This window comes from Capra hircus, chromosome 10 (genome assembly GCF_001704415.2).
Source record: "Capra hircus breed San Clemente chromosome 10, ASM170441v1, whole genome shotgun sequence".
In the NCBI taxonomy this organism is placed as follows: domain Eukaryota; kingdom Metazoa; phylum Chordata; class Mammalia; order Artiodactyla; family Bovidae; genus Capra; species Capra hircus.
This window is the reverse complement of record NC_030817.1, coordinates 65,350,412-65,632,518: the sequence shown is the minus strand read 5'-3', so window position 1 is coordinate 65,632,518 and position 282,107 is coordinate 65,350,412. Positions and strand designations below refer to the sequence as shown.

The window sequence follows — 282,107 nt, the reverse complement described above, 5'->3', positions numbered from 1 at the left end:
GAGAGGCAGAGACCATGACCAGGACTCCAAAGTTAGAGGATGAGGGAAAGAAAGTAACTGCTCGAATCCTTGGTGATGAGGAGTCAAGGGCAAGTGCTCCCTGCCCTCCCTCACGGGAGGCCAACGGAGGGCGGGCCCAGCCCCTGTCTGGGCTCAGGGCAGCTTCGAGGATGCTCCCACCCCACCCCCCTGATTCTTATCTCTGTCCTGGTGGTTGGCTTACTTGGGGGACCTGTGAGGTGGCTTGATTGCTCGGCTACCCAGCTGGGTGCACTGGGAGTTTCCTGCCTGAGCTATTGCCTGGGGCCCTACAACCGGCTTTTCTGGCTCATGGATTAAAGTGATTGTATGAAACTCAGGGTGAATATGAATGCAGGGCTGACTCGAATGCAGATATGGAACCTGGTTGGTGGTATCCGTGGAGCCTCCTCCTGTGCAGGAGGAAGACGTCCCCACCCTGCTCCTCTCTGCCTGCCAGGCCCTCCAGAGGGGGGATGGGGCCTTAGCTTAGACCTCTCTCAGCTTGCATCCTTTTCTGTTTTTGCCATCCCCCTCTGCCAAGGACACAAACTCAGCATCCACATCCCTTGGTGAAGTCTTGTTTTTCAGTCGTTAAGTCATGTCCAACTCTTTTGTGACACTATGGACTGTTCCCTATCAGGTTCCTCTGCCCATGGGACTCTCCAGGCAAGAATACTGGAGTGGGTTGCCATGCCCTTCTCCAGGGATATCTTCCCTACCCAGGGATCGAACCTGCAGCTCCTGCATTGGCAGGTGGGTTCTTTACCACCGAGCCATCAGACAAGTCCTTGGTGGATTCTACTATATTGGATTTAGTTCACAACACTTATTGAGCACCTACTGCATACACACTACTAAGAGAGGAAATCCCAGGCTTGAAGCTGCTGACAGTCCAGCCAGGGAGCCCAGTGCTTTCAACCCCTCAGAAGCTCAGAGCGCTGAGTCTGCTATGCTAACGGGGGTATCCTAGAAGGAGCAGTATAAACTCTTTCCATCTGTAAACATCTGTGGTTTACAGAGCTAATAAGCTGTGGTTTAGAGAACACAGAAGTTGGAAAACGAGTGTCAGCTGGAAAGGGAAGGACTGGGTATGAGATGGCTTCATGGAGGAGATGGCACCTGTTGAGTCTTGGAGGATGGACAGGATTGCAATAGCTAATGATGGGTGAGAAAGGCATGCTGGGAGGAGGAACAGCATGAGTAGGAGTAGGGAGGCCAGAAAGCAGGGTATGCTCAAGAATGCAAGTGGTCTGGCATCAGAGTAGTGAGCTGTGTGGGAGGAGGTATAGGGGGTGAGTGGGATATGGAGGGTGGTGGGAGCTGGGCAGAGACAAGGGAGGCTCTGTGATGGAACAATCTGGAAAGATACATTAGGGTCCCATAGCTGTGACCTTTAAAATCTGTGCTTTAAGTTTGGATTTATTCTCCAGGCAATGGGGAGCCATCAGTAGTTTTTGAGCAGGAGAGTGGCATGATCAGAGCTGAACTTTGGGAAAGCAATGCTGATTGATGTCATGGACTAGCCAGCCCACAGCACTGCAGTGTCCTGAACTTGAAAAGGTGAGGGTTGTGGTGAGGGAAGGGTGACCTTCCTCTTGACGAGCCCATGTGCTGTCCATTCCCTCCACCCCCTCCTTCACCATCAAACAGGCCCAGGGCAAGCCCCAGGCTCCTAAGCACTCCTCAATGTCCAGAACTTGAAGGAGCCTAGCCATAACCTCCCTTGCCCTCCCCTCACTCCATCCAGCCTAGGCAGTATATGCAAAATCTGGCTCTCCGATCCTTGTATTCCTTCATTTGTCCATTAAATCCTCAAGAGCAGGGCCTCACTTGGGTTGAGTGAGATAAAATTGAATAGGAGGCGAACAGGAGAGAGGGGGGACGTTTCTTCCCCTGCACTCTCTACAGTCTCTGACCCAGGTGGGAGCTGTTAAAACAGCAGACAGAGCAGACCCACCCTCCAGCATGTGCTGTCCAGTTCTGTGCTGATGGGGTGTGGTCGGGAAGGAAACAGTGAAGAATCTGTGATTTACCAAGGGGACAAGAGAGGGCTGAGTTAAGCAGGAAATCGACCATGTGGACTCTCAGTAGAGCAGGAGGGGACAGAGGACTGGGTGGGAATGGTGGGAGTGGGCTGGAAAGGCACAGTGCCGGGCACAAGGCAATGTCCACACTATGGGTGAAGGGTGCCTAACTGCCTTCTCCAATCCAGGCTGTCTCTGAATGAATATAAAATTTAAGCTATGACAGTGTTCTTGGTACACTGCTGATGCTCCAGATCAATGCCCCTGTGCCCAGAGTTCCTTCTTGTGGAAAGTCTGAAGCCATCTCCGCACAAAGTGGAGGGGACTCAGTTTCTTTCTACCCACTGCCTTTTCTTCCCTGATGAGCAGAGAGCCTGAGATCTCCCCAGAGACCCCCAAGCTGCTCCTCTGAACCCTTACCTCTGTCTATATCTGGGGTTCTTGTTAACTGACTCTCATTGATTGAGGTGACCAGGATCTGTTTTCACCAGCAGCCTCTTAGCCTCAGGTAACCCAGCATTGAAAAGTACATTCCTCCCCAGTGGCTCAACTAACATCTCTCAGGAGAACCGGCAAGGATGAATTCTTCACCTTCCCTCTTTCAAGATACCTGGGAGCCTGTCCCTTCCCTCCCACCCCATCTGCAGCATCTGATTCTCAGCCTCCAGCCTCTCATGAGCTCCTCCCCCACACAGCTGGCTGACCAGTGACCTTTATAACCACACCCCTCAACCTGTCATTTTAACAGGTTAACTTACTGCTTAACTCATCTAATGCTCCTGCATTCTTGTCAAAAATTCTGGATTCCAGCACTTTCCATAAGCCAAGTAAAGCCCAGAAACAACCCTATGTATGTATGAAATTTCATTATATGATGGAGGAAGTATTTTAAATCAGTGAGAAAAGGACAGACTATTCATTATTAGAAAAGTTAGCTGACCATTTGGAATAAAATAAAGTTAGTTATAAACTTTATAACCACACAAAAATAAATTCCAGACAGATTAAATAGTCACATTAAAACAACACTATAGAGGACTTAAAATAAAATATTAATATTAGAGAATGAGGCAGATGAAGATGATTTTTCTAAGCAAGGTATGAAAACTAGAAACCAATAGGGAAATGTGGTCAAATTTAAATAAAGAGAAATGTAAAACTGGGGTAAAGGAAAAGATGCCATAAGCACAGTTCTACCTCCAAAATGAATCCCGAATGTCTTCCTCTTAAGAAATATCTGTGGGTAACAAACTCACTTCTGAAAAATAATAGTCAAGAGGGGTCTCACCCTGCCTGATACTAAAACAAACTATGAAGTCACACTATCACAAGCAGTAGGTTGTTTGCGTAAGAATAGAACCAATGAAACAAAATAGAGGAGTCAGAGATAGACCCTGGTGTTTAAGGGAACTTAACACAGGAGCAAATGGGCACCACAAGTCAGCAGAAAAAGAGCAGTTTAAGAGATGACATGGTCATGAACGGCTCTGCTAAGTCGCTTCAGTCGTGTCCGACTCTTAGCGACCCCGTGGACTGCAGCCTCCCAGGCTCCTCCATCCATGGGATTTTCCAGGCAAGAGTACTGGAGTGGGGTGCCATTGCCTTCTCCCATGAATGGCTCAGTGTGTAATATGAAACAAAACAGCATCACCACCCAGCCCCATATAAAAAGATGGGCTGTGAATGGGTATGTTCTTATAACATAAGAAATGGAAAACTATGAAGTTAGCAGAAGACAACATAGGAGAATCTATCTGTGGTCCTGGGATGAAGATTTCTTAAACATCATTTCGAATCCACAAACCACAAAAACATTTCTAAGTTGGATTACATAAGAAGTAAGGGTTTCTCTCAACTAAGAACACAGAGAAATAGTTAATAGATAGCTGATAGAATAACAGAAGATATTTTCAGTGCAGTTGCAAATCACAAAAGGATTCGTGTCTAGTATATACAAAGAATTCTTATATACTCCACAAGAAAAAGATGGCCATGCCAATACAAAAAGGGAGTCAGAAACTTTCCTGATGGTCCAGTAACTAAGACTCCATGCTCCCAGTGCATGGGGCTAGGCTGAATCCCTGGTCAGGGAACTAGATCCCACATGCCCAACTAGGCCCCAGCATAGCCAACTAAATAAATAAATATATTTTAAAAAAGTGAACCAGATTTGAACTTGCAATTTATAGGAGGGGAAAACCCAGAAACCTAACAAGCATTTGAGGAGATGTTCAAAATCACTGGTAACCAGAGAAATTAAAACAACAATGAAATTTCACTGTAGCAATTATCCAACACTAAGAACGCTGAATAAAGATTGCCTTTCTTTGGAGAGAGAGGATGGGAAAGGATTTGTGGGCTCAGGGACGTAACAGTCAAAAATACAAACTTGGGGGACTTCCCTGGTGGTTCAGTGGCTAAGACCCTGTGCTCCCAATGTGGGGGGCCTGGGTTCAATCCCTGGTGGAGGAACTATATCCCACATACCCCAAGTAAGACTTGGTATAGCCAAGTAAATAAATATTTTTTTAAAAAGACAAACTCGGGGCTCACAGGCACCAAGGGTGATAGTAGGCCGTGTCCTCAGCCCTTTGCACTCAGGTAAAATTTTTTTCCCTCCAGCTTTTCCCCAGAGTCACTATCACTGCTCTAGCCTGACTCATTTTCTCCCTCATCTCAACTACAGCTTCAGTCTAACTGGTCTTCCCGCTTGCACTTTTGCCTTGCTATAAGCCGTTCTCTGCAGAATCTCACCAAAACATAAACTAGATTATTTGACAGCCCTGACTAGAACCCTCCCATAGCTTCTGGTGGCATAGAGAACTGGTTCCAAATAGGAAAAGGAGTACATCAAGGCTGTATATTGTCACCCTGCTTATTTAACTTATATGCAGAGTACATCATGAGAAACACTGGACTGGAAGAAACACTGGACTGGAAGAAACACAAGCTGGAATCAAGATTGCCGGGAGAAATATCAATAAGCTCAGATATGCAGATGACACTACCCTTATGGCAGAAAGTGAAGAGGAACTAAAAAGCCTCTTGATGAAAGTGAAAGAGGAGAGTGAAAAAGTTGGCTTAAAGCTCAACATTCAGAAAACTAACATCATGGCATGCGGTCCCATCACTTCATGGGAAATAGATGGGGAAACAGTGGAAACAGTGTCAGACTTTATTTTTTTGGGCTCCAAAATCACTGCAGATGGTGACTGCAGCCATGAAATTAAAAGATGCTTACTCCTTGGAAGAAAAGTTATGACCAATCTAGATAGCATATTCAAAAGCAGAGACATTACTTTGCCGACTAAGGTCCGTCTAGTCAAGGCTATGGTTTTTCCAGTGGTCATGTATGGATGTGAGAGTTGGACTGTGAAGAAGGCTGAGCGCTGAAGAATTGATGCTTTTGAACTGTGGTGTTGGAGAAGACTCTTGAGAGTCCCTTGGACTGCAAGGAGATCCAACCAGTCCATTCTGAAGGAGATCAACCCTGGGATTTCTTTGGAAGGAATGATGCTAAAGCTGAAACTCCGGTACTTTGGCCACCTCATGCGAAGAGTTGACTCATTGGAAAAGACTGTGATGCTGGGAGGGATTGGGGGCAGGAGGAGAAGGGGATGACTGAGGATGAGATGGCTGGATGACATCATGGACTCGATGGGTATGAGTCTGAGTGAACTCCGGGAGATGGTGATGGACAGGGAGGCCTGGCGTGCTGCCATTCATGGGGTCGCAAAGAGTCGGACACGACTGAGCAACTGACTGAACTGAACTGATATAGACCTTCGTTGGCAAATTGATGTCTCTGCTTTTTAATATGCTGTCTATATTTGTCATAACTTTCCTTCCAAGGGGCAACTGTTTTTTAATTTCACAGCTGTCGTCACTGTCCACAGTGATTTTGGACCCCAAGAGAATAAAATCTGTCACTGCTTCCACTTTTCCCCCTTCTATTTGCCATGAAGTGATGAGACCAGATACCATGATCTTAGTTTTTATCATATATTAAGCTTCTTTAAATATCGGGGTCTGTCTCATGGCCCTCTATGCCCTGAACATGCTAAATTCTTTCCCACCTCAGGGACTTTGCACTTGCCATTCCCTTGCCTGAAGTCCTTGACTTCCACACTGTGCATAGCTGGCTCTTTCTCCTCGGTCATGGCTCTGCTCAAATGTCATTTTCTCCAGGAACCCTGTCCTATCCACCCTTCATAACTCGTGTGGCTTCACTTATCTACTTGCTTCTGTGTTGCTCTAGCTACTAATTAAGTTAAATTAAATCAAATTCAATAAAGCATATCTTGATTATCTTGTTTATCTGTTCTTTTTGCCTCATTCCACTAGACCATTAACCTTTTCAGGGCAGGAACATTGCTTATCTTGTTCATCAACTGGAAACACCGAATGCCCATCGGTTTCTTACTGGTGGCTAGTTATGGCAAGTTAACCACTGGACCATCACACAGATGTCAACAGGAACAAAGTGATTACCATCTATTGAATGCTTACAAAGTGACAGGGACTGCTTTCCATATCTTGTATTACCTGAGATGTAGACACTATTTTTATCTCATTTTAAAGAATTGAGAAGATAAGCCAGTTGTTCAAACTCACCATGGTAAGTGACAGGTATTAATTGCTCAGTTGTGTCTGAGCCTTTGGACCCCATAGACTGTAGCCCATGAGGCTCCTCTGTCCATGGAATTCACCAGGCAAGAATATTGGAGTGGGTAGCCATTCCCTTATCCAGGGGATCTTCCTGACAGAGGGATTGAACTCTGGTATCCCACAATGCAGGGAGATTCTTTTCAGCCTGAGTCACCAGTGATGAGGCTGTGATGCAAATCAGTCTGTCCCAGAACTTCTGGCTTTAACCATCATACACTCAGCCTTTCAGGAGATGCTACTGGCCTTGAAAATTGAGATTCCCCATTGTTTGTAAAAGGCCTCTTTATGTCCTGTGTTCATTGAGAAAGTTCAGTTTCCTAAAACAAACGTGTAATGAGTAACACAGACCTAGAGACAAATTTATGGTTACCAAACAGGGAGAGGGGGTGGAAAAGGGGTAAATTAAGAGTTTGGGGTTATCAGACACAAACTATTGTATATAAAACAGATAAACAACGAGGTCCTATTATATAGCACAGGGCACTATACTCAATATACTATAACAGACCATGATGGAAAAGAATAGGAAAAAGAATATATATATGTATGTATATGTATGTATGTATAACTGAATCAGTGGGCTGTTCAGCAGAAGCTAACACAACATACAATGAGTAAATAAATTTGGGGCAACATAGTGGGAAGCAAATATTATATCCTTCAAGTAACGGGAGGTAAAAAAATTATCAGCCATTGAAGTTAATACATTAAGATGTCTCAGAACTTCTGGCCAACAGATAAGACATGACTATTTCATGATGACAAGATATAAAATAAGGATAAATACGACAAGAAAATATCTTCATTCTAACATGGGTACTAATTATGTTCCTAGTGTTGTCAACAGATCCTGCCCTTCCTTATTCTAATAAGAAGATGTTAAGGTCCAACTTAGTGCTTTGCATTCTCGAAGCACCTGTATCCACAGCTCAACGTTTGTCAACCTTGTGACATTCCTGCTACTAAAGCTTGTGTCTCTGGTTTCAACTGGATGATAGGTTTTATCTTCCTGTCCCTGACTCTCTCTCACACACAGTAAGACTGCCTAGAGCCTTCTGCACACTGAATTTGCTCTTTGTCAACTGTCACCTCTGTGAGGGTGACACTGTCATTGTCTCAGACTTGACTGAACATAGTTCGATTAGTTCATGGTCTAGACACTGAAGTTTCATAGACTTGGATTTGAACCACTGGTTCTGTCGCATGTTAGCTGCATAAACTTGGATAAATTTATCCCTCTACACCTCAGTTTCTCCATCTGTAAAATGGGAAGCATAATAATTCCTACCTCTAGGGTGGCTGTGAAGACGAGATGAACCAAATCTTAGCACACGGCTTGCCCTTACTTAGCAATGGAGTCAGTACAAGTGCTGTGATCCATCGGACAACAGCCTCAGACACTAAGACGTCACCTGCCCAAGGAGCTCACAGCCTACGCTGGATGAGACAGGAAGGTCACACAAATGATCTCAGGATGACTGGGTCACATATGAGGAAAAATATGCTGCTCAGGGATCAGAGCCTCCCAGGACTGGGAAAGTCAGCGGAGGCTGCCTGGAACAGGAAAAACTTGTACTTGTCTGAAAGAAAGAGAAGGATCCAGGAAAGAGCATTTCTCGGTCGGGTGAAACAGCATGAAGAAAGGTAGGAAGACTCAGAAAGGAAATTAAATAAGATCCCAGATGCCAAGTAGGAGAATCATGATGATTCTTTTGTTGGCAGTGCTGACTCATGAGCAGCAAATGTTTAAGAAAGAGAGCAAAGCCCACTCCTACAGGCAGAACAGGTGGCCATCAGCACTGTGTTTGGGTGAGCCGGAAGGCAGGCGTGCCTCCTTCATCAGCCCAGGGTGGCTGCTTGGGGCAAGCCGTGGCCTGCAAAAGGCCCCTGATAAAGAAGTACCACTCCCTCTTCACCAACCAGGAGTGGCCATGGGTCTCATCCTATCCAAATGCCCTGCAGGCTGCCGGTGCCCCCAGTTCCAGGCAGACTCTGTCTCCGCTTCTCAAGCTGTCATTCTGGGCCTGAGAAGACAGTGCCAAGGAAAGGTAAACCTGCAGGTCATGGAAGGAAGAGAAATCCAGAGCAGGGCCTGCGAGTGTCAGAGAAAGGCGACAGGAGGTGAGGTTACAGGCTCCATTCATTCTTCACTGTCTCTGGTCGCTTGGCCTGGCCACAGCAGATTCTTTTCCATCTGCATTTAGGTCAGGCTAGGTCTACATAGGCAGACACTTCCTTCCTGTCAAGCCAGTTTGCAGAGATGGAAGGGCCTTCTGCTGGCCATGAGGCCAGATGTCGGCAGAGGCCAAGTAGGGCAGGAGTCCCCTGACTATGGAGCCCACACGGTGCCAGGTGTCAGAAGCAGGTGACTTTGGTAAATAGAGGAGTCAGCTGCTGTGACATCGGTGGAGAACATTTGCTGGGCAGGCAGGAGGTGGCCCTAATTCTGGAGAAACCAATTCCAAACACAGGCTTCCTGTAAGTAAGGAACTCATTGTTGAGCCCCTCCTGGGAATCAGAGATTTACCAAAGAGTTTTTTTAAAAAGGATGAAGTGAATATTTTAACCTGTGTGGTTTTGTGTTTTGTTTTTGTCATTGCGATCCCTACGGTCCTTTCTTCCCTCAAATGGGCCTCGGGCCGCTGCTGTCCTGAGGTAGGAGACTGTCTTCAAAATACAAAGAGAATCAGAAGTTAAATCTTGGTTTCTGAATTTCTCTAGGACTCAGCTTTCCTATAGATAAGAGACACGGAGAAATACATAGGCGGTCATTTCTGGTACTGTTTGCCCCCACCTCCACCACCTGGCAGCTGGTATAGCGGTGAGAGAGTCTCGGGGGCTGAGCTGAGAGCACGTCTGATCTCTGGGAGATGCAGCCTCACAGATGTGTCCACCTGGAGAGTAGATGGAAGAGGCTGGAGAAGGTTCACGGAAACTCTGCAAGGCTGCCTGCGGGGGCCTGGAAGTTGTGAGAGCTGTGGGCCCTAACAGTGAGAACTGCTTGGCTGGGGTTGCTGGATCCTGAGCACCCAGCTCGGTGAACACCACGCGAGGGGGGCCTTTGTTGAGGGGCTCCCACTGGACAGATGGGAGCAGGGAGCCGAGCTCCTGGCTCCTCCCACAGAAGGGTAGTTGTAACAAGAAGCCCTCACTTTTTGGTCCAAAGCCAGCTGGCCAAACATGCCCACCACCCTGCAGGTCTCCTGATGACCTAGTAGAAAGATTTTACTTTTGGTAAACTCACCATTTGGTGAATTGACCTTTTTTTTTTTTTTTACTTTAGAAATAAACTCTATTGAGGTACAATTTAACCCAATAAAGTGTATTCATTTGATAGATTTTGACAAACACATACAAATGTATAACCACCACCACACTCAAATCAGAAATCACTTTCATTGCTCCCTGAAGCTGCCTCACAGTCTTTTGTGGTCAATGACTCCCCTTCCCTCTGGGCCTCAGGGAAACACTGATCGGCTCTTTGCTGCTATTGACTAGATGGGTCACTTCTGGAGCTTAATATAAGTGGAATCATAGTATTGTCTTTTGTTTGGCCAAAGTTTGAGATTTATCCATGCCATTGTATGAGTTCTTCCTTTTTCATTTCTATGTAGTATTCCATGGTAAAAATTAAATTTGTTTAAATTGTAAAATAAATTTGTTCATTCATTTATCAGTTGAAGGACAAAGGTGTTTCCCATTTTCAGCAATTATGAATAAAGCTGCTCTAAACACAGGCACAGGTGTTTGTGTATATATGAGTCTTCATTTCTCTTGAGAAAATAACTATGACTGGAATGACTGGGTCTGATTGATTTTTACCTAGTGACCTAGAGGGAGTGTGATGTCACATCTGGGCTCATTTGATAATCCTAGCCTCCTGTCCTGGCACTTCTCCACTCTCCCTCCTTTCTCTCATTTTCTTCTCTTCCTTTCCCTTTCCCTTCTTTTCTTCTTTATTCGGTTGGCTTCCCTTTTGTTCCCCACCCAGCCAAGATTGAGGGAGCCCACTGGGCAGATGGGAGCAGGGAGCCGAGCTCCTGGCTCCTCCCACAGAGGGGTAGTTGTAACTAGCAGCCCTCACTTTTCTTGGTCCAAAGCCAGCTGGCCAAACATGCCCACCCCCTACAGGTCTCCTAATGTCAGCTCCTCAGTCAGGGAACGTGGTGGGGGGCAGTGGGGGGGAACTCCCAGATTCCACAGGGAGAGGGCTAAGGGGGTCTTCCAGCATTTTCAGCCTGGGGCTGACCTGACAGGGCCAGGTTTTCCTGGCACTGTTGTTTTAAGAACTGTATCTGACGGTTCTTGTCTACCCCATTCACTGGTGCTGTGTCTTTAGACTGAATTTGGCTCCAGTCAGGTTCTAGCAGAGGAACAGAATTCCCCACTGATTCCATCTGGTTCAAGGCCCTGAGCCAAAGTCTTGCAGTCATTTCCTGAGAGCTCTTCCCCACTATCTCTCAGGACAGGGGAGATGGGGGCTGGGCAATTGGCACGAGAGGCCCTCACATCAAGTCATGGGTTTGACAGATACCAGCAGAGCCAAGGAATGTTTTGGCTCCTTTTGTTTCAAGGTCAGGGTCCATCGTGTTTGGGAAGACACCATGGTGTGGGGCAGAGCACTGCCCTGGAAGCCAGGAGTCGTGGGCTCCAGTTACAGCTCTGCCGTGCGATACAAAACAAATGGCTCCCTCTCTCTGGGCCTCACTTTCCTCTTCTGTAAAATGGGAGGTTGGACTAAGTCAGTCCAAAACCCTAGGAGTGGGGCCTGGCATCCGTATGCTTCCATCATCTCAGGTGAGTCTGAGACACAACAATGGTAAGACCACAGAACCAGGCAGCCTCAGGGCCCTTTCCTGTTTCTGACTTTTGCTGCCCACTGAGGCCACGCCTTGCTCGGACATCAGCTCAGTATAAGAATAAACAGGAGATTCACAGCGTCCTTCTGAATACAATATGATGGACATCAAACTGTCGAAGCAGCGTGTTGAGTGCTAGAAAGCAGGTACAGCCAAGTTAATGGTCAGGAAAGAGCAAAAATGACTACCGCAGGCTGATATTTGGTGAGGGGGATGGGAGACCCTGTGAGGAGGGCACTGGGGGTGGCGGCTGAAAACAGAGCTCGTAGCCTGTCCTCAGCAGGATCCAGGGCTGCCAGCCCCTCTCCCCACCCCCACACCACACGTGTGAGAGTGTGTCTGTGTGTGTGTGTACTTGGAAGCGGGATGCACATGTGCTCTTTCTTGTCAGGGGAAGAAGGACCATGATCCCTCACTGGAGAAGGAAGTCACTTTGTACCAAACTGGTTTAGCATCATGAGCCCCTGGGGCTCCTACAACAGGACCCTAAAGACTCATTTCCAGCTGTCCCCACAAGCTTCAGCCCTGCTTGTCCTGCCTTTTTTTTTTTCTTAGTGATATTTGGTTGATCTTAAGGTAGTGATGAGGACTGGAGCTAGAGAATGTGCACCCAGGAAGTAGAGAGTGATGACCCGGCTCTTTGACACAACGTGACCTCTGGGAGGCTCACTCCTGCCTGGTTGCCTGCCTCCCTCCTACTGGCTGTGTCTGGTTGGCAGCAGGTGGGCTCCAGGACCTGGGAAAGCCAAGCAACAGGAAGGAGGCACTGGGGCAGAGGGCATCCATGGTGACAGGGTGGGTGGGGCCACCTTTGGGCTGACTCTGCAGTCCTGCTGCTGCAATCCAGACAGGCTGGGTGAGGCTTAGGGTGCAGGTGAGCCAAGCGCAGCTGGCAGACAGGGGGCAGGAGCAGAGAGGGGCAGGAGCCTCAAGCAATTCAGGAAAACTGGATTCTCCAGCTCCTTCCTGAGAGGACCCGGAGGGGGTAGGGGGGAAACTGGGCTCAGGCCCTGTGTCACGTGTGTAGAGAAGCATTGCAGCTATCTCCTGCGAAGTGGAAACGACACCGCCCTCCTCCCACTGTGCATGTGTCTTAGGGGTGTGGTGGGGTGAGAATGTGGAACCTTTCTGGTGCGGACGCTTTCTGGTGATGCAGAGCTTCATCACTACACCATGGGGGAGGACTCTGGATTCCAAGAGTGCAGAGCTGGGCCCTATTGCCCCTGGCCTGGAGCTGTGAGCTCTTGTTTGCTTCAAACGATAACAGAAACTGAAGGCTCATTTGAGAGTGATCAACCAACATGGTTGGCCCAAGACTGTAGATTTTCTGGGATAAGGCACTTTCAGTGCTGAAAGCAAAGTCCTGGACAAACTAGCATGACTGGCTACCCTATTTCTGACTTCCCTCGGAAGTATTTTCTGAAGCAGAGTCATACCTGGTATGCCAGACATGGAGTTAATAATTACTTATATTTATAATTATTCCTAGGCTTTATAATTGAGGCAAAATAATTTGATTATTTTCTGACTTTATTATGGAGTATATGAACAAGATCTATACGGGACAATTCCAAGTTTTCAGGCTAATTCTGAGTTTAAGGCATGACTGAGTCTGTCTGTCATGGGACTCCGATACCATGCACATAATGACCTCCAGCATCCCTTTCCACTTCCACCAAAAAGAGAAAATCCTGTTCCTTTGGGATTTTATGGAACTGTCATTTGTGGGGAATCTACCTACCCTTTCAAATGTGGGCCCCTGACTGTTGTGGCCAGTTGGCATTCCCATCCGTTAGACTTGGTGATTTGTTAAGGACCTATTAGACCTCCTCTTCATTCTTATTTTTCTTTTTAGGATTATATGGGGGAAGAGAGAGTGTGAGAGTAGAGAGTAAGGGGAGAGGGAGAGGGAGTGGGAACTTCTTTTCTCTGGATTATGAACTCTAAGGAAGATGTAACCTTCGAGGTACTTTTGGTCATCTTTGCCGCCATATGGAAGGACTTAGCCTTAGAAATGAAGCCGACATGGAAAAAAGCAAAGCTGAGATGGGGAGATAAAGTTCTGAGGACAGAGTCTGGACCACTAGATTCAGCTGTGCCTGAAGCCTACTTGCTGCAAAGCCCACGAGCCATGACTTTCTAGTTACCGGAGACGATAAAGGCACTTTTCCCCCTCAAGCATCTTTGAACTCACTTTAGTTACTCTGCCACTTTTGACTGAAAGAGCTCTAAGATGCCCGGCCACTATATCTGCAGGTCTCCACTTGGGGGTCTCCAGCAGGAAGAGGGGAGGATTAGTTGGGGTTATGTCCTCTTCCATCTCCTGAACTAAGTCCCTTATGCTTTTGTAAAAATGAAAGTGTTAGTTGCTCAGTCATGTTCCGACTCTTTGCAACCTCATGGACTATAGCCTGCCAGGCTCCTCTGTCCATGGGATTCTCCAGGCAAGAATACTAGAGTGGGTTGCCATTCCCTTCTCTAGGAGGTCTGTTGCAGGAAGTGGGCTTTTGTCTAAAACTTGGAAATGAATTGTTTGAGGAGACACATATGCTGACAAAGCAAGAGATTTTATTGGGAAGGGGAATGTTTTAAACTTTTATGTAATGTCATATAAAGGATATGTATTCTGCAGTAAACATTTTTCTTTCATTTGGTATTATATTTATAACATTTGCCTACATTAATAGGTATATATCTGGCTTATTAATTTTCATAGCTGTAAACTATACCACAATTTATTTATCCATTTTTTGTGCCATGGACACTTAAGTTGCCTTTAAGTTTTTGCTCTTACCATATTTTATCAGTGTTTTTTTTTTTCCATTTTGAAATATTTGAGTTATGGGATACTTATTAAAAATGAGGATATGTAATACTGGATGATATTTTCCTTTAGTGAATGATGTGTCTTAGATTCAACGAAGAATGGTATTAAATAATACTACTGTGAGTTTTCTTGTACATGTCATGTTTCTTTAATGTATATACCCCAAGAGTAAAAACTGCTGGCTTAAATTGGCTAGATATTGCCAAATTGTTTTCTAAAGTAATTTTTACTAATATCTCTTCCACTGCTATGTAAGAAAACTCCCATTGGGGGAGTACCAAGGGGGCATCATCTAACTTTTTTACTTTTGCCAATCCAACATGTATGAAATTGTCTCTTATTCCGCGTTCTTAAAAATTTATTTATTTATGACTGTGCTGGTTCTTTATTGCTGAGCATGGGCTTTCTCTAGTTGTGGCAAGTGGGGGCTACTCTGTAGTTGGGGGGTACAGGCTTCTCGCCGCAGAGGCCTCTCTCCCGCCGCGGAGGCCTCTCTCTCCCCGCGGAGGCCAGGCTCTAGGGCCTGCAGGCTTCCAAGTTGGGGCACGCGGGCTTAGTTGCCCCGCGGCATGTGGGATCTTCCCAGACCAGGGATCAAACCTGCGTGCCCTGCATTGGCAGGTGGATTCTTAACTACTGGACCACCAAGGAAGTCCCTCTCATTGTAGTTTTAATATGCATTTCCCTGATTATTAGTAGTTTTGGGTATCTTTTCAAGATTGCTCATTTCTCTAATCCATATATTTGAGACTCTTCATCAACTCCCCACATTCAAGCCTCTGAAACCTCCTTTACCATAGTCAAATCCAACTGCCTTCAATACTTATCAACGTATAGCAGTAGTTACCAAAAAAAACTATAAAGCTATTTATACCCAAGTAATTTCCACGCTTGGGAACTTATCCTGAAGGAAAAACTGCTACATGCTTAAAAACATTAATTGCATCTAAATTTTTATGCTAAAGAATTGAAAATCACCCAAATACTCAATACTAGTAATGCATATGTGCGTGCAAAGTCACTTCAGTCATGTCTAACTCTCTGCAACCCTATGGACTGTAGCCCACCAGCCTCCTCTGTCCATGCGATTCTCCAGGCAAGAATACGGGAGTAGGTTGCCGTGCCTTCCACCCAGGGATGGAAACTGAGTCTCCTGCAGCTCCTGCATTGCAGGCAGATTCTTTATTGCTGAGCGACCAGAAAGCCCCAATACCAGTAGATATAACATTAAATTATGGCATATTCCTATGACTGAATTCTATGCAATCATTAAAAGGAGAGCTATAAAGAGAATGTATCAGTATAAAAATATATATGGATATGTATATTTGAATTTAGGGTATAATAAAAAAGGCTTATAATGAAAATAAATATGCAAGTTATACATTTTCCTATAAAGACCATAACCACAAGGGAAAGCAAGATCATATTCACAATAGCAACAAAAAATAAAACAAACCTGGGGAAAATACACAAGAAATTTCCACGTGAAAAAGATGTCATTACAAATTAATAGGGAAAAGTGGGTTATTTCATATTATATTGGAAAAGTAACCATTTTATGAAAAAATAACCATTTTGCCACCTGGAGAAAAAATAAGCTGGTTCCTTACCTATCTCTTTATATTAAAATAAATTGCAGATGGTAATATAATCTAGCCAGTTATTGTTTTTACATCATTAGTGAGGAAGTAAAACACAAGATGCAATGAAGGAAAACAAGTGGATAATTTTGACTATATACGTATTAAATTTCTCTGTGTTGTCAAAACAACCACAGATAATAATAAAAGACAAATTTGTAATAATATTTGCCAAATTTAGGAAGGGCTAAATTCCTGATAAAACTCTTTCAAATAGATACTAAAGTATAAACAAGTCAATAGAAAAATTGACAAAAGCTACAAAGAGGTAATTCATGGTAGGACTATTTATGTTGAGAGAGTGAGTGAAGTTGCTCAGTCGTGTCCGACTCTTTGCAACCCCATGGACTGCAGCCTACCAGGCTCCTCTGTCCATGGGATTTTTGAGGCAATAGTACTGGAGTGGATTGCCATGTTTATGTTAGTGGTTCCCCAATTTTGCTGAACATTGGAAACACCTGGAGATCCTTCAACAAATATTGATGCCTGGCTCTCAGATATTCTGATGTAATTCATATGGTATGTGACTTGGGCACTGGTATTTTTAGAAGCTCCTCTGATGATTTGAGCATTCAACAAAGTTTGGAAATCATTGGAATATGCAATAAGCCTGTAAAGGATTATCACTAATAATAAGAATATAAATTAAACAATGAAATGCCATTTTCATCTATCAGATTGGCAAGGATAAAAAGCTGGTAAGACTCAGTGTTGGGCAGGGGGTGGGAAAGAGTTAACAAGGTTTTGTCGTGAAGAGGTAAACTGGCACAAACTTTTTGGAGGGTAATTTGGTAATACCTGTGAACGTGTAAAACTTGTAGGATTTTTGGCCAGCGATTGTGTTTTTAGAAATTAATTGTGCATAAACTCTTGCACAAATACCAAGAGATGTTCGATTTCACACTGTTCCTGTAACTGGTTTTTGTTGCTGTTGCTGCTTGTTTGTTTGGCTTAAAGAGGGCTATGCCTTAGTGTTACTGAAAGAGGAGGGGTCCAGCTGCTTGCTGCTCAAAAGCCAATAGGCCAGGTTGGTGGAAAGTTTGCTTTATTTCAGATGCTGGCAGCTGGGAGGGGAGGGAGGACATCTGTCCAAAGGCCAACTCCCCCTCCTCCCCACCCCACACTGGCAACCAGTGGGGCAAGCACTTTTATAGACAGAGAGAAGGGGCTACATGCAGAAACAGCAGTCAATTCTGACAGTCATCTTCAAACTGGTCATCGGTGCTCTGACCAGCATCATCTTGGTTGTTTTAGATACACAAAATCACTGCAGATGGTGACTGCAGTCATGAAGTTAAAAGATGCTTACTCCTTGGAAGAAAAGCTATGACCAACCTAGACAGCATATTCAAAAGCAGAGACATTACTTTGCCAACAAAGGTCCGTCTAGTCAAGGCTATGGTTTTTCCAGTAGTCATGTATGGATGTGAGAGTTGGACTGTGAAGAAGGCTGAGTGTCGAAGAATTGATGCTTTTGAACTGTGGTGTTGGAGAAGACTCTTGAGAGTCCCTTGGACTGCAAGGAGATCCAACCAGTCTATTCTGAAAGAGATCAACCCTGGGATTTCTTTGGAGGGAATGATGCTGAAGCTGAAACTCCAGTACTTTGGCCAGCTCATGCGAAGAGTTGACTCATTTGAAAAGACTCTGATCCTTTGAGGTCAGATGGCCAGGAAGGACAACGGGACAGGGGCAAAGCACAAGAAGGATGAGGGAAAGTTGGACCAGTATCTTGGGCTCGGTATGAGGAATTAGCTTATTGGAAACTAAGGCACAGGGATAATGCTGAAACTCCTTTGTACTTATTCACCTTGCTACCATAGGTCTATTTGCAGGGAACTGGCTTCCTGTGTGGACTGAGCCTTATCACACCAAATGATACTTGGTAACCAAGGAATTTTGCTAGGGGAACTCTCCTCACTGATCCTGACAGGGCAGGTGCATCCCTTAACCTGGGCACATCAGCAGAGCTGCTTTTGTAGAGAAGTCTAGTCCCAACAGATGAATAATGGGGGAATGCTTTATGGACAAAGATAATAGTCTGGGAGTTCTCTGGACTATTTGGAGGGAAATCTTGGGGAAATACTGAATTCTCTGCCAACTTGGCAAGGAGGAGAATGGAACCATTGTAATTTGCATATTAATAACATATTTTCTGGGCAATATTCGTGGCATCAAAAATTGGAAATGGGCTTCCCCGGTGGCACAGTGGATGAGAGTCTGTCTGCCAATGCAAGGGATATGGGTTCAATCTTGGGTCCAGGCAGATCCCACATGCTGTGTGGGAACTAAGCCCGTGTGCCACAACTACTGAGCCTGTGCTCTAGAGTCTGGAAGCTGCAACTGCTGAAGCCCATGCACCTAGAGCCCCTGCTCCATAACAAGAGAAGCCCCTGCTTGCCACAAGTAGAGGAAGCCCATGCAGCAGTGAAGACCCAGCATAGCCAAAAATAAATAAATAAATCCTTTAAAAAAAAATTGGGATTTGGGACAGAGGAGAACAAGATGGCAGAGGAGTAGGTGGACATGGAGTACCTCTCTCTCCGCGGATACATCAGGAATACACCTTCAGACAGAAGTGCATGCAGAACACCAGCTGAGAGCGGACAGGAGTACCTGACCAGCGGAAAAGAATATACAGACCCACGAAAAACTTGGTAGGATGAAGGAACTAGGGGGAAAGACAGGACTATACTAGGACCGGACCCACCCTACCCTCGGACCGGTCTGATCCCCACAGCGAGGCAATTGTCTGAGTCAGAGGAGAAACATTTAAGGCTGAGAGTGAAACAGCTGATCTGTGGCAGCCTAAACGGAATGAGAATCAGACAGTCCTTGCTGCAGCCATACATATGCCGGGCAGGAACACGGGTCTCCCGGAAGGTGCAGCAGCTGGGAGCTGGAGTTTAGGGATTGTGGAGAAATCCCAGTGTGAGGGCTACTGCTGACTGTGGAGAGATGGATGGAGGGGCTGTGAGGGAGGAGATCCTGGTGGGAAATGCCTGTGGAGAAAAGCCAGGCAGCCATGGAAGCAAGGTGATATTGCTGAGTCATGCGTAGGGGGTGGAGCCATCACCATAACCTCTCTCTCCCCACATGCCAGAATCAGCAGCTGAACAACAGAGAGGCTGACCCATCAAATGCCTGACGCACTGAACTACAGAGTAGGACCCCAGTCAGGGCGCCCTTCTATGTGCCTGACCCACCGAACAACAGAGAAGGACCCCAGACAAGGGATCCCTCTAAGTGCCTGAACTTAGCTATGGAGAAAGAATGGCCAAAGAGGCCTTCTGATCGCCAGCTACAAGAGGCTTGAAAAAAGACTGATAGGGCCATAACTCCTGCCGTGGAGGCAGTTTGTGTCCCTGAACACTTGGTGCCACCAGGGTCCCCACAAGCCAAGCAGCTGCACCACCTTCACGCTCAGCTCTCGCTGGGGGAAGAGCTGCCACAGGCCAACAAAAAAAGAGTCTTGTGTTTCTGTGTGCAGGATCGCTTTGGTCCTGTCTGGCTCTTTGCAACCCTGTACGCTGTGGCCTGCCAGGCTTCTCTGTCAGAGAGGGGGTTCTCCAGGCAAAAATACTGGAGCATATTGGCCAATATTTGCTGCCATATCCTTCTTGAGCACTATATTTCCTGCTGCCCTAGTTGCCACCCCCTGAGTACCCGGTGCTGCCAGAACCCCTGCGACCCAAGTGGCTGCACCACCTCCACACCTGGCCCTCACGGGGGCAAACCCAAGCCCTCCAGGGCAGCCTCAGGAGCTAAACCCCAGCGGATGGCCCACATGTAGAGGTGGAAATGAAACCCAGGGGCAGTGTGGCTAAGGAAAAAGATCCAAAACCTTCCCACCAGCTGTACAAGCTGCAGATTAAATCCACACAATCAAGTAGGCAGACTCTGTGTCTATGGAATATATAAAAGGCCATTGAGAGCTCCCACAAAAGAAAACACACTAGCTATGATAGTTGTGGACGTTGGAGGCAAGAATACACAGGAGTAGGACCAGATCAGAATCTGAGCAGCCTCCACAGCCGGTCCAGAGATCAGTACAGTGTTGGAGGGCATCTTAGGGAGGTAAGGTGGACTGTGATTCCCAGTGCGTGAAAGGACTCTGACAGCAGAAACTCAAGAAAGACATTTATTATTCTTATTTTTTAACTTGTTCTGTAGGTTCTTTTGAATTTTTCTTTTCTTCCCCCCACCCTGACCCCCCGCCACCCCTGTTGTAGTTGATTTTATTGGCACTGAGAAATCCAATTAAGCTTTTGAGCTTATCTTCCTTTTTCCTCAGTCACATTTTTTATTGTTGTCACAAAACTCTGCCTCTACATTGGACTTTTGCAATTCTGTGGAGTTTTCCTCTTTTTATTTCTTTTCTCTTTCTTTAATTTTAATTTTTAAAACCTATTAGTTTTTTCTACATTTATTCCTTTGTTTGCTTTTCCTACTGTTCTTTTCCCTTGTAGTTAATCTTTAACATATATAAATCTTCTTTGTCTACCTCTATTTAACTTTGCACATCTATTTGTCTTTTCTTTCTCTCCTTTCCTCAACATATTTGTTAGTTTTATCTTCATTGCTTTATTTCCCAGTTGGCAACGTGCTTTATTTTTGTTTTTCTGTTTGTGCTTTAATTAGTTCTACTCTGGTAGACATAATTTTTGGTTTCCTTTATTCACCGGGTCAATCTAATTGTACTTAATTTGTGTTGGACTGTTTTGATTTTGCTTATGGGAGTACATATATGTGTGTACATTCAGTCACACTTTCTATTGTAGTTATAAACCTCTGCCTTTACACTGGGCTTTTGTAGTTCTGCGGAGTTTTCCTATTTTTCTTTCTTCTTCCATTTTTTTTTCTCTTTCCTTTTTTTTTAATAATTTTAATTATTAGTTTTTTAACCTATCATATTTTTTTCTACATTTATTCCTTTTTTGCCTTTCCTACTGTTCCTTTCCCCTGCAGTTAATCTTTAATGTATACAAATCTTTTTCATCTAACTCTATTTAACTTTGCATATCTATTCTTTCTTTCTTTTCTTTCTTTCCTTTCCTCTCAACATATTTGTTTGTTTTGTTTTCATTGCTTTATTCCCCACTTGGCACCTTGCTTTAGTTTTGTTTTCCAGTTTGTGCTTAAGTTAGTTTTGTTCTAAACTGGTAAATATAATTTTTGTTTTCCTTTGTTTGCCGGATCAATCTACTGTACTTTATCTTTGTTGGACTGTTTTCATTTTCCTCATGGGTTTATATATATGTGTATATACCATTATTTTAATTATTTGCCTGATTTTGTAACTGCCATTTATCTGAGATTCATCTTTGGTTTCTTGTTTTTGGACACTTGTTTTACTCTCCCTTAATGCCATAACAAACCACTTGTGGAAACTTTGTTCCTGACCAGAGATAAAACCCTGAGGCTTGAGCACTGACTCCAAGACCCTAGACCACCAGAGAACTAACCCTAGGGAGTATCAGAAGTGAGAACTCACACAAAGGAAACCACCTGAATACAAGACCAGGCATCACCCAACCACCAAGCACCCTGTGCAGGACACCTCATCTAAACAACAAACAAAACAAAAATACAAACTCAATCATCAGCAGACAGGTGTACCACCTCACTCAGCCTTGCCCATCAGAGGAAAAACAAATAAACAAAAACTCACCGCAAATCTCACCCTATACGAAGCTCACACAAACCACTGGACCAACCTTAGGAGGGCAGAAACCAAAAGGAAGAAAGAATTCAACCTTCTTCAAGGAAAGAATTCAACGTTCCTTGAAGCCTGGGAAAAGGAGACCTCAAACACAATAACTTTTTTGAAAGAATGAAAAGGCAGAGAAATACTGCACAAATGAAGGAACAAACTAGAAACACAGAAGTCCAAATAAGTGAAAAGGAAATAGGAAAATTATCTGAAAAATAATGATAGTAAAGATGATCAAAAACCTTGAAAGCAAAATGAAGAAAATGCAAGAATCAATTAACAAAGACCTAGAAGAATTAAATAATAAGCATACAAAGACAAACAACACAATTACTGAAATTAAAAATACTCTAGAAGGAATCAATAGCAGAATATCTGAAATAGAAGAATGAATCAGTGAGCTGGAGGATAAAATGGTAGAAATAACTTCTGAAGAGCAGAACAAAGTAAAAAGAATGAAAAGAGCTGAGGACAGTCTCAAAGACCTCTGGGACCATATCAAACACACCAACATTTGAATTATAGGGGTCCCAGAAGAAGAAGAGAAAAAGAAAGGATATGAGAAAATTTTGCAAGAGATTATAGTTGAAAATTTCCCAAACATGCAAAAGGAAATAGCCAATCAAGTCAAAGAGGCACAAAGAGTCCCAAAAAGGATAAACTCAAGGAGAAAGACGCCAAGACATATACTTATCAAACTAATAAAGACTAAACACAAAGAAAGAATATTAAAAAGCAGCAAGGGAGAAGCAATAAGTAACATACAAGGGAAACCCCATACGCTTAACAGCTGATCTTTCAGCAGAAACTCTGCAGGCCAGAAGGGAATGGTAGGATATATTTAAAGTACTGAAAGGGAAAAATTTACAACCAAGATTACTGTACCCAGCAAGGATCTCATTCAAAATTGATGGAGAAATAAAAAGTTTTCAGACAAGCAAAAGTTAAGAGAATTCAATACCACCAAGCCAGCTTCACAACAAATGTCAAACAGACTTATATAGTCAAGAAATAAAACATAAGAAAAAAGATCTATAAAATCAACCCCAAACAATTTGAAAATGGCAATAGGAATATATATATATCAACAATTACTTTAAATATAAATGGATTAAATGCTCCAACTAAAAGACACAGACTGGCTGAATCGGATACCAAAACAAGACCCATATATATGTTGTCTATGAGAAACCCACTTCAGACCTAAAGACACATATAGATTGAAAGACGGAGGATGGAAAAATACATTCCATGCAAATGGGAAGCAAAAGAAAGCTGGAGTAGCAATCCTCATAAGAGACAAAATAGACCTTAAAATAAAGAAGATTACAAGAAATAAGGAAGGACACTACATAATGATCAAGGGATCAACCAAGAGAATGATATAACAATTGTAAATATCTCTGCACCCAACACAGAAGCACCTCAATACATAAGGCAAACACTAACAGACATAAAAGGAAACTGACAGTAACGCAATAATAGCAGGAGACTTTAACTCTCCACTCTCACCAATGAACAGATCATCAAAACAGAAAATTAATAAGGAAACACAAGCCTTAAATGATACACTAGATGAGATGGATCTCATTGATATCTTCAGGACATTCCATCCAAATGCAGAAGAATACACCTTCTTCTCAAGTGCACATGGAACATTCTCCAGGATAGACCACATCTTGGGTCACAAATCAAACCTCCGTTTAAGAAACTTGAAACTGTATCAAGCATCTTCTCCAACCACAATGCTATGAGACTAGATGTCAATTACAAGGGAAAAAACTGTAAGAAACTCAAACACATGGAGATTAAACAACACACTTTTAAATAACCAACAGGTTACTGAAGAAATCAAAAGGGAAATCAAAAAATTTCTAGAAACAAATGACAATGAAAACACTACAACTCAAAACCTATGGAATGCCAACAAAAGCAGTTCTAAGAGGGAAGTTTATAGCAATGCAATCCTACTTCAAGAAACAAGAAAAACGTCAATTAGACAACCTAACTTTACACCTAAAGCAACTGGAAAAAAAAGAAGAAAAAACCCCCAAAATTAGTAGAAGGAAAGAATCATAAAGATCCAACAGAAATAAATGAAAAAGAAATAAAAGAAACAATAGTAAAGATTACTAAAACTAAAAGCTGGTTCTTTGAGAGGATAAACAAAACTGACAAACCCTCAGCTCCTGATTCACCAATAAAAAAAGAGAGAAGAATCAAATCAACAAAATTAGAAATGAAAAAGGAGAAGTTACAACAGACAAGGCAGAAATACAAAGGATTATAAGAGACTATTATGAACAACTATATGGCAATAAAATAGATAACCTGAAAAAAATGGACAGATTCTTAGAAAAGTTCAATCCTCCAAGACTGAACCAGGATGAAACAGAAATTATGAACAACCCAATTACAAGCCCTGAAGTTGAAGCTGTGATCAAAAATTTCCCAAAAAACAAACGCTTGGGACCAGATGGCTTCCCAGGAGAATTCTATCAAACATTTAGAGAACAGCTAATGCTTATTCTTCTAAAACTCTTTCAAAAAATTGCAGAGGAAGGAACACTTCCAAACTCATTCTACGAGGCCACCATCACTCTGATACAAAAACCAGACAAAGACAACACACAAAAGTAAAAGTACAGGTCAGTATCACTGATGAACATAGATGCAAAAATCCTCAAAAAAATTTTAGCGAACAGAATTCAGCAACATATCAAAAAGCTCAGTTAAGTTCAGTTCAGTCGCTCAGTCATGTCCGACTCTTTGCAACCCCATGAAGAAGGCAGGGAGGCACACCAGGCCTCCCTATCTATCACCAACTCCTGGAGTTCACCCAAACCCATGTCCATTGAGTCAGTGATGCCATCCAAACATCTCATCCTCTGTCGTCTTCTTCTCCTCCTGCTCTCAATTTTTCCCAGCATCAGGATCTTTTCAAATGAGTCAGCTCTTCACATCAGGTGGCCAAAGTATTGGAGTTTCAGCTTCAACATCAGTCCTTCCAATGAACACTCAGGACTAATCTCCTTTAGGATGGACTGGTTGGATCTCCTTGCAGTCCAAGGGACTCTCAAGAGTCTTCTCCAATATCATAGTTCAAAAGTATCAATTCTTTGGTGCTCAGCTTTCTTTATAGTCCAACTCTCATACGCATACATGACTACTGGAAAAACCGTAGCCTTGATTAGACGGACCTTAGTCGGCAAAGTAATGTCTCTGCTTTTGAATATACTATCTAGGTTGGTCATAACTTTCCTTCCAAGGAGTAAGCATCTTTTAATTTCATGGCTGCAATCACCATCTGCAGTGATTTTGGAGCCCCCAAAAATAAAGTCTGACACTGTTTCCCCATCTATTTCCCATGAAGTGATGGGACCAGATGCCATGATCTTCGTTTTCTGAATGTTGAGCTTTAAGCCAACTTTTTCACTCTCCTCTTTCACGTTCATCAAGAGACTTTTTAGCTCCTCTTCACTTTCTGCCATAAGGGTGGTGTCATCTGCATATCTGAGGTTATTGATATTTCTCCTGGCAATCTTGATTCCAGCTTGTGTTTCTTCCAGTCCAGCGTTTCTCATGATGTACTCTGCATATAACTTAAATAAGCAGGGTGACAATATACAGCCTTGATGTACTTCTTTTCCTATTTGGAACCAGTCTGTTGTTCCATGTCCAGTTCTAACTGTTGCTTCCTGACCTGCATACAGATTTCTCAAGAGGCAGGTTAGGTGGTCTGGTATTCCCATCTCTTTCAGAATTTTCCACAGTTTATTGTGATCCACACAGTCAAAGGCTTCCTTTAAAAGATTCCTTTAAAAACTAGGAATAAAACCACCATATGACCCAGCAATCCCACTCCTAGTCATACACCCTAAGGAAACCAAAATTGAAGGAGACACATGTATCCTATTGTTCATTTCAGCACTATTTACAGTAACTAGAACATGGAAGCAACCTAGATGTCCACTGGCAGATGAATGGATAAAGAAGCTATGGTATATATACATGATGGACTATTACTCAGCCATAAAAAGGAACACATTTGAGTCAGTTCTAATGAGGTGGATGAACCTAGAAGCTGTTATACAGAGTGAAGTGAGTCAGAAAGAGAAAGATAAATACCATATTCTAACACATATATATGGAATCTAGAAAAATGGTACTGAAGAATTCATTTATAGGGCAACAAGTGGAGAAAGACATAGAGAATAGACTTATGGACATGGGGAGAGGGGAGGAGAGGGTGAGATGTATGGAAAGAGTAACATGGAAACTTACATTACCATCTGTAAAACAGATAGCCAACAGGAATTTGCCATATGGCTCAGGAAACTCAAACAGGGACTCTGTATCAGCCTAGAGGGGTGGGATGGGGGTGGAGATGGGAGGGAGCTTCAAAAGGGAGGGGAGTTATATATACCTATGGCTGATTCATGTTGAGGTTTGACAGAAAACAGCAGAATTTCTGTAGAGCAATTATCTTTCAACAAAAAATAAATTAATTAAAAAAATTGGAAAAAAACTAGATGATATGATGGTATATTATAGCCATTTTAAAAAATCTTTTTTCTAATGGCAGAGGAAAATAATCACTAATTGCTGTTAGGTGGAAAGGATACAGTTTTAAATATGAGCTCAATTCTGCATGTACAAATATATGTCTATATAAATAAAACTGATTTCCATGTATATTTGTGTCTAGAAAGAAGACTGAAAGGAAATATGTTAAGGGTTTGAGAGCTTATCTCTGGATGATGATATTGGTTGGGAATGTTTATTTTCTTGAGTAAACTTTTCAAATTTTCTCTTGTCTTTACTGAACATATATTATATGTTTGTTTTAGTTGGAACTATTAAAATAGCAGATCACTACATGTTCAATAAATGGATTATTATTGTTATATGCTAAATAAATAGAATATTATATGATAAATAAATAAAGAGGGAAAATACATAAAGAAAACTAACATTTCTTTTGTGCCTCCATGTGCCAGGCCATCATGCCAGATATTGATATTTACTACATCAATTCTGTAAAAAGTACGTGGGCATATTCTCTCTTGCCCATGCTCTAGGGGAGCAGAAAGCCTTGAGAGAGGACAGGGTCAGACAGTCCACCGAGGGGAGAAAATCTTTCTTAGGTGCTGGGAGGCCCTTTCCTCCTCCCACGAGCAGCTGGCCCAGTGCTCACCATTTGGATCCTCTTCTTTGCCCATCTGAAACATCCACAAGGGGGGCCTGAAAGGGGGCAAAGTAATAGGTCATCTAATGTGTGACTGAAGACGATTGTGGAGGCCAGGACACCAGGGCCTTGAAATGTTGAACGCGGAAGCTGGCTTTGGGAACAAGAAGTGCTATCAAGCACAGTGAAAGGTTAGACCCATGTTGTGTCACACCTGTTGGTAGAAATGGGGCCTTTGTGGGTGGATAGTCTTGACTTCAGTTAAGAAAGAACTTGGCCATTTGATGGGTAATAAGCTTCAGTAACCTCAGATATGCAGATGACAGCACACTTATGGCAGAAAATGCAGAGGAACTGAAAAGCCTCTTGATGAAAGTGAAAGTGGAGAGTGAAAAAGTTGGCTTAAAGCTCAACATTCAGAAAACGAAGATCATGGCATCTGGTCCCATCACTTCATGGGAAATAGATGGGGAAACAGTGGAAACAGTGTCAGACTTTATTTTTTGGGGCTCCAAAATCACTGCAGATGGTGATTGCAGCCATGAAATTAAAAGATGCTTACTCCTTGGAAGAAAAGTTATGACCAACCTAGATAGCATATTCAAAAGCAGAGACATTACTTTGCTGACTAAGGTCCGTCTAGTCAAGGCTATGGTTTTTCCTGTGGTCATGTATGGATGTGAGAGTTGGACTGTGAAGAAGGCTGAGTGTCGAAGAATTGATGCTTTTGAACTGTGGTGTTGGAGAAGACTCTTGAGAGTCCCTTTGACTGCAAGGAGATCCAACCAGTCCATTCTGAAGGAGATCAGCCCTGGGATTTCTTTGGAAGGAATGATGCTAAAGCTGAAACTCCAGTACTTTGGCCACCTCATGCACAGAGTTGACTCATTGGAAAAGACTCTAATCCTGGGAGGGATTGGGGGCAGGAGGAGAAGGGGATGACAGAGGATGAGATGGCTGGATGGCATCACTGACTCGATGGACATGAGTCTGAGTGAATTCCAGGAGTTGGTGATGGACAGGGAGGCCTGGTGTGCTGTGATTCATGGGGTTGCAAAGAGTCGGACACGACTGAGTGACTGAACTGAACTGAACTGAAGCTTCTATTGGGGTTTCTCAGGTATGTTAGCAGAAAACAGCCCAGTTGCCAGGGGGGGAGACATAAGAGACAAGGGTTCAATCTCTGGGTCAGGAAGATCCCGTGGAGGAGGGCATGGAAAGCTACTCCAGTATTCTTGCCTGGAGAATCCCATGGACAGAGGAGCCTGATGAGCTACAGTCCATAGAATCCCAAAAAGTTGGACATGACTGAAGTGACTTAGCATGCACACACACAAGCTTCTATTGCTGGAGTTACGCAGCAGTTCCTGCCTAGCAGATTCCTCTCCTGGGCAGGAGGCCGCTCTAGAATCCAGATGATCTGTTTCAGCTTCGATACTCTGTTACTTTCCATCTGGTCATGCCCCTGATCCCAAGGACAGTTTGCTAATACCAAGAGCTTCTTGAAGCACCTGTGGGATAGGCTTTCTGCAGGCCTCTGTTGCTTAATATGTAAGTGACACCAATGGTAGGAAATCCACTGGGCAGGGAGGAGAGGACAGGGCAGGATTAACCTGGCCTGAGGGAGATAGTTGGGAAAATGGGCTTTTGGGCCCCTGGAATGCATCCACTCTACCTTCTTATATTCAGCCTGGGACCTTACAGGGCAACTTTGACGGATACATGGAATGTTTTGTTCCATATGGCTCTCATCTGCATGCTGACACAACTCACAAAGGGTAGGCGATTAAGGAGCACCTGCTGTATACAGACAATCAAACAACTTCCCACTCCAAACCAAAGAGGCCATCAACACAGTGCTTACAAACAACAACAAAATGTCACAGGCCAGTTGAGACAACACCCATATAGAAAAATATAGAGAAAGAAATAAGAGCTTTGGAGTCAGAGAGGCCTGCATTCCTAATTTGGCTGAGGCACTGACTAGCTAGGCAGCATTAAGCAATTACTGTATCTCTTACTTTATCTCTCTGAGACTTATTTTCCTAATATGCAAAATTGGGTTAATGGTATCTATTTCACAAGATTAGTATAAAGATTAAAGAAAAAATATATAAGAGCATATATAATATAGAATGTGGGCTTTGCTGGTGGCTCAGAAGGTAAAGAATCTGTGTGCGCTAATGGATAAGAAAGCTGTGGTACATATACACAATGGAATATTACTCATCTATTAAAAAAGAACGCATTTGAATCAGTTCTAATGAGGTGTTTGAAACTGGAGCCTATTATACAGAGTGAAGTAAGTGAGAAAGAAAAACACCAATACAGTATATTAACACATATATTTGGAATATAGAAAGATGGTAACAATGACCCTATACGTGAGATAGCAAAAGAGACATAAAGAACAGACTTTTGGACCCTCTGGGAGAGGGAGACAGTGGGATGATTTGAGAGAATAGCATTGAAACATGTATATTACCATATGTGAAACAGATGACCAGTCCAAGTCCGATGCATGAAATAGGGCACTCAAAGCCGGTGCACTGGGACAACCCAGAGGGATGAGATGGGGAGGTGGGAGCGGGTTTGGGATGGGGGACACAAGTACAGCTGTGGCTGATTCATGTCTATGTATGGCAAAAACCACCACAACATTGTAAAATAATTAGGCTCCAATTAAAATAAATAAATAAATTTTTAAAAAAGAATCTGTCTGCAATGCAGGAGACCTGAGTTCGATCCCTGGGTTGGGAAGATCCCCTGGGGATAGGAATAGTTACCTGCCTCAGCACTCTTGTCTGGAGAATTCCATGGACAGAGGAGTCTGGAGCCTGGTCTTCATATGGACCCTCCAGTCCATAGGGTCACCAAGAGTCAGATATGACTGAAGTGACTGAGCAGCAGCACATAAATAAACACATATGTGACTATGTCACTGGCACATAGAATCTGGCATATAATAAAACTTAAGAAATAGTAGCTATTTCTGTCTCTATTATTTTTGCTATAGGACAAATGAATTGAGAACTAAGTGGCCGGCAAAGAATCTAAAGGCCAATATGGGCTTGAGAAGTGACAGAAAGCTTCATTCATTGATGACAACGACCTTTGAGCACCTACTAAGTACCAGGCACAAGGTTATGGTTCTGGGTGTCCTTCACTTTTGGAGGTAGGAATGAGCTTGCCTCACACCATGTAGGCGACACAGCATAGGGTGAGTCCTGCCAGGAGGCAAGTGTGGGCCCCAGCCCACAGGGTGTGTGGCAGAAGTCAAGAAAGAGCTGGGGGTGGAGTCCGATTTCACCAAGTCTCTGGAGCCAGGCAGAGGTATCAGCCTTGATGCCAGAGATAATGGGAAACTTAATGGGTCCTGGAGCCCACAGCCAGACACTCGTCACTCAACGTTCCAGGTCTGCACCAGCGGCTGCAAAGACACGAACAAGCAGTCACAAAGTTTATGCTTCCTTCTGTTTACTGACAACCTACTCTGATAAAACTATGGGATGTTTAAAGACAAAGTCTCTTGGCTTCCTTGGTTTCTTCCCACCTCTTTGGCTATTCTGCCTCAGTCTCCTTGACGGCTCTTCTGTTTCCACCAGGCAGCTAGGAAGTGAGGAGCAGAAGGCACGGTCTTCTGCCTCTTCCCTTTTGTCTCCTCCTCCCAGTTTTGGGAGACTCATCCATCTTCATGGCTTGAAAATCTGTCTATATTCTGCTTCATGTAGTCAACCCAATTACCTCCCCGACCTATCACCCTAATTTCAGACTTGTATTTGCAACTGTACACACGACATCTCTGCTTGGATAAATATATAAAACACCTCAAATATAAAATGTCCAATACAGGGGATTTTCCTGGTGGTCCAGTGGTTGAGAATCTGCCTTCCAGTGCAGGAAATGGGATTTGATTCCTGGTCAGGGAATTAAAATTCCAACATGACACAGGGTAACTTAGCCTGTGTGTCCCAGCTAGACAAAACTCGCATGCCACACAATGAAGAGACTTTGCGCCACAACGAAGACCAAGTGCAGCTGAAAAATTTAAAAAATAATAAAATTGCCAGCACAGAAACCCCCAGTCTCCTCCATCACAACACATTTGGGTTTGGGAAACCCTACCCTGGGGCTCCCAGTACTTCCCTGTTATTAAGGCAAAAACCTAGGAAGCATCTTTGAGTTCACATTCCGGATCTAATCTATCAGCAAGTCCTGGAAGTTCTACCTCCAGAAAAGTCCAAAATCTGTCCGCTTGTATTTAAGCCGTGGCTATTTCCTCCTGGACCATAGCAAGAACCTGCTCACTTGTCTCTTTGTTTCCTCTCAGGCAGTCCATTCCCCAGACCAGCCACAGTGATCGGTGTAAAACATAAAGTCTGTCCTCATATTGGAACCCTCCAGTGGCTCCCTCTGATGCTTCAGAACAACCCCAGCACTGCCACCTGCAGCACTGGCCAGCCTAAGTCTCTGACTCTTTCCTCTCTTCATCTGCTCTTCGCTCTCCAGACACACTGGTCTTCTCTTTGTTTCTACAAGAGACCAACCTTTACCCACCTGCAGGCCTTTGCACTTAGAATTTGCTCTCTGTGTAACATTTTTCCATGGGTCTTCTCACTGTTCTTGGTTCAAATGTCACCATCCACATCATATCCCCTCCTTGCTGACAGTCACCCTCTAGCATGTTTTCTTCCAAAATCTTTGACATAGAAAGAGTCATGTATTTATCTATTGTAGGTCTCCCTCATTAGGCTGTAAGTTTCGAGAGAACTGGATCCTGTCTGACCTGCTCTGTGCTTACTCTCCCTCTCCTAGAACAACACTGGGTGAACAGCGGGAACTTGGTAAATATTTGTTCAATGAATGAATCCATGCTTCAGATGTGGTACCTGGTCTTCTTGAGATGGAAGATGTATAACAAGCCACAGAAAGGGTTGCCTAAGAATAATAGTGCAGGAAATAGCAACCCTGAAAACAAATCTGATAAACTAATTTTCACTAAAGTGTTGCTGGATGACAATATGCTATCCAGTAATGCCAGCCTCTCAGGGGTTCTAGAAAGACAAAGGCATCATCTACAGGGTGGCCCTGGAAGGAAACCATTCAAAAACCAAAATGGAGAGCAGATGAGGAACTATTTGAAGATTGATGGGTTCTTGTGGTTCCCTTAAAATTTTCCATCTTGAGAATTCCTCTGTCACCAAATGTACACACATTCTCCCCAATCATACACGCCGCCCACCCACATTCCCCTCCGTAACATTATTCCTCCTTTTTAAAGCTGACTCTGGTTCTTCTTGTCTTGTTCCAATATTTTATTCAGGTCTTAGGGAAGAACCAACTGACAAGTTTCTGAGAAATCCCATGGAAATTTGCAAAAAATAAAGCACCTCTTACTTCTGACATTTCACCTTAAATCTTAACAAACTATAGTACAGAGACACAATGGAATATTATTCTGCCACTAAGGTGACAATTATGAAGTTTCAGTACCAACCAAGAAAACATTCTTGGCTGTAATTTTAGGCTAAGATCAGAACAAACAAACTGGGCTTAGATCTGCTGGGATTTACAGCAGGTTTTTCCTTTATGTTTCCAGACATTGTTTGAAGTTACTTTTATATACATAACATGAAAATATTAAGATTAAGCATAGTGGGACTTCCCTGCTGGTTCAGTGGTTGGAACTTAGCCAGCCAACATGGGGGAAACAGGTTTGATTCCTCATTCAGGAAGATTCCACATGCTGCAAGGCAACTGAGCCTGCAAGCCACAACTACTGAGCCCGCATGCTCCAACTACTGAAGCCCCTGCACTAGAGCCTGTGCTCGGCAAAGAGAAGCCACCTCAACGTGAAAGCCAGGCACCGTAAGGAAGAGTAGCCCCCACTCACAGCAACTAGAGAAAGCCTGCACACAGCAATGAAGACCCAGTGCAGCCAAAAATAAAAATCTCTCTGTGGTTGCCTCTGTCTCAGACTTGTGTCACTTCTGCTGTTTCCCCAAACAGCTGAAACAAGGCAAGGGACACAGCCTCATTCCTGAGTCATGTCTGGAGAGGGGGCGATGGGTGGAAGGGGAGAGGTCATCGGAAAGTCACAACAGCTACAACAGCGGTCAACGTGGTTCCAGCTTCGTGTGCTCCAGAGACTCCGCTGTCTACTCCTGACAGGGTCTTTCCCCAGAGGTGAAAACACTGGGAGGTGAAGGAGCTGGTCTGAGGTCCCAGGGATGGCAGCTGGCAGAGAAAGTTAGAGAAGCTGGTCTGATCTCACAGGCCCTGCTCTCAACCCCTCTAATGAGGACGGTGCTCTTCCACATACTGAGCATTTGTGTTTCAAGGGCTCTTGCAGCCTTTGGGGGGGTCACCTCTGAGTCAGGAGGCTCCTGATGCCAGGGCAGGGGGTTGGTCAGGGGCCAGAGGTCAGTCTCCTGACCCCACAGCAGGGCTGCAGCTGGTACCTTTCCCCCTGCAGCACATTAGCAGCAAGCCTGGCCTACTGGACCATAGGGACTTCTGGAAGGAGGCAGAGCAGGAAAGGAAGGGGAGGAAAGCCTGCCCCTCAGAGGGCAGGGCATAGCAGGAAGAGTGGGAAGGGGTGGGGCAGACAGGGGGAGGGGAACAGACACTCTTCACCTGTGACTCTGAGAAGCGTCGCTGGCAGGACCCTGGCACTTCCTTGGGGCAGTCAGCCTGGTCTGTGGATGATCTTGGGGGACTGGTCATCCATCCAGCTGCCCTCAGGTATCTTGAGGGGGTGGACGCTGGGTTGACAGTGCAGCTGTGAAGTAAGACCTACTGGGGCCAGACAAGATGACCCCACCCACAGTGGAGGCCCAGATGGACTCACAGAGCCAGGGTCCAGCCAGAGAGTGCAGTGGAAGCAGAGGGGTCCACAGGAGGTGAAGGGGCCATGGCCCAGTGCTTCTTAGGAGCAAGGCCCACACAGTGAAATAAGGCTGCCCCTCAGCCAAGCTTCCCCGGTACTGCTGTTGAGACCAGAGCAGCCAGAGGGGCACAAGAGCACTGCCCTCTCCCTGTTGTTGGGAGCCTGCAGGAAGCCCGGAGGAGAAGCTGGGGAGGCAGGTCTAGATCGTGGATCATTAACCAAAGCCACTGTTCAGTTTTTGCAGCCCACTCAGTTTACCAGGTGGGACTGACTTAGTCATGATTTTCTCTTCACTGGCCCACAGGTGGGATCTGTAAGGAAGGTCAGATCAGTCCCAGATGCCCAGAGGTGTGTGTGGTTACAGCTATGACCCTGCCCTGCCACCAGGCCAGATGGCACAGAGTTAGAATCTATTATGTGCCAGGAGGTCTGCCAGACCCTTCACCTACCCTGACCAAACCCTGCCCAAACCCTCTTCTCAATATTATATCAGTAGAAACACCCTCCATGTCCGCTCTCCCATCCACTAGCTATGTGACTTTAACCCCTCTGGGAGGGGTTGGATACCATCACCGATTCAATGGACATGAACTTGGGTGAACTCCGGGAGATGGTGAGGGACAGGAAGGCCTGGCATGCTGCAGTCCATGGGGTCACAAAGAGTTGGACATAACCTAGAGACTGAACACCACCACCGACAACTCCTCTGAGCTTCAGTTTCTTCATCAACACTATTAATAATCCCTCCCACGTACACAGACTGAACGCAGTAAAAGGACAGCACTGTCAGGGTAACAGCTCTTAGGGTAACAGCTCTTAGGGGCTTCCCTGAGAGCTCAGTTGGTAAAGAGCACGCCTGCAATACAGGAGACCCCAGTTTGATTCCTGGGTAGGGAAGATCCGCTGGAGAAGGGATAGGCTACCCACTCCAATATTTTTGGGCTTCCCTTGTGGCTCAGCTGGTAAAGAATCTGCCTGCAATGCGGGAGACCTGGGTTCGATCCCTGGGTTGTGAAGATCCCCTGGAGAAGGGAAAGACTACCCACTCCAGTATTCTAGCCTGGCGAATTCCATGGACTGTATAGTCCACAGGGTCGTAAAGAGCCAGACACAGCTGAGCACTGTGTCACTTTTGGGGCACAGAAACAGGTAAGGACAGGTAGGTGATGGGATGGGGTGGAAGGGACTCATCCTGGAAAGCAAAATGAATAAAACCACAACTTCTTAACTCTGCAGCGATGCAGGTGATCTTATTCACAGTCAGGACAATGAGGGTAAAATTTAAGGGGCCAGGGACCCTCTCCCCAAGAATACAGACATACCTGAGAGCCATCAGGGGCCACGGGAAGTAGAGATGTGAGATGAGGAGTTTCCAGGACCTGTATCTGCTCAGACTCACAGACACTCCTTCCTGCCATGCTGCCTTCTTCATCCCACTGTAGGCTCTGAGGGACAAACACATCCGTTCCCAAGCCAGGATGGCCTTCCGAGGTCTGGAGAGTCATTCCAGCCACGTCTACCTCTCTGGGGCTCCGAACAGGCTGAGTGGTGCTGGAGCTAGTCCTTAATGGCAAATGGCGAATATCCTTGGGAAATTTCAAGGGAGTTTTGCAAAGAAAACAAAAGCAATGTCATCCGATTTCTCCTGAAGCTACATGAGCCTGATGAATAATTAAGGAGATGAAGGCGGTCAGGGCTTAGCTAAGCGAGTCCCACATTTCTGTGAACACTTCACACAGTCTGGTGGAGAGAGTGTTCTTGTGCTGCACAGAAAGTCTACAGGAAGCTACAATTACTTTCACCTGGAGCAGCTCTCCTTAGGGGAGGCCTGCATTGCAGAGCTGGAATCCAGGCTTGGAGATAGTGCCTCACTGCTCGGGGATACTTAGAAGTGTGACACTCAATATGTCCGTGGGGAGGAGAGAGGGAACCGGGGTGGGTGGAGGTGCTGAGGGTCAGGTAGACTTCCTGGTTCTTGGCTGACACCCCCATCTCTCTCTTTGGAGCCCTGAAAATGAATCCCCCACCTGCTGTTCAGCACTGAGGGAGGGGCCACAGGCCAGAAGGGAGTTTAATCATTTGCTCTGTGTCTCATTCTCAGGCCTTTCTTTGATGTGACAGCTGCTGTGTCTGGCAGCTTCAGGACAATGTGTCATAGCTCCACGGTAAAAACAAAAAGCAAACCCTCTTCATGTTTGTTTATCAGCATTTGAAAATACACATTCAAAATGTGCATTTTGCTATCTCTCGGCTCTGAGTGATCCTGCATTCTCTGTAGTTGGGGACACCCCATAATCCCCCTGCCCCCCTTTCAAGACTCTCTTTTCTGAGGCTGTGGTTTTCCAGTGGGGACTGCCTCTGGCCGCAACAGAAACCAAGCAGCAGCCAGACTTCCATTCTGACTGACCAGAGTCGTGTATTTGGGACAGAGATGGAGGGGGGGATACGTGTATAAAGTTGCAACCGAAAGTGGGGTCCAGCTGCTCGCCACTCAAAAGCCAGTAAAGAGGCTGAATTGGTGGAAAGGAAAGCTTGCTTTATTTTGGATGCCAGCAACCCAGGGTATGGGGAGGGTGGACACCTGTCCAGAGGCCGTCTCTCCCCTCATCCATGACAATCAGTGGGCAAGAGCTTTTACAGCCGGATGGAGGAGGCTTCATGTAGAAACACACAGTCAGCTCTGATAGTCATCTTGAAATTGGTCATCTGACCATCGCCATCTTGATTGTTTTAAGCAGAGTTCATCTTCAGTTCCAGGATTGGTTTGTTCCCATTTCTTGAGCCCAGATCTCAGAACTGTGGCAGCTTCTGTCATGGATACAATCCAGTCATCATGGAGTTAACTTCTTACACCTGGTGGTGGTTTCAGTATAAGACAGTTCATGGGACATGGCGCAGCAAATTATCTGCAGCCCTCGAGAAGCAACTGAATGTCCTTGACTATGTTTGATGCTCAGCCACTTCAGTTGTGTCCAACTCTTTGTGACCCCATGTACCAGAGCCTGCCAGGCTCCTCTGTCCGTGGGATTTTCCCAGCAAGAACACTGGAGTGGGTTGCTATGCCTTCCTCCAGCAGATGCTTGATGACTTTATTATTTGGTCTTCGTTGACTGTTTTCCTTTGTTTCTGCATTTTCTCACTTCTCTGGTTAAACTTCTTCTTTGGCTAAAGTTTTTTCACAAACAAAAGGCACGTGGGGGACACGGTGGTGGGCAAGGACCACAGGGTCCTGCTTCATTTCAAAGTGTCGTTTTTCTGTTTGTGCTAAGAGACAGCAGAATTTGCAACCTCTACTCCCAGTTATGGCACTGAGCAGTAGGACTATTTTCAGCTGAAAGCAATTAAGAAGCAGCAGCAAGGAAACCTTTCTGCTCTCCCGCTATTTGCCTAAAAGCAGGACATACGTTTTCTCCCCTCTTCACCACGAAGAACAGAACATAATCAGCAAAGACCGTTCCAGGCCTGTATTAGCCCTGAGAAGCATCAGAGCTAGGTATCTCAGGTATGGAAAAGTAACAGGACACGACTTAGCAACTGAACAGCCAATAGGAAGCTAAGAGTTAGGTTCACCCAGTCTCTGTGTGCCTCAATTCCTCATCTTTAGTGATAAGAATGTTTCTTTCCTCCTGGTATAGCTTCCACATGGGAGTTTTATGTCCAGCTTTTAGGAAGAAAAAGAAAGGTCAGAGTACCCATGACTATTTAAGTGCCGTTAGCTCAAAATTATCAATATACAGAGCACCATATTTGAGGGCAAATCTGTTTTCCTTCAATAACTTCACTTTTGTGAATTCTTCTTTTGTGGCCAGTATTTCTTGACAAGTCTAATTTTTGCTAGGTCATTTTTTTTAATCCCCAAAGACATAATTCTTTAAAAGCTTACCATTGAAAATTTAGCTATTCCTGGTTTTATTTCTCACTGATTAGTCCTAGAAGTAATGTTCACTGGAAATTGGATGAAAGACTGATTTTTAAAGGTCTAATTATATATATTTTTTCTGCCCAGCTCTACTGAGATAGAATTGACAAACAGCAGTGTATAAGTTTGAAGGTGCACTGGTTTTCTTTTTCACTGTAAGAAGCATCAATAAAAGGCACTTCCATGGTATGGCTAAAATGTCAAGGTGCCTCGTTAGGTCAAATAATCAGGTAGTTGTGCCACAACTATTGAACCTTTGCTCTAGAGCCCCTGAACTGCAACCACTGAAGCCTGCTCACCCTAGAGCCTGCGCTCTGCATGAGAGGCCACCACAATGGGAAGCTGTGCACCACAATTAGAGGGTAACCCGCACTCGCCGCAACTAGAGAAAAGCCCACGCAGCAAGGAAAACCCAGCACAGCCAAAACTACATTTAAATGTATCTATATTTTAAATTGTGTAGAATGTGGTAAGTCCTGCAGGTTAAAAACAAAGAAAAAGTCACCCACAGTTTCCAGGGGCTGGTTCTTTAAGGAAGTTTTCCAACAAGAAACCCCCCCACTCCCCCCCCTTACTGAGACACAGAGGGAGAAAATCATGCAGACAAAGGGGCTGGCAAATAGGCCAGCAATACCAAGCCACTCCATACTAACTGTCCCATAGGTGTTAACAGTAAATTACATTTCAGGGACTTCCCTGGTGGTCCAGTGGCTAAGACACCACATTTCCAATGCAGAGGACCCAGGTTTGATCCCTGGTCAGGGAACTAGATCCCACATGCTACAACTAAGAGTTCACAAGCAGCAGGTTAAACCTGGAGCAACGAAATAAAGGAATGAATAAGTAAATATTAAAAACTGAAGTACATTACATTCTAGAACTGGCTCCTGGCACAGTGAACTAGGAGAAGGCAATGGCACCCCACTCCAGTACTCTTGCCTGGAAAATTCCATGGGCGGAGGAGCCTGGTGGGCTGCAGTCCATGGGGTCGCGAAGAGTTGGAAATGACTGAGTGACTTCACTTTCACGCATCGGAGAAGGAAATGGCAACCCACTCCAGTGTTCTTGCCTGGAGAATCCCAGGGACGGGGGAGCCTGGTGGGTTGCCGTCTATGGGGTCACACGGAGTCTGACACGACTGAAGTGACTTAGCAGCACAGTGAACAATTAACTATGTAGGGCAACATTGTGTCTTGAGGTTTTGGAAGCTAAGGGCTTAGTAAGTATTCCATGCACCTACAAACCTTCAATTTTAGGAAATGAAAAAGAAAAAATTTACAAATGTAAACATGAGTCCAAATGTGTGTTTAAATAAATGGTGGTTCTGGTCTCATTGTTAGGAACACTATCTTTTCTCAAATATCTGTATCTACAGGAAAGGAAGATTTGACAGAGTAGAGCCGGGGAGAGTTATTTACTGGAAAAAAATAACATTGTTTCATATTTATCTCCGGAACTGGGTCCTGTGGCACCTGGCAAGCCCCTAGGGCACAGTGGTCGGCACCCGCCAGCTGTGGGCAGGCTCTTCTGAAGTCACTTTGGTTTCAGGTAACAAAAACCCACTTCATTTTGCTCCAAAGAAAGGGAGGTGGGCGTTATCAAAAGGAGCTGAATACAGGGAGGTAATAATCAATTAGAATATCTCCTTACAGGCCTGGGGAGAAAGTATCAGGTGACATAGTGAGACACACAAAGGCCAGGGCTCTCCTGCAGCCTGGACCCCACTCTGGATGCAGCAAGCCCACCAAGGACCCAGCTTGAGCTTGTGAGGTGGGAAGGGGTTCCCCCAGCTCCAGGGCAAATTAGCGACAAGTTACTCAACCTTTCTAAGCCTTGGTTTCCTCATTTGTAAAATAGGGATAATGATGATGATGCTGACCTCGAATAAGTGTGAGATTTAACACCCAGCAAACAGTGGGCTGCCGTCAATGTTAGTTCCTTTCCTGCTCAATCCCCATAACAGAAAGTGTGGCTTCAAATACCCAGCTTAATATCAAGACTGATTTAAGCATAGATCTGTTGGGACTCCTAAAATGATCACAATATAACAACAATAACAATGATTTTTTTTTTTTACAGAAAAAAATCTTTTTTTTTTTTTTTTGGTCTTATTCCACCAAGGGGAGGATGAACATTTTCCTAATTTTTCCTTCAAATACTAGATTTAAGGGGCTGGGGGCATGCCCTGGCAGTCTAGCCAGTTAAGACTCCATGCTTCCAATGCAGGGGGCACAGGTTCAATTCCTGGTCAGGGAACTATGACCAACATGCTGCATGGCACAGCCAGATAAATAAATACTTTTAAAGAAGGGTGCACATAGCATCCCCACCCCCATCTCCATCCTCTCCACCCCCTCCCCTCAGGAATTCTTTATCACAGAGCAGGAAATGGGACAGGGCTCGGCTTGAGTTAAAATCTCCCTCATTCCAGGGGCCAGAATGCAGAAATAGGGAAGGGATGGTAGCTGAGAGCCAGTGAGGGACTGAAGCTGCAGCGTAGAAACCCTTTCAGAATCTGCCACCCTGGCACATCAGGCCCTGGGGAAAGTGGCTGTGAGATGGTGCAGGCCTTGTGAGCTGAGAAACCCAGGGTGGGGCTGAGCTAGGAAAATGGCAGATAAGCCAAACCCACTTGCCCCAGGTGGGGGTGGTGCATAGAGCCTGTGGGTGTGTGCCCTGCAAAGCCATCTCACCTTCACTCTCCGAGAGAAGTGCAGGGGCAAACCAGGCCACAGACCTGGTGGGGTCCCTTGTCAGCCTGGCCGGCTTGTCCAGTGGTGAGCAAAGAGGATAAATGCAGAGTAACTGGGGCTCCTGTCTTTCATCATCAATGCTTCCTGACAAGAGCAGGGCAGGGCAGGTGCCAGCACTGCCTGTGCTTCAACAGGCACCCCAAGTGGCACTGATATATATAACATAAAGGACAAGGACCTACTGCAGAACACAGGAAACTATATTCAATATCTTGTAACAACCCTAATGGAAAAGAATCTGTGAGGAGAGAGAAATTAGGAGGTTGGGATTAACACATATACACTTCTATGCGTAACAGATAACCAACAGGGACCTACTGTATGGCATAGTGAACTCTACTCAATATTTTATAAAAACCTATAAGGGGAAAGAATTTGAAAAACTGTACGTATAACTGAGTCACTGTGCTGACCACCTGAAACTAACACAATATTGTGAATCGACCATACTTCAGTAAAAAAAGAAATAGCTGAAAATCTTGGCTGCAGGAAGGCTTCCCAGTTTCCTCTCCTCAGGATTTTAATGGCCTGGACCACCTCTCTGGACTAGTAAGCAATCCCTGGGTGTTTTGTGGCTATCACTGACAGGAGAAATCCAGAAAGGAAAAACACATTTCTAAACTCAACTAGTTGGAGGCTCGAAGTCAATTAGATTTAAAAGAAAATAATCTCAATCAGAACCCGCAGCTAGAGGTGTGATTACATATTGTTATCTTGGGGGCTAATCATCACACCTTGAATAGACAAAGATCATGTAAAACACCATGATCAGCTTGTGAAACTTCCGGACATCTGGGAGGTCCTCACCCCCTTCCAGGATGAGGTGGACTCACAGTGCTCACATTTGCTCCAGAAGAGGATTCCCTTCCTCTTCCTGTTGCTTACATCAGTAGGTGGCCCTCCAACCACTCAGTTGCTCAGCAAATTACTCAAGACTTTCAGCTGTAGGTTTCAGGAGCAAGCTTAACCATCATCAGCAATCTGTTGCCTCATCTTGCTGGGAAAGATGAAGATCTTGGGAAGCTGAGAAAGAAGAGAACCTGGGCTTTGAAGCAGCAGGACTCTTTCTCGGTCCTGCTCCCATCCCCTCTTCCTCTGCTTCTCTTTGCCCGGAACCTCCATCTCTCCTCATGTAGACAGTCCCTCTCCACCTGCAGGGGATATAGTCATTAGCAGCCCAAGCTTCTCCAGCCATCAAGAGTGTTTTCTCACCAGGCGCTTTTTTTTTTTTTCCTGGCCGAGTGGCATGTGGGGTCTTAGTTCTCCAATCAGGGCTCAAACGCTCTCCCCTGGTAGTGGAAGTGCACTGGACAGCCAGGGACGCCCCTTTACCAGGCACCTTTATCCTAGGGAAGGGCTCTGACTGGCCTGTTTGAAGTCAGTTTCCACCCCTGGGCCACCCCCAGTGCCAAGGAGACAACATATTGTGATAAACCAGTACTGGTCACACCCTCTCACCTGAGTCCACCGGGCAGAGAAGAATGATGGGAAATTTCACTTGCTGGAAACAAATTGAAGACTCTTACAGTCCACCCTGCAGATGCTGGTGTCCCCAGAATTTTAAAATCAACTCCCAATTGGACCTTAACATACATTCAGAAAGTGCATGAATTGTAAGTGTGCAGTTCAATGAATTTTCACTATTGAACACACCCATAGAACGAATGCCTTGATCAGGAGCCAGAACACTGCCAGTACCCTAGAAATCTACCTATGCTTCCTTCCAATCACCACTCTCCTGACCACCCCCACCCTGAAAAGGTAAAACTGTCTTGATTTCTAATACAATTCATTTGATCAGTTTAGGAACTCAATATAAATGCTGTCATTCATTATCATTCCTTTATGCCTAGTTTCTTATACTCAGTATTATGCTTATGAAATCGATCCACATTGCTGCATGTAGACACAAAGCGTTCATTTCATAGCTGTGTAGCATTCCATCACATGAATATACCAAAATTTGTTTATCCACCTTAGAGGCTTTACATAGACATTTATATCTTTGAATTTTTCCCTGAATTGTCTTTCTTTGAATATATGTGTAAACGTTGGCTACTAATTAATATTCAAGGTTGAACTTAAAAGCACATTTTGTGGAAAGGTTTATACAAAAATAAGGATGCCCTGTGCACTTCAGTTCAGTTGCTCAGTTGTGTCCAACTCTTTGCGACCCCATGAATCGCAGCACGCCAGGCCTCCCTGTCCATCACCAACTCCCGGAGTTCACTCAAACTCACGTCCATAGAGTCGGTGATGCCATCCAGCCGTCTCATCCTCTGTCGTCCCCCTTTCCTCCGGCCCCCAATCCTTCCCAGCATCAGAGTCTTTTCCAATGGGGTCCACCTTTCCTCCCCTCTCCATGTCCTGGCAATAATCATTTGGCAACATCGTCCTCTGGTGGCGGCTTTCTGAACTGCAACCATGGCTCATAGACGTTAAATACTGAATAGGCTTTTCAAAGCATTACATAAAGTAACCAATGATCATTTGTGTAAATAAAAGGGTTCCATTTCCATCTCACAATCAGGATACAGGTCCATATTCAAAATAATGAAAATTTAAAATATCAACTACCATTTCTCAAGTACCTTCTATGTGTCAGATAATATGTCAACCTCAACACATACAGTATTCTGTGTAATCCTTATAGTAAGGCTGTGAAGTGATTACTGTTGTCTCCTTTCTGCAGTGAGAGACCAGACTTCAGTTCAGTTCAGCTCAGTCACTCAGTCGTGTCCAACTCTTTGCGACCCCATGGATCGCAGCACGCCAGTCCTCCCTGTCCATCACCAACTCCCGGAGTTCACTCAGACTCACATCTATTGAGTCAGTGATGCCATCCAGCCATCTCATCCTCGGTCATCCCCTTCTCCTGCCCTCAATCCCTCCCAGCATCAGAGTCTTTTCCAATGAGTCAACTCTTCACATGAGGTGGCCAAAGTACTGGAGTTTCAGCTTTAGCATCATTCCTTCCAAAGAAATCCCAGGGCTGATCTCCTTCAGAATGGACTGGTTGGATCTCCTTGCAGTCCAAGGGACTCTCAAGAGTCTTCTCCAACACCACAGTTCAAATGCATCGATTCTTCGACACTCAGCCTTCTTCACAGTCCAACTCTCACATCCATACATGACCACAGGAAAAACCATAGCCTTGACTAGACAGACGTTAGTCGGCAAAGTAATGTCTCTGCTTTTGAATATACTATCTAGGTTGGTCATAACTTTTCTTCCAAGGAGTAAGCATCTTTTAATTTCATGGCTGCAATCACCATCTGCAGTGATTTTGGAGCCCCAAAAAATAAAGTCTGACACTGTTTCCACTGTTTCCCCATCTATTTCCCATGAAGTGATGGGACCGGATGCCATGATGTTAGTTTTCTGAATGTTGAGCTTTAAGCCAACTTTTTCACTCTCCTCTTTCACTTTCATCAAGAGGTTTTTTAGTTCCTCTTCACTTTCTGCCATAAGGGTGGTGTCATCTGCATATCTGAGCTTATTGATATTTCTCCCGGAAATCTTGATTCCAGCTTGTGCTTCTTCCAGCCCAGCATTTCTCATGATGTACTCTGCATATAAGTTAAATAAGCAGGGTGACAATATACAGCCTTGACGGACTCCTTTTCCTATTTGGAACCAGTCTGTTGTTCCATGTCCAGTTCTAACTGTTGCTTCCTGACCTGCATACAGATTTCCCAAGAGGCAGGTCAGGTGGTCTGGTTTAAGCAAGTTCAATAATCATCTCAAGGTATGCTTGTGGTGTGAGCCTCACTGTTCGGTATTCCACTCAAGGTCCACTCCACCAGACCCCTCCCTGAGGAGGACTGGGGCTGGAGAAGAGCTTGGGCCCCTCCTGGGGCTCTCTGCTGGGAAGGCAGTGCCTCTAGCTCCTCTTCTCATGTCTCCCTCTCTGTCCAAGAGGAAGGGACATGCACTCCTGCTTCCCCTCACGCCCATGTTCCCGTAAGGGGACCCGTTGTTTTTTTGATTGGCAGAAGCCTGAGATGTTGACTGGGTCAAGCTGAACTTGAGGATGGCTTAATACTCCTAAAGGTTAAGAGTTCATGTGGGTGTTACTACATCATTCTGCACCTGTATAGCATCAGGTCAGCCTCTCTTCTGTCCTTGCTAACTGCTGCAGACGAGGTGTCAGGGAAGAGGACAAGCCTTTCCTGGTTTGCTAGGGACTCTGCCTTTTCACACTGAAATTCCTGAGTCACAGGAACTGTGTAAGTCCCCAAGCAAGTTGACTTCCCTTCTCAGTCGTGGGCAGATTGGGCCCAAGTTGCACCACAGACACAGCTGTTCTAGATTCACTGAGAGAATGAGACATTCTTTAGGCTTCCTGGTTGGAGACACAGGAGCTAATCAGCAATCAGTAACCACCATTAGGGACTTCCTGGGTGGCTCAGTGGTAACGAATCCGCATTCAGTGCAAAAAATGCAGGCTTTGATCCCCAAGTTGGAAAGATCACCTGGAGAAGGAAATGGCAACCCACTCCAGTTTTCTTGCTGGGAAATCACATGGACAGAAGGGCCTGGCAGGCTCAGTCCATGGGGTCACAAAAGAGTCTGACACAACTTAGGGACTGAAGGACAACAACATCAATCTGCAAAACCCGGCAGTTTATCATTTTCCTTGCTGAATAGTATTTCACTGTTTGAATGTTCTATAACCAGTTTACCCATTCTCCTATTGATGCACATTTGGATTGAGCTGTTTGGTAACACAAACGGTGCTGCCACAAACAGTCTCATATATGGTTCCTGATGTGCCTGTGTGCAAGTTACTCTCAGGTATACACTTGATCCTGAAAGTCTTTACTGATGGCCCAGTGGCTAAGTGCTGTTCCCTGGTCTGATTTTCATTCCACCTCAAAGTCCTGAGTTCAACACTCTCCACTAAACCCTCTTTCCCTGTGTATTGGTTAGGATTTACAAGTTAAAAAAAACCTGAAGTCAAGTGAAAAGTGTTAAAGTGTTAGTCACTTAGTAATGTCCAATTCTTTGCAACCCCGTGGACTGTAGCCTGCCAGGCTCCCCGGTCCATGGAATTCTCCAGGCAAGAATACTGGAGTGAGTTGCCGTTCCCTTCTCCAAGGGATCTTCCTGTCCCAGGGATTGAACATGGGTCTCCCACATTGCAAGCAGATTCTCTACCATCTGAGACACCAGGGAAGTCAAGTGAGATTAAGCAAAAAAGTGGGTGCAGGGGGCAGGGTGCAGGAGAAATGTGTTGGAATGATGAATGACTGAGTGCTCTGACTGGGGGACTGATTTAAACTTGCATCATCTCTGCAGCCTAAGAATGTCTCCGTGTCCCTCATTGCTGAGCCAGTCTCTGAGGCCAGTGGATTCAGTGTTCTACTCTGATCGGTGAGGATGAGCTACAAGCCCAGCCCTGGAAGGGGGATGTTGTGTTAGAGCCCTAAGCTTGTGCGCTGAGAGTAAAGAAGGGAATTCCTTACCTGGACAAGGTATGTTCCATCCTTGGTGTCTGTTTCTTTATATGTGAGTGAGAGCGATGTGCTAAAGGTCCTGGCGATCTTGTCTAGCTCTGAACTCTGTGGGCTCTGGTTGCCTCGTCGTCCTCCTCCTTGGACCTGAACTCTATGGCGCTGAGTGGTCCTTCTCCAGTTTTCCAGAGCATTCCCTATGTAAACTCTCAGAAATGTCAAACATCGTTTCTGAGCTCACCTCCATGGGCACATTCCTCTGACTGCATGATGTGACTTCTCAGAGACGGCTCACCGACCATAGGATGACTTCTCAAACTGATCCGCCACAAAGGCCAAAGTCTTTCTAAAGCACCTTGTCTTTCTCGCCACCACTGTTCCTTCGGGGTGCATGGTCTTTCATGGACCTTCGTCTCCCACACCACTGAGTCCGAGCTGCCACACGATTTTGTCATTTCCTTTCTCTATTATGTCCCTCAGGCCACCTCTCTGCGTCTTGCTTTGCTCACTTTTTTTGGTTGTTGTTTTAATTTTTTGGCTGCATCATGCAGCATGCGGGGCCTTAGCTCCCTGACCGGGGTTTGAACTTACACCCCCTGCATTGGAAGTGTGGAGTCTTCACCACTGGACTGCCAGGAAAGTCCCTTGCTTTGCTCACTTTGATGAAGGCCACTGCCATGCTGTGACTTGCCTTGTGGACCAGCCTGGTGATGGGGACCTGGAGACAGCCTCAGGCCAACAGCCTATGGGGACCTGAGTCCTGCCAGCAGTCACTAGCATCAGCTTGGAGGTGATCCTTCCCCAGGGGAGCTGATCACAGTCCCAGCCACCACTCTGACTGCAGAGAACCAGCTACGTCATGCCTGGATTCCTGGCCCACAGAAACCAAAAGAGATGCAGGCAATTGCTGGCAGGACATGGAGGCAGCAGAGATTGTGATCCTGTGCCTGAACTTCAAGGAAATGAATCTAAGATTTCATCATCAGGGGTGACAGGGATGTTTCTTTCTTCTAATGGACACTGTGTTCCTCAGGGGTTCTTTCGAGATACGAGAGAGACAGTGAATCCAAAATCTTCAGGGAAGGCTAGGAAGCCAGAGACTCAGAGAAGAGCTGCAGCGTGAGTCCAGAGGCCCTCTGCCCGCAAAATTCCCTGTTGCTTAGGGAGGAGGGCAGTTCTTTGCTCTACTAAGGCCTTCAGGTCTTCTTTATTCCTAAAGGTAATTGATCCTGAATATTCATTGGAAGGACTGATGCTGAAGCTGAAGCTCCAATACTTTGGCCACCTGATGCGAAGAACTGACTCATTGGAAAAGACCCTGATGCTGGGAAAGACTGAAGGCAGGAGGAGAAGGGGACGACAGAGGATGAGATGGTTGGATGGCATCACCGACTCAGAGGAGATGAGTTTGAGCAAGCTCTGGGAGATGGTGAAGGACAGGGAATCCTGGCATGCTGCCGTCCATGGGGTCACAGAGAATCAGACACGGCTGAGGGACTGAACTGAACTGAAGGCCTTCAGCTGATTGGATGGAACACATCTAGATTATGGAGGGTAATCTTCTTTACTCCAAGTCCACCTGATTTCAGTGTTAGTCTCACTCTCAAAACACTTCATGGAATATATCCAGAATAGCGTTTGACCAAATTTTTGGGCCTTGTGGCCCAGACAAGTTGACATAAAATTAATCATTTCAATTACCCTACTTCAGTTAAATAAATGCCCTTCTATTTCTAATTAAGGGATTTTCATAAATCCTGAGTTTGTGTTGAATTTTATCAAGAAATTTCTTTTATATAATTATTCTCAATTGATCTATACATTGTTAAATAAATTGTATAAGGTTTCTAAAACTCTTCTTGCAGCATTGAGATAAATCCAACTTGGTTGGGAAAAAGAAATGTTTCTCAGTTCACCCTTTTCTCACCATTTCCACCGTCACCCCTGTGCTAGACAGAAAGCTGAGCGCCATTTCATGGCTGAGACTGGTAATGAGACCTGGTGCAGGGCCTTCCTGTCACCCGCTCCCACTGGGTCACTTCTGGGCCTAGCCCTGGAGGGCCCCACAGGCTGCAGAAGAGCCTTGCACAATCCACACAGAGTCTACAGGTGGGATCTGACAGCTGCTCAAGTCATAGTCCTTACCGAGATAGAGTGGGGCTGATGGGGTGTCTGGGTAGTCGAGGGGTCTGGAGTTATAGTTTCACCTCTCCCACCCTGACTAGCTGCTGGGGGAGGTGAAACAGACAAATATCCTCACATGTACACTCTCCTGTGCCAGGTAAGGCCTTGAGCCTCAGCCCAGTCCATTCTAAGGACAGTGGTACTTCTTGGCTTTCTCTGTGTTTGTTGAAAGCAACTTTAAAAAGATGCACAATGTGAGAGTTGTGAGTTAAGTTTTATCTGGGGCAAAATGAGTACGGTAGCCAGGGAGACAGCACCTCAGATAGCTCTGAGAGGCTGCTTCAGAGAAGCTGTGGGGGAAGGTCACTATGAATGATTCTGGTGAAGGAGTGTGTGCTGTGCTAAGTCGCTTCAATCGCGTCAAACTCTTCAAGACACTATGGACTGTAGCCCGCCAGGTTCCTCTGTCCTTGGGTTTTTCCAGACAAGAATACTGAATTGGGTTGCCATTTCATACTCCGGGAGATCTTCCCAACCCAGGGATCGAACCTGTATCTGTTACACGGGCAGGTGGGTTCTTTACCACTAGAACCACCTGAAGGGGTAGTTTATGAAAGCAAGCATGTATCTTACAAAAGGCTTTCTGCTAGTCATGAGGAGCTGATGTCACCATGAAGGGATTTAGTACTTTCCTAGCTATGAAGAAATACAAGGATTGGCATCAGGAAATCCATTCCTGAAAATATCTAACCATCTAAAGACTTGTTCCACCAGTTTCCCTGGAGCACAGAGTGCCTCATTCTCCACCCTGGACTCCCTCCAGGGCATGGTGAAGGTCAATAACTGCAGCAGCACAGGATTCCGCCTTCACAGAGGCGGATGGCAAATGCCCTTCACCGTTGTTCCGTCGCTAAGTCATGTCTGACTCTTTTGCAACTCCATGGAATGCAGCACGCCAGGCTTCTCTGTCCTGCATTATCTCCTGGAGTTTGCTCAAACTCATGTATATTGAGTCACTGATGCCATCCAAACATCTCATCCTCTGTCACCCCTTTCTCCTCCTGCCGTCAATCTTTCCCAGCATCAGGGTCTTTTCCAATGAATCAGCTCTTCGCATCAGGTGGCCAAAGTTTTGGAGCTTCAGCTTTAGCATTAGTCCTTCCAATGAATACTCAGAGTTGATTTCCTTTAGGATGGACTGGTTGGATCTCCTTGTTGCCCAAGGGAGTTTCAAGAGTCTTCTCCAGCACCGCAATTCGAAAGCATCACTTCTTCAATGCTCAGTCTTCTTTATGGTCTAACTCTCACATTCGTACATGACTGTTGGAAAAAGCACAGCTTTGACTACAGGGACCTTTGTTGGTAAAGTAATGTCTCTGTTTTTTAATACTCTATCTAGGTTTATTGTAGCTTTCCTTTCAAGAAGCCAGCATCTTTTAATTTCGTGGCTGCAGTCACAGTCTGCAGTGATTTTGGAGCCCAAGAAAATAAAATCTGCCACTGTTTCCACTTTTTACCAATCCATTTGCCATGAAGTGATGGGACCAGATGCCATGATCTTAGTTTTTTGAATGTTGAGTTTTAAGCCAGCTTTTTCGCTCTCCATCTTTCACCCTCATCAAGAAGCTCTTTAGTTCCTCTTTGCTTCCCGCCATCATCTGCATATCTGAGGTTGTTATTTCTCCCAGCAATCTTGATTCCATCCTGTGATTCACCCAGCCCAGAATTTTGCATGATGTACTCTTCGTAGCAGTTAAACAAGCTAGGTGACAACATACAGCCTTGACGTTCTCCTTTCCCAATTTTGAACCAGTCCGTTGTTCCATGTCTGGTTCTAACTGTTGCTTCTTGACCTGCATACAGGTTTCACAGGAGGGAAGTAAGGTCATCAGGTACTCCCATCTCTTTCAGAATTTTCCAGTTTGTTGTGACCCACACAAAGACTTTAGCACAGTCAATAAAGCAGTAGATGTTTTTCTGGAATTCCCTTGCTTTTTCTATAATCCAACAGATATCAGTTCGATCTCTGGTACCTCTGCCTTTTCTAATCCAGTTTGTACATCTGGAAGTTCTTGGTTTGCGTACTGTTGAAGCCTAGCTTGAAGGATTTTGAGCATTACCTTGCTAGCATGTGAAATGAGCACAAACGCCCTTGCGTGCATATGTGCCAAGTTGCTTCAGTCGTGTCTAACTCTGTGCGACTCTATGGACTGTAGCCTGCCAGGCTCCTTTGTCCTTGGGTTTCTCCAGGTGAAGACTGGAGTGGATTACTGTGCCCTCCTCCAGGGCATCTTCCCAACCAAGGGATTGAACCCACATCTCTTAGGTGGATTCTTTATCGCTAGCGACACCTGGGAAACCCGCAAATGCCCTTGGCAAGTGCCAATTTGTAGTAGAGTGTCAACATTTTTTCTTTCTTTGTGCCCCTTCTCACTCTCCAGAGCATAGGTCCTGAATCAGCCAGACGGCAAGGTTGGGGACACAGTCCTCCAGACCGCCAGGCCTTCCGACCCTACTTGGAGAGGAGCTTATCCCACTATGTAGTCTCAGGGAGCAGCCCCCACAAGACTGCCCTTACTTTAGACACCAGTGGCAAATTCAGGGGTCCCCAGAGCCACCCTCACTTTAGACCAGCTGGCTACAAATTTGGGGGTGCCCAGGACCACCCTCAGGTTTGATCATTTGCTAAGACAACTCACATAACCCAGGAAAGCTCTACACTTTGTATGTTTATTTTCTATAGTGAAAGGATACACACTGAAACCAGCCAGAGAGAAAGACCAGGGCAGAGACTGAGGGGCTAAACAGGAACTTCCAAGTGTCCCCTCTTCATGGAGACACAAATAGCTTTAGCTCCTCCTGGGCAGTGTGTAACAATATGCCCAGAGTACTCCCAGCCAGGGCACGTGAGGCTTTGGTGTCCAGTGTTTACTGGGGCTCCACCACTTACTGACCACATGGCTGACCTTTAGTCCCCAAGCCCTCCGGGAGCTTTAGCTTCACTTCCTCTGGAGGTGGGAACTCAGATCAGCCTGTTCCAGAGACCTCATCACAAATCATACTTCAAGGTTGTCCAGTGGCTGAAGCGCCCAAAGCCTCCCATCAGGCAGGCCACTCCAGGGGCCAAACCCTTCTTCTGTTGTTCAGTCACTCAGTCGTGTCCCACTCTGCGACCCCATGGACTGCAGCACGCCAGGCCTCCCTGTCCTTCACCATCTCCCAGAGTTTGCTCAAACTCATGTCCATTGGAGTTGGTGATGCCATCCAACCATCTCATTCTCTGTTGCCCCCTTCTTCTCCTGCCTTCAGTCTTTCCCAGCATCAGGGCCTTTTCCAAGGAGTCGGCTCTTCTTAGCAGGTAGCCAAAGTATTGGAGCTTCAGCTTCAGCATCAGTCCTTCCAATGAATATTCAGGGTTGATTTCCTTTAGGATTGATTTGTTTGATTTCCTTGCAGTCCAAGGGACTCTCAAAAGTCTTCTCTAGCACCAAAGTTTGAAAGCATTAATCCTTTGGTGCTCAGCCTTCTTTATGGCCCAACTCTCACATCCATTTAGGCCAAGTTAAATTTTCACAATACAATAGAGCAAGTTCCAAAGTAAGTGCCTAAAGATGCAGGGTGGTGTGGCTGTTAGGAGCCTGGCATTGATTTTAAAGCCCAGAGTTTCAGCTCTGGCTTTGCCACTTCTGAGTTTAGTGATCTGAGCAAGTTGCTTAATTCTGGTTGATGCCCACCAACCAAAGACCCCCAGGAACGTCACTGTAATTGAACCCATTTGAGTTTATTGGTACTTGTCGCAACCAATGAGATCATACTCTATGGGGAACCGTGGAGTGTCTCGATAAGTGGGAAGTAGGAGGGCTTTATTGGAGGATTTGGGCTTGTGTGAGGTGATTTACAGTGTGAAATATTGATAAACAGAAACCTCAGAGTCAGGAGGCCAGACGAGGGAGCTCTCAGGCTTTCTCTCCAGTAATAGCAGAGCCCAACAGGAAGAAGAAAGACTCTTTCTTTCCTGGAAAAGACTTAGTCAATGAAAAGTCATGGACTATGTTTACTCAAGCCCTCCCAACTTCCTTTTCCTCTCTGTAAAAGCAGTCTCCTTCCCTTCCATTAAAATCTCAGCTATTTGCTTTACACAAATTGACAGGCTAATCCTAATATTCATATGGAAATTTAAGGGACCCTGAATAACCAGTACAATCTTGAAAAGGAAGAACAAAGTTACAGGACTCACAGAAGACTTGCTACAAAGCTACAGTAATCAAGGCAGTATGATATCAGCATAAAGATAGACAAACAGATCCATAAAATGAAATCAGAATCCAGAAATAAACCTTCACATTTGTAGCTAATTTATTTTCAACAAAGGTGTCAAGACAATACAATGGGAAAAGAACAGCCTTTTCAACAAATGGTTTGGAAGAATTGGATATCCACTGGATATGCAAAGGAATGGAAATTGAACTTCACACATACAAATGTTAACTCAAAATGGATCAGAGACCTAAATGTAAGAGCAAAAACTATAAAACCATTAGAAGAAAACATAGGTGTAAATCTCCATGACCTTGGATTAGGCAATGGCTTTTTAAATATGACACCAAAAGCCCAAGCAGTAAAAGAAAATAAACTGGAAATTACCAAAATCCAAAACTTCTGTGCTTCAGAGGATATCTTCAAGAAAGTGAAAAGACAACCCACGGACTAGGAGAAAAACCTTGCAAATCCTACATCAAATGAGAGAACACATAAAGAATTTTTCCAATTCAACAGAGACAAATAATCCAATTAAAATGGGGAAAAGATCCAAACAGATATTTCTCTAAAGAAGATATACAAAAGGCCAAAAAGTACGTTAAAAAATTCTTAACGTTGACACTACAAAAATGCATACAAGATACTACTTTACACTCACTAGGATGGTTATAATAATAAATAAAAGACAGACAATGACAAGATTTGGCAAAGGTGTGGAGGAAGCAGAGTCCTCATACAATGCTGACAGGATTGCAAAATGGTGCAGCTGCTTTGGAAAATGGTCTGGCGCTTCCTCAAAAGATTAAACAGAAAATTACTGTAAGACCCAACTTCACTCCTAGGTATATATGCAGGAGAATTAAAAACACTGTCCACACAAAAAAATTGTACATGAATGTTCATAGCAGCATTATTTATAATAACCAAAAAAGCAGAAACAGTCCAAATGTCCCTCAACCCATGAATAAAGTGTGGTATTTCTATACAATGGAGTATTATACAACCATAAAAGGGATGAAGTTCTGACATCTGCTACAACATGGACAAATCTTGAAAATATTTTGCTGAAAGAAAACAGACATGAGAGGCCACATATGTATGACTGTATGATTCATATTGTAGGATTCCATTTATATGAAGTGTTTAAGCAAATCTAAAAGAAACGGAAAACAGATTAGGGGTCGCCTAGGGCTAGAGTAGGGGTGGTTTGAGGTTGACAATTAAGCGGTAAGGGGTTTCTTTGGGGTTAATGAAAATGCTCTCAAATTGATGGCAGTTTCTTAATATTGGGGTGGCCAAAATGTTTCTTTGGGGTTTTCCATAAGATGTTATGGGAAAATTTGAATGCACTTTTTGACCAGCCCAGTATATAGTAAAAGCCATTGGATGCGTACTTTAGACGGATGAATTATATGGCGTGTGATTCATATCTCAGTAATGGTGCTTTGAAATAGTATACACTGAGGAGGAGAAGGAGGAACGAAGGCAGTAACAGAAGCCTGTCAGGATGGACTGTGATTCCTGATACCCAGAGCCACCCCTCAGGCGGGCCCATGCCCTGCGCATCCCCACTCCTGGTCTGGCATCTCCACCTTGCACTTCAAATCCGTGCTGTTCAGGCATGAGAAGGAGTGCCTGTGAATGTCTGGTTGGACCAGCTGTTCCTCGCAGTGGCCTGGTGAGGAGTTTGCTTTCAGCTCCTCTCAAACCAGCTCTGAAGGTAAGGGAGAACTCTGGGTGGGATGCAGGCCTGAGAGAATCCAGGAACTTCAGCCCCACAAGGGCTGTGCCCACTGTAGGTGGGCTGAGCCCTTGGCCCCTGGAGGGGTCAGTGAGGCCCTCAAAACCCGGGGCCCCTGAGAAGTCTCAAGTCTGCACCCTTGGAGGCCTGGCCTCTGGGGCCCGGCGCTTCAGAACGGTCCTCAAGGCCTGCAGGATGGTGTCCTGGCTGCTCCGTACATTGTAGTCACTGAGCTGCACCAGGCGGTCAAAGTCTTCCTCTTTGTAGGTCATGTTGAACATGGAATAGGGCGAGGTGACCCCAGTGAGATCTATCTGGCCAGCCGAGAGTTCTGCAGGGCCACGCCGGACACCTGCCCAGGGGTGGGAGGGGGTTAAGGACAGGGACTGGGGCCTCCACAGCTGGCAGGACTGTTCCTGGAGGCTGGGCACAGGGCTGAGCTGCTCCCCACTGAAGGGGCTCCATGCTTTCCTCCCAGCCCTGTGTCCTCTGCCCAGAACTCTGTGAGTGGCAGGATGCCATTTTGAGATATGAAGCGTGCCCTGCTTCCCACACTTCCTCACAGCCTTGCATGTCTTCCACCCCCTGATACCCACCTCAGCCTCAGGGATAAGGTGAAAGCAGCAGAAAAACAAAGTCCATTAGGTTAGTGAATGGTTTCTTAGAATTCATGATGGAAACAAACATCTGAAAACCAAAGGGTGTTTGCTTTGCAAGAAACAGTCTTTGCTGAGAAAGAAAGAGAATTCCAAGCTATGGACTGAGCACATTAAGAGTAAAGCTGGGGCTTCCCTCCTGGCTCGGTGGAAAAGAATCTGCCTGCTAATGCAGTGGACATAGGTTCGATTCCTGGTCAGGGAAGATTCCACATGCTTTTGAGTAACTAAGCCCATGCACCACAACCACTGAAAGGCCCATGCTTCAGAACAAAAGACACCACTGCAATGAGAGGCCCAAGCACTGCAGCTAGAGAGTGGCAGCCCCTGTTGGCCACAGCCAGAGAAAAGCCTATGCGGCATCAAAGACCCAGCACAGTCAAAAGTAGATAAAAACTATAAAAAACAAAATGAAAAGAGTAAAGCTGGGGGATTTCCTGGGCTTCCAGTGGCTAAGATTCCTTGCTCCTAATGCTGGGGGCATGGGTTTGATCCCTGGCCAGAGAACTAGATTCCACAACCCACAGCTAAGACCTGGCACAGCTAAATAAATAAAAAACATTTTTTAAAAAGAGTAAAGCTGGAAGCTTCAGAATTATGGCGGGAACTGTTAATAGAAAGCCAAAAACATGTACAAATGCAGAATTTGACTTTCACATCAAAAGGTCATAAAACTCTGACCATTTGGTGGGAGGCAAGGGTTGGAGGGAATGTGATTAGAGTTCAGATTTCAGGCACCCTGGAGTAGAGGCTCAGTTCCCTCAGAAAGGACCCCAGAAAGGGCTGCAGTAGAATGATAGAGAGGCCAGCTGTGATCCTAGACAGGCTTAGGGGAATCTAAGAGAGAAGGGACTGAGGTCTCTCTTTCCTAGCTGTCCAACCTGGGGGGCCATTAGAAAATCCTTCCACTGGTAGCAGTTGGGGAGGTGACAGTGTGGGGATTCCCACATTCTGCTCCCACCCCTCCCACCCGGCCCACAGACTAGGGAGCAGAGCCCAGGTATAGTGAGTGGCATCAGGGTAGCGGAGGCCAACTGAGCCTGGGGTCATGACAAAGGAAGCGCAGCCAGTGACTCTGCAGGGATCTGGGCATGCGCCACAGGCCAGGGTTCTGCCATGTCCCACACTGGGTTGGACAAGCTTAAGACTCTCCTCCCTCTGCTGGCCACAGGGGCACAGGAGAGCCCAGGTCAGTGCCTGCGAGGAGCAGATTGCCAGGCTGTTAGTAAGCGGGGTGGGGCTGCCTCACCGGGGGCTGAGTGGTCCTTGAAGGAGGCGTTGACCAGTGGGAAGTGCAGCAGGACAGGGGCGTCGGGGCAGGCGGGGTCTGAGAAGAGATGGCACTCCCGGGGCTGGCGTCGGTCCTCGGGGCTGGGCTCCACGCGGGGGAACGGCAGCCCCCGGGCCCGGAAGTCCAGCTCTGTCTGCTGCAGCACCTGGTGGGGCAGTGGTACCCAGAGACAGCACCGACTACTTCCAGGTCATCCTATGTCAGCACTCTAGAAACTGCTAGTACAGCTCCAGCCCAAACAGACTGCTTAGGGCAACCTGGTTTTGTCCTCCTCGTGACCCAGTCAAGCTAAGTGGTGCCTCGGATGGAGGCAAAGGAGCCAGGCGGTCTGCAGTATTGTTTGGCTAGAATATTTAGGTGGGGTACCGTCCGAGCACCCCCATCCCCATTTGGGATTGCTGTTCTGGCTTATTCACTCTCAGAGCCTCAAGTAAGCCTCTGTAAGACTTCTGTCTCTCAGCCTTACCTGCCCCTGCCCCCTCCTCCCTGCTCTTCCTGCCCCCTGCCCTTCCCCCCGCCGACGCCCCCCCCACCCCCGTCGCCTTCCACAGAGTCCCGGGGAGGACCCAGGGGGATGGATGTGGACAGGCCAGGCTTTCCTCTCACCTCTGTCTAGCGCTTCCTATTGGGGGCGGGCATGATGAGCTTCCTCCCACCCCCACCCTCTGTCTACCATTCCTGGGAGCCCAGGGCCCCAAGCCCTTTTCCACCCTGGCAGGAGCCTGGGAGTCAGAGCCTGTCACCCCTCCCCTCTCCTTGGCAACATAGAGAGTCTGGGTCAGTGGCCCTCTGCTCTCCCCTGGAGTGTGGCCTGGCTGGGCAGAGGGTCTGGGGTCCCCATGGGACAACCAGCAGTACCTCAAAGGGCGAGGATAGAGAGTAGTCGAAGGAGATTATGAGGTCCAGCCTGCGGCCTGGCCGGAACATGGCGGGACAGCTGGTGTTGATGAAGTAGCCTGCATCCACCAGGCAGAGCTGGGGCTCCTGCGGGGTCAGCTGGTTGGGAGAGGAGTCTGGCCGGCAGTCTGAGGGGGGAGGCAGCAATAGTCAGGAGCAGCCACTCCGACACAGACCAGCCACTCCCCTGCTTCATCCTGCATTTGCCTCCACATCCCCTTCTTACCTCTGTGTCAGTCCCTGAACGCATGTCATCTGAGCCTTTGGCAAGACCTTTTCCAAGCCATGCCCCAGAAGTGGATGCTGGGACCCCCAAGACCCCTGGTAGCCCCAGCCATGGTCCATCTCCACCTGGGAGCCAAATCTTGTTACCTGGAGACACATGGCACTGGCCCTTACCTGCCCAGGTGGTGAAGTCTTTCTGGGCACAGTAGTCCTTATGCATCTGGAGGCCCCGGAGGAAGTTGGAGCTGTGCTGGTAGAGTGGTCGGCTCGTCAAGAAGCCTTTAAAAGTCTGGGCCAGTGCTGTTCCGGGCTGCATCCACAAGGCCTCTGGCCATGAGGAGGTCCCCGAGGAGGCAGGGGGCACCTCTGAGCCCAGAGAAATAGATGTTGGTCCAGTGACAGGCTTGGAAATGCCTGGCCCTGCCTGATCCTGATTGTGCTCCCATCCCGACCCTGCACCATCAGAAGGGGAAGCAGCCTCACTCCAGGCTCCTTACCCAGGTCCCTGATCTTGTCCCGGATGTGCTGCCTCCAGGTGTCACCAGAGCTGGTGAGGTCGTACCAGGCGTCCAGCAAGTTCAGGGAGAAAATGTTGCTCCAGATACCTGCAGGCCAAACCCCCAAGAGAGTCAGCCTCAGCACACTGCACCCCCAGTAGTCCCCGCCCCTTGGGTATGGTTGGAGAAGGAGTGGGGAGCAGGCTGCCCCCACAAGGCCCTTCCCCACAACCCAATATCCGCCCTCACTAGGGGCTCTGCCCAGAACTGGGTACAGGGGTTACGATCAGACAGGCCTGGCCAAGGGATGTCCAGGGTCTTCAGAGTGACAAACCCTCACCTTCCAGAAAGCAGATCCGGGACTCAGGGAGCCTCTTCATCAGCCGCCCCATGAAGAACTCAGAGCCGAAGAGCTCAGGAGGGACAAAGGCTCCATACTTCAGGAACCCGACCTCGTAGGGGGAGAACTCGACCCACTCTGAGGGGGCAGGAGCGAGAGGCAGGAATGAGAGGACAGTGAGCTTGGGAGGAGGGGCAGATCTGACAAGGGCCAAAGACACAGCCCCCCAGCAGGCCTCAGCCTCCTGCCGGCCCGACTGACTTTTGCGCTGACCCCCTCCCCCGCTCAGCCTTTGTCTACATCCTCAGCCACCACAGCCCTTGCCCCATACAGAAAGCCCTGCCGCCTGGCCCATCAGCCCATCCGCACCACCGTCCTTGCAGGTGGACCATCTGTGCATCATGAGCCTGTGTGTGTGTGTTGAAGGACACAATGGACAGGACTGAGAACGGTACCCTTGAAGTCCAGGGTCTGCAGATTGTTCACTTTGACACTGAGGCTCAAGTAGAGGGGCAGAGGGTTCTGGCCCCGCTCCAGCGCAGCTCTCTGTCCTGACAGCTTCTGATCCACCACCTGGGATGCAGGCATGAGGGCCAAAGTGAGGTTGGGAGCACCCTGGTGACAGGGTGGGGGTACAGGCTGAGGGGAAGAGCCTGGGGGTTTGGGTGACATGGGTGGGCACGTGATGCAATTCCCACTCCTGCCCCACATGCAGGGTTGCCATGTAGGGCCTTGCAGGTTGTGAGCTGCATATCTGCAGCGTGCCAATCACAGGGACCACAGTGTCAACAGTGACAGCCATCCCTGCATCCTATGGTGCCAGTGGCCCATCCTTATGAGTTAGAGGGTGGAGGGGCCATGGATCCTCTGTCTTTCTCTCTCACACACACACACACACCCACCCACACACACCTACACACCCACACACACAGAGCTTTCTGCAAAGGACTCAGGAATCCCCCTTCAGTGTGCATTGTTAGCTTTGCCAGGGGCTGTCCCTTCTAGGTAAACCTGGACCCAGTTCAACTTTTAGCCCCTCCCAAACACACTCCTGACATCCTCACCTCCCCTCATCTCCTCTGTCCCTGTTTTGCACAGTATAAGCTGTACCCCACTCCTTATCCTTGCCTTCTGCTTCTACTTTTCTCTCCAACAGAACTCTGGCAAGGATTGTGGCTTGCCTGTTGGGGAGGCCTCCAATGAGACTCACTGAATTCTAGCGGAACAGAAGGGTCTCCTTCTATCCCAGACCGAGATGCAAATATGACTCATCTCGAGCCTCAGCAAGTGTATTGGTGGTGGCTGCCTGGAGCCCCACCTGGGGAAGGATCCTGCCAGCACAAGCCCTGGGCTGTTTCTTATGGATTGGTACATGCACCACGAACACACCATCTCAGGCTGTCAGAGCTGTAGGGCTGAAGGTTGTCCTCAGCAGCTACACCTAAGAGGTTCCTGCCCCGCTGTATCTACCTCTATCATCAGATTTACCAGAATGTGTGAGACATAGGGATTACTGGGTCTCTTCTGAGAATCAGCAGAAGCCACTTAGGAATTTGGCTTTTGTAAATCTTCCCAGGTGATTCTGATGATCAGACAGGTGTGTATCTAGCTCAGCCCAATCAACAAGGAGTCCTGCTCTTGCACCGATGACAAAGCCTCAGCACACCCCATATGCTTCCCTATCCTCACAGCCCTCTGACGGAAGCCCATGAGCTCTAGGGCCGCAATTACTGAACCTGTGTACCCCAACTACTGAAGCCCGCACACCTGGAGCATGCGCTCTGCAACAAGAGAAGCCACTGCAATGAGAAGCCCGTGCACTGCAACGAAAAGAAGGCCCCCTCGCCACACCTGGAGAAAGCCTGCACAAAGCAATGAAGACCCAGCACAGTCACAAATAAAAATACAAATAAAATCATAAAAAAGAATTATTTTAAAAAGCACACAATCAAGGTGAGCTTTAAGAGATAAAGCATGATGACTAAGGAAAAAAAATATTCGAAAAGCATTCATATTGGGAAAAAATTTTTAAAACTGCACAGGTGCTCATTCAAAGGGATGCACTGTCATTCAATAATACCACAAGGATTTTTATTCTTGTGAGCAATAATAAAAAGACTAATTTTTAGGGAACAAGGTATAAGGAAGGTTGAGAAGTGCTTGCAAACGAGACTCTCAACCAAGGCTGAACATTCTCGCAAATGAGATGTTCAGCTAAGAATCCTGTTTGTTCCCATGGGAAAAGAACATTTCTTGCACACAAGGATGTTTCTCTGATTCCTCAAAAGGAACAGACCTGGGGACAAAACGGATTCTAAGTAGATAAGGAAGTTCCCCAAAACAAAGTCTTAGCTGCAGTAAATAAGTTAAGGTAAAGGTTATCTTGCCCTGGGCCTGTGCACTGTATAGTCTCTGAATCATAGTGCTTGGCAACTTGCCCTGTAGATTGTTGTGCAAGGGATATAAAATAAAGCAGCTGTAAGAAGCAAGGAGTTAAAGTAAAAAGATTCAAACCACTCTGCAGTGTTGGTGTTTCATTCCGTCACCAGCACTAATTACGTTTGTCTTTTTAAAAATGACTACAAACTACATAAAACCATGCATTAAGTCATTTCTGGAGGATCAAATGGTAATTAAATATGTCTTCTTAACAGCCTAGAATCAAACTGCACTTTCTAATACCTCAAAAAGTAAGCTGTTAAAACAAGCTTTCCCTACCTATAGTAATTAATTGTTGACACCAGGCAGAAAAGTCAGTTAATAAAACACTGTACCCTCAAAACCAAACATGAACTTAAACAGTAGAGCCAAAGAATACATAGGATATAGTAATAAAATAAAAATGTTTCAAGTAACTATGTTAATTTTATAAATTCTATGCCATTTCAACAAAAATCCCAACAATATAAATTATGAGACTGGGCTGGCTGATTCTATTATGTATGTAGAAAGGCAAGGCACCAAAAGTAGCCAAGATAATTCTGAGATCCAAGGTGGGGATAAATTTGCCCAATCAGAAACTGAGATTTATCACAAAGATAGTTACTAAACCAGTGCAGGATTGGCACCGGGATCAAGACTGAGTCCCATTAGAATGGAATAATGTGCTCAGGAAAAGCCTCACAGATGTATGAGCTACTGTAGATTCATGGTGATACAGGACAGAAGTAAGATGTAGATCAGTGGGGATAATAAGTGATATTGGGGGAGTCTGCTATCTATGTGGAAAAAAAGAAAATTGAATTCCTACTCACATAATACCTGAAGATAAATTCTGGGTAGACTAAAGCCCTAACTGTGAAAAAGAAAGATACAAAACTCATGTAAGAATATACAGAAAGATATTTCATAACTTTAGGGGAGGAAAAGATTTCTTAAGGAAGCTCTAAAAGTACAAACCATAAAGGAAAAGAATGATACATTGGACTATATTGAAACTATGCATCTAAGTCTATTAGAATGGATAATGATTAATATCCTGGATTTATAAGGAATTCCTATAATATAATATTTAAAATAAGATATTATTGGAATTAGTCAAACAAGAGATGGCAAGGGTGAACATCGACATTCTAGGAATCAGCGAACTAAAATGGACTGGAATGGGTGAATTTCACTCAGATGACCATTATATCTACTACTGCGGGCAGGAATCCCTCAGAAGAAATGGAGTAGCCACCATGGTCAACAAAAGAGTCCAAAATGCAGTACTTGGATGCAATCTCAAAAATGACAGAATGATCTCTGTTCGTCTCCAAGGCAAACCATTCAATATCACAGTTATCCAAGTCTATCCCCCAACCAGTAACGCTGAAGAAACAGAAGTTGAACGGTTTTATGAAGACCTACAAGACCTTTTAGAACTAACACCCCAAAAAGAAGTCCTTTTATTATAGGGGACTGGAATGCAAAAGTAGGAAGTCAAGAAACACCTGGCGTAACAGGTAAATTTGGCCTTGGAATGTGGAATGAAGCAGAGCAAAGACTAATAGCATTTTGCCAAGAAAATGCACTGGTCATAGCAAACACTCTCTTCCAACAACACAAGAGAAGACTCTACACATGGACATCACCAGATGGTCAACACCGAAATCAGATTGATTATATATTCTTTGCAGCCAAAGATGGAAAAGCTCTATACAGTCAACAAAAACAAGACCAGGAGCTGACTGTGACTCAGATCATGAACTCCTTATTACCAAATTCAGACTCAAATTGAAGAAAATAGGGAAAACCGCTAGACAATTCAGGTACGACCTAAATCAAATCCCTTATAATTATACAGTGGAAGTGAGAAATAGATTTAAGGGCCTAGATCTGATAGATAGAGTGCCTGATGAACTATGGAATGAGGTTCGTGACATTGTACAGGAGATAGGAATCAAGACCATCCCCATGGAAAAGAAATGCCAAAAAGCAAAATGGCTGTCTGGGGAGGCCTTACAAATAGCTGTGAAAAGAAGAGAGGCGAAAAGCAAAGGAGAAAAGGAAAGATATAAGCATCTGAATGCAGAGTTCAAAGAATAGCAAGAAGAGATAAGAAAGCCTTCTTCAGGGATCAATGCAAAGAAATAGAGGAAAACAATGGAATGGGAAAGACTAGAGATCTCTTTAAGAAAATTAGAGATACCAAGGGAACATTTCATGCAAAGATGGGCTCAATAAAGGACAGAAATGATATGGACCTAACAGAAGCAGAAGATATTAAGAAGAGGTGGCAAGAATACATGGAAGAACTGTACAAAAAAGATCTTCACGACCCAGATAATCATGATGATGTGATCACTCATCTAGAGCCAGACATCTTGGAATGTGAAGTCAAGTGGGCCTTAAAAAGCATCACTATGAACAAAGCTAGTGGAGGTGATGGAATTTCAGTTGAGCTCTTTCAAATCCTGAAAGATGATGCTGTGAAAGTGCTGCACTCAATATGCCAGCCAATTTGGAAAACTCAGCAGTGGCCATAGGACTGGAAAAGGTCAGTTTTCATTCCAATCCCAAAGAAAGGGAATGCAAAAGAATGCTCAAACTACTGCACAATTGCACTCATCTCACACACTAGTAAAGTAATGCTCAAAATTCTCCAAGCCAGGCTTCAGCAATACGTGAACCATGAACTTCCTGATGTTCAAGCTGGTTTTAGAAAAGGCAGAGGGACCAGAGATCAAATTGCCAACATCCGCTGGATCATGGAAAAAGCAAGAGAGTTCCAGAAACACATCTATTTCTGCTTCAGTGACTATACCAAAGCCTTTGACTGTGTGGATCACAATAAACTGTGGAAAATTCTGAAAGAGATGGGAATACCAGACCACCTAATCTGCCTCTTGAGAAACCTGTATGCAGGTCAGGAAATAAGTTAGAACCAGACATGGAACAACAGACTGGTTCCAAATAGGAAAAGGAGTACATCAAGGCTGTATATTGTCACCCTGCTTATTTAACTTATATGCAGAGTACATCATGAGAAACGCTGGACTGGAAGAAACACAAGCTGGAATCAAGATTGCCGGGAGAAATATCAATAACCTTAGATATGCAGATGACACCACCCTTATGGCAGAAAGTGAAGAGGAACTAAAAAGCCTCTTGATGAACGTGAAAGAGGAGAGTGAAAAAACTAGCTTAAACCTCAGCATTCAGGAAACGAAGATCATGGCATCCGGTCCCATCACTTCATGGGAAATAGATGGGGAAACAGTGTCAGACTTCATTTTTTGGGGCTCCAAAATCACTGCAGATGGTGACTGCAGCCATGAAATTAAAAGACGCTTACTCCTTGGAAGAAAAGTTATGACCAACCTAGATGGTACATTCAAAAGCAGAGACATTACTTTGCCGACTAAGGTCTGTCTAGTCAAGGCTATGGTTTTTCCTGTGGTCATGTATGGATGTGAGAGTTGGACTGTGAAGAAGGCTGAGCACCAAAGAATCGATGCATTTGAACTGTGGTATTGGAGAAGACTCTTGAGAGTCCCTTGGACTGCAAGGAGATCCAACCAGTCCATTCTGAAGGAGATCAGCCCCGGGATTTCTTTGAAAGGAATGATGCTAAAGCTGAAACTCCAGTACTTTGGCCACCTCATGCGAAGAGTTGACTCATTGGAAAAGACTCTGATGCTGGGAGGGATTGGGGGCAGGAGGAGAAGGGGACGACAGAAGATGAGATAGCTGGATGGCATCACCGACTCGATGGATGTGAGTCTGAGTGAACTCCGGGAGATGGTGATGGACAGGGAGGCCTGGCATGCTGCGATTCATGGGGTCGCAGAGTCGGACACGACTGAGCGACTGAACTGAACTGAATATTTAAAAGGTGCATTGAATAGAAAAGGATTTGAGTAGATAATCAATGCAAGAGCAAGCTCCAATGACAAATATACTTGAAAATGTTTCCTCATTAAAAATCAAAGAAATGGAAAGCTACAATAAAATATCCTTTCATGCCCATAAAATGGACAAACATTTAAAAGTGTGAGGATCATGTAGAGAAAAAGAAACTATAATACACTGGTAGTGAGAGTGTGAATTAACACAACCCTTTTGGAGAACAATTTGGCAACAGCTTAGGAAAGTTGAAGATACACTACCCAGTGGCCTAACACTTCCACTACTGGGTACGTATTTTCAAGGCTTAGAGAATTTTGAACACATGGGTACAAGGAGACTTGTATAAAACCATTGTGCAATTAATATTGCATTTTCCTTAAGGATGTATATATTTTAATAAAAGTATATGTAATAAAGGTAGATCTAAGAAAATATAAAGGTTTGTGAGATACATGTTATGTATAATATAAAGTATATAGGTTACAGGTATGTATGTGATAATAAATTCAGGATGGTGGTTAAATCTGGGGGTGGGAGGGAAATGGGGCTGGAGGGGGGGTCCACAGGGAGCTTTGGCTTTTTCTGTAACATTTCATGTCTTAGGCTGATTAGTGAGATCCTGCATATTCCTTATATTATTCTTTATGGTTTATGTATTTTCTTAGGTCTGAAAATTATTATAAAAAACACTTATTAGGATTTTATAATAAATATTTTTAACTAATAAAAAATAAGAATGGTTGGTAATTTCCAAATAGCATTTTGCTTGCCAACAAGAACAAAATTTAAAGAAAAAATTGAAAACAAATTCACTTTTTGGTCGTTTACATGATAATCATTTTTGGTCAAATGCTTGATATCCAAAGACAAGAAAGGTAAGAATCTTTCCTCTGCTAGTATATTTGATAGTACTTTTTTGTTACACATTTTAAAATACTTTTTGTGTTTTAGTCATTTCAAAAGCTTTAAGAGAAACTATAAGGGGTAAAACAACAAAAAACAACTTCACAATTTTTTTGTGAAAAAAAAAAAAAAAAAAGAATCCTGATTGTAATCATTGTATCAGTTAATGTAAGATCCAGAAGTTGACTAAGCTTTTTTTTTTTCTTTTTTTAAAGAAGCAAGGTATAAAAATTTTTTACATGCTCAGTTTTGTCTTACTGGTGTTAGGATCACAGTAAAGAAATAGATTTGCTGACACTTAATGCTTACGGCCTGGCATGCTACAATTCATGGGGTCGCAAGGAGTCGGACACGACTGAGCGATTGAACTGAACTGAACTGAATGCTTACCCTATGCCAAGGCACCAACAGTGCTCAGAGCAAGTACTATTCTCATTGTACATATGAGAAAACTGAGGTACAGAGAGGACAACTTGCCTAAGGACACATAGCTAGTAAGAAGCCCTAGAACTAGAATCCAGGAAATCTGGCCCCACAGTGAGTGCTTTTAACACTACCATGAAGTGAAGAAGAACACATTTCATGTTACAGTATAAATAAACAGCTGTTCCAAAAATCTCACTGACTCAATCACAATGCTTAACTGACTTTGGCACTAACTGGTCCCGAGCTCTTGGGAGATCCAGAAATTTCTGTTTAATGGTAATTAATTGAAGACTAACCTGACTCAAAAAGTCAGCATTCCAGAGTTGGCAGACACTGAGGTACAGAGGTCTGGATATTCCCATATCCTTTAACAATGTACTGGCCTTTCTTTTCCAACAGGAAAGGCACATGGGCCTCAGCTAGCTGTAGGGCTGCCCCCGCCCCACCAGTGCACACACCCTCCACCTCACATGCACAGGTGCCCTACCTGACCGTGCAGCATGAACTCCAGCACCAGACCCCACAGGTCCACAAAAGTCGTGGTGTGGCCCTGCTCAGCCCGCTGCTCCAGCTCCCGGTGGTAGCTGGCCAGGCACTCAGGAGAGAAGGCCTCCAGCTTACTCTTGGCCAGGTGCTCCCGGACATGACTGATGGGTCCCTTGAGGTCCTTCTGCGACCACTCAGGGTCCCCATACAGATGGGCCATTGTCCTGAGAAAACAAAGGAGCATTACAGCAGGAGACCAAGGCTCAGCATGGTTGCTGCAACTCCAATTTCCATTCTCTGACTTCTCCCAACATGTGGTTCCTGCCGCCAAACCCTGCCTGTCTGGGAGCTATCTCAGGGTTTTCTCTCCTTGGTTGGCACTGTCCAATAGAGAGTGTGAGCCACATATGTAATTTACATTTTCCTAGTGACTACCTTTTTAAAAAGTAAAAAGAGACCTGAAAAAATTAATTTTAACAGTATATTTCATTTAATTCAGTATCTAAACATTATCATTACAGCATGTAATCAATACTTAAATTAATATAAATTTATATTTTTTTAACTGGTTTTCAAAACTCACTGCACATTTTATAACACATCTCAATTTGGACTAGCCACATTTCATGTGATCAGCAACCACATGTAGCTACTGTATTGTACAACACAGTTATAGGCCCTACTCCTTTCTTTATATGTCTGTCCTGAAGCCCTTTAAGACACTGCTTGTCAACAGCTGTCACCTAAACTCCTCTGAGGAGTTTACTCATCTTTTACTCCTTAAAATCACATTTCAATAAGACTCAAAGGAATGAATCTCCAACAGTGAGAAGTCTCACTTCATCACAGGCAGAGTGGGGTATCAGGAGGCAATGCTACCTTTAGGTAAAAGAACATCTTGTGACCTACATTTTATCATCTATACTATAGGGTTGTGAGAGCTGGATGATAAAAAATGGCTGAGTGCTGAAGAATTGATGCCTTCGAAATGTGGTGCTTGAATAGACTCTTGAGAGTCCCTTGGACAGCAAGGAGATCAAACCAGTCAGTCCTAAAGGAAATCAACCCTGAATATTCATTGGAAGGACTGATGCTGAAGATGAAGTTCCAATACTTTGGCCACCTGATTTGAAGAGCTGACTCATTAGAAAAGACCCTGATGTTGGGAACGATTGAAGGCAGGAGGAGGAGGAGATGACAGAGGATGGGATGGTTGGATGGCATCACGGACTCAATGGACATGAGTTTGAGCAAACTCCGGGAAATGGTGAAGGACAGGGAGCCTGGCGTGCTGCAGTCCATGGGGTCCAAATAGTCGGACATGACTGACCCACTGAACAACAATAGGGACAATAAGGGAGACTACTGCAGAGAGTGTTGTGAGGATAAAATGAAGTAACAACCAGTAAAGAAAAAAGAGCTACCAATGCGGAGTTCCTGATATGTGTCAGATACTTGGGCTGTCCCACTCTAATCCTATGGTGTTTGTGCTATTATTATCCCCATTTTGGATTTGAGTCAACTAAGAATCAGAGGAAATAAGTTGCTCAGAGTCACTTAGTCAGTAAGTAGTGTTGCAGAAACTCAAAGCCAGCTCTTTCCAGATCAGCCAACCTACGCCTATTCAGTAGCATGGAACGGATGTCCTCCCATGCCTTACTCATGGCAGGACCTCTGATTGTCTATTTCCTCCCTTTTGAGAAAGCCATTTGGCACTCATCAGCCCATACCGCTTGGCTTCCCCACAAAAGGGTCCCATTGATGTCCTCTTCATTTTCCCCTGGAGCCTGATCATCTCTGCTCTTCCAAGTCCCCAGGGCCCTCACCATGTAGAGCCTGAGATGCCACTGAAGTAGGTCACACAGTCCAGAAGGCCTAGCTTCTGTAGGGCCAACAGGTGGCCGTAGAGAGAGGTCATGGCCCGGGCGCCTCCTCCTGTGGCCATGATGCCTATGACAGGGACCTGGGTTGTACACAGACACAGATTGGCTTAACAAGAACAGAGGTGGAGTGGCCCCCTGCCCCCAGGGATGGGACCTAGTGGGCAGGGCCTAAAGGGTTCAGAATTAGAGCCAGCACCTGCTTCTCCCCAGCAAGTAATAGCTCTCAGACCTGGACAGGTCCTCAAAGAGAATGTCCCAAACAGAACTTCCCCATGCCCAATATCTCTCCCCCACATGCCCATCCCCCAGTCTCTGTGACTCAAGTATCTGGAGAGGGCACAGCAGTCAGGAAGTCCCTTAGGGCCAGTGCAAGGTGTCTGTTCCCACGTCCCTCTACCCCCACAGACCTCATCTTCCTGCAGCTCTCCATCCAGCTGCAGGGCCTGCTTCAGGGCCTTGGCCACCACCTGCTTCCTCCTGCTCAGGAAGGCTCTTTCCTCCACACACAGATCGAAGCCCAGGTGTACAGCCAGCTCCTCAGGGCTGGGGTGGTATAGGAGTCAAGGGTCAGGGGGCACCTGCATAGCTCAGCCACTGGTTGGTGAAGCCCACAATGACTGCCGAATAAACTCCCTGCTCCCAAGACTATTCTTTATACCACTCTCCCCGACTCCTGTGACTACCCCGGTCTTCCATGTATATGAATGGCCCTTACCAGCTCTCAGCCTTGAGATGCAGCTTCACTCCTGAGGCCTGAAATCAGAGCAAGAAGCCCTACTCAGATTGTCCTAGACCCTGAGGGGAGTGTGGGTATCTCCTGGGGGCTTTGGCTCCCCCATCTTTGTTCTTACTGACACTTCCCATCTAGCTGAGGCCACTTACGTTTGTAGCAGGCACGTCAATGGTCACCTCCTTCCCCATGGCCAAGGACCTCAGGGGCACAGTGAGGTGCCCAGCTGAGCTGCCTGAGTTCCAGCCACTGCTTATAGAGCTCTGGAAGAAAACTTTGTTCATTCATTCATTTACTCAACAAATCCTTACTGTGTATCTAGACAGTGATCCAGACAGATATAAGCCCCCCTCCGATAATAAAAAGATAATTACAATATTTATAATTATTGTAATTGTAATAATTACACAAATAACAGCTAACTGAATTATTTTGCTATATACCTGAAACTAGCACAATATTGTAAACCAACCATACTTCAATTATTATTCAATTCATAATAATTACAATAGCTTATCTTTTTTAGTATATCAATGGCTAAGAGTTATTTATTATTCTAACTGAATCATACACACGAATCTACCAAGGAACAGGTAACAAACTTATGTTGCTAAGTATCGTAAAGGAAGTAAGCAGTGTGCTGTGACAGAGAAACCAGAGGGCTGTGTGAAGTCCACTTAAGACGGGAGGATCAAGGAGGGCCTCCGGAGAGGTGCCATTTGAGCTGAGATCTGAAAGAGCAGGAGGAGGGGGAAGTAGACGAGGGAGAAGAGGAGTGGGCAGCCTTGGAAAGAGACACGGGGGGACAGGGAAAGCACTTGGGGTGCTGGAAAAGCAAGAAGAGACAAACATGGCTGGAGCATCATGAATGAGGGACACGTGGAAGAAAACGAGTCTGCAGAGGTGTGTAGGGGCCAGGTTATGCCGGGCCTGTGGACACAGACGTGGGATTTTATTCTAAGAGCATTGTCAGAGGAGCCGTTAAAGACTTTAAACAAAGATTGACATGGCATAGCCCCCATGCCCAACCGAGGTCCTTGGCCATCCTCCTTGTGTGCCAAGGGCATAGTGCCTAACTAGGGGAGGCTGATAAGGCCACAGGGGCCTGACCTTGTCCGGGGGATGGCCAGAGAGAGGCCTGCAGCAGCTGGAGCTGGCCCAAGGCTGGGGTTGGCAGGTAGCTCCAGAGCCAAGACCTACCCTCAGGCACCCACTCAGCTCGGCCTCTTGGGCTGCCATGTAGTGGAAGCAGAAGGCAGAGGCTGTGCCCAGGGCAGATGTCTGCGTGTCCTCATACGAGCCCTTCAGCACCAGCTCCAGCTCATCCTGATCTAGGGAGAGAGAGGACAGACAAGCACAAGGAAACAAAAACCCAGAACCCCAGCTAGGATCCAGGAAACCAGCAGTACTGCCCCAGACATGGGGAGGCTGAGTGGCTGCACCATGGCAAGCAGCATTCTGGAAAGAGCGCTGCCCACAATCCCCGTGGGACTCCCACCTCCTGTGACATGCCTTCCCCTAGTTCAGGGGGGACTCTAACGCCCAGAGGAGCTCCGTTGCCCTTGTGCTGTGTGTGCAACCTCCTGCTGTGCAGGTTCCCCAGCCACCCCCATCCACCCCCCACACTCCAGGCGGAGGCCAGACCTTGTCCTGAGCAGATCTCACCTGCAGCCACAGCCGTGCTGACGACATGGACATCCAGGCGTGACAGCTCTCGGGCCTGGGGCAGACCACATTGTGGACAGGGGACTCTGCAGGGGAAGCTGAGGTCCCCTCAACCTCACCCCCTGAGCCCCACTATCCCAAATCCACTGCATCCAGAACCAGAAGTGGAACCGGATGCAGAGACCTCTCACCCTACCTCTGGTCCCAGAGCAGCCAGGAAAGCCCCATCTCCACCGAGCCTCCTACATTTGCCAGACTTCTGACATCTCTGAAAGCCCCCCTAGCCCTCAGGCCCAGTTCTTTCTTCTCTTTCTCTGCAGACTCAACCTGGAGGAGGCATTCTATTATAACTGCTCCCAAATAGTATTATGCAACCTGCCAGTCCACAGGATGATGGAGTGGGTCAGAGAAACAAAGCCTTAACATTTTAGCCACTGAAACATCTCCTGACTGTCCTCCAGTTGACTGCCTTGCCAAGGGAGTCTGCTGCGTTCTCTCTGTTACGCCTGCCAGCTGGAGCCCACAGCCCACTGGCCTCTCTTGTAGAACTGCTACGTTGACAGTGTGTCACTGGGCTCCATCACCTCAGATGAAGGACAGCTGCCTCAGATGTGGCTCTTTACAGGGTATTTGAAAAAGTAATACCAGCCCATCAAACAGACACTCGTAGGACCCTGAGGGTGGGTGCCCACTTCAGTTCTGAACTCCAGTGGCCTGACTCACCACAGGCAGGGCCTGGCCTGGCTCCCAGGTCAGGGCTGTATTGCCTGTTGGGAGCTTTGCTTTGAGTAGAAAGTTTCTAATCATCGCTCACCACCCATTCCTGTCCGCTGCAGCTCTGTGAGTTTACGTGTTTTAGGAGAGCTGACTAGGACCCTCCACTGTCCTGGAGAGGAGCTGGTTGACCCCTGACTCTATTTCACGGCTCCCAGTTTGGAAGCACGCCACCCTGGAAAAGCCCTCTGAGGCTTGTTACCTGAATTTTCACAGCCTGAGTCCCTGGCCTGGCCTGCTAGTCTTCCTCGCCACCTTCAGGGCTAACTGTGAACTCATTACACATGACTAAACACCATCAGCCTAAAATTCCCCGAAAGCTCCCTCAGAACTCCTCTCAGCAGAGCCTCGGCCTCCCCTCTCTCCAACTGCCCTTTAGGCCCCTCCGAGCCCTGCAGCCCCAGGTGACCACCTAGCAGGAAGGCCAGGCAGTCTTACTGCAAAGTCCTGTCCTCCCCTCCCCCCTCTGGCCACCTCCAACCCCTACCCTACACCTCTACCCTGGTGTCTGTTCTGGGGTCCCTCCCTCAGCCTCCTTGCTTCCTGTTCCCACACAGGTGTGGGGAAGGTGGTTACCACAAGCACATTGTTGGTGATGAGGTTTTCCGGGCGGTCTGACCTGGAAAAATCAAACCATCTGGAGTGCGGCCTTGCAAAGGCCAATGCTTCCTGCACTGACATTCCCCTCCCATCTCGGGCTGCACCCAGATGGGGCCTCCTTGAGTGACAAGGAGGGTTCTCTGCGTCCTGGATATGATTCTTCGGGGTGTGGGGAGATGCTTCTGAAGAGCAAAAGGCGGGGAGGGAGGAGGAGAGTGGGGCAGAGAAAATACCGCCTTCCTCATTTCATTTCTCTAATAAGGTCCCCCCCCCCTGACTGGCAGGGTGGGAGATGAGGACCAGCACATCCAGACTGGAAAGACCAGTGGGAAGATCTGGATCAAGGGCATTAACCTCAGGAGAGCCTTGTCCTGAGACACTCCCTGGGCTGGGTGGTAGCACTCACATTTTCTCAATCAGGAACTCCACGTCCAGCTCCTCCGGTCCCTGGAATTAAAGATGAACCAGTTGCCAACATGATCACGTGTCTTTAGAGTTGGCACAGCTCCTTTACGTGTGTCGTCTCATCATTTCAAGCTGCCTCTAAGGGAGGCACGGTGTTACAACAGCTCCCATTTAACAGATGAGGAAATCAAGTCTTAGGGAAAAATGGGCTACCTGCCCAGGCTACCCACAGCTGGCAAGGCTGAAGGGGAAGACAAGGGACACAAGCCTAAAGAGGCTTGAAGATGCCAAGGGTTCATTTCATCTTCCTCTCAAGGGGGACCAACCCCAGAACTCTGCTTTCCATGCCTCCTGGCTTGGCCTGCTGCAAAAAGAGCACAGACCATCACGCAGGCCTTGGGAGGGTCAGAGCAGTGAGCAGGAGTGATGAGCCCACACCCCCTGAAGAGCTGGGCACACCCAGCTGTGTTTGTGGCACATGAGGAAATTTTCACATCATCCCAAACCTTCCTTCCCTGTAGAAGATTAGAATCCTTGATTAAGTGATTCAGCTGATAATAGTCAAGTTAAGCCTCTCCTTTCCTATTAAAATGAGAAAATCTCTGGGAAGGGCCTGGCAGCATCTCAATAGACAGGAGAAACTACGCAAACTCCTCAGCCTGGAGCTGAGAGGTGGGGCCGGTAGGGACCCCCACCCACCTGGGCGCACAGGGAGAAGGTCTTCCGGAGCAGCCTGCCAGGGAGGACTTCAGAGACATCATAGAGAACCTTGAACCGGGCGTCATCCTGCGTGACTGTGTCCTCATCATAGAGGGTCAGCTCCAGAATGTTCTAGGGACCCGAGAACAGCAGCTTAGCACAGTATTAACTCATAGTGTGGCTCACAACTGCTGAGCCCTTACTTGACACTGAGGGCAAGAAAAGATTATTATGCCTCCATGCTTTTTCCTTCAAAATAAAAATAAAGGTAAAGCCTGAAAGTGGTTAAAGGAAATCAGCAAAGTTCTTAACTTACCCCTGTTAATTTTTGTTTTTATAAGAAATTAAATTCTTTCAAAGAGTTTCCCCCATCTCAGTTCCGTGCCTGCTTTGCTGGTTCCCAAGGCAATGGCACCCCACTCCAGTACTCTTGCCTGGAAAATCCCATGGATGGGGGAGCCTGGTGGGCTGCCGTCTATGGGGTCGCTAAGAGTCAGACACGACTTCACTTTCACTTTTCACTTTCATGCATTGGAGAAGGAAATGGCAACCCACTCCAGTGTTCTTGCCTGGAGAATCCCAGGGACGGGGGAGCCTGGTGGGCTGCCGTCTATGGGGTTGCACAGAGTCAGACACAACTGAAGCAACTTAGCAGTAGCAGCAAGGCATGGTAGGTCCCAGGCACTTACTGGGAGTCTTCCATACGTGATCTCATTTAACCTCAAACAACCCAGTCAGGAGGGCTCTTATGCCTCCACTCCATAGACTGGCTTTGGGAGGACCATCACCTTGCTGTTCACATATCCTCTCGCATACAGTACATCCTGGCTGGAGCACACAGACACCCCATTCCCCAGGTCTCTGCCTAAGCCCCACAGAAAGGTGTAAAAGTGAAAGTGAAGTCGCTCAGTCGTGTCCGACTCTTTGCGACCCCATGGACTGCAGCCCACCAGGCTCCTCTGTCCATGGGATTTTCCAGGCAAGAGTACTGGAGAGGACTGCCATTTCCTTCTCCAACAGAAAGGTGTGCTCCACCCCAAAACATTTGTGTGTGTGGTACAACCTGTCCTCAGATGGGTGGCCAGGGATACTCTGACCTTCACCTTGACCTCCCCCTGGATCAGGAAAGTGAAGGTCTCGTTCCACACAGGATGACTGGAGTTGGTAACTGTTTTGGTCTTAAACTTCGTTCCAGGTGCGGTTGGCAGCTGTAGGATCACATAGGGGTCTGCCTCGCTCACTGCCAACATCAAGGTAGCCATTGTGAGAGAGAATTCCTCACATCACTCTCCAGGTTCCTCCCAAGATCCCTGCAGCCACTCTGGGCAGCCCAGCCCAGCCCAGCCCCTAGGCACTTGCCTGGGCCTTTCTCTTAGGACCCGGTCAACCCCACCTCCCTAGGAGCCCAGTTCACAGTTACTCACAGAGGTCAGCCCAGCCCAGGCCCCGTGCCTCCAGGACCTTCACGGTGAGCCGCCAGCAGGTAGAGGCCTCCCTCTGGAGAGAAACAGACCACCGAGTCCCTCCTGCTCAGGCACGAGCCCCACTGATCACTACCTGAGATGCTTACTGATGCTGCCAGGCATTGCGGGGCCAAACAGCCTTTGCCTACCACTGCCCTTGGGGCTGTGGCTGTCAGAGAATGGCAGACCTCAAAGCAGGTAGAATTTGTGGGAACCCTTCCCTTCAGGGGCAGGATTGAACAGTATACGGAAGAATGCAGGAAACAAAGGGCCAGGGGATGCCCACCTTACTAGACATGTCAGTTTGGGGTCAGCCACCCCCAGAGCTCCCAGGAGGGCAGCCCCTTGGTGAAGCATGTGACCCGGCTGCCCAGTGTCCCCCCAGCCCTCTGGAAAGGAAGTGGGCATGTGACTCCAGGAGGCTGAGCCCCAGGGGCCCAGTGCTCCCTCATGGCCTCAGGTACAAACCCTTTCTTGGGTGTGAATTGGGGAATTCCAAGAGCATCAGGCTGTTACCGTGTGCAGGGGGCAAAATGTATTAAGACGACGTATGTTAGTCGCTCAGTCGTGTCTGACTGTTTGTGACCCCGTGGACCTTAGCCCGCCAGGCTCCTTTGTTCATGAAATTCTCCAGACAAGAATACTGGAGTGGGTTGCCAGTTCCTGTTCCAGTTAAGATGATGGTGAGGCCATATCAGCCCACATACAAGCCCAGTGAGATCGGAAAAGAAACTGAAAGGGCAGAAGCTCCGAGGGGCCAAGAAGATGAGCAGAAGTAGGTGGCAGGAAGAAAAGCAGAGGGCCGGTGGGGCGTGGCTGAGTGCTGCCCAGGGACAGGGCCCTTTTGGAGGGGTGGGGGGCAGGTATCCTCAAACCCCTACCGCTGAGGTCCTTGGCACTGCTGGCATCTAGGGGGCCACTGGGTCTCTGCTCTTCCCGAGGCCCCACTGGGTAGGTTTTCCTGGGCACCCTGCACACGTTTCTTATGATAAGACCCTGCCATCTGAGGCAGAGGTGACCCTGTGCTTGCAGGGTCAGGAGACAGCGCTGTGATGAAACCAAAGCTCTTTCCTGTGCTGCCCCCTCCCGCCGCCAGTCCCTCTTCTGCGCATGTGATCCGAAAGTCTTGGCTCCTGCCGGGAGTCATCTCTGTCCTGTGTGGGTGCTCCCAGCCCAGGGCTGGCTCAGCGTCCACAGGACAGACTTTCCATGCCCCACAGAGAGGCTTAAAGGATAATTGGCCACAGCAAAGTCAATCAGGCTTGTGCCCCTGGGTCCTCAGTTCTCCCTGTCCTGTGGCTTCTGGCTGAATGTGTTTGTCACCCTAGTCAGCTCTCTGACAGAATACACAAGACCCTCCCAGCAAGGTAGACTGGTTTCTCCCTTCTTGGGGATTAGTGGCAGCAGTGACATCCACAGGCTGTAAGCCAGAGGTTGTAATTGACAGGGATTTAGTGACTTTTTAGACACCTGACTCCGCTTCCTCCGCACACCAATTCCATCACCATCCACTGCAGAGAAGGTGCAGGCTGAGACCTTGGTTCCTGTGAGGATTTGTGCTCCAATGCCCACTCCATGCTGGGGAGAGGCAGAGGCAGCCCCAGGCCCCCCGATTCTCAGGGCCACAGCCTGTGGGCTGCTCTAAAGCCACTTGGGGCTACTAAGAAGCATCCCAATTGCTTGCTTTCCAGCCAGCCACCCTGCCCAATTTGGATGTTGCTGCCCATTTTCCCCTCTGGTCACTGAGAGCCTCTCAACCTCAGAAAGCCCACCATTCCCCGGAGGATCTCTTTTCTAGGGCGAAACTCCATTCTCTCCGCCTCTGAGTGTCACTAATACAGCATCTGGAGGATGGGCTGAAACAGTCACTACAGTGACTGGTCATTGCTAGGGTAGGAGAACAGAGTGATCAAGGCAGGTGTCCAGCTCGATTGTCTGAATCTAAACTGCTTACTCGCTGTGTGACCCAGGACGAGTCGCTAAACGTCCCGCTGCCTCTGTTTCCTCATTGTAGTGGGACTAATAACAGTATCAACCTGACACAGTGCTTTCAGGCTGAATGTGTTAATGCCTGTAGAATGCTTAGCAAAAAAGTAAGCAGTTTCTAGACAATTGTTCTTATTACTATTAATATTTATTAAGTACTTGTTATGTTTATGTTTCTAGGTGCTATACTAAGCATACTACATATTCAAACTCAGTTTATTCTCCTGACAGTTTGTAAGATAGCTCTCTCATTTCACAGATGAGAGTACTGAGACTCAGCAAGGTTGACTTGCCCTAGGTCACAGAGATAGTAAGTGACATGGTGATTTTGTCACTAAGTTGTGTCTGACTCTTGCGACCCCATGGACTGTAGGTAGCCTACCAGGCTCCTCTGTCCGTGGGGTTCTCTAGGCAAGAATACTGGAGTGGGTTGCCATTTCCTTCTCCAGGGGACCTTCATGACCCAGGGATTGAACATCGGTCTCCTGCACTGCAGGCAGTTTCTTTACTGACCAAGCTACCGGGGAAGCCCCTGGTAAGCAAGTGACATAGTTAGGAGTCAAACCCAGGCCTTCAAGGCCAGAGCTCACAATCCGTAAGAAGGTTCTTAGGACTTTACATTTTTGTAAAACCACGCAGATTTCCCCCTCTGCCCTGTGGATATCTAAACGTTAGAATTTCATAGATTTGTTTTAGACAAATAGGGTTATTGAGCCAACTAACATGTTAACTAATAGAAGTCTTTTCTCCCAAGTGTTCTGGGGCTTCACCTTCCCTGTTGAAAGACCCTCCCTCCTGGACTACTTTGTTCACTCAAGACTGACAATGGACCTTTCTGGAGGGTCTCCTGTAGGGCCGTGGCCCAGCTTCCTGTAGCATCCTGGGAGTGCCTCCTTATTGAGAGTCTTAGACACCCTCTCTCCCCCTGCACGGTGACCCCAGGGCCTCCTCCACGGCTCAGTGCTGGCCCTGATCAAGGGAGATTGAGGGGCGCTGGAGTTCCCAGACCAGGGTCCAGAGGACCTATGACAATGAGGTCTTCAGCTGGGAGAGACAAATGAGCAGGCTGCCTTTTCTCCCTGCCAGCAGCCAGTAACCTGCCTATGGGAGGCTGGAGAGACCGGGAGTGGGAGCTGCAGGCACAGCTTCCTTAACCTTCTGAATCAGGCTGAGATGATGCTCCCGAACCACACAATTGACCCATCCCAGAGCAAGTCCTGGATACCCCGGCCACACTTCTGCTGCCAAGGCAGGCTCCAGTTTCCCCTTCCACCAGGTAAGAGGTGGGGTGGGGCAGCCGCTGAGGCTTGCCTGCCCCTGGAGCCAACTTGAAGGCCTTGGGGATTCAGCCAGTCCCAGGACCGTCAAATAAAACGCTTCCCAGGTGTGTTGGTAGAATCAGGCTCCCAAGGCCTCTGAGCCAGTTTTGCCCCCTGGGCTGTGCCCAGAGAATGCAAGGGTGGAAGAGAAGGATGTCCAGCCTTCTTCAGGGAGATGAGGAGGAAAAGGGGATGCTTCAGACACCTCCACTGCTGGGCCCTGGGGCTCAGGGTCCTATTGGAGCCCAGCCCCTCCACCTTCCTGCTCCTGCAGCCATGAGTCCCCCTTAGCCCACATTAGGGCATTTCCACTAATGTCTGCCTTGGGAAGGGTCCTCCAGATCTCAGGCTGACATGGGCTGGGATAGCAGGTGTCCTGCAATGAAAGGGTCCCCCTCTGTCTTTTCCAGGAGTCCCTGGTGCCTGGCCTGCTCCAAACAAATCTTCAGGAGCATCAGGCTAGAGCTGCTTACCTAGCTGCAACTCAGGCCTGGATCTCAGGGCCAAGCTCCAGAAGCCTGGCCAGCTCTTGAATGAGATAAATGCCCCTGGACAGTGAGCTTGGCATCCTTCATGGCCACTTTCTGGGGCAGCAAGGGAGACCTGAGGCGCTAGTCCTTCTGGCCTGGGTCTGTAGCAAAGATCGAGGAATCTGGGCTGAAAGAAAGCACCTAGTGGGGTGAGAGCAAGCAGTTTGTAGGCCTCTTTGACCTGGTTGCAGCCTCATAGCTCTCGGGCCTGGCAGGGTGGGGATTTGAGTCAGCATATCTCCTGAGATGCACAGGTGGTTCCTGGGTTCTGGCCGGATCCAGGAAGCCCACTGCCTGCAGTAGTAGGCTGCGGACCTGGTGGGGTCTCCTTCTGTGACACACAGCCAATGTGTTCTCTGATGTTGTGTGTGAGCCTTTGGAGGAAGGAAGGGGTGGGGCTCTAAGGGGCTGCTGCCTGGTCCTTCACCCATCCCACCCACCTATTATCCCTAAACACAGATTCCCTCACCTTCTGCCTTCCTCCTCCAGTCTCTGCCTAGGCAGAGATGCCAGGTCTGGGACCCAGCCCCTCCCCAGAGACCAGAATCAGCTTGGTTTCAGCTGTGTCAAACTCTTTAGATGCACCCTGGCTCCAAGCCCTTCCCTGAGTAATGCCAATAGGCTCGGTGGCATTATTACCTGGTGAGGATGGCCAGGTGGTCCCCTCGGTGTCAGTCTCTCCATGCTGACCCTTTGGCTCCACTCCAGGCCCAGCCAAGATGCCAGTTCCCTGGCTGGCTGGCAGCAACTGCTCCTGTGGGATGGGACTGACTGTGAACCTGCCAGCCTTGAGGAGCAATGATTCTATAGGGAGCCTGGGCCCCACCTCCAGGTCACTCCCTCAGCCCAGCATCTTCTCCTCTTCCTCTGGAGGCTGAGTCAACTCTCTTCTCCAGAAACTTCTGGCAGGGCTCCAGAACCTGCAGGTGAAGCATCCCTTCCAGATCTGGGGTGTCAGGATACCAAAGAAAGGGCAGGCAAGCAGCCAGGAGCCCAGGAGTAACAAGAGGGCAGCCCCAGAGGCAGGCGTTGAGCAGACTCTGGCAACCTAGCTGCAGGGGGCTCTGGACTCTGGTCCTTGACCTCTTACCCCTTCCATGCAGCTGGTTCTAGTGACAGTTCACTCCTCTAGGGGATTGTAAGTAGAAAAAATATGGGAGACCCCTGTAATTTAAAGATTACTAAAAAAAGCAGGTTTGCTTAACCACAAAACCAAGCAGGCTTGCTTAGCAACAAAACCAGGAGGCAGAAGCACAAGGCAGGCCCCCAAACAATAAAACAATGGTGGAATGAGACCTACATCCTGCTCAGTGAGCTCAGTAAGTTAATGACCCCTGGGACATGCTTTCTTTTCTGCACGCATAAAAATAATAACTTGTGGACCTAGCTAGGAACAGGAAAGGGAGGGACAAGAAAACTCCCCTGCTCAACCTGGAGGAGCAGCTGATGATGAAAGCATGACATCTATTTAAGAATGAGGAATAAAATGGTGTTCTCTCCCTTCCCACTTTTCCTTTGAATGTGAAACTGTAGCCCACTAAGTTCTCCAGGGCATCATCTCTCATCTGCTTGCTTGTAAGCCTTGTAAGTGTCCTGTTCTAACATGTGCATGCATGCTCAGTCATGTCTGACTCTTTGTGACCCCATGGACTGTAGCCCACCAGGCTCCTCTGTCCATGGGAGTTCCCAGGTAAGAATGCTGGAGTGGGTCATCATTTCCTTCTCCAGGAGATGTTCCCGACCCAGGGATTGAAGCCGCGTCTCTTATGTCTCCTGCATTGGCAAGCAGATTCTTTAACCACTGAGCCACCTGGGAAGCCCCTCTTCTAATAAATTGTTCTTATCTATTCCTTTGTCTCTCGCTGAATTCTTCTCTACTCTGAGACATAAAGGACTATGGTACTAGAGTTCTTGGGAGCCCCCTAAAGGGCACCAAATGGTTTCACTAGGAGTTTAGAGGAATTTCGGTTAAAATTCAATGGCAAGATTTGTAGTGACCAATCAGAAAACTCTTAGATTATGAATATTACAGAAAAAAAGCTTTGTGAAGTACCTGTTAAACTATTCATTATGTACATGCTGACTTAAAAAATAGGCACAACATGGGAATTTTGAGTTAAGTTTTACTGGGAGCAAAATGAGGACTAGAGCCCAGGAGACAGCATTCCAGACAGCTCTGAGAAATTGCTCTGAGGAGGCAAAGGGGGAGCTGGGACATACAGGAGTTTTGTAACAAAATGCAGGTGGCTAGGAACATCAAATGATTACTGTTAATTAAAGAAACCAGATATATCAAGTTAAATTTAGTGCTTTTCTATGTATGGGAAGATACAAGAGCCTGGGCTCACCAAAATCATCTTTTGATATGCACCTCAGCTATCTGGGGCCAGTATCCTGTTTTTTTTCACATCCTGAGTTTCCTCAGGGTTCACGATACAGAGGGGCTGCAGTCTTATGACTGCTAGGTGGCAGGTTTTCTTTTCTTCCTAAGTTCCTTCAGGACTCACCAGCTCACTATCCATGGTGGTTGCAATCCTTAATGACTGTGACATCCTTTTATAATGATATGGCAGAAAATATTGCATTTGTCACTTGACATGATATGTTCTCCTGAAACATGAACTTAGTCCCTCCTAAAGGAGACCAGTCCTGGATGTTCATGGGAAGGACTGATGTTGAAGCTGAAACTCCAATCCTTTGGCCACCTGATGCGAAGAGCTGACTCATTTGAAAAGACCCTGATGCTGGGAAAGATTGGGGGCAGGAGGAGAAGGGGACGACAGAGGATGAGATGGCTGGATGGCATCACTGACTCAATGGACGTGAGTTTGGGTTGGCTCCGGGAGTTGGTGATGGACAGGGAGGCCTGGCATGCTGCAGTCCATGGGGTCACAAACAGTTGGACACGACTGAGCGACTGAACTGAACTGACTGCGTCATTTTACTGTCAATTCATTATATAACTGAACAATAATGATGTGTTTTTTCGAGGCAAGTGAAACTGAATTAATGTTAACATACTGAAAGTAGATTGAAAATGTATTATTACAGAATCAGCCAGAAAAGAAAATTAATAATTGTTCCATGAAAAAGCAAAACATAATTTGAATGAGAAATAATTCTAGATTTGCAGGAACCAGGTATAAACTCTAATGAAAAAGTAAAGGTAAAATGTTGAAAACTACAAAGAACAACTTATTCATTCAAATTTGGTCACAGATGAAGCAATACACAACGTCACCAGCTGGTGACCGGCAGAGTTTAAGATTATACTCTCTAGACTGAAAGCCCTGCCTCTACCCCAGACTGGGCTCAGACCACCCTCGAGGGTCATTGGTGCCCTCCATGGGCAGGGCCAGTCCCATAGCAATCCCGAGACCACAGGAGTCCTGAGGAAGTACATCCCTCTGGAGAGTGAATTTGCATCTACCTGAACTGATGCAGGCCTCATCTGGAACAACTTGTGGACATTTCAGAGGCAATAGGTTCTTGTGACCATTCATACGTGTTAGTAAAATCTACAAAAGTAAACTACATTAACTACAACTGTGAAGAACACTCTCTTCCCACTCTTTTATCTCCTCTGTCAGCATTGATGCAACAGTGGTATTTTTAGGATCTGACTAAGGAGAGTTTAGGTTAGAGACACATACATACATTTCAGTTCAGTGGGACATAGCTATGTGGTTTCATGTACAGTGATGTTACTGTCAGCCATTCTGGTTTAGAAATAGTTTCCAAAATACTCCTACCACACGCTGTACCAGCTTGTCTGGCATTGTGACACAGGTACAAGGCAGAGATTGTCCTGTAATACAAGGAAAATAAGATGGAGGGAAAGAAACAAGGTGTGAAACGTACAGACCAAAACTGGTCTGTGGAGAATTCAGCCACTTAGAAATAGGAAGCCCTAAATGGAAGATATAGGTTTTGTTGAAACATGGTCAAAACAGAAGTTCTCTCCTGAAAGAGATGTTTTCAATCATGTATTAAACGCATTTTTCCCCTTTATTTGATGGGGGTTTCAGGAAACAGGCATTACCCTACTCCTGTACCATAAGTAGCTAGCACATCTACAATAGTTCAGATATGGGAGAAATTTGATAGAGGCTGTAGCAGATTTTATTTCTCTAAAGATGGCTGCAGCAATGTCTCCTGTCCGCACGGTCTTCCGGAACCTTATTTCTCCCTTATCAAGAGGTGAAGGCAGGACTTCTCTGGTGGTGCAGTGGTTAAGTATCTGCCTTCAAAGGCAGGGGACACGGGTTCAATCCCTGGTCTGGGAAGATTCCACATGCTGCGGGGCCACTGCTGAGCCCACCTGCCCATGCTCTATAACAAGAGAAGCCACCACAATGAGACATCCTTGCACCACAACCAGAGAAAGCCTGGGAGCAGCAAGGAAGAGCAAGCACAGTCAAAATAAAAAGAAAAGAGGTGGAGGCAGATTCCCCTTCTCCTGAATCTTTTGGGCTGGAGGCACTAACTAATACGTTTTGAGGAACTTGACACTGCTTAATTCCGTGGTTAGATCATAAAAGACCATGCAGCTTCTCCTTGACAGCTGGCACGCTCCCGCTGAGAGCCACCAGGACAGATGTCTGAGTCTCTGAGCTTCCGTGCTGTGAGGAAGCTGGGGCATGTGGAGAAGCCAGGTGTCCTTGTCCCCAGGTCCTCCCAGCCCAGGTCCAGGCATGGGGATGCATGAGCCTTCAGATGATTCCAGCTCAGCTATTGAGTCATCCCCAGCCTGTGCTCTTTCTGAATTTTTGACTCATGAAATCTATGAACCTAATAAAGTGGTTGCTGTGTTATGCCACTGAGTTTGGGATGGTCTGTTCCTTAGCTGTAGTAACTAAATGAGAGCTTTTCTCAAATTTGCTAAAAATCCTCAAGTTTTACATGGCATTGTCAATGAGCTGTGAACCAGAAAGAAAGTGAATAATTAACTATTGCTATCAATAATTTAAAAACGTAATTTTGTTCTACCAGGCTAGGGGAAGATTACTTTCTATTTGCTCTAAAGAAAATGATTTTACAAAATTGTGGTTGAATAAAGAGGCTACCAAGGAGTATGAAACCAAATGATGAAGGAAAAGGTATAGAGGTTAATTAATAAAAACATTATGTTGGCTTCCAAATTTTTGTGATGTTTTGGCATTTGTCAACCTTACAATTTGTATTTTTTAAATTACTTTACTTATTTATTCTCTTTTGGCTGCACTGGGTCTTTGTTGCTGCTCAGGCTTTCTCTAGTTGTGGCGAGTGGGAGGTGCTCTCTAGTTGGAGTACATGAGCTTCTCATTCCAGTGGCTTCTCTTATTGCAGAGCGCAAGCCCTAGGGTCCACGGGCTTCAGTAGTTGCGACACCTGGACTCAGTAGCTGCAGCTCTGAGGCTACAGAGGGCGGGCTCAATAGCTGTGATGCCCAGGACTTGTTGCTCCATGGCGTGCGGTGTCTTCCCCGATCAGGGATTGGACCCATGTCTCCTGCATTGGCGGGTTAAATTCTTTACCACTGAGCCACAGGGAAGCCCTACAATTTGTATTTTGTGTGCTCTTACTTTATCTAATTTTGTATCAACTTGTATAAACTTTAGGCTCCATAAAACATGGATCTAATCTGTGTGTCACGTTGTTCAAAGCACTTCCTTTATATATCGTATTTACTGATTCCTCAGATCCTATGAGGCAGGCATTATTATTATTATCCTCACATTACACATGGGAAAACTGCGGCAGGAATTAGTGGAGGAACTGCCCCAGGTCAACCCAAGTATCTAGCCCAGAAATAGTGCTGTTAACCACCACCTGCAAAATGGTCCCAGTCCCTGGATCCAACCTTGCCTGAAGCAGTGAACGTAGTTCTGGGCTTCTCACTGGGTCTCATCCCTTCCCCATCTACCTCAACTCCAGGAAGGAAGGATTCAGTCCCTCCCCCTTCCTTTACCTTTTCCCAGAATAGCTCTCAATGACAATGTCGCAGAGGAAAGCAAGTACCTAACAGGGTGGAGGAGGAGATAGAATTGATGCCCAGCTGACTCTCAGTCCGGGAAAAGCCCTGAAGCAGGTGGTGGGATAGGCAGCGAGATGCTGAGTGGGATAAGGATGACACACACTTCAGGGTTCAGCACTGATTACCATACCAAGATCAAGACACAGGCAGGTCTGTGCTCTTGCTTCACAACTGCTTATTCACTCCGCTGGCAAGAGAGAAAGGACAATTTCCTGTCCATGACTGCTGAAGACCAAGCAGGAGAGGAGACCTGGCCCCTGTTTCCATTGCAGGATTATTGGAAAGGCTGAGCCTCTCTCCACCGAGGCAGTCCATTCATTCATCCAACAGATATTCACGGAGTGTCTTCCATGTCTCAGGTGAGGAAAACAGGCTTAATTGCCATCTGAGGAAGCTCTGTCCAGTGCAATCTGCTTTCCTCTCCGTATCTCTCAGCCAACAGAGCACATCACTGACTTATAACACCGGATGTTACCCTGAAGTCCTGGAGTGCTAGAGTAGGTATCTAATCCAGGAAAGAGCCTCTGGAATTTCAAGATAAAGCGCCAGTATAATCATAAGCACACATTTTCTGGCTAATGAATTTTGTCTAGGGGCAGTGGGGGCAGGTACTTGAGTTTCAGGTAAGTTAAGAAATAGGAGCATGTCTCAAGAACTGTTGATGCACTTGGACCAACCTCCCTTCAGGACACCTCTGCCTCCCCCAACCTGGCTTTCTCCAACTCTAGGGCTCTCCCTGGCTTCCACTCTGCCCTCTTGGTCCTTTTCTCTCTGATTCCTTTTATTCATAAAACTTCTACACATTGGAGATGTGTATGAACATTTAAAATTTATTGTGTTTATAACTTTTATACTCTATCTCATCATTAAAAAAAAATTAAGCCTTTTATACAATTTCAAAACAGAAACCCCAACTAAACTGTTTTAAGCATGAATAAGACTTTTTAATGATTTTTATTTCTGTGGGTTAACTTATCTCAAAAAAAAATCTTTCTTTAAACTCCAGTGGTGACCTCCTCTTTCACCACCAGATTTCACAGGAGAACCGGATTGGGACCCTGTGTCCAGAGTTTCAGGGATCCTGCTCTGTTGCCAGGAGTCCGTGTGAAATCTACACTTTTCTTTCCACACAGTATTGACTCATCTGAAATGTGAGTTTCCTATAAACATATGTTTATGTTTCCTATAAACACCCAACAACTCACACTCCCCTCCCCAGGAAAGGACCAGGAGGCAATGATCTGCCTTCTGGGGTTAGGAGGGGTATGGGTTTTACCTTTGTCAAACTGCCCCTTCCTGCAGCTGAGAAAGCAGCACCCAAGGCTCTCCCCCAAGAGCCAAGGAGACTTCCCTCCTTCTGGGCTCCACAGAAGGGCTTCATGAGTGACTTGAGCTGGAGATGGGCACTGGGCGGCCAGGCCCGGCCCTCATCACACTCCTCAGCAACAGTTGGGGTAGATTTCTTATCTCAGGAAACAGGGATTAAAATACACACATAAATGTGCTTCTACTGTTTGGATAATAAAGGCTGGAGAAAGTGTGGGCAAAAGGGAACTCTCCCACTCTGTTGGTGGCAATCTAGATTGGTGTAGCCACTTTGGAGAATAATATGGAGGCTAAAAAACTAGAAACAGAGTTACCATGTGATCCAGCAACCCTACTCCTGGCATACATCCAGAGAAAAGCCTAATTTGAAACAATAATGCACCCCAGTGTTCCCTGTAGCTCTGTTTGTGATAGCTAAGACATGGAAGCAACCTAAATGTCCAACGACAGATGAATGGATAAAGAAGATTTGGTACATATATATAATGGAATATTACTCGGCCATAATGACAGTTGCTCTTGGCTTATTCTCATTCCTGCAATCCTGCAGCCCTTAAGAATTTTTTTTATGAAACTTAGATCAAAACTCTAAATTGAAAATATTCATGGCTCCAATGTTCATTTACAATTAGCCAAGACATGGAAGCAACCTAAGCGTCCATTGATAGATGAATGGAGAAAGAAGGTATGATACATATACACAGTGAAATACTACTCTGGCATAAAAGAGAGTTAAATAATGCCATTTTCAGTAACATGGGTGTAACTAGAGATTATCGGAGTAAGTGAAGTCAGACAAAGAAAAACAAATATAATTTGATATTACTTATATGAGGAATCTAAGAAAATAATACAAAGGAATTTATTTACAAAATAGAAGCAGACTCACCGACTTAGGAAAAAACTCAAGGTTACCAAAGGGGAATGGTAGGAGGGAGGGATAAATCAGGAAGTTGGGATTAACATATATACACTTCTATTATAAAATAGATAACCAACGAGGAGCTACAGTACAGCATAAGGAACTCTTCTCAATACTTGGTAATAACCTATAGGGGAAAAGAATCTGAAAACTAATAGATACATGTATATGAAAAACTGAATCACTTTGCTGTATACCTGAAACTTACACAAAATTATAAATCAATGGTACTCCAATATAAAATTTAAAAAAATATTATTTTAAAGCATTTCCCAAAGGAACATGAGTTTACCCCAAACTGAACCTAGACTTAGTTTACAGTAACTTGTGATTTTCATTTCCTCTAGCCCTTGGCAACCTTCCCCTTACACAACACTCCAGAGGCTTGAAGACTGGAAAATAAGATGTGAGCTATAAGATGAAAAGAAATCTAAAAGGCATTCCTGGGGAAAGATTCACAGAAAAGACACTCCTTACTTGGAAACTTGGAACATGGGTTGGTATTTATGATTATTGCAACACCAATTTATGGTATTTTGTGCTATTTAAAAGTGGTGCAAAAACACATTTATTGGTAAAGATGTTTTTTCAGAGGTCATCCAGCAGCTGTGCTCAGCATTTTGGGCTGTCTGCAACCCTTCCCCATTTCCCTGCCTACCTCCTCTCAGACCCTCTCACCACAGTCCCTCCTGAGTCCTCTTTAGGAGGCTCACTTAGATCAAAGGAAGCACCTATGAAGGAGCTGAGAATTCAGACCAGGCTCTCTCACATACATACACAGACACACTCTTTCACATACACCGTTTGTTAATAGCTTCCAGAACAAGGAGCCCATGTTTGCATGGGGTGGCAGTTGTACACTGGCCCAAGTTCAGAGAGCCAACTGTGGGTATTAGGGAGCAAACTGTGCACGCCCACCAGCAGGCAGCCTTGCTAGCATGGCTCCGTCACCCCACAGCCTTCAGCAGGCTGAGCAGAGAAAGGAGCTGAGCTGCGGGGAGGGACAGAAGAGGCTGAAGAGTGAGGAGGAAGAGGAGACAGAAGGATGATGGATCAGAAAGTACTGCTACAGACATAATGTTGGATGAAAGAAGCCAGACACAGAAGAGTACTGTGCATGATTGCTGTGTGCATGCCAGGGTCTGGAAAACGAAAAGCTGGTTTATGGTGATGGAAGTTAACGTGTGGTTACCTTTGACTTGGTTATTTTCTGGAAGGGAAGCATAACAGACTTCAGAAGTCATGAAAATGTTCTATACCTAGATCCAGGTAGTAGTTACTCCAGATATACACTTATGTAGATATTCACCCAGTGGTACATCTATGATCATGCAACTTACTATATAAGTTATACTCAATTAAAAGTTTTTAAAAACAGCTAGGACTTGACAACTGGGGGTGAGGGCAGAGAGCTAAAAAGTACATTGATTGATAGTTCAAACCCCTACAAAAGCTGTGTTACCTCTAAGGATAAAGTGATTGGTTTGAAGTTGGCAGAAGAATCCTAGTTCCACAGATAATCTGCTCAATCCCAGCAAAAAATTACAGATTTACTCTATAGAGATGAGAAAGATTACAGGACAACAGGCACATCTGGGGACAGGTAAATGGAGTGGGGGTCCATGTACTGAAATGTGAGTCACCAGTCCTAGACTTCTTTCCCTACTCCACCCTAAGAATTCTGGCAGCCAGCCGTACAGCAGCCCCTGTCAGCAGCATTGCCACCACTACCAGGCAAGAGAATAAAGATTCCATTCCAGGGAAATGATCCAATAAAAGAGAAGAAAACTACAAATGCTACAGATAAGGGCTGCACTATACACTCTACCCGATCAACCTGTAGTGAAGCTACCGCTCAACTAGGTCAGACTATACACATAAGGCTTCCAGAGCTCTCTTTATTGCTTCACTCCTACATGTGAACAAACATCTAGGAATCACCAATATTTGAAGAAATTCTCCAACTTGTAACTAAAGATCACCAACTACAAACCAAAGAAAGAGATTCAGAGGAAACAGGTAATGCAGATAGCAGGAAAAAAGTTTTTAAAAAACCTATTATTAATAAAGCTGATGCATCTATATAAGAAAAAATGGGATGCCAAAAAATGGAACACTCAGAAAATATAAAGAATTCCTGCCTGTTAAAAACTTGATGGCAGAAATAACTGAAGTTAACAAAACAATGAGTCAATAAAGTTGAAGAAATCCCATTAGATGCAAAACGAAGCAAATGAAAATGGCAACTATTAACTCTAAAGAAAACTAAAACTTGAGAATAAAAGAACTGTAATCATATACCATATAATCACAATAATGTAAATAATAAATATTGACTAAAAGTTGTAACAATATTGGGAAATTGAGGGAAGGTAGGATGAAAGAACTGGGCCCTCATCTACCATTTATTTGTGGATGCACAGTCGTGCCCCACTCTTTGTGACCCCATGGACTGTAGCCCACTAGGCTCCTCTATCCATGGAATTTTCCAGGCAAGAATACTGGAGTGGGTTGCCATTTCCTTCTCCAGGGGATCTTCCTGGTCTTTCTTATGACCCAGGAAGTCATAAAAGAAAATCAAGAAATAATAGTATAAGCATGTTGCTTAGGAATATGGAGCTGATACCTTAAGAAACAACTAAAAGAGTTCAAAGCAGTTGCCTGCTGAGTAGGTAGGAGTGGGGTAGGGAATTAATACTTTTTCATTATAAGTTCTTTAAAACTGTTGTTTTTTAAAACTAGGTACATTGATGACTTTGATCAAAATAAAAAAGTTATTTGAAAACATGGATACCTTGTCACTAATAATAAACCACTTAAAATACGTATCACAACTTACTGCCACTCCCCAGTGCTTCAGGACCCACTGCTATGAACCACAGCTCAGAAGCAGTCATTCCTTTTAGATGCTCAGTTCCAGGAGAGGCCACATGGGCAGGAGATTTTTGTAGGTATAATAATATGTGGTTTTGAAACTTCCTGTCATCCAGGAGTATGCCCAACAGGTTTCTCAATAAAACAACACTATGCTGGGCCCACTTTCCCCCCAAAAGAAACTTTTACCTCTTGGATTTCTTATTTCAGTAAGTAGCCACAATGTCCACTGAGTTGTCCAATGAATTAATCAGGACTTTTTTTTCAGTTGCTAGTATGAGAAACCATACTTAAACTCATTTAAGCAGGAGAGTAATTCATGGAGTCCCAGGAAGCCCATAGGAAGCCCTGGAAAAGGCTGGCTTCCAATTTGGCCTTCAACATTCATCATTGTGCAATTTGGACAAGATAGTTAACTCACTTATAAAACAGGGATAATAACAGTACTGTTTTGAATATGAAATGAGTAAACATTTTAAGTACTTTGGATACTACCTGGTGCACAGCTAAGGCACAGTAGATACTCACTATGACTATTTTAAGCTATTATGCAGGAATCACAACAAACCTGGGGGACAAATAAAAATATTCATCCTGGACATATTGTAATGTAATTGCAGAACACCAAAAATAAAGAACCAAAAATAAAAGCCCTCAGGGAAGAGAGATCAGTTGTCTACAAAGGACTGGCAATTAGGGGCTTTCCTGGTGGCTCAACGGTAAAGAACCTGCCAGCCAGTGCAGGAGATCCCTGATGTGGGATGATCCCACGTGCTGCAGAGCAACTAAGCCTGTGCGCCACAACTTACTGGGCCCGTACTCTAGAGCCTGGGACCTGCAACGACTGAGCCCACTTAGCACAGCTACCGAAGCCCGCAGGCTCTAGAGCCTATGCCCTGCAACAGGGGAGGCCACCACAGTGAGAAGCCTTGCACCGCAGCTGGAGAGTAGGCACCAGTCACCACAACTGGAGGAAAGTCCCAGCAGCAACAAAGACCCAGCACAGCCAGAAATGAAATAGATAAATGTTTAACTTTAAAAAACTGGCAATTAGGCAGAGCGGGCTTTTCAATAGCAGTAATAGAAGTCAGAAGAAAATAAAATATCTTCAAACTGCTGAGAGAAACAAACTGCCAAATGAGAATTTTAACTCTGCCAAACTATTATTTGAGACTCAGTATTAAATGAAGAACTTATCAGATCAGAAACAACTGAACCACCAGCAACAAAGCCCTTCTAAATATTTACTCCAGGAAGAAGGAAACAGAAAAAGGATGAAATGCAAGAAGCATTGATGGGAAAATAAGTCAGTAAACATATGATAAACCAAAATATTGACTATACAAATAATAATAATGATGATGACTAATGTAGGGAATAAAAAATAAACCACAGCATATTGACAAGTGAAATAGGAAGATGTGACTGGAAGTAAAACATTCTGAGGAGAATAAAGAAATTAACTTTAAACTTTGTGAATTTAAGTAAGCAGGTTGAAATTTGGGAGATACCTACGAAAAGAATTCTTGGCTCAGATGGTAAAGAATTCATCTGCAATGTGGGAGAGCTGAGTTCAATCCCCTGGGTTGGGAAGATCCCCTGGAGGAGAGCAGGCAACCCACTCCAGTATTCTTGTCTGGAGAATCCCCGTGAACAGAGGAGCCTGGTAGGCTGCAATCCATGGCATTGCAAGGAGTTGGACATGACTGAGCAACTAAGAACAGCATAGCACAAAATAATAGACATAGAGATGTCAATTCTTTCCAAAAATAATCTATACATTTAATGCCATTCCAAATGAAATCCCAGAAGAGGTTTCAATGAAATTTGACAAGCTGAATCTAAAATACATAGAGTGGGAGGGGGGTTCATGTTTGGGAACGCATGTAAGAATTAAAGATTTTAAAATTTAAAAAATAAAATTAAAAAAAAATAAAATAAAATACATAGAGAAGGTAAAAACACAATAACAGTCAAAATGATTCTAAAGAAGATCAGGAATGAGGTTTGCTAAAGTGTTAGCGCAGGAGTAGACAAATACAAAGAATATGGAGCCCAGAAGCAGATCCACACTGCTTTGGATAATATTTGGAAAATTATTAGGTGAGGAAAGTGGCAGTGTAGATCAGAGGGTAGAGAACTGTTCCCTAAATGGTGCTGGGGAAAACATAATTTAGACCTTATATTTAAAATTAAAGAGCTTGATATTTACAATATCAGAATAAAGAACATTTCTTAAACAAGAACAAAAAACACAAACCATAAAGGAAAACAATCATATACTCAATTATGCGTGTGTGCTAAGTTGCTTCAGTTGTGTCCGACTCTTTGGGTCCCTGAGGACTATAGCCCACCAGGCTCCTCTGTCCATAGGATTCTCCAGGCAAGAATACTGGAGTGGGTTGCTATGCTCTCCTCCAGCAGATCTTCCCAGCCCAGGGATCGAATCTGTCTTTTATGTCTCCTGCATTGGCAGGTGTGTTCTTTGCTACTCACACCACCTGGGAAGCCCATATTCAATTATATTAAAATGAAATTAAAATACAAAACTTTTTTAATAAAAGACACTTTCCAAAGTTGAAAACGAAGCCATACACTGAGGGAGGGTGTTTGCAACACATTTGTCCAAAAAAAAATATTAGAATCAAAAATATCTTCATGCATTTACAAATCAGTCACAAAAAAACAAAGAACTGAATAGAAAAAATGTTCAAATTTATAATCAGGCAAACCAGGATAGCAAGAAACACACAAATAATATGTTCAACCTCACTAGTATTCAAGGAAATGCAAATTAAAATCACAGTAAGATATGACTTCATGCACATCAAATTTGTAAACACTCAAATATTCTACAAGATTTTTAAATGATGAAGCAAATTAAGCATTTTTCCTTCTCTTAGAAGTTCTCCAAAAGCAACATAGGAAAATAATAGTAGAAACATAAACTCCACCTTTGATGAAACTAAAAGATATTTGAATCCCAACCCACAAAATATGCGGAAAGACTGCCAAAAGCAGCAAAGATCAAGCCATAGAGGCAGGAAGAGGAGCAAGGATGTAGGCGATGCCTGAGCTCAGAAAGAGTTCAGAGTGTACATAACAGGGTGTGGAACACACCTTGAATTGCAAAGCCAAAATAAGGAATGGCGTGCCTGGACTTATGGCAGGAACTTCCCAGGAACTGGTCTCGTTATGAGAAATATAGGAGGTAGTGCTGATTAATATCCCAGAGACAAGCCCTTTGAACATGAAGCTGAGTATTCCAACACATGAGATTGGCTGAGAAATGGAACTTGTATATCTCTCCTAAGACATAAAGATGGTTCCTGCTGGGGTACTAGATACACAGGCCTCTCCTTAGCCTTGAGATGCACTTTCTGTAACAGTTTGTACCTGTATTAGGGTTCCCCAGGAAACAGAACTAATAGGTTATATATATATAAAGAGAATTATTATAAGGAATTGGCTCATACAATTATGGAGGCTGGCAAGTCCACGTTTGGAGAGTGGAGACCCAAGAGAGCCAGTGATGCTCGTGAAGTCTGAGGCAGCCATCTGGAGAATATCCTCTCACTTGTGGAAGCCAGTCTTTTTTGTTCTAGTCAGACCTTCAACCGATTGGATGAGGCCCACCCACATTGTGAAGGGCAGGGCACCGATAGCGTTCACTACAGTCCACGTTCTGTACCGCTCAGATCCACTTGCTTCCCATATTCAATTCACTCTATTCAGGGACATCTTTTCCAGGATTCTGGTTGGACACAATTTCTGGGGACACATACAAGAGAAGAAATAACAGAATGAACTACAGCTTGTGCTGCTACCACTAGCCCCAAACCTGTAACTGATACTGTCACCTGCCCCCTACACCACCACCCCAGCCCCCATCCTAGGTTCTCCTCCCCTTGAATCACCAGTTCCACTGGTCCAAGTGGCTCCCATGGTGGGGTGTCCCAGACCCTCATTTCTGAGGGATCTGGAGTTCAGGTTACCATACTGTTAACAGACCATGGTTGCTATATTTTCCCAACTTACAGTTAAAACTTTGCGTGAGAAAATCAAGGATCATCTGATGCCAAATATATTCCTCCCTGCTCTCATTCTAGAGCAGCTGCTCTAGCTGCTGCTGATCAGAATCATCAGGATGGCAAGTAATTCCTTCCTTTGCCTGCTGGTCTACCAGCATAAGGAGCCCAAAGCGACAAAGCAGTAGCCGTGGTTTTATTGTGCCTCCAAACAGAAGCTCCCAGGCCTGGGAGGGCAGCCCAGGGAGTGGTGTGGCTGTGCCCAGCACAGATTGGGTTTACTCTCCAGCCCTTGGGGGGACAGAGTGTGGCGCCAAAACTCTTTGGTGGTCTCCTTCACCCTTAACCCCCACGGTATCAGGGAGAATGTGCAGTCTGCAGCATGGCGCTGTGACCTCATGGTACAAGCGCTCCAAGTCTTTACTGCCCTGGACACCAGCCTTGGGGCAGGGGGCGGGTGAGGGGAAAGGAGAGGAGGTTAGGAGCAGGTCACAGAAGCCCCCATGAGGCCTCCAGGTTGGGCAGAGTCTGGCTTTCATGTTTGGAACTGGAAATACCCAGAGGCTAGTCTCCACGTGAGAATCCAAGGGGTTCAATGCTGTTTATCTTCCTTTCCCAGGAATGAGAAGAAAGTCACCAGTTCTATGTTCCATCATTATAATCGTGCACTGACACCCATTCTTAACCCATTTGCCCATCTCTTGCTTCATTACACTCCCTGGGTAACACTCAGTCCTAGTGGAATCCAACTCTTGGACCACTTGGCACCTGCACTCACTTTGACTCTGTGCCAGGAACCTCAGGTGGGTACTTGTGTTGCCCAAGCCGGCCTCGTCTATGTCCCTAGTCCGTTTCCTCTGCCACTCCAATAACTCAGTCACCCTTTCTCCACTATCTATAAACCTCTAAAACCTCCTCCAGACTCTCAGCTGATAACCTCAATTCCTATTTCACTGAGAAATAGAAGTAATTAGAAATAAATTTACAAGTTCTACCAGCAACCTACAACCACGCCATGTCCCCAGCCTTCCCTTCTGCAGCTAGAAGCCAGTTGTCCCTCTCTGATCTAAGGTCAAACCACTGACTCATCCACTAGGTCCCATCCTCTTTCCCCTATTCAAGGACATTGGTCTAAAATTTTTCTTTCTCCCTCCTGCATCCTCTACTCTTCCTCTCTTGGATCATACCCATGAATGACTACACATGCAATAATTCTTCACTCTCCAAGGAAAAACTCTTTCGCTCCCCCCATATCACATCCCTTCGGCTAGTTACCCATTTCTCTGTTCTTCTACACTGCTTAGACCTCCAAGAGCTTCACCGACACTGTCTCCAATTTTTCTCCTCCAATTTCCTTGGACCAGTCGGGTTTCTCTCCCACTGCTCTACCAAACTGCTCTTGTCTAGGCCCCCAGTCAGCACCCATGGCTAGTCCTGTGATGAGTTCTCAGTCCTCACCTCACTTGACCTCTCAACAGCATATGACACCGGTGATAGAGCTCTTCTTGAAATGCTTTTATCCCTGGCTTCCTGGACACCACACTAACCTGGTATTTCTCTTACCGCACCAGCCTGCTCCCTCTCAGTCACCCTTGCTGCTTCTTTCCACCTTCCTGACCTCTCAAAACCTGCATCAGTTCACACAGCCAACAGGTTCCAAAGGAGTCCTGGACACCCAGCCTGCTCTCCAGCTGCTGTTTCTCCCCACCTCCCCCATTCCCACAGCCTTGGGCTCTCTCAGCCTACAGTAGAGTACTTCTAGCTGCTAATGGGTGATGTTCTCTGCGGCAGCTGGAAACACCAGGACTTTATGCTGGTGCAGGCTTGGCAGCAGGTCCCTGGCCACACTGTCCCTAGTTAAAGGGGATCTTAGGTCTTGGACCCCCACGTTGCCGCTCATTCCTGGATTTCCTGGGGTCAGCCTGACCCCACAGAAAGCCTTCTCTGATGGGAAGCTGTTTGTCCAGACACAGCTCAGGACTATAATCCCGAAGCTGGGCCTAGTCTGGGAATGAGAGACCCCTATCTGTGTCCAGATAGGGACCCTGTCACATACAGATACCCTCGGTAGCTGGCACATGGGACATCAGGAGGGACCTGAGAAAGCAGACTACATGTAGTGTTTTGCTCAGAAGAAGGCACAGGTGAAGAAAGGGGGGTGATGGGAGAGGCATCTAGGCTATTGCCCATCAGGGGCTTCCTCTGAGCATGAAACTGCAGGTACACCTGGGAGCCACATGCCAGTCTTGCAAAAGCAAGGAAAGGGGCTTGTGTGAAGGCTCTGTCCTCAGTGTTAATTCCAGCAGGTAATGCAAGACTGTCATGGCTGAGGAAGGCCAGGTGTTCCCTTAAGCCTGTACTTCCCACCCCTTCACGTTACAATACTCCTCTACAGTGATGTCACTTGCCTGGCCCAGAAGGGTAAATGGACTGGTCTTCAGGGAGCTGAAGGAGGTGGCTAAGAGGGCTGCAAACTCCCCAGGCCCTGACAGCCACCTTGAGGACTGAGGAACTCGATGTCTCATTCAGGAATCCCAGAGAACAGCAGCCACTGGCTGAGACGCCCTGCCCTTGGCTACTGGCTGCCTCTGCTCTTCCCCTCTAACCCCTCCACCCTGGCTCCAGCTCCACTCCAAGCCCAGCTCTAGACAGAGAGACCTGCTCCCTGGGTGGTGGCAGAAGCAACCCCACAGGGATGGGGCCTTGAATCTGTCCAGCTCAGCAAGGCAAGGATCTGTGAGGATATCAGGGCTCCACCCTTGGGTGGCTTCCACGCTGAGGGCTTTTTCTTCACCTCTTGGATGTCAGCCAGCACCACCAGGAACTTCTGGTACAGCTGATAAAACAAAGAGAGAGCACACGTGTGTGTGCATACAGGAACAAATGGACCTGGGAGGAGATGGACCACCTTCTCCCAGGCCAGGAAGGAAGAAGAAGAGGAAGATTCATGGAGCAAAGACAAGGGATGAGTCCTGTCAAATGTCCCCAGATGGCTAGATCCTCCCCCCCGCCCCAGCCTAGGGGAGGGTTGGGGCTGGGGACAGGTCACTCTGGTCAGCATCACCAGCCTTACCCCCAGCCATGTGGCGACAGCAAGTCCAGGTCTGAACTAGGTTTCTCTGAATGTACCTGGCAGGGTATGGGGAGCAATGAGGACCAAGTCATTTAGGACCAACCAAAAGACCACTTATCTGCAGCTCAGAGTGATTCAGTTCAGTTCAGTCACTCAGTTGTGTCCGACTCTTTGTGACCCATGAACCACAGCATGCCAGGCCTCCCTGTCCATCACCAACTCCTGGAGTCCACACAAACCCTTGTCCATTGAGTCGGTGATGCCATCCAGCCATCTCATCCTCTGTCGTCCCCTTCTCCCTCTGCCCTCAATCGTTCCCAGCATCAAGGTCTTTTCAAGAATCAGCTGTTAGCATTAGGTAGCCAAAGTATTGGAGTTTCAGCTTCAACATCAGTCCTTCCAATGAACACCGGGGACTGATCTCCTTTAGGATGGGCTAGTTAGATCTTGCAGTCCAAGGGACTCTCAGGAGTCTTCTCCAACACCACAGTTCAAAAGCATCAATTCTTCAGTGCTCAGCTTTCTTTATAGTCCAACTCTCACATCCATGCATGACCACTGGAAAAACCATAGTCTTGACTAGACAGACCTTTGTTGGCAAAGCAATGTCTCTGCTTTCTAATACGCTGTCTAGGTTGGTCTTAATTTCCTTCCAAGGAGTAAGCATCTTTTGATTTCATGGCTGCAGTCACCATCTGCAGTGATTTTGGAGCCCAAAAAAATAAAGTCTGACACTGTTTCCACTGTTTCCCTATCTATTTGCCATGAAGTGATGGGACCGGATGCCATAATCTTCATTTTCTGAATGTTGAGCTTTAAGCCAACTTTTTCACTCTCCTCTTTCACTTTCATCAAGAGGCTCTTTAGTTCTTCTTCACTTTCTGTCATAAGGGTGGTGTCATCTCCGTATCTGAGGTTATCGATATTTCTCCCAGCAATCTTGATTCCAGCTTGTGCTTCTTCGAGCCCAGGGTTTCTCATGATGTACTCCGCATATAAGTTAAATAATCAGGGTGACAATATACAGCCTTGACATACTCCTTTTCCTATTTGGAACCAGTCTGTTGTTCCATGTCCAGTTCTAACTGTTGCTTCCTGACCTGCATACAGATTTCTCAAGAGGCAGGTCAGGTGGTCTGGTATTCCCATCTCTCTCAGAATTTTCCACAGCTTATTGTGATCCACACAGTCAAAGGCTTTGGCATAGTCAATAAAGAAGAAATAGATGTTTTTCTGGAACTCTCTTGCTTTTTCCATGATCCAGCGGATGTTGGCAATTTGATCTCTGGTCCCTCTGCCTTTTCTAAAACCAGCTTGAACATCTGGAAGTTCATGGTTCACATATTGCTGAAGCCTGGCTTGGAGAATTTTGAGCATTACTTTACTAGCATGTGAGATGAGTGCAATCGTGCAGTAGTTTGAGCATTCTTTTGCATTCCCTTTCTTTGGGATTGGAATGAAAACTGACCTTTTCCAGTCCTGCGGCCACTGCTGAGTTTTCCAAATTTGCTGACATATTGAGTGCAGGGCTTTCAAAGCATCATCTTTCAGAATTTGAAATAGCTCAACTGGAATTCCATCATCTCCACTAGATTTTTTCGTAGTGATGCTTTCTAAGGCCCACTTGACTTCACATTCCAGGATGTCTGGCTCTAGGTGAGTGTGAGTGATCACACCATCATGATTATCTAGGTTGTGAAGATCTTTTTTGTACATTTCTTCTGTATATTCTTGCCACCTCTCCTTAATATCTTCTGCTTCTGTTAGGTCCATACCATTTCTGTCCTTTACTGAGCCCATCTTTGCAAGAAATATTCCCTTGGTATCTCTAATTTTCTTGAAGAGATCTCTAGTCTTTCCCATTCTATTGTTTTCCTCTATTTCTTTGCATTGATCGCTGAGGAAGGCTTTCTTATCTCTTCTTGGTATTGTTTGGAACTCTGCATTCAGATGCTTATTTCTTTCCTTTTCTTCTTTGCTTTTCGCTTCTCTTCTTTTCACAGCTATTTGTAAGGCCTCCCCAGACAGCCATTTTGCTTTTTTGCATTTCTTTTTCTTGAAGATGGTCTTGATCCCCGTCTCCTGTACAATGTCATGAACCTCCATCCATAGTTCATCCGGCACTCTATCAGATCTAGTCCCTTAAATCTATTTCTCACTTCCACTGTATAGTCATAAGGGATATGATTTAGGTCATACCTGAATGGTCTAGTGGTTTTCCCCACTTTCTTCAATTTAAGTCTGAATTTGGCAATAAGGAGTTCATGATCTTAGCCATAGTCTGCTCCTGGTCTTGTTTTTGCTTAGCACCTCTTAGAAAAGAGCAACCAGCCAGTGCTGAAAGCAAACAGCCTGCCAGCTGCTGTGCTCAGCATATCAACCACCTTGTCTCATTTCACTCTCATGGCTCCTTGTATGTGGCCCTTGAGAACCTTAGTGAGGCTGGCAGCTCTCAGACCAAAAGGTTTTTTATGTTTTGTGTGTCAGAGTTGACTGGTCCTATGGAAGTGAATGGATGTCACCTCAGATTGATGGTGCATTGGGGGACTAAAAAGTACCCTGGAGATCCAAAAAGAAACTCAGGTATTATTCATAGAATAGAACTTTATGCAACAATAATACTTAACTTTAAAATTTTTATTTATTTTTAATTGGAGGATAACTGCTTTACAATGTGCTGGTTTCTGCCATACAGCAACGTGAATCAACTTTAACTGTACACATGTCCCCCTCCTGAACCTCCCTCCCATCTCCCCCATCCCACCCCTCTAGGTTGTAACAGAGCACTGGCTCACGCCCCCTGTGTCATGCAGCAAATTCCTACCGCCCGTCTGTTTTACACGTGGTAGTGTACATGTAAGTTTCAGTGCTGCTGTCTCGATTCGTCTCTCCCTTTCCTTCCCACACTGTGCCCACAAGTGTATTCTCTATGTCAACAGCTCCATTGCTTCCCTGCAAATAGAACATCTAACTTTTATTATTTAGAATGTACAATTTTTGATTTAACCTACATTTTTTCTTAAAAAACAAATTCAGAAAATTTACTGGGTAACTGAAAATTGTTAATTTTTTAAAAAATCCTGGGGAGTGATCTCAGCCTGTCCTCTGTCTTTCATCTTGAAACTGGTATTCTCCTTTGTAATATTTTACATGCCCCTTGCAACACCAAACCGATCAGATACAAACATAGGTTAATAAATTCATAATGTCTCTTGAAGGCTCTGCGGGTCAGTCTCTAGAACTGTGTCCTTTGCACCTCCTCCCTGAGTCCCACACTGCCACCCGAAGGCCACCATTGCCATTGCATGGCCAGTGACCCGACCAGGAGCCATCACCACTGGGAGCTTGGGTATAACCCTCTTAGCGATGAAATGACAACCAAGAATTACCAAATATATAATGAAGGCAAAGCCTATGAAGGGTAGGCAACAGAGAATCTGCCCCGAGGAAACTGTTCACATAACAATTAGAAAGTTTCCATCAAATGTGCATATTAACACCATCTGAGATAAGTGGTCAACCATTTCCAAGCAATGAAAATGGGTAGTTTCATAAGATCTTATTTGGGAATTTAAGCAGGGAAATGTGACAGTCAAAAGTTAAACCCGTCCCCCAGAAGATGGATAGAGGAGCAGACTGCCCACAGGTGGAGAATGTATTTATGAACCAAAAAACCATGCAAAGAAAAGTTCCAGAATGCCACACAAATGAAAAAATTGAGTATGTAAAAGGAAGTTTAGGGATACAGAGGATCCATTCATGCATTTCAGTATCCATTTAATAGGAATCCAGAAAGAGAGAATGAAGAGGAGTAGTGTTTTGATAAAATTGGTAGAAAATTTCTTAGAGCTTCAGAAAGACATGAATCTCAAAATCAAAAGAGCTTACTCATTTTTTCAAGTTGTAACTTTGGAAAAATCATAGTGAAACTTTTGAAAATCAAAGACAAAGAGAAAACCCTAAAAGTTAGGTAAAGATAAATTACCTACAATGGGATGAGAATGTATCTGACATTAGGCTGCCCAGCAGCAATACCCAACACAAGGAAAATAAAAATCTGAGTAAATGTAAGTCTGAACCAAGAATTCTTCCCTCCTCTAGACTGTTATGTCAGGGCAAGAAAAGCCAAGTCTAGACATATCAGGACTCAGAAGATTTATATTCCACAGTTCCTCCACTATCAGTTCAGTTCAGTTCAGTTGCTCAGTAGTGTCCAACTCTTTGCAACCCCATGGACTGCAGCATGCCAGGCCTTTCTGTCCATCACGACTCCCGGAGTTTACCCAGACTCATGTCCACTGAGTCGGTGATGCCATCCAACCATCTCATCCTCTGTCATCCCCTTCTCTTCCCACCTTCAATCTTTCCCAGCATCAGAGTCTTTTCAAATGAGTCAGTTCTTTGCATCAGGTGGCCAAAGTATTGGAATTTCAGCTTCAACATCAGTCCTTCCAATGAATATTCAGGGCTGATTTCCTTTAGGATGGACTGGTTGTATATCCTTGCAGTCCAAGGGACTCTCAAGAGTCTTCTCCAACACCACAGTTCAAAAGTATCAATTCTTCAGCACTCAGCTTTCTTTATAGTCCAACTCTCACATCCATACATGACCACTGGAAAAACCATAACTTTGACTAGATGGACCTTTGTTGGCAAAGTAATGTCTCTGCTTTTTAATAAGCTGTCTAGGTTGGTCATAACTTTTCTTCCAAGGAGCATGCATCTTTCAATTTCATGGCTGCAGTCACCATCTGCAGTGATTTTGGAGCCCCCCAAAATAAAGTCTGTCACTGTTTCCACTGTTTCCCTATCTATTTGCCATGAAATGATGGGACCAGATGCCATGATCTTAGTTTTCTGAATGTTGAGCTTTAAGCCAACTTTTTTACTCTCCTCTTTCACTTTCATCAAGAGGCTCTTTAGTTCTTCTTCGCTTTCTGCCATAAGGGTGGTGTCATCTGCGTATCTGAGGTTATTGATATTTCTTCTCACAATCTTTATTCTAGCTTGTGCTTCATCCAGTCCAGCATTTCTCTTGATGTACTCTGCATATAAGTTAAATAAGCAGGGTGACAATATACAGCCTTGATGTACTCCTTTCCCGATTTGGAACCGGTCAGAACAAGACCCAGTTTCCCCCTTAGTCAGTCTCTCCCATTCAGAAGCTTCCATAAGCCTTTTATCCTTCTCCATCAAAGGGCAGACAGGCTGAAAACCGCACTCACAGAAAACTAACCAATCTGATCACATGGACCACAGCCTTGTCTAACTCAGTGAAACTAGGAGCCATGCCATGTAGGGCCACCCAGGACAGACGGGTCATGGGGGAGAGATCTGACGAAACGTGGTCCACTGGAGAAGGGAGTGGCAAACCACTCCAGTATGCTTGCCTTGAGAACCCCACGAACAGTATGAAAAGGCAAAAAGATAGGACACGAAAGATGAACTCCTTCACTATAGAACTATTCAATTTTGTACTCTAACAAAAAGAAAGATAAAACCAAAAGGAATACAGGAGGTCAAAGGAGAAAGTCATTAAAGGTGTGCGAAACACCAGCTAAGCAGATGGCCCATCTGAGGGGCAATGGGCCCTGCGGAGGAGGCAGGAGAGACCCAAGGTGCCCCACCCCACACCAGCAAAAAGCACTGGCCCTTTGGAGGCCCAGCTCCCTCAGCCCTCCTGGTTCCTATCCAGCTAGAGGCTCAGATCCCAGGCCAGGCTAGGGCCACCCACTGGGATCTAGACACCTTCCTCCCAGTTGGAAACAAGAATTATGGTCTTCTTCCCAGAGTCAGGACAGGTGAGGCTTTGTCACATAGATCCCCTGATTAAAAGAGGAATAGTGACTTGGGCCCTGGACAGCATGCCTATGTGTGCATGTGTGATTGAGGGAGAGAGAGAAGGGGGGAGAGAGAGACAGGTCTAGGCAGAGGCAACAGCCAAAGTGAGCAGCCCTGGCAGCAGGGGATTGTTGAATGAGCAGTGAGTACAGTAAGTCCCCAACGTACGAACAAGTTCCACTCCAACAGCATGCTTGTAAGTCCAATTTGTATGTTAAATCCAACAGAGTTAGCCCAAGATATCCACCCAACACAATTGGCTATATAATACTGTACTATAATAGGTTTATAATACTTTTCACACAAATGATGCATAATAAACAAACATAAAGAAAACCTTTTTAATCTTACAGTACAGTATCTTAAAAAGTACATGACAAAAGCTGGCATACAGGGGTGGGCATTGAGTGAACAGGCAAAAAGAGTTACTGCCTGGATGAAGAAAAGGAGGTGGGAGATAGTTGAGCAGAAGGATGGTCAGCACGAGGAGATGGAAGGCAAGCTGCAGTTTCACTAGGGCCTGATGCTGATGGAACGCACATTCATATCTTTGAAAGTTCATAACTTGAAAAGTTCGTGTGTCGGGGACTTACTGTATGGCAGCTGGGCCATGGAAGGGCCCCAGGTGGCTCAGCGCTGGGTGGGGCAGTGGGAGGAGAAAGAGGCCACAGAGGCCTGGCCAGGGGGAGAGGGCCTGAAGACCCCCACACCAAGCCCAGTCATTGTGGATCTCCTCTCCACAGACCAGAACTCTGCCAATGCTGGAGAGGCTTCGGATGTGTGGAGGGCTCCTTGTGGGTCAGAAGAAATGATAAGCAGAGGGAGAGGGAAGTAGATGGCCCAGATGGCAGGACACAGCTGTGAAAAAGGTGGGAACCCAGGCTGTGAGTTCCCAGCTAGGTTCTCTAACCCTGCCCATCCCTGGCAGCTGACAGGTGCTCACAGGCCAGAGCCACTGGGAAAACACACACACGCAGGTTTGTGTTTGCTCTGCCCCAATAAATGGATATGCCCTCTAGACATACTCATTTAACTTCTGGGAATGGTGAGACTATTTGCTCAAGGTAGCAGCTGTACACCTGATAAGAGGATGTGACCCAAGTTTAAAGAGCAAAGATGGGGAATTAGCATGGGGAACCTCCAGCTGGAGCCCAGCCAGGAGCGGAGATCACCCCACAGCCTTCAGGAGGCTGAGCACAGAAGGGTGGGGAGCCATGAGGCAGGCAGAGGAGGCCAGAGGTGAAGAGGAATTAACAGGCAGGACTCTGGGGTGAGTGACCCAGATGGGCAACCGATGTGGTCCCCCTTTATTCTGGATGCCTTTAGCATCCAGATGCAGTGGGGCATGGAGGGATGGATGGTCAGGGCTGGGGCTGTTTGCAGGAAGTGTGGATTGGATGGACGCATCTTTGCTTCTGGCGTCAGTTTAGGGCAGTAACCTGCACTCGGCTCTCTCAGCACCCCTACCTTTGAGGGCCTGAAGACCTTTTCCCTCTGAAGTCCTTCTGTGTTTGGCATGGGCCCTGGGCCACGATGGTTGCCTGAGTCCCTCCACACACTCCAGTGTCAGATGAGAACTGTTTATGTCTGCCATACATCCCCTCCCCGACATACTACCTCCTCCCAGAAACACAGGGGAGAAGGGACCCTCAAAAGTCCAGGCTGCACCCTGGAGGAACATCCCCAGAGCCTGGGGACCTCAATGCACGTTCCAAAGAGATGAGAACCAGAAGCCCTGGAGGGTCCGCTACTCCTCCCCCTACCAAGCCCTGGTCTGGAGCCCAGGGTCCCTCCTCTGTCCCAGTCCCCCAACTCCAGCCTGGGTCAGCCTCCAGTCCTGTCCCCAGTCTGTCGCCGGTCTAGAGCCAGCTGGAGGGCCTTCCGCACAGTCTCTACATTGTTCAGGACATTGTATCGACTCAAGGCCACCAGCTGCTCAAACTCTTGGGGCTCGTAGGTGAAGTTCATCATGCCATAGGGAGTGTCTGGCCCGTTGATGACAAAGTCCCCACCAGCCTTCTCCTCAGCCGTTTTTCGCTCCACACCTGTGATGGGACATGGAGAGAGGCCGGGCTAGGGTACTCTGTGACTAGGAGTTGCCAGTCCAAAAGCCCACCTCCCCAGGACATCCAGCTGGTTCCATGGGTTCTGCTTGGGCCCCCATCTCAGCTCTCTCACCCACTGGGAGGAGCCGGGCCAATGTGTATGCTGAGTCCAGGAAGCAGAGGCCAGCTCGGGGCCTCCAAGAGGAAGGCTTTCATACATCGTCCTGGAGACAGCAACCCCCTCACCAGCCCAGGGCTCTGTACACCAGACCCAGACCCCAGACTCCCCTCACCTGGGGCCAGGTGTGTGCGGAAGGTACGGTTGACCAGGGGGAAATGCAGTATGATGGGTGAGCTTGGGTCCTCAGCCTTGGCAAACAGGTAGCACTCGTGGGGTTCCTTTATGTCCTCCGGGGACACCTCAATCCTAGGGAAGGAGATGCCTCGGTCCAGGCAGTACTTCTCTGTCATCTGTAAGACCTGAGTAGGGATGCTCACTTGTGCACTTCTGACCCTACCTGAGTCCCCCCTGGACTCACACAGGCCCAGGCTTCAACGCCAGCTCTGTCCCCGACCAGCCAAGTGACTTCAGGCAACACAGACAGATCCCACCTCCAAAACCCCACACGGCTGGAGGGAGCCGCTGACCAAGACTCCTTGAGGGGGCCCTGCTGGCTCTGTGGTTACCATTGTAACCAAGGGACAGCAGACCTAGACCCAGGCCCAGACAGGAGCAAGGAATCCATCAGAAACAGCATGGGCCAGAACAGCAGTCTCCTCTTCACCCGGATAAAGGCTCCTGAGGACTCTCTTTGGCCGCCTCTCCTGACTCTCACTCTCCCCCATCATCTTCCAGATGGGGAGACAAGAACTGCTAACAGTGTTCACAAAGGCGCTCACCCACAGCTCAGAACCCAAGCCCTCCTTAAAGGGCGATCCCTCAATGCCCAGCCAGGATGCTGTAGCAAAGACCCATGCCCCACCCGCCCTGCACTTTACCTCAAAAGGGGCATCCAGGGAATAGTCGAAGGACAGAATGAGGTCCACAGATCTTTGTGGCTGCAGGCTCAGCGGGAATGGGGAGTTGATGGCAAAGCCTCCGTCCACCAAGTATAGACAGTCCCTCATGGGAGTGAGCTGGTTGGGGAAGGCGTCTGGATGCAAATCTGCACAAAGACAAATGCTTGCGCTTTGCAGCACCCCTCTTCTCTTCACCCCTCTCTTTCGAGAGCTCTCCTCCTGTCTCTGACAGCCACAAGGTCTCCCATCTCAGCTCCCAGCCCTGCCTCCCAGCACAGTCATCACAGTCCTTCCCCTGCCAGCCCCCTGGGGCAGCTGGAGCTCCACACTAACCCCCATCATGGTCAAAAGGCAGAACTGGCCTCAGAGAGCCAGAGGCACAGGCAGTAGGTGGGACCCTGCCCAGAGCAGCACCCACCTTTCCAGGCCACAAACTCCCTGCCAGATGCATAGTCCTCGTGCAGGTAGAGGCCCCGGGTGAAGTTGGAGTTCTCGGCTGAGGTCAACCGGGAGGTGCATATGTCCAGCAAAGCCTGATAGAAGGGTCCCTGAGGGGTGAAGAGCCTGGTTCTCAGCCGCCCTGGTTTGTGAAGCTGGAGGTCTTGGCAGTCATCTAGGTGGATGTGGGAGGGTGAAATACAGTGAGAAGTGGTGCCCTCCTTCGCCCAGTGGTCCTTGTGCTTCATAGAAGCCCGCTTCATCTCCCCATAACCCTCCTCTTCTCCAACCCCAACTCCCACGCCTCTGACCACTGCTTCCCAAACTTAAATGACTTTTTTTCCATGGTCCCCACATTTTGAAAGTTGCCTATGACATAGCATGTATTAAATACCACCTACCCTTGAAGCTGCATATGCAACTTCCAGTTAGAATTTCACCCTGCTGAGCAATTATCGCATGTCATGCTGGCCACTGTGCTGGGCATGGATTTGCAGAGATGGACAGGCCCTGCCCTGGCCGTCCAGGGCTCACAGCATACCAGGGAAGAGTCACATAAAGAGGTCATAATGGTGACAATGCCCTGAGGTCAGGACCACATGGGATGCGCGTACAGTTCTACGGGACCCTGGCAGTCAGACCCTTGATCAACCTGGGGGGACAGAGTGGAACAGAGATGCCTCCTGACAAAATGATGTCTGAGCTGAACTTTCAGAACAGGGCAACAGTTACCCAGGGAAGAAAGGTGGGAAAGGTATTCTACGTAGCAGGAAGCTCATGGGCCATTTAAGGAGTGGGCTGAAGGGGAACCCTGAGGTGGGTGAGCAGAGGATCAGCCAGCTGCCCAGTAGCCTCAGATTGATCTAACTGAAGCTCAAATGGAAACTTTTAAAGGCATAGGCTTATCACAGAGCACTCACAGCTCCCACTCCATTTTCTGACATGGGCCCCCCATCCTCCAGCCTCTTTATAGACCTCTGGGCATCCAGAGATCCTAAACCAGAAGATATCTTCTCAGTACTTCTCTGAACCGAATGGGACATCCAAGTCCTTCTCCCTCATTTCTTAGGCCTCTACAGGGTACTGTTGCTGGAAAGAGGTATTGAGGGCTGGGGTGGGTTTGGTTGGGGGATCTCTGCTCTCACCTGTGATGTTCACACTGTCTTTGAGCCAGTCTAGGAAGCTGAGGCCCCGGCCAGAGGTCTTCAGGAAGATCTCATCCAGGCTGGCTGCAAAGGCGCTGCCCCACATACCTAGGGAGAAAGGCAAGGCCCCAGGCCCTTACAACCCCTCCACCCACTTCACAGAGCCTGCCTTGTCCTCAGCCCTCCCACCTAGACGTACCCTGCAGGTAGCAGATCCGGGACTCGGGCCGGAGTTGCAGCAGGCGCCCCATGAAGAAGTCTGAGCCAAAGAGCTCGGTGGGAACATATGCGCCATACTTGGGGAAGCCGACCTCATGGGGGGTGAACTCGCACCACTCTAGGAGCCAAAGTGAAGGGAATGTCACCAGGGGCTTCTGACTAGGAGCCCATGGTTCCCCACCACCCTTGTGCCTGAGCAGGAATCTTTGCCTTGTCCAGAGCAGGGTGCAGCAGGCCCACTGTGCTGCTCCAAGGCACCCACCTGTACACTGAGAACCCTGGCCTCTTGCACCCGCCCCCACCATTGCCTCTACCTGCTCCCTAGGTCCCCACACCCTGGCACCTGCAAAGTCCTCCCCACTGACGTTGCTGCGGACGTTGACGCTGGCGTAGATGGGGTAAGGGTTCTGGCCCTGGCTGACTGCCTCCTTCTGGTCAGACAGCTTGGCAGGATTTTCCTGGTCAAGAAAGAAGGGAGACCACTTGGCCTTTTGGGAGTTCCCTTCCCACAGCCCCATGTCACCCTGCGCAGTGTGGTGTGCCTCCAAGACTAAGGGCTGTAATATAGAGACAACTCTGGAAAGGATAAGCTTTGGGCTGCAGCAGAGCGGAGGCCACTGTGGGTTTTGTGCAGTTCCAGGGCCTTTGGGAACATCCTCCCCCTTCTTCCCGTTCAAGAAAGCATATCAGAACCCAAGGGGTTCAAGCGACATTTTTAAAGGAACAACTGAAAATCCACTCTATTTTCTTTTAAAAAGTAAATCACTAGAAAACATGTATTCTTTTCTTAGAAACAAGATACCACTTTCACGACTAACAGCCACACAGCAGTGGGCCAGGACCCATAGGTCCCCAGGGTCCTAAGAACTTCACTCAGCTCTCATCTCATTTCCTAGTGTCTGTGGGGCCTGTAGTTCCAGGAGAAATCACCAGGTGATGTGCACCATGCCTGTCTGGCCAGTGGGCTGGAGTGGCATTCTTCCTCAACAGCAGGTTGGAATCTTTTGGGACACTTTCAAAGCAGATCTGAATTAGGGCTTGACAACTCACCAACCAAAACCAGCATCTCTGGAAGTGAGGCCTAGGCACTAACTTTTTGGAAAGCTTTAGTAGAACCAAGCGCTGATGGGGTAAGGTGGACAGGAGCCACGTTTATTTATTACCTACTCATCTCTTACCTCCTGGTACAGGAAATATTCAATAAGAAGGCCCCAGAGGTCAATGAGGGAAGTGCTGTGGCCACTGCTTTCCCGGATTCCCAGTTCCTGGGCGTAGTAATGCAGGCGCTCTGTGGACATTGCCCCCATCTTACTGCTGCACACCCGAGCCTGGGCACGCTCAATAGGGCCCTGCAAGGCCGCCTGGGACCAGGCTGGGTCCTTGTAGAGTGTGGAGATGCACCTGGGTATGGAGGGAATTAGGGACAGGGAGGCAGAGCAAGGGGATAGAGAGATGCAGGTGTCTGTGAGTCACCGTCCTCCCCCATCCCTTGCACTGACCTGCACCACCCACTCAGAGGGCCCTGTGGACCCTGTCCCTTTCTGCTCCTCCTCACCAGATCACCAGGTCACGCCCCTGCCCCTTCAGAGCTCTCCTTTATTTTGTCCTGCCCCTACCTCACTTACCAGGTGGATCCGGAGACCCCGCTCAGGTAGGTCACAGTGTCCAAGAGGCCGAGCTCCTGTAGCCCAGCCAGGCTGCCATACAAAGACGACATGGCTCGGGTCCCACCTCCTGAACCCAGGACGGCCACCACCGGCACCTGGGCACAATGATAGTCATGATACCATCTATTCCCACTATTGCTCATCTGTTACTGCTTAGCATATCAGACACTGGTCTAAAAGTCTTGTGTTATCTCACCGAATCTTCAAAGCAACCCAATGGCATCCCCACTTTACAGATGAGGAAACTGAGGCTCAGGATGTTTAGATACTGTGTCCACAATCATATCAATAGTAAGTACTAGGCTATCAAACTGAGGCAGTAGAGCCTCAGAGATAGCTCTTAACATTTTTCCAGGAAAGTATGTACTTGGGAGGTATATTGGATTTGCTCAAAACAGCAAAATCAAGGTTTCTCAACCTTGGCACTGTTGGTGATTTTGGACCAGATCATTCTTTGTTGTAAGGAACTTATTCTCCGTGTTATAGGACGTTGAGCAACATTTCTGGCTGTTACCCAGCAGACGCCAGTAGCACCCCCCTCCCTTCCCCCAGTGGTGATGACAAATGTCCCCTAGATGGGTGGGACATGAAGTTACCCCCAGCTGAGAACAAGAACTGAAGTGACAAAGGCCAGCATGCAGCTTGGACCTGCCCCAGACACAAGAGGTGCCCAAATGTCTTTTTAGCATCAGAGGGGCCTGGTGGGATCAAACTAGAAACTTTTTGGCTCCTCAAATTTTCCAGGAAGGTCTGGTTCATTCCACCCCAGGCTTCTGGTTCCTTTCCCTGTTTTTCCTTTCTTCTCCTGTCTTGAAAGAAATGCTCTAGGGCCACATCCCAACAAGGTCACTGCCTTCAGAGGGCTGGAGGAGGCAGAGGGCCTGTTGGCAGGCCTGTGCGCTTTCTACCCTCTGCCCACAGAATGGAGACCAGGTGCAGGGCAGGCATTACCAAACCAGAAGTCTAGGCTTGCTCAGCTTGTCAGTGCCGGGCACAGGAGAAAGCCACTGCTCGTTCCCGATTTTCCCCAGGTCTCCCCTTCAGCACTGCCTTTCCCCCTGCCTCCCAAACACAGGCTCCCACGGAGCCTCCACTTCCAAATCTCTTTGTCTACTGTTATAGACTGCATCATGTCCTTGCCCCTGCAGCCTCCCGCAGAGATGGGTGGTGATATAGATATATAAGGAGGTGATATAGATTATGTGAGGTGCTAAGGGTACCTTTATCCCATAGGACTGGTGTCCTTGTAAGAAGAGGAAGAGAAAGAGACTCCCCCAAACCCTTGCACATGCGCAGGAGAAAGGCCATGTGAGGTCCCAGCCAGAAGGTGGCCGTCTACAGTCAGCAAGAGCAGCCTCATCAGATGCCAACCCTGATGGCTCCTTGATCTGGAACTTCCAGCCTCCAGGCTAGATAATAAATGTCCATTTTTTGAGCCACCAGTCTGGGGTGTTCTGTTATAGCAGCTGGAGCAGACTAATAGAGCCCCCTCAGCTGAGGCTGCTCAGCCCTCATTATGTATGGGGTCCTGACTCTCCCGAGCATGCCCATCAGCTCAGGCAAACAGGCTGGCTGCCTTCCTCCAGTGGTCCTCACGCTTCCTCAGTGCTTCCTGTCACCTCCTAGCCACACAGTCAGTCCTCTCAAGGAAGAAGTTGGAATTGGTCCCAGCCACTCTGGGGCCCAGCTCCTTCATTCCATACCTGGCTACTATCGGGAGCGTGGCTCAACCCCAAAGCCTGTTGAAGGGCCTTGGACACGAGCCGCTTCCTCTTCTCCAGAAACTCCTTCTCCCCATCACAGAGGTCGAAGCCAAGACGCAGGTCAAGGTCCCCAGAGCTGCCTCAGATGAGGTCGGGGGTGGGGTACTGGGTGACGGTTCAGTGGAGGAGAGTCTCCAGCAAACCCATTTTCACAGGAGCAGACAGATGCACACTCCAGGGAACCCCTCAGGAAGATCCCCCGGGAACCAGATACCCCCAACCCCCAGCTGAGCTGAGTCAGCAGAATAGCCCCCCACTGCCTCACCTCATCTCTGCCTTCACACTCATGGCCACCTCCTGGCCCTGGAAGAGACAACAGCCATCACCAGAGCACTGAGTGGGACTCACAGCTCTGGTTGTTCTGATAACTGTGGCCTGGATGTGGATACTATGACTGAGCCCCAGGCTGGCTTTATCTTGACCTCCTCCCCCTGACCCTTTTTGGTGGTGACAGAGCAGGCAGGGATCCCTCAGGCACCTGGACAGGGCCTTACCTCCCCCAGGGCCACGACACACTGCTGCTCCTGGCCTAGGGCCAGAGATGAGAGCAGGATGCCAGGCTTGCTGGTCTGGGTCTCCTCCTTGACCCTCGGGTCGCCCTGCAGAGAAGAAAACACTCAGAGTGGAGGGAAAGGGGCCTCATCCAGACTGGACTGACTTTGTCATTTGCTCCTTCCCAGGCCACGTCACTCACCTGGACCATGAGCTTCTTTCCTAGGCCCACCTCCAGCCTGGAGCTGAGTACTGGATTCACGTGGAAGGTGAACATGGCTGGGACGCCCGTCTCCGTGGGAGGCTGCAAGGGCAAGAGCTGGGGCTTCTCGTAGGCTCCGGGCACTGCCAGCTGAATCTGCCTAGGACCTGAGAGCAGAGGGCCCAGGGGAGTGCCAGGCGAGGGGGTGAGGGTGGGGTGTGTGTGGCTCACGATGGCGGAACCCCAGCAGCAACTCCCCTTTTCTTACCCTTGGAAATGTCAGCTCGTCACCTTGCTCAGTCTCTGAACACCGTGTCCCACAGACAAGGTATCACAAAAGATACTCAGGGTCCTATAACCTGTCCTGGTCAGAACTGGGGGCTGTTGTTGAGCGAAGAGCTCCTGCTCAGGGCTTATGGGGCTGATGATTTTGAGATTATTGTATTAAGTATACAACGTGAGCGCATGCTAAGTTACTTCAGTTGTGTCCGACTCTTTTGCAACTTCATGGACTATAGCCCACCAGACTCCTCTCTCCACGGAATTCTCCAGGAAAGAATACTGGAGTGGGTTGCCAATTCCTCCTCCGAGGAATCTTCCTGACCCAGGGATGGAGCCCAGGTCTCTTTGTGTCCTGCATCGGCAGGTGAGTTCTTTCCAGTGCCACCTCGGAAGTCTGGTATAAAATGTATATTTTTTAAATATATATATGGGATCATATTATAACGCTGCTGCTACTAAGCCGCTTCAGTCGTATCCGACTCTGTGCGACCCCATAGACGACAGCCCACCAGGCTCTACCGTCCCTGGGATTCTCCAGGCAAGAATACTGGAGTGGGTTGCCATTGCCTTCTCCTCATATTATAATGATCCTATATTAATTATTACATTAATTACCAGTTTTCAACAGGTACTTTCCCCTCTGTTGCCCTATTCAAGCCCTATGCTGAGGGCCTTGGGGCAGGTTTGTGGCCAGAGAAAAAGCAAATAAGCTGCACATTGTTTCTGAAGCATAAGACCTTGTGAGAACAGAGAGGGTTTGCAGGGGAGGTAGAAGGAGGACGTGGGTTCATGGCACAAAGCAGACAGGATTGGGGAAGCAGAGGAGAGCTGGCCCTGCCTGGGTGAGGCCAGCCTGGGAGGAGGCAGGGAGAGGCCTGGGGGCCCAGGAGCAGCAGGGCCTGCCCTTGACTCTGCAGCTTTCTGGAGAGCAAGCAAGACCCCAGACAGAAAGAGCTACAGATGACACCCATGAAGAGGGGACCAGACAGACCCACAAAAGAGCCCCAGATCCAAACACTCAGGAGCAGAGGTCCAGATGGAATCCCTTTCCCTATATGCCTTCTTTGGCACCAAATGAGGCCTGAGACTTGGCATGAGCAGGGCTGGAAGGAAATTTAAAAATAAGTGATATTTCTATTCACACCACAGCTTTCCGGCTGAGACTAATATGGACTATTCACAGAAAGAAACAATAAAAGCTGTGGTGGGGGTAGCAAACAGGTCCTGGGCCCGGGTCTGCTCCATCGCTTATTGACTGTGTGACTTTCAGGAAGCTTCTTTGAGCCTCTGTCTCATGAGTTAAAAGAGAGGAATGATTGTACCTATTTTACAAGGTTGTTCTGAGGATTCAAAAATAAAACACTATAAAATGCTTAGCCCAGTGCCTGACTCATAGAAAGTGCTCATGTTACCTGGGCAGCACTTGGCCCAGAGGCCCAGACTCCCAGTGTGAGAGTGACCTCAGCTGCCACACAGCCTCCGCTCCACTCCCACACCTGGGCCCCCTCCTGAGTGCCTGCCTTCCGTGACAGACCACAACGGCCCCAGTTCTTCACTTCTGGAGGGCTCACTTTTTGCCACGTGACCTCAATTCCTCCCACTAAAGAAGCCTCTGTATTCCTCGCCCTCCAACTTAGAGTCAGCCTTGTGCTTGTTTTGGCTAACAAAATGTTGGTGAGTGGCTGTGATGTAACCAAAGTCTCGAAAAGCTCTTGCTCATCTGGACTTGCTCTCTTGCACCTCTGCAGATGTCTTCAGGACATGCCTGGGCTTGTCCACTGGTCACAGAAGGTAGACGAGGGACATGGGAGCCGAGCCAGGTCACCCCACCAAGCCCAGCCTAGATCAGCCCTGCCCCAGCTGACCTCCAGATGCGTCTGCCACTGAGATTTTGTGGGTATTTTTTGTCCATCAGTAGTTGAACTGATACAGCCACTGTGCTTGAATATTTCCAGAGATTCACTACTTTCAGAGGCAATCCATTTCATCCTTGGTCAGCTTTAAGCAATGAAAGATTAAGGATTTTCTGCCTAAGACCCATCTTCCTGAAACCAGCAGCCTCCAACCTCCAAGGAGAGAAGGCAAGACCCGAGGCCCCTGGCCAGACTCACCGTGCTCTAGATGTGGGGCTGTCCCATCGCCCCTGAGGGTGCCCTGGATTCTCAAACATGGCTGAGCCTGAGGAAAGCAGAGGGCTGTGGGAGCCAGAGCATCCATGGAGCCCTGAACAGGGCCTGACCCAGGAGAGAGGGAGGGAGGGCTCTCTGGGGAAAGGTTGAGCTGACATCCTTCCCAGGGCCTGTGCCTTATGAGCAGGGGTCTTCTGTCACAGCCCCTTCCCAGGACTCAAAGGCAGTGGCCCCTGGAAGGAAAGCGGGAGGAGAGGAGGGGCCCCGGCCAGTGGCTCCTTGGCAGTCTCAGAAGCCAGGGGCCTGAGTGAGCAGAGTGCTGTGCCCAGGAGGGAAGGCTGGCTTCTGGGCTATTCCCTCAGGTGGAGGCAAGGTGCCCCCTTGTCCCTGGAGATGCCTCCCCCGCATGTCTCCCCTTGAGTGCCCTTCAGGCAAGTGGGCTCAGTTGTGGACTCCTCAAAGCACCTCCCCCCCCAAGCCCTGAAGATCCCCCAACTGGTCTCCCCTACTCACCACCAGGACCCCATTAGTGATGACTTCAGGTGCGGGCACCTGGCTGCAAGGGACACATGAATCCCTCAAGATGGCTATTATTATAATAATGTAACCAAAGCAGTTGAAGCACTTGGGGAACAGGGCAGGTTTGGGGGGTAGGGGTGGGTGTCAGGATCAGGACCTCCCCTCTCAGGCCAGGTCAGCTCAGGACCTAGTGATTGGGAGCTGGGAGGGTCTCAGCGTAAATGGGAGGGTATGGGCTCCACTGGAACTCACCTCTTCTCCAAAACAAATTCCACCTGCAGCTCGTGTGACTCCTACATGGAGGGAGCAAGGGAGCACCAGCTTTTCAAGTACTCCTAGAGTTTCAGGACCTTCCCCCTACCCCCGATCCTACTCAGCTCCAGGGACTAGAAGGGAGACCGCTGTCGTGGCTGCTCATGGGCCCAGGACGGGGTGGTGGCATCACCACCAGGAGCTCCTTCCATTCAAGGCTGCGGGCAGGTATGTTCTAGACACTGAGGATTAATGAATGACAGAGACACACACAGTCTGTGCCCTCGAGGAGCCCATGTGCCCGCTTCACTCAGGGAAGGAGTGTTTGCACTCCTTCCAGGGCTGCAGGAGGGAGGAGGTTTGTCTTGGAGGCCTGGCCCATGCTGACCTGGAGACCCCTGTGCCCAGTGCCTCGTCTCCTCGGGCTGAGCCCACTGCCCAGGTGGGGTGGCTCACCTGCTGGCTGATGGGGAAGGTGTGTCTGTGTGGTTGGCCTGGCTTGAGGCTCCTCAGATCAAAAAGCAGCAGAGCGAGCTGGTCATTGTCCAGGATGTCCTTGTCATAGAGGGTGAGCTCCAGGACATTCTGGAGACAGTGTCAAAAGGGGGGACCTGAGACCGGGCAGAGGGCAAGCATCTGGGAGTAGACCTCCCCCTCCGCAGCCCAGCCCTCACCTTCACGGCACCATGGATCCGGTAGTGGAAGGTCTCGTTCCACTCGGGGTCACTGCAGTTGGCCACCACCCTGGTCCGGGCGGGGCTGGGGGATGCTGAGGGCAGCCACAGTTGCACATAGCAGTCAGCTTTGGACACTGTAGGTAGGATGGACAGGGGTCCTCAGCCTCTAGCTCATGGCTGGAAAGGTTGCCTGGAGGAAGCTGGGGCTGGGTAGGAAGGGCAGAGAGGGGAGGGGAGGCTGCCCATGGAACAGGCTGGGGTGGGGAGAAGGCGAGAGACCATGTCTTCGACTTTGAGCCCATCTCCACCAGGGAGACTCCTCCCATTCAACAGGATGGAGGTTCTGTGGTGACCAGTTGAAGAGATTATGGGACAGCACAGCCCACGGGGTAATTTCCAGAAAGGGCCTGATCCAGAGAATGAGCTCCAAGCTCCTGCCCAGTGTGAGCCTTGCAATGGAAACCCCTAGAGAGCAGACAGTGACGTCTGGCAGCAGCGGGCCTCACACGCTCACCCAGGCTGGCACTGCTCCATGTGCCAAACTCAGTGAGGAGTCAGTGGTCTGCGTATTCCCCTCCCCTCCAGCTCCTGCCTGCCTGGCCCTTGGGCTCCCTCACCAGACAGACCTCCATCCACTAGACTCTAAATACACATGTGTACTTCTGAGCAGCCCCTGTTGAGCTCTGGGGAGGCCCCAGGGAGAGGAAGGGAGAAAGCGTGGCATTAGGGGTCACTCACGCAGGTCTGTGCCCTGGATATTTTTGGCCCTCAGCACCTTCACCTGGAGGTCATAGAAGGGGTGGGTCTCTCGCTGAAAGGACAGAAAGACTCAGTTCCAGGAAGCCAGCTGTGGGGCCCATCTTGGGTTTCCCTCATCCCATCACAGAGCGTCAGGCAGCCTGGCCCAGGGTCACTGATGTCGCTGCGCCAGGAACCCAAGAGGCCTTAGCAGGTGAAGTACTGGGAGCTGAGCACATTGGTGATGAATGTGACCTTGAAATCAGTCGGGCCAGGATCAAATAGAAGCTGCACCTTGGAATAGCTAAATGACCTTGGGCAAGTAACTTCATTTCCCTGTGCTTTAGTTTCCCTGTCTCTAAAGTGAGTGTTAAGATGATAATCTCACAGGGTTATAATGAGTTTTAAATGAGAAGTCATACAAAGTGCCCAGCATAAGTGCTTAATCCATTAACTAATTATGTTTAGTAATTATGTTTATTGTGCACCACAAGCATGCAGCTCCCCTGACTATAGTACCGCTGCTATAGCTGAACAGCTGCAGTGAAACCTCGAGTAAGGTGTTTAGGAGATCATCAAAAGAGAAAACTGTTATGAGCTGCACCCGCCAGCTCCTGACAAAGGCTAAAAGATGGCCCAAGAGGGGGTGGGCAGGTGAAGGGAAACCTAGAGTCAGGCAGCGGGTACTGGTCTGACAAGTCACTAAGGAGACTTAGGCAGCTTGGGCTCAGGAGAGCAGACTGCAGCCTCCCAGGAGTGAGACTGTCTCCTCTAGACCCCAGCGAGCCCCTCACTCTCACCACCCCCTCAACCACCAGCCCCCCAACTCTACAGCCAGGCTGACCCAACCAGCTGCACGTGTCACATCCCCTTGCCCTCCACTTCCTAACCAGTTGGGATTATTTTCAAGATTATTGTTTGGCCAGGTTCTCTAAGCTCTGCCAGGTAATCTGGAGCAAATTGGTCCTGGCCCAGATCCAAATGCATTCCCGGGGTTGGCCCCAGTCCCCACAGCGGACTGGGCTCCCAGAACTTCTCCTGTCCACACCCCCAAGGAAGATCAGGTACTTTACCCGCCACTGCTTCCACTGAGGTCCCCTCTTCTCTCGTTTCTGTAGCTGCACCGCACCCAGGAGGGGCAGCCCCTTGCTTGTCAGCCACCTGGGCCAGAGCGCCCAGAGCATGGCCAGGCAGCCCAATTCCTGGCAGGAAATTCTGCCTGCACTCTGGCCACACTGGCTGCTGGCTCAGGTCTGACAGGTAGCTGGGGTGGGGAGGGTGGAGCTGGCTGCTCCACTGAGCACTCTCAACTGGGGCTGGAGGTGGGGTTTGACATGCTTCAGGAAGTGCCTGGAGCCCAGGTTCCTCTGTCAGGAGGGACTTCAGAGCCTTTCCAAGAGGATGCAGAACAGGCACTCTGGTTCCCAGTCCCAGCCCCTGGTTATCAGGGGGCTGCTTATGGAAAATAAACACCTGAGCCCTAGCCCCAGATGATTTGATTTAGTGGGTATGGATAGAACCCAGGTGTTTGTATTTCCAACAAGCCTTTGAGATGATGCCAACACAGGTGGTCCAGGGAAGAGCAGCCAGAAAGTGCTGCATTAGGGGCCTAGTCTCCCCCAAGCTACCAGAAAGCTCTAAGACCAACATCTTTCAAGTCCCACCTTCCCCACAGCTCTTAAGCAGAAACTTGGAAATCTCTGGTGTCGTGTTTCATCTGAACTCAAAGGTATTTCTAATCTCTCAAGGTCTCCCTCACTTGTTCTTCAAACCCTGAGGCGCACTGCATTAAGCCCTGGTCCAAATGTGAAGAGGGCTCAACGTCATCCTGGAGAAATTCAGACTCCTGACTCCCTGTGGCTTCTGCCCAGGTGCCCTTCCTGAATCAGTGGAAATGCCTGGATGATCCAGGGACAGAAGTAGGCATATGGCCAGGTGGTATGGATAAGGGCAGGCCAAAACCGGTCCGCTTGTCCTTAAGCTACTGGAGATGAAGGCATCAGAGTCCCCTCTGACCATCGTGAGCCTGAGGCTGCAGATGGTGTGTGATGTCCCTCTTTCCGTGGACCACAACCACCGAGGTGTCCAAGATAGGCACTGTTTCTGGAAGTAAGGATCTCTAGGGCAGTGAGTTGTTGGGAGATACATTTTCCTCAACCAAGACCCAGTCACCTCCACTCTTTCCCGTGGCCCACCTGGGAGACTGAAAAAATGACATTCCAAATGAAGTGATTCAACTCCAAAATGAAACCCACAGGCAAGCACAGATCAGAAACTCCCTGAATGGCTGTTGGCCAGGTCCCAAAGGGGAGTGCCTGTTTCTGCTCAACTGGAGCATGAGGTCAAGAACCTATGCTGGGATCTCAGAAATGGTGTCCCACCCTCTTGGTGATCTGTACATAGCAGGGGAGACCGAAGGGGTCAAGGGGCACGGAGCTAGCTGGGGGCAGAGTCAGCCAGGCCTGGCATCCAGGGCCCCTGACAGATTGTTTTCTAGGCTGTACCACACCCTCTCCTGGAAGCCATCAGCCCCATGCCTCAAGAAAGTCAAACCTCCTAGTCCCAGATGTTTTTCATTTCCAGAGAGAACTCAGGGTGGCCAGATGGCTCTTGAGGACACAGAAAGAACAGACCGCTGTTTTGGAGCTGGCCGAAGTGGACCCACACTTTTCCACTTCTCAAACACCCCTCAGTCCTTTCATCCCACCAATTCCACACCCACCATGCATCTCCCAGTCATTCTCAGCTGCAGGAAGAGGCACAAGGCCCTAACGTGAAGTGAAGGGGAAACAGTTTGGATCAGCTAGAGCTGCAGTGTCTGCTGACACCTTGTGGTGAGATGTTCTCCATGCGTCCTGTCAATACAGCAGCTACACACTACCTGAACTGGACGACACAGATCAAGACAGTGTTACACCGATTTTTTTTTCCTTAGTCACTAATTCGATTAGTCTTTTCAATTCTTTTTAAAATAATTTCTTTTAAGCTATAGTTTTTTTTTTAATTTAAAAAATTATTTATTGATGGCTGCACTGGGTCTTCACTGCTACTCTCTAGTGGTGTGAGGGCTTCTTATTGTGACGCTCAGGCTTCAGTAGTTGCAGCGCGTGGGCTCAGTAGTTTTGGCACATGGGCTGTTTCATGCTCCACAGCATGTGGGATCTTCCTGGACCAGAGATCAAACCCATGTTCCCTGCATTGGCAGGCAGGTTTTTAACTAATGGACCACCAAGATCTTGATTTTTTTCTTTTTTCATTTTTACTTTATTTTACTTTACAATGCTGTATTGGTTTTGCCATACATTGACATGAATCCACCATGGGTGTACATGCGTTCCCAAACATGAACCCCCCTCCCACCTCCCTCCCCATAACATCTCTCTGGGTCATCCCCATGCACCAGCCCCAAGCATGCTGTATCCTGCATCGGACATAGACTGGCGATTCGTTTCTTACATGATAGTATACATGTTTCAATGCCATTCTCCAAATCATCCCACCCTCTCCCTCTGAGTCCAAAAGTCCGCTCTACACATCTGTGTCTCTTTTGCTGTCTTGCATACAGGGTCATCATTGCCATCTTTCTAAATTCCATACATATGTGTTAGTATACTGTATTGGTGTTTTTCTTTCTTACTTCACTCTGTATAATCAGCTCCAGTTTCATCCATCTCATTAGAACTGATTCAAATGTATTCTTTTTAATGGCTAATACTCCATTGTGTATATGTACCACAGCTTTCTTATCCATTCATCTGCTGATGGACATCTAGGTTGTTTCCATGTCCTGGCTATTATAAACAGTGCTGCGATGAACATTGGGGTACATGTGTCTCTTTCAATTCTGGTTTCCTCAGTGTGTTTGCCCAGCAGTGGGATTGCTGGGTCATAAGACAATTCTATTTGCAATTTTTTAAGGAATCTCCACACTGTTCTCCATAGTGGCTGTACTAGTTTGCATTCCCACCAACAGTGTAGGAGGGTTCCCTTTTCTCCACACCCTCTCCAGCATTTATTGCTTGTAGACTTTTGGATCGCAGACATTCTGACTGGTGTGAAGTGGTACCTCACTGTGGTTTTGATTTGCATTTCTCTAATAATGAGTGATGTTGAGCATCTTTTCATGTGTTTGTTAGCCATCCGTATGTCTTCTTTGGAGAAATGTCTATTTAGTTCTTTGGCCCATTTTTTGATTGGGTCATTTATTTTTCTGGAATTGAGCTGCATAAGTTGCTTATATATTTTTGAGATTAGTTGTCAGTTGCTTCATTTGCTATTATTTTCTCCCATTTAGAAGGCTGTCTTTTCACCTTGCTTATATTTTCCTTTGTTGTGCAGAAGCTTTTAATTAGATCCCATTTGTTTATTTTTGCTTTTATTTCCAGAATTCTGGGGGGTGGTTCATAGAGGATCCTGCTGTGATTTATGTCGGAGAGTGTTTTGCCTATGTTCTCCTCTAGGAGTTTTATAGTTTCTGGTCTTACATTTAGATCTTTAATCCATTTTGAGTTTATTTGTGTGTGTGGTGTTAGAAAGTGATCTAGTTTCATTCTTTTACAAGTGGTTGACCAGTTTTCTCAGCACCACTTGTTAAAGAGATTGTCTTTACTCCATTGCATATTCTTGCCTCCTTTGTCAAAGATAAGGTGTCCATATGTGTGTGGATTTATCTCTGGGCTTTCCATTTTGTGCCATTGATCTATATGTCTGTCTTTGTGCCAGTACCATATTGTCTTGATGACTGTGGCTTTGTAGTAGAGCCTGAAGTCAGGCAAGTTGATTCCTCCAGTTCCATTCTTCTTTCTCAAGACTGCTTTGGCTATTCGAGGTTTTTTTTATTTCCATACAAATCTTGAAATTATTTGTTGTAGTTCTGTGAAAAATATCACTGGTAGCTTGATAGAGATTGCATTGAATTTGTAGATTGCTTTGGGTAGTATGTAGGGAACAAGGTATAAGGAAGGCTGAGAAGTGCTTGCAAATGAGACTCTCAACCAGGGCTGAACATTCTTGCAAACGAGATGTTCAGCTAAGAATCCTCTGTTTGTTCCTGTGGGAAAAGAACATTTCTTGCATACAAGGATGTTTCTCTGATTCCTCAAAAGGAACAGACCCAGGGACAAAACGGATTCTAAGTTGATAAGGACGTTCCCCAAAACAAAGTCTTAGCTGCAGTAAATAAGTCAAGGCAAAGGTTATCTTGCCCTGGGCCTGCGCACTGTATAGTCTCTGAATCATAGTGCTTGGCAACTTGCCCTGTAGGTTGTTGTGCAAGGGATATAAAATAAAGCAGCTGTAAGAAGGAAGGAGTTAAAGTAAAAAGATTCAAACCACTCTGCAGTGTTGGTGTTTCATTCCGTCACCAGCAGTATACTCATTTTCACTATATTGATTCTTCCGATCCATGAACATGGTATATTTCTCCATCTATTAGTGTCCTCTTTGATTTCTTTCATCAGTGTTTTATAGTTTTCTATATATAGGTCTTTAGTTTCTTCAGGTAGACATATTCCTAAGTATTTTATTCTTTTCGTTGCAATGGTGAATGGAATTGTTTCCTTAATTTCTTTTTCTACTTTCTCATTATTCGTGTATAGGAATGCAAGGGATTTCTGTGTGTTGATTTTATATCCTCCAACTTTACTATATTTATTGATTAGCTCTAGTAATTTTCTGGTGGAGTCTTTAGGGTTTTCTATGTAGAGGATCATGTCATCTGTAAACAGTGAGTTTTACTTCTTTTCCAATTTGGATTCCTTTTCTTTCTTTTTCTGCTCTGTTTGCTGTGGCCAAAACTTCCAGAACTATGTTGAATAGTAGCGGTGAAAGTGGGCACCCTTGCAAGATCTTGATTTTTAAATTGGCATTTCATTGTTATTTTCATAAAATCCCACAGGAAAGGGGGAAAAAAGAAAAGAGACCCAGACAGGCTTGGTTTCTTACTTCATGTTTATTATGAGAGCTTTGCCAGTCGTCACCATAGCGCATTCATCTCCAGCCTTCGCCACACCTCTGTGGAGGGCAGAGTGTCTAGGGCAGGAGAATGGAGTTCGGGAAAACTGGGTGGTTTATATATTCCAGCAGGGAAGGAAACACACATTTTTTATTCTATTGCTTCAAACATGTGTGCCACACAGGTGGTGGGAACAGGAGGCACACACATGGGGGCCAGGAAGGCAGGGTGTGTAGGCTGGGGCCAGTTTCAGCTGCTGCTCCAGAGGAAACTCAGCCTGGTGCTCAGAACTGGTGCAAATGGGGCTCAGGGCAGCCCTGCTTCTTAGCAGGAACATGGCCAGTGGGATGTGGATCTTGTGCAGTTCGGCCTCCCAAACCTGAGCAGGGTCCCCCATCTCCGTGAACAATGTTGATGGCTCTTACTCTTGTCCCTTCAGACCCTCCATGGAGGGTGGGCCTGGGAGGAGCCTCTACACCACCAGCAAGTCAGGCTACAACACAGGCCCCAAACAGCAAAATGCTGCGGTTTAAAAAGGATCTCGGCATGTCAAGGACAGGCCACCAGGGCAGTGTCAGCATGGGGTGCTGTCATCTACCCTCAAAGCTGTTGGACTCTGGGGTCACGGTGAGTCTCTAGGCCCCCAGCAAGGACAGGATACAGGGTGTGCTCCCAGTGCTGGGGACTCTGCCTGTGGGCTCTGGGGCCCTATGGGAGGCGGGGTCTCCCTTGAACAAGGGCTCCCCCAAGTTTGGCGGTGAGTTTTCAGGAGCTCCTGAGCTCCAGCAGCATTCTTGGCTCTCCCAGAGCCCTGCACAAGTACACCCAACATCGTCATTGTCAGTTTCTGATCAGATCGTTTCCTGTGTGCAGCAAGGATCCTCCTACTGTCCATGTCCCAGCGCAATCCTCCAACCCTTGCAAAACAAAGCTGGAGAACAATGGCCAGCCAAAGTGGGTGGATGACATGGGCTGGAAAGAGAAAGGCGCCCAAAGTACGCAGCACTCTGCTCAGCAAGCCTAAACCAACCTGCACTGTGGGGGCTGAAGGATGAACCTGGAGCAGGAGCCTCTGCAGACATCTGCCAAGAGGTCACATATCCAGGGTAGCCCACCCTGAGTACTGTCACACTCGGCCCTGAGAGAGATGCTCTTATAAGCTCCTGGGCATGGAATGTATAGTCCAGGGAGGTTCTATTTACAACACACGTGACAGTCAGTAACCAATGTATTCCTAGAAATCAGGAATTCCTCTTGCTTCTCATTTTACCTTGTTCAAAATTCCTGGTATCAGGAAAATGGGAGAGAAAGCCTGGGTGGAGCAGTGAGGGGAGAGATAAAGGAAGAAAATAAATAGAAGGAGGAGACTGAAAAATCAAGAGCTGATTGGGGACACTGGTGAGGGGATGCAGGGTCAGCAACTACGAAGTGACCAGCATTACATAGAGGGCGGACCCGTCCGGCCTCTGCAGTCAGAGGGGCTCTGGGGCTTCCCTGCTCAAGGGACTCCAGGCAGCCAAGCTGAAGGCTCCTGTGAAGTCCTATGTGCATCCTAATAGAAAAGTGAATAAACAACCCCCAGGAGGGTTACAGACACTTGACACAGTTTCCATATTTGGGTGACTGGATGCAAAGGCAGGATGGTGCCCTTCCTATCTCTTCCTGTCCAAGCAGGTATCCAATTGTCTGAAACTGCCTGCAACATATTGGTATAAAAGGTGTAACTAATTTCTTTTTCTATCAAAAATCTGGCAACGTCAGAACACAAGTCTGAATAATTCAGAAATGTTCCAGGGCTCAAGGTAGCCAGTGTCCAAACGGGGAGACACTGGTGGCGGCAGCAGTCCCGAGTCCCAAGGCCGGGGCTCCCCCCTCTGGGGTAGCCGAGCTGTCCGCTGCTCAGTCCTTGGCCTGCTGGGCTCAGGTGTCAGCCGGGTTGACCTCTTTGGAGCAGAAGTAATGCACGACCACCCCATTGGGGTATCTTGCAAACGCGCTGCAGGGAAGGAAAATGACCTGGGAGTGAGGACTGCCTCTAAGAGAATACAAGTTCTTACTGGAAAACGCACCTTACCAGGAGCCACCCCAGAAGCTACCTACTCTAACCATAAAGAGCAGTGTGGCCACCATCTCGGTCACATATCCAAACAGAGGATGAGGTCCATGCCATTCAATTACATGGGGAATTTTTTTTTAAAATTTATTAAATTTAAAAAAATTACTGAAATATAGTTGATTTATAATGTACCCATCTCTGCTGTATAGCAAAGTGACTGAGCTATGCACATATACACCTTCTTCTTTTATATTCTTTTCCATTATGGTTTATGCCAGGAAATTGGATATAGCTCACTGTGCCATACACTATGACCTTGTTTATCCATTCTAAATTTAATAGTTTGCATTTACCAACCCTAAACTCCCAGTCCATCTCACTCCCTCCCCCACGGCCCTCTGGTAACCACAAGCCTGATCCCTATGTCTGTAGGTCTATTTCTGTCTTGTGGATAAGTTCATTTGTGCCAGATTTTAGATTCCACATTTAAGTGGTACTTGTCTTTCTTTGACTTATTCCACTTGGTATGATACTCTAGTAGCAGGGGATATTTCCTACTGTCATCAGTGTGCAATACATAGCCAAACAAGGCAATGCACCAGCCTGGCTCAGCAGCAGTTTACTGAGCGCCAACTGCCCATCAGTACAAATTTTGGGCTAACTCTAACAAAGGGCAGTGGGTCTTTCTGAAGGGAAGCATTCTTCCAGCCATAGAAGTAAAAGGACAAATCACTCTTCCTTGGAGGAAGGGGCACTAACTAGAGTATATGCCTTAAAACAGAATGATGCTGCTTCAGGATTTTACTCAGGTCATGAGGCAGCAGGCTGAAAGCCCTTTTTCTTCTTTCAGAGGTGTATCCTTAGATGATAAGGACCTCCTGCCCACATACAGCTCTCAAACACCCCATGGTACATGTCAATGTTAAGCAGCCAGAGGGAAAGGGCTTTATGACCAAGAAGTCAAGAGCCCCATGCTACACATTTCAGGCCTTTAATTCTCAAAGAACCCCACCCCACAGACACACCAGAAAAACATGGCCTGCCCTCTGGAGGCTCAAGCACTAAAAGCAGCCCAGATAGCTCTCAGCTGCTCTTTCCTCTTGGGTTAAGGGGCTGAAATCTACCCTGAGCAAGCTATGGGTGAGGCTCACCTGTTTCCAATCTTCTTCTTACACACCATGCACACCTTCTCCTCTGTGATGATGCACTTCACCTGCTGGTGTAGAATGCGCTCTTCCTGGACCTGGGAGCAGAGAGATTGGGGGGAGGTCCCACTGTCTGGCAGGCAGGACAGGAGGAAGGGCCGGCACTGTCTCACCTCCCAGCCCACAGGGGCTCCCTAACGGAAACACCCATAGCTACATGCCCAGCTGGTTACCGATCAGTTTGAGCCACAGAGTTAAAAAGCACCAAGCTCTGCCTCTGTCTCAGGGGACGTAGTAACGGCCTCACACTGAAAAGTACAAGCCTTCACTGGCATCTGGAAGGCTCATACCCTCAGGAACTCTGCATGGAGAAGGTTCTTGAGCACTTGGTTGAACCGTTTCTTCTGTGCATTCTCTTCTAAGACCTTTTCCAGAAAGATGCGTATGTCGTTAATCTGAGTGTTCGCGGGCAGCAGGTTGATGGCCTGGGGACGGGAAGACAGACGGGAACAGGGAGAGGTGGGACAAGAGCGAGACTGAGGAAACGCCTGACGTCGCGGAGCCCTCAAACCCCCGTCCTTCCTGCCAGCCCCTCCTGTGGTTTCATGATCCCCACATGCACCCTCCATCTCCGCGAGGAGACCTGCTGACCTTGGTGGTGTCCAGCTTGCTGTGGTGCAGCTCTAGGACCTGCAGGGCGGCCTGGAGGTTGGCTTGTGGCTCCAGCAGTTCCAGCTTGATTGGCCCCAGGCAGTGCATGCTGGGGGGCGACAGGTACATCCGGAGCAGGGACAGATACACCTGTCTCATACACAACAAGCCATGCCCGCGTCAGGCCGGCAGCAACCCTCCCCGAACCCTCAGCGTGACCACACCTAAAGGCAAGAGGGTTGGTCTGCAGGAACTTTAAAATGCAGCATTTTTCACCTTTTAATAAATTTTGTAAAGTCCGTTGACTGAAGATATCAAAAAAGACTGTGGGACTTCCTGGGTGGTCCAGTGGCTAAGACGCCACACTCCCAATGCAAAGGGCCCAAGTTTGATCCCTGGTCAGGGAACTAGATCACACATGCTTCAGCTAAGAGTTCATAAGCCACAACAAAAGATCCTGCATGCTGCAGCGAAGACCAAAGATCCCAAGCGCAGCAACTAAGACCCGGTGCAGTCAAGTAAATAGAAATAAAATATTAAAAAATTAAAGATCATGTTCTTTCTGAGAGAAAAAAAAATCAAATGCCTTGTATTGTTTAGCATTATACTATTAATAGTAAGAAGAAGTAATAGAAGCCCAGGGCTTCCGTGGTGGCTCAGACGGTAAAGCGTCTGCCTGCCAGCTGGGAGACCTGGGTTCGATTCCTGGGTCGGGAAGATCCCCTGGAGAAGGAAACGGCAATCCACTCCAGCACTCTTGCCTGGAAAATCCCATGGACAGAGGAGCCTGATAGGCTCCATGGGGTCGCAAAGAGTCGGACACGACTGAGCAACTTCACTTCTTCTTCTTCATACTATTAACAAAATGATTCCAAGAAACCCCCCCCATTTCCTTTGGCGTTGAAGGCTGAGACCTTGCCACATATAAGCCGATGAGCCCAAGATGAGACGCTGCATCTCCTATTGGACCCACACCAGTGTTTCTCAGCCTCTCACTCAACATTCTGGGCTGTGCTGTGCATCGATAAGCAGCAACTCTGGCCTCCACCTCCTAGATTCAGGTAGCAAACCCCACCCCCCCCCACCACTGCCACCAATGGCCATTAAAAATATCTCTACACATTGACAGATCCACATGGAATTTATGCAAAGCACACATGGGCACGCTTTAAGAACCATCAGATGTTCCTTCTCAACAGGCTGACCAGGAAATTTATTGTACAAGTTGAGACTGTTTTAAGAGTAAAGTGGCAGGGGCACTACAAATAATCACACGGATGACAACAGACTAAGCCAGAACCACCCCGAGCAAACCAAGACTGCGGGCACCTTGCCGCTCCCTCAGCACATGTGCCCAAAATCAATCAGTGCCCTAACCCATGCCTTGTTTTATGTCAGCAATTCCTGCCAGTGTCACCGGCGGCCCAAACCAGAGGGCGCCGGCTATGCTAAGAGGGGCAGTGCAATGCCTATGCGCGCCCTGGGGCCGACTACTTACATCTTTGTTGCCATCTTTGTTTTGGTCATAATGCTTGTGGCAGTACCTGGAAGGGAGAGAGTGATCAGACAAGGTCACATGTAGAGAGAGGGCATGGATGCTGCCTGAGTGAGCAGCCTAATGACAGTACAATCAGGGGCCAGCACACGAGGTGACCTCGCTTCAGCTGCAGGTGCAGGGATGGCTTTCTCAGCCTCTCATCTCTCTGCAGCGCCTCTTTTACACCCTTGGGAGGTGGCACGGCAGGGTCAACGTACTCTTCGGCCATCCTCGTGTCTTTCAGGATGTGGACGTAGATGAAGAGAGCTTGTTCATGTTTCCCCATGCGTCCCAGCAGGAGAGCACGTTCTTCCAAGAGGCCTGTGGGGGGAAAGAGTGTAAGAAACCATCACCATGACCAGGCAAGCCCAAGGCCAGGGGCTAAGCTATTAGAGGAATGGATAGGGATTTTTTTCAAGGAGAAAATTACTAAAATTTTTTAAAGGGAGGAGGAAGGGGACTATTTTAAGTGGTACTTTATCTCATCTTTTCCTGTGATCATTTATAAATGGGAGAACAATACTTGATGATCAGCTAAATGCATAATAAGCACCTACAATGTGCCAGGCCCTTCAGCTAAGGGAAGCAGACACCTCTGCTCTCATGGAGCTTATACATCAGCCAGACATATGTCTTTTTCAGACAAATTATTCCAGATTACAGAAACTGCTAAACAAGGAACTTGGCCAAGAACATGTACTGAAGCAACAAACAGGTTTCAACCTGGCTAATTAGCCTGTGGTTCACACCCAAAAGAGACTTCTCGTAATCATGGTTCAAAAGTGAGTCTTCAGAGAGGACAGAATAGGAGCACAGGCCTGAAACGCATGGTTTTTCCCAGGCCCAACTTTTGGGAGGGCTGGGGAACTGGTATAAGGGAAGGATCCATTTTTGCATTATCTTCTGTTAAAGTGGCTAAAGACACCCACCATCAAAAGGAAAATCACAGATGAGCCGGCCTGGGTCATAGTAGCTGGAAATTTCCAGGAACATAAGGAGCTTCCCTCGGTATTCTCCCAGCTCTCCTTCCTCCTCACCAGCAGGGACTGGAGCTTTGCCTTTAAAAGAAACCATGCTCAACATGAAAGGATGCTGTTGGGCAGCAATGTGTGGTGTCATCAAGAAAAAATGAAGGGGCTGGGGTTCAGTGATGTCACCACCATGATTAGAAAGGGCCTTTGTGATGCTTTCCAGTTGGCCTTCTCTTAGTTTATGGTCTCTGTATGGCCCCAAAACATCAGCTTGAGATTAGAAAAAAAAACCCACCAAGCTGCTTAGAGAAGCACTCTGATAGACAAATCTGTTCCTTATCAGCACAGCTGTCACTCTGCAAACAGATCTACTCCCCCTCCTCCATAGGTGATGCCCAGGGAGGCTCAGAGATGCCCAGATCCAGACACCAGCCCCCAAGTCTCACCTGTGGGGTCACTTAGCTGCCTTGGTGCCTCTGAGGCTCTTCCTGCCCACCTGGGCCTGCAGAGAAAGTCTGCTTCTCTACCCCACCCATGGCCCCCTCAGGTCCCAGCTCACCTCTAAGGCCTGGGCCACCCTGCGTGCTGAGAACTGGTACCTGGAGGGAAGGACAGGAGATACTCCTTCATCAGACCTTGCACCTTCTCGCAGTACAACTGGATCAGGCAGTTGTGGAACTGAGAGCCAGTCTCCTCCCAAACGTGGATGACGTGTTCCTGGGGTGAGATACAGGTCTGCCTGGTACCCTCTGTGCTGTGGTGTGGAGCGGCCCAGCCCATTCGCTCAGGCTCCCTCACATTTTTAAGGCCCTAAAGGTCCCATCCAGATTGTCCCCTAACTAAGATTACCATGGGATAGTTCTCCCACAACCCAGCAATATCAGGAATTAGCATCTCAATTTCCAATCTAACTAAGCTCCTTTATTAATTCTGTCTCATAATCATCCAAATCAGTCTGTGTAATTAAGGTTAAATATTTACATTTTGGTACTTAGGACTGATTTGGTCATCCTGTGGTCACAGTCAAGTCTGGCTGTACAAATATGGCTCTGATATGGTTTTCTCCAACATTTTCTTTCCTTCTCTTTTATCTCTCTGTATGCCACCTAGGTTTAGAAGGTAGCATCAAAAAGTGCCATCTCCAGCTTGGTCTACTGGGAGACCTCTTTCAGAGGAGACTAAAAGAACCCTCTTCTTTACAGTCCTTCCAATCCCCAAGGGACACAAACCCTAATCTGAACTGGCTAATCACTGTTTCTTGTAGTCACAGATCCTGGGTTTGACTGAAACTTTTTAGCTCAGATCAAAAAATATCTTACCAGATAAGGAATAGCCAGACCCTTAAAATTCTCCACTAAGAAGCCCAGCACTCGTTCTCGCGGCAGAGACTCCACCTCTGGGAGGTCCTCAGTAAATATCTGTTGGAATAAAACCTGAGTTCCAGCAGCAGAACCACCTGATGGCAATCCTTCCAAACACACATGCACACAAGCGTAGGGTCACATGGACAGACACTGAGGCGGGAAGGGCATCTGTGGCCAGTTGGTGTGGGGCAGACTAGGTCTCCTGGCGTCTGCACCAGGCTCTTTCTACTGCATTCCACTGCTGTCCCATGTGTCCCAGTCTTGGAAACACCAGAGAACTGCACAAACCATTCCTAGCCCTCTACCCACAACTGTCTAAAATAAAATCAGAACCAACCGCGGTACCCAATAAATCCAAGGGACTCCGTGATCTACCTTCAGACCATCCTCTGGAAAGTCTCTCAGGACCCACACTGAGTAGGAAAAAATTAAATGCAGATTTTCTGTGCCTAGAGGGAAAAGGAAGACTTGTCAGCAGGTGAAGTCCACCCAGTCTGCCCACAGGACCAGAAGGCAGGTGCCCAGGTTGCCCAGGATTTATCATCCAGAGAAGTTAGCTCTGTCCAGTCACTCAGAGATGCTTGGACCTACCAGACTAGCTACACACCAACGGGCTGTTGTGGTTCCACCACTGGGGGGACTTTCACCCCCGGAGGAACCTGGCTGGGTGAACACAAGGAAGGGAGGGGACTGACCAGCCAGAATCAGGAAGGGAGAGAGGTCAGGTTCCCTTGAACACAATCCCCTCCCCCTTGCCCCTTCCACGAGCTGGACTCACCCAGATGTTGCAGGTACTGCACTGTCCGCTCATGGCCTTTCAGAGGGGAATTTGCTTTCTTGGACTGGTCCACCAGCACCTGCAGAGCTGGCCATGAAGCCCAAGAATAAGGTCATGAGCCCCTTCTAGAAGGCGTATCTCCTTGGAGAGTCATCACAGTGCACGCAGCTTTCAGCAGGAAAGGTCTTTGCAGCAGGCCCCTTTGTCTTGTCACTGATGTTAAACCAGGCACCTATACGCTTACTCATCTCCAGCCCTCACCCACCTTTTAAATCTTGTGATCACAAAGTACTTTGCCTAACTTGTTTCTTCAAAGAAGTAGAAATGAAGACTAAGTAAAAACAGATGACCAGATCTCCTCCCTAGCTTCCCCTTTAGTAATCCTGTGAACAAGGTGGTAGCTAAAGAAAAATCACAAGAAGTCGACAAGCCCGCACACAGTGGGGGATGGGGGGACTCTGAATCGGTAAGTAACCGATTACATCCTTTTTTCCTTTTAAAAGCTTTCATGGCTGAGCTTTGAAAATCTTCACATGTGGTTTTTGGGGCACTCTGGGTCCACCATCTCCCCAGATTGCCAGCGTTCTCATTAGAAGCAACTTTCCTTTGTAATATTTGCCTCTCTCTCATGTACTGATTTTCAAGCAGTGAGCAGCTAGATGTGATTCGGTAACAACAAACACCTCAGGAGGCTTCCCCCAGACAAAACACAAGAGACCCTCTAATCACAGATGGCCCCTGCCCCGGTCACCTTTCTCGTGGAGCCCCTTCTTCTCGTACAGGATGATCAGCTCGCTGTACTTGTGAGCCTTCTTCAGCACGTGCTCGCTCTCTTCTATGTGGCAGTGATTGTTCTCCAGACGCAGCAAGGGGGCCACCAGGGCCACGTTCGTCTGCAGGAGAGGCAGGACTTCAGCAGCAACTACTTCCTGGGGAGGCCCATCCTCCCTCAGCCCAGGCCTGCTTCAGGCTGAAACACCAGGCATGTTACACAAGCAAGAGAGAGCAAACAACCCTTTGCAGGACTGCAGGGAGGAGCTTTCACAGCATTTATGCTCTCTCACACAAGAGGGTGGGGGTGGGGAGCGGGAAGTGGGTAAAGAAGGGAAATTTTCTTTGGGGAACTGTCCCTATTCACCTTGTAGCACCAACCCCAGTCTTGGCAGAGAAGACCAGCCCACTCTAAGATTCTGGGTCAACATCTCGTCTTAACCCCTCAATTCTAAGAAGCTCACAGATGTCAGGTCAAGAGCAGGTGGTTCCTAAGAATAAATACTTCACTCTTATTAGTGGCAGGGACCCTGGGCTAGGGAAAAGGATGGCAGGAAGCCGAGTGCTGGGAAAACTCACGTGAAGGTAGCACTTGAGCAGGGTGGTGTCAATGATCTGCAGCAGCTTTTTCTTGGATTTGATGGTAGGAGTCCCTTCCATGAGAGGGGAGGTGCTAGACTGGTGATCAGAGTCATTCAGCTTCTTTACCAACTGGCTGCGTTTCTGCCAAGGGCAAAAATGCAGGGTCAAGGCCAGGCTTAAAACTTCCTTTATCATCTGAGCTACCAGGCAATTCCAAATACCTTCAAATCAGCTCACACCTATCCACCCTGATCCCACATTGGCATTTATCAGGGATCAAAAGTAAGATGCCTACCAAATCACCAGATACAGTAACAATGATCTACTGAGTATTTACTACACACCAGGCACTGTGTCATGCAGTTTATAGATTTATCCTATTTTAAATCTAAAACAAATACAGGTATTATTAGTCCCATTTTATAAGTGGAAGAACCCAAGGCACAGATGTTAGCTACCTCATTAGTAACAGGCTGACTTCAAATTAGGGTCAGATTCCAAAGGGCATGTTTTTTTTTTAATCAACTTTATTGAGGTATGAGTTACATACAATAAAATGTACCCCTGAAAAGTATACTATCAGATGCACTTTGACAGATATATACGTGCATGTAGCTGCCACCCCAATCAAGGAACAAAACGTTTCTACTACCCTTTAAAGTTCCCTTGTGCTCCTCCCAAAGAATCTCACCCACTCCCTATATAACTGATCTGATTTTTATCACTAATGATTACTCTTTCCCTATTTTAGAACTTCAAATGGGCTTTCCAGGTGGCTCAGTGGTAAAGAATCCACCTGTCAATGCAGGAGACACAGGTTTGATCCCTGGGTTGGGAAGATCCCCTGGAGGAGGGCCCACTCCAGTATTCTTGCCTGGAAAATTCCATGAGCAGAGGAACCTAGTGAGCTATAGTCCATGGGGCGACAAAGAGTCAGACTGACTTAGTGACTGAGAATGCATGCTTTCTAGAACTGCATATAAATGGAATCATTCAATTTGTACTATTTTGTGTCTGGAATGCCCATGGTCTTATTTGTTCTACCATCTCTCTGGCACAAGGCTGGGGTCAGTTACCTCCACACATTCCAAACTCAGTGGAGAAGGTCGGGGAAGACTGTGCTTGGGGTCCTAAAGCAAGATATTGGAAATAGAGGGTCTTCTGTGATGCCACATGCTTGGGACACTTTCTGCCCCAGGAACCTTTTCCACTTGGCTCATGGACTGTGCAGTATGTAGACAGAGGCGAGCTGGTGTGCTCTTTGCAGGCTGCCAGCCAACCATGGAGCCCAATGTCAAGCAAGTGCCAAGACGACAGATGCCTGAGTGGACCTGTGGGACACCCACTGACCCAGAAGCAGGTGGTGGGTAGCTGGCTTACAATTTTCCTAGCAATACTTATGCCTCTCCAGGACACCTCTTACAAGTCTGCAGAACACTTATAGGAAAAAATTTTAGTAAGTTCTCTGAGTCAGAAAGGATGACATGGTTAGATAGCATCACCAACTCAATGGACATGAATTTGAGCAAACTCCAGGAGATACTGAAGGACAGAGAAGCCTGGCATGCTACAGTCCACACGGTTGCAAAGAGTAGGACATGACTTAGCAACTGAACAACTGACTCTGAATGGATGCACAGGAAAGCAATAATAGCCTCAAGCATGGACATTTAGGGTTCAGAGACTTCAATGGAGATATTAGTTTTAGTGCTGATCTGAAAATTTCACTTATCTGCCTGTAACAGTAAACTGAAAATAATTTAAGTCTAAATACTCCCTCTAAAAAACATGTTATAGAAGAATACTTAATGACAGGGAAGGACTTCCCTAATATATTGCTAAATGCTTTAAAAGTAAGCTATAAAACAGTATATATCTTGATATATACATTTGCAATTAAAAAATCTGATAAATAAATAAACAAAAATTATTCACAAGTACATATAAAACTCTGGAAGGACAACACTAAAATGTTAGTTACTTTTCTCTGGCTGGTAGAGCAATAAGCGATTTTTTATTTTTATTTTATACTTTTCTGTGTTTTCCAAGTTTTCTGCATAGAGCAGGTATTTTTTTCCCAAAAGTATAACTGTTCCCCAAGAGTTTCTTTAAAACGCTTATTCTTTTCTATCAATTAAACTTTTCTCTTTTTAGTTCCTATAAGAGCTTAGCGTGAATCTACCAGGAACTGAGTCTGCTTCCTGGTACCAGGATTTGGCAAAAAAGAGCTCTAGTCTATTGTTATAACCCAACAGTCAATACAGGAGACCTAAGAGACACGGGTTCAATCCCTGGGTTGAAAAGATCTGTGGAGGAAGAAATGGCAACCCAGTCCAGTATTCTTGCCTGGAGTATTCCATGGACAGAGGAGCCTGGCGGGCTACAGTCCTCGGGGCTGCAAAGACTGAAGTGACTCAGCAAAATGTGCATTCTACAGTTAAGCAAGGAGGTGAAATAGAAAAAATGTGCCCCCCTCAGACTTCCACAGTGTTCACTTCTGGAACATCTGTGGCATTGCAGAAGCCTCCCCCTTCCCTGCCATAGAGAAGCAGGTACTGAGACTCCCAGGTGAACTCCTCCATATGCTGGGGGATCACACCCACCTGTGTCAGGTAGTCAATCAGAGCCAAGTGAGCCTTCTCCAGCTCAGCCCCCGACAGCACGGGCAGTGGGTTAGGGTACTGCAGCTGCTTTCTGTAGTCTGTGGGCAGCAGGTCTGGGTACAGGCCCATCACGTGGGTAGGATCTACACGGAAGGCGAACATGATTCCCAGACAGAAGCACAGCAATTTAAAGATAAACTAAAATGAGACTATCACTACAACAAAGTAAGTTCCAGATTGACTTTATTTTTAAAAAATGACTCTTAAGTTCATAAAAACTCAAGCTATACACATATATTTTGAACACTAAAACATTATAACGATTGCATGACTCTATTCTAAGACATATATAGAATTAAAAATGAAAATTCATTAACTCACTGAAAGTAAAGAAGAAAAAGGAAAACCTGGTAAGACAGTGAAGTTAAAAAGATCACTAGACTTAAAAAATAAAAAGTGTGCGTGTGTGTGTGTTTAAAGGAATATTAGTAAAACAAAAACACCAGGCAATAGGCTATGGAATACATTGGTCGCATATATGGCAGAAGATAATAGGTTGATTATATAAAATTAATTCACACAGATTGGTTTAAAAAAACATAGGATTTCATTTGATTAATGGGCAACAGACATGAATATCTGACAAGAAAATAATACAAGTAAGGGGGAAAATCTAATCCTGGCCAATCAGATTCCTTTGATCTTGAGAAACAGATTTAAGGATGATAAGCAATATGGCACACACCAACATATACCCAACCTGACACGCTTCTTTTACGTAATGTTGATACTCCTCCACCATGAGGTGGGCTGTGTGCTCCCTTGCCCTAACTTGGAAAGCCCTTGTAAATCAACAGAACATGGGGAGAAGTGATCACCCTAAAAGGCACTAAGGCTTCCGGCTAGGTCTCTTGGATCACCAACTCCAGGCAAAGCCAGTCACTCTGCATAAGGACATCCAAGCAACCCTCAAGAAGCCTGTGTGCTGCAACTAGAAGGAGCCTGCACACCACAACAAAGACCCCGCGTAGCCAAAAGCAAAACGCAACAACCTACGGCTGCATCCTTCTGAGCTCAGGCCAGTGGCTAGTCTAGAACCGCAGTCAGTAATCTGATTACTAGGTGACAAAACACATGTCTGCTGTCTTCAATGACTTTCTGTTACCTTCCTCTAGTGGCAAGGGCAAAGCATCCTGGAAAACTGGAAGTCTGTGTGTGTGAATGAAACCAGAGTCATAAGATCAGGGCTGTAAATATATAGTCACATGGCCGCCCACAGGATCCTGTTAAGTACAAGGATCAATCTAGATGATTGATCTTCCATTCTCGGAAGTCTGAGATCATTTCTCCCCATTCTTTCCAGCTTCCCCTCCCTCAGTGTAGTTCCTCATCCCGAGGCCATACCCGCTTGTTACCTGTGCCAAGTTTAGCAAAGACCTGCATGGACTCATCGAAACGCTTCTGGCAGAAGAGGTTGAAGGCATACAAGTTCTTGATGTGATGGATCTGTTGCTGCTTTTCACTGTCAGAATCATCTTTCATTTCCTGAAAAAAGAGTAGAATAGGTAGGCGCTCACTCACTCAACCAATATTTGTTTAGTATCTACCAGGTAGCAGATGATATGCTGGAAATTGTATATGCCAGAGGGTACAAAGCAGTCACGTGGCTCTGACCTCAAAGACTGCCCTTAGAGTCTAATCATAAGTAACTATGCAATTAAAACACAATAGGACTTCTATAAAATACCTGACCAGTGCTCCTGAAAACCGTCAGGATCATGAAAAACAAGGGAAGACTAAGAAATTTCCACAGATCAGAGGACACTAAGAATGTGTGATACCTAAATACCTGCGATTTCTGGATTTGAACCTGGAACAGAAAAAAGGGACAATTAATGGGAAAACTTAGCGAAATCTGAATAAAGTTTAGGGTTTAAAGAAAAAAAAATCAAAACAAAGCAGAGTGAGTGATGATAGAACCACATGGGTGGGGTGTTTGGTCAGCCCAGTGTGAACAGTGGGTCTAGGCAGGTTCCCAGGAGGAATGTAAGCTGAGACACAAAGGATGAGCTGGAGCTGGCCAGGTGAGGTTGCCAGGTGCCAGATGGGGGAGGGGAGGGCATCTGAGGCCAAGAGGACAGCAGGTGTGCAAGACCCTAAAATGACAGAGAGCATGGTGTGCTCAAGGGATGGAAGATGTTTAACATAGCTGGCATGACCGGGAAAGGTCCTGTTCACAGTATAAGCCACATAGCTGTTTCTTCCTTTAGCCTTCCCCCTCCTATATCCTTCTTGGCCTCTTCTATCCTTCTTAGCCAATCTTTACCACCTTCACCTTCTTCCTTCAAAATGCCTCTCACATTTTCCCTTCCTTTCTTTTCCTCTTCTGTTGCTGTCACCCTAATCCGGGCCATCAGCAGCACGTGGCTGCGCTTGGGCTAAGCTCTCCTGTTGGTGCTTTAAAGGCTCTCAAAGCCTGGCACAGGCTCCTTACCTAGGTTATTCCCACACATTCAAGCCACACCCTCCATGCCAGTCAGAACGGGCTCCAAGTGTCCTGGAAATACTCGTTTCCACACTTGTTTTCACTTCTAACTTCCCCAGGCTCTGTTACTCTCCCTGTTTCAAGCTCCTGGTCTGACCTATCTTTAAAGAGTCCAACCTTAGGATTCTTTTTCTGGCCTAAATAGCAAAGTTCAGCATGTAACTGCCCTCTGAAAGTTTCATGTATGTCCTCTGATTAATTTAAATGAAAGACAGGTTCCTCAAGAGCCAAGATGATATCAAGCAACCTTCTTTTGTCATAGAGCAGAACACCTAGTAAGTACAGGCCTAGAGAAGAGAAGGGAAAGAAGGAAACCCACATCTTCTCTGTTTCATCCAAAGATGAAACAGACAACCAGCAGCAGAAAGAACACTGAGAAGACATTCCTGTTAAGAAAAACGGATGCTAAAAAAGCCATGTGCTGCATAATACCTTTTTCATAAAGCTCAAAAACTAGACACATACTCAAACACACAAATATATGTAAAATACTATTAAAAAAATGTAAGGGCATGATAAACACAAAGGTTCACTTGAGAAGACTTTCTTCTCTCTCCTTGCTATTCTCTGGAACTCTGCATTCTGTTGGGTATGTCTTTCCCTTTCTCTTTGCCTTTTGCGTCTCTTCTTTTCTCAGCTACTCGTGAGGCTTCCTGAGACAACCACTTTGCCTTCTTGCATTTCTTTTTCTTGGGAACGGTTTTGGTCACCACCTCCTGTACAATGTTACGAAGCCCCATCCATAGTTCTTCAGGCACTCTGTCTATCAGATCTAGTCCCTTAAATCTATTCATCACCTCCACTGTATAATCATAAGGAACTTGATTCAGGTCATACCTAAATGGCCTAGTAGTTTTCCCTACTTTCTTCAATTTGAGCCTGAATTTTGCAATAAGGAGCTGATGATCTGAGCCACAGTCAGCCCCAGGTCTTGTTTTTGCTGACTGTATGGAGCTTCTCCATCTTTGGCTGCAAAGCATATAATCAATCTGATTTTGGTATGGACCATCTGGTGATGTCCATGTGTAGAGTTGTCGCTTGTGTTGTTGAAAGAGGATGTTTCATATGACCATTTTGCATTCTCTTGGCAAAACTCTGTTAGCCTTTGCCCTGCTTCACTTTATACTCGAAGGCCAAACTGGTCTGTTACTCCAGGTATCTCTTGACTTCCTACCTTTGCATTCCAGTCCCCTGTGATAATAAGGACATCTTTTTTGATGTTAGTTCTAGCAGGTCTTACAGGTCTTCACAGAACCGTTCAGTTTCATCTTCTTTGGCATTAGTGGTTGGGGCATAGACTTGGATTACTGTGATGTTGAATGGTTTGCTTTGGAAACGAACCAAGATCATTCTGTCATTTTTGGGACTGCAATCGAGTACCGTATTTTGGATTCTTTTGTTGACTATGAGGGCTACTCCATTCCTTCTAAGGGATTCTTGCCCACGGTAGTAGATATAATGGTCATCTGAATTAAATTCACCCATTCCCATTGTCAGACACAACTGAGCGACTAACATTCCTGTACATTTAATAGTTCACTGATTCCTAACTCTTGCCATCTCCTGTTTGACCACATCCAATTTACTTTGATTCATGGACCTAACACTCCAGGTTCCTATGCAATACTGTTCTTTACAGGACTGGACTTTACTTTCACCGAGAGATATAACCACAACTGGGCATCATTTCCGCTTTGGCTCAGTCTCTTCATTCTTTCTGGAGCAATTTCTCTGCTCTTCCTCAGTAGTATATTGGATATCTACTGACCTGGGGGGTTCATCTTTCAGTGTCAAACCTTTTTGCCTTTACATACTGTTCATGGGGTTTTCAAGGCAAGAATAATGAAGCAGTCTGCCATTCCCTTCTCCATTAGTCATGTATGGATGTGAGAGTTGGACCATAAAGAAGGTTGAGCACCCAAGAACTGATGCTTTCGAACTGTGGTGCTGGAGAAGATTCTTGAGGGTTCCTTGGACAGCAAGGAGATCAGTCAATCCTAAAGGAAATCAACCCTGAATATTCACTGGAAGGACTGGTGTTGAAGCTGAAGCTCCAATACTCTGGCCACCTGATGTGAAGAGCCAACTCACTGGAAAAGACCCTGATGCTGGGAAAGACTGAGGGCAGGAGGAGAAGGGGCAGACAGGATGAGATGGTTGGATGGCATCACTGACTCAATGGACATGAATTTGAGCCAGCTCAGGGAGATGGTGAAGGACAGGGAAGCCTGGCGTGCTGCAATTCATGAGGTCTCAAAGAGTCGGACATGACTTAGCAATAGAACATCAACAAAACACAAAAATTAGGATAATGGCTGTGTCTGGAGCCTAGGCAGAGGGATGGGGTGGGGAGGGATGTACCAGTTACAGAAGTTATTTTGCGGGGGAGTTAGGTGGTGGGTTTACGGGTATTCATTATTTTAAAAATGAAAATAAAATAATTTAGGGCAATAAATGAGTGAGGAAAAAAACAGTAAGATGTTAAAATTAAATGGTGCAAGAAAGAAACAATCTACGGGATAGTAAATGTGTCTAACTAATTAAGACTGGATTTTTGTTTTCAGTCTAGAACTTATACATCCAAAATAAAAGTTTCTCTTCAAAAGTATCCACCACATATGATTATAATCACTTGTATTCCAAAATTTATGATCACTGTTTCCCTTTCAGAAATAATTTATAAGATACTCTAAAAACTGAGTTTTCCTACTATTACCTTCATAACAATTGCTTCTCTTAGTAAATTAGCACTGTCTGGTTTTAATGACTAAGTGAGGCTCAGGATGACTTTCAGTTGTCTCAAATAAATTCAAATCCACTCTTTTGAGATGACAATAACCACCACTAGGGATGTTTAAAAGAATAAGGCAAGACTTGAAAGTCAATCTTCAAGAAGCATGTTGGCAATAAGAGCATCACTGAAACAAGGGCACGGTCACTACTCAGCCAAGAGCATGAGCAGCGTCCCATGTGAACATTCAAGCAGAGTGACAGTCTGAAGACTGGGGCCCTGCCGAAGGCAGCAACCTGAGGTGGGTTCAAAGTTCCTAAAGAAGGCCTGCTTATCCAAGCCCAGGAGCCTACTTGTGAAAGAGACTCTGAGAGGCTTTGGAGCTGTTGCATTCAACCAAACTGTAACCTTGACAGTTACGATTGTTATTTTTGCTGTTCGTCTTTAATTTTTCAAGGCCATACCATATCTATTCAATTATTTTACTGTCCTATTAATTCTATGAAATACTATTAGTATAACTGGCACTCATTCTGCCTTTGATAGAGACAGTGAGATTACTTAGAGTTACATAGATACTTTTATGGCAGGGTCTGATCCTGAATCCAAGCCCTTTGACTTTCAGCTCTGTGCTTATTCCGCCAGTCCAAGCAAAACATGAACATCTAAACCAAAATCACCTGCCTTGAAGAAGTGATGAGGAAGGCAAACTCACACCCAAATCTCAGAAACAAAGACTTACTGCGAGCTGCAAAGCCAATTCAAACTGCTTGTCCTGGAGAAGCTGTTGGATTTGGGTCGCCATGGGGACTGGAATGAGTCTCCAGACAAAGTGATTACTGGCCACATAGATAATGTTTGATCTGGAGACAGGGGTAAGAGGATTAGCAAGAGAGGGCCAGCTTTATGATGACCCAGATGACTTTAAAATTTTGGTTGGAACAAGATGGCAGCTACAGTAAAGAAAGGAACTCCTTACCCGCCCGAGGTAATGAAACGGGGTCTTTGCAGTTCAATGCTCTGGACCAGAAGCCTCGGCTCAAATGTTCGGATTTCCACATATCGAGGCAACACTGCAATGATGTAGGGAGGCTGGTGCTCTGCGCGAGAGAGAACATGTTGAGTTGAGGTTCTCTTTAAGGCTTTAGGTTTATAGACGTTTCAGCTTCTCATTTCTAAGCTGCACTTGGATCTCCAAATGGTCCACTAGTCAAAAACCAAGCCAGGATCCTATACTGTGATATACAAAAAAAAAAAAATTGCTTGTCTCAGTGACACTAAGAGAAATCTCCTGCACAAAAAGGATGCATCTTAGCTTTGCTCAGAGTGACCGGACTCCATTCCTACTGTTTCCCTGAGAGGACTGGGTGAAAGTCAGCGGCTCCTTTCTCATCAGTCACGAAGCCAGGCCAAACCAAGGCCAGCGGCAGCTCCCCTGACGAGTCAGTCGGAGAACAAGGTGACATAATTTCTTTCTTCCTCTTAGGAAAGGCAAGAGGAGGGCAACTCCTTTTTATTTTTTCCTGAAAATTATTCTAAAGAGAGAAATCCACGTTTTTGGTCTATGCTCTCTCTGCTTGAGATCATCACATTGAAAAGATGCAAAACTCCACGTGATGCTCAATGGTTCACAGAGAAGGCAGCTGGATGGCATTCTCAGTGTAACCATTTTCTTACAGGAGGTAATGAGTGTGTCAAATTCACAGGAACAGAAAGTAGTATGGTGCCAGGGCAGGGGGAGGGGAAATGGGTTGTTGTTTAATAGGTACAGAGTTTTACTTTCACAAGAGGAAAATGTTTTGAAATCTGAATGACAATGTAAAGTCAAGTAAAGTGAAGTCGCTCGGTCGTGTCCAGCTCTTTGCAACCCCATGGACTGTAGCCCACCAGTCTTCTCTGTCCATGGGATTTTCCAGGCAAGAGTACAGAGTGGGTTGCCATTTCCTTCTCCAGGGGATCTTCCCACCCCAGGGACTGAACCCAGGTCTTCCGCACTGCAAGCAGACGTTTACCCTCTGAGCCATCAGGGAAGCTCAGCACGACAATGTAAATATACATAATTCTACTGAACTGTGCACTTAAAAATGGTTACGGTGATAGATTTTATGCTATGTGCTTTTTTTAGCCACAATTAAAAATAATTTTAAATTAGTAAAAAAAAAATGAACCTCTAGATGGCATAACTATTATATAAAAATTTAACTTCAAAGAATGTATCTATAAGAATAGTTTCTTGGTGTGATTAACTTGCTATAAATTTATTTTCTTGTCATTTACTTTCAGATAAAAGGCTTTTCATATTACACAAGCTATTCATACGCTAAATGAATGGTACAATAAAAGTTCAAAACCAGAAAGGAACTCAGAAATGAAGAAACTGAGGCCTTAGTAATTCCTTCATCAGTTGAAATGCTGCTGCTGCTAAGTTGCTTCAGTCATGTTCGACTCTGTGCGACCCCATAGATGGAAGCCCACCAGGCTCCCCTGTCCCTGGGATTCTCCAGGCAAGAACACTGGAGTGGGTTGCCATTTTCTTCTCCAATGCATGAAAGTGAAAAGTGAAAGTGAAGTCGCTCAGTCATGTCTGACTGTTTGCGACCCCATGGACTGCAGCCCACCAGGCTCCTCCGTCCATGGGAATTTCCATGCAAGAGTACTGGAATGGTTGAAATGCTACTGTTGTTACTGTTGAAATCTTTCACCTCACCAAAAAAACAGAATTAAATAACATATTTTCCTTTTTTAATGCTGGCCTCATTTTAAAAAGCGTCTATAATTTTCAGCAATTATCCTTCAAATACAAAATAAATAAAAATTTTTAAAAAGCTATTATAATTTTTTTCATGTTAATTTATGTGACTATGTAAAACTTCTGTCCTTTTAAAATCTGGCCTACTTTAATAGGGTCTAATTTAACAAAAGAAGCAATCTACCATGGAAACCTTTTGGCTGTCACATTTTATCATTCATTCAGAGACGGTCTGAATCTGAGTCGTCAAACACGGGAGACCACGTAATGAAGGGTGGACAACAACAGTGATTCTTCTAACAGCAAGCATCTACTAAGAGGCTAGGATGTTTCAGGCACTGCTCAGAGGGAACCAAGACATGAGCGCAGAGCTCACAGAACTCCCACATCAACGGAGGAGACAGACAACTCATTGCATCCAGTGGGACATGCAGCTCGCATGACAGAGAAACCCGAAGGGTTCCCAGGGGGAAGTGACTAATTCTGCCTGCGGGTCAGAGAAGACCTCTGAGAGGAAGTGCCACTGAACAGGGGACTTGTCATACAAGCAGGATGCTGCTGGGCAAAGAAAGGAAAAGGCAACAACCAGACGAAAGCACAGGAATGGGGAGTCTTTTCCAAATGACTGGAACAACTGGGAAGGAAATCCAAAAAGCAGAGGATATATGTATACATCTGTGATTTGAGTTGGGAAAGAATCTGCCTACAATGCAGGAGACCTGGGTTCAATTCCAGGGTTGGGAAGGTCCCCTGGAAAAGGAAATGGCAACCCACTCCAGTACTCTTGCTTCTTGCCTGGAGAATCTCATGAACAGAGGAGCCTGGCAGGCTACAGTCCAGGGGGTCGCAAGAGTCGGCGACTATACCACCACCACGGCTGATTCACTTTACTGTGCAGCAGAAACTAACACGACACTGTACTGCAACTAAATGACAATAAAAATTAAAATTAATTAATAAGACAGTACAATAAAAAAGAATGACTGGAGCCTGGGTACAGTAGTGAAGAGGAGAGCAGAAATATAATCCAAGTTTAAAATGGACCCCATTCAGGATGAATGGAGAAATATATACATTAACATGTATACACTATCAGGTGTAAGATGGATGATAGCTGGTGAGAAGCTGCTGTGTAGCACAGGGAACCCAGTGTGGCACTCTGTGATGACCTGGAGGGAAGGGATGAGGGGAAGAGAGGGAGAGAACATATGTATAATTATGGCTGATTTGCCTTGTGTATGGCACAAATCAATACAAAAATTAAAAAAGAAACAAAAAAACATGTACTCTATTCAGGAAGCTAAGTCTTCTTCCTGTTGAAGGGTATTCTCTCACCCTACCTAGGAAGAATGTCCCCTCCCTGCTCATGTTAAGCCCCTAAACTTGTGAATATACATAACCTTTTTGTTGTTCGGTTACTAAGTCGTGTCTGACTCTTTGTGACTCCATGAACTATAGCATGCCAAGCTTCCCCGTCCGTCACCTATCCCAGAGTTTGCTCTAACTCATGTCAGTGATGCTATCCAACCATCTCATCCTCTGTCTTCCCCTTCTCTTCTTGCCCTTGATCTTTACTAGCATCAGGGTCTTTTCAAATGAGTTGGCTCTTTGCATCAGGTGGCCAAAGTGTTGAAGCTTCAGCATCAGTCCTTTCAGTGTGTCCCATACAATACTGACCTTTTGCTTTATCTTCCTTCTGGTCTGTTCATCTCTAGTCAGCACCAGAATAACTGCTGACACTTTTATGAATTCTACCATTTAGAAATCTACTGGCCTCTTGGACCTGCGCGTGGACCCCAACAACTTGCCCCCTCCTCATCCCTCCATAATCTACACCACCTGTTCAATCAGGTCAGTTTCTGGATGCCTGCTCACAAACTAGCATGTCTTCTGCATTTCTGCTCATTTTTTTCTGCTTAAAATCAAAGAAAATTTCCTTCAAGCTAGATCTTAAACTCCCTGCCCGGTCTAGTCCAATTTTAACAAAACTTCTTACTGACTAATTGAACACTGAACTTCCCCTTTCTCAACTACCAAATCTCAATTCATCCGATTTAATACCTGAAGCAGGGTCTCATTTTGTCTCTTTTCCCAAGATGTAATTCTTGCCTCCCAAGCTAGGGCCCTTAAAGACAGCAGGCTGGTATGCCCCTCCACAGCAGTAACTAAAATATTTAATATCCACTCTCTCAACTAAAAATAAATTGCTGCGAGGGCGGTCATGGGCTTCTAGGCAATATCATTGCATAGAGCTGGGAGCCTGAGGCAGGCGTAGGGGCAGAAACACCTAACGTGTGGGGCAGACATACTTTGAATACAATCTATAGCCTCTAAGCTACAAAAACAAAAGCAGCAATAACCACCACATCAAAAACCTTTTAATGCTGTTATACAACCCATAGGACTAAATAATTTCCAATAATTTACAAGCTTAGTCTATTTGGGAGGGGACAAAATAAAACCATTAAAAAAGAAGGCAGGGTTCCCTGGGGGCTCAGTGGTAAAGAATTTGCTTGCCAATGCCGGAGATGTGAGTTTAATCCCTGGTCCAGGAAGATCTGACATGCTGTGAAGCAAATACACCCGTATGTCACAACTACTGACCCTGTGTTCTAGAGCCTGGGAACCACAACCACTGAAGCCTCTGTACCTAGAGACCCTGCTCTGCCACAAGAGAAGCCATGGAAATGAGAAGTCCACGCACAACTAGAGAATAGCTCCTGCTTGCTGCAACTAGAGAAAAAAAAAAACCTGCAATAGCAGAGAAGCCCCAGCACGGCCAAAAATAAAAATAAATTAAAAAAAATTTTTAATGAATGTAAAAGAAAAGTAAGTAAAAAATAAAAATAGCAGTAGACAATCACTTCCTAAAATGTGCAATTCTGTTTACATTTTCCCCCCTTTAATCAGAAGTTGGCAAAACCCAACTTCCTACAAAAGCCAAAATAGTTCCCCTTTTTTGCGGGGGCGCCGCACCGTGTAGCATGTGGGATCTTGGCTCTCCGATCAGAGATCAAACCTGTGTCCCCTGCAGCAGAAGCATGGAAGTCCCCAGAATATCCCATTTTAAAGAATTCAGAAACACTTTTCTACTTACAAGAAGGGGAACTGAGAGCAAGTGACGCTGGAAACCAGTCTGCTAAAGCTCTGAGTGGAGCCCCAGTCTGCAAGAGTGGCATGGCCTCAGCCCAAAGTGGGAAACAGCAGCTATGCAGGTCTTACCCATGGCCACTGGGATGTCTGTCCAGTTCAGGGCACACTTCTGTGTGCAGATCCCCTCCTCATTGAGCACCACGGTGAGATCATCCTGACCCACAGCTACTTTTCCATCCGCCAGAGGTGCAACTAAGGGCTCCAGCTGTTTTCCTGTTGGGAAGAGCTCTTTGTTGGCCCCCTTTCCATCCACCTACAGGAAGACACAAGTGAGTCACCCAGCATTCTCCAGCCAGAGGCATGAACAGAGGGACAGCCTAGAAAAATTAAGTTAAAACCCCAAACCTACAGAGACCAATAATAGTCCTTATTTGGCATAAAGAAATATTATAGTCTGTTATGACAATTTTTAAACCAATTCTTTTTTTCTCTAACATGAAGACAAGCATCTAGCTCAGCAGCTAACAGTGTCAAGTGCTAAAGTAATTGGAACTCTCATACGATGCTGGTGAGGACACAAAATGGTATAGTAGCTTTGGCTGTTGGCTTCTTATAAAATTAAATATACACTTACCATGGGACCCGACAATCCCACTCCTAGGCATTTGCTCAGGAGAAATGAAAAACCCGTGTTTACATAAAAATCTGTGTGCAAATGTTTATAGTGGCTTTCTTTATAATGGCTAAAAATTGTAAACAACTTTGTCCTTCCATACAATCGAAGTCATAAGAATATACTGACCCACACACAACACAGATGGATATCAACTTCATTATGCTAAGTGAAAGAAGCCAGGCTCAAAAGGCTACATACTGTATGATGCTATTTATAAGACATTCTGGAAGAGGCAAACTGTAAGAGAAGAATAGATCAGTGGTGACTAGAGGTGGGAGTGTGGGAGGAAAGCTGGCGTCAGAGAGAGAGCATGAGGGAATTTCTTGGGGTGATGGAACTGTTCTGAATCTTTTTTTGGCCTCAAGGTATGCAGGATCTTGGTCACTCCCTCAATCAGGGACTGAACCTGAACCCCCTGCAGTGGAAGCATGAAGCCCTAACCACTGGGCCACCAGGGAAGTCCCCAGTTCTGAACCTTGATTGTGGTGGTAGTTACACAACTCTAGGCATCTGCCAAAACTCAGAACCACATATCCAAGAGAATGTGACTGTATGTAAATAAAGGAAGTAGTTTTGAATGAACTGGTCCTAAAGCAAGACTCCTCACCCTCAAAACACTCCACTCTCAAGAAGGAGACAGGACACCTAAGGCAGTCAGAGGAATGAGAGCCCTGCTCCAACCGCGGCTCCATTCCCCCAGCCCTCGGACTCCTCTCAGGAGCCTGTCTGGCCAGGGGCTACATAGTGAGTTACAAAGCAGTAACTCACCTGGCGGTGGCGGTTTAGTCGCTAAGTCCTGTCCGACTCTTGCAGCCCCGTGGACTGTAGCCTGACAGGCTCCTCTGTCCATGGGATTTCCCAGGCAAGAATACTGGAGTAGGTGGTCATTCCCCTCTCCAGGGGATCTTCCCAACCCAGGGATGGAATCCACATATCCTGTATTGCAGGCAGATTCTTTACCATCTGAGCCACCAGAGAAGCCCAGTAACCACCTAGGAGCTTGCAGTTCTGATGCTGATAAAATGAGGCCAGCCCAAGAACATAAGTATGGGATGAATATATTCACTAGATAAACAATGAAGAGCAAACACAGCAGCAAGTAGGGAGGCAGGAGGTGGGGAGAATCTAGGATTGAATGCCAAGTCTAGATTACGAGAGGGGTACGAAGATAAGGAATTTATACTATTCTATAAAATGAATGGTACACCAACCTGGTCTACATACATATGCACACTGGAGGGGAAAAAAACAATGTTGTGGATATTTACCACTTAGGTTAAGAGAAAAAGCAGGTTACAAAACAATGTGTATAACATGATTTTTTTTGTAAATAGGGAAGATGCCCATTACTAAAAAGTTAACAGTGAGTGGGAGAATTATAGATGACTTGCACTTCCTTTCTCTCCTTATCTATATTTTCTTATTTTCTATAATAAAAACAAAAGGCTTTCGAAATTTTTAAAAAATGAAAACAATTTTTACAACAAATATACTATAAGATTTGGGGAGGCAAGAAACTCAAAGTCTCAAAAATACTTAAGTTACTACTAAAATCAGGGTATTTCCTGGTGGTCTAGTTATTAGGATTCAGTGCTTCCTCTGCCGTGGTTGTGGTTCAATCACTGGTTGGGGAACTGAGATCCTGCAAACCAGGAAATGCAGCCAAAAAAAAAAAAAAAAATTAGTATGTAATTCCTAACACTGAAGCCTCAAGACAGCAGCCCATGATAATGCTACTGGACAGAGCCAAGCAGTCCTAATTATCTAGATACAGCATGTGGATAATTCATTATGTAGAGAACTGAGAGTTGATGCTGTCTGGCTTAAGATACACAGACATCTTATTTGCAAAAGATGTTTAGAGCATGAAAAAGAACCAAACATACAAACACAAATCCTGTTACGCCAAAACTCTACCTAACGCAGTCTCTCTACCCGCAGTTCAGAAGCATCTAATCATTTCCCCCAGGGAAATTCACAGTCAGCTTCCCCAAAGTAAACTGATGGTATTTGCAAAATGGTAAGGTTTACCCTTATTAGGTAGTAGTCTCTCTTGAAGCCCACACAGATAGAATTTTCGCACCATGCCATGGACTTGGGCACATCTGGTACACTAAAGTCCCCCTGGAGAAAAAGAGCAAATGTTCAACTGGAAAGATGTTAAAGGGGGAAAAAAAATAGGTGACCTTCCTGTTATTCTACTCCCATTCTGAAAAATCACCCTCACCCTTCTCTGAACACAATTCTATTAGCACAAGACCAGGAAAGCACCCACAATAAAATATGAAACCCATGAAACGGACAAGATGCATTTAAAAAAGGTGAAAACCCATTTTGATATAAACCCATCTGTAGAGATGCAGGGCTGTGCTTCCCTTGCCTCTGAAGACCAGGAGACTCTGACAAATGTGCACGAGTAACTCTTAGGTATTCAGAGCGGAGCATTCATCTGGGGAGAACACTGGGTTCCTGGGCTTCAGAGGAACTGAACAGCCAATCTTTCAAGCTGTGGGTCAACTTAGCAGCAGCTCCAACCCAACCCGCAGACCAGGTAACCATGGACTTTACCTGCAACTCATGAAACTCCCTGTCTTTCCAGAAATAGAGCTGCAGCTTCTTTTTCACGGCCACACACATCCGCAACACCTCCTCCCCAGTCTCTCTGTGCTGGGAAGAGACACCCAGAGCAAATGAGGATGTGTACACTGATGACTCCAGTCAGAGATTTTCTACCTTGAAATGGCTACTCATCTGAACATTCCTGTCACACAAAGTCACACTGCCAGAGAAGCTAAGTACAACGCACACCATTCTCTCAGGATGGACTCACACCCAATGTGCTGAGGAGCGTGTCCTCCCCATGGGCTGCTAGTCTGAGACACTGGCCCCAGGAAACCTCACAGACAGAAGTAGTTTAGAGAAGAAAATCTACACAACTGCTTCCTCCTTTTTTCCTTAAATGTTTCTTGCTCATGGCTCTCAATACCTGCAGGGGCAGGGATCAGCCTGTGTCAGTGACAGCAGGCCTGCTTTCAATCCTTTAAAGGAGATGGGGTGGGCGGTGGGGGGGGATAGAAAATGCCTAAGCATAAAACAAACAATGCAGTGTCAATGTAGACCATAAGTGCTAATAAGTGATCAAAGCTGAGTTAGAGGGGTGAGGCAGATTGTGAAGAAGCTAAGAATGAAGAGCTGGCAAAAATCAGGAGAAATGTCTTTTCTAAACTGCGAAAACTCCCTAATGACAAAGACTACAATGATACATTTAAAACATGAGTCAATTAATGTCACAGAGCTATGTTCATGTACTATCACAGTCCTGATTCCTCACTAATGGTTTGCCCATGGCAAGTGTTTTCGTTTTTGGCTAGCTGCCTCCTGAAATACAGCAGTCCCTTGCTAATTAGCACACAACCAGGGAATGCAAATATTCTAGCTTCAGGTCACATACTAAGGGGGAGGTTTCTCTAATACGATCCAAAATCAAGGAGTCTCTTTGGAGCCTCTGCTGAGTTTGGATATCAATATTACATTCTTCCCATCTACTGGGAGGGATGGTGAGGAAAGGCTGTATTGATCAAAGCACAAAGTCAAATTTTATCTTCCTTGCACTTACCTGGAGGTCACATGTGAACAATGATGCTCCCTTTGCCTTGGAAACCGTAGTGATTTGTTGAAATGTCAACAGGTCATGGACGTAAATATTATTTTCTGTTTGGTAGGAGATAAAAACACCACTATAAATTATCATCATTCCCTAGGAGAGCCAACTTCAAGACAAAAAAAAAAAGAACTAAATGGCAAATGTTGGTTCAAGACATTATCTTCAGTTTCACTAACAATAACTTATTCTGGTCCATGAACCAGGGCAAAAAAAAACAGGTAAGAGGTCACTTAGTCTTCTAAACTTGGATATTGTGTTTCTTTCACTTTGGGCTAGCTTGAGTAAAAGAACTCTTTAATTTCCAAACAGCACTCTTACACTTGGTCTTTCTCACATCTGGAAACTCCTGATGTAACATTTGTACAAGAAATTCCTTTTAAAACTACTCATGTTAGGATGCTCCAATAAGAGAAAGGAAACACCCTATGGATTCTGTAAAAACACACAGCGAGAATTATTTTTCCTAGCAAAGCAAGCACAATAATTTCACTTGGGCCTTCTAGCTAGTTTTAGGTACTTTAAATGTTTCTCTCTTGACTAGAAACTAAGTTTAAAAGGATTCTACTATTCAGGCCCTGGGCTGAACAAACAGAGCATGAGGCAAGTTTCTTCTGCTTGTCAAGAAAAGGCCTTACTGGCCACCTCCCATCAAACTGTGGCTTTGCAAACAAGGCCTTGAATAGTCTGGCCCTGATCTCTCACCTGTTTCTAGCCACTCTCCACTATATACCTGAAGTTTGGCCATATCTCAGGGCCTTTGCGGAATCTGTCTCCTCTGCCTTTAATGCTCTGCCAACCTCTGTCTTCCTGCTGAAAGTCTAATCACTCACTAGACACTGCTGTCCCTCCTGTTATTAAGACCCTGCACTTTTTATAAATTTTCATTGGAACTTGTGTGCCTGCATGCTCAGTTGCTTAGTCGTGTCCGACTCTTTGCAACCCTATGGACTGTAGCATGCCAGACTCCTCTGTCCATGGGATTCTCCAGGCAAGAATACTGGAGTGGGTTGCCATGCCCTCCTCCAGGGGATCTTCCCAACTCAGAGATCAAACCTAGGTCTTCTGCATTGCAGGTAGATTCCTTCCACTAAGCCACTGGGGAAGCTCCATTGTAACTTATCACACTGTAATATGAGTACTTTCTTGTCATTTTGGTCTTCAGAATCAGAACCTAAGTTTTAAAGATGGAAACCATGTCTCATTCAACTTGGTATCTCCAATGTCTACAGTAAGGCACAATATATCTTGAATGAATGAAATGACACTTCATGGAGAACAGAGTTCAAGATATGGAGGATGTACCTTTATTACCTGTGTACCCTGCTGTATCTGGCGAGGAATGTGTCAGTTTCACTGTTAAATAACAACTATCAAATTAACCATGAAAAGGTTAATCAGATCACAGTTTCTGTTTCTTGATACATGAAATACAAATGCAACCCCTTTTCTTACCTAACAAGCTGACCAGAATCTTAAACTGGGAGACCACATGGATCTGGAAAAGAGCAAATCATTAGATCCAGTTAAACATTTCTGACAAGGTTCAGCAAATGTTCATTTTAACTAAAACTAAAAAGGGACTAAAAAGCCAACATCAATGGCAAGAATCTGACTTATATGCAACCACAATTTCTGCTCATGAAAGAGGATTTCAGGTATGTGATGGATGGACAGATATCCCTGCAGAAACAGGAGGACAGACAGCAGAGGATTCAAAGACGAGTCAATAATTTTACCAAAGTTCTAGCTTTGATCAGGTCTCTTAGACGTCAATATCATGGCTTACCTGCTGAATCTTTTTGGAGAAGTTCTTATTGGATTTCTCTAATGTCACTTCAAACCTGTTGCAACCTATGGAAAAGAAACAAACATATTTCCAAACACAGGAATACCTATAAAAAACCATGACAAAAAAATGCTGCTCCATACTGCTCTCCTACATGAATCATTAAAAAAAAAGAAAAAATTTCCTGAAAGAACAGAAGTTGGAGATCTAAAAGAGACAGCTGTCTTTACTGAGGATAGTAAGTTGCTTTCAGCTTCAATTTTAGAACAAAGGGTTTCATGCACCTCTTCCTGGCATTAGCAGAAAGGACCACACCATAGTTTACTGAAGCTGCAAGGTACTTATGAGGATTTTATCCCACATAATAGTACCTTGGCAAAGTATTTCATCAAAAGAGTGTAAAAAGTAACAGTCAAATATGGGAGCCCAAGCAATGAATCCCAGCCCAAAGCGTTCTTAGATCTAACTAACTCCCAGCAGCTACCATATGTCCTGCATCATAAGACAGAGCAAACACCATCCCCGGAGCTGAAGCAATTTAATGCATCTACACTTACTGCCACTCTCGGGTGATGCTACACTTGCTGACACTGTTGCAAAAAAAAGGGGGGGAAAAGTTATAGGCCTTAAAAACACATGAAGCCCATCTTGCTGGGGTGACCAAAGTATTTAGCATCAAAATCCACCAAAGGGTCAAAAAGAATAACTACCACAGCAATAATAGCAGCTATGATTAACTAAGCAACAACTAAGTGCCAGGCTCTGGATTTTTAAATTTATGTGTATTCTCTGTGACCTCATGACCACCCCAAGAAGGAGGTATTATTATTCCAATTTCATCTCAGAGAGACCTGACAGGTCAAGCAGTTAGAGAGCAGCCGGAGAGAGACAGCCCAGAGGCAAACTCAGGGCTGACTTTCCGTGGAGCCTGAGTAAAGCCTGCACCCTGCTACCTGCCTCCCAGCTAGAGGAGAGACTATGTACATTGCTGACCACGCAAGTCAAGTCGGTGGAGATTCTCTGAGCAGCCACAAAGGCCCAAGCCACCAAAGCTGGTCTTACTTCCTCCACATGTCCCTAAGAAGAGGAGATGAAGACGGGGCCCTGAAGTTGTGGGCGATTCAGAAACCTACTCTGTATATGTCATTACATTTCACAAGGAAAAAAAAATCAGCCATTACTGCTTGATAGAGAGTTCTGTATTTGAAAAGGACATTGTTACCTCTAACAATTCTCTTTCTAGGCAGAATTATCTAGGACAGAGATTCTCACACTTTTTGATCTCAGGACCCATTCATCTTAAAAATTACTGAGGATCAAACTTCTACATGGATTACAGCTATCAATGTTTACCATATCAGAAATTAAAACTGAGAAATTTTAAAAACATGTATTTTGGTGGGGAGGGGTGCTATCCTGCGTCTTTGTGGCTGCACAGGTTTTTCTCTAGTTGCGGTTGAGTAGGGGCTATTCTCTAGTTGCGGCGTGCCGGCTTCTCATTGTGGTGGCTTCTCTTGCTGAGCACAGGCTCTAGGTAGGTGGGCTTCAGTACTCGCAATTTCCAGGCTCTAGAGCACAGGCTCACTAGTTGTGTTGCAAGGGCTTAGTTGCTCCTCAGCATGTGGGATCTTCCCAGATCAGGGATTGAATCTGTGTCTCCTGCACTGACAGGCGGATTCTTTACCACTGAAACACCGAGGGAAGCCCCTTAAAAATATGCATTAACTGACTTATCACAGTAATAAGCTCACTACATGTTAGCATAAATAATATATTTTTATGAATAATAACTATTTTTCCAAATTTAAAAGAAAAGCATTGTTTTGCACTTTTGTAAATCTCTTTAAGGTCTGGCAGGAGACCCCGGTTTAATTCCTGGGTTGGAAAGATTTGCTGGAGAAGGGATAGGCTACCCACTCCAGTATTCTTGGGCTTCCCTGGTGGCTCAGCTGGTAAAGAATCCACCTGCAATGTGGGAGACCTGGGTTCGATCCCTGGGTTGGGAAGACCCCCTGGAGAAGGGAAAGGCTACCCACTCCAGTATTCTGGCCTGGAGAATTCCATGGACTATACAGTCCATGGAGTATAGTCCATGGAGTCGCAAAGAGTTGGACACGACTGAGTGACTTTCACTCCACTAACAGAAGACAGCTGGCTGTCACATTTGTTTCTGCATTTTATCTGTTTTGATACACTGTATGGTTGAGGTATATGACAAACATCTGTCCTCATGTGGACATGTAGTTGAAAAAGGAAGGAATAGCTTTTTAATAGCTTTTTCAGATAATTGTGGATCTTTGATGCGAGACCGAAACTTGACAAATGAAGATTCTTGCAATCTGGAATCTGAAACCTATTAACGAACTTTTCTGTTACAGTCCATTGGTGTATCTTACATTTTGAATGGCTCTTTTATTCGTGCTTTGTTTAGAAAATATTGGTTCACATAGTCATGCAGATTTCCCAAATGTTGACACATTTTGTTACAAGATTGAGAAAAAAAAAATCATGCTCATTATCACCGCAGTCTCATCATAAAAAGCTTTCAGTACTGAGAAGCTGTCAAGTTCATGGGGTTGGATACAGTTTTTCCACAATTGTGATTTTCTCTTGAAAGCCCTAACTTTATCATCAGTAACACTACTGCCAGTTGTTTTCTTTGAAGTGAGAGACTCTGTTCATTTTTGAGAAAACATCTACCGAACACCCAAATGCTCTGAAAAACCACAACCTATCTGTTAGTCATTCTCTCAAGCAGAAATGATGCTCCATTAAATAAATGGTCAGCTCAGCCCATTACTCCCAACAATCACATGAGAACATTTCCCTGAGATGGTCCCTGGGCTGCACACCTTGCACACAGCAGAAGTGCTTACGTGCACTTCCCATTATACCACAGAGATTACTGAAGAGGTGTTCTCAAGGGTCAAGATACAATAAAACAAATACTTTTTACTGCCCCACAAAGAACAAGTATGCTTAGTTGCTCAGTCATGTTCAACTCTTTGCAACCCCATGGACTGCAGCCTGCCAGGCTCCTCTGTCCATGGGGATTCTCTAGGCAAGAATACTGGAGTGGGTTGCCATGCCCTCCTGCGGGGGATCTTCCCAACCGAGGGATCAAACCCAGGTCTCCCACATTGCAGGAGGATTCTTAACCGTCTGAGTCACCAGGGGTGAAACTGGCAAAAGAAAAAAACCACTGTGAGCATACATGGGGAAAAAATACAACTGCTAGGTCAGTGTGGTGCCAAAGTTTTTTTGACACACTGTCATGAACTTGTTTTAAGGGGCAGCAGTTTTACCTGCCACTATTTTTAGACCATCAGTGCAAATGTTCATAAATGTTGATGAAAAAATGATAATGTTTTAGTGTTACAGTGTGAACTTAAGTTTTGACATTGTGGATCCTCTGAAAGGACTGTGAGAAACCTCCTGGGGTCTAGAAACTGTCAACTGAAAAAAAAAAAGCATAATCTAAAAGTTGAGAATTATATTTTATTCTATAGACTTCTGAGGACCTCAGGAAGAGCCAGGATATATAGGAGTTCAGACCAAAAGCAAAACAAAACCAGGTGGTCAAACATCAAAAGATAACTGCTATTTAAGAAAACCAGACTTCTCAAGTTTAGTGCTTTTCTATGTATGGGAAGATACAAGAGTCTTGACTCACTGAAATCATTCCTCTGATACACACCTTAACCATTTAGGGCAAGTATACTGTTTTTCAGGCTCCCCAAGTGGTGCTAGTGGTAAGAACTCACCTGCTGATGCAGGAGACATAAGAGACGTGGGTTCAATCCCTGGGTTGGGAGGATCCCCTGGAAGAGGGCATGGCAACCCACTCCAGTATTCTTGCCTGGAGAATCCCATGGACAGGGGAGCCTGGCAGGCTACAGTCCACGGGATTGCAAAGAGTCAGAAACGACACAACTGAAGTGACTGAGCACGCAAACACATATACTGTTTTTGTCTCTTCAGAATCCCCCCAGGGTGCACAGTTTGAGGCTGCAGTGGCTGATGGCTTAAGGGTCACACATCCTTTGTTCACTGATATGACATGTAACATTTTTCCTCCACAAGATCAAACTTTGCAAACCACTGCTCTAGGGTGAAGCATCACTGAAGTAAACATAAAATTGTTAAGACCTTAGATGAGAAGTAATCTAAAGCCTCTGTTTAAGATACCAGTAGACTGAAGTTTCTGAGTAGACTGAAGCCGAGAGGTGTTTGTGAACTCACAGGAGGGGGGTGGCTCAGATCAGATTGGAGTCCAGGTCCCGTTCATCCCAGTCTTTCCAGGAAATCTTACTACCCACTCTGTCCCTTTCCTCAGAAAGACAGTCTAGTTGAAAATGTACCAAGGTTTTGATAGGGAGAGAGTAAAGGAACAAACTAGGTAATTCAATAGTTAATCCCAGTAGGGGATTATCAGTAAAGAAAAAAGTATAGGAGACCCCCATGTAAATTAGAGACCATGCAAGAAAGCAGGTTTGTTTAAGCACATGTGTGTTAAGCCGCCTCAGTCATGTCCAACTCTTTGCAACCCCATGACTGTAGCCTGCCAGGCTCCTCCGTCCAGCGGATTTCCCAGGCAAGAATACTGGAGTGAGTTGCAATGGCCTCCTCAAGGGGACCTTCCTGACCCAGGGATCGAACCGTGGTCTCTTATGTCTTCTGCATCTGCAGGCAGGTTTTTTTTTTTACCACTAGCACCACCTGGGAACCATAAAATCACTCAAGAGAAACAATGAGACATCCCTCCAAACAATAAAACAACGGTGCATAAGACACACATCTCGCCCAGTGAGCTCAATGAATTAATGATTCCCAGGTCACACTTCTCTGCACACACTAGAAACAAAAATATGAGGAAAAAGTGACATTATATTGAAACCTCAGATAATTTGCCATTTTTAGCATATGTTATTGCCCATTTTGTTCACTTCTATTGCGCCATGAAAGTCCCAGTTTGACCACGTAGGCAAGAAAACGCCCCCACCTGGCGTGGAGGAAGAGCTGATGACGGAAGTGTGAGATCTGCTCAATGAGGAAGAAGGCGGCTTTTTCCCCTCTCCCCACTGTTCCTTTGATTAGAAAACTGCAGTCCACTAAGTTCTCGAGGCATAGCACCCTCTTGCCCACCCGCTTGTAAGTCTCACAGGCGTCCTATTCTAATAAATCACTTCCTATCTATCACCATGCTTCTCGCTGAATTCTTTCTGTGCTGAGACATAAAGGACCAGAACTCCCAAAACATGCCAACTAGTGGTTTCAGTTTGGAATATCTCAGATGTAGAAATGCAGCTAGTTCCATGGCTGATTCATAGAGGCCCAGGTCTATTTCTGGCTGATAAACAGAACAGAAGTGGCTTAGAACTGAACTGTTCTCTAAAGGTATATGGAGAAGTGAGGCTTCTAATTAGAGCTTTGATTTCCTAACTGTCTAAGATAAGTTAATATTGCTATCCCAGTGACCTGTGGGGAAACTGAGGAAAAGTAACTAACCTGTCAAGGGTTACATGATGAACTGGGGAAGGAACAATCACCACCAGGGTTGCAAGTCAGATTAACATTAATATTACCAGTTTGAGCCTATACTATGTTGAAAAGTTTACTTTTAGAGTAGAGTTTTCAATTCCTCATCACTTATATAGAAATGATATATTAAACAAGTTACTTTATCAGAGTATTCAGTATTTGATGGCACAAAGAAGTGATTATCTTTTGGGATAAGAATATTAGATTCTCTTATCTCCCTGCCTTGTACATCATCTGAGCCCACAGTAAAGGGTAAAAATAGAGTTGTTTAATGTTGAATAAAATCAAAGGCAGGTTTAATTTTTAAATTATAGACTGGGTTGATATCACAGAATACAAATATTCTGGCTTTGAAAAATTTAAAGCAAGGGCCAACAAAGTACTGTCTGGGGGTCAAACCCAGTCCTCCATGTTTCTATAAATAAAGCTTTGCTGACAGCCACATCCATGCTCTTTTGATACAGTAGCAGAATAATCATGACAGATCTTATGACCTGAAAAGCCCCAAATATTTACTATTTCCATAAGTAGATAAAATAGGGGCTCCCCAGAGAAAGAGAATCAGTCATGGTTTTCTTGACATAAAAGAAGCCATTTTTCTTCCCCTAAGCCATTCTGTAATCTAAACCTGACCACAGTGCTTGTCCCTGCCAGGTCTCAGCAATAATGATCTTAAGGGAACAAAAGAACAGACCTTTATCAGGCAAGAGAAGTCACAACAGCAAAGATAACAAAGCAGGTATCAAGACTCCCAGTTCTGTTTCAATGGTAAAGATTAGCCTACTTTCTTGAGACTTTGCAGAATTTAACACCTGCACCCCCCTCCAAAGGGATAATGATGTTGATCTTTTCAAACCCTCCTGACTTCACTCAACTAAAGCTTCAACACTCAACTACCCAAGTCTCTTAATTTAAAAACTCCCAATTTTGCTGCTTGGGGACACCCTGCTTTGGGAAAGATCTCCAGTGTTCTCCTTAGTTGCAACAAGTAACAAATCCCTCCTTCTTCCACTCTCTTCTTGCTTGTGTCTTTTTGCTCAACACCCACCAAGAGGTGAACCCTGTTTTGGGGTAACATTTAGTCCTTTTTGGGGAACAAATTGGCAGACTATTGATTTAAAGTTAAACTTTGAAATATAGTAAGTCTCCTACATACAAACATTCAAGTTGCGAACTTTCAAAGATGCAAACATGCGTTCCATCAACGTCAGGTTGTGTTGAAACTGCAGCCTGTGCCCTCCGATTGTGTTAGTTGGGTACCCAGGCTAACTTTGTTGGTCTTACAAACAAACAGGACTTACGAACGTGTTCTTGGAAGAGAACTCGTTCATGTGTAGGGGACTTTCTGTAAAGCCTATTCTGATCTTCTGGTTTCCTTTCCTACCCCACCACTGAACTTGACTAAGTACCATCCTCCTTCCCTATTACACCAGTGAAGGGAAGCAGAATATACCACCCTCACATATGCTTCTCTGACACAAAGATTATTTTGAGCTGAAGGTAACTGAGACGCAGCAGATAACAAGAAAAGCTCTCTACCCTCCCCCATCTGCCAAACAGCAAGACATAAATTTACAAAGGTACATTCTCTCCCCTCTCTACCAAAGACAACATTTAATTAATTTAGAGACAACTCTAGACCCTTACCATCCCAGAGACTACACCAGAGCAATCTACATAACAAATTTATCTCCAGCTAGTTTCCCCATATATTTGCCTTCCCATAATCTGCCACTCTAGAAACTCAAAGTCCTCCTGCTTTGCCTTGGTGTTTCTCTGATTTACAGCTCATCTAGTCAACCTAAGATGGGTTAAGAGTAAAAAAGAATTCTTTCCTCCCTTACACCTGGTAAGATGCTCTTTTTTCCCAATATGTTACCCTTGTTACAAGCTCCAAAGAGAACGCTCTATTTCCACTCTTACAGTAAGTTATTTACTATGGAAAGTTATATACCAGGTTGAAAGCCATGAAATTCTGTTTTTTCTAATATAGTCAAATAATGACAATTTTATATGGTTCAACCTACTCTGGCATTAACAGCTTATTCCTGTAGTATGTATCTCCAGGGTATAATACACAAACACATCAATTTTCTACAAAGAGAACAGAAATAGAATTAGGAAAAGGGAGTGAGGTACATTTTCCCCACTAGAGGGCACTCTAACAGAATAAACTTCAAATACTTTTAGAGGCTTCCCTGATAGCTCAGTTGGTAAAAGATTCCACCTTCCCTTGTGGCTCAGCTGGTAAAGAATCTACCTGGAATGTGGGAGACATGGGTTCGATCCCTGGGTTGAGAAGATCCCCTGGAGAAGGGAAAGGCTACCCATTCCAGTATTCTGGCCTGGAAAATTCCATGGACTACATGTATAGTCCATGGGATCGCAAAGAGCTGGACACAACTGAGTGACTTTCATTTTCTACAATTTTACTGACAGAAATATTCGATTCAAGTTTTAGTTTTCCAAGTCCTTGCATCTGACCCCAACAATCTTGTGACATACGTTATAGAAGAGGAAACTGACACTGGAAAAGACCTACTCAGAGTCACATGTCAGAGAAGTAAAGCCTGACTCAAACCCAGGTTCTCTCTGCCCTAGCCCACCCTGCAGAAGTTTAACAGGATCTTTAAAATCAATAGCTCCTAACTTTTCTTCCCGTTCTATCACACCATTTACACAAGAATTTTATTCCTGTAATATTTCTTATTTCTGCCCTGAGTCTCCAAGAAGCAAGAAGGGAAAACACATCCAGCCCCACCTCCCAGAAGGTGATATGGGAACATAGTCTGAAAAAAAGAGAAAACCCTTGAGAGTCTCACAAGTTTCTCCCCACTCCCCGTTCTTCCACTGTGCTACCACCAACCCCCACTCACCTTTTTAATGGTCCAGTAATCATTGATTTCACAGCTGTATACCAGTTGACTACCAATTTTTTTTTTAACTTGAGTAGTAAGCCACTTTTTACTTGGTTCTGAAAAGTTGCCACTTACCAACATCTTTCCGAATCCTGTAGAGAAGAAGATGACCTTGTTTTGTTCCAACAAGCAGCCATTCCTCTGAAAAAGAAAAGGACCATCAGCTTTAGTAAGACCCTGTTTCTTTAGTTGGGGCTTATAATCAGAAATCAAAGGGTTGAGAAAATGAGTTGGCTTTGATAACATGTGTTTTGCAAAACTAATAAATGTTTATAGTCAAGAAATTTTGAGAATCAAATAATTGAAAGCAATATTTATTGAACTAGGTGAGACATACCAGAGCATGAAAAATGCCCCCAGCTTCATTGTTTCAAAATGAAACCAACTAAAAATATGATAGAAGTTTATAAAACCATAAAATGGTAGCATAAACATAAGACTAGGTATTTTTCCATGTGCCATAGCACATGAAGCTTACAGGACTAACTATCTCAAAAGATGGTCTAACAGATAGTATCAAGTGTGACAAAGATGTGAAGAAACTAGAATGCTCATACATTGTTCGCAGGAAAATAAAATTGCAGGCCTATGAAAAAGAATCTCACAGTTTCATAAGAGACTAAACACAGAGTTACTGTATGACCCAGCAATTCCAAAACCCATGGGTATACACATAATAGAAATGAAAACATATGTTCCCACAAAAACTTGTACATAAATGTTCACAGCAGTGTTATTCACAATAGCCAAAAGGTGGAAACAGCCTAAGCATCCACCAATGGATGGGTGGATAGACAAAATGTGCCATATCCATTGAATGGAATATTCCAGTCATTAAAAGAAACGAAGTGGTGACATAGGCTACAATGCGGATGGATCTGACAATATTATACTAAATGAAAGAAGCTAGACAGAAAGGGCTACATATTGCATGCTTCTATTATATTACATGAAATGTCCAGGATAGGCAAATCGAGAGACAGTAAGATTAGTGGTGCCTAGAGCTGGTGGGCTTAAGGAGAATGGGGCTAGTGGGCTTGGGGAAAAAGAAATGGGATTTCTTTTCAGGGTTATGAAGATGTTTTGAAACTGACTGTGGTGATATTTTTACAACTCTGTGAATGTACTGACAACCACCAAATTGTACACTTTAAATGGGTGAGTTGTATGGCATATGAATTATATCTCAATAAAGTTCTTATTAAAAAAAAAAGATGGTTACTGGTTCTTAAATTTTTATGTGCATCAGAATTATTTGAGAATTTATTAAAATAGATAGGCCTTGCCCTCAGCTTCTGATTCAGTAGGTCTGGAAGTGGGCCTGGGAATGTGCATTTCTAATAAGTTCCCAGGCAATGCTTATGATGTTTGTCTAGGGGGAGCATTTTGGGAGACACTGGTCTTGGCTAAAAGTCAAAAGGTTCTGAAAGGACTTAAATAATTACCCTGATAGATTTATATTAAATAATTAAGCTAAATTAAGCATGTACAGATATTTCCTTTGCTTTTTGATGTTGTAACATAAAGGTCACTCATTCCCTTCATAAACTTCTAGGTCCTTTGTAAAAGAAAATATTGGATACTGGCATAGACAAACTTTACTGAGGATGCATTGTATTCCTGGAAATGCTAAGCACTTATCACATGCTATAACAACTATCATTTGAAGTATGCCTTTTTCTTTTTTAAAAGAACGTTTGGCCTTACCACATGTGGGATCTTAGTTCCTACTGCCCCCTGCAGTAGAAGCACGGAGTCTTAACCACTGGACAGCCAGGGAAATTCCAGTATGTCCTTAACTTAAATCTCTATTTTATAAATGAGGAAGTTGAGGCCTCGGGAATAAGTAACTTGTCCAGAGTCACACATTTAGTAAGACATGTGTAGCAGAGACAGGATCCCAACCCCAGTTTGTCTTACCCTTAGCAACATGCTGAAAGTGAAAGTCGCTCAGTTGCGTCCAACTCTTTGCGACCCCATGGACTGTCCATGGAATTTTCCAGGCCAGAATACTGGAGTGGGTAGCCTTTCCCTTCTCCAGGGGATCTTCCCAACCCAGGGATCAAACTCAGGTCTCCTACATTGCAGGCAGATTCTTTACCAGCTGAGCCACAAGGAAAGTCCAAGAATACTGGAGTGGGTAGCCTATCCCTTCTCCAAGGGATCTTCCCTACCCAGGAATCAAACCAGGGTCTCCCGCATTGCAGGCGGATTTTTTACCAACTGACCTATCAGTGAAGCCCTGATATGAAGCACATGTTATGATGCACGTGTTAAGGCATCTCATCTCAAAACAATGGGTGTTAGCCACAGGCTATCTGAAAGGTACGGTTATGTTTATAAAACAGGTCTGGAGCCACTCCAGGTCCTTAGTCTTCCAGAAAAAGATAATGACTCTGTCCTCTTTTAGGTTTTAAAGTAAAGGCAGGACACAGAAAGTAAGACAGTGTGCTCTCAATGACATAAGTGGAAACGAGAAATAACACTAGCTCCAGTGGAACACTGGTGATTTATGTCAGAGCAGAACATGGGGAAAAAAGAATGCCGTTCACAAGGCTTGCTTTGAAAAATACATTATGTTTAGAACTCTACTTATATTAATAGATATCACTGTACTGAGCAATTGATAATATTAAAGTTGATTTTCAGGAGACACCCACTAATACTTCAAATACAAATAAAACAAAATTTTTTAAAAATTCACTTACACATAAAAACCTACAGCAAAAAGGCCAACATAATGTTCACCATCTTCCCCATCCTCTCCACTGTGACCCCCAAACACCTGCCAGTTGCTGTTTTTCTTTACCTCTTTCAACAGGTTCATCAACTACCCAGGTCTGCAAGGCCTATCAACTTTACCATTACAAGGTACCTGGAAATGGCCCTCTCCCAGAGTCCCCGGGGACCCCTCGGCTGGTCTCACGCTATGTGTCCTTCCATGTTTGCCATCTGTTACCTTAAAGCACATCTCCAGTGCTGTCAGACTGGGGTTTAAGGAGTCCTCATGAAGCTGGACTACCAAAATATGAAGCCAAACCCCTACGCATGATTTTCAAGGGTGTGCTTTCCATTTGTATTGAAATGTTTATTTGCCAATAGACATTTCTATCAAATGTCTACTTTACTGGTGATAAAATGGAATCAAATAAATTTACTGAAAAGTTAAAAAAAAATTTTAATTGAGGGACTTCCTTGGTGGTCCAGTGGTTAAGAATCTGCTTTGCAAGGCAGAGGACAAGGGTTTGATCCCTGGATGAGGAACTAGGACACCACATGCCTTGGGGCCTGAGAGCTGCATCAGGAATCCCATATGCGGCAACTAAGACCCAATGCAGCCAAATAAGATAAATAAATATTAAAAGAAAAAACTTCTTAAAAATTCTTTAATTGAAATTTTATTTGACCCTTCTCAATTATTCCTCTGGAGATGCTAATGAAAATGCATTTATCATACATGCAACGTATTGAAACAGCTTTCTTTTAACTAGTAAAAGCACCACACACATATTCATTTCTAACACTCAAAGTCAAGGAAAACGAGTGTATCATCCAGACATAACAACGGCACAGAGCTCTGACGAGGCCTGATTTGGTTACCGAAGTCAACGGCAGTTCAGGTGGCCAGAGAACCAGCCCATGGCTGGAGGACCAACCCAGGCTCAGGTGACCAGAGGACCAACCCATGCATGCTCTATGTCACCGGACAACATAGCTGTGCGTGCAAAACACTGAACATGAAAGGCGTGCAGGGCAGGCAGAGCATGGGGTAGGTGGACAGTCTCTTCTGGGACTCAACACTTCATGTCAGAAAGTGGAACACGCTACACAAACGGGCAACACAGGCAAAAACAAAGCAGAGTCAGCCCTAGAAAACTCCCAATGGCCTTATCCTGAGCCACAGGATCACAGACACGATTCCTCCTGGGAAGGAAGGCGGAGCCCTCTAGCTCACAGTTACCCTAGTGAAGCTCCATTCAACAGTGCAGCTCAGTCCAAATGCATGTGATAAACCCTCACTGCTGAACATGGCAGGGAGTACAGAGATGAACAGGGTAGTGCTCACTTCCCTTCTTTGAGTCACAGGGCAAAGAACAGTGTTTCTCAAAGCAGCAGCCCCTGATTCGCTGCATCAGAATCACTTGGACTTATTAAAAATGCCCAGTCCTGAGCCCAGCTCCCAGAGATTCTGATGCAGTGATTCTGCAGAGGTGCCCTGAAATTTGCATTAAAAATTTTTTTCATTATATGAGAAATTTACCTAATTCCAAAGCTAAAACTATGAGAAGTCAGTCCATCCTGTCCACTTCACCTTGTTCTCTTCCTTCTGCTGTAAGTAACCATTTTAATCATTCTTATTTTTCCATTGTTTCTTTGGAAAACAAATAAAAATGATTTGGTATACACACATACAGATACACACACACACCCCTACATTTTTTTATAGGCTCTGAATATACATTAAAGTTTGAGAACCAAGCTCTAGAATCAGATATGATTTACTGGATTTACCTTGAAAAAACTACTTAAATTTTCAGGTTCTTCCTCTGGAAAAGGGAGTTGTTATTATTGCATAAATGCTTACTACATCTAAGTACTCAACAATGAAAGCCCTTACTATTAGTCAATTAAACAAATATTTAATAAGTATCCATTATGAGTCAGGAACTCTTCTAGGCACAGTAAATAAACCTATGTACAAAACAAACTTGTTGCTCTGAAGGAACCTATACTCTAATATGGAATGACAGAGACAATAATAACATATAAAATAGCAGTAAGAGGCTTCTATGGTAAGAAGATAAGGCTGAGTAAAAGAGAAGCACATTGGTGGATGTGGCATTTTCTTCTATACACAATAGCTCAGTAAAGGCCTTGCTGATTTATGTGATATTTGAGCAAACAAAATGAGGAATGAGCTGTATATCTAGGACAAGAGACTGTCAAGCAGAGGAAACAGCAAGTGCAAAGGCCCTGAGACAGTTACATGCTTTGTGTGTTCATGGAACAAGAACGACCATGTAACTAGCAGCAGAGGAGCAAGGGCTAAGACCATAGGGAAAAACAAGGAACATAACTAGAGGCCTGATCATGACAGGTGTTGCCAGTCATGTTAAGGACTTTGGAACTTATTCCAGTTGTGATGTGAAGCTATGGAGGGTTTTGAGCAGAGGAGAGATGCAAATAGATGACATTTTCAAAGGATCTCTCTACCTCTATGTGGATAAAAGATGGCAAATGGCATAATAGCAAACCCAGGGTGATGAGTCAGACTATTACAGTAATTCAGATGACAGAGACTGGTGCCTTCATCAACAGCAGTGAACAGCAGAGATGGAGGGAAGCGACTGGGTTGTAGAATTTTTCAGGAGGTGGAACAGATATTTGCTGATGGATTGGATGTGGTGTATAAGAGAATAAGAGATGTCAAGGATAATTCCAAGGCTTTGGGGTTTAGCCAAATGGGTAAACAGAAATGCCATTTCTGTTTGCAGAGATAGTGGGATACAGGGGGATGGGCACGTTTGAAATCAGGAACTCTTTTGGCCATACAACCAGATATCCAAATGAAGATGCTGAAGAGGCAGCTGGAGCCTACAACTCTGGAGTTTGGGGAGAAGTCCTCCTCCTCCTCATCACCATCAGTATCTTCCTCACTTCCATGTCCCAGAAGATGGGATTATGGTGGCTCTATGACATTATCCAGCTCAGATACTGTCTGGCCCTCCAGAAGCCTAGAGGTTCCTGGATGAACTAAGGTCACAATGTAGACAGAAGGGGTAAAAACTAGAAACAGCAATATTTACTGCTGCTAAAGCCTGAAAATAAAGTAGTTTTGAGGCACAAGGCAGTAAATGGCCTCTCATAGCCCAATACCTAGCACAGCAATCTCGTAGGCAACAGGTGTTACTCCTGTTTTGCTGGAGTTTAGACAGGCCAAAAGCTACCTACCATTTCAAAAGCTGTTTCTGGAAAGCACAGGTACAGAAAATCTTTATGGTAACAAACTGCAGTTGGTGAAAGAACCTGAAATATGTGGACTACTAGTCCCACAGGGTATCAGGGTCAAGGACTCTGACAAGCTAAGTGGGGTGTGGCAAGCGGCTGCATCCATCATTTTCAGAAACATATGTCCGAGGCTGAGTGGATTAGCCTTCCCTCCATAATCACATATTAGGCAGCATAAGTCTCTGTTATCATTTATCTTGTATTGTAATCTGTTCACATTTCTTTGTCTGCCACTGTGTGTCCCAGGAGCACAGGCACTGTTTCTTACTCATCTTTGGGTTCCTGTTTCTAGCAGAGACTGGCCCATGCAGCCACTTAATACACACTTGACAAAGAAACAGGGGAGTGATCCCCTTTGTGCTGAGTGTCAGGTCTTTCATTTTTTCAATTTCTTTTTTTTTTTTCTCCTCTATTTATTTTAAATTTTTACTGAGAGCATTTAATGACAGAAAAGTGGAAGTTTTCTTGAGATACCTGGAGGAAGTAGGATTCTCTCCTTAACCCTAAGACAGACTGCTGTGGAGGTGTGACTTTAAAAAGTCCCAGAGCTAAACAACCACACTGTTACTCTATAGCACAGGGGCCTATATTCAGTATCTTGTGACAACTATAATGGAAAAGAAGATGAAAAATAATGTATAATATATGTAAAACTGAATCATTTGCTATACAGTGGAAATTAACACAACAGTGTAAATCAACCATATTTCAACTAAATAAAATTTAAAAAAGAGGTCCTTGGCAGCTGGGGGAGTGTGGGGGGTGCACACATTAGAGAGATATGTAGTGAAGGCACCTTACTGAAAAGGATGTGAAGAGCTCTGACTGAGTGGCACTGTCCACGACAGTGAACAGAATGCCAGCCACCACCAAGACTCCACCAGGCCCATCATGATACTCAGCTCAGTATAAGATCTGATTAAGGTTCTGAGCCACCTTGATTTCTAGGACCTGGACATTAACAGGAAAGACTGAAAGTACTTCTGTTTGGTCTTTGGTTATCAGACACACAAACACTGGTGGATAGGGGCATAATGTTCACAGGAGTCAAGGTTTATTTCAGAAATCATTTGTATTCTAGAACAGAGACACCTGATCTTGCTTTCTGTACTGGCCAATCCCAAGTGGATCATGCAACGTTTTATGGGTTAGGTTTCCTGAAAGCCTGAAATGACCCTCTTCTACTTATAGGAGTTAGGTAACTTGGGCATTTTGACTATGAGACAATCAACCACTTGGCTAGATTAAAAGTGGAGAGTAACAAGTTAGCTACAGTAATTAGAAGTAGGTGATGAGTGACGATTAAGGGGGAAAAGACATAGCTGCTAACTTGTTCAATGCAAAACAAGCAAACAAAAAGCAAAACAGTGTTGTCTTTCACCTGGAAAACAACACAGTCTGGACATGTTCAAGCCCATAGCCGTCTGAGAACTTCTGTGGAACTTTGCTACCCAAACTAAAGACTTATTGGGAACAGAAATGAGCCAAAACAGAGTAGTTAATAAGGAAAGTTCCACCCCCAACTCCCTACCGAGAGCAAGGGCAGGTGAACATCCCTAAAATGCCTGGATCCCCGGAGATCGCCCAAACAGCTCCATCGCCCTCGCTGTCAACAGAGCTCTGGCTCCCCTCATCCTAGGCCCCTCTTGGAGGACGCCGGACCAGAGTCCACACCGCCAGAGGCCGTCCACTTCCCTAGCCTCGTGAAAGGTCTCAGCCGCTCCCGCGCTGACCCCACCTGGCCCCTCGTCTCACCCCAGGCAGCCAGACAGTCGATCTGCAGAGGCAGCTTTTCTAGGATCGGCACCGGCTCGAAGGCGTCGTGCATGGCGGCAGGCGCAGTCGCCGCCACAGCCTCAACCGGATTGTGCCGGGTCGGGTGTGGGGCCGGAATCAGGACCAGGGAAGAGTGGGGACCTCGGCTACTGGCCCTTGGGTAATAGAGCCATCAACAACACCGGACTTCCTGCAGAGTTAAGCCCGCCCCTTCCGCAGCTGAAGTTCCGCCCCTTCCGCCCCGGTTCCTAGCGCAATCTCCAGGAGTGATCTGGTACCTGGGTTCGCGTTTTTCGCTGAACCATCGCGGAGCCCGAGTGGACATGGATTTAACAAGGTGGAAAAGGGATCTTAATCTTTGAACTGTTTTGGGTATCAGAGCATGAAGAATTCGGGCTTTGGCGTTAGACTTGGGATGGAGACCTGTCATTTAGTAAATGAGCTCAGGAGCTGTGGCGTTTAAGAAACAATCTCTAGAAGCCTTAGTTCCGTATCTGCAAAGTGATGGTAGTGTTGTGTACCTAACCTTGTGAGCTGTTAGCAACAGCTGACATTCTAAGCACTCAATCAATGGTAGTTTTAGTATTACCATTATAAACCCAACTAATTCGCAGTAACTTTCCCTTTTATTTTAGGGGCTTATCGAGGCCAGTGCTTCTCAAAGTATCGTCCCTAGGTCAGCATCACCTGGGAACTTGTAAGAAAGGCAGTCCCAGACTTCATCCAGCCCTACTGATTCAAACACTGAAGGCGGGGAGGGGTGGGTGGTGGTCCAACTGTGTTTTACTAAGCCCCCGAGGTGAGTCCATGAACTTTTATTTAAAGTTTGAGAACGAATGCAAGAATGATCTGTATCTGGCAGTTTACCTCCAAGAAAACAGCTAGTATACCATGAAGTGAACATTTGGTTTAAAGCAAAATGTAAAAGAAAAAAGGAGCGAGTCTGTGATATAACCATATTAAAAAACAAAAACAAAAAACCTACAGCCCTGGTCACTTTTAGTTTCTTCATCTGTAAATGAGGAATACTGTCCCATCTTTATCAAATACTGTTTCTGATAATCAAATGAAGTATTTTCAAGTAGTAAGAAACACAAAAATTGCTGAAGAAATCTTGGGGCTAATTTTCCCCATAGAAACTGAACACCTTGAAAATTTAGAATTACCAGCTCTTCTGCTAGAAGGCCTGCTACCTTGTAGTTCCAGTTCAAGACCAAAATAAACAATGTAGACTCTTAAGTTGGTTACAGGTCAATGTGATAATATAAATTCCTTCCGAACCTAGTCTAAGAACTGCTACACTACAGCCAATCACATTAACACATCCTGAGAAAACAGAATTAACAGGCTATAGAATTTGTGCTATACACCCCTGCTTGTAACAGTAGGTTTCTGGGAATTTCCAAGCAGTCTGGTGCTTAGGACTTGGCACTTTCACTGTTGGTGGGGGAACTAAGATCCTGCAAGCCATGTGGTGTTTCAAAACAAATAGTGGTTTTTGCCTACTTTCAAATTAATATCTAACCAGTCTCAAAAACATGACCAATTATCCTGCTACATTATGACCTCTATTCACTTGCTGAGTTTTGGTGTGGAAGAACAGAAGCACACAAACTTAATACCAGCCCTTTGCAAATGGGTTAACCTGAGAATAGGCAGTTCGTACTGTTTCTTAAGAAATACTATCTAGGTGATTTTTGTTGTTGTCGTTGTTAATCACCACACCAAACAGCTAGAGAAATGTTATATAAATACTTTAGTGAAGACTGTAGTCATGTGGTCACTGATTTTAACAGAAAATAAGACAATATAGAATAAAAACCATGGAAGGAAAATTCAATGAGAGTGTGGAGAAAGGGTCTTCAGAGAAAGTCTTGGAAAAAAAGTGACAAAAACGAATTTTGTTAAAACTTTTTAATATTAAAAAGTGGCATGAACTTTCTATGTAGAACAAAAATCTTGGGAAGGCAAAATTGGACAAACTCATTCAAACAAATAATAGTGCTTCAAATGAATCCCATCACCTTGTGATGTTTCTTATAAACCATCCCTAAGCCAACACCAGATACAAGTACAATCCTAAAAAATGAGCAGCAGTCCAGGGCCTCCACATTACTTCATGCAGAAAAAACTGTTTACCAAAGAAGGACCTGTTTCCTTTATATTAGCTCCTGCTTCTGAAGCACTATAATCCCTTTAGCAGGGTGCTCACTCACATGCACTTATGATGGAGTGCCTTTCTGCATCTAGTGCAACACCCAGTGAAAGGCATGGAGGCAAACAAAGCACTGCCCAGGACTCCACACTGCTGCCCTTGAAGGCTTACAAAACAGTAGTTAAAAGTTCTGGAGTGTGCACCACATTGCCAGCAATGGGATGTGTCACCGTAGCAGATGTCAAAAGAGTTAGGCTAATATTTCTCTCTAAAGTACATCTGAAATAGAAAAATCTTTAATATACACCATTTGTAAACAAAATTGCACTTGATTTTGCTTCTTCAAATGATCTAAAATCACACTGTAACAGTCTCTCTCTCCCTCTGTTGTTTGCTGTTGCTCTTTTAATCACTGATAGAACTATGGCTCCTTAACGCAGGACTTTTTTTTTTTCCTCTAAACTACCTCTGCAAGATTTAACCTTGTCTTCCCAGGAAATGCAACGATAATTAACAATTTCACCCATCACCTATGTAATTCCCTAAATAAATAAAAATTACAGGCAGTTGCTCCTGGATATTACATATTATGGCGTGATGTCACAGTTCTTCAGAGGATGTTAAATTTTTTAGTTTGACAGATTAAACAATTTAAACATTATAGAAGGTTTAGGAACAACATACACAAGTTGCATAAACATCCATGTCAGGGTGTGGGAGGGAAAGGGGCACCAATGCTGCAAATAAAAAACTTGTAGATTCTTTTCATCCTATGAACTTGTTTTCAAGAGAATGTTCTCCTTGTTCCAACACCTCTCGCCAGCTCCAATGCACAAAGATCAAGGAACAGATCAAGATGTCATTGCCTCCTTTAATCCCATGGAGCAGTGCAGTGACTAACATAGAAGCTGATCTCTTTCCAGGTCCTAGCCATCCTCAGTTGCAAATCTTCCCATTCTTTACTCCATTTTGGACCTTTCGAAGTGCGTGATCATTCGTTCCTAGGGAGGAAAAAGTTATTTTAGGTATATTAATTTTAAATGGTCTACATTCCAAATATCTTTTATAAAAATGATCACAGGTTTTCTTAAGTACTTGCTTATGTTCACTGGCTATTTAAAGCAATGCTTCCTAAGCATCTATGAAGATTTTGAAACATACAGATGTCCAGGTCCAAAGATTAACTGAAGCAAAATCTCTAGGGTTCTGGACACCATAAATCAACAAGCCATAAATCAAAAGGAACTGTGTATTTTAGAGTCACTTAAGCTTTAACAAAAATGTGTACCTCCTGTGATTCAGGAATTTAACTTAATGAAAGAGTCAAGGATATGGGCAAAGATTTAGCTTCTACCATCTCTACTACTGTAACAATACAAGAAAGAATTGTGTCTAAAAATATAAGACTGTATAGACAAACTATGGTATATCCTGATTAAAATTACATTTGATGAAGAAGTTCTAGACATCTGTTGCACAAGAGTGCACATATAAATTAACACTTTGCACTTGAGAAAGGTTAGAATGGTAGATTTTATGTGTTTTCCATTATAATTTTTTAAAATCATGTAAAGAATTACATTTGATTATAAAACAGTATTTATAATATGCTGTTTCAATTGAAAAAATTAATGTAATACTATTAAATTTCATAGTAACTATACAGGAATTTTACTTTAGAATATTCTTCATTTTTCCCAAACTCTGACAGAACTGTAAATCCCTTTGCAATATGATCAATTACATCAGAAAATCTATCCTTTTCACATTTTTTTCTTAGAAATACCCCTCCCTGAAGCTCTCTGTTCTCCTGTTCCATTCTGGACTAACTGCTCTCCAAACCTGTTGCTCAGCTGTCACTGAGAATTTCTTACATCATCATCCTAGGAATTTATCCCTGCCTCTGTGTCAAATCCTTGATTTCCTGGATCCAAAGTCTTTCTCTTCATAGCTCCCTCATATTCATATATTTAATGAATAAACATCTACATAGTAATTTTACTTTAGAATACTTTCTAATTTTATTTTAGAATACATTTCCTGAGAAAGCACACATAGGATGTCAATTATGTTATTTTTTGCATGACTGAAAACATCTTTTTTTACCCCCAGTTGATAATTGAGTATAGAATTCTAGTTTGAAAATAATTTTTCTCAGAATTCAAATACATTGTTCTAATATCCTCTAGCTTCCAATGTTGTTGAAGAGTCTGATGTTGTTGAAGAGTCAGACTCTTCAACTCTAGTCCTTTATCTGTTTCTCTTGTAATTCATTTAAGCTCTTGAACCATTTTTTCATACAGGAAAATGTAAAACCATGGAGTCTGCCACCAAAAGTACTACAATAAACACATATTCCCTGAACAGCACAGCTGGGTTTCACATCCTCAGCCCTCTCTCGTTGAAATATGGGTGTTGGAAAGCTGAAGCCAAAAGGGAAATCCTGAAGGCCAACCCATTATAAGCAGAAGGTGGCGCCCAAGAGAAAGAACTGAGAAAACACCACAAAAAGCTAAGTGTTCTGTAAGCAGGCTTGTCTGAATGGTAGAGTTCTCACTCAGTTAATTCAATGCATAGAACAGCTAAGGAATCTGACACTGTGCTGTACTACACAGCCAGTGAGTGGGAAGTGAAGAAACCATTTTTTTAACAGTCAATCCAATATAGTAAGTCACAACTGGGCAAAGGCTTTTAAAAGACTTTCTGAAATCAAGATAACCTAAACATTCAGAACATGTCTAGAAGAGGTTTCCATGAACTCAGACTGCAAGTCTTATATACGACTTCATGAGAAACCTTCTAGGTGAAGGGTATGGAACCATATTAAAAGAATAAAAATCAACATAAACATTTTGGTGTTGTTCAGTCTTGGAGTTGTGTCCAACTCTTTGTGACCCCATGGACTGCAACAACATAAACATCAGAAGTATACTAATTATCCTTATTATCTGTAAGATAGTGACACAGATAGTACTGATAGTAGGTAAAAAAATCAGGCCATTACTGAGTCAAATAAATCAGTGTTCTTGAACAAAAGACTGATGACTGCCTATTAAGCCACCAGACACAAAGTTTATGTGTATATTATTTGATTACTAACCTCATCTGAATCCAGAAGGGCTGGAAGTGCTCTAAAGAGAGAAAAACAAACTGATAAATGTAAAATAAAGCCATAAATGGTTCATAAAGGATAGTGGAATAATGACTACAATTTAATGACATTTCAGGAAAAGACAAAAAAACCCACAAGAATCAGTTACTAAAATTGTATGGACTTTAATAGGACCAATGTTTAATTAACATTATAGACATCGAAAGGAACTCGAAAATTCCAAAAGGATTACCCCACTGATTTTAGGAAGACCTATAGCTACACCTTTCTGAGCAGAAATGTCATCTGAATGAACAATCTGGATTACTTTCATTTGTATTAATACATCATTCCTAGTTTTTAGTTTCTAACATCTTTTAATGTTTTTAATACTTTAAATTATTTCCAATAATTTAATCTTTTACTTTTAGAGTTAACTACAAGCATTCTCATTACTATGTTCTTCAGCTCAATTCATTTAAAATAATAAAATACTACTTTGAAAAAGTATTCTTGTGGTAATGATTCAAAAACTTACACATCTGTCACAGAAGAAGGAACATTTTCTTCTACCCACTTTAAATCATCTTCCTGCTGAGAACGCATAAATGCCAGATGTTACTAAAATGCACCAAAATATACATCTCAAGTAAGGATTTAAAGAGGTCTCAATTTAATCTTTTGTCACTCTGAATTAGTATATTCACATAACAGGGCTGAAAACATAGAAGTCAAATAATTTAATTTGAAAAAGTAAACTATATATAAGAAATATAAAATGGTATCTTTTTTAAAATTTTTATCTTTATTTTACTTTACAGTACTATATTGGTTTGCCATACATACATCCACATGACTCCACCACGGGTGTACATGCCTTCCCAAACATGAACCCCCCTCCCACCTCCCTCCCCATAACATCTCTCTGGGTCATCCCCGTGCACCAGCCCCAAGCATGCTGTATCCTGCGTCGGACATAGACTGGCGATTCGATTCTTACATGATAGTATACATGTTTCAATGCCATTCTCCCAAATCATTCCACCCTTTCCCTCTCCCTCTGAGTCCAAAAGTCCCCTCTACACATCTGTGTCTCTTTTGCTGTCTTGCATACAGGGTCATCATTGCCATCTTTCTAAATTCCATATATATGTGTTAGTATACTGTATTGGTGTTTTTCTTTCTGGCTTACTTCACTCTGTATAATCGGCTCCAGTTTCATCCATCTCATTAGAACTGATTCAAATGTATTCTTTTTAATATCCCTAAATGCTTTCTTTTCAATAGTGTAATACCTAGAAGTTCTTACTTCATGTAAGCTTTGAGCCTTAAAAATAAAATAAATTCTAAAGCCCTTTTAAATGTAGAGTGAATGCACAGTTCTGAAGGAAAAAAAAGCTGACTGAAAAAATCTTGATCTTTTTTTCTATTAAAAAAAAATCAAAGTATAGTTGATTTACAATGCTATGTTAATTTCTGCTATATGGCAAAGTGTTCAGTTATATAAATATATATATACTTTTTCATATTCTCTCCATTATGGTTTATCAGAGGATTTTTTTTAAAAAGTTATATTGGAGTATAGTTGAATTTCAATGTTGTGTTAGTTTCAGATGTACAGCAAAGTGAATCAGTGATACATATATCCACTTGCTTTTAGATTCTTTTCCCTTATAGGCCATTGACGACTAGTAAGTCGAGTTCCCTGTGCTGTACAGTAGGTCCTTGCTGTTTATCCATCCTATATATAATAGCTTGCATTTGCTAATCCCAAACTCCCAATCCTTCCCTTCCCCACCCCTCCCCCCTTCCAACCATAAGTCTGTTCTCTATGAGTCTTTTTCTGTTGCATAGATAGGTTCGCTTGTATCGTATTTTAGATTCCACATTTAAGTGACATAATATGTTATTTGTCCTTCCCTTTCTGACTGACTTAGTATGGTAATCTGTTCATCCATGTTGCTACAAACGCCATTATTTCATTCTTTTTTATGGCTGAGTAGTATTCAGTTGTGTGTATGTACCACACCATCTTTAGTCATTCATCTGTTCATGGTATTTAGGCTGTTTCTATGTCTTGGCTATTGTGAATAGTGCTGCTATGGACATGGGGGTGAGGGGGCGGGGAGTGCCTGTATCTTTTTGAATTATGTTTTGTCTGGAAACATGCCCAAGGATAAGATCCCTGGATCATAAGGCAACTCTTTCAGGAGCCTCCATACTGTTCTCCATAGTGGCTGTACCAATTTACATTTTCAACAACAGTGTAGGAGGGGTCCCTTTTCTCCACACCCTTTCCAGCATTTGTTATTTGCACACTTTTTTATGATGGCCATTCTGACCGGTATGAGGTAATATTTCATTGTAGTTCTGAAAAAAATCTTCATCTTTACTATAAAAAAGACCGCCTTAGGTTATTAATGAGGCTATGATTACATTGATGAAAAACCATTACACAGAAACATCAGTATGGTCTGGAACTTTTTTAGGACATAGCAGCAAACCATCTAGTTAAAGATTACTAGGTCCCAGACAGAATCCCTTGCTTTCTGTTTTTAAAAATGTTAATTATACAATAGGTTAAAAAGAAAAATCACTAAGACCTGTACATAACTGCTGAGGTCCACCAAGAGCTAGAGGACAGGGCAAAAAGAAAAGATATCATACTTACTGCTTTATTTACTTTACTATTTCCATTTGGTTCTTGTTTGGTACTTCTCATTTTCATCCCTTCTGTAGAAGGAAAAAAAAGATTAGATACGGTTAACTATGTCAATGACCACACTGACAGCAAAAATAGATCAAGACCTTCATTTTAAGCTTACTGACACTAAATTATACTACAGGTAAGTTTCTTCAACTTTACATTTGTGCTGGAAAGTTCAAAGTAAAATTTTCAGCTCATCGATAGCAAGTAAACTGGACATTTAATGTGCCATTATTCACTGAACATGGTTTCATCTTAAGACTGATACCCTTACTTTTGCTTTCCTCTGACTTTACCACATACCCAACTACAGAACAGCATGCTGTAAAAGAATAAATGTACTTATATCAAAGTCTCTTGATTTTGATACCCACAATGTTACACTTCATTTACTCTATTCCTAAAAACCAGAAAAGAATTAAGCACAAATAAAAGGTGAATTTTATCACTACCAAAGCTTTCTTTCAGCATAGGTTCCTTTTGTTCATCCTCCTCCTCTTCCTCAGACAATGGTGAAAAGGCAAACCTGACAGAACAAAGGTAGAACAGAATGAAAAAATCAGAAAAGGAAAAACACTGTTCCATTATCTGGATTTTACAGGACTAATTATGGAAACCTCAATTACAGTCATTCATAATGTCAGTTTCATGAATAACACAACAGTTCCTTCCCTTTAGAAAGCTCTCAACTGCTGCTCTGAACAAGAGAGAAGCAGGATGGTATCATATTCATGAGTGCAGGCTCAGCCACAGACTACTTGTGACCTTAGACAAGTTCCCTATTCTTCTCTGTGCCCCAGGTTCCTCATCTGTAGATGGGGATAATAATAGAACATTACTGTAATAAAGCAGGCAAGTTATTTCAAATAAAGGGCTTAGAATAATACTTCACAGTAAGCACTCAATTAAATGTTCATTTATAAGCATATGTACCACACAAGGGTAAACATGTAATTCAAAATTTCAGCCTTCAAATTGGTAGTTATGATTTGCAAAGTCTGATCGTGTTGTGTTCCAAGTAATTTATCTCTCCTTTGCAACTTGCAAGAGGTTCAGCAAAGCTGCTACTGGATAGGTAATTCTCAGAATGCTCAGCTGTGAATTCATTCTGCACATTTCATTTTACTGTTGTTTATTATTTTTATTTTCTTGTTTTAAAGTCTCCCTTACATTCCTGTAAGCTAGGAATAGTATAGGTGTTCAAGGGTAACTAACAAAAATTCACAATCCCAGCAGCCCCAAAGCACTCACTAGTACTGAGTATATGCTGTGTGTCAGTGTGTTCTTAAAAGTTCACCTTGTACCCACAGAGAGATCTAGTCTTTGCCCCTGACTGATGGGAGGTGATCTCTATGTCCCTGGCATGTCCTGCCTGATAACGAGTGTCACTGGTTACCCACTCTGGCTCTGGCCACAGGAAAGTCTAACAATGTGATTTGTGTTAAGCTCTCTGATGGTCAAGAATCCACCTGCAATGCAGGAGACCTGGGTTCGATCCCTGGGTTGGGAAGATACCCTAGAGGAGGGCATGGCAACCCACTCCAGTATTCTTGTCTGGAGAATCCCCACAAACAGAGGAGCCTGGTGGGCTATAGTCCATGGGGTTGCAAAGAGGCGGACACAACTGAGCGACTAAACACAGCACATACTCTGGGCACACAATATCACTTCCAGTCTCCAGACGAACTAGCAACTAAAGATTACAAGCCTGACCTCCAGGCCCTCCTTGGAGACTGAAGGTTACCCATACAGGCAGCAGGTAATCAAACTCCAATAGTGGCCCACAGGCTCGGGTGAGTTTCCCTCAGCTGGCAATACTCAGTATGTACCGTCACTGTCATATGCAACCAGGAGGAAGGAAAACCATCTGTGACTCCATGGGGAGCAGACAATTGGGAGAGATGCATTTGGACCCCTCCTGGACTCTGTATTGTAAGTCTCTCCTCCAAGCTGATTTTGATGTTTACCCCTTTGCTGTAATAAACTATAGCCATGAATGCAACAGCTTTCAGTGAGTTCTGAGTTCTTTTAGTGAATTATCAAATCTGAACTGGTTCTGCAAACCCCTGAACTTGCAACTTGTGTCAAAAGTGAAGACAGTCTTATAGGGACCATTCCCTCAGATTTTGCAGCTTGGCTAACTCCATGTAGCCAGGAACATTTCTTGGTCTTTGTGGAATGTACTTCTGGTTTGAGGGGTGGGGGATGGAAAGAGAAGGTAGATAGTTCACAATAAATAAAGTATATACATTTTGGAAGATAATAAGTGCACTGAAAGAAAAAATGGGGCAGAGGGGTATTGGAGGATATAAAAATAAATGTATGTAACTGAGCAGGACCCTCTACGATCTTCCTGGGATAATTCCTCCCCCCACTGCCCCCTCCTCCCTGGCTCCAAACCCTCTGCTGGCCTTTTATTTGTAGAAAAACTTTAGCTTCCTGGGCCTTCCCCGAGTTCCAAAGAAAAAATTCAATCAGTGAAATGAGAAAATGCAAAAGCAAAGGAAAACAGTCAAGCAAGACAAAACAATAATATTTTAGCCATTTAACAAAGTTAAAGACACTTAACTTCCTCCTTATGGGGTCTAAGCCATATCCTTTGAGCTGTTTTTCAGATACTGAAACCCCCACCAGGTGGAACTATGTGCTGCCAAAAGTCGATAGATCCCAGACTGGTTGGAACCAGAAGGTTGATGGGTACCAACTCCCCATTACCTCACCTCTAACCAATCAGAAGAATGTTCATGAGCTGATCATGCAGCCATACCCATACTCCCTATCTTTAAAAACCTTTCTCTGCCCTGGAGTAGGAAATGGCAACCCATTCTAGTATTCTTAGCTAGAAAATCCCATAGACAGAGGTGCCTGGTGAGCTAAAAAAAACAAAAACAAAACAAAACAAAAAAAAACCTTTATCTAAAAACCACTGGGGAGTTTGGGTCTTTTAAGCCTGGCTGCCCGGACTCGCTTGTGTTCTGCAATAAACACTGTACTTTGCTTCAACACAACCCAGGGTCAACAGATGGGCCTTATTGTGCACAGGCAAGCAAGCCCAAGTTTGGGTTGGTAAAATGTACAAGGGTATTTAAAACATTCTTATAGCTTATTCCTATATTTAATGTTCCTGTGCATAAAAGGTATTTATTTACAGTAATATTTACTACTACAGTAATACAGTAATATTTACTGTTTATTTACAGGCCATTATTTAGACTGAAGCTGGGTTTTTAAAAAAGTATCCATAATTTTTATTTTTCTTTTATCAAGAATAGATTACAATGTTGTGTTAATTTCTTCTGTAAAGAAAAGTGATACAGTTATACATACATATACATTCTTTTTTATATCCTTTTCCATTATAGTTTATTACAGAATATAGAATACAGTACCTTGTGCTATACAACAGGACCTTGCTTATCCATTCTTTTTATAACAGTTTGCATCCACAGCAGGCCTTTAGAAGGACCTACTTACAATGATGCTCCATGGCTGATGTCCAGTAACTTGGTACTCAAACTGTTCCCTAGCTGGTTAAGGGTGGACCATTGTACCTAGGCTGTCTGTACAATGCAATCTATAATAAAATTTGCTTTGCTTCTGGACTTTCAGAATTTTGGTAAATATTATGTACAGAGTGGGGCTTCCCAGGTGGCACTAGTGGTAAAGAAACCACCTGTCAAGGCAGGAGACATAAAAGACACAGTTTCGACTCATGGGTTGGAAAGATCCCCTGGAGGAGAGCATAACAACCCACTCCAGTATTCTTGCCTGGAGAATCTTATGGACAGAGGAGCCTGACAGGCTACAGTCCATAGGGTTGCACAGAGTTGGATATGACTGAAGAAACTTGGCAGGCAGGAAGGTACAAGGTGCTTATGTGGCCAGGCCCCGATAACAACCTGAGTGCTGAGTCACTAATGGTATTCCATGGGCAGAAACATTACTGTATTTTTTGTGTTGGGAAAAGAAGCATGCACAATGTATAAATACTTCCTTAGAGGAGGAGAAGAACATCAGCAAACAAGGATTTTTCTATACTCTACCTGTGTCTTTTTCTCTTGCCGATCTCACCATTTTGCTGTAATAAACTCTGCTCTGGGACTTCCCTAGTGGTCCAGTTGTTAAGAATACCCCTGCAAATGCAGGGAACATGGGTTCCAAACACTGTTCTGGGAGGATTCCACAAGCTGCAAGGCAACTAAGCCTGTGCTCCACAACTACTGAACTCACACTCTAGAGCCCACGAGATGCAACTACTGAGCCTGCACACTCTAGAACCTGTGCTCTTCAACAAAAGAAGCCACCGCAATGAGAAGTCCATGCACCACAACTAGAGAAAGTCCTTGTGCAGCAGTGAAGACCCAGTGCAGCCAAAAATAAAGAACAATTAATCAATTTTTTTAAAAAAAGTACAACTGTACACTGAGTCTCATGAGTCCTTTTAAACATATGTGGCCTTGGGAACCCTGAAACACCCAAAGTGGAAATAGTCCAAATGCCTATCAATATGAAACAAGTTAATTAATTGTAGTACATCTGTACCATGTAATATATATAATGCCATCCATGAAAATAGATGGTTTAATTTAAACCAGTTGTCTTGTGTACTCCACAGTGCACTGCTGAGTGAGTAAAACAAGATTCCACATGTGAACAAGGAATATAATCTGGAAGACTACATCACATTAACACTGCAGTAAAAGGGAGTGTGCACAATGTACTTTTAAAAAAGGAGAAAGGAAAAGAGGTAAAGCAAACATTTTTTTTAAAAGACTGAAGAAAGGGAAAATTCTTGTGTATGGATATAGCCAGCAAATGAGCAGAAGATCAATAGATCGATTTGTAGAGGGAGGTGGCAGCAAAAGCTGAGAAGCTGCCAGAAATGATAGAGCAGTGGCCCCGCGCAGTGCACTGGAAGACAAAGCTTCTAAGGTAGTGGCCTGCAGAGTCTGACCCAGAGTACGAGGAGGCAGTTGGCAGGAGGCCCTGGTCTCTGGGCAGCCTCATTAAGAAAGGCGGCAGAGCCACATGGAAGCTTAACACTTCCTGAGCACAGGTCCCTTAGCTCAGTGCAGCCACGGATGCTAAGATAAACGTGCCAAGGGAGGACGAAAAGCAATTTCTGCTCCTGGCCAAGTTAGTCAAGAGGGCAGCACTGGCCACACTGATCCACCAGGTGCTGATGTCTACATATTTGGGGAATTGCTGGGTATGCCTAACATTAGAGAGCTGGTTAAGGGGAACTTTGCTTCCACACTGCAGCTGCTGATGGCGTTTCCTTGCAGGACATATGCTGACCACTGAGCTGAAGCTCAGAATCTTCCCCTACTCACTGAGACTCAGAAGGATAAGTTTTGACACCTATCAATCATCAGCCTGGCTGCCAAAGGCAAGTATATCCTATATGCAATACTGTGGCAGCCTGCATCCTGCAGAACATGTGGCATCTGGAAGGCCCTGTTTGCAGACATGCTTCGCCTTCCAGCACAACCAGAGGCTGAAGGCTGATATCCAGGCACCAGGACCTCATTATCCAAATATAACCACGTTATTCTGAATTCAAATAAATTGCTATGTTGACAATAAAAAGAGTATATATACATATATCAATATATAGCATGACACAGAAATAAATCTATGAGACGTCTAGCTATTAAAAAAAAATTAATGTAAAGCAGGGTCACGAGACCCTTGGTTATACCATCTCAACTTTTCCCTCTTTGGTGGTACAGTTGTATAATATAAACTCATAACTGTCTAAAGCACAAGAAGAGAAGAGAAAAACAAGGAAAACAAAGATATGGCTAATAACAAAATAAAGACAGCTAACTCCTAAATAATTGAGATTTGCCTACAGTTAAATAAAGCAAATTCACATATCAATTTTTATTCCACAGTCACTTAAGTTCTCATTTTATCCTTTCTGTTGTTATAGTAAGCTGAGCTAACAACTATAGAAATTGTTCTTTTCTCCTGGAAAGTAGATAGGTGATACTCCCATTAAAATTGTCACAATCTATTTTCCTTTTATTTACCTGTACAAATATTAACAGAAGATGTCAGAACTGACAAGGACCATATCAATAGGTATCAACTTCTTCCCTCATTATACGAAGAGGAAACTAAAGGCTCAGAGAGATGAAGAGAGGCAGCATGTCGAAAATCACAACTCAAACTAATAGGAGAGCTAAGACATGAGCCTAATTTCCTAAATATGGACCCACAAAGTATCATTCCCATTATATGACACAGCCCTAACAGTGTCACTCACTGAACTACGCCTAATTGACAACACATCCATCTAGTGGTTATCAGCTTGAATAAGAAGTGTCCCCAAACCTTTGGTTATTCGCGGATGGTCGCCAGAGAACCATGATGACAAAGAGGATCATGGAGAATAACAACCGCCAGATGGCATCATCCACCCACAGCTCCCGCCAATCCTACCGAAAGGGGAGAAAAAATTTATATATTAATATATCATCTTAACCAGCTGTTTGCAAACCCTTTGCATAGAACAAGAACCACTGATTTATTCATTCAACTTATATTTACTAAGGGCCGGTTATGTGCTAATAAGCACTGTGCTATGTGCTTAGGATACAAAGTAAATGAACCTAATTTCTTTCCTTGAAGTGTTTACTAAAGAAAAGGCACTAAGCAGACAGAGTACCTACCTGTCAATGCTTCATTATAGCTGAGAATCTTTAGGGAAGGGTTTTAATATAAGGTCAGAGAAAATAATATCAGGTTGTTATTTTTTAATAATTTTTATTTCGATTTATTTAATTTTTGTAAATAGAGAAGAAAGAAATGTTACTGGCCATATTCTTTGTGCTCAGATCTTAAGGATATGGTTTTTACTCAGATCAGCATTATTCACACAAACTTAATGTTTAAGACTCTGGATTTCTTGTCTGAGAATCTTTAGTTAAGTCAAGATTGGGTTATGACAGTCTCTGGTTATCATTTATAAAATTCTCTTGAACTACTGGTATATAGCATATATGGTATATATAAAATACTCAGGAGGAGAGAAGCATTCTAACTCCCAGAATGAAGACCTAACCCTAATTTTTTTTAAAATGCAAACCTTACCACTGTCATCAACATAACTGTCTGTGTACAACAAACGGTACACTATATCTGAATGTATGTTGTTTGTTAACTCACCGACTGACAAGTTACTATCCTGAACTTCATGGTTGTCCAGATGATAAACACAATAGATGCTAAAAGGAAAGAGAAAAAACAAACCTGGTCAATGTGAATGCTGGTTTACATCCCCCATTACATCCTTCAATTCTGGTTAAGTGGAATCTCACACATCCCTAACCCCCAAACATGATCACCACACTTTGTTATTTTAACATACTTATTCAATACAAAACTACTTAACTACTTGATATAAGGCCCACGATACGTACTCTTGTCAAAAATTTCTGTACTTAAAAGAGTAGTTTTGTTTAGTATCTGACTACTTCAGTAACCCTGAGAACTGGAAAAGACAGTATTGAAAATATGGCTTTTCCCAGCAACATTAATAGTTTTTTCCCTTTCATATTGTAAATGTTAATTTTTTTGTTAGCCAGTCAAATGGAGGGAAACGGTTGATAAAATGACTGTAAAACAAACACAACTGTTGGTTCCAGTCATAGGCCAGACCTCATTATACTGGTTACAAGAGCCAAAAGGCAAAAAATAAGCCTACTTTGGCTATGGTCTATCTAATAATGCCTATATTCTACGCATGCTTAGTAACAGACGTGGAAGGAATATAAAGGCAACATATCCTGGCCTAAAATTCTATACAAGGAAGTATTAATTAATGTCTTCTAAAATAAATATGAATGCTATATGGCACTGAAACTAACTTGCCTCAAGAAAAAAGAATGAACACAGGATAGAGATATACAGAACTATATAAGAAAGTAAATGCAATTATTCTTCATCTATTATGCTTAAACTAAGTGATTCTCAGTCTCTTCTGAACCACAGACCCCTTGGAGAATAACAAAAGCTAAAGACCCCTTTCCCAAGTAAAATGCACAAAACTTTTCTATGTAATTTTAAAGAGCCCACCTATGACCTCTCGGGTTAAGAATCTCTACTCTAAAAGGATCACATTTAAACATCAGGACGACTTACCTGCCACTGCCAAGATAAGTGTGTTGGTGAAATGTCGATACAAAGAGAGTTTTACGATGTTTCTCCTAAGTTTTAGTAGCTTCATTGTTTGAGTCAGGCTAATAAATATGTGTTTGAAGGTCAAGGAAATCAACATTCAGAAAAAAACAATAAACTAGTAAATTAATTCTTAAGTTTCTCTGAGGATCTTATCTTAATGATAAGAGGCCTTACAGCTTGCTTATTCTCAATCTCACAAATACTCCCAGACCTCACCATGATTAATAAGAAAGTCTTCATTTTCAATGAGATACTGAAGAGAAGATAGAACCAGGATAAAATGAGAATGGAAAGAAGAGAAAAATTATTAAAAATTGAGAAATTAAGACAGGAAGCAGCTTTCTAGAGAAACAAAAACGAAAAAGAAAATGAAGACAAATGGAAGAAAATGAAAATGAGTAACAGGCAAGGGAACAGGAGTCACCATTATTTTCTCTCTTCCTCTAAGGTTAAGTATCTCTGTTCTCACTGTCCCAGCTAATCCAGCCTAGGGTCATAAATACTTATGCCTACAACCTTCTGCAGTTCTACACTTAGATCCCTTGTGTAATAGTAAGAAAACTACCATCCGCTGCTAGATTGATCCTGAATTAAAAGGATGGTACAATTACAATTGGCTGAGTATTCCAGGCAGTTAGCCTCTGAAAGTAATGACTCTCCATTTTCAGAACACTATCCCCAAGGAGAAGTTGCCACAGAAGACAGAAGGGGAACTGATGACTACTAAAGAGGATAGCTGCCCTCACGTCCAACTTTCAGAATGAGCAGACACAAAAATGAGTGAGCTGGAGCTTGGTCTGTGCTTTGACAAATATCTAGCTGGAACCTAAACACTGCACTATCTCACTGTTTGGTCTTGTCCCACTGTCCTCTTCATTCCTCCCAATATTTATAGAGGTTCACAAAGCACACTTGAAAGATACTGATGTAGGAAAGCTTAATCATTTGAACCAAAAACATTTTAATTTCAAAGATCTTTGATAAATGACACTCTACTCAAATTCATAAACTTATTATTTTGTTTACATTCAGCCTTTTATACCATTAGTTTATCAAGACAATAATATTGCACAATTATACCTAGAAGCATATACATAAAAACCAAAAAAATAAAAAGGACAGAAATCCCAAAACTCAAATCCTTCATTCAACAGGCCAAATCTCTAATAAATAGTATTTGATTTTAAGAAGCAGGAGAAAAAGAAATTTGTCTGTTGTGCGCTGGTTGACTTCACCTGTAAATGAATCAATATTTACTTCAAAGAGTAAAAGCCTTCAGACAATTCCAAGTCACCTTCTGAACAGGGGTTCAAAACATTTGACCTGTTAAGGACTTAAATCTGCTACACTCATACAGAATTTTAAGAGTCAAATAACCTTATGGAGTCTCAAAACCATATTTTAAGAAACAAAATTTAGTTTTCAAAGCATTTAATAATTCCTAGAGGCTGAAAGAAATGGCAGAGCAGCCAGTTACTCTAACACTAAGTGGGATGCACAAATAAGTCCAAAATCAAAGTTCATTTTTTAAAAAAGAGGAGAGGTAGGTGTAAAAAGTAAATAAATAAAAGGAAAGCCAGGAGTTTGTATTTTGTGCTCAGACACAGTCACTAATTTCTGATGCAATTTGAAAAATTAAAAACAAACAAGAAAACTGCTTACCTCAGGCCTCAGGTTGTTAGACTGAAAATTCCCTAATCCCAGACTAAGGAGTAATCAACAAAACTGGTTTTTTAAAAAAAATCCTTTACAGAAAGATCATTTTCTCCAAAAGGAGAAAATGGATGGCCATCAAACTAGCCAATGAGAAGGATATCCACCAGCAAAGGGCAGTGTCTAGGAAAGCCAAGGGGATAAAGGCCAAGGAAGCAAGATCAGTCTGGGCCTGCAGACAAAGAAAAAGAGATGGTGAAAAAAGAGATGTCCAGAGAGGCATAGAGAAGAAATCAGCATGTGATTCTGCATTTATATAATCAGCTGGAGTGATTTTTGCATTTGAACTGAAAGAAAACAAAGTGGAGTAACTAACATGTGGCACCTACGCCATTCTTCCCTTCTGATAAACCATCATGCAGAATATACAGCTGCTAGCATTTCACACAACTTGTTGACTACAATCTCAACACAGTGAAATATGCTGCTAACTAATAAGGGACAATCACTATAGAGGTCTTAGCACATTAAGATCCACATTAAGAAGTGACTATACCAAAAACGTTATGACAGTATACGCTCCCATCCCAACCTATCATTTCCCATCATTTTGATTTTGGCTCTAAGTCAAAGACCCTTTTCACATTCAAAATTTTCTGCATCATTTATATACTAAGAATTACTGATTCCAAGAATTGTATACAATGTATTTTATTAAAAAAGATCATCTCAAAATAAGATGTAAGGCAAGTAAGTATCTGTCCCCAAAATTATGCTGCTTGTTTTCCTAAGTTTAAGATACTATTTATTTATTCAATCCTAATTACTCAATCACCAGGGCATTATTGAAAGGATATCCATAAAATAATACAGGCATCAATTGCTGAGAGGGCCAGGTTTACTATCAAAGTCAAGGGATAAGAAAAATACTACAGTAGCAGGAGAAAGAAAATGAAATTGACAGAGGGTTAAAGTTGCTGAAAGTCTAAGAAAATTACATACAGAGGACAGCGCAACTTGAAAACCAAATGTGCATCCATAAAGTGTTTCATTTAAGGGGCAATTTGTTGCAAAACTTACTGAGCTCAGTTTAACTGAGAGAAAAGTTTACAGCATTTACCATCTTTAATCTGATAATTTATAACAGAGAGTAATGAGCTAGGGAGGCCCACTTCTTCAAATTAAGCCAGCTCTAACATAAATTTCTGTATCATATATCTCAGTGTTTTGGTTTTCATCCCTGATAAAGGCATAATTATGTAATTCTCAATAATTATATAAAACATAATCAGTTCAATTTTAAGAAACCTCTGAAATTCAAGTCCTGGTTAAGCAAAGAGCACTGTCACTTTAAAACAAAAATTAGATTAACCAGAAAATGCGTGATTACAATGCTTGTCACTTATGCAAGAATGGAGCCCAGTGCTCCATTGCTGCTTCCCATTAAGGAACTAGTAAATAAGCAGTAAATTTGGGGACAGGTGGGAAAGCATTCACTCCTCATCACACATTAAATTTATAAAGCTCTAAGAGATTAAAAAGAAAAATAAATTATACATACATTTGGAAACCAGAGCCCAAAGGTGACTTAGAGGAAAACAGTAAAGAAGCCCACAGACAATTCTAATTAACTTCAAGACAAAAACAAAATGATCACAAAATGGAGAATGACCACAAAAACTCAGATTGAGCAGTACTGACCCCAGTAACTCTGAGGACCCCTTCCATGCCAGAGAACAAAAGATAAAGGGCCCCTGCTACCACAACCTTGTGAAGAGTGACTCCAAGGCGAGGCCTAAAGAGGAAGAAAAGAGATAGCTGAGTACAAATGCAACAAACCCTAAGACAAGCTAAGTAACAGAAACTCATGTTGATTAACACAGGCTAACAACTTAACAGAGATAAGCCAGACATACTTGATCTACCTGAGAAAAACATAAAATAGATGTATGGTTTTAAACCAAGACAGTAAACACTAGAACTTGAGATCCAGTCCCTTATTACTAAATTTTTCAAAACCTTTTTATTACAGAGAATCCCAAAATATATTCAATAGTATAATGAACCCCTATAAACCCATTATTCAGTCCCAAAAGCCATCAACCTACAACTAATCCTGCCTCATGCACATCTCATCCACTTTCCATCCCCCATATTATCCTGATACAAATCCTAGAAATCTTACCTTTTATATATATGTATTTGCATATACTTTAAACAGATATGGACTTTGAGAAAACATAACCACAATATCATTATCAAATCTAAAAATTTTAACAGTTCTTTAATAAAGTCAAAATCTTATTAAAACTCATTAAATAGCCTGTTATTATGCTCAAAATTCAACAAAATATGAAAAGTGCGAGTAGCTTCAGTGTTATCCGAGGAAAAATCTTAGACCCTTGAAATACAAAATACCTTTTAATCAAAATATACATTTTAAGAAGACCCCAAGATGATTCATTACAGCATTATAGTGTGAGATGCATTACCTTAAATCATGTCTACCTAAGCCTTACCAATGCCTATTCTTACATTTTGTTACATGATAGAAAAACTGCAAATGGACAGGAATTTATCTCCCCACTGTTATTATCTTAGAAACCCAGAATGTTTCCTGGCCTACAGGAAGCAACCACACACATTAAATGAATAAATAAATTGCAAAAGTGAGAACCCCAATCCCATTTAAAGCAAAACTCTCTTAAATAAATGAATAAATTAAGGTCCCCTATTTCTTTAATTCCACTTAAAGCAAAACTCCTTGAAAATAACTGCCTATGAAGGAACGTTATGACCAACCTAGATAGCATATTAAAAAGCAGAGACATTACTTGGCCAACAAAGGTCCGTCTGGTCAAGGCTATGGTTTTTCCAGTGGTCATGTACGGATGTGAAAGTTGGACTGTGAAGAAAGCTGAGAGCCGAAGAATTGATGCTTTTGAACTGTGGTGTTGGAGAAGACTCTTGAGAGTCCCTTGGACTACAAGAAGATCCAACCAGTCCATTCTTAAGGAGATCTGTCCTGGGTGTTCTTTGGAAGGACTGATGCTAAAGCTGAAACTCCAATACTTTGGCCACTTCATGCGAAGAGTTGACTCATTGGAAGAGTCTCTGATGCTGGGAGGGATTGGGGTAGGAGGAGAAGGGGACGACAGAGGATGAGATGGCTGGATGGCATCACTGACTCGATGGACATGAGTTTGGGTGAACTCTGGGAGTTGGTGATGGACAGGGAGGCCTGGCATGCTGCGATTCATGGGGTCGCAAAGAGTCGGACACGACTAGGCGACTGAACTGAACCGAACCGAACCGATACCTAATTCCTAATTCCTCTCCCCTATTTAACAGAATTCCTCCTATTTTCTCTTAAACTCACTCCAATCAAGCTTTTTGTTCTGCCCCTCACCAAAACCATTCTTATTTAAGGTCACTAATATCATTCATGTAGCTAAAGCCCATGTTCACATCTCAATCCTCTTACTTGACACAATTTACTCCCTTCTTGAAACAGTCTTCAGCTTTGTCTCCCACTTCACTGGTCACTTCTCAATTTCCTCTGCCCTAAAAAGACCCTGAAGCTGGGGAAGATTGAAAGCAGGAGGAGGAGAAGACAAAAGAGGATGAGATGGTTGGATGGCACCATTGACTCAATGGACGTGAGTCTGAGCAAACTCTGGGAGATGGTGAAGGACAAAGAAGCCTGCTGTGCTGCAGTCCATGCAGTTGCAAAAAGTTGAACATGACTGAGCAACTGAACTACAACAACTCTACTTCACTTCGTTGACTTCTAAATAATAATAGTTCAAGGGATCAATCCTTTGACCTCTTCTTTATATACACTCACTTCCTTGATGGTCACATCCTATCTCAAGGCTTTAAATAACATCATCTGACCTGTCTCTTGAGAAACCTGTATGCAGGTCAGGAAGCAACAGTTAGAACTGGAAATGGAACAACAGATTGGTTCCAAATAGGAAAAGGAGTATGTCAAGGCTGTATATTGTCACCCTGCTTATTTAACTTCTATGTAGAGTATATCATGAGAAATGCTGGGCTGGAAGAAGCACAAGCTGGAATCAAGATTGCTGGGAGAAATATCAATAACCTCAGATATGCAGATGACACCACCCTTATGGCAGAAAGTGAAGAGGAACTAAAAAGCCTCTTGATGATAATGAAGGAGGAGAGTGAAAAAGTTGGCTTAAAGCTCAACATTCAGAAAACGAAGATCATGGCATCTGGTCCCATCACTTCATGGGAAATAGATGGGGAAACAGTGGAAACAGTGTCAGACTTAGTATTTTGGGGCTCCAAAATCACTGCCGATGGTGATTGCAGCCATGAAATCAAAAGACGCTTACTCCTTGGAAGGAAAGTTATGACCGACCTAGATAGCATATTTAAAAGCAGAGACATTACTTGGCCAACAAAGGTCTGTCAAGGCTATGGTTTTTCCAGTGGTCATGTATGGATGTGAGAGTTGGACTATAAAGCAAGCTGAGTGCCGAAGAATTGATGCTTTTGAACTGTGGTGTTCGAGGAGACTCTTGAGAGTCCCTTGGAATGCAAGAAGATCAAACCAATTAATCCTAAAGAAAATCAGTCCTGGGTGTTCATCGGAAGCACTGATGTTGAAGCTGAAACTCCAGTACTTTGGCCACCTCATGAGAAGAGTTGATTCATTGGAAAAGACCCTAATGCTGGGAAGGATTAGGGGCAGGAGGAGAAGGGGACGACAGAGGATGAGATGGCTGGATGGCATCGCCGACTCGATGGACATGAGTTTGAGTGAACTCTGGGAATTGGTGATGGACAGGGAGGCATGGCGTGCTGTGATTCATGGGGTTGCAAAGAGTTGGACATGACTGAGCTACTGAAGTGAACTGAACTGACGCCCTGATGACTGCCAAGTTTATATCTCTGCCCTAATTTCTTCCTCCTACTTTCCTCATTCAGATATCTGAACTCTTAATCCTGGCTCTACTTCAAATTATTACACCTAAAATCTTCCTGAACTCAGTTAATGTCACTTCCATCCTTCTACTTGCTTAGGTCAAAACATTAACCATTGGCATCATCCCTGATTCGTTTCTTTCTTTCATATCATATATTTGCTCTATCAGCAAAATCCATTGTCTCCATCTTCAAAATATAAAAGAATGTGACCACATCTCAGCATCTCTTCCCCTGGGTGTGTATATAGTTCTTTCACTAACTTGGATTTTTTCTTAAATGTCACTAAGTGAAGCCTTCCTTGACCACCATAATTATAATTTCAAGCTCCCCCTCCTGGTTAGAACTCTCTATACCCTTTCCCTGCTTTATCTGCTCACTGACACATTAGATTTTTCACTCACGTATCTTTGTCTGTGCACCAGCCCCCCCATAAATGTAAACTTCAAGTCTTTTGTTTTTTTGCTGTATCCCTAGGACCTAGAACCACATCTAATATATAGAAGGCACACAAGAACGCTCTTCTTATTTTAAAAATCTGATTTGCAAGAATATTTTAGAAGATTAAAGATATCAAGTTTACTCTAAAAGTTTGATGTTTCACTGTCATTTGCTACATTGCAGGTTTCCTGTAGATGCTCCTTGAATTCTAACCAGTGAAATCAAACCCTAACGTTTTTCCAACTTCTGCAAATCTCCAAAATTTCAGATGTTTTTGATTTCATAACTATCTCTTATATAAACTCTTTCAGAACCACCTTGGGAACCTGGAACACTGCTTCAATTTAATTAGCATTTTAATTTGCTCTTCCATATAGGAAGGCAATACTTAAAGGCAATACTTACTTGACTATGCCATATCCCAGACTGACTATGATGACCAGGGTTCGAGCCAGTGAGCGTTTAACTGCAGAAAGCAGCTCTGCAAGGATTAGGGCACCCTGGACTGTGAGAAAGAAAAAAACGGAAAAATAGTGCAGCGTGTAATCCAAGGTTGGGAAAAGGTGCAATTGCAGACCCAAAATGGAGATTTCTAACATTCTTCAAAACAAACCCTGATATCAGTCCTACTTGAAAAGAATACCGATTCTGCCAATGTTTACAAGTAGTAGCTGATATTATTTAGGATCTTCCTCATGTGGATAGTAATCTGGGTGTGTCAATTTACTTTCCCCCTCCACCTCTCACTTCACTAAAACCTCAGAATACCTTACCTTATTTGAATAATTTACAGCATCTAAGGAGAATTTCTCCTATTTTAAAAAAACTGTGAAATATAGCACAGAAAAGCACAAAACACAAACACAGAATTTTCAACTCTTTTTTACATCTATTATTTTCAAGCCATTTCAAAGACTAGGGAAAGATCTAATTAGTATACCTTACAATAACAGTTACTAATAATTAAATGAAAAAATAATTATATGTATGGTCAGATGAGAGAACTGAAGCTATCAAAAAACACTTCAGTACAAAATAATTTCTATCATTATCTATTCACCTTACTAAACCACAAATACTCTTCTATTTTCATGATATTACTATATTTTACCAAATAGACTTCCCTGGTGGCTCAGATGGTAAAGCGTCTGTCTACAATGCGGGAGACCTGGGTTCGATCCCTGGGTCAGGAAGATTCGCTGGAGAAGGAAATGGCAATCCACTCCAGTGCTATTGCCTGGAAAATCCCATGGACAGAGGAGCCTGATAAGTTACAGTCCATGGGGTCACAAAGAGTCGAACACGACTGAGTGACTTTACTTTACTTTACTTACCAAATAGATACATGCCCCACACCTCTAAAGTAAAAGTGAAAGTGAAGTCGCTCAGCCGTGTCCGACTCTTTGTGATCCCATAGACTGTAGCCTACCAGGCTCCCCTGTCCATGGGATTTTCCAGGCAATAGTACTGGAGTGTATTGCCATTTCCTTCTCCAGGGGATCTTCCCAACCCAGGGCTCGAACCCGGGTCTCCCGCGCTGTAGACCGACGCTTTACCATCTGAGCCACCAGGGAAGTCAGCTCTAAGGTAGCTTTGAAATCAAGGTGTGTCTTACGATCAATGGCATCTTACAATTAAATTAGTAGTACTTTCTTTCTTATTTCTTAGATGCATGTAATAATGGTACCTTAAAAATCAACAGCAACTAAGATTCAATGATGGTGAAAATATTCCCAAAATGGCCACTACTGCTGCAACTTTTGTGAGTATATTTCAAAAAAATTATTCTTAAATCTTCCCTGGTGGCTCAGATGGTGAAGCGTCTGCCTACAATACGGGAGACCTAGGTCAGGAAGATCCTCTGGAGAAGGAAATGGCAACCTACTCCAGTACTCTTGCCTGGAAAATCCCACAGACGGAGGAGACTGTTAGGCTATAGTCCATGGGGTCGCAAAGAGTTGGATACGACTGAGCGACTTCAGTACCATACCTTACTCTTAAATCACTGACACCACAAGTTAAGAGATTAAAAACAATGTCACAATCACAGTGATTCTGCTTAAGTTACCATAATCAAGTAACTAAAAAGCCACATCTACTTAATGACTGCTGACCATGGGAAAATTATTCTTAAGCCTCACCTACCAATCACTCACAAATTGGCAAACATTTTTTGGTACATACCAGATTCTCCTTTGTATCGGATGTTTTGAAATTCTGCATAGAAGACAGCTTTCTCAAGCATTCCCAGAAAGATGACAGCACCAATCCAAAACTGAATTCTCAGGAGATCTCTCCAATAGCAAGCAGACCATGCCAGCCACAGAACACCAAACAGGACATATACAATACACATCACCATGAAAAACTGTCATCCAAGTGGGTAAAAGAGAAACAGGAGGGTCAGGGCCAAGAGCCAATTCAGAATCTACACACAGTCCTAACATATTATAAAAAATATACATATTACACCTTCTATTTAAAAAATTATTCTTTATTTCTGTGAAGTTCAATACTGAGATGAAAAAATTGTCTCCTTTTGGACAGAGGGAGACTGCTTAAGGACCTGTCATCAAGAGTGACCACTCTTCTGTATTAAAAGGTTTTTTTCAGCTCACAATCAAAAATTATTTAAATGAAGACAACATGGAGAGGAAAAAAGGCAAGGCAGGGTTAGGATATAGCTGAAGGCTATGAAACACCACAGAGTGGGAAAACTATAAAAGTACAAGGAAAAAACAACAATCATGAACAAAAAGAAACCTGAAAATAGATTAAGGATGCTTTCCGACAGACACAGACTGAAAAGGAGAAAGCATCATCATTTAGTCGTACTAAGTGGGATCAGAAACTACAGAGTTTTAGGACTCCATTTCGGATTCAAGAGATGTCAAAAGTGAATCAGTGAATTCTCCAACTCTAAAATTCTACAAGCCACTGACTTCTTCCTTTTATAAATGAGAAAATGAGGTATGGAGGGGTTCACTGACACTCTCAAGATCACAGTCTAGTAAGAAGTAAGTACAGAACTACACGCAGTATTTTCTGAACTGTTCAGGAACAAGTCTTCAACACTGCCTCAAAACAAGTTAAACACATTTAATGTTGAGGTTAAAGAATTTAAGTTCACTTACAATCATCAGTGGGTATTCTTCAAGCGTGAGGTATTCATAGGGACCTTTCACTTCAACAGTCACTGCCAAAACACAGTCCTCAGAATTAATGCAAAGGATGAAAAAATTAAACAGAAACATCATCTGATATTTGTTTGATGGAATTAAGAAAATTCCATTGGGTAATTTAGTTTTAACCATTTCAATCATGAAGTGTTCTGATGGATCATGCTCTGTCCTGCACAGGTCTCTGGCTCCATCACCATTTTTGGTAGAGAAGTCCTCTGTTTCCATACTCACGTCCTTTAAAGACCAAGCTGAATGTATTTCATCCATAAAGCCTGGTGAGCTGCCCAACTGGAGCTATTCCTCATCTGCTCTAAACTCCAAACATCCTTCACATATGCTTTTTCTTACATCACTAACATGCTTTGCAAACAGGGCTTCATTTCTTCATTCTGTCACCCTCTTCTCTCTCCTGACCTGTTATTTTCCTATTGCTTTATTTCTTTTTTACCTACTTCAATTTTACTTAACTTTTCTACCATTAACATAACATTTTCAGAAAGTGCTTAATAGTAACAAAGTGTTTAATGAAGCAAAACAAATGACAGTAACAAGAATGTGAAAGACAGATCTGCCTTACTGAAGTAAACCCATGACTATTTTTAAATTGTAACTGATAAAAACTACTTGGATAAATTTTAGGTGTGATTAATAAATAAACTGCTTTATCTGAGAAGTGACATCTATCTCCACATACAGACTATGCAACAAATACTTCTTACTAATTTTTATCAAGCAAGAAGGACATACCACTATTAAAAGTAAGACCCAATACTTTTATGAAGAAAAGGAACATCCCATATTAGCAATCACAAAAATTTCATAGCCAAATTGTTTAGTAATCTAAACCTTCTTAATTTAATGAAAGAATAAATATAAATACTTTATAAATATCTATCACATTCTCTGTTTACTCTAGAGCAGAAATCAGCAAAATACAGCGCATGGGCCAAATTTGGCCAACCATTCCAAAGTTTTATTGGAAAACAGTCACATCCACTTACTTACATACTGTCAATGGCTATATTTACACCACAGGGCAGAGCTGGGTAGTTGTAGCAGAGAGAACATTTACTATCTGGCACTCTAAAGCTAATCCCTGCCCTATGCTAAAATATAACATACATTTTCTGAGCACTTACCATGTGACACACATTTTGGAAAATATAGGAGATGGAAAGATGCATGTTTTCTGCCACCAAGTGGATTACCATCCCCAGGTGAGAGCGAGTTGGAAAGCAACAGAGAACTGTCCCCCCTGAACCAGCCCCAGAAGGATGTATATTTTCTATGACAAAGTAAAAAGCCATCCAGGCAGAGGACATTACATGATCAAAGAAAATGATCATGGTTGTGAAAATGCAGGATACATTTAAAGGACACGTAGTTCTGAGACTGCACATGGTACTATATAGTAGCATTTTGATACAAGGCAGAAGAAGGTAAACTGGAATAATCTGTGAAGTTTTCTAAGTCTTGCTGCAGAATTGGACATTTGGTAACAGAAGATACCAAAGATTTTAATGAAGGGAAGAAAGAAGATAAAACTATCTTAAGAGAATTTTAGGGCTTCCACAAGGTGTAGTTAAGTTTTGAGTATCACCTTCTTAGTTTCAAATGACAGATGGATAAAGCAAAAGCAAAAAAAGAGAGAGGAAACAAAAAGGACATGAGCTTGAAAAGATAAACAGCTCCACATATCAAAACAGAATAAAAACGCAGAACAGTGCCTGAGACTGAACCCATGGTCAAGGTGGACTCTGGGTCCCAAAGCTGCAGTAATTGAGCATGCAGCTTCTACTAGATCACTGAAAATAGCAGGTGTTCAAGATAAAGGGGGAACAGAGCTATTTGATGAATGAAGAGGCTGAACTGGAGGGAGTAGGGTTTCTTCTCCATCCTTTTCAAAGAAAGAAGGTTCAAAGTAAACACTAGCAACTGTTCAATGAGGCTACTGCCCATTAGAAAGCCATGGGTCTGGAGGATACACACATGCCTTGGGTCCAAAAACTACCAGGTCACCTCTGGTTTGCCTAGATCTGTTATATTCCATATTATTATGGAGAATAAGACCCATCTCTGGTCTTGGGAATTAAACATTCAATACAAGAATCCATAAAACAAAAGTTTAAAATTAAGTCAAATGAAATAAAAATAAGAATAAAAATTAATGAAAAAGACAATGAAATAGGAAAATTAACAAAGTGAAAAGCTGGTTAATTGGGATAAAAATATAGTAAAACAAAATTCTAGAAAGATTTTGCAAGTTAAAAAGAGAAGGCATAAAAGCAATACTAAGAATTAAAAAAACTTTTTTTTGGTAAAAGAAATATCATTACTAACTTTATGCCAACAAATTTAAAACGTTGAATGAAATGGAAAATTTCTCAGGGGGAAGAAAAAAAGAAAAACCCCAATTCAAGGAAAAATAGGAAGACTAAAATATTTATTTCTATTAAAGAAAAAAAAATCACTTATTTAAAATCTTCATGGGGGAAAAAAAGAACATCAGGCCAAAACACTATCATAAGTGAGTTCTATCAAACATTTAAGGAATGGATAATTCTATCCTTACCAAAACTGTTCAGTAGAATATAAAAACAGGGGACATTCTTTGATTCATTGCATGAGATTAGCAATAACCTGAACATCAAAACCCATAGAAGACACACAAGAAATGAAAATATTAGGCCAATTTTACTTTGAACATAGACAAAAAACTCTAAATAAAATTCTGGAAAATAGAATACAGGTGTGTGTGTGTGTGTGTGTGTGTGTGTGTGTGTGTGTGTGTGTGTGTGTGTGTGTGTGTGTGTGTGTGTGTATCTGGAAAATAGAATACAGGTGTGTGTGTGGGTGTGTGTGTGTGTGGGTGTGTATCAAGGCCAAAAATATGTGTGTGTGTGTGTGTGTGTGTGTGTGTGTGTGTGTGTGTGTATATCAAGGCCAAAAATGGCATCTCAGAAATTCAATAACAGTTTAACACTAAAAAATCAGTTAATATAATGCATCACAATAACAGATTAAATGAGCAATCTATATGATCAATTTAATAATCTCAATTAAAACATTCCATAAAACTGAGTATTCATTCTTAAAAAAAACAATCTTGAAACAGAGAATATTTTGAAAAATCTATAGTAAATATCATACTCAATGGTGAAATGCGCCAGTACTGCCAATAAAGTCAGGGGCAAGATAAAGATGTCCACCATCATTGCTTCTATTCAATATTCTACTTTAAAAGGCAGGGAGGGAAGAAAACTGCAAAGAAGGAAGAAACAACAAAAAAAAGAAACTATAGAAAACAAGACTAATTAATAAGTTATTGTAAAATTCCAGGTGATGATTCCCTGAACTGGGTGGCAAAAGTAGAAAGGAGAATAGTAAGAAAAACTGAGACATTAAAAAATAATACAAGTCAATTAATTTTAAAATGTCCAAGTCTTGACTTAGTAACTAAATTTTAACTAGTCTATTGAGAACATGATACTAACTGAAAAAGTTTAAAGCAGGAGTATCAAATGAAGGGAAATGAAATCTAATATCTATAATACATAGTAATAAAATATAAGTGGAGTACCTAAGACTGTATCTTGTTCACACTGGATGCAGAAAAATGTTAAATTTCTCTCCCTCAATTTTTCTACTTGACAACATTCTTCATTTATTCCCTCTTTAAAGCAAATTGACACTACCCACCATACAACACAACCAGACAGTAGTAATACCAATGATTAAAAAAAAAAAATGTACTTACTGGTAAAAAGATTACTTCGTGAATTTTCTTTTGATGATTCCTTGGAGGATGATATGCCAACATGTACAATAAAAATGTATGGTGCATCTTGCCAAGTTTTCAATGGATCATGCATTACCTACAGTGGAAAGAAGACATCAAATCTTCCAGTCTTAAGAGCTGGGGACACAGGTTAATTACAAAACATAAAATTTCATTCCAGAGTGTGCCTAGAAACATGGTTGATTCCTTCACTTTTACTCATTAACACAGTAGGCAAAACAAACAGGCTTACAGTGCATATAATAAAGTAGATTAGATAATAAATTACTCACATATAACTTTTTCTAATGAGGGAAACCTCAGCTTATATCACGAAGTTGAGTCTTTGTTATAGCTCAGCTGGTAAAGAATCTGCCTGCAATGTGGGAGACCTGGGTTCGAATCCTGGGTTGGGAAGATGCCTTGGGGAAGGTAAAGGCTACCCAGACCAGTATTCTGGCCTGGAGAATTCCATGGACTGTGTAGTCCTTGAGGCCACAAAGAGTCGGACACGACTGAGCAACTTTCACTTCACTTCACTTTTAACCAAGTCATGAGAGGATGCCAGGTATTTTACAGAGATATCCCAAACAAACTAAAGAAATTTAGTTTAAATCACCTGGAAAAAACCACCAATGGTGACATCAGTAACTTATAAACACCAATTCCTGAATCTAATTCCCTTCATTCAATGCCCTTTTCAGGACCACCACAGTTTCTGCTAACAAGGTCTTACATTTATATAAAATATTTGATTTTAGCTAGGCTACATGAAAAGCTAAGAGTCACTGTCCCCCAAAGTCAAGGAAGTAGAATTAATGGCCACCATGCTTGTGGAACTGGTTATCTGTTCCAAGGCCAGTTAGTCTGTGCACAGCCTTAGCAAAAAGCCACCAAAGGATTTGCTGCTTTATATACCAGAGAGACTATGGACCTTCAGAAGAGCAAGACTATAACAAAAAGACAAGATAAACAAAGAAAATGCTTGGCTGCTTCTTCCTCATGTCTGAAAGGAGGCACAACTACTTAGACTTGCAATTTATTATTTTCTGGTCTTAAAAGGAAAATTAAGATTTTTACTATTAAGTTATTGAAGAAAATGTTCACCAACACAGAATTATTCTGAAACCAGAAAAAAAGACCTAAAAACAAATACATCTACAAGAATATTCACTACAGCACTGTTTCCAACTGCAGGATAATGAAACATAAAACAGATAATCTAACAAATTGTAATATATTCTTATAATAAAACTCTATGCAGTCAATAAAATAACAATGCCATACAATATTTACTGAACTGGAAAGCTGTCCATCTTATATTGCTAAAATTTTTAAAAAGCTGCAATATAGTACATAAGGTTCTCATTTTTAATTAAATATAAATATGCAAGCAGACAAAATACTAGAAGATAAATGTTTATAATCTATCAGTGTGTGGCAGTATTATAGAAAATTATTTTCTTCTTTTCACTGATGTATATTTTCTAAATATCTGACAGTGAACAAGAAAAAGCCCAATGGATGCTGTTTGAAAAAAAAACAAAAACAATTTAATGAAGCTTGCCATGCCAAACTTATTTTTAGGTTAAAATTCTATACAACTATAATCAGGGTAGGGAGAGTGGGGACAATTCCAGAATGGTAGAATAAAGACCCCTGAAAATACACTCACCAGTAAAAGCAATAAGAATATGGGCAAAAATTATCAAAATCAACTGAAGACTTACAACTTATCTGAGATCTGTTTCCTCAAGAAAAGCACCTGAATTTCAGCAAGAAAAGCAAGCCGGTAGCGTTTCTGTTCACCGTAACTTCTTGACCTTTTTTCTAAGCTCCTCAAAACCAAAGTTCTCACAATTTTAACAGCTGTGAAAAACAGCAGTTTGGCAGCCAGTGGAAGAGTCTGGTGGTCCCCTAAAGCCCATTCACCAGAGCTGTCTGGTAGGTGATGAAAAGCTCCAATCTCTGGGTGTATCTTTTACATGATCTGATTTCAGAGCTCATTCAGTGGGAAGGACCCTGTACTCAGGGAGTTTTCAAAATACTCAGCAGCAACTGTGAAAGATCACAGCTACCTGAAGTGACATTACCAGGTAAGGCTATCAAGAGGCTGACTAAAAACTTAAAAGAAAAATTTAGAAATAAGATGTCCATGAAAGTGAAAATGAAGTTGCTCAGTCATGTCCGACTCTTTGCGACCCCGTGGACTGTGGCCTACCAGGCTCCTCCATCCATGGGATTCTCCAGGTAAGAATACTGGAGTGAGTTGCCATTTCCTTCCCCAGGGGATCTTCCCAACTCAGGTCTCCTGCATTGGAGGCAGACACTTTAACCTCTGAGCGACCAGGGAAGATGTCCATAGGGGTTTTGGAAATCTTCAAGATATTCTTGGAAATCTAGAAGGCTCCAAGTACACTCAGGGCTGGGCACATATGTGCCAGACGGTGCACACGTACCCAATCAAGACCTGAGTAGGCCCTAATTACTCACCCCTGCTGATCTCAAGCCTCTATACAAGAAGAAAGTAAAAGTTAAGACAGAGTTTTAAATTGTGAAAGAAGCCAGACATAGGTCACAAATTGCGAGAGAGAGAACAGTGGTTGCCTAGAGCTGGGGGAAAAGAGGAATGAGTAACCGCTAATGACTACATGGTTACTTTTTGGGGTGTTGATGTTAAGAATTAAATAGTGATTGGTGGTCACATAACTAAAAACTTCTTAACTGTGCATTTTTAAAGGGTACATTTTGAGATATACTCTTCCAATTACATTCTATCACAAGATAATTTTAGATGGAGTTCTGGAGTTCAAGGTTCTTTCTTAAAAGTTTCTTACTATTCACAAATAATATTTATAGGGTGGTAATTATAAAGCAATATAGACTGATTGTAGCAAATATGGAAAATATAGAAAACACAAAGAAAATAAAAATCACTCACAATATCATCCAGAGATAACCATTATTAACATTTTGATATATAGCTTCCATTCTTAAGTTTCTTTTTAAATGTAAGCATAAGATAAGAATTTAAAGTAAACAAACAATTTAGAAAGATGGTAACGATAATCCTGTATGCAAGACAGCAAAAGAGACACATATGTATAGAACAGTCTTTTGGACTCTGTGGGAGAGGGTGAGGGTAGGATGATTTGGGAGAATGGCATTCAAACATGTATAATATCATATGTGAAACAAATTGCCAGTCCAGGTTCGATGCATGATACAGGGTGCTCAGGGCTGGTGCACTGAGATGGCCCAGAGGGATGTTATGGGGAGGGAGGTGGGAAGGGGCTTCAGAATGGGAAACACGTGTATGCCAGTGGTGGATTCATGTTGATGTATGGCAAAACCAATATAATATTGTAAAGTAATTAGCCTCCAATTAAAATAAATAAATTTATATAAAAAATAAATACATAAATAAAGTAAAGAAACATAAGAACACTAAAATGTGTTCGATGCCCTAAATTCCCTACCACACTTACAGTTTTGTCTCCAGTAAAGGTAAGATTTGTTCCATTCTCCTTAGCCTGAAACAGGAAAAAAGAAAATTAGTAAATTAATTCAGAATTTCTACTTTACTTCCAGAAATACATAACAAGAAAAACAATTACCTCCTGTCTTTCTCCTAAAAGAGGCAATCGATGCACAAAATCTCCAGAAAAGCTCTATGAAAGATAAATAAAACTAAAATTAAACAAGTATAATAGCAAAACAAAAGCACAGCTCAAAAACCCACAGAAACAGTTAAAGCAAAACATAGTATAAAAGTAAACAAAATAGTATGACATTAACAGACAAAATATTTCCAATTAACCACAAACAAGTGAATAAAACTTTGCTGGGAACTAAAAAATAACAGCAAACCAAACTGGCCACTCAGTTTTTCTATAAGATTATAGATACTGTCATTCTTGATAAAACCTTAGATGGAAGATATATAAATAGGATAAATGGATGTCATAGTTCCCCTCTGTTTCCAAGGGTGGGGAAACTGTGACTCAAAGCTATAAAGCTTTAGATACAGAAATGGGATCTGAACCTAAGACTCTCAACTCTAGGATCCATTGCTCGTTCCATCACAACACACGTCACGCCTGTTTAAAACCTCCACTAATTACCTTTCTTTCCAGTTATCAGCAGAGGAAGCATTATCTTTCCTGAGTAATTAGGTCATGTTACATTAGACTGGAGGAAGAAACCTTATGAACAGGGATTTATGCCAAAATCCTGGAAAGCTTATAGAAGATATAAAGTAGTGAACCTTGGGAAACAGCATATAATAGGTAACTTTTCACAATCAAATCCAAGAAAGGCCAACCAATCCTCCTAGCCTAAAGGATAAATTTGGAAAACCAAAAGAAAACCCCCTACTCAACATCATATTGTGACTGGCTTTCTTTTTCTACCTTACTTCCACTGCTGCTGCTGCTAAGTCGCTTCAGTCGTGTCCGACTCTGTGCAGCCCCATAGACGGCAGCCCACCAGGCTCCCCCGTCCCTGGGATTCTCCAGGCAAGAACACTGGAGTGGGTTGCCACTTCCTTCTCCAATGCATGAAAGTGGAAAGTGAAAGTGAAGTCACTCAGTCGTGTCCAACTCTTAGGGACTCAATGGACTGCAGCCTACCAGGCTCCTCCATCCATGAGATTTTCCAGGCAAGAGTACTGGAGCGGGTTCCCATTGCCTTCTCCCACTATTCTAAAGCTATTTTCTTTTTCCTTCAAGTCTGTAAAATCTATACTATGGCAAGAATGCAACCCAGGTATTGACAGTTCAAATTATCAATTACTTCATTTGCTCATCAATTATTAAGTAAAAGAGTTCTTATCAATAATCTTTATTTGCAGTAGCTAGAGAGAAAGCCTAACTTTCCATAACTCCTTTCTTCTTCAAGGCAAGCTGCTAAATAATTTGAAGCAGTATTTAAATGCAGTAAGAACAAAGCAAAGGCTATAGCTAAAATAACTATTTTCAAACCTATAAAATGTATAATTTTATCTATCAAAAAACTGGGGTCAGATCCTACTTCTAAGAAAAGAGAATTTTATAATAAACTCCATTTATATGATCACATACATGTAAGCATTAAAATATGCGACACTGGCAATTCCCTGGTGCTCCAATGATTAGGACTAAGTGGTTTCAAAAGCAGCAGTCAGGTTCAATCCCTGCTCAAGGAATTAAGATCCCACAATCACAAGGTAAGGTGAAAACATAAAATAATAAATAGAATAAAATATACAGTATAATTCACCTCTTCCCCTTTATATGAAAAAGGTGTAAAATTCAATCCTTTGATTTCAGGTCTATAGTAGTAAAATCTAAAAATGCTGATTTTTCTGAGGATATATCAACTAGATGAGATAACAAGAGAATTAAAAAAAAAGAAAGTTTCAAAAGTCCATCAATGGATGACTGGATAATGTAGTATCAATGTACAATGCAATATTATTCAGCCTTTAAAAAGAAATGAAATTGTGGTAATTGCTATATGGATGAACCCTGAAAACATTTTAAGTTAAAAAAGCCAAAAAACAGTGTATGATTTTACTTCTCTGAGATATCTAGAACAGTCAGATTCATGGAAAAAGAAAGCCGAATAGCTATTACCAGGGAAGTGAGAGTAGGGGCTGGTGTTATTATTAACTGTTACAAAGTAACCACTTAAGATGATTAAAAAAAGTTCTGGAATTGGCTAGTGGTGACAGTTGTACAATAATGTGAATGTATTTATGTAACTGAAAGGCACACTTACAAATGGTTAAACTGGTAAATTTTATATTATGTATATTTTACTGCATTTTAAAGAAAGTGGGGCATTGCTTTTCACACACAAAGAAAAGCACATCCTCTCTTTGATGAGAATATTTAAGTAGCTGACTATGTACCAATCGGAACATACTTCTAACCTATTCCTGTCAGAAGAAAGAACTGAGGAGAAATGGACATCACCAAAAATACCAGTATCATATTTTGCACCTCTTCTATTTTCCTTGAACAACTATCAAATATTACCTGTGCTTTAAAGAGTTCACTGCAGTTCTGGAACAATTTTGATGATGTTTCATATTTCCCAGACAAGCCTTTTTTTTCCTTAAGGTTTTCTAAGTATGTATCCACTTCTTCCAACTGGAAAATAGATAAAATACCAAGTATTTAACTTAGTTTTTACACGAAATATTTAAAAGATAACAAATAGATTGTCTTCGGTACAAATATAGTTTTGGATTTGCTATTTTTAAAATTAATATCAGATAAAGACTATATATTAGTATTCAAGAATCTAACAATACTCATGTACAGAATTCCAGTCTATGACTCAAGAAGGGTAGGTCCTCTGAAAATTCCAGGAAGATTTGGGAAACTGTCACAGTCCAGAGGGTTTTGTTATAAGAAAATATATTTACAAGAGTTCCTTGACTCAATTAACAACACCACCAACAACAAAACTTGTGCTTATAAGCTAGATAAGCCAGAGTATAAAACTGCTACAGCCATTCACAGCCCACTATTAATACTCTGAAAAAGTTCATTTCTGTGGCGTCATCAGTTCTGTGATTCTTCTCCCATACCAAGATCTCTAACCTCACCCTCTTTTTTCCTAAGCTGCAATTTCACACTTCCAACTATTCTGCTTACTATTTCCATAATTCTGTCTTGTGGCAATTCAAAATAATTTTTACATTCTTAACTCTACTACCCATGAGGACTGAATCTGCTAAGCTCTTGACCAGCTTTTATCACAAGCTACAACGGTATGAAGTTTTTAACTATAAATTTAACTAGTGATCAACTGATTAGGAGAAAAGGATCAATGATATTTCAAACCATACTCTAGAAATACTTCTCTCTAAATTTTTCAATCCTTTTGGTCCTCATTATGGGGATTCCCAGGCGGTGCTAGTGGTAAAGAACGTGCCTGCCAATGCAGGAGATGCAGAAGACCCAGGTTTGATCCCTGGGTGGGAAGATCCCCTGGAGAAGGGAATGGCAAACCACTCCAATATTCCTGCCTGGGGAATTCCAAGGACAGAGCAATGTGGCTGGCTAAATTCACGGGGTCACAAAGAGTCAGACATGACTAAACGACTAACACACACAGTGCTCATCATAGCAACCTTACCCAATGTTCTATAACAAAAACAAAACAGTCACCAACAAAACCCTAATACTGGGTAGAAATTCAAAATGCTTAAGGTTTAAAAAACCAACTGGATGGTAGATATTTTTTAAAGACTAGTACTTTATTTTTCAAAAGAAACCTCAAGAATGTACGGGAAATGTAAAAAATGAAATGATACAAATAGCTGGATGAAAACAGAGTGAAAAATCTATCCAGGAGCTGTATATCTTCAATGATCATGTACACTGTACTATAGCAATTCTGAAAGTGTGGTCCATGGACACTTCCATGCATCTAAGAGGGCAAAACTATTTTCACTGTTGTCATTTGATATTTGCCTTGTGCTGATAGTGCAAAAGTAATCATCCAATTACCTGAAAATTCTATTAAAACACCATTCCTTTTCCAACTACATATCTGTGCGAGGCCACATTTTGTGCATACACCACAACCAAAATAACACATCACAACAGACTGAGTGGAGAAAAGATAAGAATCTAGCTATCTTCTATTACACTAGACATTAAATAAGAAGTGAAAAAGTGAAGTCGCTCAGTCGTGTCCGACTCTGCGATCCCATGGACTATAGCCTACCACGTTCCTCCATCGATAGGATTTTCCAGGCAAGAATACTGGAGTGGGTTGCCATTTCCCTCTCCAAGAGATCCTCCCAACCCAGGAATTGAACCCAGGTCTCCCGCACTGTAGGCAGACACTATACCATCTAAGCCACCAGGGAAGTTCAGACATTAAATAAAGAGATCTGCAAAAATACAAAATAACACCACTGTACCCAGTTTTTTGAAAATTAATTATTTTTCATTAAAAAATGTGCTTTTTATATTAACATGCAATGAGTCTATCATTGCTATTTTAAAATAAACTAATATATATTTATGCATTTTTGTTTTAATTTCTAATATAGTAACCCACATGAATAAAGGCTTTTTGAGTATCTACAGCAATTTTTATGAACGCAGCAAAGTTCTGAGACCAAAAGTTTGAGAACTGATAGTACAAGTACGCCTGCAAATTGGAAAGTATAATTCCAGTTCTTCTCCTCCATAGCTACATGACACTTTCTCCACGACCAGGTGGGGACCCAATGATCTCTAAATAAACTCAAAGAAAAGTCTGTAATTTTATGTTCCATACCTTGAAGTTGTAGATTTCATTGTAACAGTCAGCACTTTTCAGATACCACGTTATATTCAAAGATGCATCACAGGGTTCTCCATCAACTATAAAAGAAGAAATCTCTATGAATAAAAGATGATTTGATTGCCAAACAAAGTATGTTTCCTAAATTATTACCCCATATCCCATTTCCTGCTAAACCAGGATACTTAATGACCATCCTTTCTCCAAACAGAAGGTAATGAAGTAATAAATTTCAGTTGTCTATTATCATATAAATATTTACTAAGCAAAGCACTTAAGTACACAAAGATACATGGCACTGTGTTAGGCCAAAGAGGGGAACAGAAGGGAACAAATTACTGAAGAATCTTAAGAAAAGTCTTAAAAAAGATTCCACCTGAAGACTCAAGGAATAACAACACTGGAAATGTCATAAGACAATAACTGAAATAATTTCACTGAGGGAAAACCTCAAAGTGTAAACCTAGAGAGACCTTAAATGGATAAAAAGAACTATCAACAAAAAGCAAACCTGGCTGAGGAAGGCAAGAATAGCAAAAGCAAAGATAAAAGAATATTAGACCCTTTTTAAAATCCACCTTAAGAGACGCCTCAAGGAACCTCATGAAATCACATAAGTCTCACGTAACTTATTAAACATAATTTGGAGAACAATATCCTAATGAACCAAAGCGTGAAGACTTGGGAGTCTATTAGACAGTCAACCTGGGAGAAGTCAGTATTCCCTTTTATCTTTGTTCCAGCAGAAAATGAAGAAACATACTAACCATACCTAGTTTGTGCAAACGTGACAAAGGTAAACACAACTACATCTAGGAACCTACTTTTGTTCTTAAGAAGCACACCTAAAATAACAAACTTTTCCTTTTCTCTGTTTGAAGTGGTTTTCTCAAACTAATTTTCAAGTGGCACAGTTTTATAAGGCTCAACTAAAATACACAAAAAATTTGATGTGTTGAATAGAATTTATGGAAATGCTAAAAAGGATACTGCAATCTTGTTATGAACTACACAGAAGAATCAAGAGAAGGAATTAATTTAATAAAAACCAGTAAGAAAAATCCCCTAAGAAGGAGATTTGCAGGGAAATGTGCCTGCAGAAATACTACTAGTTATGTTAGAAGACACAGAATTTTAGAGGGACCATGCCACAAGGCTTGTGGGATCTTAGTTTCCCAACCAGGGATTCAACCCTGGCCCTCGGCAATGAAAGCTCAGACTCCTAAACACTAGACCACCAGGGAATTCCCAAGACATAGAACTTTAAATGAATGGCTTTAAGAGACAATGAAAATGGTCCTTCCAATTTCAAGGAAATCTATAGTATACCATAACCACAAAAGCATAAAATCAGAGACAAGATTAAGTATAAGAAAACACAGAAGTAACAAAGCGAAAGACAATTTTAAGCCTCAACTCCTCTAAAAACAAAGAAACATCAACATTTCAAAATATGCAGCTTGGCTAAAAACCACTACAAAAACCACTAGAACAGAACACAGGTAAAAAGAAACCGTACATAATAAAAGGACAGACTAGCATACAGGCTGTCAGGCTATTCCAAAAGACAAAATACTGCTATCCTTAAAAGCTCTTCTTTTCTAGTAAGAAAACCTCACAAGAAAGACCAGCGTGTCACAGTAGATTTGATTTAAATCAAACTTAAGTCATTAGCCAAGAGATCATATTTTCATGAAAACAGTATATTCTTCACAGAAATTCTACCTGACTCCCCCATCCCACTAGACTATAAGCTCACTAAAAGAAAAAGTCTTTTCTATCACTTCCTTTCTAAAACAGTGCCTGGCACATAGTATGTGTTCAATAACTACTTACTAAATGATTAAAAGAATAAAATCATCCAACTATGACATAACTTTGCACTTTCACAAGGAGAAATATGCATAGGAACACACACGGACGATCTGGATTTTTAGTCCTGATCTTGAAATGGAGCTGCCCATGATCATGCATTCTCTACAAATAAAGCCAGTTTCAGGAATAAAAGGAAGCTTTTCTATAATAAACAATGGGGTATTCTGGATTCAGATACAGTGGCTTTCCCACTGGACAGACTGGTTTTGTTCTACATAATCCCTATTTCCTGGTAATTATCGTTGAGCTTCCTCTTCCAAAGATCCAAGTGGTAAAATACTCCTTCTGCAAACAAAAGCTTTACTGAAAATATTTGTGCAGACCCAACGGTCTGACAAACCTAGGTCATGTGTCCAATAAACTTCTAACAAGCACACAAAAGCAAAATCAGCAGTTACCTCTATGACTCAGAACAGATTAAAACCCATGCAGTTGACCAAAACAACTTATCTACTATATACTGCAAACACCAGAAAAACAAGAAAGGAAAATAAAGTTCACAGAAGTTAAATATTCTGAAGATTATTCAGTGAAGGACCTTAGTCACACTATATAAGTTTATACCTAGATAGTGCTGAACTATTAAATTTCAGAATTTATGTTGAGTGTCAATTATCAGAGGTAGAAAATAGGTAATTAAAAAGTTTAAAAGATCTTTCAAAAATTCGAATAAAAACTTCATGAAATGCAAAAACTCACATTTCAGGAAGATAGTGGTATTTTTGAAGAGGATCTTTCCAAAACTAAAATAATTTTTTGCCTGCAAAGATAAAGGAGAGATAATTAGCATAAGAATCACTTTAATTCCGAAGGCAGAATATAACTGATACAAAAACATAAATTTATAAAATGTTGAAGTTAGTTTTCTTCACACACACACACACACACACACACACACAAGGCATCAATATCCTTCCGTGTAGTAAAATCCAGTCGTAACAAAACTGCAGGATTTTGCTGCTTGGTGCAGAGACATGATTTTTTTCCCCATAGGCCATGAAGCAAGGACTCTAGAAGGAAGGCTGCTAGAAATCCTAATCTAATTTCAATCTTTCTGGAAGGTATTTCTTAATCAGTTAATTCCCTTTACTCACTAATCACCATCCAGAATAACCCTTCAGTGCTTCAAATAAACTATTCTATGAGCAGACAGCCAGATTTAACTATCAACCATTTTACAAATAACATGTAAATACCTAAAACTGAGAGCCTGAAGATCTTCACAAAATGACCAAAAGCTGTAATTCTTGCCATATCAAACGCTCAAAAAAGATTTAGGTATTATGACCAGTGAGCAGAGCAGAACAAAAAGGCCACTGTGGTTTTAATAAGACTAATGTTTTTTGGCATTTCCAACCAGTACCTGATCTGTCGGCTCACAGGACTACAGTTCTAACTCAAATGGGGTTTCCAAAGGGTGATAAAAGGCAGAAAGGATCAACCAATCTAGCCAATTGTCCTTAAGAAAGACTAACTTACCATAAGAAATTTCAGCATACTGTTTATTCCGTTTTGAACATTCTCATGTTAGAATACATCATTTTAAATGCCTGGGCTACCCAATTACATGGCAGAGCTTAGACTAACCATTTCAAAGTCCAAACGAAATCAACCAACTTCCTAAGTAGAACTATCCATTAACAAAAGACTGCAGAGGAAAAAAACAGAAAGATGTCTATTTACATATACCTCTCATCCAACCCGAGGTCACAAGATTCTGCAAAACTTCAGCTGAAAGAGAAACCATTCTCCACCTATACATCAAGTTTACACGTCTCCAGTCTGTCAATTAAAAGTTCTCTGACTCTGCTAATAAGAAACCGATCCACAGCCACTCTCAGCTCCAGAAATGACCCTTACATTCCTGCTAATCTACCCACAGAAGCGCACGGCTTCCCGCTCCAGGGAGGTGAGTCCCCGTTAGGCAGCTACACCGACGCTACCGGCAATCCCACCCCTTTGGAAGCGGACTTTTGTGGAACCTTCATGGACCCCTTAGGCCGCCGTAGCCCCACCCCTCGTTCCTCCAGTCTCAGTTGCTCCTGAAGTGAACACTCACCGACGGTATCGGAATGTGCCACTTGGACCTCTCGGCAGCAGCGACAGGTGCCGGCCCTACACTGAAAAGCGACAATGGGGCCGTTCGAGCGCCTAGGAGAAGAAGAATGACAGGCGCCACCTGCAGCCACGCAGCCACCGCCATCTTCACACCCGTGGAGTGCCTACCGAAAGCATTTCACCTTCTTCCGGTTCGTCCCGCCCTCTTCCGGCTCCGCTCTGGGGGCGGGATCATCCGGGTCCTCACAACCTCTGGGGGCTTGTTTGTTTTGCGACTCAGCGGCCCCGCCCTCAGGCGGTCGTCGAGGCTTAGTGTGCCGCTTTAGCCCTACTGCGCATGTGTCGTCCTGTCATACCCTAGTCACCTTGGATTGTTAGAATGATCGCCAAAAGCTACCACTGAGTCTGTCGGCCCTTCTCTCTCCTAGCCCTTAAAGGGTTTGGGAACCAGGGAAGAACCCAGTGCGGCGTTTGGCTTTCTCCTCCTTCCTTTCGCCCCAGTCCTCGTCCCTTCTGAGTCGAAATTAGACGCTGGGGCCAGAAGTCTGGGAAAGCCGTAAGTCTGGCTGCTTATTTAGCGTGTAGCAGTACTCTTGCCTGGCAAATCCCATGGACGGAGGAGCCTGGTAGGCTGCAGTCCATGGGGTCGCTAGGAGTCGGACACGACTGAGCGACTTCACTTTCACTTTTCACTTTGATGCATTGGAGAAGGAAATGGCAACCCACTCCCGTGTTCTTGCCTGGAGAATCCCAGGGACTGGGGAGCCTGGTGGGCTGCCGTCTCTGGGGTCGCACAGAGTCGGACACAACTGAAGCGACTTAGCAGCAGTGAGTTCTTAGTTTTCCAGAAGTATTTAAGCAAACACTGGAGTTTGGCAGTAGTGGGGTATAATCGATTCCTAAAATAGATGGTGTAGTCGATAACCCCTTTTAAAAGCCCCTTCTAGTCCAGAAGAATGTGATGTAGCGTTTGGCAGGAAAACATCAACCTCCAACACCAACCGGCCGGCACTTCCTACTCAAAACTGAAAGCCAGGAGAGGGCAGGTCCGTTTTCAGTGTTTGCGTCGTGGCCCTCTCCGAGGTGGACGTGCAGAAGCCTCGCTACAATCCCGCAGGCCATCTCCATTTCCCGGTTCTCACGCTCCTGATTTTCGTCCTCTAGGGCTCTTTGAGTACACGCCTCCTCCGCTGCAAAAACCTTTTTCGGTTCCTAAGGAAGGGAGCTCGTCATCAACGTCTCAAAACCAAGAAGAAAATTGCCAAATAAATCTCTGTAGAAACGCTAGCTGGAGTCTAGAAATCCCAGGAGAAAGTGACGATTTGTCACACCTTAAGGAGCTGCAAGTCCCAGAAACTTGGTGGTGAGGCGCTGGTTATTTAGAAAGACTGACAGTCTAAAAGACCGCCTGAAACCTGAGACCCTGTGAAGTGACTGGGAAGCCATGGAATCAGCTGAGAAAGAGGAAATCAGGTAAAGGTCCAGTGGTCCAGCAGGAACTGACTCCAGGGTCTGCGGAGGCAGGGGATAGATAGTAGCTGAAAACAGCATTCTGGATTTGAAGACTTTATTGAGTGATTAATTGCACATCTTATTTGCGTGTTTTATGTTTGTGTATGTAATTTCTATCCTCAATTCCCCAGGGAATTAATTGATATAAATAGCCCCTTATGAAATATTTGCCAGATGGTTAACAAAACTGTGATCGGAACTCAATACATGAATTTCAAACATGCTGCTTTCCAAGTTCAGCTAAATACACCTCTTCCTATATCATTGCAGAGTTCATTCTTCAAAACTGAAAAAGGATTGCAAATTTCTCTAATCTTTACACACTTGATTAAAAGAAACGGCGACAAAGATTGAGTCAATGAAGGGTTTGATTACTTCTGTGATAAACCATGGCCAAGGGTATTGTCTGGGCTCATTTTCATATTTTGAAATTGGTGTTCAGTCATAGCTTTCTACACAGTCATGGACATGCTTATTACAGATGTGTTCATTATGTGTCTCCATGAAAATCAATGTGGTTTGATTTCTTTACTTAGAGCTGGTAGTTGTTTTAATTGGTATATGTTAAATACATATCCTGAAGTATATATACATCTTGATCATGTTCTCTTCCAGAAACAGCTTTTTTGGAAACTCAGTTTTAAAAAACATTGCCCCTAAATTGTCAGCATCATCTTAAAAAGCAAAGGATTTTCCTTCTTCACCTATTTATATGCTTATTCTAGCACCTTACGCATGCCTCTGTTATAGTGTTTGTCAGATTGACATATGATGTTGGTTAGGATCTCAGAGAAAGCTTGAAGACCGTCTTTCATATGTTCCTCACAGCCCAACACTAAGAAAGAATATTCTGAAAGTACTTTGTTGAATAAACAGGTGGGTGGGTTGTTTTTATTGGTTTGAAGTTTTTTTGTTTTTACTTCTTCAAATTTTATTGTTTTCACCAAGCCTTCAGTCATTATTTTCAAAGAACCCTTTCTCATAAGTGACAGTGCTCTTTTTCTTTTGTTTTCAGAGAAATCCCAGAACTTCATGTTTTGTTGTCTACCTTGGGTGGTTTACTAAACAGTATTACAAATACATTATCGTATTATGTTATGGCCTTGACGCAATTTGGTATCACAGTGATTTATATCCCATGTTTATATTATTGTTAGAGAAGGTACAAAAATTGGATTCACACACCCAGTGTAAAACAAATTTCTTAAAATGTCTTTTTATTTAGTGTTGAAGATGAAGCTGTGGATAAAAACATTTTCAAAGACTGCAGCAAGATTGCTTTCTACAGGTAAGGAGAGGAAGTATATGACCTAGGCAAAACAGTTCTGAAAATATTTCAAAATTTATGTTTATTAAATTTTTGAGAACTGATAGACTTTCTGAGGAAAGAGTCAATTAGGAAATTCAGTGATCCAAGAGTTTATTGACAGGAGACATTTTTACTACTTTAACTTACCATTGTATTATTTTATAATTAATATGTTACTATTAATTATAATTAATTATATTGTATAGCTATATATTATAATTGATATTACTATGTTAATAAATCCACTATTTTATTTTTAAAATCAGTGTTTTTAAACTAATATTAAATTTTTGAATCTTTGAAGAACTAATACTTTTACGTGGTTCAAAAATCAAATACTATGAAAAGAAACACATTGAAGAGTTACTTTCATTCCTGTCCCCTTTCACAGTACTCCACACCTTCCCTGTGAGTAACCAGGTTTATTCATTTCTTATTTCTCTTTCCAGTATTTGTTTTAGTGAATGCATATGTTCTTATATTACAACTGTTCTTACACCATATAGCTTTCTATCTATGCATGTATGATCAGTCACTCAGTTGTGTCTGACTCTTTGAGACCCCATGAACTGTACTGTACCCCATAAACTGTACTGTACCCCATAAACAGTAATATTGTTTAGTATTACCAGGCTTTTCTGTCTGTGGAATTTTCCAGGCAAGAATACTAGAATGGGTTGCCATTTCATACTCCAGGGGATCTTCCTGACCCAGGGATCGAACCTATGTCTCCTACCTCTTTTTTTCCCCTGCTTAATAATTTATTCTGAAGGGTTCTGCAAGAAGACATGGAGGTTGTATTTTCACAGATGTATAGTATTCCATTGGGTAAATTATATTATAATTTATTCAGTCTCTTTCCTCTTGCTAGACTTTGGGTTGTTTTCAGTCTTTTGCTATAATGTCACTGCCACAGTGAAAAGCTATACATATATCAGGACTTCCCTGGTGGTCCAACGGTTAAGACTCTATGCTCCCAACGCAGGGGGCATGGATTCAATCCCTGCTCAGGTGATCTCACATGCCACATGGTATGGTGTGACCAAAAGAAAAAAGAAAGCTATGCGTATGTCATTTCCTACACATGCAGGTCTATTTATAGGATGAATTTCCAGAAGTGGGATTACTAGGTCAAAGAATAAATGTATTTGAAATTTTAACTATTACTAGGTATCCCTCCATAGAGATTGTGTCAGTTTGTACTTCCATCACCAATATATGATTGCCTGTTTCCCCAGAGCCTCAACAAATATTTCTTTAAAATCTGTTCTTTTTTTTTTTTGAGTGTCTACCCCATGTGGTCCTAAAACTGAAGTCACCAAACATTATATCATACAACTTTCCAATTTATTCACACTACTCTAGAGGTAGAAAGATCATATCATTTTAGTTCTGAACAAGTACCTTAGAAGGAATTCTATAGTGAACTCCTGGTCACCTTGTCAAACCACTAGATTATGTTGGATTTCCCAAGTTTCTATTAAAGTGTACATTTCATGGAAAGAGGGAGAGAAATCAACAAGCTAACAAATGTCACCTATGACAACTGCCCCTTGGGATTTCCCTGGTAGGCCAATGGTTAATACTTCATGTTCCCAAAGCAAGGGACACTGGTTCAATCCCTGGTTGGGGAACTAAGATCCCCCCCCAAAAAAAACCTGCCCCACCTTCTCAATAAAGGGGACAAAATACCATCCTTGAGCAGTGTTACGGTGAACAATTTTACTAGTACTCTTATTTTGTTAATTGTATTGCTGCTTCTGCTGCTAAGTCGCTTCAGTTGTCTCCGACTCTGTGCAACCCCATAGACGGCAGCCCACCAGGCTCCCCAGTCCCTGGGATTCTCCAGGCAAGAACACTGGAGTGGGTTGCCATTTCCTTCTCCAATGCATGAAAGTGAAAAGTGAAAGTGAAGTCGCTCAGTCGTGTCCGATGCCTAGCGACCCCATGGACTGCAGCCTACCAGGCTCCTCCGTCCATGGGATTTTCCAGGCAAGAGTACTGGAGTGGGGTGCCATTGCCTTCTCCAGAGTTAATTGTATTAGCACTCATTAATTTTATTAGCTCTCTAAAGTACTTCTGTTAGTGCTTTATTGAAGTACTAATATACTGCCTGTGCCCAGTTCACTCATTATTGAACTGAAATCTTAATAACTTCCACATGGTAATATAGTCTTTTGGAGGCTGAGTCACAAATCATTCTCAGGCATCTGTATACTTCCTATCTGCAGGCGTCAGAAACAGCTGCTCTCCAAGAAGTCTACCTATCGGGCGTTATTGGACTCAGTCACAACAGGCGAAGACAGTGCCAGGTTTCAAATCATCAATGAACCAGCAAAGGTAAGAAAAAATATTTTCTACAGAGAATTTTTTGTTTCTATATTTATTTGGGTTGAATGAAGTGAATTTCTACAAAGCCTAGTTAAACTATGTTTGCTTCAAAAATAAACTTTGTGAGAGAAGTCATGCTATCTCTTTACTATCTACACAATGTTACTTTAAAAGTAATATGGCTGTCAACATATAGATTGCCTTGTATCAGATGCCTTCTTAGATGTTTTACAAATATTATTTCCTTTTAATTAATCTTTAGAAAGTATCTAAGAGGTACATTGCATTGTCCCCAATTTTTAGATAAGGAAATTGAAGTCTAAAAGACCACCTTCCCAGAGTCATAGCTAGTAACCAGAATTTTCACCTGTGACTGTAGACTCTGTCAAGTACCTGTGCTCTTTCTATCACTGTTAACACAGTTTATACTTAAGCAAGGTCCAGGTTCAGTGAACGTCCAAACCTCATGTGAGTGAACAAGAGGAACGATGGTCTCTGCTGTTGAATAAGTCTTAAATGTTCCCCTCCCGAAGCTGCTTCACTCACAGATCACCACAGTTCTTACATACTGAAACATTAGAACAGTGTCCTAAGTGCTTTTTCTCATCTGTCGGGTTTTCACACTACTTCCCGTGGGCCAGTCACAGAGGAAGTGCTGTGGGCTGAGCTCAGAAGTGTGGCTGAGCTCACAAATAGCTGATGCGTCCAACTTGACCCTCACTTCAGATCTTTTCCCATCTTCTAAAGGTGTCTGAAGCTTCTAAGCCTCCCAGACCAATCTGGTTTAATTGGTAATTCACTGAAGAACGTAGGTAAAGACGTGTAGTCTCGGTGCCATGACAGCTTAGATAGTAACTCCATCAGCTCACTAACAAATCCCAGATCTGTGGAGCATACTGAGAAGACATCCCCACTTTCACTGCAGCATTGTGAGCAAGCTCCCTGTAGTGCTGTGTCACGTGCTGTATAGCATTACACCAAGGAATCCCCTCAGAGAAGACAGAACCAAAACTGTCCCACAACATTAGAACATTCTCTGTAACATTTGTAAGGCCTTTAACTTACCCTTCCCTTGTGGCTCAGTTGGTAAATAATCTGCCTTCAGTACAGGAGATCTGGGTTCGATCCCTGGATTGGGAAGATCCCCTGGAGAAGGAAATAGCAACCCGCGCCAGTATCCTTGCCTGGAAAATCTCATGGACACAGGAACCTGGTGGGCTGCAGTCCATGGGGTCGCAAAGAGTCGGGCACGAATGAGCAACTAACACTTACTTACTTACACTTAACTTAGCCAGTGAAGTGAAGTGGAAGTGTTAGTCACTCAGTCGTGCCCAACTCTTTGTGACCCCATGGACTATAGCCTGCCAGACTCCTCTGTGTGTGGGATTCTTCAGGCAAGAATACTGGAGTGGGTTGCCATTCCCTTCTCCAGGGGATTTTCCTGACCCAGGAATTGAACCCAGGTCTCCTGCATTGCAGGCGGATTCTTTGCTGTCTGAGCCGCCAGGGGCAGGAGGAGCAGTGGCACAGTGAGGAAGACTACTTTCCATAAGAAGTTATAGAGACTTTAGTCATTTCAAAGATGTAGAATCTTCTGACATAACTTTCTTGCCTGAATGCAAAACAGGGGCTAGAGTCACATGAGCAGTTCTGGGTTCTCTGTCACCACCCCCCCGTTCCCAACTTCCGGTTATGTAAGGATGCGTTTGTGGCAGCAGCACGCTTTGTTCGTTTCTCCTAACTACGCTGATGGGATGGTTAGCCTTTCTTCAAAACCTAGTGCTGCTTCTTATACCACTCATCTCCTTCTAGAGGAATTTTCCTCCCACCCAACTTGGCATCTGTGAGACCTTAGAGTTCATAGCTCACGGTACCCTCAAAGTCATAGTTCCTTGACTACTGATCCAAGTCTCCCAAACTTGGCATCCTTTTGTAGCCAAGTTTGAAAGCTTTTCATGGGAAAATATGGGATAGCATTAATTTATTTCCTAGAGAACCAACCACTATTTGCATGTGGTTTAACAGCCAGTACCCAGCCAGGATCCTGTATTCAGCATCAGCAGAAGCAGGTGGATCCAGGAAATCCAAGGAGTTGACAAGAGACCCTCCAGGAGTCAGTAGCCCTAATATCAGCAGCCAGGTCGCTTCCTTTAGCATTTTTCCTGTCACTTGCCCTTTTTCCTACTTGTCTCCAATACGTCTGGCCCCAGAGAGCTGCAGCTGTCCTGTGGTCAAGGCAGGAATGCCTTTCCATTCTTGGGGAGGTTCAGTCTGCTGAGTGAGTGAGTGAAGTCACTCAGTCGTGTCCGACTCTTTGCGACCCCATGGACTGTAGCCTACCAGGCTTCTCCATCCATTGGATTTTCCAGGCAAGGGTACTGGAATGGGTTGCCATTTCCTTCTCCAGGAGATCTTCCCGACCCAGGGATTGAACCCAGGTCTCCTGCATTGTAGGCAAACACTTTTACCATCTCAGCCACCAAGGAAGATTCTCAGTCTGCTGAGCACCTTAACAATCCACTGTCTAGATGACACATGCTGAGGCAGAGTATATTAAGGCACTCAGAATACCAGTATGGGCCAAAGTGCGGCTTCTCAATGCAGCTCCATACCAATGAAGTGAGTGGTGGACCCTCTCACATGGCTTCTTAGAAGACTATTGGTGAGTTTTTTTGTACACACCTCTCTTTGGATCCTGAACATAAGGGACAGTGCCGTTCAGGTCAGGTGCTAGAACCAGCGCCCACCAGATCTGTATGCCTTCAAAGAAAAAGAAGCCGTAGTCCAGGGAGACCCATGGGAGCTTAGCACAAGACAGCACGTGACGCAGAAGGGAGCTGAGGAGTCAGACAAGCAAGGGCAAGTGATCTGGGATGTCAGCAGCACGGCTCCCAAGACCAAGAACTTTGAGGACCTTGTGGAACAAACTCCACGTTCAGTTATTGGAATTAACAGGGCTGTGCAGGAAATCCACATACTCTGATCTCAGGCAAATGCATGCACGTGAATTTTTGGGGAGATCACCCTCAAATTCTGAGCTGAACTTCATTTTAATGTATTTTTAATGTCCTCCTTGTCACTTAGAATTGAGATGACTAATAGGAACTTAAGGTTTTGTACCCTCTCTGTTTGTTAGAGACAACAGAGATTCATATAGTAATTCCTAAAGTTGCCTGAACCTTGTATCCTGCTCACTGCATAGTCAGGGAGCCACCACTAGTGGTTGTTTCTGGGATGAGATGGGTGTTTCATGGGAGATTTCAATAAGGATATGGTATGGGTATAGTCTGGAGGTTTTTTAAAAAGCTGCATACATCCACTTGTTCAAAATGATAACTTTTTATTTCAGGTTCAGAGAGACAGAGCCCCAAGTCTAGGAGGATCATATTCAGCTCACAGCTGCAGTTCTCAGATTCCACTGATGAGGCAAACCCAGCCCTCTTAGTGCCTGCCTACCCCACCCCGTTAAAACTCTTAAAGCAACAGCTTTGTTGTCAATGTCTGTTGTTAATTTTTCTTCCCAATTCCCTTCCTCCAACCTGCCCTTTTATAAGCAACCAGGAGACAGAACCAAGGTTCATTTAACTTTTTTCAGCTCATACTGTCATAACACTGGGTGTCTCAACAGACATTTCTTTCTCACAGTTCTGGAGTCTGGGAAGCCCAAGATCAAGGTTCCACTCCTGGGTGCTGCCTCCTTTCTGTACAGTTGACCCTTGAACATATAGGGCTTGGTGGTGCTGACATCCCCATGCAGTGGAAAATCCAAGTATAATTTCACAGTTGGCCCTTAGTACACATAATTTTGCATCTGCAGGTTCAACCAACCAACGACCATGTGGTACTATAGTTTTGTTGTTGTTGGCTGCCCCACTCAGCATGTGGGCTCTGGGGTCTTAGTTACCTGACCAGGGATTGAACCTGCACCCCCTGCAGTGGTAGCATGAAGTTTTAACCACTGGACTGCCAGGGAAGTCCCTATAGTATTTATTATTGAAAAAAAAATCCATGTATATGCAGACTCACACAGTTCAAATCTCTGTTGCAGGGTCAACTGTATATTCACATGGTGGTGGTGGTTGTCATTCAGTTGCTTAATCATGTCCGACTCTTTGCACCTCCACGAACTGCAGCACACCGAGCTTCCCTGTCCTTCTCTATCTCCCAGAGTTTGTTCAAACTCATGTCCATTGAGTCAGTGATGCCATCCAACCATCTCGTCCTCTGTCACCTCCTTCTCCTCCTGCCCTCAATCTTTCCCAGAATCAGGATCTTTTCCAATGAGTCAGCTCTTCCCATTAGGTGGCCAAAGTATTGGAGTTTCAGCTTCAACATCAGTCCTTCCAGTGAATATTCAGGGATGATTTCCTTTAGGATTGACTGGTTTGATCTCCTTGCCATCCAAGGGATTCTCACTTCAGCACCACAGTTAGAAAGCATCAATTCTTCGGCTCTCAGCCTTCTTTATGGTCCAACTCTCACATCCATACATGACTACTGGAAAAGCCTAGCTTTGACTAAACAGACCTTTGTCGGAAAAGTGATGTCTCTGCTTTTTCATATGCTGTCTAGGTTTGTCAAAGCTTTTCTTCTAAGGAGCAAGCATCTTTTAATTCCATGGCTGGTGGAAAGAGAGCTTATTCTCTGGTCTCTTCCTATAAAGGCAGTAATCCCATCATGATTTCACCCTCATGACCTCATCAAAACCGTCACCTCCCAAGGCTTCATCTCCAAATGCCATCACATTGAGGATTAAAGTTGGCTCGGAGGTTAAAGTGTCTGCCTCCAATGCGGGAGACCCGGGTTCAATCCCTGGGTTGGGAAGATTCCCTGGAGAAGGAAATGGCAACCCACTCCAGTATTCTTGCCTGGAGAATCCCATGGATGGAGAAGCCTAGTAGGTTACAGTCCACGAGGTTGCAAAGAGTCAGACATGACTGAGCAACTTCACCTTATATGAATTGGAGGGCTGGATGAGGCAGGGGTGGGTTGGGAGAAGGGAGAAGATGACACAGTTCAGTCCTTGGCAAACATTAAGTTCCTGGGACACCATAATATTACAAAGCGAACTGAAGTGTCGCCTGTGTGTTGCTTCTAAGTCAAGACACCTGGGTCTTTAAGAAAAGCTGGTTGCAGGTTCAAATGCCTAAGTTTTCACATAGGATCTCATTTCTTATGATATAATAATCAGATATTTGACAAAGAAGCTTCCAGAAGAAAACATTAAAGGTGTTATCAGTAAAGTGTTGACTGCTTTTTTAGAACTCCTTTTTCCCTACTATTATTGATTTTTTACTTTCAGTCAAAATTTGACCTGGATTGAGAAACAGAGAATATATACTCTTGTGACATCAGAGAAGGGAAATTTATGTTGTCTTCTGAAAGTGAAAGTGAAGTCACTCAGTTGTGTCTGACTCTGTGACCCCGTGGACTATAGCCTACCAGGCTCCTCCATCCATGGGATTTTTCAGGCAAGAGTACTGGAGTGGGTTGTCTTCTGAGTATACCTAAAAAGCACTGCTGCTGCTGCTGCTGCTACTGCTAAGTCGCTTCAGTCGTGTTCGACTCTGTGCAACCCCATAGACAGCAGCCCACTAGGCTGCCCCATCCCTGGGATTCTCCAGGCAAGAACACTGGAGTGGGTTGCCATTTCCTTCTCCAATGCATGAAAGTGAAAAGTGAAAGTGAAGTTGCTCAGTCGTGTCCAACTCTTAGCAACCTCATGGCCTGCCACCTACCAGGCTCCTCCATCCTTGGGATTTTCCAGGCAAGAGTACTGGAGTGGGTTGCCATTGCCTTCTCTGTAAAAGCACTGCTAGTGAGGCTATTTGGAACCGACCTATGTCTTTTACCTACTTTATGTTGCTAATTTTTGCTCTTTTATGACATAAATGACCATTTGGCAAAATGTTTGCTTTGCAGTCTATTTGCAAATTTTCACCAGAGACAACACTTCTAGCATCTTTTTCAAGAATGCAAGGAAATCTCTGAGCACCTCCATGAAATTACCCCTTGCATCTTCATCTAAGCCTCATGAAAATGAGACTTTGCCCAACCAGCCACCTCCTCAGCTGATGAGGAACAACTGCCACTTGTTATCCAGGATTATTTCTGCAGAAATGGCCAGGAACAGGCAAAATAGTTTGGAATCTATCTAAGCAATCAGAAACATACCTGGACAGGCTAATTGTCCTTGGAGACAGGCTAATATCCAGTTTAACTTGCCAGTGTTCTCCATAGAAGATCAGTGCTTACAATAAACCAACCAGGTGCCACTGAGGAAGGAGCAATAAGTCCCCTACAGCTATTTTAATGAACTCTTAAACCATTCTCTGAATCCTGGGAGGTCTTGACCAATAGCTGGGAAAGGTCCTTGCTCACTCTTCTAGGCCTTTACGTTAGCTTTCCTTACAGTGTAGTAGAGAGACCTAGTGCTAGAGGAAAAGCAAGATCTACCCATCAAGGAGAAGTTGATGAGGTCATAATTTCCCTTGTTAATACCCACCACCATTTAAATATGTGTTCTAGGGCTCTTCTGTTAACTCAGTCACAGTCTCTACTAGTACTGGGTGAAATTTTATTTTTTTAATTTAATATAATTGTGATAAATCTGCTGCTTGAATATACAAACAAGGGTGTTTTTACCAGTGATTTTTTAATAATTTGTCTATTTTTTTCCCTTCTAACCAAAGAAATAAAAACTAGACTTATGGATTGTAAACTACCAGGTTTTATTTTTATTGAGTATGGGAGAAATAAGATAGGAAATGGGAATTTATACTCTCCAGACTACAGAGGTGAGCCTCAGTGAAAAACCAAGTAGAGACTTGTAGTACTAAAATGAACTTCCAAAATGTATTCCTTTCTCTGATAATTTATTTCACTTTCTCTGGTAGGAGAGATTTACATATCTTAAATGTTTCTAAGGGAGCAAAACCCATGCTGTCTCACCTTATTTAAAATGTTTAAAAGTTTTATGTTTCTTATTTTCCATAAATCCATCTTGCTGCAATTTTTATTGCTCTTATCTATGTTCAGTTCAGTTCAGTCGCTCAGTCGTGTCCGACTCTGCGACCCCATGAATCACAGCACGCCAGGCCTCCCTGTCCATCACCATCTCCCGGAGCTCACTCAGACTCACGTCCATCGAGTACGTAATGCCATCCAGCCATCTCATCCTCTGTCGTCCCCTTCTCCTCCTGCCCCCAATCCCTCCCAGCATCAGAGTCTTTTCCAATGAGTCAACTCTTCGTATGAGGTGGCCAAAGCACTAGAGCTTCAGTTTTAGCATCATTCCTTCCTAAGAAATCCCAAGGCTGATCTCCTTCAGAATGGACTGGTTGGATCTCCTTGCAGTCCAAGGGACTCTCAAGAGTCTTCTCCAACACCACAGTTCAAAAGCATCAATTCTTCAGCGCTCAGCCTTCTTCACAGTCCAACTCTCACATCCATACATGACCACAGGAAAAACCATAGCCTTGACTAGAATCTAACTTCTGTAACAATGTATTTTTCATCATTTTAAATCATTAATAGAGATTCAATAATTTATTTTGATATTATTTTTTTTGGATATTATTTTAAAATAAATGTCCAAACAAGTCTCTAGAGAGCAGGAATATTTAGAAATTCTCAGTGTTTTAGATAGAAGGATATAACACTCATGTCCAGACTTTTTGATGGCCAAGTTTTGGTGGAAGAATTGGGCAATAACTGGCAGTTAAGAAGCCCAAGAAAGTGGTTTGTGAACTGTCATCCACAGAGCCCTGAGGTTGCCGTGGAGGTGTCTCAGGACTCAGTGCAGGGAGGAGAGGGGGCTCAAAGGTAGAGGCTCTGAGCTTCTTTCTGCTGTCTTCAACCCAAGTAGCTTTACTTATTGGACTTCTGAGAGTCCATTACTGTTAATTTTTTTTAAGCCAGTAAACACAGATTTAAGGTCTAAGGAAATGAAGCTATGTTGATGATAATAAGGAATATGTTGATAATAAGAGATAAGAATGAACCTGGATATTAACTTTGAAAAGAGTTACCTATTGGCAAAATTGGTTTGCTTAAGTTAAAATGAAAACAAAATGGGGCTTTGACACTGATATATGTGTTTGCTTGCATAAGATCATATGGGAAAAGCAGAGTTATTGCTACTTTTTCTCATATAATTAGGATTCTTTCCTAGGTTGTAGCCTCAAGAACAGAATTCCGGAAAAGTCTCTGGTTTAAAACATAAATTTTAAAAGAAAGTTATTTTACTAAAAATTGGAGGATCTCTGAGTGCATGAACTGGATTCAATATTTGTTAATCACACATAGGCAGACAACCTGTGTGCCCTCTGCTTAGGTTGTTCTTGCCCCATTTTTGCCTATCCAGAGTCCTGCTAATTCCTGAAGGCCTGGTCAAGTCCTTCTTCCTCCAGAGAGATGCCCGAGACCCCTCTCCTTACAGTCATCAATATTCCCCTTCCTTGTCCTGGCACAGCACTGTCCTTGTCCTGTCTCAGTTCAGTTGAGTCGCTCAGTCGTGTCCGACTCTTTGCGACCCCATGAATCGCAGCCCGCCAGGCCTCCCTGTCCATCACCAACTCCCAGAGTTCACCCAAACTCAAGTGCATTGAGTCGGTGATGCCATCCAGCCATCTCATCCTCTGTCGTCCCCTTCTCCTCCTGCTCCAATCCCTCCCAGCATCAGGGTCTTTTACAATGAGTCAACTCTTTGCATGAGGTGGCCAAAGTACTGGAGTTTCAGCTTTAGCATCATTCCTTCCAAAGAACACCCAGGACTGATCTCCTTTAGAATGGACTGGTTGGATCTCCTTGCAGTCCAAGGGACTCTCAAGCGTCTTCTCCAACACCAGCGTTCAAAAGCATCAATTCTTCAGCGCTCAGCTTTCTTCACAGTCCAACTCTCACATCCATACATGACCACTGAACTTATCATAAAATATTTTATAGTTACTACATATGTCTTCCATCTCCTCTAAATTGCACTCTCCCTAAGAATTTAGCCATCCTTTTCACAGCAATCAGCACATTGCAATATTAGATTCCAAATAAATGTTAGCTGAATTAAATTTGAGAGACTAGTGGAAATATATGTCTAATTTGGGAAAGAATACATACTCTAATAGGATTTCAGTCTTACATTTGGACACATTTTCAAATCTTAGAATCCTGATGGCATACTTCAAGTAAATCAGATATACAAAAGAACATTAAGCATATAAGCAGTTTACGTATGATTGGGGGGTGGAAGAAAGGGGGAGGTATTGGTCAAAGCGTACAAACTTCTGACTATAATATGATGAATAACTTCTGGAGATTTAATGTACAGCCTATTGATTGTAGCTAATAGTACTCTATTATATACTTGAAAGTTGCTAAGAGAGTGGATCTTAAATGTTTTCACCACAAAAAGTAAATGGTAATTATGTGACTTGATGCAGATGTTAGCTAATACTATGGTGGTGATCAGTTTTGCAATTTATAAGTAACAAATCAAGGAGTTGAACAACAAACTTATACATGTCAATTGTTTCTTAATAAAGCTGGGGAAAATAATTACTGATAGCTACTGCATCATAACCCTATTTTATAATAAGAATGTCTGTAAAAGGACTCACAGCCTATTTACCACTTATACCTAATCACTCATCAGTGTCCTATCACTGCTTAAGTTCCCTGACTATTTCCTATACTCTCAAGAATCAAGGGTCCAGTAACATCATTTGAGGGATTTTATTTTGCTTTGTTTTTGGTTTTTGATGCTGATTTAATATTCTCCCAGCTTCCTATATCTTACTCGCACCACATCATACCTATTCTGCATTACCTCACACCGCCTACCCTTCTTAGCTTTTCATTTAACAGACATTATAGTAACAATACATGGGGCTTCCCAGGTGGCTCAGTGGTGAAGGATCCACCTGCCAATGCAGGAGATGAGAGTTGGATCCCTGGGTCAGGAGGGCATGGCAACCCATCCCAGTATTCTTACCTGGGAAATCCCATGGACAGAAGAGTCTGGCGGACTACAGTCCATGGGGTGGCAAATAGCTGGACGTGACTGAACAGGCATGCACGCGCACAGCCCTAGAACACGTAGGAGGTGTTTGCTTCTACTATAGGTAGAGCCAGGCAAGAACATTTATAGACTAGAAAGCCTTTTCCTTCATGATTGCCATTGTTCACCAATTAGCTTGCCCTGTAATAATGTAAACATAGTTTTCTAATTATTGTAATTTGTAGAACTGACCTAGGTAAGCTGTTGGAACTAATCTCATGTATGTGTTTCCAGGTTCCACTCCTGGCTGAAGTTTTTGGCATAGAGGGAGATATTTTCAGACTTAAAATCAATGAAGAAATACCCTTGAAACCCAGGTATGAAGTTACTGATGTCCTCACAAGCAAGCTAACCACTGTAAGGTAAGCCAAGAAACATGCTACCTGGAATATACCCTCAATATGTTCTTCTATCATACCTTGAGTAGCAGCTTTTGTATGAGTCTCATATTTTGTGTTTCAAAGATACGACCATTTGCAAAGTTAGTTTTCAGTTATTTGGGAATAAATTTATCCATTTTAACGTTATCCATTCTGTATTCTCTTCCTCTGCCATTTGACTCATCAGTACTTATTAATGAAGAGAAGCAGAGCTTCTGATCTCTTCTCTCCTCCTCACAAAGTAAAAAAATTGTCAACCAGACTCTGGGAACAAGCAGGAAAGCTATTTAATTGACTCACTCAGATGAGCAGCAGGGCTCCAGGGATTGAAGGTACTAGCTGAACTCCCAATGCTTACAGTCATTTATACAGTTAGACTGGCTCACTTTTAATTAACAGCAGTCTCAGAAGTCTAACATGTAACTTCACTTAGAGTCAGAGATAAATTAATAATAAGTTTCTAGGTGGAAAAAAAGTCTTTGGGGATTAAAGGATTTTTCATGTACCTGCAGAATCTGCCTCAGTTCTTAGCACATTTTCCTGTGATATTTTAGCTTGGTTCTGTCTGTGGGTTTGTTATTTTCTCTGTATCATTATACTAAGGGAGTATGACATTATGCCAGATGCTTTAATTTTCACTACATCATTATCATAGTTTTATGTGGATTATTTTTCCATGAAAATCTAATAAATAGTTAATAAATTATAAGGGTAAATTAATCCAGCTATGGTAAACTATCATAAACTTAAAATATATCACTGAGCCACTGCTATATGCCAAGAACTTAGGAGACACATGAGCACCCATGGCTGATTCATGTAGATGAATGGCAAAAAGCACCACAATATTGTAAAGTAATTATCCTCCAATTAGAATAAGTAAATTTTTAAAAAAGAGACTATTCTCAAGGCTTTGCAGTTTAGCAAATGAGAGTGTGTGTGTATGTGTGTGTTTCTTCTTAGTCACATTAGTTTTTACTCTCCTGGACGGTTCATTTTACTAGTAGATCTTTAACATTTTTACATCTGTGTTCATAAGTAAAATTGGTCTGTAGTTTTTTTATTTTTTTCCTGTGGTATCTTTGTCCAGGTTTTGGAGTCAGGGTGATATTAGCTTTGCGTAGTAAATATGTTATATTAATTTTAGTTTTGCTTCTATTTCAACCTCTTTCTAGAGGGCTTTTGGCTACTGTAGTAACCAGAAAGCTAAAAACTGCATTTCTCCATTTCCCAGACTCACATGTAGCTAGTTTCTGGTGTAGTTTAGGTTCCATCGAGTTATCTGGATTTCAGAACCGAGTTTCCCATTTTCCTGGTATACATTGGCAGCTATAGAATGACTCTAGAGCCACTAGTTAGGGCAGTGGTTTCTTAATCTCTGGATTGCATCTAAGATGGCATGATCCTGGAGTCCAGCCATTGCCACACTGACTTCTGTTTACCCAACTTCCTGCTTCTAGCTGAGAGAGTTCTGTTGGTCTACAGTTATGTGGTATTGTCCTAGGGGTCATACTGGGCACTCAGCCAGGAACCAGCTACTTCAAAACTTCCATGATATTGTAAACTCATAATTCCCCCATATTAAGTCATTTCCTTTTTGCTTAAAATGGCCAGAATTGTTTCCATTATCTACAGTTGAATCTTAATTGACATAATTGTTGGTATCAGAAATGAATATAAGTAACAGATCCTCAAGGATTGAAACATGAGCTTAATTAGCTGATCTAGTTGGATCTGAAGGTAGTGAGGTTTTCTGAAGGTAGTGAGGTTTTCTGAAGGTAGTGAGATTTTCATTAGACAATGCAACATTAGTGTTTGGGGCTGAATGCTACCCTCTCCCCCCATATGTTGATATGTTGAAACCCTAAGTCTTTATACCTCACAATGTGACTGTTCAGAGATAGGGCCTTTGAACAGGTAATTAAGTAACAGTAGGGTCATTAGGGTGGGCTCTGATCCAATGTGATTGATGTTCTATAAGAGGAGATGATTAGGATACAGATAACACAGAAGGATGGCCTTGTGAAGACACAGCAAGAGGATAGCCCTCTGCAAGCCAAGAAGAAAGGCCTCAGAAGAAACCAAACCTGCTGACACTTTGATCTAGGACTTCCAGCCTCCAGAATTGTGAGAAAATAAATTTCTTGTGTGTAAGCCACCTAGTCTGCGGTAGCAGCTCTAGCAAACTAGTATAACTAGCAATAAACCACAGCATTCTCTGGCAAAGTCACTTAAATTACTACTTGTGGTCACCTGAAGTCAAGTGCCTATTGAAAGTGTGGCTCTGGCAGACCAATCGGCATAGGCCGATTATCATACGAAATTCAAAATGCTGAGGTGGCCCGGTTGTTACTAATTTCACTGAAGAACTTAAAGAAAACAGTAGTTTCAGGCTTTTAAATTCTTAGCTCAAGATATTGTCAGAAACCTAATAGGTTTCTATGACCATCTTACACATCTCTTATAGAGTCCTTGTAACTATAGAGTCCTTGTAGCTGAAAGTTAGATACCAGGTTAGATTCTATGGTTTGCTGAAGTGAAGTGTAAGTTGAATTCAGAGCTTTATCAGCTCTATGAATTTAGGGCATCGACTGTGAAAAGATAGGACTCCTCAAAATTGAATAGCAACATCTGGGAAGATTTGGATAACTTTGAGTACCTAAACCTCAGAATTCCACCGAGCCTCCCAGTTCAGCTAAAGACTCACCCTCTCCTCTGATGAGGCTGGCGTCACCTTGCTGAGACACTCCATGTTGACCTCACCTGAAATATACTATGCCAGGGGATTCCAGTGCTCCCTGTGCTTCTTTCCTACCCCCTTTCACTGCCTCCAGATCCACTGTCAGAGTCAGACCCCAACATTCCCAGGGAGCCAATTACAGTCAAACCCAGGAGGTACCTAAAGAATTAGAAGATGTTATATTGGCAAAAACCTCTGAAATAGGCATGGCAATGGTTTCTAAAGGACTCCTAGACTGGAAAGAAGCAACATAATTTTAGGATCATGCTAAATTTACTGACATAAATTAGAGAATTCAGATTTGATATGCTATCTACAACAGTTGAAAGAGCTTCTAATTATTTGCTTGATTGGCTAAGTATAATCTGTAGAGTCAGCTATGGACTCTGCTGAATGAAGCTGAGATACCAGAAATTCCTTGGCACGGTGTAGAAGAAATGATTCATAGACTTAGGGAAATAGAAATGTTGAAGTGGGTATGTCACATACAGCTACCTCATCTAGCCCCTAACTCTGTTCTCCAAAGAACCCAAAAAAAACTGCCTTCACTGAGAAATATATTGGTGAGGGAACACTTGGAAAACATAGTGAGTGAATGTCTTTTCTGAGCTACAGACGATGGTGGAAACAGTACCATTAAAACAGGCTCCCTGGTTTCCGTGGAGATGATGAGACTCTAAGTAGCAAAGTCAAAGTAGCAGCATTTAGTTGTTGGAGACAAGGAGAACATGTTTCCTTAACGTGCAGCAGGGTCTGTGTGGTACTCAGAATGGCTCAACCCTCAGGGCAGTGAACAGTATGTCAGAGAGTCCATTAAACTGAAGTAGATGGGCTAAAGTCCTACTTGATAGACTAATCATAAGAATTCTATTTAGATTTGATAAACAGTGAGACACACTCTCTCAATCAATGGAATTAGTTTCTAGAACCCAAGCATCTTTCTTGAGGAGAAGGCCTAGAATCCATGGAGGAAGATTTTGCAAGGATATAATAAGATTATAACCTGTCCCTTCTAATCCTCCCTAAAGAAGCCTGTGACCATTTACCAGGGTAACTATGCACTAGAAAAAGAAATATCTAGACCTAGGGTTTTAAGTGCCGCCTCTGAGCTTACATAACTCCTGGGGGATCTAAAGCATCCCAAAAGTCTACCTGTCAATTGGGGGCTGATGGAAGTAGGTGATAAATAGATAAAAGTTTGACCTTTCCATCTCACTGTGGACTGAGTGGATAATAACCCAATCTGTGTTATTTCCTCAGTTTCTGTATGTATGGTTAGAATGAGAGAAGGAAAAGAAAAATGTTTAGTCTATGCATCAAACGGTTTTCCTAGACTGTCCAGACCAAGGTAATAATAATGGTGATGATAGCCAACATTTACTGAGCACTTACTATATGCCAGGCACTGTGTGATCTCATTTACATGTGTGGTCTCATTGAATCCTCAAAAAGCTATGTTTCTTCTCGCTTTTATCATTTCCACTTCACAGATGAGGAAACCACGAACTGGAAAAGATTAACCTGTCCAAAGTTACACACCTAGTGTATGTTAGAGCCATGTTCAATCCAGCCTTTCTGACACCAAAGCTCACACTCTGAATTATAGCTTTCCACTGCCTTGGCATGCTATGTCACATGAATATTGATTTACTAATTTGAACTGAGATTTTCACTGAGCCACATAAACTTAGAACAATTTATTTTTCTCTCCCTGCCTTGTTTTCCAGGCTGACTTCTTGCCCAGGGGATACAGGCAGTCTGGTGCTGGCAAGTGGGAAAGGAGATCTGAAGTGTCATGTCACGGCAAACCCATTCAAGGTCGACTTGGTATCTGAAGAAGAGGTTGTAATGAGCATAAACTCCCTGGGCCAATTGTACTTTGAGCAGCTGCAGATTCCTCCCAAGCAAAGGTATTTTTGCACATTACTTAATACATACAGAACTTAAAATCTAATTGTGACTATATCTCCATAGAAAATTGGTTTGCTTTATTTGTTGGAATATTCTGAGAAATTTCATCTTGTCACCTGGACAGACTAATGCAGGCTTGATGACAAAAGTTATTCCCAGACATTTGCAAAGGTGATACTCTTAACACATCCTATATTTTTGACTGATGACATTCTCTACCCTACCCCTTCTAAAAAAGGATCCTGTTAACTTGATAGATGTTAATGTGAACTAACAGAATTTCACTTTATCCCCCTTACAATAACATGAGTTACCTTAGACTTGAATAGTTGTCTAGGAATTTTCTGGAACCAACCACTTGATCAAAGCTGTTTGTGTGTGGGTCACGTGAGTTGGAAGATAGTTGTAGAAGGAGATTTTTCATCCATTTTTACCAATATTGTTTTTAAATCCTCCAGTCTGTAGTTCTATTTTTATTCAAATAATGAACATCTTACATGAATTTCAGAAAGCATTTAACACAGTGATTTTTTTCCTGACTCTCAGCTAATTTCTATTTTTAAAGTTTATTGTTAAAGTTTTTATTTTATCACAGAAATGTGTTCATTATAGGGTAAATAGAAAATATTGAAAAGAAGAAAAAATTAAAATACCCATAATCCTGCCACCCCTACTGTTAGTACCTTATGAATTTAATTCAGTTTACTTTTTTTTGACTGAAAATACCATCAGCATAACAAATCCCTGTGTGCCTGTTATTTATATTTTGTTATTTATTTATATTAAAAATATTAATTTTAAAAGCATTTTTCCTTTTAATAAACTCCTATTATTTTGTTTTAAGGGTGATTTCTAAGTTGGGCTTTTTAATAAAGCCCAGTAAAGTCTGCCTCACCATTTGTCCTTTGAGCTACCTAGTTCCATGTTTGAAAGTAATCAATGTTTCCAGTTTTCTATGTATCTTTCTAATTTATGCCTATTCAGTAAAGCTAATGTATTCTTTGTTTTTTCCTTTCCTGACACAAATGATACACATTATTCTGTACCTCCCTTTTTTTCTTTAGCAATGTGGCAGTTTCTAACTTCTTTAAAGCTGCTACACCATTTCTATTATATGGTTACACTATGATTCATTTAGTAAATCCCTACTGGTGGACTTTAAAACCATTTCTGATGTTGTTTTACAACTACTTCATGAATAACCTTGTAAGTGTGTTATTTTGCATACATGCAAATATATCCATAGACCAGTCATAGAAGTATAATTTCTGATCAAATGGTTTATACGTCTGTTGATAGATGTTTCCAAATTGCCTTCCATAGAGGTTGCGTACTAGTTTATATTTCTATCATTTTAATTTATATTTGTGTTAGGAAAATTAGATTATCTACCTAGGGGAAAAAATATAAGTTAGGGCTTAACCTCAAACCATTTAGCAAAAATGAATTCCAGGACTTTCCTGGTGGTACAATGAATAAGAGTCCACCTGCCAATACCGGGGACACAGGTTTGATCCCTGGTCCAGGAGGATTCCACATGCCGTAGAGCAACTAAGCCCATACACTGCAACTACTGAACCCATGCTCTAGAACCCATGAGCCACAGCTACTAAGCCGGTGAGCCATAACAACAGAAACCTATGCCCCTAGAGCCTGTGCTCCACAAGAGGAGAAGCCACCACAGTGAGAAGCTCACACACCACAGCAAAGAGGAGCCGCGGCTTGCTGCAGCTAGAGAAAGCCCAGGCACAGCAATGAAGATCAATTGCAGCCAAAAATTAAAAATAAATGATTAAAAAAATTAATTCCAGGTAAATAAAAATTGAACACACACACAAAAAAAATAAAAATAAGAGAAAGTATAGAATATTTTTAATTGTATTAGTGTGATAGAAACTGAAGAGCTGTAAGGAAAAAGATGGATTTGATTACTTAGAAATTTTAAACTTTATTATAGCCACAAAAACAAAATACAAACAACAGCAAGAAAAAAAACTTGAACAAAATGAAAAGGCAAGAATCTGTAATTTCCAGTTTGGCATGTGAGGAGCTCAGAAGTTGCCACAAACAAGAATGAAAAATCAAAAAATAAAATTACTCAAAATATAATATAGTCTTAAATGTAAAATCTAAGACCATAAAACTTCTAGACAACAACATCAGAAAATCTTGATGACCTTGGATTAGGCAGAGGTCTTAGATATTACACCAAAAGCATGATCCACAAAAGAAGAAATATGGTACAATGAACATAAGCAAAAGTGAAACTGCCTGCACATTCAAAGACCATATGAAGAGATATGCAAAGATAAGTCATAGACTAAGAAAAAATATTTGTAAACATATATATGATCAAGAAGTTGTATGTATAATATAGAAAGAACTCTCAAAATTTAACATGAAAATAATAGATTTAAACAGATATTTCACCAAAGATGTACAAGTGACAGATAAGCACTTGAAAAATATGTCCAATGCCATTAGTTTTTAGAGAATTGCAAATTAAACAACAGGGACATACTACCACACATCTATTAAAATGGCTAAAGTTTAACAGGACAACCATATTGTTAGAAACACGACTGGAGGGCGAGAGGCTTTGATAGACATTGACTCTTGAGCAGAGGTATTTATTTGGTACTCTGTGATTTAGCGGAACCCTGCAGAAGGGAATTCCTGCCGTTTAATTATTTATATTGCTTCTCCCCGGTGGCTCAGATGGTAAGGAACCTGCCTGTAATGCAGGAGACCCGGGTTCAGTCCCAGGGTTGGGAAGTTCCCCTGGACAAGGAAATGGCAATCCACTCCAGTATTCTTGCCTGGAGAATCCCCTGGACAGAGGAGCCTGGCAAGGCTACAGTCCATGGGGTTGCAAAGAGTCGGACACAACTGAGTGATTAACACTATACTATATTGTTAATGTCAATTGACCAAATAAAATTATGTCCTTCATAGGCAGGAGCTGATAAACTGATACTGGGCTTGGATATGTTAAAAAAAAACAGTTTTTTTTCCTATAGACAGGATGAGCTGAAACCAGGGAACAGTGAGTTTACTAGGCAGGAGAAACATGGCTATTTGAAGTAAAAAATTAATCTGCAGCATCATAATAATTACTACTGATCTATATATTCACAACAAAATAATGTCACAACATTTAATGAACAGCACCTAAAAATAGACATAGGTGGACAAAAGTTCCTTGATATAAATGGTAGCCTAGACTTAATATCCTTGTGCATCCTTGGGAGTCATTTTTGGAGACCAGATTGAGATTGTTCTCTGGCAGAATGTTGTCCCCTGTCTATTGAACTTTCATGCTGCAAGAAGAGGTAAAAGCCTTATTCCAAGTGCAGACAAACTTTGTCCTTGGGTAATATCCTAAAGGGGAAGCGTAGTTTACATGCAGTCTGGTGATCTTCTGCTGTGAAACGTGTTTAATTTGCCTTTGTCAATGTATTTGCCTGTCTTAGACACTTTGAACAAGGAAAGGAAAAATAAACAACCTCTGAACTCTGATCTTCCATTGCTTTTGTACATTCCGATTGTGAAATTGAGGGTAAGGATGTTCAAAAGCCCATGGGAAATTTATATGTCTTCAGAATATTGTGCCTATTCTAATATGATGAGCTTTTAAAACACTTTTCTTAGAACAAGAATCAATTTTTGTAATTGTATAGATACTTAGCTAATTTTGAACGCTGCTGATGGCATTACTATGTTTTTAAATCCAAAAATATATTCTTGTATGCCACATTAAGATGCTCTTTCATATAATAAAGATTTTCTTTTTTACTAACTCATTTCAAAGAGAAAGAATTTTACTTGTAAGTAAGCTGTTTTTCTCCTAAATATCACAAAACAATTCTTTTTTCCTCCAATAAATGAGAGCATTACGAGCTTTTAAAAAAGAAAAAAAATAGTAGTTTTATTAATTTCAGAAAGAGCTTACTTCAAAACAGGGGAAGTTATTAGGGATAAAGAATGATAAAGGGGTCAGTTCCCTGAGAAAACAACAGTCCTTAATGTGTATGTGCCTAACAACAGAGTATCAAATACTTAAGGCAAGAATATAGAACTGCAAAGAGAAATAGATGAATCCACTATTATACTTGGGCTTTCCTGGTGGCTCAGCTGGTAAAGAATCCGCCTGCAATGAGGGAGACCTGGGTTCGATCCCTGGGTTCGGAAGATCTCCTGGAGAAGTGAATGGCTACCCACTCCAGTATTCTGGCCTGGAGAATTCCGTGGACTGTATAGTCCATGGGGTCGCAAAGAGTCAGACATGATTGAGTGACTTTCACTCACTATTATAATTAGAGACCTTAACACTCTTCTATCAGGAATGGACAGAGCCATCAGAGAGAAAATCAACAAGGACATGCTGGTGCTAAGTCGCTTCAGTCGTGTCCGACTCTGTGCGACCCCATAGACGGCAGCCCACCAGGCTACCCCATCCCTGGGACCCAGGCAAGAACACTGGAGTGGGTTGCCATTTCCTTCTCCAGTGCATGAAAGTGAAAAGTGAAAGTGAAGTCGCTCAGTCATGTCTGACTCTTCGCAACCCCATGGACTGCAGCCCACCAGGTTGCTCTGTCCATGGGATTTTCCAGGCAAGAGTACTGGAGTGGGGTGCCATTACCTTCTCCGCAATAAGGACATATTCTAATTCAAAAGCACCATCAATCAACTGGATATAATTGACATCTATAGTCTCCTTCATACAACAACAGTAGAATACACATTCTTCTTAAACTCACATGGAACATTCACTAAGACCATATTTTGTGTCATAAAACATACCTTAAGAAATTTAAACAAATAGAAATCATACTGTGTCAGCATGATTTGCATTAATTTAATGCAATTAAACTAGAATTCAACAACAGAAAGCTGGAAAATTCCAAAATACTTGAAGATTAAACAACATGCTTCTTAGTAACACAAAGAAGAAATCTAAAAAGAAAGAAGAATATTTCAAACTAAATGAAAATTAAAATATAACTTATCAAAATTTGTGGGATGCAGCAAAAACGGTACTTAAAGTGAAATCTGTAGCATTGAATGCAAATATTAGAGAGACAGATGCGTTTGAAGAGAGGCACCGAGGAACTCCAAAGGAACAAGTATTTCCTGTTGTTTATGCTCACTAGTGGTTTCACAGTTATTCACTTTAGTGTTAGTCTTTAAACTCTGCACATACATTACATACCTTCTATATGCATGCTGTATTTTACACTAAAGAAAAGATTATTGTATAATGAGTATAAATAGATAATTTACAGAACTATAAATAACCATTTAATGTATAAAAAGGTAGTCTGCATCACTTATGGTATAAATTCAATTTGAAATGCATTATCTTTTCTAAAATTTTAGATTGGCAAAGAGTTTTAAAAAATTCATAAAATCCAGTATTGTTAAGAGTGGAAGAAATGAGCCCTCAAATACAACTAATAGAAGTTAGAATAAGTCGTCACAATCATCTAGGAAGATGGTGCATCATCTTGCTCCATACTAGGGTAATACTGCATAAGAGGAACTGTGTTTTGTCTTGCTTATGTTAGTATTATGAGCATGTATTACAATAAAAAACTGATTAATGTATTTTTAAGAGTTAACAAGAAAATTCAAATCTGTCTACATTTTTATAAGATATCAAGCTCTTGGTAATGTTCACCATTAATGTTTAATTTTGTAAACTTATTTTTATAATGATGTTATTTTTAGTAAGTTAAAGGATATAACGTATGGGGGTCTCAAAAGTTCGAAATGAAAATCTTTTATCATTGAGCAAATTGTCGGTCGTGCCATGAGTGAAACAACTTTTTTACATTACAGCAGAGCTACCAAGAAAAATGAGGAGGATGCATCCGTTGACACCACTCAGGTAATCTACAGAGAGCAATTTATCTTTTTAAAACCTTTTCCGCTATTATCATCATTATACAAGTATAATGGGTCTGTTCTCCCCTTGTACAGATGGGTAGTTGGTCAATGCTCTACTATACATAAATGGGACCTCCTGTAGGCCAGGCACTGTTCAAGGAGTTGGTGGTATATCATCAAACTAATCTAATTCCCTCATTATCATGGAGCTTATATTCTTCTACCCACATTAACCTTTTTGGACTTTAAGAACAAAGAAAAACTGTGGAAAGGTCTTCAGCAGAGATGCATGGTCTGATATCTGTGTCTAAAAGATTATTTTGTCTTAATTCTGGAGATTGGATGTTCCGGAAACCTCTTACTCCAAAGCCACATGCATCTTCAAAGGGTCTCTGACAGTAGCTATGGTCATCAGGAAGGTGAAAAACATTTCCAGTTTAATAATACAAATGCTTCTTCCTGTTGAGAACTGACTGAAACTGACCCTTAAGAAAAACTAACATGGTTATTGTGCCTTCACATCTTTGCACTAATACATTAGACCAGCTTTGGGGAGACCTCTAATCAGACAGCTTAGGCAGTGGTTTTGAGTCAAACACCCCCTTACAAGAATCTGATGAAAGCTATGAACCATCTCTGTAGAAAAAAAATTTTTTGTCATACTGTTTCAGGGAGTTCATAAACTTTAAAACCTGTCTAGACCTCAGGATGATAATCCCTGCATCAAGAATTCAGGCGTAATTTTAAAGAACCAAACACACAACACACAGACTCACTTTACAGAGGCTTTCATTATAAAGAAATAACCTAGAAACAGGAAAATAGCTCATTTTTTAAAAAGAAATGTGCTTTTTATATACACACACAATTCTTTTAAAACTTTTCATTTTACCAGAGAAAAAGAGACTTCTGTAAAGCTAGGACATTCATCACTCTAGGTCAGAAGATTGCAAACCTGAGCAATCACCATCCCAGTTGACCTCTCCACCCAGCATAGGAACACAATCAGTAGTCTGGCTAATTGGAGCTGGTGAGAGAAAGTGCTCATCTCAGCCAAAATCTTTGCTTAGAGTCTCTCAAAAGAGACCCAGGTTATTTGACTCTAAATATTTTGCTTTACCTATATAAAAACTACATTTTTCAAAGTACTTTCCCATTATTTTGGCTCTTGTAAAGATATTCATGTCAAATGGTGTGGCAGTTCCTAAACAATTAAACATAGAATTACAACATGATCCAGCAATTACATTTATGGATATATATCCAAAAGTAAAAATGGCACTCAAACAAATATTTGTATACCTATGTTCATAGCAGAATAGTATTCATAGTAGCCCAAAGGTAGAAACAATCCAGCAACCCAAGAGTCATTGACTGATGAACGCACACACAAAATGAGGTATGTACACACAAAATGAGGTATGTACACACAGTGGAATATTATCCAGCCTTAAAAAGGAAGGCAATTCTGACACATGCTACAAAATGGATGAATCTTGAAGACATTATACTAAGTGAAATAAGCCAGTCACAAAAGGACAAATACAGTATGATTCTATTTATACGAGTTATCTAGAATTGTCAAATTCATAAAGACAGGAGCTAGAAAAGTGGTTGTCAAGAGCTGAGGGGAGGGGAGGTGGGGTGTTACTGTTAATGGTTGCAGTGCTTCAGTTTGGAAGGATGTAAAAGTTCTGGAGACAGATTGTGATGTTGGTTGCACAATAATGTGAATGTACTTAACGCCACTTAAAAATGGTTAAAATGGTAAGTTTTAAGTTATATATATTTTACCACAATAAAAAATATATTCATGTTAGCAGTAGATTATAAGGATTATTAATGGCATTTATATAGAACACAGATCTAATTTAATATATTGATATCACAAAGTGGTCTTTTAAAAGGTGAACTCATTTCCTAATCAGATAAATGTGCTATTGTGGTAACCACATGTGTTGCAATATATAGCCTTAGTTTGCTACCTTTTTTCTTTTTTGTACCAACAGGAAAATCAAGAGGAACTGGGCCTGTGGGAGGAGAAATTTGAAAATTTTGTGGATGTCAAAGTTAATGGTACAATTAAAATTGGTGTAGTGTTCTTCCCAAACAGTTCTTTCCAAAACAGTTCTTTGCAAAATAGCCAAAAATTTGTATCTAAAAGTCCCTTGAGCTTTGACACCTAAACACATGACTTTTGTAAGGTGAACAGAAATCTCATATTTGGGACCACTATTCTTCAGTAATGCATTGCAATAGAGAAATAGTGAGTGTATGACTTGTGGGGAGTGTAAGAAGAAGTATAGGCCTCATGAAGCTTCTGGTCTCATAGAGGGACCTAGGTCAGCATATTGCTTGCACTCTTCAGTGAATCAATTGCAAATTCTCCATTCTGTTTTTATGAGAGTCAAATGATGAGAAACCCAGCTCATTAGGTCCAACATTTCAAGCCAGTGGTTCTCAACCTTTTCCAGGCCTCCCCACTATTCATGTGAGTGTCGAGTGACCCTCTATGACATTTCTCACTACACTTAGTGATGAGGGGAGACTTAGGGAATGTAGGTGGCAGGGAGGGAATTTGTCTCTTTAGGAGATAACTTTTCAAATACTTGGAGCTTGTTTAGTTGGAAAAAATACTCACTTTTCTCCTTCTTCCTCCCTACCCTGTAGAATAACAGACCTTCTCTTAACTCCTTGAGAATCTCTGATCTGGCATCTATTTCTATAGCCTAGTATAATGATCAGGACTGACAGTGTAGCCCAAAGTTATAAATAGGGGAGCCCTAAGGCTCTCCTTTATGTAACATTATAATCCTTTCTGTATCTTATCTATAGCAACCCCTTTCCATAAACTCCTCCAAATAAGGACCGTTTGATGTCAAATACTTTTACCCAAGAGTAAATTTAAATCAGTGTTCTCTCTCTTAGTTACTTTCATTTTTCCCATATCTCTAAAATAATTGTTAAATAAAGGACTTTTTCTTTGGTTAAGGGAAATTTTTGTATCTACAGTCACAGGGAAGGGGGTGTATATGAGGAGCTAGGAGAGGTACTCCTGGTGCCCTTGACCTCACAGTTCTTGTATGCAGTAAGAATGAACGATCAGGCAGAAGACATGCAGCCTTTCAGCTGGCAAACTTTAAAAGTACTCACTACCCTCTTCTTCCTAAAGCAAGCAACTATGCAATATAGTTCAGGAAAATGTAGGGAAAAAATCTAAAACTTTGTAATCATATTTTACAGATAGAAAAGAAATATACTGTAAATGTGGGAACACAGAGAACTGTAGCACACAGCTAAGAAAACATAACTAATAAGTGACCAGAACTTTGCCTTGTGCATTTTTTGTATCCCCACAACACCTGAATACAACAAAGTACAGAGAGTCAGCATATGTGATTGATCAGGGCGAGCTCAGGTCTCTTGATCCATAGTCTAGTCATCTTGCTAGTCCTGTAGTTAACTGAATCTCATTAATTGATTGTCCCATTGAGAAGCAAAAGTCAGTCACTCTCCTGGTACCTGTAGGTCCTGCCTCCATTGGTTTGGATTTCTCTTTGCATGGTTTTGAGCATCTCTACGGAATCCCGCAACATGCTGAATCACACCAACTTAAAAACACAAGGTAAAGTGAAAAGAATTCTTACAGGAGGCTCTGGTTTCTGGACTGGAAAAGTTTGAAAATAAAACATGTAAGATACCTGAGTCAGTGCTAATATGTGCCTGGCCTTTCCCTCTTTGATACTGCTTGTAGAGCTTTAAGAATTTCCCTTTAATGATCACTCAGAGCGATGGTTTTCAATTTTTATTTTGTTTTGCAGCAAAAATTAGACAATTATAAAAACTGTAATGCTGAACTTAAAAGTATAGAAGACATAAAAACATGGAACTGAGCAACTGAGCATGCACACACTCATGGTTGAAGCAGCAGGAAGACCTTCGTTACATCACCTTCCTGGGTTTTGCTTTTGTCTCTCAAGTCCTTTCTGGGGAACCCTGGGAAATATACAGTGACCTAGAAAAAGGCTTTTACTAAAAAAGGACAGTGAGCCAGAGTGGAAAAGTGTGGCATCTCATATCACCTTGGATTCCCTTGGGGAGATTATTTCCAACTAACACCATTGACCAAAAAATGCCAGAGGTATCAGACGAAGAAGAAGCAGAACTGAAGGAGTCTGGTCAAATTTGCCTGGTTCAGATGCTGTTTAGATGATAGGTAGACATGGTGACAAGTGAATCAGAAACTGTGTTGCTCTCACACCAACCTGAGCTCCGTGCTTCCTACCTCAATTCAGTTCCTAATCTTTCCTTACTCAGCACTGTGGAGGCATGTTAGGACACTATCGTTTTGTTTTAGTGACAGAGAAATACTCACCAAATCTGTCAATTTAGTTTTTACATGCTACTGTGGAAGATTCATAGGAAACAGTCCTCGCCTCATAAGAGATACTCAGAAAAGATATCTGAGATATGAGATACGCATGCCAATAGTAGCATGAAGAAATGCCAAAGGAATCAAAGGAGGAGGATCATATTCAGCCAGATTGAGTCAGGAAACCTTTAGAAAAATGGTCAAGAGTTGCGCTTTGAAAGATGTATAGGACCCAAGTCTTTGCAGGGGAAGTAAGTGTTAGTCACTCAGTCGTGCCCAATTCTTTGCAACCCCATGAACTGCAGCCCAGCAGGCTCCTCTGTCCATGAGATTTTCCAGGCAAGGATACTGGAGTGGGTCACCATTTCCTTCTCTAGGGGATCTTCCCAACCCAGGGATCAAAGCTGGGTCTGCTGCACTGCAGGCAGGTTCTTTACCAACTGAGCTATAAGGGAAGCTTTGCAGGGGAGAATGGAGCTATAATATTCACTAATAATATATACATTATGGTCATTTGTAATCCTTCTTTGTATGTTTCAGTGATGGTGATGCTTACCGTCTTTATAACCTAGATGTCTATGGATATAAAATACATGACAAAATGGGCATTTATGGTTCAGTGCCTTATCTCCTGGCCCACAAACTGGGCAGAACTCTAGGCATTTTTTGGCTAAATGCCTCAGAAACACTAGTGGAGATCAAAACAGAACCTGCTGTAAAGGTGAGCTATGGATCATGACTGCATACCATACTTATAGAAGAGACAAAACTAGTGAAATGTAATCATAGTTCAGGGATTTCTAGTGGCAGTCTTCTGCCACTAGAGTCTACGGTATAACTAGGGAAGGCTATTGGTGTGTACAAAGGAACAGACTATTACACACATAAGGGTGGGTCTTGTGGGTTAGAGGGACATTTTTCAGACTTTCATTCCATTCCTTTTCAGTACACACTGACCCAGATGGGCCCAGTTGCTGCTAAACAAAAGGTCGGGTCTCGAACTGATGTGCACTGGATGTCAGAGAGTGGAATCATTGATGTTTTTCTGTTGACAGGACCTACTCCTTCTGACGTCTTCAAGCAGTATTCATACCTTACAGGTACTTGCATGTGGAAATGCCAGTTTCTTGTTCCATTGTATTTCCTCTAAACCATGTAGAATCACTGTAAATGAACATTTGTTGCACATGATATAGCATTTATAAACAACTTACCCAAGCTTTTTAAGAAGCAAGCATTTATCCTTCTACTCTCATCCCATTCAGCATCTCATCCCATTCCCTTTGACCAGTGGAATGGTTAAACATTCCACTGGGGCTGGTAGTCTCCATTCTCTAGTCACTAATGTTCACCCATCTGCCTTTCTTGGAGCCTTAAAGGCTCCTGGACTTTCTTTACCTTTAACCCCTTTAATCCCTGGGCTTTCTCTACCTTTATCTCAGGTAACCAGTATCCCAATGTGAACTTTTATATGTTGTCTTCTCCATTAAAATATACCACTGGGATTAGCACTAAAGCATTTTTATCTTTAAAAGATATGTGAGATCATTTTGATTAATGCAGAAAAGCATTTGACAAAATCTAACACTATTTCATGATAAAAACATTCAGAAGACTAGGAATAACAAGAAGCGTCCTCCACATAATAAAAGGCATTTATGGAAGATTCACAGCTATCCTCATACTCAATTCTGAAAGACTGCAAGGTTTCCCCTAAGATCAGAAACAAGATGAGGTTTCCCACTTTCACCACTGCTACTGAACATTGTAGTTGAAGTTCCAGCCAGAGAAATTAGGCAAGAAAAAGAAATAAAAACCATCCAACCTTGAAAGGAAAATATAAGATTATCTCTATTCACAGACAATGTGATACTATATGATATAAAATCCCAAAGAATACACATACACACACACACACAATTAACCTACATTGTACAGCACATGATCAACACACAAAATTGGTTGTGTTTCTACACACCAGGAATGAACAATCTAAAAATGAAATTGAGAAGATGATTCCATTTACAGTAACATCCAATAGAATAAAATACCCAGGAATAAACTTAACCAAGGAGGTAAAAGACTTGTATGCCAAAAACTACAAAAAAAAAAAAAAAAAAACCCTGAACTAAAGAAGGCCAAGATACATAAGAAGAAATTCCATGTTCGTGGATGGGAAGATTTAATATTATTAAGATGGCAATCCTACTAAAAGCAATCTATTTTTACTACAATCTCTGTCAAAATCCAGTGTCATTTTTAAGTAATAGAAAAGATGATCTTCAAATTCATATGGAATTTCAAAGAGCCTGAGTAGCCCAAAAATCCTGAAATAAAATGTTGAAAGACTCACACTTTCTAATTTCAAAACTTATTACAATGTTAAAGTAATCCAAACAGTGTAGTACTGGCATAAGGATAGACGTATAAGCCAATGGAATAAAATTGAGAGTCTAAAAATAAACCCATAGATCTTTGGCCTATTGATTTTCAATAAATGTTCAAAACCTTTCAATGGAGAAATAATTATGTCTTAACCACATGGTACTGGGACAACTGGATATCCACATGCGAAAGAATGAAGGTGGACCCTTATCTCATACCATATACAAAAAATTAACTCAAAATCGATTGATGGAATAAATATAAGAACTAAAGTCATAGAACTCTTATAAGAAAACAGGTCAATCATGACCTTGGATTTGGCAACAGATTCTTAGCTATGACACCAAAATCATGAGCAACAGAAGAAAAAAAACAGATAAATTGGACCTTTTTTTTTTTTTTCCAGCTGTGCCACTTGACATGTGGGGTCTTCGTTCCTCAACCAGGGATCTAACCCACACCCTCTGCAGTGAAAGTAGGGAGTCTCAACTACCAGACCACCAGGGAAGTTGCAGGTTGCACTTCTTTAAAACTAAAAACTTTTGTGAGTCAAAGAACATTATCAAGAAAGTGAAAAGCCAACCTATAGAATGGGAGAAAATATTTGCAAATCATATATATGATAAGGGTCTAGTATCCTGAATATATAAAGAACTCTTACAACTCAACAGCAAAAAGAAACAGTCTAATTCTAAGATGAACCAAGGGCTTAAATAGACATTTCTCAAAAGAAGATGTGCAGATGGATTAACGAGTACCTGAAAAGAAGCGCAACAGCATTAGGTAAATTAAAACCACAATGAAATACTGCTTCAAAACCACTGGGATGGCTAAATCATAAAGAAAAGTGAGAGAGAGAGAGAGAGAGAATAGTAAGTGTTGGTGAGGATGTGGAGAAATTAGAAACTCATACATTAGTGGTTGGAACATAATATGGTTCAGCTGCTGTGGAAACAGTTTGGCAGTTCCTCAAAAAGCTAAACATAGAATTACCATATGAGCCAGCACGATGATTAATTTTGTGTGTCATGGTGCCCAGATATTTGGTTAAACACTAGTGTAGATGTCACTATGAAGTTATTTTTTTAGATGAGATTAATAATTAAATCAGTAAACTATGAGTAAAGCAGACTCTTACTCTGTGATGTGAGTGGGTTTCATCCAATCAGTTGAAAACCTTGAGAAAAAAGGACTCTGGTGTCCCCCTAAAGAGGGGCTTCTCCGGTGACTCAGCAGTGGAAGAATTTGTCTGCAATGCAAGAAACACAGGAGACACAGGTTCGATTCCTGAGTTGGGAAGCTACCCTGTAGGAGAAAATAGCAACGCACTCCAATATTCTTGCCTGGCGAGTCCCATGGACAGAGGAGCCTTGCAGGCTACAGTCCATGGGGTCACAAAGATGTGGACGCAACCCAGCGACAGAGCACACACATCCCCTAAAGTAAAAGGAATCTGTCTCGAGACTTTTTTCTCAAGCTGCAACGTCAACCTGTCCCTGGGTCTCCAGGCTGGCCTACCTGCAGAATCCAAAACGACGAGCCCCTACAATCACATGAACCAGTTCCTTAAGATCAGTCAGTCATTTTCTTTCTCTGTATATGTATAAATACATATACGCATATACACATATCCTTTTGATTCTGTTTCTCTACAGAACCCTAACTCACTCATCCAGCAGTTCTACTCCTAGATATATACTTGAACTGAATGGAAACTGAACAGATGCTTGTATGCCAACAATCACTACAGCATTGTTTACCAGAGCCCCAAAGTGGAAACATGCCAAGTGCTCATCAGAAATGAATGGATAAACATGGTCTTCCCCGGTAGTACAGTGGATAAGAATTCACCTCCCAATGCAACAGACACGGATTCAGTCTCTGGTCCAGGAAGACGCCACATGCTGCAGAGCAACTAAAGCCTGCATGCCACAGCAACTGAAACCTATGCATCTAGAGTCTGTGCTCGGCAACAAGGGAAGCCACTGCAACGAGAAGCCCGTGCACTGCAACGAAGAGAAGCCTCCACTCACCACAACTAGAGAAAGTCCTGGTGCAGCAACGAAGACCCAGCACAGTCAAAAATAAGCTAAATAATTGTTAAAAAGGATGAATGCATAAACAAAATGCTTTCTTGTTGATGCCCTAAGTGTGAGACTCAGTGCTTAGACCTTGTAGATATTCAGGAAACACTTATCAAATGTACAATTAACATTGTGGTGGTACCTGGCTCAGTTGTCATCTCCCCCTTTTAGGCACACAAGCCATGCCCCCTCTCTTTGCTCTGGGGTACCATCAATGCCGCTGGAACTATGAAGATGAGCAGGATGTAAAGGCAGTGGATGCAGGATTTGATGAACATAACATTCCTTATGATGTCATGTGGCTGGACATAGAGCACACAGAGGGCAAGAGGTACTTCACCTGGGACAAGAAAAGATTCCCAAACCCCAAAAGGATGCAAGATCTGCTCAGGAGCAAAAAACGTAAGGTAAAACAAGCCAGTGGGCTTCCTAGGTGGCACAAGTGGTAAAGAACCTGCCTGCCAATGTAGGGGATGTAAGAGATGCAGGTTTGATCCCTGGGTTAGGAAGATCCCCTGGAGGAAGGCATGGCAATCCACTTCAGTATTCTTGCCTGGAGAATCCCATGGACAGAGGAGCCTAGCAGGCGACAGTCCATGGGGTCGCAAAAAACTGCACACAACTGATGTGACTTAGCATGCATGTATGCACAAGACAGCATTCTGAACCTTTTCATTGCAGAGCATTTAAAAATGTTCAAGTTGCCTTGGCACATTAGTGAACAAGAACCATCTTGTAAAAAAAATGGCCGGAAAATAGTACTTTCAAGTGTAACTGTAATTGTGATCATAGAAAAGCTCTGGTGAAAAAGTGATAACACTATCTACCACTACCTTAGTGGGTCTAGGTCCCCATAAAGATGAAGGGGCCTACCATTCGGTTCCATTCATCGTGACCAGCGTGTACTAATGTGATGGGTGCACCTCATGCAAAATTTGATTTGATGTCAAGATTGATGATATCACACTGGCACCAAAAGGGTATGAACAGGTTAATTAGTCCCATAGTGAGGCATTTTAGGGGTGCAGAGCTGCTCCCAAGCTCCTCTGAAAATGGCCTAAGAGAGCTGGGAAAGGAGACAGGCTCAGGTTTTAAGGTGGTTACCTTAAAGTAAGTGTTGAACTGGGGTTGAGGGTTCCTGTGCGTGCACTAGGGCTTGTGTGGTTTGAACTTCTTGTTGGCCCCAAAGAAGGAAGCATCAGGGCTTTGTCAGTATGCACAGGTGAGGGCAGAAGGGTAAAGGGCCTGAAGATATGGTGGGGCTTGAAGCTCTTAACAGTTGGTCAGAAATGAAGTCAGATTCTTTAGTACACTATTTTTCCTGCATGCTTCCCTGATGGACTCAACCTGTTCATATGGCCAAGGAAGGAACTAAAATAGAAAACGAGGACAGGGAGACGGCACTGGAAAGTATATAATGCAGGTGTGGTGGTGGTGGTGGTCATGGCAATAATGAAAAGAGTGAAGGAGAAAAAAAAAAGGGGGGGGGGGAAGAATCCCGTATGTATCTCATGAACGGATCCCTCAGTCCCTATCCGTGAGATTCAAGTTGCCTTTTCAACCCATTCTGTTGATCCCCCGGCCTTTTACAATGTTCTGAGGCACTGCTGTTAACTCTTAATATTCCAATTAATAAACATTTTTTGGTGTTTATTATTGAAGCAGCCCAAAAGCTTGGAGAAGGCAATAAGCACCCCACTCCAGTACTCTTCCCTGGAAAATCCCATGGACAGAGGAGCCTGGTAGGCTGCAGTCCATGGGGTCGCTAAGAGTCGGACATGACTGAGTGACTTCACTTTCACTTTTCACTTTCATGCATTGGAGAAGGAAATGGCAACCCACTCCAGTGTTCTTGCCTGGAGAATCCCAGGGACTGGGGAGCCTGGTGGGCTGCCGTGTATGGGGTCACATAGAGTCAGACACGACTGAAGCGACTTAGCAGCAGCAGCAGCAGCAGCAGCCCAAAAGCTAACTGACAGATGAATGGATAAAGGAAATGTGGTATATACATATGATACAAAATTACCCAGTCTTTAAAAGGGAGGCCATTTGGATACATGCTACTACAACGTGAAAGAACCTTGAGGACGTTATGCTGAGTGAAATAAGCCCATCACAAAAAGACAAATACTATATGATTTCACTAATCTGTAATATCTAAAGCAGTCAAAATCCTAGAGACAGAAAGGGGAAGGGTGGCTGCCAAGGGCTAGAGAGGAGGAGGCAATGGGAAGTTGTTTTTAATGGGTATAGAGTTTCAGTTTTACAAGATGGAAAGAGTTGTAGACATTGACTGTACAACATTGTGAAAGCACTGTTGAACTGCAAGGTCTCCTACGTCTCCTGCATTGCAGGTGGATTCCTTATCTGCACACTTAAAACTGGTTAAGATAGTGAATTTTATGTTATGTATATCTTACCACATTTTAATATTTTTAAAGTTTTTTAGCAATGGAGGATTAAACTTCAGTGTGTAGAGTAGATTTTAACAGACATGAAGGATGATTATTAGAAGCTTATTCTAGCCAAATAGATGGTCTTGACGCCCTCAAGTAGGTGAAAGTGATGGTATTAGAAGGGCAAGGAGAGATGCTAAAGATGCTAAAGACATGGGGCTCTGATCATAGCTTTTTTCAAACCTCCTTTCTAAATGCTTCCCTGGTGGCTCAGATGGTAAAGAATCTGCCTGCAATGCAGGAAACCTGGATTTGATCCCTGGGCCAGGAAGATGCCCTGGAGAAGGGAATGACAACCATTCTGGTATTCTTGTCTGAAATATCCCATGGACAGAGGAGCCTGGTGGGCTACAGACCATGGGGTCGCAAAGAGTTGAACATGACTGAGCAATTAACACTTCACTCCTTCCTAAATACGGCTGTACCATTGGATTTGGGGTTTTTTTTGTTTATTTTTAATAATTCTCTTTTCTTTAATGTTTGCTTTTGTGTTATCTTAACCTCTTAGGTATCCAGGGAGCAGAGGCCTGCCTACTTAATCCTTATATAAAGCACTCAGCACCACAAAGAGATAGAATCTTAATAAATATGATCATTAGAACATGTATTGGAGGGACAGCAATCACTGTGAAAAATAATAGACCTGGTTTTGATATCAATTTATATTCCCATGAGCACATGAAAGGTGATAGGGTTTTACTGGTGTCTGAAACATCTCAGTAATAGTAGTTGTTATGGGCTTCCCCGATGGCTCAGCAGATAAAGAATCCGCCTGAATGCAGGAGACACAGGTTCAATCCCCAGGTCAGGAAGATCCCCTGGAGAAGGGAACAGCAACCACTCCAGTATTCTTGCCTGAAAATTCGCATGGACAGAGGAGCCTGGTGGGCTACAGTCTAATCGGTTGCAAAGAGTCAGATATGACTGAGTGACTAAGCACAACACAATTGTTTTGAGTAAAATGTGAACTCCAAAACTATGATGAAAACATATAAATGAACATATGACTTATGTGAAACTGATGAGATCTTTAAACTTTTATGTCCTGACAGCTTGTGGTCATTAGTGACCCCCACATCAAGGTTGATCCCAACTACTCAGTGTATGCTAAGGCCAAAGAGCAGGGCTTTTTTGTGAGGAATCATGATGGAGGAGACTTTGAAGGTGTATGCTGGCCTGGTAAGATGTCATTTTTTTCACCTGATATCCACTGTTTAGCCCCGATTAATGAAGGCTGCGTTAATTTCTTATAGATGTCACATGCTATATTTTAGGTGCCTTTCCTTAAAGGTATTATCATCTTTTATATCTTTCATCTAACACCTGGTATGGTGTTCTTTGTATACATTTAAAAGTCAGTGAATGGTTGAAAAATAAATAAGCAAACCTCAGTAACATGCTGTTTCCCTTAGCAAATAAAAATTAAAAGCCAGAGAACTGGAACAGAAGAAGAGGAAGCAAGAAGAGTCCTGCATGTCTCTCCCTGCGCTTTTTTTTTTTTTTTTTTTTTGCCTCAACAGCCCATAGGTTTGACTTTCCAGCCTTTCGTGAGTGATCTCAGCTGCCCCTGACAACTCTGAAGCCTTCATTTCAGAAATCAGTAATTTAAAGCCTTGGTAGAAACTCCTCACAGACAAAAGGGAAGTACCAGTCTATCATCTGATGGCACTCTATCATAAATTCACACACAATGGAGAAAGCCCATGCATTCCTCTTCTCCCTGTACCACTTACAAACACGTCTCTGCCCTCCTTCAGAACAAAGGGTTCACTCCAGGATATCTGCCATAATCCTTACTGGGGCTGTCTGAGGCCATCGGTGAACAATAGGGTCCATCCTGGTGCTTGTTCATTGGCATTCCCCTGCCCTCTGGGGCTGAGAGGACTAGTGATTGTCACTGGAGTCCAGCATTGCCTTCTTCATCAGCTTCTCACCAGACTATGCCTCTGTATCGGCTATCTTTTACGTTTGATGCAAGGCACTCATTCATTACCCAGCTTTTACATCTTGCATCTTACCATGAGGACCACTGTTCCTAACAGGCTGTCTACTCTTCTGCCTCTGCAGGTCTCTCCTCTTACCTGGACTTCACCAACCCCAAAGTCAGAGAGTGGTATTCTAGTCTCTTCGCTTTCTCTGTTTATCAGGTTTGTTTTTATTCCTTTGCTCTTTCCTAGTTACCTGGAAGGATGAAGTAAGGAAAAGAAGTGACTAAATAGAAGTACTCTGCTTCACTGAGTAGTTCCTGATAAATAATACTTATATGAAGAGGCAGGGATGCCAACCACATATCAGATTTTGGTGGTGCCATATGAATGGTGTATGAAGAGAGGCACCATATGAATTACCACATGCACAAAAGCGGTGATTTTGACTTTCATTATGATAGACTGTATGGTATATCAAATTACTTAATAGTAGATATTTATTATATTTTCAAATTATAGAAATTTTTACTTCATACGGTATTATTAAAAATGATAATGATATATGTGAAAGTAGCTTGCAGAATATAACATGACATTAAAAGTAAGGTATAATAATAATTCTTAAAATCTTATAAAAATCAGAGAAAACTGGAGAGGCCACATCTAGACAACTAGATGGTGGTAGTGATAAGAATGATAACTAATATAAATTGAGTACATGCTATGTTCCACAGCACTATGCTAATCACTTTGTGTGCATTATACCATTTCATCTTCACAATAACTCTTTGAAGTTGGAATTGTAATTAACTCTAATCCCACAGACAAGAAAATCAAGGCATGGACAAGTATAAAATCCGCTAAATTCACCCATCTAATAAGTGGTAAATCCAGGATTTTAACTTAGGTCGACTGTCTCCCAAGCCTGGCTCTTAACCACTAAACTCTAGTTTCTGAGCATCCTGTATTAGGATATAGAAATAGGAGCTTCCCTGAGGTTAAGAATCTGCCTTGCAATGCAGGAGATGTGGGTTCTGTCCCTGGTTGGGAAACTAAGACCCACATATTGTAAACTGTTACACCACAGCAAAAGATCTCACATGAGGCAGTGCAGATCCTGTGTGCCACAACCAACCTGATGCAGCAAACTAAATAAGTAAATGTTTGTTTTTTTAAAAAAAGAAGAGAACTTAGAGCAGGGTTAAATAATAATCAGGCCAATCCAGTCATACACACTTGTTCCCCTGTTGTCTATGGCTGCTGGCATATAACTATACCTGGACTGGGTTATTGAAAAAAGAGGCCTTATGGCCTGCAAAGTTGAAAATATTTACTATCTGGCCCTTCCAGAAAAAGTTTGCCAGCTGCTGCCTTAGAGAGTGTTAAACAACAACAGTCAAAGCAGCTAAATACTTGGAACCTATACAGCCTTGTTCATTGAAGTATACATGATTGGAAAGAATTTGAAGTAAAGAGTCAGAAAAAAACATGTAAGCCTCCTCCAGGCATTTGAAAGACTACTGTGTGGGAATGGCAGCAGATGTATTTTCTGGTATCCCAGAAGACAGCCTGGTCCCTGTGAGAGAATGTTACATGGAACAAGACTTTCAGAAAACTTGGAATGAGCTGCCTGAGAGACTCCTGGTCATTGTAACTATTGAATCAAATGCTGAGAGACCAGGAATTTTTATAGAGGGACTGCAGCCTGGTCCAGTCCATGGGGTTGCTAAGAGTCGGGCACGACTGAGCAACTTCACTTTCACTTTTCACTTTCATGCATTGGAGAAGGAAATGGCAACCCACTCCAGTATTCTTGCCTGGAGAATCCCAGGGACTATGGGGTCGCACAGAGTTGGACACAACTGAAGCAACTTAGCAGCAGCAGCAGCACCGTGTTAACTGGATGACTCAACAGCCCCTTCCCACTCTAAGTCAAACAATTCTCTGTAGGATACACACTGTAGATCCTGCTGACAAATGGTGTCTTAGCTGTCAAACCCTTCACAGTACTAGCGGGAAGGCAGAATCTCTTCACGGACAGTTCTAACTGCCCCTAGTAACAGTTGGAGCAGGTAAGGGATGATGGAGAACCTGATTGTGAACGTTCACAACCTGTCCTGTAGGGGTTCTCCAGGAGGTCTCAGAATGGACTTATGGGTGACATGGGACTACAGCACAGAGCTCTTTCATTCGTCAGCAAGAACTTATTGAGAACCCTCTGCCATTCAGGTTGTTCTAGGTGTTTGGGATTTACCAGTGAATAAAACAGACAAAATTCCTTGCCCTGTGGAACTTTTATTCTAGCAGATGACAGAGCATAGATAATAAATAGAATAAATAATAAGGTAAACGGAGTAGGAAAGAGGATTAGGGTTGGCTGTCATATTAACCTTATCACTGTAGGAGTTTTGTCATGATCAAGATTGACTTCCTAGGGATCTACTGACATCCTCTACGTATGGAACGACATGAATGAGCCCTCTGTCTTTAAAGGCCCAGAGCAAACCATGCAGAAGAATGCCATTCATCACGGCAACTGGGAGCACCGGGAACTTCACAACATCTATGGCTTTTATCAGGTAAGACATCTAAAAAGCAGCCGCCTGGATCCACAGGCCCTACGTTTGGGGCTGAAAGTCATTTGCTTTGTAACAACCACACTATACTGTTCATTTCTCCTTGTGTGTCTTTTCTGTCAACTGTAATAGGTCTTATCAGGTTGTAGCCAATATAAAACATTATTTCTCCCTTTGTGTCTTTTCCTTCTATAATGAACCTGATCAATTGATTAACTTATAGATATTGTGGGATTAATGATAACATGGAAACATCTTCCTTGACAGGAGCCATTAGTAAGGAGCATTAGATAATCCCTCAAACCTTTTACTGAAGTAGGCTGTGCATAAATATATCAAAGACAAAACAAATTTTTAAAAATTTCACAAATATCTAAATACAGCAAGTCTTATGTTCATACCAGGGAAGTAAGATTTAGAACACAGAGGCACAATTTCAGTATGTATACTTTCTAAATGTAGAAGGCCTTCCTTAAATACTTAGCCTTCTCAATGGAAGGTGGTAGAATTGTCTTCCATTTGCCAGTCACATTCAAAAATCTTTGCAGTCACTTGCCCTAATTTTTATTTGTGGTTGGTTCTTTGTTATCTTCAGAATGTAACAGGGTTCCTGTGACCCTCCCACCAATTGCTGTTTTCCAGTGGGAGCTGCTGGCTACATATGGCATGGTTTCCAGAAAGTATCAGTTTACTTCTCTATGCAGGCTCTTGCTATATCTGTAAACTACTTTATGGTTGGAGAATTTTCTTATGTAGGCCAGAGCCAGGCACTTAACCTCTCTGAAGCTCAGTTTTTTCCATTAACAAAAACTATCTCAGAGGTTGTTGTGTAAGTTATAAGAAAAAAATCTTAAAAAGTGCCTACAATAATAAGCACCAAATAAATTCTCTTTTATTATTTACCATTATTTCATTGCTATTTTTAAGTTTTTATTTATTTACTTTTTTGACTGTGCTGAGTCTTAGTTGCTGCTCAGGCTTTTCTCTAGTTGCGGCATGCAGGAGCTACTCTCTAGTTACAGTGTGCAGGCTTCTCGCTGAAGTTGCTTCTCTTGTTGTGGAACACGGGCACTAGGGCACGTGAGCTCAGTGGCTGTGGCTCCCAGGCTCTAGAGTATAGGCTCAGTAGTTGTGGTGTGCAGGCTTAGTTGCTCCGCAGCATGTGGGATCTTCCCAGACCAGAGGTTGAACTTGTGTCTCCTGCATTGGCAGGTAGAGTCGTTACCTCTGAGCCACCAGGGAAGCCCCTGTTTCATTGCTATTTTAATCAAAGAAATTGTTTTACTCTTTTAATAGGGAAATTTAGAGCAGTTTCATTATATTATGAAAATTATTTGGAAGATTTTTTAATATTTTCCATTTCATGTTCCCACCTATTATTTACTCTTTGCACATGAAATAGCTTATTGGGGATGTCTGCACAATGCCATAATTCAGTCGTCTATTTGAAATTTTTCTTCTTTGACATCATAGCATATGGCCACTACAGAAGGACTGATCCAGCGATCTAAAGGAAAGGAGAGACCCTTTGTTCTTACACGTTCATTCTTTGCTGGATCACAAAAATATGGTAAGGACTGGCTCATATGATCATACTTAAAAACACAAGCTAGCAGCCTGTCTCTTTTGACCATATATGGTATATGGTGCAACTCTGTTGATACTTTCCTTTTCAGTAGATCACCCCTTAGATTGTAGAGAGTGATGCACCCTGAAATATTTATTTTCTCCTGAGACAGAATAAACCAATTTTAATAAAGTTTAGTTACTTGTTTCCCATGGAAGAACTTCCCTCGTGGCTCAGCTGGTAAAGAATCTGCCTGCAATCAGGGAGACCTGGGTTTGATCCCTGGGTTGGGAAGATCCTCTGGAGAAGGGAAAGACTACCCACTCTAGTATTCTGGCCTGGAGAATTCCATGGACTGTATAGTCCATGGGGTCACAAAGTCAGACATGACTGAGCAACTTTCACTTTCACTTTTCATGGAAGAACTGGCCACTTAGTTGGGAGAATGTCTTTAGAGAATCTATTTCCTGGGATGGCCTGTCTCTTTGATTTATCAAGACCAGAGAAAATATACTTCTAACATTCCTTCAACCACCTGTTCCACTAAGCAGTGTGGTTTAAAATAGACCTAGCTTTTTCAGTGTCATCTATAGCTGGATCCAGTGTACTAGCTAATGCAGATGTAGTTCAACCTAATCACCCCATGGCAGGAAGGCTATTTTACGTCCCCTGGCCTTGCATAAATAACCTGAAGCTTAAGTCCCAGTTTGAGAAATCCAGCCTTTATTTTACCAGAGACATTATTAGGCCTCCTACTCCACCCCTGAAAACCAGCCCCAATGGTACTCTGGAAAGGGCCAAAATATTATCAGCAGGCAAAGATATACAGAGATGCTCATCAACAGCATTAGTCCTTAAATAAAAAGAAATAAAGAAAATCCAGATATCTAACAGTAAGGGAATAGTTATTAAGTAATGGTGTATTCGTATGATAGACTATTATAAGGATATTTAATATATGCCTTAATTGCATGGTAGATGAGGGGAGGAAAACCAGGATACCTAAATGTTTATATATTATCCTGATTTTGTTAAAAAAAAAATATATATATATGTATAGGTATATGTAGGTAGTAATCTAAATGGGGCTTCCCAGATGGCGCTAGTGGTAAAGAACCCACCTCTCAGTTCAGGAGACCTAGGAGACTTGGGTTCAATCCCTGAGTTGGGAAGATCGCCTGGAGGAGGGCATGGCAACCCACTCCAGTATTCTTGCCTGGAGAATCCCATGGACAGAAAAGCCTGGTCAGCTCAAGTCCATGGGGTTGCAAAGAGTCTGACACGAAAGAGGTGACTTAGCAAGCACACACGCAGTAATCTAAATGAATATAATACCATGGTGATTATGAGTTATTTTAATTTTCTTCTTTTTTATCTCTATTTTCCAAATTCTCTATAAGTATCCTTTTTAATCACTAAAACAAGTAAGGTCTTTGAATGAAAACATTTCTAAGGAGAAGTTTAAAAAAGATATAACCAGAGGTAGTGGAGGAGTGGGCTGGGGGTTTCGGGTTAGCAGATGCAACTATTACCTATAGAATGGATAAACAACATGATCCTGCTGTGTAGCACGGGGAACTATGTTCAATATCATGAGACAAACCATAATGAAAAGAATATGAAAAATGTATATATGTATAACTGGATCACTGCTGTGCAGCAGAAATTAGCACAAAATTGTAAATCAGTTCTGTTCAGTCACTTAGTCATATCCGACTCTTTGCGACCCCATGAATTGCAGCATCCCAGGCCTCCCTGTCCATCACCAACTCCCAGAGTTCACTCAGACTCACATCCATCGAGTCTGTGATGCCATCCAGCCATCTCATCCTCTATCATCCCCTTCTCCTCCTGCCCCCAATTCCTCCCAGCATCAGAGTCTTTTCCAATGAGTCAACTCTTCACATGAGGTGGCCAAAGTACTGGAGTTTCAGCTTCAGCATCATTCCTTCCAATGAACACCCAGGACTGATCTCCTTTAGGATGGACTGGTTGGATCTCCTTGCAGTCCAAGGGACTCTCAAGAGTCTTCTCCAACACCACAGTTCAAAAGCATCAATTCTTCGGTGTTCAGCTTTCTTCACAGTCCAATTCTCATATCCATACATGACTACAGGAAAAACCATAGCCTTGACTAGACGGACCTTTGTTGGCAAACTAATGTCTCTGCTTTTGAATATGCTATCTAGGTTGGTCATAACTTTCCTTCCAAGGAGTAAGCATCTTTTAATTTCATGGCTGCAGTCACCCTCTGCAGTGATTTTGAAGCCCCCCAAAATAGTCTGACACTGTTTCCACTTTTTCCCCATCTATTTCCCATGAAGTGATGGGACCAGATGCCATCATCTTCATTTTCTGAATGTTGAGCTTTAAGCCAACTTTTTCACTCTCCTCTTTCATTTTCATCAAGAGGCTTTTTAGTTCCTCTTCACTTTCTGCCATAAGGGTGGTGTCATCTGCATATCTGAGGTTATTTATATTTCTCCCGGAAATCTTGATTCCAGCTTGTGTTTCTTCCAGCCCAGCATTTCTCATGATGTACTCTGCATAGAAGTTAAATAAGCAGGGTGACAATATACAGCCTTGACATACTCCTTTTCCTATTTGGAACCAGTCTGTTGTTCCATGTCCAGTTCTAACTGTTGCTTTCTGACCTGCATATAAGTTTCTCAAGAGGCAGGTCAGGTGGTCTGGTATTCCCATCTCTTTCAGAATTTTCCACAGTTTATTGTGATCCACACAGTCAAAGGCTTTGGTATAGTCAATAAAGCAGAAATAGATGTTTTTCTAGAACTCTCTTGCTTTTTTGATGATCCAGCGGATGTTGGCAATTTGATCTCTGGTTCCTCTGCCTTTTCTAAAACCAGCTTGAACATCTGGAAGTTCACGGTTCACGTATTGCTGAAGCCTGGCTTGGAGAATTTTGAGCATTACTTTACTAGCATGTGAGATGAGTGTAATTGTGCGGTAGTTTGAGCATTTGTTGGCATTGCGTTTCTTTGGGATTGGAATGAAAACTGACCTTTTCCAGTCTTGTATAATTGTAAATCAGTCTTGTATAATTTAAATACTTTAAAAAATAACAGAAGATATGCATATAAGTAATTTTCTATCTCTTAAATATATTGGCCCATTGCCTAGTCTTTAATACTCTGTGTGAAGCTGTTGACTTACCCCCAAAGCATACCAAGTGAGGCATTACAAAGAACACTGTTGTATCAAGTCCTGTGCTGAAACCAACAGCCAGAGAGAACTTCCAACTAAACAGCCATTTGAGACCTGAAAACATCTGCATATTTACATCAACTTTGTTACTTTATAAGAATGTTATGGGTTTCAAAGTCATTATGTAGATATATACATACCTCATTTGAAGTCCAGGAGGAATTATGAAGGTACTGTTTTAAAAGAAAAATCCCTTGAAAATATTTTCCTTTGCAGGCCATAGGACAGCCTAAAATGTCTACAAAATATTAAAACAAAAATAGCCACCAAAACGATTTTAGTAAAAGACAAAATGTTTCAGGAGTAATATAGACTTAATAAAATAAGGTTATTTTCTTTTATGAATATCTTGAGTGTTATATATCTTTACAAGTTCTTACCAACTATTCAGTGCTCAAGAGCACTGGCTTTAGAGTCAGACTGCCTGAGCTCAAATCCTACCAGATCCACTTTTGCCATATTTCCATCTGCTGTAAAATAAAGTTAGTGTTTACCTGATAGAGTTGCTGTGATGATTGAATGGAATGATACAAGCAAAGAAGCATACCTCCTGGCTCAGTGAGGGCTCTATAAATGTTAACCATTGATATTACTACTTTATTTTGTCTCCCTCATGTGGTTTTTTTTTTTTTTTTTCCTCATGTGGTCTTAAAACCTCTTACAGAGGATTTTGCAGAAAGCAGGGTGGCACATAGGCATATAGATCAATGAAACAGAATAGAGAATCCAGAAAGAGTCCAACACATATATGATCAAATATTTAGCAGCAAAGTTGCCAAGACAATTTAATGGAGAAAGGAGTTTTTCAATAAATAGTATTGAAACATGGGGTATCCATATGGGGGAGGGGGAAAGAATCTTAACCCTTACCTCACACCATATACACAAAATAACTCAAAATGGAATATAGACTTATACTATTAAAGTTAAAACAAACAAAAGGCTTCTAGAGAAAAAATGTAGAAAACCTTCGTGACTTTGAGATGGCAAAATTTCTTAGAACACAAAAAGCACAAAACATAAAAAATGATAAATTGGATTTCATAAAAATTTTAAAATGATATTGTTAAGAAAATGAAAGTGAAAGTCACTCAGTCACATCCGATTCTTTGTGACCCCATGGACTATACAGTCCATGGAATTCTCCAGGCCAGAATACTGGAGGGGGTAGCCTTTCCCTTCTCCAGGGGAACTTCCCAACCCAGGGATCAAACCCAGGTCTCCTGCATTGCAGGTGGATTCTTTACCAGCTGAGCCACCAGGGAAGCCTATTGTTAAGAAAATGAAAGTCAAGTCACAGACTGAGAGAAGACATTTGCAATATACATATATATTTATCAAAGAACTTGTATCCAGACTATATAAAGAACTTTCATAATTAAATAATTATAAGAAAGAAATGTTTTCCTTTATATTAGTTTGTCTATTACAAATATGGAATCTAAATATGAAATTGAGTACACATGGATTTTTTTTTTTCTTTTAATACCTTCTTACTGATGACCAAAGGTGCTGTGTGGACAGGTGATAACACAGCAGAGTGGAGTTACCTGAAAATTTCTATCCCTATGTTACTTACCCTCAGCGTGACTGGGATCTCTTTTTGTGGAGGTAAGGATAGCCCTCAGGGCTGAAGTGAGAGAAAAATCAAAGCGGTGGGAAGTGCGGGGGGTGGGGGGTGTTTTCATTAAAGCTGGTCAGAAATCCCTTCTTGTGAGTTGTTTTCAACAGAATAAATGTGGGAAAGAGAAAATGAGGAGAATGGAGTACAGACTAGAGAGGAGAATGAAGGGGATGCTTCAGCACTGCGAGCGTCTCGTCTGAACTGAGGACATGAAGTAAAGTGATCAGAAAGCGAGCCGCAGTGTTCTTTTCCTCATTCTCTTACTGCTCTGTTCCCTCCTTAGACACTCTTGATAACTGAGGTTCTCTTCTTGAAATGCTCCTTTTCTATCTGAGAGCGAGAAAAATGGAGAGAACTACAAAGGATTTAGCAAATCAGAAATCAGCTATATAGAAATCCTGCGCCATTTTATATATATACACACACACTTGGAAAAGATAAAATTTAGTTAAAATAAGATTCTCTGATGGATTGCCTTCCCCTAATCCTAGTAATTCCCTGCAGATGAGAGATCTCAGTATAGAGATGCTCAACCTGGCTACAGGTCCAGCTGCTCCTTGTTTTCTGTGGGACTGGAAGCACTTAATATCACATTTTGATAGATGTGTTTTTTAATAGTGCTAGTTCACATTGAACACAAAGAATTTGTATCCTGCTTAAGGGCTATGCCTGAAATTTTCTCCCTACACCTCTAATTCTGATTATGTCTCTCTCTGGTTCTTTCTATAGTTTTTATCTTGCTTCAAACAAAATCAATTGCCAACCACCACCACCCCCCATCACTAAATACAGGCTTACTGAATCAGGCAGATATTATGCAGTGTCTGAGTTACCAGGGTTCAGGACAAACAGAAATGCTGATCTTGCAATAAAGCCTTTTGACAGGAAAAGAACATATTCAAAGAGCATATTGTCAGATCCCCAGACAGCCTAAGGTTTTCAGTATGTGCTTCCTAATTTGAGGCCACCGTTTGATGCTGCCATTTTGAGTGCACACACATACCTTTGCCCTATTGGTCTGCAAGGCCTTTTCTTACCTGTGGGCATCATCTGTTAGGCGCCCGGATATCTTACTCAGCTCTTCTTTACTGACTAATCAGCGGATGTAGGTGGCTTCATCGGGGATCCAGAGGCAGAGCTGCTAGTGCGGTGGTACCAGGCAGGAGCCTACCAGCCCTTCTTCCGTGGCCATGCCACCAGGAACACCAAGCGACGGGAACCCTGGCTCTTTGGGGAGGAGCACACCCGGCTCATCCGAGAAGCCATCAGAGAGCGCTACACCCTCCTGCCCTACTGGTATTCTCTGTTCTACTCTGCACACGTGGCTTCTCAACCTGTCATGAGGTAAACAGGCTTCACCACCACCCCAGTAATCAGTCTCTACCAGAAGATCCCCTCAGCCACTGGCAATGGAGTAATCACAGTGATTGCAAAAGAAAAGCCAGGAGTTTAACCAAGTGTCAGTCAGGTTATTGAGCACCAACTGTGAGCAGGGTCAGGCAGTGGAGGTCACAGAAGATAAAAACTAGATGTCCTGCTATTTGGTGATTCAAGCATTAATATTTGGTTAGCGTTAGTCGCTCAGTCGTGTCCAACTCTTTGTAACCTTTGAATAGTAGCCTCTGTCCATGGAGTTTCCCAGGCAAGAATACTGGAGTGGGGTAGCCATTCTGTTCTCCAGGGGATCTTCCCGACCCAGGGATTGAACCTGGGTCTCCTGCACTGCAGGCAGATTCTTTACCATCCAAGCCACCAGGGAAGCCCATAATATTTACTAGGGGATAGAAACAGAAGGAAGGAAGGAAGAGAAAGAAAAGATAAAGTGACTTTGTACTTCAGTTCATCTAGTATTTAACCTATGTAGGCAAACAAAACATGCCACCCCAAAATGTGTCTTTTTGGCTTGAGGATTCTTAGGAGCTGATTGTTTTTAAACATACAAAAGGCTCAGAAGTCTTTCTTTTTAACCTCCTCCTTAAATGCCTACAAGAATTTAGTTAAAGAGCTTGGTCCAGGAAGTACATTATCGCCAGAGATACCTACAAGGAATATGCACTAAGCATAATAGGGAGAAGCTGGGAACTAAAGTCCTCTCTGTGTCCCGTTGTCTTTGCATGGCCCAGCAAATGTTTGTTTATCAAACATTTGTTTTTCCATCTCCAAGTGAATATCTTGCCTCACTTTTGGTTTTTTATCTTTTTTTTTTTTTTTTGGCTGCACCATGAGGCATGTGGGATCTTAGTTCCCAGATCAGGGATAGAACCCATGCCCCCTGCAGGGGACACACAGAATCTTAACCACTGGACTGCCAGGGGAAGTTTCCTTCCTCCCCTTTGAAGTCCCAAACCTCACTCACTTCTCCTTCTCTCAGGTGTTACATCAGCCTCAATTGCCTATCTTGTCTTTAGGCAGTATATTTTTATGGAGCTACTGTTTATACATCATTAAATTTGATTTTCTACTGTTAAACTCTGTCTTGTCAACTTTATTCTTAGACCAGTCAGAAAAACCTAGAAGGATAGAGGAAAGTAGGTTTTTCATCCCCCACACCCATTAGCCTTCTCTCATGAAGAACAACTTATTCTGCCAGTCTTAGCTCTCTCTTACCCTTAGGGCTTTTCCTGGTGTATAAATTATATTCCGAGTCTATTTTGAAGGCAAGATATGAATGGGTTAGAGAACAGTACACACAGAGAACACATAGTACATCAAGACCTCTAGATCAGCAGTTCCTCAGCCTGACTCAGATCAGAATCACCTGGGGAGCTTTTTTAAAATACAGATTCCCAGGCCAGACCTCCAAACCTATTATGAGTCCGTTGGTTAAGTTCCAGAGATCTATGTTTGTTGGAAGTTTTCCTGGTGATTTTAGACATCAGCCAAGTTTAGATGCTTTGTTACTATTTAATAACAAAAGAATCAGTTCAGTTCAGTTCAGTCGCTCAGTCATGTCCGACTCTTTGCGACCCCATGAATTGCAGCACACCAGGCCTCCCTGTTCATCACCATCTACCGGAGTTCACTCAGACTCACATCCATCGAGTTCGTGATGCCATCCAGCCATCTCATCCTCTGTCGTCCCCTTCTCCTCCCGCCCCCACTCCCTCCCAGCATCAGAGTTTTTTCCAATGAGTTAACTCTTCTCATGAGGTGGCCAAAGTACTGTAGTTTCAGCTTTAGCATCATTCCTTCCAAAGAAATCCCAGGGTTAATCTCCTTCAGAATGGACTGGTTGGATCTCCTTGCAGTCCAAGAGTCAAAAGCATCAATTCTTCGGCATTCAGCCTTCTTCACAGTCCAACTCTCACATCCATACATGACCACAGGAAAAGCCATAGCCTTGACTAGACAGACCTTAGTTGGCAAAGGAATGTCTCTGCTTTTGAATATGCCATCTAGGTTGGTCATAACTTTTCTTCCAAGGAGTAAGTGTCTTATAATTTCATGGCTGCAGTCACCATCTGCAGTGATTCTGGAGCCCAAAAAAATAAAGTCTGATACTGTTTCCACTGTTTCCTCATCTATTTCCCATGAAGTGATGGGACCAGATGCCATCATCTTCATTTTCTGAATGTTGAGCTTTAAGCCAACTTTTTCATTCTCTTCTTTCACTTTCATCAAGAGGCTTTTGAGTTCCTCTTCACTTTCTGCCATAAGGGTGGTGTCATCTGCATATCTGAGGTTATTTATATTTCTCCCGGAAATCTTGATTCCAGCTTGTGCTTCTTCCACCCCAGCATTTCTCATGATGTACTCTGCATAGAAGTTAAATAAGCAGGGTGACAATATACAGCCTTGACATACTCCTTTTCCTATTTGGAACCAGTCTGTTGTTCCATGTCCAGTTCTAACTGTTGCTTCCTGACCTGCATACAGATTTCTCAAGAGGCAGGTCAGGTGGTCTGGTATTCCCATCTCTTTCAGAATTTTCCACAGTTGATTGTGATCCACACAGTCAAAGGCTTTGGCATAGTCAATATAGGAGAAATAGATGTTTTTCTAGAACTCTCTTGCTTTTTTGATGATCCAGCGGATGTTGGCAATTTGATCTCTGGTTCCTCTGCCTTTTCTAAAACCAGCTTGAACGTCAGGGAGTTCACGGTTCACGTATTGCTAAAGCCTGGCTTGGAGAATTTTGAGCATTACTTTACTAGCATGTGAGATGAGTACAATTGTGCGGTAGTTTGAGCATTCTTTGGCATTGCGTTTCTTTGGGATTGGAATGAAAACTGACCTTTTCCAGTCCTGTGGCCACTGCTGAGTTTTCCAAATTTGCTGGCATATTGAGTGCAGCACTTTCACAGCATCATCTTTCAGGATTTGAAACAGCTCAATTGGAATTCCATCACCTCCACTAGCTTTGTTCGTAGTGATGCTTTCTAAGGCCCACTTGACTTCACATTCCAAGATGTCTGGTTCTAGATTAGTGATCACATCATCATGACTATCTGGGTCATGAAGATCTTTTTTGTACAGTTCTTCTGTGTATTCTTGCCACCTCTTCTTAATGTCTTCTGCTTCTGTTAGGTCCATACCATTTCTGTCCTTTATCGAGCCCATCTTTGCATGAAATGTTCCCTTGGTATCTCTAATTTTCTTGAAGAAGTCTCTAGTCTTTCCCATTCTGTTGTTTTCCTCTATTTCTTTGCATTGATCGCTGAAGAAGGCTTTCTTATCTCTTCTTGCTATTCTTTGGAACTCTGCATTTAGATGCCTATATCTTTCCTTTTCTCCTTTGTTTTTCGCCTCTCTTCTCTTCACAGCTATTTGTAAGGCCTCCCCAGACAGCCATTTTGCTTTTTTGCATTTCTTTTCCATGGGGATGGTCTTGATCCCTGTCTCCTGTACAATGTCAGGAACCTCAGTCCATAGTTCATCAGGCATTCTGTCTATCAGATCTAGTCCCTTAAATCTATTTCTCACTTCCACTGTATAATCATAAGGGATTTGATTCAGGTCATACCTGAATGGTCTAGCGGTTTTCCCTACTTTCTTCAATTTAAGTCTGAATTTGGTAATAAGGAGTTCATGATCTGCGCCATAGTCAACTCCTGGTCTTTTTGTTGACTGTATAGAGCTTCTCCATCTTTGGCTGCATAGAATATAATCAGTCTGATTTCGGTGTTGACAAAGGAATAGATTATTACAAAGGCTTGTGAATATAATGAAAATGTTTCTCTTATTAAAAAGTATCTTTCCCTCATGAAATTGAAAGCAACATTAGAACCATGAAGTTAATATCCAGAGATATTGAAAGTTTTGTGACTTTAATAAGCCCAAGTGCCTCCTACTTAGTTGTGTACAAGTAACAATAAAACAAAACTCAAACACCACACAAGTTTCTGAAACCTCCAAAAATGTTGCCAACTTGAAAACAAGAAAAACCAATTCCTTTCACTTAGCTAATGATTAAGGATACATGAAAAGCAGTGACAATTTAAAAATGGCACAGATTCTACATTATAAAATTCAGTTTTACTGACATTTAAGTTTGGTAGAAACCAACACAATACAGAAAGTGAAGAAGAACTAAAGAGCCTCTTGATGAAAGTGAAAGAGGAGAGTGAAAAATTTGGCTTAAAGCTCACCATTCAGAAAACGAAGATCATGGCATCCAGTCCCATCACTTCATGGGAAATAGATGGAGAAACAGTGGAAACAGTGGCTGACTTTATTTTTTTAGGCTCCAAAGTCACTGCAGATGGTGATTGCAGCCATGAAATTAAAAGACGCTTACTCCTTGGAAGGAAAGTTATGACCAACTTAGACAGCATATTACAAAGCAGAGACATTACTTTGCCAACAAAGGTCCATCTAGTCAAGGCTGTGGTTTTTCCAGCGGTCATGTATGGATGTGAGAGTTGAACTATAAAGAAAGCTGAGCGCCAAAGAACTGATGCTTTTGAACCGTGGTGTTGGAGAAGACTCTTGAGAGTCCCTTGGACTGCAAGGATATCCAACCAGTCCATCCTAAAGGAAATCAATCCTGAGTGTTCATTGGAAGGACTGATGTTGAAACTCCGATACTTTGGCCACCTGATGTGCAGAGCTGACTCATCTGAAAAGACCCTGATGCTGGGAAAGATTGAAGGCAGGAAGAGAAGGGGCGACAGAGGATGAGATGATTGGATGGCATCACCGACTCAATGGAGATGAGTTTAAGTAAACTCCGGGAGTTGATGATGGACAGCGAGGCCAAGTGGGCTGTGGTCCATAGGGTTGTGAAGACTCGGACGCGACTGAGCGACTGAACTGACCTGAACATAATACAGTTAAGCAATTATCCTTCAATTAAAAATAAATTAATTAAAAAAAACATTTAGTTTGTTTTACACCAAAAACATTTGGACTTGAGCAAATTTCTGATTATGCCTGTCAGAGTAATTCAGTGCTCAACAATGAGAACAAGAAGTTTCGGGTACTAGAATTCTCAAGCTTTAATTGGGCCATTTAAGCTAACAGACAGCTCTTTCACACAAGAAAAATATATAGTAATCATAACAAGGGGATCCCAGTTGGTGCTAGTGATAAAGAACCCACCTGCCAATGCAGGAGATGTAAGAGACTGGGTTTGATCCCTGGGTCTAGAAGATCCCCTGAAGAAGGGAATGCCACCCATCCAGTATTCTTGCCTGAGAAATCCCATAGACAGAGAAGCCTGATGGGCTATAGCCCATGGAGCTGCAAAGAGTTGAACAAGACTTAGCAGCTAAAAACAACAACAACAATCATAACCAGTGCTCATAAAATCTTGACTCGTATGAAGAAAGTCTTGACTTTTTCCAGTTTCCTTTGTATAGTTATAAAACTGAAAATATCTGTGATTGAATTATAAAAAAAACCCTGATGATGTGGAAGTAAGAAATTTCTTTTTTCTTTTCCCCAGGCCTCTGTGGGTAGAGTTCCCTAATGAATTAGAGACTTTTAGTGTGGAAGATGAATACATGCTGGGTGAGCATTTCTGGATTAATTTTACTTATGAGAAATACTATAATTATGTTTTTCTTATTATATTTTCTAGTATAGGAACACTAAAAAATCCCTAGTCTCAAGAAAGCCAAAAAGAAAAGAAATTTCATCACCAGGATTTTTTGTGTGTTGGTGGGATCCCAACTCTATTCTTTTGTCATGTAGTGCTTCTCATAACATGTTAACGTCATATAAACCCATCCCATTTGTGAATGCCATTTGGAATTCTTGTTCAGGGTCTACCTCTAAGCCTTAGGACACCACCACAGGGAAGGGAAGTAGAAAACAGTAAACCAGATAGTTACCTTTGTAAAGACCCAGAAGAGCTTATTTCATATGCAAAACAGCACTGGGGTTGTTTGCTTGTTTTTGGTTGGCCTCTTTAATAGGGGTTAATCAAATCTGGAGAAGGCAATGGCACCCCACTCCAGTACTCTTGCCTGGAAAATCCCATGGACGGAGGAGCCTGGTAGGCTGCAGTCCATGGGGTCGCTGAGAGTTGGACACGACTGAGTGACTTCACTTTCACTTTTCACTTTCATGCATTGGAGAAGGAAATGGCAACCCACTCCAGTGTTCTTGCCTGGAGAATCCCAGGGACGGGGGAGCCTAGTGGGCTGCCGTCTATGGGGTCGCACAGAGTCGGACACAACTGAAGCGACTTAGCAGTAGCAGCAGCAATCAAATTTGGAACAGGGAAGTTTATCATTTGGGTAATGTGTTCAAGAGGCCAGGCTTGGCAGAGAGTTGCCCAAAAGGTGAATTCTGTTTCTAAAGAGTAGAACCCCCAAAATGTAAAAAACCTATCTCTTTAGATCTCCACTCATCCTTAGATCTCAAGTTAAAAAGCTACTACTTCCATAGAGAAAATTTTCCTGACCAAAATTGCTTCCTAATATCTAATTCCACCTGCCTTAGTCAAAGTCAGTTCCTCTTAATACATAATTTTCACTCCATTTTGTACTTTTACCGGTTTGCTATTTGTCTTAGCTCTAATTAATTTGTTATTACTTGTTTAACATCTGTTTTTGACTGTAAACTTGATGAGGGCAGGGACCATGTCTGTCTAATTTGAAGCTACATTCCTCAAGCCCAGCACAGTCCTCAGCAGAATTCAATGAATATTTGTTGAATTAAATAGTGAATTTGTAATTGGATGAATTTTACATATGCTAGTACCAAGATCAAAACAAAATTAATAGTCTAGATTTCCTTTAAGAGAATTATAATTTCCCTGATGATACCTGCCCAAGAAATAGGGCCTGAATATCTATGCAGACCACACTTCTGGGTCACAGTTGTAGACTCACTACATTTAAAGTCACATATAGCAAACAATGAAGCACTTGGAGAAGTGAAATGGTGCTTTCATACTGCAGTTGTGCACAAAGTGAGACTATGCTGGACTATGTCAGGGTCCCTCCCTTTAATCCTAATACACCATAAGTGGATTAATGATACCCAATGATACAGTCACCTCCGATCACCTGTCCTCTTTCTAACTCACCTGTCCTCTTTCTAACTAACAATAGATCTCCCTGAGGAATCATTGGTTCAACTCACCAGGATCTCTGCCTTTAAGAAGTTCAGCTGTGTGGTCTTTGAAACCACAAAAGCACCCAATTAAGAGAGCAGCATTGAAACATATACATTACCATATGTAAAATTACATAGCCAGTGGAAATTTGCTGTATGACACAGGAAGCTCAAATCCGGTGCTCTGTGACAACCTAGAGGGATGGGATGGGGTGGAAGGTAGGAGGTGGGAGAGAGGTTCAAAAAGGACGGGACATATGTTTACCTAAGGCTGATGCATGTTGATATGTGGCAGAGACCAACATCATAACGTAAAGCAATTATCCTCCAATTACAAATAAATAAATTTAAATTAAAAAAAATTTTTTTAAAGAGAAGGGATGTTTTCAGACCTCTCTTAATGATATTCAACTTTATTTCTTCTCCACATTTCAGGAAGTGCTTTATTGGTTCACCCAGTCACAGAACCAAAAGCTTCTGTGGTTGATGTGTTTCTGCCAGGGTCAAGTGAGGTAACAGTAAACAACAAATGTCCGCATACCTTACGTGTGTATGTCTTCCTTTCGAACTTGGTGGCTTAAAACGACAAAAACTTATGCTCTCACAGTACTGGAGGCTTGAAGTCCAAAATCGCAGCATGGGCAGAGTTGCTTCTTCCTGGAGGTTCTGAGGGAGAGTCTGTGCCACGCCACCCTCTACACTCCCCGCTTCCCGAGGTTGCCTGCACTCTTGGCATTCCTTGGCTTGTACCCACCTCACTTCAGCCTATGCCTCCATCTTCACTGTGTGTGTCTGTGTCTCCTCTCCCATCTGTCTCTTATAAGACACTTGTGATGATATTTAGGGCCTATCTAAATAATTCCAGATAATCTCCTTACCTTAAGATCCTCAATTTAGTCAAATCTGTTCCCTTAATATTCACTCCTTCCAGGGATTAGGAAGCAAATACATCTTTTTGAAGGGCCACCATTCAGCCCACTATACCTGTCATCACTGATATGACGATAACCAGGCTTTTCTACAGAAAGCCCATGAATGATGTTCTTTCTGCTTGGTTTCTCTAGGAATTTGTAGTTCTGCAGGTGGGGGCTCTTTACAAAGGTTCCCCTGCGAAGCAGAAACCTGAGAAAAGGGTTAAATATTATAACAGCTAAATGAAATGGCTTGCCAAGCATTTCTGCTAAGAGTTTCTTAAATTAATTCTAAGTGCAGGCTCCCATTAAGAGGAACCAGCTCCCTGTCTGACTTTGCCACAGTTTCTATTAATGACCTATTATCATTTCAAGCACACTGTTATGACTATGTAGCCTATTCTTTCAACACTCCTGTTTCCAGGAGTGTTCTGTGATTGTTTCTCTTGCTACATCTTCCCAAAGCCTGGGTAGGAGAGCCAAGCTGCTTCTTGCTGATTAGCTAGTAAAGTACCACAATGGGCAGAGAGCTGTCTAACAGCCTGGCTGTCACCTTCCCGTGTTTCTGTACAGCACATTCCCTCTCCTGCAAGCCTCTTTCTTGGGGAGGCCTTCTCTGATGCCCTCTTTAAGATCACAGACCACTCCCACTGCCCCTGGTTCTGTCCTCATCTCCTGCATCCTTTATTTGTCTCTGTAGAACATGACGTCTTAAACATCCCAATATTTACTTTTCCCTGGAGAAGGAAATGGTAAAATATTTACTTTTATGTTTTATTATTTATCTCTCCCATTAGAATGTTAGCTTTTTGAAGGCCATGATTTTTATCTATTAATGGCCTCGCGTTAATGGCCTATCTGTTAATGTATCCCTCGCATCTAGACAGTCATGTGGCACATAGTAGGCCATCTGTAAGTACTTGCTGGGTGAGGAGCTCAGTAACTAAGCTCTGGATCTAATCTACATGGTGTTTTGTACCAGTTGTACCCTTCTTAGGCTGGGAATCTTTGATTATGGTACCATACACCCTATGCCTCTCATTTCAATCAGACTGGAAATGGTTGATGGGTAATCCCAAATCTTGTTTGAATCCTTTTTTTTTTTTTAACCTATCATTCCCACCAACTTTTTATCTTGAGCTACTAGAATTCACCAAAGAAAGACATTGCAAGGAAAGATAGCTAAGGGATTATCCCTTATAAACACAGACACAAAAATCCTTGACAATACATTAGGAAACTGAATCCAGCCAAAGATAATACTTCATGACAAGGTAGGACTAATCCAATTGAATTGAGAGTTCACTGCAGCTGACAATTGTCAGGGCACAGCCCTCTCACAGTCATGGGAGGACAGTGACAGATTCAACATCCCAGCTTTATACAGCCTCTGGTAATTCCAGGAGGTGAACTGTGGCTTCCAGAAATTATATTGGACTAGAAGAGAGAAAAGGTTTTCTTTTCATCGTTAAGATATTATCTTAAGGATTTATCCCATCAAATTACTTTGGCAGAAGCTTTTTGGCACTTTAGCAAGTAAACCCCCTTGATGGGCATCTCAGATAAGAGTGTGAACCTCATCCCTGAATTGTACTCTGTTTTTAAAAAATGACACTGTATTAGTAATCCAAATTTCCATTTGTTTTTCTCTAAAGTCTGTTTCCCTGTCAGACACTTCCTTTTCTCCTGCCTCATTTGTAATTTATTTGCTTGCTGTGTGCTTTTCTGTTTTGTTGTTTTCTCTCTTCTGTCATCTTTTTCACTATAAGATCATTATGTTTTTATAAGCCAATTGAACTATAAAGTCCATGAGGGCAGGTTCTATGTCTTTCTGTTCACTTCTGTGTACCCAGCAATGCTGGGCACATGGTAGGTTGTTCAGTAAATAACTTTTGGATGGATGGATGGAAAAATGAATGGCCTTTTACTCAGCTTAATCCATCACAGTACTAGGTTAGTTAGTCCTTTGGGATTTTCTTAAAAGCATATGTTCTCTCTAACTTCTATTCAAGATTTTTTAAATTACACTTAAAATTTTTTAAATCATACTTATTTTGGCTTTCTGGTTATTTGATATCCAAATAAATGGATGTTTTATTAAATAATGAAATCATGCGCAAAATGTGCTTATACACATTTTTTCACGAGGGTCTATTTCTTTTCAGATTTGGTATGACTCTAAGACATTTGCTCACTGGAAAGGAGCGTGTACAGTAAAAATCCCAGTAACCCTGGACGCTGTAAGCTATTTTCAGACTGTTATTTTTACCTGTTGTGCTGGTTAGTTTACTCAAGCTGCCATGACAAAACACCATAGACTGACTGGCTTCAACAATAGAAAGTTAATTTCTCACGGTTCTGGAGGCTGGAAGCCCCAGATCAAGGGGCCAACCAGTTCGGGTCCTGGTGAGGGATTTCTTCCTGTCATGGAGACAGACACCTTCCTGATGCATCCTCTTATGGTAGAGGGAGTGTGTGCTCTTCTTGTGTCTCTTATGACACCAATCGTTTGGATCAGGGCCCCACTCCTATGACTTCATTTAATCCTAATTACCTCTGTAAAGGTCTCCAAATACAGTCACACAGGGGCTTGGGACTTCACTATGTGAATTTTGTGGGGACACATTCAGTTCATAACACGTGCCTTCATAGAAAGAACCAAGGACGTCAGTGTATAGTAACATATACACGTGGAGACTGAATGTAGATTAGTAGAGGAGCTCCCTGGTGGTTCAGACAGTAAAGAATCTGCCTGCAAATTGGGAGACCTGGGTCAATTCCTGGGTTGGGAAGATCCCCTGGAGGAGAGCATGGCAACCCACTCCAGTGTTCTTGCCTGGAGAATCCCCAAGGACAGAGGAGCCTGGTGGGCTACAGTCCATAGGGTCACAAAAAGTTGGACACAACTGAGCAACTAAGCATAGCATATAACACAGAACTGAAGGCAGGGAGAGGGTTTGGGGAGCAATGGCGAGTGACCATTAATGGGTACAGGGTTTCTTTTGGGGGGTGATTTTTAATTGATTATGCTGATGGTTGTATGACTGAATATACTAAATACTACTTAATTGTACACTGTAAATGGATGAATTGTATGACACGTGAATTTTCACAGTTTGGAACACTGAAGACACAGTTCTTCCTCATTTATTTACCTTTGTATGTCTAAGAAAAATAATCACACTGACAACAGGGAGTAAACACAGTGATAGCACAGACACCATACAGAATGGCCTTCTACAGCACCAAATCAGGAGACGTGAGTTTCTTGTTGGACCTCTAGGCCCAAGGGGAGGCTACGAGTTATGATGTTAGACCCAGACCAGCCCATCCAGGCTGCATTTCCTTTTGTTAAAATTAATTCATTTGTTATTTATTTGGGTGCAGCAGGTCTTAGTTGCAGCACTCGGGGTCTTCCTTGTGTCAAGCGGGATCTTTAGTTGCGGTGCATGGACTTTCTAGTTGTAGTGTGCAGACTTACTTGTCCTGCATGATGTGGGATCTTAGTTCCCTGACCAGGGATGGAACCTGAGTCCCCTGTATTGCAAGGTGGATTTTTACCCACTGGACCACCAAGGAAGTCCTCCAGGCTGCATTTCTGAAGGGAAGTTTGCTCCTGCAACTGAATCACAGCCACTACCAGAGACCTGAAGTAGTGTGAAAATTTTTAAATAGATGTATGTTATTTTTTAAAATTCTCAGCAGCGATATGAACTCCATTATAGAGAAAATGGAGCTTCCCTGGTAGCTCACATGGTAAAGAATCCATCCAGGAGACCTGGGTTCAATTCCTGGGTCAGGAATGTCCCTTGGAGAAGGGAATGGCAACCCACTCCAGTATTCTTGCCTGGAAAATCCCATGAACAAAGCGGCCTGGCAGGCTATAGTCCGTGGGGTCAAAAGAGTCAGATGTGACTGAGCGACTAACATGTTCACATTCACATAGAGAAAATGATTTCAGATGCCAATTTTCAGATCTGGAATAGACCTTAACATTCATCTACTTGAATCCCTCATGCTTACAGGTGAAGACAGGGAGGTTCAGAGAAGTTAAATTACTTGTCCAGGGTTTCAGCTAAATTGTGGCAGAACTGAGATAAGACCCCAGGTCAATTGGACTTCCACTCCAGGGCCCATCCATATTAACTTACTGCCTCATTCTTTGAAGGAAAATAAAAGAAGAAGAAATTGACTGATGCGGGTGAGGAAGTAAATGTGCTTTTACTTCTTGCTGCGAGTCAAGCAGACGGTGGACATCTTGCCTACTCCACCCTCACTGCCGACTTCATGTATACAGCAGTGCCCCTTATCCGAGGCTTCATGTTCCTCAGTTTCAGTTACCTTCGGTCAACTGCGGCCCCAAAGTACTAACTGTGGTCCAGAAACACTAAATGGAAAATTCCAGAAATAATTCATAAGTTTTAAACTGCATGCTACCCTGAGGAGCATGATGAAATCTTGTGTCATCCTGCTTCATCCTGCCCAGGACATGAATCATCCCTCGGTCCAGCAGATCCAAGCTGTGTATGCTACCCACCCATTAGTATAGGGGAAGGTATCATTATATAGGGTTCAGTACTCTCCTCGGTCTCAGGCATCCACTGGGGGTCTGGGAACGTATCCACCGGGAAGGAAGGGGGTGCCTACTGTATTCTAGCTCTTCTCCCCACTTGCAGCTTACTCAGAGCAATGCACAAGACTTCACGTGATCCAGGGAGCTTCCTAAGAGAGGACTACACTGGGAGGCATGGAACCTACTGGGCTGTCCTTGCCGTGAGTGCTATTCCAGAAGACCCATGCCTACAGCTCTGTTGTCAGAGTCACATCAAGTGCCCTTGGCAGCTTCTATAACAGAGATTTCACAGATTCACCATCAGAATTGAGCCAGTCATCCTCGTGATGCAGGGAAGCAGGGACCAAGAAGTGTATAGGCTAAAGTAGGGACAACAGTCGTCTATCCCAAACCACAAAACCACCACCATCTTTTATAAACATATACACAGGTATATCTGGGCCTGCTTGCATAGACATAAAAATCCCCTCTTTAGCAGGGTCCTAAAAATAAACTTGTTTGTTATATTGACAGGAAAATTAAAAATACAAAGCAGGAAAGGCTACCTATAGGATATTCAGAATAGATAAAATTTGATGGAGGGTGAGAAGTTTTCCCTAATAATTTTTTAAATGAACCATTTTTAATATTTGAACTCTTTTCCTTTTAATGCCAGGGCCTGTGGTAAGCTACAAGCTGGGAGAAAAGTAAGAATACAGTAGACCCCCTTCCCCATGAGGGATATGTTCCAAGACCCCAAATGGATGCCTGAACCCGAGGAGAGTACAGAACCCTATATAAAGATATTTTCCCGTATACTAATGAATTTGTGTTCACAAATGTATTTTGCTTTTGAGTCTACATTTATAAAGAATGTATAATGGGACTTTCCTGGCAGTCCAGTGGTTAAGAATCCACCTGCCAGTTCAGGAGACATGGGTTCCATCCCTGCTCTGGGAAGATTCCACATGTCACAGCGTGACTAAGCCTATGCACCACAGCTACTGAACCCGTGCACTCTGGAGCCCATGCTCCACAACAGGAGAAGCCACCGCAATGAGAAGTGTGCGCACCACAGCTAGAGAGTGGTCTGTGTTCAGTGCAACTAGAGAGAGCCCAAGCGCAGCAACAAAGACCCAGCACAGCCAAAACTAACTAAATAAAAAATTTTTTAAAGAATGTATAATGAAATATTTTAAAAGCCTTCTTTGAAATTGCCTTATATGAATCCTCCTCTGAGAGTATTCTTCTATTATAGATACCAGTGTTTCAACGTGGTGGAAGTGTGGTACCAATAAAGACCACTATAGGGAGATCCACAGGCTTCATGACTGATTCCCCATATGGACTCCGAGTGGCTCTAAGCACTAAGGTACTTGGAAAATATTACTTTTGCACCTCTTGTTTGTTATGACTCTGTCTCTTTACAGTGGTAGCTCTGAGTGTATAAGAGTGGTGAAGCCCATCTATGGGATAGGTGCTCCTGATGTTTGTCTAGAAATCAAAATTTTGAGTCATTTCTGCATCATTGTCCAACTTATCTAACTTTCCTGGAATTGCTCTTCAGGGAACTCTGAGAACTAGAAATGATAGAAATTTCCTCTAGGGTACTGTGACCCTTGGTGCTCTGCAGCTTGGCATTGATTACCACTGGACTGAAAGCTCACTGGGCCATAGGCAGCCTGCCAGTATGGATTAGCCCTGTCAGTCTCCGGTAAAAGGGTCCTGTGTCTAGGCAACATTCCAGGGACGCAGCCCCACACACAACAACTTTCATTCTCATTGGATGGCTCAAACAACTACAATCTCCTAGGGTAAGGTCTAGAAGGATCCAGAATTGATCTGTTCTTTTGAGGAGTTCTTTTGAGCTGAATGAGACCTATAGCAGATTCCTCTCCTAACTGTTTGCCAAAATATAGTGCCAAACACAAATCCTCACTCTTAAGCAAATGTTATAATTCACTTTCTTTTTCTTACATCTTTCTTTTCCATCCATTTCTTTTAAGCATGTCTTCTTGGGTCAAACTATGGGCTTTGGGCCCATGGGAGGCCATGGAATAAATTACAAGAGACTTGAAGTCCATAGCTCATGAAGCTTTGTCAGTAACAGGGAACTGCCATATGGAGTGCTGTGACATTGTCTGACATGCAAAAGGGATCCTCCTACCAAAAGACAGTGGGAACTAGGCACCATTCTCCAAATGGAGGGTCTTCTAAAGATAGCTGATCTCATCCATTATATACTTTTTCCTTTTAACTTCAGTTTCACTGGGTGAATGTTTCTTGACCTGTTGTCCCATTTTAGGGTAGTATTTTTGAAGTCACCTATGCCGCTGACCATACTTCACAGTTTAAATCTCTTTGAACAAAGCCTAACTCTCTGTGCCTCCTGTTGTGTGACTTCCTTATTCATATTATTTCACAAATGGGTATTGAGTGTTTATATATTTTATGATGACTTTGTACAGCTTTAATATTAAGCAGGTGTTCAACATAATTTTTCACTGATTTTATAATCAGTTATTTCCTTTAGGGACGGACAGTCTTTTCCAAGAAAACTATTACATGAGCATACTCTCTGTGATTCCACTCTCCAGGGTTCTGCCATGGGTGAATTCTATCTCGATGATGGGCATTCTTTCCAATACCTCCACCGGAAGCAATTCTTGCACAGGAAGTTTTCATTTTCCTCAGGTGTTTTGACCAACAGGTAATGGCAGCTAAAAGAGCCATGTGCTTTCATAAATAAATTATGCTATCCATTTGCTATCCTTAAATGCACAGCTGATGTTTTAAGGTACTGTTTTTAAAAAGTAATGATGAAGGCCATTTGTATTTTTCTTCTTTTCTTCCAGATTCATTAATGTATAATTTAGAAATAAAATTTTAATACAAATATACAAGTATAGTATACAAATACAATTGTAGTATATTTAAATTATACTGTGTAATGACTTGATATAGTATACATTGTGGAAGTATTCCCCTCAACAAGTTAATTAACACGTCCATCACCTCACATGTTTAACCTTTTTTTCTGCCTTTTGATGAGAACACAAGTTCTACTACTCTCTTAGCAAATTTCAATTATGCAATACAGGATTATCAACTGTATTTGCCATGTTAGATATTTGATTCTCAAACCTTCTTCATCTTATAACTGGAAGTCTGTATTCTTCTACCAGCCTCTCCCTACTTCTCCCACCCCTCCCCAAGCAACCACCATTTTACTCTGTTTCTATGAGTTCAACTCTTTTTTCCTTTTTTTTTTTTGGCATTCCACATATAAGTGATGCCATTCATCACTTTGTTGAATATTTCAGTCCACTTCTTCTACTGTTCAGGTCTGTGTTTGGTTAGGTACTTTTTAATATTTTCCATGTGTATTGAAATTCTCATTTTGTTCATGCATTGCTCTTTGAACTTGGTGAGCATCCTATGACCATTGGTTTGAACTATCTATCAGGTAAACAATTTATTTCATTAAGGTCAGTTTCTGTAGATTAATCATGTTCTTTTGTTAGGAACATATTCTCCTGTTTCATCTCCCTTGACTCCTGGTGTTGTTTCTCACATTAGATAAGACAGCCATGTCTTCCAGTCTTTACAGACTGGCCTCATGTAGGAGATGATCCTCATTGATCAGCCTGTCCTGAGCTCCTTATAGCTTCCAGACCTTTGTGATTATCCACACTGCCATGTTCGTTCTTAGTGACTGCCAGTAGTTAAGGATATGCTGAGACCCATCTGTATTCCAAAGGGGCATATTTTAGTCATCACCTAGATACAGGCTGATTAGAACCTTCAGGCAGTACCTGGGAAAGTATGCAGTTAGATCCTTTCCAGGAAGAACCTGGGAGATGGATATTTTTGCCTGTTCCCTCTGCACTGAGCCCTGGGGGGATAGCCACGCTGCCTATTAACAACTGCTTCTTTATTTGCTGTAATTAACTCTGTTGCCTCTCAGAGCAAGGTGATTTGAAGGCCTATCTCCCCAGGTGGGAACCTTGAAAGGATGGACACTGGAAGTGTGATCCAAACCTTTTACTTTTTCTGGAGAAGCTGCTGCTGCTAAGTTGCTTCAGTCGTGTCCGACTCTGTGCAACCCCATAGAGGCAGCCCACTAGGCTCCGCCATCCCTGGGATTCTCCAGGCAAGAACACTGGAGTGGGTTGCCATTTCCTTCTCTGGAGAAGCTAGGAGTTGCAAATTCCCTCCCAACTTTATGGGACTATGCCAGAGGTGGGGCTTCCCTGGTAGCTCAGTGGTAAAGAATCCACCTGCAATGCAGGAGTCACAGCAGACGCAGATTCATTCCCTGGGTTGAAAAGATTCCCTGGAGGAGGGCATGGCAACTCACTCCAGTTTTCTTGCCTGGAGAATCCCCATGGACAGAGGAGCCTGGAGACTACAGTCCATAGGGTCACAAAGAGTCAGATACAACTGAAGTGACTTAGCACACAAACATGCCAGGGGTGGGAGTTAAATGGAAAGTGTGTTTCAGCCTTTCCTACTTGTTTTGATGTGGGTATTTTCTCAATCACCCAGTGTGCAGGAGTCACTCAGCTAGTTTTCTGGTTTCTCTCAAAGAGAATTGTTCCATGTATAGCTTTATATTCAGTGCATCTGTAGGAAAAGGAAAATTCAGGAGCCTCTTACATTGCCACTTTGGTCTGGAGCACCCTGGGAGTATTTTTCAATCACTCTGTGAACATCCCAGTCTATGCCCCAACCAGTAACGCTGAAGAAGCTGAAGTTGAACGGTTCTATGAAGACCTACCAGACCTTTTAGAACTAACACCCAAAAAAGATGTCCTTTTCATTATAGGGGACTGGAATGCAAAAGTAGGAAGTCAAGAAACACCTAGAGTAATAGGCAAATTTTGCCTTGGCATATGGAATGAAGCAGGGCAAAGACTAATAGAGTTTTGCCAAGAGAACGCACTGGTCATAACAAATACCCTCTTCCAACAACACAAGAGAAGACTCTACACATGGACATCACCAGATGGTCAACACTGAAATCAGATTGATTATATTCTTTGCAGCCAAAGATGGAGAAGCTCTATACAGTCAGCAAAAACAAGACCAGGAGCTGACTGTGGCTCAGATCATGAACTCCTTATTGCCAAATTCAGACTTAAACTGAAAAAGTAGGGAAAACCACTAGACCATTCAGGTATGACCTAAATCAAATCCCTTATGATTATACAGTGGAATTGAGAAATAGATTTAAGGGACTAGATCTGATAGATAGAATGCCTGATGAACTATGGACTGAGGTTCATGACATTGTACAGGAGACAGGGATCAAGACCATCCTCAAGAAAAAGAAATGCAAAAAAGCAAAATGGCTGTCTGGGGAGGCCTTACAAATAGCTGTGAAAGAAGAGAGGCAAAAAGCAAAGGAGAAAAGGAAAGATATGAGCATCTGGAATGCAGAGTTCCAAAGAATAGCAAGAAGAGATAAGAAAGCCTTCCTTGGCGATCAATGCAAAGAAATAAGAGGAAAACAACAGAATGGGAAAGACTAGAGATCTCTTCAAGAACATTAGAGATACCAAGGGAACATTTCATGCAAAGATGGGCACAATAAAGGACAGAAATGGTATGGACCTAACAGAAGCAGAATATATTAAGAAGAGATGGCAAGAATACACAGAAGAACTGTACAAAAACGATCTTCATGACCCAGATAATCACAATGGTGTGATCACTCACCTACAGCCAGACATCCAGGAATGTGAAGTCAAGTGGGCCTTAGAAAGCATCACTACGAACAAAGCTAGTGGAGGTGATGGAATTCCAGTTGAGCTATTTCAAATCCTGAAAGATGATGCTGCGAAAGTGCTGCACTCAATATGCCAGCAAATTTGGAAAACTCAGCAGTGGCCACAGGACTGGAAAAGGTCAGTTTTCATTCCAATCCCAAAGAAAGGCAATGCCAAAGAATGCTCAAACTACTGCACAATTGCACTCATCTCACACACTAGTAAAGTAATGCTCAAAATTCTCCAAGCCAGGCTTCAGCAGTCAGTGAACCATGAACTTCCAGATGTTCAAGCTGGTTTTAGAAAAGGCAGAGGAGCCAGAGATCAAATTGCCAACATCCGCTGGATCATCGAAAAAGCAAGAGAGTTCCAGCAAAACAACTATTTCTCCTATATTGACTAAGCCAAAGCCTTTGACTGTGTGGATCACAATAAACTGTGGAAAATTCTGAAAGAGATGGGAATACCAGACCACCTGACCTGCCTCTTGAGAAACCTATATGCAGGTCAGGAAGCAACAGTTAGAACTGGACATGGAACAACAGACTGGTTCCAAATAGGAAAAGGAGTACATCAAGACTGTATATTGTCACCCTGCTTATTTAACTTCTATGCAGTGTACATCATGAGAAACGCTGGGCTGGAAGAAGCACAAGCTGGAATCAAGATTGCCAGGAGAAATATCAATAACCTCAGATATGCAGATGACACCACCCTTATGGCAGAAAGTGAAGAGGAACTCAAAAGCCTCTTGATGAAAGTGAAAGAGGAGAGTGAAAAAGTTGGCTTAAGCTCAACATTCAGAAAATGAAGATGATGGCATCTGGTCCCATCACTTCATGGGAAATAGATGAGGAAACAGTGGAAACAGTGTCAGACTTTATTTTGGGGTGCTCCAAAATCACTGCAAATGGTGACTGCAGCTGTGAAATTAAAAGACGCTTACTCCTTGGAAGAAAAGTTATGACCAACCTAGATGGCACATTCAAAAGCAGAGACATTACTTTGCCAACAAAGGTCCATCTAGTCAAGGCTATGGTTTTTCCAGTAGTCATGTATGGATGTGAGAGTTGGACTATGAAGAAAGCTGAGTGCCGAAGAACTGATGCTTTTGAACTATGGTGTTGGAGAAGACTCTTGAGAGTCCCTTGGACTGCAAGGAGATCCAACCAGTCCATCCTAAAGGAGATCAGTCCTGGGTGTTCATTGGAAAGACTGATGCTAAAGCTGAAACTACAGTACTTTGGCCACCTCATGTGATGAGCTGACTCATTGGAAAAGACTGATGGTGGGAGGGATTGGGGGCAGTAGGAGAAGGGGACAACAGAGGATGAGATGGCTGGGTGGCATCACCGACTCGATGGACGTGAGTCTGAGTGAATTCCGGGAGTTGGTGATGGACAGGGAGGCCTGGCATGCTGCGATTCATGGGGTCGCAAAGAGTCGGACACGACTGAGCGACTGAACTGAACTGAACTGAACTGATGAACATCCCTTCCTTATTGTCTTCATCTTCCTTTCCTTCCTTCTCTGAAAAGTGAAAAAGAATTCAGTATAAATTCCTATTAGTCCCATTTATTCATCTATTCAAACATTCATTAAGGATCTGATTTCTTACAATTTGATTGCAGCATCCAAGTCACATTTGGGACTTCAGTGTCCTTAAGTGATGTCCCTCCAAGTGGCTTGTTAGAGGAAGACTACTGGTTAGCTTGGGCTTCCCAGATGACTCAGTGCTAAACAATCCGCCTGCCATAACAGGAGACACAGGAGATGCGGGTTTGATCCCTGGGTCAGGAAAATCTCCTGAAGTAGGAAATGGCAACCTGTTTCTGTATTCTTGCCTGGAAAATTCCATGCACATAGGAGCCTGGTGAGCTACGGTTCATGGAGTTGCAAAGAGTTGGACATGGCTGAGCACGTGTGCACTGATTGGCTTATCTTTGCATATAGAGTCATCTTTTTCCATCTCTTCATCCTAGTAAATGTGACAGCTATATGTTTCATGCCTCCATAGGCATGAAAGATGGGAGGGGATGGTGATCCGGTAGCCAGTCCAAACCCCTGTTCCTCTCCTTTTCCTAATGTCATTTGTTGTATCTATTCCAGTTGTGCTGACAAGACCGGTCATTATTCCAGCAAGTGTGTGGTGGAGCAGATCTTGGTCCTAGGCCTCAAGAAGCAGCCATCTTCTGTGACTGCCCACTTAGCTGGTGAGGAAACAGGCCACTTGGTTCTATAAGCATAGAAGTATTTGCCATGAAGAGATGGTTAGTCTAAAGCAGATGTAATGTGCTTAGCCAAGTGGACTCTGCTTTTTCTGGCAAGAGTCAAATATACTAGTATCTAGAAGAGATGAGGCCATCCTGCTTCTCTCTTCATCAACTGTCTTTCTGCTCATTGTAAGCTGTTAATATTTTCCTGAGGGAAATCATTTGGGGGCTTGAAATAATACTGTAGCTTCTCAGAATATTTGTTTTAAACTGTAGGTATCTAAAGTGGTAGGGAATCCTACTGATATTTGTTGAGTTTCTTAAAGGACCTGGGACAGGATATATCTTTTTTTAACCTACTGAATTTGCTGGACAAATCACTTTACTCCTTACAGTTTCTTTTCATTCAGTTTTTTACTCAAAACACTGGAGTGCTTCATGTTTTAAAAATTCATGGAAGTCCAGGAGTATAAGTGGTATTAATTTGGATTCTCCTATATGGAATATAAGATTTTATGATAGAGACAGAAACTTTTTAAATTCAAAGAAAAGACATTTCTTTTCTGGATAGTCAACGGACTTTCCCTTTTACTGTTTGGATCTCTAGATGGCACCGCTCAGCCTGTGGCTTTTACATACCATGCCACAACATCCACCCTGAACCTGGAGACGCTCTCACTGAACGTTGGTGCTGACTGGAAGGTGCACATCCAGTGACAGAGCAGTGCGCCTGGTGGCAAGAGCCAGGAGCAGCTGTGCCTCTCTGCCCTCCCGGGGGCCTCTTACGCAATTCGTGCCTCGTGCTAATTGACTTCTCTGGCTTAAAGTCACCTTTCATTAGTCACAGTTTATTAGTGAACAGTAGATTTCAGATTTTTCAGATGTTACATTCTGAGATGTGCTGGGAATCATACTCTTGGTATCACACACCACTTCTAGATGCAAGTGGCCCAGAGACATTTATAGCATTCACAGCCCTCACGTTGCTCCTTGGGCCATGGCCTGGGGTTTGTGCTGTGGCCCAGTGGGGAGCTTCTCTTTGAGCACAGCTGGGTGAGTTTGTTTCAAGTGACAAAGTGTTTGTGTGGCCCATTTGTGGAAGCTTGTCTCAGTCCATGTGGCCAAGCCACTCCAGCTCCAGCAGCTGAGCTGCTCAAGGTCTCTCTCGAAGTGGACAGTGGCCTCTGGTAACCGCCCCCCACCACAGACCTCTTTTACCCACTTAGACGTGGGCAAGGCAACCCTTTTCTACTTTTCTACTTTCTATATGTACTGCAGCAACAAGGAGTTACTCTGCCTTACAGACTGAAAAGCTGGCTTAAAACTCAATGTTCAGAAAACTAAGATCATGGCATCTGGTCCCATCATTTCATGGCAAATAGATGGGAAAACAATGGAAACAGTCATAGACTTTATTTTCTTGGGCTCCAAAATCACTGCAGATGGTGACTGCAGCCATGCAGTTAAAAGATGCTTGTTTCTTGAAAGAAAAGTTATGACCAACCTAGACAGCATATTAAAAAGTAGAGACATTACTTTGCCGACAAAGGTCTGTCTAATCAAAGCTACGGTTTTTCCAGTAGTCATGTATGGATGACTTGGATCACAAATGGGGAGAGTTGGACCACAGAGAAAGCTGAGCACTGAAGAATTGATGCTTCTGAACTATGCTGTTGAAGACAA

General features: G+C 43.3%; 5 protein-coding genes across 15 annotated transcripts; 1 reads left to right on the top strand and 4 right to left on the bottom strand.

The window, feature by feature from the left end:
• PLA2G4D (phospholipase A2 group IVD) lies at positions 54,052-78,945 on the bottom strand. The gene is made up of 20 exons (XM_018054402.1): positions 78,830-78,945; positions 74,317-74,389; positions 73,996-74,132; positions 72,893-73,024; positions 72,195-72,235; positions 71,765-71,807; positions 70,415-70,469; positions 69,950-70,080; positions 68,902-69,012; positions 68,735-68,772; positions 68,427-68,562; positions 67,963-68,099; positions 66,138-66,360; positions 58,447-58,564; positions 57,992-58,129; positions 57,652-57,759; positions 57,329-57,520; positions 56,891-57,057; positions 55,991-56,177; positions 54,052-54,437 (listed from the first exon to the last, which is right to left on the bottom strand). Exons 1-20 carry the CDS (start codon positions 78,872-78,874, stop codon positions 54,211-54,213), a joined length of 2,439 nt encoding a protein of 812 aa, XP_017909891.1. The 5' UTR covers positions 78,875-78,945; the 3' UTR covers positions 54,052-54,210.
• On the bottom strand, positions 101,649-117,120 carry PLA2G4F (phospholipase A2 group IVF). 2 transcript variants are annotated; one of them, XM_005685526.3, is made up of 20 exons: positions 116,932-117,120; positions 115,859-115,931; positions 115,118-115,254; positions 114,900-115,028; positions 114,444-114,484; positions 114,186-114,228; positions 113,655-113,721; positions 111,262-111,428; positions 111,062-111,166; positions 110,833-110,870; positions 110,508-110,643; positions 108,763-108,899; positions 108,316-108,538; positions 107,481-107,595; positions 107,118-107,255; positions 106,919-107,026; positions 105,754-105,948; positions 105,315-105,481; positions 104,609-104,795; positions 101,649-104,315 (listed from the first exon to the last, which is right to left on the bottom strand). In XM_005685526.3, the coding sequence occupies exons 1-20, from the start codon at positions 117,040-117,042 to the stop codon at positions 104,095-104,097; spliced, it is 2,538 nt and encodes an 845-aa protein (XP_005685583.2). In that variant the 5' UTR covers positions 117,043-117,120; the 3' UTR covers positions 101,649-104,094. The 2 variants fall into 2 exon arrangements, with proteins under 2 accessions (XP_005685583.2, XP_017909890.1); XM_018054401.1 differs by lacking the exon at positions 101,649-104,315 and having other exon boundaries at positions 104,630-104,742.
• Positions 121,790-167,963, bottom strand: VPS39 (VPS39, HOPS complex subunit). 3 transcript variants are annotated; one of them, XR_001918693.1, is made up of 26 exons: positions 167,737-167,938; positions 160,048-160,113; positions 152,071-152,103; positions 151,514-151,578; positions 151,180-151,222; positions 149,680-149,774; positions 148,632-148,730; positions 148,095-148,187; positions 145,517-145,700; positions 140,525-140,645; positions 140,288-140,408; positions 135,685-135,814; positions 134,270-134,412; positions 131,664-131,807; positions 131,065-131,206; positions 130,314-130,400; positions 129,911-129,984; positions 129,491-129,589; positions 128,771-128,888; positions 128,130-128,258; positions 127,419-127,521; positions 127,162-127,207; positions 125,664-125,817; positions 125,363-125,497; positions 125,019-125,110; positions 121,790-123,807 (listed from the first exon to the last, which is right to left on the bottom strand). XR_001918693.1 is itself a non-coding variant. In XM_018054399.1 (26 exons), the coding sequence occupies exons 1-26, from the start codon at positions 167,807-167,809 to the stop codon at positions 123,732-123,734; spliced, it is 2,661 nt and encodes an 886-aa protein (XP_017909888.1). In that variant the 5' UTR covers positions 167,810-167,963; the 3' UTR covers positions 121,790-123,731. The 3 variants fall into 3 exon arrangements, 2 of the variants coding, with proteins under 2 accessions (XP_017909888.1, XP_005685585.2); XM_018054399.1 differs by having other exon boundaries at positions 125,664-125,813; positions 167,737-167,963; XM_005685528.2 differs by lacking the exon at positions 152,071-152,103 and having other exon boundaries at positions 125,664-125,813; positions 167,737-167,963.
• Positions 169,655-210,348, bottom strand: TMEM87A (transmembrane protein 87A). 2 transcript variants are annotated; one of them, XM_005685529.3, is made up of 20 exons: positions 210,131-210,348; positions 208,771-208,831; positions 206,191-206,276; positions 203,928-204,041; positions 201,525-201,578; positions 201,396-201,440; positions 197,887-198,004; positions 194,082-194,143; positions 193,132-193,315; positions 191,353-191,452; positions 187,252-187,345; positions 186,408-186,479; positions 183,859-183,967; positions 182,884-182,942; positions 182,050-182,153; positions 176,163-176,236; positions 175,675-175,736; positions 173,542-173,597; positions 173,013-173,043; positions 169,655-170,913 (listed from the first exon to the last, which is right to left on the bottom strand). In XM_005685529.3, exons 1-20 carry the CDS (start codon positions 210,272-210,274, stop codon positions 170,872-170,874), a joined length of 1,671 nt encoding a protein of 556 aa, XP_005685586.1. In that variant the 5' UTR covers positions 210,275-210,348; the 3' UTR covers positions 169,655-170,871. The 2 variants fall into 2 exon arrangements, with proteins under 2 accessions (XP_005685586.1, XP_005685587.1); XM_005685530.3 differs by lacking the exon at positions 186,408-186,479 and adding an exon at positions 185,714-185,782 and having other exon boundaries at positions 169,657-170,913; positions 210,131-210,347.
• Positions 210,435-281,803, top strand: GANC (glucosidase alpha, neutral C). Of its 7 annotated transcripts, XM_005685532.3 has the most exons (25): positions 210,435-210,685; positions 211,294-211,602; positions 212,867-212,929; positions 215,182-215,290; positions 225,570-225,697; positions 230,183-230,365; positions 236,208-236,256; positions 238,265-238,331; positions 239,784-239,880; positions 241,168-241,348; positions 241,574-241,727; positions 245,268-245,503; positions 248,605-248,731; positions 249,620-249,699; positions 251,916-252,059; positions 253,530-253,626; positions 258,358-258,459; positions 259,573-259,816; positions 265,359-265,423; positions 267,413-267,489; positions 270,054-270,128; positions 273,699-273,812; positions 275,038-275,150; positions 280,321-280,424; positions 281,032-281,803. In XM_005685532.3, the coding sequence occupies exons 2-25, from the start codon at positions 211,574-211,576 to the stop codon at positions 281,139-281,141; spliced, it is 2,748 nt and encodes a 915-aa protein (XP_005685589.2). In that variant the 5' UTR covers positions 210,435-210,685; positions 211,294-211,573; the 3' UTR covers positions 281,142-281,803. The 7 variants fall into 7 exon arrangements, 3 of the variants coding, with proteins under 3 accessions (XP_005685589.2, XP_013822458.2, XP_013822461.2); XR_001918692.1 differs by lacking the exons at positions 267,413-267,489; positions 275,038-275,150; positions 280,321-280,424; positions 281,032-281,803 and having other exon boundaries at positions 273,699-273,721; XR_001296160.2 differs by lacking the exons at positions 265,359-265,423; positions 267,413-267,489; positions 270,054-270,128; positions 280,321-280,424; positions 281,032-281,803 and having other exon boundaries at positions 275,038-275,139.

Coding starts and splice junctions, on each gene's coding strand:
- PLA2G4F (XM_005685526.3), bottom strand. CDS start 117,042: ATGCTCTGGGCGCTCTGGCCCAGGTGGCTGACAAGCAAGGGGCTGCCC. Junction 115,255..115,858: donor TATCCAGGGCACAGACCTGC/GTGAGTGACCCC, acceptor TCCTACCTACAG/TGTCCAAAGCTGACTGCTAT. Junction 114,485..114,899: donor CCTTCCCCATCAGCCAGCAG/GTGAGCCACCCC, acceptor CCCTCCATGTAG/GAGTCACACGAGCTGCAGGT.
- VPS39 (XM_018054399.1), bottom strand. CDS start 167,809: ATGCACGACGCCTTCGAGCCGGTGCCGATCCTAGAAAAGCTGCCTCTG. Junction 130,401..131,064: donor GAAGGGGCTCCACGAGAAAG/GTGACCGGGGCA, acceptor CTTCATGGCCAG/CTCTGCAGGTGCTGGTGGAC. Junction 125,498..125,663: donor GCAAGCTGGACACCACCAAG/GTCAGCAGGTCT, acceptor TCCCGTCCCCAG/GCCATCAACCTGCTGCCCGC.
- GANC (XM_005685532.3), top strand. CDS start 211,574: ATGGAATCAGCTGAGAAAGAGGAAATCAG. Junction 259,817..265,358: donor GCTTCTCAACCTGTCATGAG/GTAAACAGGCTT, acceptor TCTTTTCCCCAG/GCCTCTGTGGGTAGAGTTCC. Junction 265,424..267,412: donor GGAAGATGAATACATGCTGG/GTGAGCATTTCT, acceptor TCCACATTTCAG/GAAGTGCTTTATTGGTTCAC.
- TMEM87A (XM_005685529.3), bottom strand. CDS start 210,274: ATGGCGGTGGCTGCGTGGCTGCAGGTGGCGCCTGTCATTCTTCTTCTC. Junction 191,453..193,131: donor CCGATACAAAGGAGAATCTG/GTATGTACCAAA, acceptor TCTTTCTCACAG/TCCAGGGTGCCCTAATCCTT. Junction 182,943..183,858: donor ACTTATCTTGGCAGTGGCAG/GTAAGTCGTCCT, acceptor CTTTCCTTTTAG/CATCTATTGTGTTTATCATC.
- PLA2G4D (XM_018054402.1), bottom strand. CDS start 78,874: ATGGAGAGACTGACACCGAGGGGACCACCTGGCCATCCTCACCAG. Junction 68,563..68,734: donor CATCTCAAGGCTGAGAGCTG/GTAAGGGCCATT, acceptor ATACCACCCCAG/CCCTGAGGAGCTGGCTGTAC. Junction 57,760..57,991: donor CCGGATCTGCTTTCTGGAAG/GTGAGGGTTTGT, acceptor TTTGGCCTGCAG/GTATCTGGAGCAACATTTTC.